At 44.4% G+C, this 288358-nt stretch overlaps 1 protein-coding gene and 1 non-coding gene across 3 annotated transcripts; both read right to left on the bottom strand.

Moving 5' to 3' along the window:
* Positions 1-85482: 85482 nt before the first annotated feature.
* Positions 85483-280425, bottom strand: arhgap36 (Rho GTPase activating protein 36). Of its 2 annotated transcripts, none has more exons than XM_078211501.1 (12): positions 280298-280425; positions 171797-171953; positions 149950-150018; positions 126864-127120; positions 123013-123208; positions 114850-114905; positions 112727-112877; positions 108751-108899; positions 106071-106247; positions 99360-99457; positions 98330-98571; positions 85483-90446 (listed from the first exon to the last, which is right to left on the bottom strand). In XM_078211501.1, exons 1-12 carry the CDS (start codon positions 280361-280363, stop codon positions 89800-89802), a joined length of 2265 nt encoding a protein of 754 aa, XP_078067627.1. In that variant the 5' UTR covers positions 280364-280425; the 3' UTR covers positions 85483-89799. The 2 variants fall into 2 exon arrangements, with proteins under 2 accessions (XP_078067627.1, XP_078067628.1); XM_078211502.1 differs by lacking the exon at positions 280298-280425 and adding an exon at positions 203558-203827.
* On the bottom strand, positions 216134-216298 carry LOC144493244 (U1 spliceosomal RNA). The gene has a single exon (XR_013497699.1). It is a non-coding gene; the product is annotated as a U1 spliceosomal RNA (small nuclear RNA).
* Positions 280426-288358: the final 7933 nt, after the last annotated feature.

Genomic DNA, 288358 nt, shown 5'->3' with positions numbered 1-288358 from the left:
AGGGAAATGAATTTTCATTCCTGCATCTTGGTGAGTTTTGAGTGAGGTTTTGGGCTTGACAAGGTGAGGATATCAATGCTGATGGATAGGTATTTTGCTCTTTTGATTTTCTGATCATTTTTCTTTAAATGCTGACACTAACCCATTTAAAATAATCGACATTAAGATAAGCATAGACAAAGCCAATCAGAAAATGCTGGTGTCAATGTTTGAATCAAGCACCCCCAGGGTCAGGTCCAGCAGAGATAAAAATTCCCTCTTTGTGGCCCCTGCTGATGTAATAGCATTCAGCCTCATAAAGCAAGGTTGACCAAATCAGGGTGGCATTTTATTTGCTGCTGAAGCATCCCTTGTTTTCCGTTTGTGCACGGCTACCAATTTAATATACTTCAAATTATAGTCAGAGGCAGTCCCAGGGGTTGGGATGATGGGGATGGGTTGGGGGTTCAGGGGGAGTGCGGGGGAAGGGGGTGGGATTTCATGGTGCCATGCTCCCAGTAAAGAGCAGAACTTGCCCGGTTAACATCTCAGGAGATCTGGCCTATGGCTTTTCTCAGATGCACTTTCTGCAACTGTGTTCCTCACTTGGGTTACAAATCACTTAAATTTAACATAGTACCTCGGAGGAAGGCTGCCAGAGTGAAATAGTCATTTGTGTAGCCCATTATGCTGCAGTGGAGAATCGCGTCATGTTTAAAAACGTATTTAAAAAATGATTGCCTTTTGAATACTTTTTTTTCCCTATTTTATTTTAAATGCCTCAAATTTCTGCTCCATTCAATTTGATTTGATTTATTATTGTCACATACATTAGCATACAGTGAAAAGTATTGTTTCTTGCGCCCTACACAAAGTATACCGTTCATAGAGAAGGAAACGAGAGTGTGCAGAATGTAGTGTTACAGTCATAGCTAGGGTGTAGAGAAAGATCAACTTAATGCAAGGTAAGTCCATTCAAAAGTCTGACAGCAGCAGGGAAGAAGCTGTTCTTGAGTCAGTTGCTACGTGACCTCAGACTTTTATATCTTTTTCCGGATGGAAGAAGGTGGAAGAGAGAATGTCCGGGGTGCGTGGGGTCCTTAATTATGCTGGTTGCTTTTCTGAGGCGGTGGGAAATGTAGACAGAGTCAATGGATGGAAGGCTGGTTTGCGTGATGGTTTGGGCTACATTCACGACCCTTTGTAGTTTCTTGCGGTCTTGGTGCCAATCTGACATTTCTCCCTTCAAAGCTCTCACACAGGGATGATCTTGACAGAATTTAGCAGAGTGGTGGTTCTGACCTGAAAGGGTTGCTCTCCAGAAACAGGCTGACTTTCTCTCCAGGTCTTACCACACACTGCCAAAAAAAAAAAGCTGGGCATGTTTCACGCTGTCATGTGGGAGGGCGGGACCTCAACACGACAGCAAAGCCCGACTGCACCGAGACTGGGACACCATGTTTAAAGAGATATGCATGATTCTTCCCATCAGTCCACCATGGAGGTCTAAGGGGCTCTCCCCCACCCTGAACGGAGTCAGCATCTCTTTCCCAACCCGTGATAGGAGTCAGCATCTCTTATCCACCCCCATGATCGGAGACGGCACCTCTCCCCCATCCCCCCTACAACATCCTCCCTTCCCCACAGACAGTCATTGCTGACATCCCAAGCTCCCATGTCCACTGCTGACCATCACCACATACAAATGAATCCCACCCCCCCTGCCTCCACCATAAGGCTCCCACTAGAGTCCGCCCCTGGCACTGCTCCCTGGCACAGGTTGACCCTGTAAATTTGGCACTAAGGGCATTGCCAGGGTATTGTCCAGCCATGTCTCTCTTCCCCGGGGACTATACTCACCTTTACATCTCAGGAAGATCCCTACAACAGTTTCACGTCTGGGTGAACTTGTTGTAATGTGATGTCACATCGATGAGGTGTGAATATACAGCGTGGGGTCAATATACGACAAGAGGTTGGGTTAATCATATTCAAATGCATTAAAATGTATATAAATCAGGTTCACGTCCATTATGGGCGTGAATCGGTTACGTTGCCGGTGAGGGACGGCGAAAATCGGAAGTCGCGATAGCACTGGTGAGATCCACGACTTTTGGGTTTCACCGCATGTTGAGCCCCCACCGGCGATCTCACAGACAATGAGAGTGAATTCAGGATCCCACCCCACTTTTAAAGGTGCTGACACTTAAACTCATAGCCCAAACATAGTGCTTGGAAATGCACTGCTTATCAAACTGGGTAAAGGCAACACTCTCTTAAGGTTACCATGCAGGTTCAGTTGGCAGTTATGAAGGCAAATTCAATGTTAGCATTCATTTCTAGAGGGCTAGAACACAAGAGCAGGGATGTACTGCTGAGGCTGTATAAGGCTCTGGTCAGACCCCATTTGGAATATAGTGAGCAGCTTTGGGCCCCATACCTAAGGAAGGATGTGTTGGCCTTGGAGGGGATCCAGAGGAGGTTCACAAGAATGATCCCAGAAATGAAAGGTTTGTCATATGAGGAGCGGTTGAGGAGTCTGGGACTATACTCGGAGTTTAGAAGGATAAGGAGGGATCTAATTGAAACTTAAACAATACTAAGAGGACGAGATAGAGTGGATGTGGAGAGGATGTTTCCACTAGTGGGAGAGACTAGAACACGAGGGCACAACCTCAGAGTGAAGGAATGCTCTTTTAAAACTGAGATGAGGAGGAATTTCTTCAGCCAGAGGGTGGTGAATCTGTGAAACTCATTGCCACAGAGGGCTGTGGGGGCCAGGTCATTGAGTGTCTTTAAGACAGAGATAGATAGGTTCTTGATCAATAAGGGGATCAAGTATTATGGGGAGAAGGCAGGAGAATGGGGATGAGAATCATATCAGCCATGATTGAATAGCGGAGCAGACTCGATGGGCTGAATGGCCTAATTCTGCTCCTATATCTTATGGTCTAAGAGATAAATTTTATCCACGCCTGAAGCAAGTATGAGGCCTTTTGCATATGTGAAAGTTGAACCAAAATCAATCATAGGGTTTAAAAGAGAAATATTTTTGTGGTTAATATACTCTTTACATTGTAAAAATTCCTCCCTATATTTCTCCTGTATATTAAAAGTTATAAAATGTTTAAATTTAATGACCAACAATACAATTTACCTTTGAACAGCGAGGGATGATAGTTTAATGTTGCCACATGTTGATAACGCACTTATGTGCAATTCAATTTCCTGTTAATATCGTGTCTGCTTCAGCAATGTCAGACATAATAAAGTGACTGCCTCAATCTAGATTAAAGGCTGCAAGCCACAGTGCGTTATTAAAGATATTCTTTTAGTATGTGATGTCTGCTCTAATTTCTACTTATGATGATTAAATAATGGTTTGAGGGATGTCTGAAGGAACTGACTGCCATGTTTTATGCTGCTTCTTCCTGCCATCTGTGGTGTATCTTCACTTAGCTGCTAGCAGTTTGTAATGAATGGATTTTCCTGTTTGTGCCACACATCCTTTATTGCGAGGCCATATATGGTTGTATATTGGGTCTATACTGAACTCTCAAGTTCAGTAATGAAGGGACATGCAAAAGAGCTGTATCTTCATGAAGTAATAATTACCATTTTATTTTGCTTCTCTCCAAACTGATGTGGAGATAATATAAATTGCCCCACTTACAACTGAAATCGTCATGTTGGAAATGATACCCAGCTTGCTTGCCTCATTTCCATGCTCAAACAAAACAGATTTTCCAGCATTACTCAGAGGCTACAGGATTGCTATTGTGAGAAACAGGGAAATGTCACATTGCTGCAGAAGGGAATTTCTTCTTGGCTCAGGTTCATTATTAGAGCAGTGCAGAAGGAACTTAACTCTGCAGCTAGCTATGTAACATCCGTCCTGGGAATGTCAATAATCAGTGCTCAAGATGAAAAATATTCCCATCTTTTACACTACTGTTCTTCATCTTGATAAGCACAAATAAACAAACAACATTTCACAGCCTGGCTAAAATTTTAATTCTGCTGTTCAAAATACACCTTTGCTGTTGTGTACTTGCAGCAGTTAAATTTGAACATTTTAGACATTGCAGATGGCTGCAGTTTTAAAAGATAATTGTAGGCAGGTTTGAACAGCATCTCACGGCCCTGAGGGCACCTGGGGCCTGATTTTCGCTCCCAAGGCAAGTAGCTCAAGTTGGGAAATTTCCTGACTTGTCGCAACTCCCTCAGGACAAAGTGCTCCAAATGGCACAACTTTAGCTCTGGACAGGCCCGCTGCCCCTGGATGTAGATCGGGGGTGGCTATGGGAACTTACGGTTGCTATGGTTGGCTGATTAAAAGGCCTAGCTGATAGGAGTTACCCCTTAAAGAGATGCTACTCACTCCTTTACACCACCCTGAGACAGAGTTACAATAACCAAAACCATCTGCTCACAAAGACTACCAACAGGCAGACCATCGGGCTTCTGCGGGTATGGTTCCGGTGTCTGGACTGATCAGATTGCGGCCTCATGTATTGCAATGATCTGCTGCACTCTTTGAAACATGGCTCTCCAGAGAGACATGGACTTTGAAGAGGGTGAGGCCCTGGAATGTCAGAGCTCATCAATGGAAGAAGAGGAACAGCAGGAGAAAGATGCAGAACACAGAAGTGCCCCAGTTGATGGCGAGGCGGTTGGGCCTGGTGCAAGGTTCAAAGCTCTCATCAGGATGCCCTCAATGTCAGGGATCACCTGATCCAGGCACTTATCAATCCTAACCCAGGAGGGCAGCATGGGCTAGAACTCATTTTGAGATTTCTGTGAGTACATCCATTGAAGACACAGCCTGGGATAGATCCACTCTTATTGTAAAATAGTTATATGTCTAGATGTTTCACTATCCCCATTAAAAGACACTTGTTCCTCTTCATTGCTTTGTTTCTCTTTTCCTGCTTCACCACTAAAGAATGGAAGATCCCTTGTCTGATGTCATGTTAATATTTCCATAATGTTGAAAGATAGAGAAGCTGCAATTATGGGTGAGGGAAATCCCAGTAAACCACTCCGTGCTCTACTCAGGGCAGTGGCCTCTACTCTTAGCTACTTGTATGCAGCAACCGCTCATGGCCTCGGCTGTGGGGGAGACAAATGCTTACTTGTCTTCACTTGCAGCTGAGATGTTTGTGGTGGTTATCCTCATCATGAAGGTGCTGGGGGGGGGGGGGAGCTGCCAGAGGCTGTTACGCTGGTGTCCATGTAGAGACAGCCTTTGTCATTAGGCCTTGCTGCACAAATAGAAGCACCAACAAGACCAATGATGTTGTGGTGTCCCTGTGAAGGGTGGCATCTTCAACCTCTTTGGGGATAGCCTCAGCCCTTGGTTGGCACTCCACGTGGCTGGAGAGAAGCACATGTTTCAATGCTGGCAGGTCCTACACAGCAGTTTGGTTTTGAAACTTGTTAAGGGGTCAGTATGTACACTGGGCACATGTTACTCACATGTTTAGGGCCAGCATGTGCTCCTCAGCTGGAGTATTTGCTGGAGATTGAATCTTGAGAGGCCTGTCATGTGGGTCTGGCGTTGTACTCACCTCACCTGAACAAAGAAGGTTACTGGACCCAGTTCTTCCTCACCACACTTCATCTGCTCATGTTGCCAACCACTACTGCACCCCGATCCCAACTTGTTTTGGGAAAGTGCCTTCTCCTCCCACCCTCCCGAGAAAGGACATTCTTCCTCTCCCTCAGTGCCTCAAGGAGGATGTCCATGTTGGCATCTGATAAAGCACTGAAGGGCTTTGCCACTCTTCTGAGTACTTTTTGTTTGCATCTTTGAAGTTAAATGGCAGCTACAGTAATAGCTGCCATGGGCTGTTTAATTGGGCCCGAACTTACCCAGTCCCGCCTCCATTCTAACCCATGTAGCTGCCAATGGACCACCCAGCCCATCCCCCAGCCAACTAGGAGCTCATCTGTGTCACAATCAGGAGGCTGTCTTCTCCTGCATGGGGTTTGGTTCTGGAAATGGTCCTCATGTTGGTTTCTTACCCCAGCAGGAAAGTCCTGCCCAAGGTTTCATAGAATCATAGAATCTACAGTGCAGAAGGAGGCCATTTGGCCCATTGAGTCTGCACTGACCACAATCCCACCCAGGCCCTATCCCCATAACCCCATGCATTTACCCTAGCTAGCATCCGTGACACTAAGGGACAATTTAGCATGGGCAATCCACCAAACCCGCACACCTTTGGACTATTTATTAAATAAAAAAAAGCAAAATTAAATATTTTAATCCCGTTTCATTTTTGTGTTTCAAACAGCAACCCTGCAATCAAAGGGTTAAACACAGCTTCACCTCCTGAATTCAAGATGGTGAGTGTAGCCTAACTTTGTAAGATCAATACGTCGCATGATTAGATTTTAGCCTATTTATAAAAGCTAAGCCAGTGAAATTACTCTTCCTGTTTCAGATCTGTTGCTAAGGGATGAAATAAATAAAAGTCTTTGATTTGCTTGAAGTGTTGACCCTTAAGCTGAAATTTTCCTCACGGATCAACCGAAGCCAATTAGTTAAAAAAAAACACTGATTCAGCCAAACATCTGGACTGATCAGAAAAAGAACGAGATCTTTCCAATTATGAGAGTGGTGAGCAAAGAGAAAATAGCCAATATTGAAGTCTCCTCGGTGAGTTATATTGAAGATATTGATTTTTCCTTAATGTTACGGAGAAGATTGTGAACTGCTCTGAGCAAGTTTAATGGAGAATACTGAATGCTCAAAATATTGAAGATATTGGATATTCCACAGTTACCCAATCAGATATTTGAAGGATGTTATAAAATAACTGAATCTAAAAGGCCCTAATGGTTTATAATCATGGGAATCATGAGCTTGCATTACTGTTTAAATTCCAGTAGTGCAAGTGGTGACTTTTTGTGAAACGCAGTGGGGAAATATGTGAGAGTCCCCGAAAATGACTGAGTTGACCCAGATGTGCGATTAACACTTCGATGTCCTTCAGATACAGGCAGCATATAAACCTGTGCTGCTTACTCATTTACATGATTGCTTTATGCAGCTGGCACTAAACATCCTGACAAGCCTCAGCAAGCGATCCAAACTCGTTTGAGACTAGCAGCAATTCAAGCTAGCCTGCATCACTTAAACGGGAGGTGCATTCTGGCTGGAGCAGGTGCAGGAAGTGTTTGTGAAAGGGATTCTGAGCTGAAAGTAGCATCAATTATGATACAGGAGAGAGAAATGCTCCAAGCTTCACTGATGCTGCACTGGATGCCATGTGGAGGATATAAAGGAGAGGAAAGATGTAATCTAACCAGAGGGAGTTTAAGAGGCTCTCTGGAGTAACTTCGCAATGATGGTCATCCAGGTCATTGCAGGCACGCAAGTCCTGAGGATACAGATGCGGTGCTGCAAGAAGGTCAATGAGCTTACATAACTGGTCAAGGTCAGTGAATGCAAAATGCCACTTTCTACCAACTGCACCGCAAGCTGTGCACATTGCTGAATGGACACCACACCACCCCCCCAGCCCATTCACCTGATAACATTCTCTAGCAACCATGATTTATCATGATTATTCGTATTGATTCTTGGCTTGTGTACCTTCTAAACCCCAGCCTCGTGCATTATTCCTGTGTTACTTGGGACTTGGGTTACTGAATTGTCAATGGGTAATTAACAGACCCAGCACATTCCAACTGAGTTAATGTTGCAGGGGATTGCGTGGCAAAAGTTCTAGGTGAAGGATGCAAAGCTAACATAAGAAGCCTGTGGATGTTTAAAGCATCTGCTTGCTGAGGGAAGATGCACACAGCAGTCTGCATGATGTATTAAATAGGCAGAAAACTATAATTCCACAAGAACTTTCCAATGATAAACTAAACCAATTTTATCATTTTGCCCAGAAACGGTCCAAGGATTGTAATTTCTGACATTACTACATTAAAAATGTGATTCAAAAACCACTCTGTATATCGCAGGCTGTAGAACTTACAAAAAGGTGGAACCAAATGATTTCCACAAATTATATTAACGATATAATAATCTTTCCATTGAATAGAGAAGGTTCTGATACTGGATTTGAGGAGAATGGTATGCTGATTTACACAAGCTACTATTAATTTCCCCTGGGTTCAGGTCAGATGCTACCAAGACATTTTTGTCAAGGGACAGCTTTCGAAACAGAGAATGAGTGGAAGTTCCGGGGAGAACGCTGAGTATTCTGCAGGCACATCGGTACCTCAGAACAGTAAAAGCTGCTACATGAGTGAAGTGGATTGATGTGCACATATTTGCATATTGTTGGTATCACAAACAGTAATAACACATTTTAGAGAGTGTTATTCTGTTGGTAATAGTGCAAGAAAATGTGTAAGTGTGTTGAGGGGAATTCTCTGGATCAATATGTTTCCAATCCAGTAAGGAACAACGTTTTGTTGGATCTGCGGAATGAAGATGTGGTTAAGTGGAGCAAGTGTCAGTAGGGGAACATTTAGGGGGCAGAGTTCATAGTGATTTATGTTAGCTGTGGAAAATGACAAGGATCAATCCAGAGTAAAAATAATTACTTAGAAGAGGACCAATTCCGAGGGGGTGAAAACAGATCTGACTCAGGTAAATTAAGATAAAAGATTATCAGGCAAAGCAAATCAAGGTGATGCCTTTAAAGAAGAGATAGTTTGGTACATTCCCATATGGGGAAGAAGTATTTGACACAAGTCTCTGAATTATGAAGGGATTAGGGAGTAAGATGAAACAGGGGAAGGGTGCATATGATAGTTGTCATGCTAATGATACAAAGGAGAACCAGACAAAATATTGAACGCCCAGAGAGAAGTGAAACGAGATAAAATGAAGCAGAGAAAGTATGAAAAGAGACTGGCAGCTAACAGACACATAGAAGAGTAAAAATGCGGTAAAAGGTGTAAAGCCAATTGGGGACCAAATGAGGATTCATACATGGAGACAAAGGCATGGTTAATGCACCAAATGAATATTTTGCTGTCTTTATTAAGGAAGGTGCTATCAAAATCCTGATGAAAGATGAAACAGGTGAGGCACTAGATGGGTTAAAAATTGATAAAGATGAAGCTATCGGAAAGACTGACTGTACTTAAAATTGAGAATTCTTCAAAAATGGATTGGATGCATCAGAGGATATTAAAGGAAGTAAGGTCAAAATTGCAGAGATACTGGCCATGATATTACAATCCTCCTGAGACACAGAGATAGTAGTAGACAACTGGAGTATTGCAAAGGTCACAGTGTTATTCAGGAAAGGTTATAAGGATATATCTAGTAGCTACAGGCCAGTCAATTTAACCCAGGGTGGGAAAAGCTTTTGGAAAAAAAGCATAATTCACCCAAAATTAACCAGTATAAAAGACTGCAGAATTTTAAATCCAGATTTTAAACCCCGCTATGAACTTTCCTTCAGTGTGAAAAACAATCATTCACCACTATTTTCTGTTTCCTGTTACTCAGTCAACTTCATTTCAAAGCTGTCATCAACTTTCTATTACCTTGGCTTCAACCTTGTGGGTGGGACGAAAGTCCATGATTCTCACACCCGATTTCCAGAATTTTTTGCTGGTGCCAAATGAGGGTGTAGCCATCAAGCTGCACTCTCACCCTTGCCATTTTGTCAGTAGGCATGGTTCATGGCATCTCAGAGTCGCGAATCTTGGAGGAACTCTAGTCTTGAGTCGAAAACCAAAATTAAGATATCCATTTAACATTGCCTTTGAAATATGTTACGCCTCCTACCTTCCCATAAACCTGTCAATCAATTTTGTACCAATGACAAAAAGTTGTCATCCACTTCACACCTCATAATCTTGTGTGAATAAACACACTGGCATTGAAAAACTCTTCAAAGAAAGATCAGGTTATTACAAGATAATAAGTATGTCAATAAAACAAACCTATCATTCCCCCTGCAGCTATGTCAACATTTCCTGCAGTGATAAGTGTATTATCTGTTCTTAGAGCTCAACCAAACACTTATGATGAGGCTATCTGGAAAAACAAATGTCCATTCAGCCTGCATCTGTTTATATAGCTGCAAACAACGCATCCTGAATAGTTGGCTGAGCTCCAAGAATGGCTAATTCACTCTGTTCAGCAGCCAATATTAATACAACTGTAGAAGCTGTCTACCTGATATGCTGCAGGAAAGGATAGAACCATAGGACATTTCAGCACAGAAACAGGCCTTTTGGCCCTTCTTGTCTGTGCCGAACCATTTTTGTGCCTAGTCCCACTGACCTGCACCTGGACCATATCCCTCCACACCCCTCTCATCCATGTACCTGTCCAAGTTTTTCTTAATAGAATGCCCCGAGACATGGTATATTGGCGAGACCATGCAGATGCTACGACAACGGATGAATGAACACTGCTCGACAATGACCAGGCAGGAGTGTTCCCTTCCTGTCGGGAACACTTCAGCAGTCAAGGGCATTCAGCCTCTGATCTTCGGGTAAGCGCTCTCGAAGGAGGCCTTCACGACACACGACAACGCAGAATCGTTGGGCAGAAACTGATAACCAAGTTCCGCACACATGAGGACGGCCTCAACCGGGATCTTGGGTTCATGTCACACTATCTGTAACCCCTATGACTTGCCTGGGCTTGCAAAACCTCACTAACTGTCCTGGCTGGAGACAATTCACACCTCTTTAACCTGTGCTTAACCCTCTCTCCACTCACATTATCTGCACCTGTAAAGACTTGATTACTCATTAAGACTCGCATTCCAACCATTATCTTGTAATTGAGTTTGTGTCCATATATGCCCTGTTTGTGAATCGAACTCTTCACTCACCTCAAGAAGGGGCAACGCTCCAAAAGCTCATGCTACCAAATAAACCTGTTGGACTTTAACCTGGTGTTGTGAGACTTCTTACTGTGCCTACCCCAGTCCAACTCCACATCGTAGAAGTGAGTACAAGTTTTGTTTGATTGACATATTTATTGCCTTGTAATAAGTTAATCTTTCTTTTAATGTGGTTTCTCAGAGATGGGAAGTGGATGAAAGCTCTGATACTAATACAATTGTAGTTGATTGAGACTTTAAAGAGGTTGTAAGTTGAGCAGTTTTTTTTCAAAAGTATGGGTGAAATCTGCAAAAAAATGGCAGAGTCTTGTTTCTGGTGGGAAAATGTTTCTCTCCAGAGAAACAGGCTGGTTTTCTTTCCAGTTATTATCATATTCCATCACAAAGAAGCAACTGGGCCTGTTTCATGCTGTCATGCAAGAGTGTAGGGCGTAAACACGCCAGCAAAACCTGGCTGCTTGGAATTCGGGGCACCATGTTTAAAGGGTGCCTCGATTAGAACAGCAATAAAGCTCCTCCACTCCCCCAGCCACCATGGATGTCTCAGGGGCTCCCCGCACCCTGATCGGAGCCTGTCCCCCACCATCATCGGCCTCTTTCCCCCTACCCCAATCATTGGCCCCTTCCACCCTCCCTGCCCCCAAACAGTCAAAGTCAATTCATCACTCAGCTCTGTCCTGCCCAGGCCTCACCAGAACAAAAGTGGATGGGTGCCTCCTTAATGGAGACAGGTTTGTGGTGTCTGGAACTTTCTTGACTCAGGCTTCCTATTTCGTTCACAAAATCCAGCCTCAAGTTCCAGAATAACACATTTCAGGTTTAAAAAATCCATTGATCTTTAAGCATGTTGTGATATGCTACAACTGTGCACAACTTGCACTAATCAACAGTGATCGCTTGAAAGCAAAAGGCAGACATTAAAGGTTAAACCAACTTACTATGCACAGGTGAGGACAAAGGACTTCTGTAGCAAGTAACCATATATTGTACTTTAGGAGGAATATAGTGACTCAACAGTGGTAGCTGCTTTATAAAGCAAGATTTTACATCCATTGTGAAAAGGCTTAATACACTTTGGAAAATAATCAAAAGACTGTTGGTTTGTTGGCTGATGAACCTACTTTCTTAAAACATCAAAATTATTTGGGGAAGTGCGTTGTGTTTGGGGAAACAAAGTTCCTGTGTGCTTGGCAACAGAATTGTCTCTTTGAAAATCAAACTGTTCTGTTCTGTCTTATCAGCAAATCAACAAAAATGCTTCAAAGATACCTTGTGAATTGAAAAGTGGAAATTGTGATTTTTCTATACTAAAGCAATCATTTTTCCTGATCTTCATCCAAATAGAAATTTTCTGATATAAATTTGTTGTGCACTTGCCAAAGCACTTGCATATTAATATTGCAGTACCAATTCCTCTGTCACTATGCATGGAGCAAAATGGAATTTTAACACCAAACTGATATCATATGGTTAGTCTATGGTCCATAACTACCCAGTTCCCCAGCGTTGGATTTGGGAGTATCCCAATAACACACAGAGGAATCCGTCTCTGATGTTCCCAGGCAAGGGTTTATTCGGCAGTTGCCCAGAAGGCCGAACTTTCCCTGGACTTGGGAACCAGCCTTGGGCTGGGAACCATCCAAAAAAACAATTTAAATCTCTAACTTCTCAGACATCTTCCTCCGGATCAGACACCAATCCCAACCCTGTGTGCTACCTCCCGGTCCCACTCTGGCCTCTTCCTTCAGGTCTGATTACAACACCTTCCTCTGGGTCTGACTCCGACTCCACCCCACTCAGTCTCCCCGCCATTCCAGCTCCATCCTCCAAGTCTAACCCCATTCAGACTCCGACACCCCCTTCCAACTCTGAGCCCAGATCCTCAGTCCAATTCTGCCCCCATCCACTTCCAACTTCACCCTACTCCATCCCATCTCTGATTCCATCACCCTCAGTTCAACTCCACCCCCCCAAGTCTCCATCCCATTCTGATTTCAATCCCAATCCGAATCTGCCTTTGGCCTTTTGCATTGTTCTCAAGTGAATCCCAATGCAAACTGGAAGAACAGCACCTCATTTTCCGATTGGGCACTTTACAGCCTTCCAGACTGAACATTGAGTTCAACAACTTCAGAGCATCAACTCTGCCTTCCACTTTCACCCCATTTCCATTTATTTTATTTCATTTTGTTTCTTTTCATTTCATTCATCTATTTTTATCACCCTTCTTTCTCACTTCCATTTTTCCATTTCTCCCATTCTCTTTCTTGCCCCTCCCCACCCCCACACCCCAAATCTCCCCCTGCCTTTTCAGGCCAACTGTCTTAAACATCTGTACCTCTGTTTTGTCATTCACACATTCTGATCTCTTAATGGACACTTTTAGCACATCTCTCAGCCATCTTTATCCTCATTTATATTCCCTTTGTCCGATTACAGCACCCCCCACTCACATAGTATAAATCTTTTCTGATTTTCTTTGCTCTTAGTTCTGACAAAGGGTCATCCAGACTTGTACAGAATCATACAATGCAGAAGGTGGCGATTTGGCCCATCGAGTCTGCACTGACCGCAATCCCACGAAGGCTCTATCCGCATGACCCCATGCACCTACCCTAGCTAGTCCCCCAACACTAAGGGGCAATTCAGCATGGCCAATCCACCTAACTCACGCATCTTTCAGACTGTGGGAGGAAACCAGACCACCTGAAGGAAACCCACACAGACACGGGGAGATCGTGCAAACTCCACACAAACAATGACTCAAACCGGAACTCGAAACGTTGGCTCTACTTTCTCTCCTCAGATGCTGTCAGACCTGCTGACATTTTCCAGCATTTTCTGTTTTTGTGCCTGGAATTCATTGCTTAAGTGAATTTGTTCTGGGAAAGGCACAGAAATGATACAACATAGCAGAGACTGGGTTCCAAGGTTGCACAACACAACAGTGGAGGTCATGATCCAGGGGGCCAAAATCCCCTTTATGCACAGGGGACCAGGGAGCTCTCCAGCCAAACTCTCAAAAGACAAAGAGAGCAGGTAGCCATGCAGCCAATTTTATAAATGTTCTTTTGTGGAATGTGGGTATCACTGGTTAGGCCAACATTTTTATTGCCAATCCCTAACTGCCCTGGGAAGGTTCAACATCTTGAACCTTGTGGTGTTGGTTTACCCACAGTGCTATAGGGATGAAGCTCTAGGATTTTGCTCCAGTAACTTGAAGAATCAGGAAAGGTAATAAATTCAGTGAAGCCCATGTGTAATGGATGACTATATAGAACTATCCCCTCTGGGGTAGAGATTCCACAGATTCACAACCTTCTGAGTGAAGAAATTTCTCATCTCAGTTCTAAATTTTTAAAAAATGGCTAACCCCTTCGTAACCTGAGATCAGGATACCTTGCTCACTGCTCCCTAGCCAGGGAAATAGACTTTCAACATCTACCTTGTCAAACTCTAAAAATATTACACATTCAAATGAGATCACCCTTCATTCTTCTAAACCAGAGAATAATATGCCCATTCAACTCAACCTTTCCTCACAAATTCCTGGGATCAGATATTTGTATTATCTAGAGAACCTTCATTGCACCCCTCTCCAAGGCCTTCCCGAGGTAAGAGGCTCAAAACTCTACACAGTGATTCAGGTGTGTTCTCAGCAAAGCCATATAATTCATAGCAATACTTCCTTACTCTTCTTCTCCATCACCCTTGCAATAAAGACGGACAAACCATTTGCTTTCCTAACTGATTACTAATCTACACATTAACTTTGTAATTCATGCATATGGTTACAAGTCAGGATGGTACGTAGCTTAGAGGGGAACAGGTAGTGGTGTTCCCAAGTGTCTGCTGCCCTTATCCTTCTAGGTGATAGGGGTCATGTGTTTGGAAGCTGCTGTCAAAGGAGCTTTGGTGAATCCCTGCAAAAAAATCTTGCAGTTAGCACATACGACTGCCACTGTGATTCAGTGGTGTAGGGAGTGGATATCGGAGGTAGTACATGGGGTGCCAATCAAATGGGTTGCTTTGACCTGAATGGTGTCAAACATCTTGAGTGTTATTGGAGCTGCACTCATCCAGGCAAGTGGGAAGTGAATATCAAGGGGGGATGGTTGGTTTCCATCTTGTTGGAAACGAGGTAATGATGTGTATCACAATGTACCAGTGACATTAGCTGCCATGAGGTAGAGACTCTGGGGCAGATGGAATAGTCTGTACTCAAGATGAAAGTATCTACCTAGTAGCTCATCATGTATATTGAGTATATAGTGTTAATAGAACAGTTTGAAGTAAACCTTTGGAGTTGGACCATTGTTACTCACACAGCCAACAGATGAAACAACTGAGGACATGACCAGTGGGGCTCTCCAAGTATCAAGCATGATGGTATGCTCCTACTGAATCCTCCTTCTCACAACCCACTTTCCTCAAATCCCACATTCTGTTCTGATTTAAAAACTGCTGATAGTGTATGTATGAGTCTTTTAATTCTGCCCCCACATCCCTACCTCCACTCACTTCAATCGTATCCCTGTGCCTTTCTACTTTCAGATACACAAGAACTGCAGCCTGGCCAGACAGTCACGTGGGAGCAACAAGAAAAAGACAGATGATGATGAAACCCCATCACTCGATCTCACATTCACAGATATTTGAACTGCAGGTGCTTTAGAGGGTGGTAGAGAGGTGGGATCTGCACAAGGTGAGTCTTTGAGGACAAATGGCTTACAACCAAGGCAGGGGGATAGGGTATTGCAGGAACCAGATTGAAAACAGGGCATGGCTGCACACAAGATCTGCTGCAGGGCATTCAGACAAGGAATTCAATGGGACAGTTTACAGAAAAAGGCTGATAGATATGCTCAGGAAAATGGTATATTGGTAGATATGCCAGACAGCCTGTTGTCACTGTCAGTGAGCATGGAGGATTCTGGAAACAACTTGGCACAGTGTTTTGCACAGAGCCCAGCTCCATTATCACATTTGTCGATCCAACTATGAAACAGCTTTTGATGGTTGATTGTCTCAGCTTCTGTTACAGCACAGGCAGAATTACCCAAAGACTGAGTGCTGCAGTGGAAGCTTGCACTGAAGTCATGTCAGCTCAGCTTCTTGCCATGCAAGAGCAGCTTGCTGCCAAGTGGACTCCAACTGCTGCAGTGTTCAAAGGGGTTTGCAGAAATCTGTCCTCCGACACATTGCTCGGATTGCTGAGGCACCAGAAGGGCAACAGTTCAATTGACTTTGATCCTGCTCTCCTCTCTCCGGAAAACAACATTCATCCTGGCACCAATGTTCCACCAGAAGTGCCATTGTCGTCACCTGGCAGCCAGCTAGCCCATTCTGCTGCCACATATGCCAAGGTTGTCCAGCCTGAAGCCGAACCCTCTAGGGCCAGAGCTACTCGAGGTCATCCATCTGCGGTCCTCACAACTCGAACTTTGAGGTTCAAAATGGCAGTGCTGGTGTCAAATCAGTATTACCCCATTACCCATTGACTTATACCACAATCTGCTACCTATGGCAGCACATTGTTCCTAAATCCCGCACTAACACCCTCATCAAAATGGTACCCGGTGTGATCCTCACCTGAAGTGTATGCATTTTACACTAAACCACTTTGCACGGAAAGCAATACCCTGTAGAGATGAAGAAATAGCATTGGGAGTTGAGTTTTGCAGTCTTGCGCTTTCCTGGGTTAGAACATAGAACATAGAACATAGAACATAGAAAGCCACAGCACAAACAGGCCCTTCGGCCCACAAGTTGCGCCGATCACATCCCCACCTCTAGGCCTATCTATAGCCCTCAATCCCATTAAATCCCATGTACTCATCCAGAAGTCTCTTAAAAGACCCCAACGAGTTTGCCTCCACCACCACCGACGTCAGCCGATTCCACTCACCCACCACCCTCTGAGTGAAAAACTTACCCCTGACATCCCCCCTGTACCTACCCCCCAGCACCTTAAACCTGTGTCCCCTCGTAGCAACCATTTCAGCCCTTGGAAATAGCCTCTGAGAGTCCACCCTATCCAGACCCCTCAACATCTTGTAAACCTCTATCAGGTCACCTCTCATCCTTCGTCTCTCCAGGGAGAAGAGACCAAGCTCCCTCAACCTATCCTCATAAGGCATGCCCCCCCATAAGGCATGCCCCCCTCATAAGGCATCAAGGCAAAAATATCATTATTAAAACAAACGTACGGTTACAATAGTCCTGAAGGAAATATTAAAATCAAACCACATTCCTTTAAAAGGCCCAGGAAAAAAAGTAACAAATACCATATTCAGACACAGCTCTGAAGATGTATTTGCTTTTGTATTGTAACATTCCTACATAGAGATATCAGAATCCTATTAGGATTTTAATGGACTTTTCCAAAGTCCAAACCTATTTACCTGTATTCCGACATATTTCTCGATTCATTAAGAATTTTCCCATTTCTAGTTGAAACTTTGGTAGATTTTCATTCATTGGTTTGAGTGTTGTGGTGAGGTTATAGAATGGAATAGAATCCTACAGTACAGAAGGAGGCCATTTGGCCCATCGAGTCTATACCGATCACAATCCTATCCTGGCCCTATTCCTGCAACCCCATGTATTTACCCTGCTAATTCCCCTGACACCAGGGTCAATTTTGCATGGCCAATCAACCTAATCAGCACATCTTTGGACTGTGGGAGAAAACCGGAGCAACCAGAGGAAACCCATGCAGACACGGGGAGAACGTGCCAACTCCGCACAGACAGTGACCTGAGGTCGGAATTGAACCTGGGACCCTGGCACTGTGAGGCAGCAATGCTAACCACTGTGCCACCGTGCCGCATTTGGCTTTGTTTCTGGATTCATTTGCTCGCATCTTCCTTTAAACTTCATCCTGTTTTATAATGGTCAACATCATACAAGCGGCACGGTGGCACTGTGGTTAGCACTGCTGCCTCGCAGCACCAGGGACCTGGGTTCAATTCTGGCCTCGGGTGATTGTCTGTGTGGAGTTTGCACATTCTCCCTATTCTGCATGGTTTTCCTCCGGGTGCTCCAGTTTCCTCCCATGTTCTAAAATGTGCAGGTTAGATATTTTGGCCATGCGAGATTCCCCCTTAGTGTCCCAAGATGTGCAGTTTAGATGGATTAGTCATGGGAAATGTATGGGATTACGGATATAAAATGGGAAACATCAAACAGCGGGTAATGTCAGTGTTGATTTTATCAATTTCCTTCAGAGTTTCAGTACAGACTCAATGGGCTGAATGGCCTCTTATGGTCTATATGAATTCTATTCTATGATTCATAAGAAGACACACTGTGATAATCAGCATGATCTAGACAAGCGTTAATTAATTTAGTCCTCTGAGATCTTTAAATAGACATCAACCTAGCAACCAGAGACTTCAAAAATAAGTTTTAAATCCATTGCTTTTTTTATATAATTTGAAACATCTGCCTCAGGTATGCAAAACAATGGCAGATTTGAATGCTATACGACAGTCAACCATAATGCAAGCAACAGGTATATTTTATAATTACTGGATCATCACTGAAGATTAAATCAGTCTTAATCGCTAACTTTCTCTTGAGAGTTTTTCAAAACTAGTTAAATACACCACCTGGTATTTTACTTAATTGTCGAGGCAATTGAGATGTTAGGCTTTATTCCCTGACTGTGCTAATCTCAGTTTGATGCAGAGGAGTTGCTCTCAGGCTAGGTGATGGCAATATCAGACCAGAATTCTGCTCCTGATTGTAATGTAGTAACTTCTTTTTGGCAAGTGCCTTTGAGGCAACGTTGCCCAACTATGCCAGATTTGCAAGCCACTCTCAATCTCTTCAATTCTGCACACTAGGAACCCATCCTCCTTGAATGTTGCCAAAACAAAACTCACACCTGGTCAGCCAAATATTCTACCTCCCATAAATGTTGAAGAAAAGATTCTGAAAAATGTTGAACACTTCCCCAACTCTGACAGTCACCTCTCCCAAAAGGCCACGATTGACAAGAAAATCCAACATTGGATCAGCAATGCCAGCTCAGTCTTTTACAAACTACAGCAGTGAGTGAATGACAACAAAGACCTCCGCATGTCAACAAGTCCTAGTGTACAGAGCACGTGTTGTCACCATGTTACTATTCTGCAGTGACACCTGAACTGTGTGTTAGCAACACATTAGGGCATGATGGAAATCCCATCAGCATTTTCTCCACTGTATTCTCTGGATACAATGACCATCAAGCAAACACTAGTGTCCTTCTTGAGGCCCGCTCCCCAAGCATTCAGGCAAAACTCCTACAAAATCAACTTTGATGGACTGGACACTATGCACAGATTGCTGAAACAGGACTTTCCTAGTCCTGTTTTCTCAACTCTTAGATGGCCAGCGTTCCGGGGAAGGTCCAAGGAAATGCTGCAAGGACACTCTGAAGCTCCCACTGAAGTTTGGCAGCATTGACACTAATAATTGGGAGGAGCTTGCTACAACTCGGGCAGGATTTTCCGGCCGCGTCGCCCTGAAACCAGAAAATCCTGCCCGAGGTCAATGGACTTTTCATGGTCTGTTCCTCACTTGCTCCATTTCCCATGGTGGACGGAACGGGAAAATGCGCCTCTTTGTGTATCAGGCTGCATCACTCTGAGTCATAGTGTTTTAATGATAAAGGAGTAAGTGTGGCAGCAGTGAAGTAAAGAAAAGGAAGTACATCCTGCATTCTGGATCCCACTATCTTGCGCACATCTTGGGCTATGTGCTTAAAGATCTGCAGGCCGAGAATCGGCCTCTTCAGTTACATGAAGACCCATGGCAGAAATTCATGACTTTGAGTAGATGTCATCCTCTACTTTAAATCGATGTTACATCTTCCTTGGGACTGCTTGATGGGACAATGCAGAATGAGCGTTGTTGTCTTATGCTGATGTGGAGCTGTTCAGTGCTATCACTGCTATATAATGCAGGATAAAATTGCTTCACTGAACTTTACTGCAGCCTGATGGTTGCAATATTTTCCAGTAAAACATACAGGAACAAATATCTAAAAGGTAGTGTTCCAAAATGATTTGTCATGATATGATTCTCTTGAGAGTTACCTTTTCTCTCTTGTTTAACAGTTTTGACAGGTGAAGAACTCTTTGACCCAATTATTTCAGCTCCTATTACTAAAAACCTTTACACTTATTGACTGTTCTAAAAATGTTTTCATTGCAAATCTGAAATGATTAGCATTTACCTCAGAGAATTGGTAATCGGGCTGTAGTATTGAAATAGATTCTTCACCTGGGTGCCAGATTGGAGGTATGACACACACTAACGAGAAAGCACATATTCCACTCAAGATAGCTGCACAGATTAAAGGATAAGGTGCAGGAAGAAAGACCAGCCCTTGTCATGCAAGGGAAGGACACCCCCTGCTGTACTGGGGCAACATTTCAATTTAGTATATCTTGCTGATGAATAATCAATTCAAGTGCATTTTTATGCTGAGGATTCTTGGCCACTGGGGCAAGTCAAAATCTTTGAAAATAAATTTATGTGATTTTTCCCGAGGCAGCCTAGAAGAAATTCTCAGCCCATCTGTCGTGCTGCAGATTTGTCAGGTGTTGCTCAGGTTTTATAATTTTGTCATTTTTCTCATGTCACCCCATCTTTCAAGACGAAAACAATTCAAGCACTTTACATTTCAATGGATTTTCAGTCCGTCATTTCGGTAAGTATAAACTGAGAAAGGCAATCTGCCTCACTGTAATAAACTCATGCTTCACCTTTCAATTCAACATGTAAAGCAAATTCACAGTGGAGACAAAATGAAAAAAAGCTGGTGGTTGGCTGGCCTATGTATCATTAAAAAAAACTGTTTTTGTCACAGGTTGGTCATGTGCAAGTGTCTTAACCTTCAGCAAACCAGGCATGTTTACTCTGAGGCTCCTTCCAATTATTGATACACATATCAGGAACTATTAGCAGCAGTGTTCTATTCAGCCCAGTATAAAAACAGCTAAGCTTTCTGTTTGAAATGTTGAGGAATGAGGGGATATGCTCCAAGGAAGCCCTTTGTCAAACCATTCATCACAAAGGCACAGAACTTCCCTCCAAATTAAATATGCAAAAGTGAAATAAATATCAGCTCGTTAATCTCTATGTTAGCATATAATTTCTCTCTTTGATTATTCATATGTGCTCTGCCAAAAGACAGATTCCTTAATTGCTTGTTGTCCATTGATGCTTCATCCTGAACTATTATCTTGGCATTTTTGGTCTGTTGATCTTTGCCATTGCCTTCCACTCTCAGGGATAGGACAAGGAGGCAGGTCTCAAGTCTATCTCAGCTGGAACTTGTACTGTTGGTGTTATTTTGAATCAATTGAACTAACCTATCCCTCAATTTCTCTCGTTTATATATTAATTGAGATCGTGGCATTATCATCCAATCTTTCTGATCCAGAACCTTCCAGTTACTTCACTCTCCTTGGCACATTACTCTGAATCTTTAAAATCCCCATAAGTCCTTTTAAATCTCCCCATATCTTCAACATTCAAGAAATATTGCAACACTTTGGGCCCAATTTTACCATCAAGTTGCGTCCATTTTCGGGCACGAAAAATTGGTAAAGTTGGGCATGGGGCGAGTAGCGCGATCCGCGCCTGCCTCTGCGCCGGTTCCTCCTTTACCAAGGCCCAAAAATGGACTCGATTGAGACTGCACCTGAAACAGGCACAAAAGCCAGTTGAATGCATTTAAATTGAATTAATGGGCTGCACACCCAACTTTACCGGCACTTCCCCCTTTACCACCACGTTCGCCAATAAGGAATTGGCGCGAAACAGACATGCTCCATAAAATCTGCCTCACTCCATCTGTGGGTATTAGTGAGGAGGTAAGTGTGTAGCACCCAACGGCTCTTCACTGCTTTGGGTGTCCTTTCATTGCAGCCATTTTCTTTCTCGGGTTGGTGGCGGCTCTGCGAGTGTGTGGGGGGTGGGGGGCTGTTGCTCAGCAGGGTCTCCAATGTCCGACTTGCAGCACAGACCCAGGTCTCAGCACTGACCTTGGATCTTGTGGTGCTGCTGGGTCCTAGTGCACTCAGCTCACTTCTAGCTGAAGGATGTGCACAAAGCCCTTGCAAATTGTACTGCTGCAGCCTCTCAACTTTGCAAGGGGCTGTGATTGTGGGAAGCATGTGGCTGGGGGAATTGGGGGGGTTGTGATTGTGGGGAGTATGTGGCTGGGGGAATTGGGGGCAGTTGTGATTGTGGGGAGCATGTGGCTGGGAAAATGGGGGGGGGCTGTGATTGTGGGGAGCATGTGGCTGGGGGAATTGGGGGGGGGTACGGACAGTGACTGTTGGTGTGCTAGGGGCAAGTAGCGTTCCTTAACCTCTACATGTGCTCCTCTCCATCTCTCCATCCCCCACCCCCCCCAAACTTGAGTGACAAGGTGGCTTTTGCGATGCAACCAATCGATCTTGCTATTCTTTTGGTTGCTGCTGGAGCTGAGGAGGAGGAGCTGGAGGACGAATTGTGGGTACAGGACGCCTGGGCATTACCATTTGCAGGAGTAGAGGGAGATGACCACCAGAGGCAGGAGTTGGCTGGAATTCACCCGGGGGGGGTGCAGGAGGAGGAGGGAGCAGAGACCCCGGCAGTTCCGTGTTCGAGTGTCATTTGAACAGATGTCGGAGACCGTGTGCCGCCGATGTCTCCGCCTCTGAAAGGACACAGTGCAACACCTCTGCCACCTGTTGCAAGGGGGCACCCACTCTTAGTGGCTGTCAAATTGACGGCCGATCTGAACTTTCATGCACCTGGCTCCTTCCAGACCCCTAGCGGAGATGTCTGTGGCATCTCCCAATCAGCCGTGCACACCTGTGTCAAGCAGGTCACAAAAGGCCTGTATGCCCGGGCACGTAGTACATCAAATTTAACCTGGACCAGGCCCATCAGGAAGGCCGGGCTGCAGGGTTCGCAGAAACTGCAGGGATGCCGAAAGTTCAGGGGGCCATTGACTGCACACACGTCACCCTCCAGGCCCCCTTACAGAATCTGTGGAGATTCATCAACATTCCCTGGATGTTCCACTAGTGTGCGACCATAACATGAACATTATGCACCCAGTTAGTGTGCACGACAGGTTCATTGTCTTGGACATCCCGGAGGCATTTGAGGAGGATCCCAGGCTGCGGGGGTGGCTCGTGGGTGATATGGGTTACCCACTTCGGACATGGCTGATGACGCCTGTGCGGAGGCCTGTGACTGAGGCGGAGACCCGCTATAATGAGACCCATGTAGCCACCTGCGCGATAGTGGAAAGGGGCATTGGGCTCCTTAAAATGTGATTCCGGTGCCTGGACCGCTCTGGCAGGGCCCTCCAATACAACCCTGTGATCTCTCCCCGCATTGTGGTCATGTGCTGTGCCTTGCACATTCTGGCTCTGCAGTGAGGTGACCTATTGGAGGGGGAGGAGGACGACATGGAGCTGACCAGCCAGGCGTCGCTGGGGAGGATGACCAACAAGAGGAGGAGGAAAAGGAGGAGGAGAAAGAAGAGGAAGAACAAACTGAGGAACACCAACCAGGCGCTGGAGAACTGGCAGCTCAAATGAGGCATGCGAGGCGGCAAGGGAGCCATGATCACCAGGTGGTTCAGTAGCTAGGGGTTTGTGTCTGTGGGTTCCATCCCTGCCCACTGCTCCCCCCCCCCTCCCTCCCCCCCCCCCCCCCCCCCGCAAAAAAATTTCTTCTATCTCCTGCAACATTGTCACAACAGAATGATGGGCCTGGGTACTCTGTGTTAGTGAGTTTTTTGGCAGGCAGGAGGGTGATGACGCTAAGCATCATTGATGATGCCCTGGTGCAAATTAGTCTGACTCCTACCTGAGCTCCGCTGGCACCTGGGCCCACGTCTGTGTAGTGGGTAAGGGATCTGAAACCTCCATACAGGGCCCTGAGGCGGGTGGGGTGGGGGATGGGAGAAAATCACTTGTGGGGTCTGGGGAACCAATGGCTTCCTTTTTTCAGTGACACAGCATTGAGGGGCCTCCCCAACTGACATCAACATGAAGCATCCCTCCAGCGATTGTCAATGGAAGAGGATTCCTATTCGAGACAAGTCTGAGACAAATTAGTAACAGGTGGGTGGTGCAAAAACATTCAATTACACTAAGTGTTTAAATAAGATGTTCTTGATGCGCGACAATCAAGCACGTGGAACAAGGCTTCAGTTATCGAAGGCTTTTATTATCAAACAATGGAACTAACTAACACGAGTACACCAGTTCAGACTGGAGGGGTCCTGCCGGAGCAGAGGGTCTTATACCTCTCCTCCGGAGGCGGGGCCCCACCGGGATGTGCCATAATAACAGTTACCACAGGTAAACACCCTAACCCAACAACATTATACAACCCCCACAGTGACAACACCCTAACCCAACAGTAACATAAGAACAACCCCCAGTGGTAACCAACGATGGTTCACCACAGTTCTAACATAAAAACTTGTGAACGGAAAATGTTAAGGTGCTTAAATATCTTTCTAACTAGTGCAGCCCTTCACCCGTGCCAGCTCAGTGCAGCTACAACTTCCTAACCTTACGTGGCCTACCACTACATCTCAGTGACTCTCCAGAGTGTACATCGGAGGTGGAGGGGTGCCAGCTGCTTATCATGCCCAGTCACCTGCGATGTGGGCGTCCTCTGGATGCTCTGGACCTTGAGGGCCCTGGCCTGCTTCCAGGTGTCTGGAATGTTTCCATGACACCCTCTTCATCCCGCTACATCAGAAAGTGTAACCACAGCCACAGTCTCCTGGCTGGAAGGCCCCGGCATGGGCTCAAGCCTTTCCTCCTCCCTTGGGGTTCCTGTGGGCCCTGGGTCACTGCATGGGACGGGGGTGCTTCTGCAGTGAGCTCCAGAAACTCCGACATCAGCTGCCCCTGCCAGTCCTTGAGGACCACCTGCATCCTACCCATGGTGATCGAGCCCTCTGCGATGGCCACTTGAGTCAGGAGCTACCTCTCAATGGCCACAGTAAGTGCCCTCTGAGACTGGGCTGTGCTCTGCAACCCCTCAGCCATGACCCTCTGTGACTGGGCCACGTTCTCAAAGGCTGCTGCCATAGCCCGCTGTGTCTCAGCGCTGTCCTGCTGGGTCTCCTGCAAGCTCTCGAGCCTCTCAGCCATGGGCCGCAGAATCTCAAGAAGCTGTTCAGTCTCTCAGCTGTGGCCCACTGTGACTTGGCTGTGGCCCTCTGGGACTCCGCTGTGACCTGCTGTGACTCGGCCATCGCTTGGAGCCTGCCATGGTGAGGATCCTCTGCCCCAGGTTTTCCACTGCAGATGCCCCCCTTGCAGTGTTGGCCTGGGAAGCACATAAGACGGGCAATAGCTGGTCCACCTGAAAGCTTTGGGGCTCCTCCCAGCAGCCTCGCAGTTGGTCCAGAGTGGCCGTCAGCCCCTCCTGCATTCCCTGGCTCTGTTGCTGCATCTCCAGCAGCTGAGGGAGAAGTGATCTCAGAGGCCCAGCATGTAGCCTGGGGCCAGCTGAGTCCTCACCTCCGGCAGACCCTACATGCCAGAGGCCTTGGACATTCCCTCCTCCACCCGATGTACATTATCAGATGCGTCGTGCTCACCAGAGAGTGACCCAGAAGCCTCACCACTAACTGGACCCACCGACGTGTCAGTATCTGGGATGGTGAGTTGTGAGGTGGAAGCTGATGCCAAAACTGTGCAACCCTCGGAGGTCCCTTCACCCATATCCTCAGAGGACTCATCCAAGCTTTCTTGACCAGGATGGGTGCGGGCCTGGAGTCCAGTGGGCCCCAGGGCATCCAGATCTGTCCCTGCAACACAGGACACAAGGTTACGTGCAAGGGAGGGAGAGGAATCCAGAATGCCAAGCACATGATTCACACTTCTCCATTGAATATAGAACAAAGCACGAAGAAAATTACATCACAGGAACAGGCTCTTCGGCCCGCCAAGCCAGTAGTGACCAGGCTGCCCATCTGATTTGTAACCCCGAGTCTTCCAGGGACCATATGCCACTATTCCTGCCCGTTCACATAGCTGTAAAGCTGCTCCTTAAAGGTCAATATCGTATCTGTGTCTGCAACCTCCCCCAGCAGTGAGTTCCAGGCACCCACTACCCTCTCTGTGCAAATAAACATACCTCGTACATCTCCTTTAAACCTTGCCCCTTGCACTTGAAACTCATACCCCTGAGAAGTTGCCTCAAAGTGAGTGGAGGATTGACAGGTGCTCACATCTTGACGGCAGCCCGACCATGCTGTCGCTGACAGCCCGCATCTCCCCTTCTCTTGACAGCTCCAGCACCCGTTCCTCAAAGAGGGTGAGGACCCGGAGGTCTGGCTCACCACCCCCTGTCTTCGCCCTCTCACAGATGTTATGGTTGGTCTTCTCCTGTGGAGACAGAAGGAGCTATGAAATAAATGATGGTGTGACTCCTGCAGAGTATCAGGTGGTGGCCCTTGGAGGGCAAGCGCAGTGGGGCTCTTGGGGGGAATAGGAAGGAGTTGCTTGGGGGTCAGGGGCTGGAAACATGCAGGGTGCTGGAGATGGGAAGATCTGGGGGAAGATGCAAGATGGGGTTCAGCACTCACCCTTGCTGCACAGATGAGGTCATTGACTTTTTTCCGGCACTGCTTCACGATTTGGGGGGGCCAGTGCCCTGGCACTGACCGAGGTGGCAACTTCCTCCCAGGCCGCATTTTCATCAGCTCCCAGGGTCTGCGTCCTCCTGGGGGGAAGAGGGTGTCCCACCTCGCCTCTGCTGCAGCCTCCCCAGGTCGCTCTCAGACAATCGGGGGGCTGGTCATGTGCACATTTTGTGCAGGAATCATAGAAACCCTACAGTGCAGAAGGAGGCCATTCGGCCCATCGAGTCTGCACCGACCACAATCCCACCCAGGCCCTACCCCCACATATTTACCCACTAATCCCTCTAACCTATGCATCCCAGGACTCTAAGGGGCAATTTATAACCTGGCCAATCAACCTAACCTGCACATCTTTGGGAGGAAACCGGAGCACCCGGAGGAAACCCACGCAGACACGAGGAGAATGTGCAAACTCCACACAGACAGTGACCCGAGCCGGGAATCGAACCTGGGACCCTGGAGCTGTGAAGCAGCAGTGCTAACCACTGTGCTACCGTGCCGCCCTGTACTACCGTGCCGCCTGTCCATTTTTGAGTTTTTAATGGAGCTGCCCCTCGTTAGGGCAGATCAGCTGCAGGCAGTTTGGCAGAACATTCCAGCAAGTTCCATGCAGTTTGCTTGTTAGCATCGAGGGGAAGGCAAGTGAGCACTTGCAGGTGTGCTGAAGGGGAGGATCAGTGCCTCAATAACTGGGGACAGGGGAGAGAGAGGGAGGTGTCACACAGCCTTTGGATTCCAGAGGAGATGGGGGGGCCTTGTGCAGGAGAGTCCGGGGTGGGAGTGAGGGGGATCACTCTGCCTGATATCGGTAGTGGGGAGGGGGGATCTCTCTGCCTGTGATCAGTGTGGGGGGGAAGGGGGGTCCACTGCCACTCTGCCTGAGATCAGTCGGGGGAGGAAAGGGGGAGGGGCCCGTGATCGGTTTGGGTGGTGGGGGGTGCGGGAATAAGGGGGTCAGTAATTTTGTGGGGGTGAGACATTATCTGTGGGGGGCTGGGAGGGGGGCATTAGCCAGCCGGGAGGGATTGGCAGCGGAGCAGCATTCTAGCATTTTGTTTTTCTGCACATGCGCATTTGGAGGTGCCGGTCGGAGCTGCAGGATTTTGGGCGCGTTAACCCCAGCCCACAGGCTTCTGCAGCACGACTCGCAATCGCTGATATTTTTTCAGGCAGAGTGCATATGGGGGCACCTCAGAATGGGTCTAAAAGTCGGATCTGAAACACTCCCAGTTTCAAGTCCACCCAGCACTTAGAATGAAAATGGTAAAAAAAGGCCCGTTGTTGTGAATCGGATTTGAAATGAGTATTTAGCAATAGAGGTAATAGATGAGATTTTTCCGGAAATTAGCAAAGACCAATAGCAGGCAGGAAAAGCGGTGCTGAATCCATCGAAAGCAATGGTGGCTTTATGAGTCGCGGAGTCTGGGATTTTGAACAAAAACCTTAAAGGAGCTGGTCCCACAACATATTGCTGGCAGATGGCCTTGGTATCGCTCAACCTGCCAGCAACTTAGTCACTGGAGGGCATTCCAGTGCGAAGGATTTCACCCTGATACCCCCTCAACCCGCACTGCTCCTTGGCATTGATTGGACGCTACACCTGACTCTACCCAGGAATTGCCTGGGAACTGCCCAGACAGTGCTAGGGTAGTGCCAGGAAAAGTGCCAGTGGCACTGTCAGGGGGTAATGTCTGGGCATGATCTGCTCCCTGCTGAGCGTTGCACTGATCTGAATGAGACCTTGTGGTCTCCGTGGGAGACCAGTTTATGCTATTCTGCAGTTACACGGACATGCATAAATTTTCTGATGGGGGATTCTTCAGATATAGGGACCTGGTAATTATATGTTAATATTTTTAACTGATGTTGAACATTGGGAAACATGCCCTGACACTGATATAGGAACGGGGACAATCACATCATGCATTTACGCCAATGTAAAACACAGCTTTGGCCTTCGCTTTCTGTTCCTGTCGCTAAACCCTCCCAACACAAACGAGAACAGAAAATCCCCGCCAATAATTTGTATCCTAATTAATTACATTGTTATTATCAAAATACCTTTGCCGCTTCATTGTATCTCCAGTGCTCCTATAACTATCGTAAGTAGTCTCACAACACTAGGTTAAAGTCCAACAGGTTTGTTTGGTAGCATGAGCTTTCGGAGTGCTGCTCCTTCATCAGGTGAGTCACTCACCTGATGAAGGAGCAGCGCTCTGAAAGCTTGTACTACCAAATAAACCTGTTGGGCTTTAACCTGGTGTTGTGAGACTACTTACTGTGCCTACCCTAGTCCAACGCTGGCAACTCCACACCTAATAACTATCAGAATTGCTTCCAGTCAGGATTCTGATCTTGCCACAGTACTGAATTAGATTTTATCAAAGTCACAAATTATACCCAATGTGACAGTAACTGAGATAAACTATCCCACTTCATCCCATTAACCCAGTAACCCACCTTCCTTCAATGCTTCTCTAACATTGTCAAGTTAGCTAGAACTGCATTTACCTTGTTCCATTCTTATCTATATAAATGTAGGCAAAGAATAACCCACAATGATTTTTCTTCCTGCTCCCTCAATGTTACCATTGATGTGGCCCCAGGATCTATGGTTCCCTCCCCCATTTCTCATCTGCATGCTGCCTTTTTGTGATGTGATCAGAAAACATAGGCACTGGGGGGGATTTTCGGCACCTGTTTTCAACAGTTAGGGGCAGAGAATTGAGCAGGAGGCTAAAATGGCTTTTATGCCGACAGGATTTCCCTGCTTGATCATCTCTGCCCTATTCCACACACACCCCCCCACCAATGATGTAATTGGATTTCTGACTTTAAAAGTCAGGATCCTTATTTACATCTAATTTCCAATGCATAAATACCTGATAGTCCCCTCACGTTGGACTGTCCATTCATATCGGCATGAGGGCATGCCAACATGAATCACGGCAGGTCCCCCAAGACGTGCGCTTAGCAAACAGAACCCGCCAGAGCTGCACAGATGAGTACAGCCCCCTAGTGGAAAGAAGGACATACCTGGGCGATACCTTGGAGGGTGTTCCTTTTTTCTATTTCTATATTTGTTAGGCTCAAGAAACACTGGGATGCCCAAAGTTGCTGGTGGGATGGGCTCTGCTGTCATCAGATCCGCCCTTTCATTTTTTATGCAGTAGCTAAAGATATGGCAGGAAAAGCCATCAGTGCAGCCAGCGGACTTCACTTTTTAAAAAAAAATCAGAAAATTCCAACTTTAGTTCCCAAAAGTGTGCTGGCAACATCCAGCTCCACTTCACCACCACCACTCTCAGCTCTTCCAATGTCTCCAACATGATTATTCAACATCTATATCGAATGAGCAGACATTTTTTCCATCTAAGTATTGGAAAGACCAAAGCCATCAATTGCTACCAAGACTGTTTTCTCACAACCAACTCCAGCCCTCTCCCTGGCAATTGTCTGAGACTGAACTAGACTGTTGCAATCTTGATCTCGTATCTGACCCTGAGTTAATCTACTGACCATATTACTACACCATTACTAAGACTGCCTCTGCCTCAGCATATCAGTTACTGAACTGCTGGAACTCTTATCTATGCATTTAGTATCTCCAGACTTGACTATTCCCATGGGCCAGCCTCTGCTGAGGTCATCCAAAACACTGCTGTGTGTACTAACTTGCAATTAATTGCATTGTCCCATCCCTGTGCTCACGGACTTTCACTGATTTCTTGTTAAAGAAAGCCTCAATTTAAAAATTCTCGTCCTTGGTTTCAAATTGTTCAATGTCTTTGCACTTTCCTTTCTCAGTAATTTAATCTACTCCCAAAATCCTCTTAGATATCTGCACTCCCCCAATTTTAGAGCATCCCAAATTTTAATCACTTCACCATCAGATTATGAACATATGAACATACGAATTAGGAGCAGGAGTAGGCCACTCGGCCCCTCGAGCCTGCTCCACCATTCAATAAGAACAAGGCTGATCTGATTGTAATCTCAGCTCCACATTCCTGCCTATCCCCAATAATTTTTCTTGCCCCTTCTTCACCAAGAATCTATCCAGCTCTGACTTAAAAATATTCAAAGACTTTGCTTCTGCTGCCTTTTGAGGAAGAGAGTTCCAGAGACTCAAGACCCTCTGAGAGAAAATCTTTCTCCTCCTCCATCTTAAATGAGTAACCCCTAATTTTTAAACAGTGACCCCTAGTTATAGATTCTCTGACAAGAGGAACAATCCTTTCTGCATCCACCCTGTTAATAACCTTCAGCATCTTAAAGGTTTTGATCAAGTTGCCTCTTACTCTTCTAAGCTCTAGTGGATACAAGCCTAACCTTTCCAACCACAAGACAACCTGCCTATTCCTGGTATTAATGTGTTAAACTTTTCCTGAACTGCTTCTGATTCATTTACATCTTTCCTCAAATAAGGGCACCAATGCCCTGTATAACTGAAGCATAATCTCCATATTTTTGTAATCAATTCCCCTCACAATAAACATTAACATTCTGTTAGCTTCCCTAATTACTTGCTGTACATGCATATTCTTCCATACTAGCTTTTTGTGATCCATTTACTAGGACACCCAGATCCCTCTGCACATCAGAATTTTGCAATCTTTCACCATTTAGATAATAAGCCTTTTTACTCCTGCTAAAATGGACAATTTCACATTTGTCCACATTTGCCAAACTTTTGCCATTCACTTAATCTATCTATGTCCCCTTGTAGCCTCCTTATGTCCTCTGCATAATTTACTTTCCTACCTATCTTTGTGTTGTCAGGAAATATAGCTACCATGCCTTCAGTTCCTTCACCCAAGTCATTTACATAAATTGTGAAAAGTTGGGGCCCCAGAACTGATCCCGGTGGTACACCACTCATCACTTCCTGCCAATCAGTAAAAGACACATGTCTGCAAACTCTCTGTTTCTTGTTAGCTAGCCAATCGTCAATCCATGCCAATATGTTACCCCTGAGCCTTTATTTACAACAATAACCTTCAAATGTCTTCTGGAAATCGAAGTGAAGTACATCCTCTGGTTCCCCTTTATCCACAGCACGTGAAAACTCTTTCAAAGAAATCCAATAAACTGGCCTGTAGTTTCCTGCTTTCCGTCTCCTTCCTTTTTTGAAGAAAGGAATTACATTTGTTCTCTTCCAATCTCAGAAACTCCCCCGAATCTAGGGAATTTTGGAAAATTAAAACCAATGCATTGACTACCTCATTAGCCACTTCTTTCAAGACCTTTGGGACCCAGGGATTTATCAGCCTGCAGTTCCAACAATTTGCCCAATTTCCTGATTTACAGCTATTTCTGGGATGTTACTTGTGTCCTGTATAGTGGACATCGATGCAAAATACCTGTTTAATTCACTGCCATAGCCTTAGTTTCCATTATCAATTCCCCAGACATACGTTCCATAGCACCAATGCTCACTTCGTTTATCCTTTTCTTATTTAGGTATCTATAGAAACTCTTACTATCTGTCTTTACATTATCCAGCCCTGTCTTCAACTGCCAAGGTCATAAGCTCTGGAATTCCCTCTCTAATCCTTTCCATTTCTTTCATCCTTTTTGATGTTCCTTTGAACCTATCGCACTGACAAAGATTTTGTTCATCTGCCTTAATATGATTTTATGTGGCTCAGTGTGAAATTTTGTCAGATAATGCTGCTATGAAGAACCTTGGGATATTTTATGAGTTAAAGGTACTACATAAATACACGTTGTTAATAAAATTTGACAATGGACTGATTGCACCCAATGCAGTAGAACTTCTCAAAACATCACAGACTTTATTTTTTACTTTAAGCAGAAACAAGCCTTTGAGAAAATGTAGTGGAAAACTTGCATTGTATTTATTTTAATGGAATAAAATCAAAGTCTGGGAGTGTGTTACAGGGATTTCTGAAGGGATCTGAAGTCAAAACCAGGACCTTGAATACAGCTGTAAAATATCATTTTACAACTGTTTTTCATTTGATTTTCAGTCATGTTCTGAGGCAGTGCTGCCTGATTTGTAGTTCCATATCTCATATTAAATATGAATACTCTTTTCTCAAATGCAATATCCTCCCTATAACGGAGTGCCTAGAGTTGCTTACAATGCTACAATAGCATCCTAACCAATATATTGTACCAGTTTGGGGGCTTGTGCCAAAATTGGGAGAGATGTATCATAGACTAGTCAAGGAACAGCCTGCCATTGTCATACTCACTGAATCATACCTTGCAGACAGTGTCCCAGACACATCCATCACTTGGTATGTCCTGGAGGACAGACACAGCAGAGGTGGCGGATGGCACAGTGGTATACAGTGGGGAGCGAGTTGCCCTTGGAGACCTCAACATCGACTCCAGACTCCATGAAGCCTCATGACATCAGATCAAACATGGGCAAGTTACCGCCTGCTGATTACCATGTACAGACCCCCCCTTAGCTGATGAATCAGTACTCCTTCATGTTGACGAGCCACTTGGAGGGTGGCTAGGGCACAGAATGTACTCTGGTGGGGTACTTCAATGTCCATCACCAAGATTTGCGCGTAGCACCACTACAGACTGAGTTGGCAAAATTCTAAAGAAAATACCTGCTGGTACACTAGAAGCTCTGTGTTGAAGCTTCACCAGGATAACACTGAGGGTGAAATTTTATGAAAAATATTCTAAGTGCTGAACGAGCGCAAAAACGGGAGAGAATCGCTCCAATTTTTACGTGAGCTCCCAATCACAATTGTACAGCACTTACTAAATAGAAAGAGCCATGATGTGATTCTCACCAGTAGGGGGAGGGGTGGAGCCTAATCTTGCCAGTGAAGCTGGCTGCTGAACTCCAGCGGAGCCATTGCACAGACACCCCAATCTCCCAGTGTACTGGGAAATCTCCTGCCGGCCGCCCCTACCTACCCCCAAGGACAATGGGATCTGCCGCCGATTGCTTCCTGTGCTAGTCTCCGCCCCCCCCCCCCGCCCCCCCACCCCGATCGCCGCCCCTGCAGAGTTTCACCCACCCCCTTTGATCGCTGCCCAGACAACGTCCCTGTAGCCTCACCCCCGATCACTGCCCTGGGAGAGAATACACCCACCCTCCAATTGCTGCCCTAGACATTGCTCACCACCAGCCCCGCTCCCCCCCGCCTGATTGCGTCCCATACATCGGTCTGCCCCACCCTCCTGATCTCCGCGCCCGTAGAGTTCCACCCCCCTCCACTCCCAATCGCTGCCCCTGCAGAAAGTTCCGCCAACCCTCTCAATTTGCCACCCCGGACGTCATGCCCCCTTGGACATCTGCTGCTCACATCCCCCAGAGCAAGACCCCTGCAGAGTTCCATCAACCCCTCTCATTGCCACCCCCCCTCCCCACCGATTGCCACCCCGGACACCACCCCCCACAGCCCCCTCAATCGCCACCCCTGCAGTGTTCCACCCCCCCCCATCCCCCATCCCCCAGCCCCCCCCCGATCACCACCCCGGACATCGCCCCTCCATCCCTCAACGTCTACCCCTGCTGAGTTCCACCAATCCCTCTGATTGCCACCCCAGACATCGCTTTCCCCCACAGCCCCCTTAATCGCTGCCCCAGCATTGTTCCATCCACCCCGACATCGACTCCCCTCACAGCTCCCCTAATCGCTGCCCCTGCAGTGTTCAATGCCCTCACTGATTGGACATCAGCCCCCACCCCTCCAATCACTGCCCCTGCAGATTTCCACCCACCCTCTGATCACCACGCCAGGCTTTGTTCACCCATCCGCTGATCACCACCCCTGCAGAGTTCCACCAACCCCTCTGATTGCTGCCCTGGTCATTTCCCCCCCCCACACCCGATCGTCACCCCAGTCACGATCTATGTGATTATGTGGATCTTAACCGGTGAGGGGGTAACTACAAGTGAACCCAGACGATAGTGTTCGGGACTCATTGATAACATTTAAATAATGTTATGAATATTGAAATTGGCTTTGCACCCTTTGTGGACATGAAGTTGATTTTGCCAGCAAATTAGTGCCGGTAAGATCGCAAGAGGCGAGAGACTGGGCGTGATCCTGATTTTGCGCCTCTGACCCTTTCTTACCGGCTCGCCATACCAATCAACCGATGGGATGAGCCGGTAAGATCCAGGCCCTAATTTTTAGATATGCCTGGTGCTGCTCCTGGCATGCCCTCCTGCACTCTTGAGCCAGCGATCATCCTGTGGCTTGATGTAATGGTAGAGTGGGGGATATGTTGCGCCATGAGGTTACATTTGTGGTTGAGCTCAATTCTGGTCCTGCTGATGGCTCACAGTGCCCCATGGATGTCTGGTGCTGAGTTGTTAGGTCTGTTCAAAATCTATCCAACTTGGCACGGTGGTAGTGCCACACTAGAGAGTAGCCTCAATGTGAAGATGGGACTTCGTCTCCACAAGAACTATGCTGTAGACACTGCTACCGATGCTGTTATGGACAGATGCATCTGCGGCAGTCGGATTGGTGAGTATGAGGTCAGTTATGTATTTCCTTCTTGGTTCCCTCACCACCTGCCGCAGATCTGGGCTAGCTAGGGATAAACAGCAAGCAGAAGACCAAGCTAAGCGATTCCACAACAGATCAGGTCTAAGCGCTTCAATCGTGTCACATCCAGTTGTGAATGGTTGTGAACAATCAAACAACCAGGGTGAATTTGGTGAATTTGGAGTTTGGGTGTAGCATCTCAGTAGGTAACTCCTTAATGGCGGCAGTTTTCCAGTCCCGCCTGCTCGAGCGCAGATCGCGCTCAGGCCGCTCGGTGCCAATGAATTGCAGGGGAGAGCCCTAGTATTTTCAGCGCTAGTGTAAACCCCCTTTGGCGTTCTTCCAGTCCCCGCGCCCCAATGTAATCTAGGAACATGTCATCGATGGGGGGGCGGTGGTTTCCAGTGTCGAAGGGGGAGCGAGGGGGGTCTTCAGTTTCACTTTGAGATCGGGGAGCCCTTTAAAAATGGCACCCGATCTCTGTGAAGCTGGATTTGCTGGTGGGTTTAGGCTCCACCCCTTTGCGAACCGGTGCAAAACTCACCTCCCACGAAATTATGAAGTGTGGGAAGATCGCGTTCTGATTCACGCCGGACATTCCGGCACAAATTGCCTCGGTTTTCTCAACCAAAATTACACTTAGGCTGGAATTCTCTGGCTGTTTATGCCTCGCCATTCCTGCCAGCGAGAACGGAGAATTTGGCACTCAGCCAAAACTCCATTCACTGCAGCGGGACTGGAGAATCCCAGCAGCGGGTGAGGTTGAAGAATTCGGCCCTTAGTTGTATTTTTGGGAAAATTCTACCCAATGATTTTGTGTCAAACTTCTTTGTTATTTTTATGGATACAACACTTTGTTTATTTTAGATGAATCAGTGGCTTCTTTAAAATATTGAACACAAGAATATCATGTGAACACGTTAAGCATTTCCATTTATACAAATGATTGCAGCTCACTAATTGGTGCATTCATGACACGAACAAAATAACAGCAAATTCCACAAAAAGTCAGCAATCGCAAGGTTAAAATGCACAAGACTATTTTAAGGATTGTATCTGACAACACACAATGTCTTCAAGCATTTTACAGAGATCCTCATACTTCACATGCTATGCACATTTGTGCTCATAAAATCAGCCAAGAGTTGCTCTCATTTCCCTCTATGTATGTAATTGTGCACTCCCACACTTTCCCACTAATATTCATACACAATCTTTCACACTTTTTTTATTATGTCATGAAAGATACTTTCAAACTTCAACCTTCACTCACTGCCACGCATTCTATTCATACTTTCACAATTACGCTCACATACTTAGTTACATTGCTACCTTTTATATTCTCTTAAGCTATCTCTTGGTTAGACAGTCATAGTTTTGGCTACAGATAAAACAGGTCTGAATGCAACGCAGAATAGCCCTCTATAAATAGCACTGCACAGGATTATCGGATGCATCTGGGATAAAACCTCCAAGCTAATCTGAATAAGAGTCACTTACCAATGGCCCCATCCTTTCAGCAGACAACGGAGAGCCTCTCACCAAGAACAGAGAATTTAACCCTTCAACAGGGAAAAGGCTGGACCGCAGGATCCACAGAGAGACAAAAGAAACAGCTTTCCTTTAGAGTCTCTCTCCCTCTCTCCAGTAGATGTCTCATTCATGGAGCTAATGCTTCAGACAGTTAACTCTGGGAGCACTGGGCGATCACCCATGTACAGAAGGACATTACGAGGTTTGAGAGGCTGGAGCTAAGAATTACGGACGGGAATCATAAAGCAAAAGTTTGCCAGGATAAAGAAAATCTGTATTCCTTATATTTTAAAGCGAGAAGAGCTGAAATGGCACAATGCATGCACTATGCAAATTAACATTTTATTTTATCTGATATTGCTGATGCCAGTGTTATTCTACTCTAATTAGGTTAAAATTGAATTTCTTATCTTACTGCATTGTGTCTCATTAGCTACGTACCTTTCCTAAGGGTGAGATGATCTTCATAAATTACCCATTTTGAAAAAGTGAAATAACACAGAGCTATTTGAGAATATAAAATGGAATTCAGTCCAACTACATTCAACAACAGTTGATTAAAGTCACTTTTGGATGTATATTTAGCGTCCGACAGATCATATCAGGTTGTTTAAGGTTCCTTACTAAAAAAAAAATCATCTTATTCCCTCTGTTTCAATGGAACTTAGGAAGCACGGAGGGAATACATGGAAAATATGATCAATTATTCATTTTTAACAGATTTTTATATTGGGTCTCTAACTGCCAGGATTTGACAAGGTTTCATGATTGCCGAAGAAACAAGAGAATCCTATTCAGTGTCGGACTGTTTCTTGAGAAACATTTCTGACAGATTGTCACTGGCTGGAATAGCAAACATTTTTTAATAGGGAGCTGCAGGAGATGCCTGTAAATTAAAGCAAGAAGAGTATGAATATTTAACAAGTTCCTGCGATCTAAGTACAGAGAATATTGATTTTTCTTACTTGTCTCACAAACCTTACAGTTTCATGCTAATTTAGCCTAAGCCACTGCAGAAAGGGCCATCTCAACTTGCACTCACCTCAATTAAGATTTATTGAAAGGATGCAGAAAATAAAGACCCCACTATCACTGCCATCAGACTTTTGAATGGACCAACCTTATATTAAGTTGATTTTTCTCCACACTTTAGCTATGATTGTAACATTACATTCTGCACCCTCTCCTTTCCTTCTCCCCTATGTACTCTATGAACAGTATGCTTTGCTTGTACAGTGCGTAAGAAACAATGCTTTTCTTTGTATAGCATTACGTGTGACAATAATAAATCAAATTAAATCAAAAATCACTGTATAGGCCTTCCTCTGCCTTGTGTGGGCCTGATCATTGGTAGCAAGCTCCTTGTGTTGGCTTGACTTTTTTCCCCACATTAGAAATTTATAAAGAATGTTATTTCTCCAGCACCAAGTGGAAGCTTTTAATAGTGGGAAGAGATGTAGAAAGGTAGAGGATTAAGAAAGTGAATTCTGGAATGTAAGGTCATGGTCCTGAATGCACTTCCACCTATGTTGTGTATATAAATATAGGTTAAGGTTGGAAGAACTGAGAATGATTACTGAATTGTAAGGCTGGAGGAAGCTGCGGAAGATGGAGCAATACCGTGAGTTAACTTCTCAATGGGAATGAGGATTTTGAATTCAACATGCTAGGGATAGGAAATTAGTGAAGGTCTGCTTTGAAATGGACTCAATCTATTTTAGTGCAGATGGGCCCACAGCACAAATCTATCCCAATTCTGTATTAAGTGGCAATTTTACTCTGCTCTCTTGTATAAGAAATAGAAAATGTCTCATTGATGTGGTTGGGATGGTTTCCTGAAATTGGAACTAAGTAGGGCGCATGAGATTTATCCTGTATCTGTCCACACTAAGCCTGATAGAAATCTACATCGGAAAAATACAAACAAATGGGGCACGATCTTATCAGTTCACCGTGCTGGTTGATCAGCGTGGCGAGCCGGGAAGATAGTGTGTGAGACCAAAAATCCAATTCGCACTCGATTGCCATCACCCCAGTGCTGTTTTGCCAGTGAGAATAGCTTGCACCCAGAAAGGGTGCAAAACCTATTAGCATAGAATTGACTACATTTAAATATAGTTACTGAGTCTGGCATGGCTGCTTTCACCCTCATGCTGCTTCTGCCCCTTGCCAGCAAGACGTCAGACTGGCGAGAATCATTACTGCTCTACAGTAGCAGAAACCAGGCTCCATCACCAATCCAGAGAATCGGAGGCCATTGAAGCTCCCGGATGGTTGGGGGCCTGGATGGGCAGTGTCATCCTGATACCCTAGTGCCCACCTGGAACCCTGGCACTGCCCACCTGGTACCCTAGTGTCTAAGTAGGGGTGGAACCTGAGTGGGGGATAGGGTTATGACAGGTGGGAGGGGGTGTGCACAATGACGGGGGGCATATGTTGGGGGGGGGAGCTCTACAAGGGGGGATCTCTGCAAGGGGAAGAGTCATGCAAGGGGGAGTTGTATGGGGAATGTGCAGGGGTGGGATGCAGAGGGGGTCATGATGGAGGGGCATGATGGGGGTTTGCCAGGGGACTCATCAGGAGGGCTGATGCCCTGATGCCAGCGTCCTGTGTTGGCGTGGAGGATAGCAGTGCCGCCGATGATGGTGGGAGGGATACAATGTCCGCGGGGGTGGAGTGGGAGCGGGTGTGGGAGGAGGTCTCGTGGTTCACTGGTTCACGGTCAGATTGGGACACCCTGCGCAATGCTGCCCGAGTGCTTTGAACCTGGCTTCACCAACCCACTTAGGCTCCACCACAACCCCTACCAGTGCAAAGCTCCCAGCTGTCAAAAATATTGTCAGGGTGTCAGAAGACTGCAGCACCAAGCTTTGGGAAAATTCCACCCATGCTTTTTGTTCATAGGTTAAAAATAAGTATGAAAGCGAACTTGTTTGCAAGAAGTATTTTGCAGGCCAGAGTAACTTGTAAAAAACAGCATTCCAACAATTTATTTGTTGTCAGCAATTTCTTTCTAATTCAGGTAAACCAATGCCGTGACCAACTCCACATCCCCTCAATTTCCCACCATCATTTGATTTGTCTCTGGTGAGGAATTGCGAAATTGATATAAAAGTCAGAGGAATCTCGTTCAAAGCATGTTAGGTTGCTGATAGTGGAACATCTATGCACTAAGGTAATGGGGGCATGGTCATACCAGCCTCAGCACCAGAAGCAAAATGTAAGGCTAAGTCCTGCTGATCATTTGAGAATTACTCACACTTTCAGAACTTCCTGAAAGATATAAATTATTTTTTCAAAGTTTAGACCTTCTGGAATTCTGAAAATCAAAGCTTTTCCCTCTCTGTGTCAAAATGAAAAAGAGGCAGAATGAAAGAGGATCAAGATTTAAGCACACGGATAGTTGGCAGCAATGGTTTCCAGCAGTGTAAGAAACAGATCAAACACCACTGTATTCTCGGAGACTCTGATCTCGGTCGGAGATTCTGCGATTTAAAGGCTGATTTCGAATGATGTTTTGACTGCCTGTCCCAAAATTCTATTGGGATCTGCATTCACTTGAATTTATTTGATTTCTTTAAATTTATTACTGTTCACAGACAATTATGTGCAAAATACTTGATTTCACTCAGCTAGTACTTCAACTAGGGAGCATAACTAATTCCAATCCAAGTAGGCAGCTAGGCAGTGAGGCTGGGGAGTATTCTGCAAGCTTCAGTATGTGATCAAAATCGGACAAGTGGGAGAAAAATACTGGAATGTGTGTGTCAGGTTTGGTTATTAAAATAAAAATGAAAGATTAAAATTGGACCAGAAAATCTTCACAGATTTTTAGCTATCTGACAGCAAAACAGAAATGAGCAAAGTAAAATGGAAAGGCCCAAAACAATCAAGGGAAAAGAGATTATGAACAGAAAGAGAGAAAAATGAGATAATGGGTTGCCTGAAATAGTAATGGAGAGATGCATGGAAAATAGATAGAAGGAAGATCATACCACAAGAGACTGACTATTATGAAGATCGAAAGACAAGATCAATCAAGAGATTGAGAGATCATCAGGCAATATCTGAAACAATGTACTTAATGTAACGTGATTTAGGCACATGGACTGCACAAAGGTTATAAAACAGGGTACAGTTATTTCACTGGCATCAAAGCTGTATCAACCCTAAAGAGAAAGCATAAATCTAAGAAACAAACTATTTCCAGGGAATATTCACTGCCGTTGCTTCCGATCTTGATCCTATTTAGGACCTCGGCTCCTCAACGCAGTCACATACTAGGCTTGTTCAGACTTGTTCTGCTGACCAGCCCCTGGCTGTAGTCCTGTTCTCACTTACTCTCTCATGAGGCTTCTTAGCCTCAGGGATGCTGCGCATTGGTTTGACCAGGTTTAGAATTCTGTTCCTGGATCCTCAGTCACTCTCAAACATATTCTAACTGCTCTAGGTTTCCAGTCACCTTGCCAATCACAAGCATTGGATTTGTCCATGTTGCTTTCTCTGCCCCTCACAGCAACTGGCTCCGTCCCTCAGCCTGTCAAAGACAACAAGGAAGGGCCCACAGGGGCCATCCAGTTCCTCTGCTCAGTGCTTTACCCCAACATCACCACTTGCTGCTGGATGCCTTGCTGAATACATTAGTTATCATTCTGGCAACTGAACATATCACACAGTGACTGTTTACTGAGCAATTGTGTGATGAGCTGGTTTGACTGAGCTATGACAGCTACAATATTAGAGTCCACACTGGTGGCAGCAGTCCCTTCATGCATCATTGATTTCGGCAAATGGTACAGGTTGTGATGATATCCAGAATTTACTCGAGATAACCTTTGCATCTTTGATCTGGCACTTCCAGTAGCACCCGGGCTGTGTGATGGGTCAGCCATGTAGAATCGTGTCTCCAGGCACCATGTGATCGATGGCATCCTCCAGTTGTACCTCCAAGTCAGATATCTCAGCCTCTTCTTCCAGCACCAAAGATTCCTCTTCACTTAGGCCACCCCTGGCTGCTGTTTCAGGTTCTGCTATGCTGTTAAGTTGGCCACTTGGTCCCACATCATCCTCCTTTTCCACCCCTCAGCTTGTCAAAGGCACTGCGGCAAACTTCGAGGGACCCATAGGGGTTGACCAGTTCCCTTGCTCAGTGATCTCCCCTAACATTGCCGTCTGGTGCCAGAGGCCCCACTCTGTTAGGCAAAGTGCAGAAATCAGATGTAGTATTTTTGAAGGACAAAAAAAATGATTAATCAAAAAGCATTAAATAATTCCCCAGAAACTCACAAAGTTGTTTTTTAGTCATAGATTAGATCGTGAGAGGACAGTATGTTTACCATCCCTCCTCAATGACACTGGCGTGTGATCCATGATGGATATTTCCATGTAAGTAACATTTAAATGTCGTAGCCATTGCACCAAGGGCCTGGTTAAAATACGGAAATAAAATTAATGACCTCACTAGAGCTGTTAGTATAAGACTTCCTTCCCCATCTCTCCCACAGCCCTGTACCGACTCCCTGATTCCAACTTCCTGTAGATAGGGAGCGAGATGGTACTGAAATGCGTAAATCATGAAACATAAATGAGAAAAAGCAAGTTCAGGTGGGAAGGATGATTCCGGAAACAGTATATTGGAGACATTGTAGCTTTGCTGTAGAGAACAGAGATGTGGACTTCAGGGGTCTAGCCTTGAAAAGATTGATGATTTCTTTGTATTAACAATTGCCTATTACATTAGACTTTTTGCCTGGGAGCTTCTGTGGCTCATTACATAATCAATCAATAAAGCTAAAATCCTAAAGTGGCAGCAGTCTGGCTGATTTTTTAATACAAAATAAGGGCCAAGTAATAGTGTCAGCTCCACTGACATTTGTGGTCCTGTAAACTCAAACTGATACACACGAGCCAATTGCCCTGTCATAAGCATTCTAAAACATTCAAAACAACTTGATAACTGATGTAAACCATTAATCAAGTCTTTACAAAACAGCAACATCAGAATCTTATGGCACGAGACAAAATGTTATTATGCAAACAGGTTAATGTAGTTGTATAAAATCCATTATCTGCTATTTTAACAATGATATTTTTAAAATAGATTAAAGCGGTGGTGGACAGCCTATGGCCCATCAGGGTTCTGAGTGCGGCCCAGGAGACATTTTGTTGACTGTTCCCCACATTCTTTCACATTATGCTGGTTTCCATCCAGGTAGTTTTATTTCCTACTGGTATGATTGAAGTGATATGCACATAAAGCAAGGGCAGATGAAGTGAGGTGTGCGTTGATTGCACACACTGATCATGATCAGTGTTGCTGACGGTTCTATTAATCATTAAGCATTTTCTATAACCTTGTTATGAAATATTCGGCGTGTATTAAATGCATTCAATATTATTCAAGGATCAAAGTTAGTGAACAAGCCTGATTTCAAACTCATGATCCATTGAGATGAAGGAGGACCACTCATGTGGCCCACTCAATAGCCTATGCTGCCCATCACTGGGTTAAAACCTCTATTACAATAGCATAGAAAAAAACATCTGACACAAATGTCTTATTATGTTCACATCCTAATATCACATCTGATTTCACCCAATCGCTTTGTTATGTCATAAATTTTTAACAGCCATTTTTCAAAATTCATATAACTGATCTGAGAAAACATTTGACTGCATGATTCTGTTACTTGTTCCTCGACATACACTCTCCTAAATCAACAGTAACAAGTTTTTATTTGATGATTGTATGTGAGCAAAGTTGAAGAGGTGATGCATTAAAACTGCAACACTCTGCAACTTTACCCCTGCATTAGTTATGCAGTCTCACTCAACTTGATTAAATGTCCTTAAGGGCTTAAAAGCCATGTCACATCAAGCTGTGTTTCCAAGTATAAGTCTAAGCCTAGCACCAGCTTTTTCTCGAAAAAAGGGAACTCCAGGGAAAGGTGTGCACTCAAAGCCGTACCATTCACTCACTCTGAATAATATACATGCAAATAGTGACTTCTAAATACTTAAAACAAAATAATATAGATGCTGGAAATCTGGAACAACAGAAGATGCTGGGAACACTTAGCAAGTCAGGCGCTGCATCTGTCAAGAGAAGCAGATTTAACGTCTCAGTAACCTTAACAATTTAAAATCTTAAGCACGGCTCCCATTTTTGTTCTGACAGCAGATGCTGGCAAACTGGAGTGGTTGTAGCCCCAGGACTTCCAGGGATGGGTAGGTACAAAGGTTGGGGATCAACCATCATTACACCCAACACCAGTAAGATGGTCTGCACCCTTCAGGTTGACCTGCCTTATATTTCCATTAATTTTCTGGGCCATTGTTCTGTATGGCATGTATTACTGCTTCCCCTCATTGACTTAACAAACATGCTTTTAACAATACATCTGTCCTTTGGGTCTAGTAAATGGTCCACATCATACTTCCTCTTGCTATTATCCATTGGCTCAAATATGGGGTGTAAATTTCCGGTTTTCTTTTCATAAGCCGTGTTCAGCCCCGCTGCCGGCTTTTCCCTCTGAATTTCTAAACGCTTTGGAAAGAAATTGCTGGAGGCGGGTCACACAATGCTGGTGGACTGGGCTCTGAATGTGTCCACCTTGCCACAAAACTTGGCTTTCAAGAGATTGAGGGGGTGACGGGGAGGATAGGAGGGGGTGCTCTGATCTAAGAATAATAAAAGGATCCCCCTGATAGACATGGGCCTCCCTCTCCCACCCAGGGAACCACCTCCATGGACACCCCACCAGGATACCCTCCTCAACCCCAAAGCTCCTCAGTGGAAGCCTCCTACCATCCCTCCCCACGAATGCAGTACCAGATGGCAGGACCCTCTCCCCCACTGGGGGCTGTACTTAACTGCGTGCCGACCCTGATTGCCAGGTTCCTGTGTTACAAAAACTGCTTTTGTAAACCCCACGGATGAGAAATCATGTCAGCAGAGGGGGTGGGGAATCCTAATTTGGGGGGGGATACTAAAGCAGCGAAGTTGGCTACTCATATTAAAATGTATGGTTATCCTTGCTGGATTGTCCCTACCTGTGCCGCCATTCCCACTTGCCATGGGGAGATAATGGCCGAGTAGTATTATCGCTAGACTATTAATCCAGAAATTTAGCTAATGAAATGGGGACCTGGGGTTGAATCCCACCATGGCAGATGGTGGAATTTGAATTCAATAAAAAATATCTGGAATTAAGAATCTACTGATGACTGTGAAACCATTGTCAATTGTTGAAAAGACCCATTTGGTTCACTAATGTCCTTCAGGGGAAGGAAATCTGCCATTCTTACCTGGTCTGGCCTACATGTGACTCCAGAGCCACAGCAATGTGGTTGACTTTCAGCTACCCTTCAAGGGCAACTAGGGATGGGCAATAAATGCTGGCCCATGTCCCACGAATGAATTTTAAAAAAATAGGGGGTGGAAAATCCCAGCCACGAAGTGTAACTGAGTTTTACAGACAAAGACACTGTGGCCTAAAGTTTACTGTTCTGCCCACCACGGTAATCGGAGCGGGCAAGGAACAGACACGGAAAGGCCCATTGGCTTTGGGTGGGATTTTACGGTTTCAGGATGAGCGAGACTGTAAAATCCCACCCGTATACTGTAGATCCATGTTCTGCGCTATTTGAACTATTCTCACTTTTTAAAATTCATTTTAAGGGATGTGGGTGTCACTGGCTAGGCCAGCATTTATTGCCCATCCCCAACTGCCCTCCATTTCAGAGGGCATTTAAGAGTCAACCATGATAGTTAAAGTACTGTAATTGTCCTGATCATCTCAGAGAAAGGAATGGAAAAACTCACCCAGTGATTTCTTGCAGAAAATTTTCTTGTACAAACATTAACTGGAATTTATCTTGGGATGGAGTTTACTGTGCTTAAATATCCGATTGACTTGCGGAGCTGGTTATTAATATGAAGGTAGCTTCTGAGTGAGAGTGGGAAAATGGGAGTACATTGGAGAAACACAGAGGTCAACTGAGAGAATGGAATCTCAATTCAATTAAACCAATTAACTTTAACCTCCATATTTCATTCACCAAACAGCTCAGTGCTGATGATCATAGCTGTATTTAAAGGGTCAGTGCAACAATGGAAATTGGAGGTGATCAGAAATGTTTGGGGGTTTCACATAAATTATTAATTAACACCAGTTTCATATTGTTTTAATTAATGTATCCTAATGCCAAACTTGTTCCAGTCTAGAAATAGTGAGAGAGTGAGAATTTAGAGAAGTAGAGCGGGGATATAAGTCAGTAAAATTATAAAGATGTCCTCTCGGAGGCTTCTTCAGTTGAACAAAAGAACTTCCTTTACAAGAGTGCATCATGAACGGTACGTTTTGTAGAGCAGTGTAACTCTGTAGTCAGAGATGATTTCACAGGATCAACTTACACAGGAACTGCAAAAATAGGTACCTCTTCCGACACAGGTGTTTCATCACTAGTTGCTTTCATGAAGATATCAATTATGTCTACAACAGGTCAATCACGTATGTTGATGCTTGAAACATTTCTTGATGGCAGCACTGACTGCTGGAGCATCTCTCTACTCCTCAAGTGGTCCACATGTTTATGCAAGATCTGTCCCTCCATGTCTACTTGCTAAAAAAGGGGTCTGGTCTCAGAGACAATAGTTCCTGGGATCCAACTTGATCAACTACTGAAGTTTCTCACATATATGGCTTCATCTACCAAAGATTTCCATGCTCTGGGATGTGAATCATGGCTTGTTTTTGGATTGCCTTAGCCAGTCTCTACCCTCACCATCAAATTTGGGAATGTGAGACCCAGTCTTGTTCTGAGATGACATTTCATTAGCAGCTCTGTTGGTGGAACTCCCATGATTGCATGTGGAGTGGTATGGTACATAAGAAAGAAGTGTGAGATTGGTCGCCAAGATTCCTCCTGACATTTTCTTTAGGACAGACTTGAAAGTTTGGATGGGTCTTTCAGCTAGTCCGTTTGCTGTTCAGTGGTAAGGCACAGTTCTGATGTGTTTACTACCATTGAGACTAATGAAGTTTTGTGTGGTAACTTGAGACCACAAATTAGGGAGTCAAATGCATTGTTTAAAGGATGATCTCCTTTATATAGATAAATTCCAAAGTTTAACAATAACAGTAACTCAGCAGAGCAGTAATAATTATGAAAACAGGAGCACAAGTAAAACAGGTCTTGCTTGCAGAACACCCCCTTGTGGACTGAAAAACCTGCAGATGATCAACAGATGCCAGTAAAACAACTACATAGGCTTATAAGAACACTCATTACTCAAAATGGCACTCTGCAGCATTCCCCGCACGCCCCCCCCCCCCGCCTCAGCCATGAATAAGCAACCATCAGCATCCCTACAGATCAAATTAATGCATTTTCTTATTATTTATAGAACGACCCCGCATGGGGGCAGCATGGTGGCACAATGGTTAGCACTGCTGCCTCACAGCACCAGGGACCCAGTTTCGATTCCCAGCTTGTGTCGCTGTCTGTGTGGAGTTTGTACATTCTCCCTGTGTCTGCGTGGGTTTCCTCCGGGTGCTCCGATTTCCTCCCACAGTCCAAAGATGTGCCGGTTAGGTGGATTGGCCGTGCTAAATTGCCCCTTACTGTCAGGGGGACTAGCTAGGATAAATGCATGGAGTTATGGGGACAGGGCTTGGGTGGGATTGTGGTCGGTGCAGACTCAATGGGCCGAATGGCCTCCTTCTGCATTGTAGGATTCTATGATTCTATGACCACTGGAGTAACTCCTGCTAAGCTGCTCATGGGTAGATGTATTCACATCAGTTTGGACCTGGTGTTTCTAAATTTGGCAGGGAAGATGGAGGCAAAGCAGAGTGTGTAAAATAAACATAATGGGCAGGAATTTACGGCCTCGCTTGGGCGAGACCAGAAATTCCCACCCAAAGTCAACGGAGATTTCCATTGTTGGACCCTCGCCCACTCCAATTCCATGGCGGGCAAGGTGGTAGAATTCCAGCCCATGATTCAATAAAGTCTGAGTAAACATTCAAAGTAGATGATCAAGTGTATACTAAAAAGTTTGGGACTGGTCAGAGTTGGGTTCCAGGTGTTGTCGTGAAGCATCCTCATCCAGAGATATAACTATTTCTCTGAACACCCTTGCTACTAAGTACTGAAGGCCTATCCAGATCTAGCTAAGCGTCTAAAGCATATCATTATCACACTGAGAACCTGTCCTATGATACACTAGGTGGTACTATGATTCTTTTTGTTGTACTGCTGCCCCTCTTTGTAGGTGCTATAAGGAAAGTTTAAAGAGGGTCTTCCCTTCCCCTATCAGCCAACCATGAGTCTGCTTCCTGGAACTAAAAGGTCTTCATTGTTGAACTGTTGTGATATATGGAGTCGGCACTGCTGCCTCATAGCGTCAGCGACCCGGGTCCAATTCCAGCCTTGGGCGACTGTCTGGAGTTTGCACGTTCTCCCCCGTGTCTGCGTGGGTTTCCTCTGGGTGCTCTGGTTTCCTCCCAAAGATATGCAGGTTAGGTGGATTGATAATGCTAAATTGTGCCTTAGTGTCCCCAGATGTGTAGGTTAGTGGATTAGCCATGATAAATGTGTGGAGTTATGGGGATAGGGTGGGGAGAAGGGCCTGGGTAAGATAGTCTGTCAGAGTCGATGCAGACTTGATGGGCCGATTGGCCTCCTTCTGCACTGTAGGGATTCTATGACCTTGACAGAATGTGATGCAGTAGTCATATGACTTGTATTCAGTCCACAAATTGCAGCAGAAGGAGTTAGGTATACTTTCCATTGTTTCACAGTTATCTCTATCTGTATGTGTTCTTATCTTCAAATTAAGAACCCACATTATTGTGATATTATGATCGAAGAGAAGAATGTAACAAACTCCTATGATATGAATGCATATTGTGCCTGGTCCAAATATTCTTAACATGATAGACTCTAACCTGACCACGCACCATGTTAGGTATTTGTACCTTTGCTTATGTAGGGCACAATATTCAAAGCCATAACACCATCAGAAACTGGATTCACACACAGTGGGGCACGGTGCATCTGCAGCCAAACCCAGCCTGGCCTGGACACTGTCTCATACTGATAATGGGGGCCACCTGGGTGTCCCTTGTTTGTTCCGGAAGCATTTGTCCCGGCGCTGTTATGACATCAGGCCAGTTGATTGATGAGGGGGTGGGGCGGGGTGTGTGGGGTGCGATTATCTGACCTCGCTATGCCTGGCGTAGATTGTGCTAATCCTGGAGAAAAGCACCTGGACTTAAAAATCGGTTTGGCACCCAGCGCCAAAAAGTTTGCAATCGCCAGACCCCTTTCTAATGATGCAAACCGCACTGCGCCCAGAAATGCCATGAGGCTGAGTAGCACATTTAAATACGCATAGCCTGTTCAATTCCAAGCGCACGGAATCCTCCAGCCTTCGGTCGCAGCGCATTAACTGTGAGAATCACTACTGGTCTTCACTAGCGGAGACCTGGCGCGTTGGCCACTTTGGGGGGGTGACGGGGGGAGCTCAGAGGTCACTGAAGCCCCTGGGTATGGCCTTGTGGTGTACACCAGGTAGTCCCCACCAGACAGTGCCCTTGGGCACCCTGGCAGTGGCCACGAGTCATCCTGGCAGTACCAGTTGGGCACCCCGGCAATGCCAGTTGGGCACTGCCAGTGTGCCTGGACAGTGCCAAGTGGGTGGGGCCTGAGTGGGGGGTATGACAGGGACTAAGCAGGGGTGGATCAGGACGGGGATCATGATGGTGGGACATTTCAGGGGTCATGATGGGGGGTGGGGGGGGGCATGTCAGGGTTCAGCAGGGGATCCATCAGTAGGGCCCCGATGGCCCAATGCCAGCAACCCATGTCAGGGAGGTGGTGGGGGAACTTGCTGCCGATCAGAGTAGGGGGGAGGTGGGGGCAGGGGGGGGGGGGGCGCATCCCGATGTCCGTGGGGGGGAGAGAGGCCCTTTTCTTGTTTAAAATTACAGTAATAGTATTTGGCAATAGCCTCCTGTAATTCAGTGCAGCTTCCCTCCACAAGGGACAAGACTGCCTTTAAGAAGAGAAGACAGGCTGCATCACAAGCTGTTATCACACAGCTTGGAATACCCCTGCTGAATATTCAGGCACGCAGCACAACACCTTCTTGGCTACACACTATCATCTTTTAAATAATGAGTCAGCAACAAATTTGTGTGATGCCTACCTCTACCTCAAAAATATGGATCATGACTCCCTGCTCACAGAAAAATGACACACAGACTAATTTTTTGCCTGTACTGTCTAATATACATGTCCACTTTGTATCATGTGCTTTTATTTAATCCACAAATCTGGAATGTCTCAACTTTGCTTTGACAAGACTGTGTTTTCACACAAGACAAAAGTTTATTTATTAGTCACAAGTAGTTTTACATTAACACTGCAATGAAGTAACTGTGGAAATCCCCCAGAAGCCACACCCCTGCGCCTGTTCAGGTACACTGAGGGAGAATTTGGGATGGCCAATTCACCTAACCTGCACGTCTTTGGACTGTGGGAGGAAACCGGAGCACCTGGAGGAAACCCACACAGAGACGGGAAGAATGTGCAAACTCTGCACAGACAGTGACCCAAACCAGGAACTGAACCTGGGTCCCTGGCAATGTGAGGCAGCAGTACTAACCACTGTGCCACCGTGCTGCCATAATACTGGAAAGTGGAACATTGGGTTCAAGCACAAATAAGAATATAGCATATTTTTTAGGAATAGGAACAGTACATTAAGACCAAAACAATCCCTTTTTTCTACCTTTTCATGATTTAAGCAAACACCTGCAATGTTCTAAGTTTGATCCCAAATCTGTGCTGAGTTAACTAGTTTCAGCAAAGGCAACAGCAGGAGAGTTTGTACATCGAGTGGTCAAGTGAGAAGGTGATGACGTGGTTCCATAAGAGGTCATGTGGTGAGAGTACGGGACCTATTTGTTGCTTCTTTGGACACGGGTGAGGTCCCTGAGGATTGGAGGATAGCGAATGTGGTCCCGTTGTTTAAGAAGGGTAGCAGGGATAACCCAGGAAATTATAGGCCGGTGAGCTTGACGTCCGTGGTAGGGAAGTTGTTGGAGAGGATTCTTAGAGACAGGATGTATGTGCATTTCGAACGGAACAATCTCATTAGTGACAGACAGCATGGTTTTGTAAGAGGGAGGTCGTGCCTTACAAATTTGGTGGAGTTTTTTGAGGAAGTGACAAAAACGGTTGATGTCGTCTATATGGATTTCAGTAAGGCATTTGACAATCCCACATGGCAGGTTGGTTAAGAAGGTTAAGGCTCATGGGATACAAGGAGAAGTGGCTCGATGGATGGAGAACTGGCTTGGCCATAGGAGACAGAGGGTAGTGGTCGAAGGGTCTTTTTCTGGCTGGAGGTCTGTGACCAGTGGTGTTCCGCAGGGCTCTGTACTGGGACCTCTGCTATTTGTGATATATATAAATGATTTGGAAGAAGGTGTAACTGGTGTGATCAGCAAGTTTGCGGATGACACAAAGATGGCTGGACTTGCGGATAGCGAAGAGTATTGTCGGGCAATACAGCAGGATATAGATAGGCTGGAAAATTGGGCGGAGAGGTGGCAGATGGAGTTTAATCCGGATAAATGCGAAGTGATGCATTTTGGAAGAAATAATGTAGGGAGGAGTTATACAATAAATGGCAGAGTCATCAGGAGTATAGAAACACAGAGGGACCTAGGTGTGCAAGTCCACAAATCCTTGAAGGTGGCAACACAGGTGGAGAAGGTGGTGAAGAAGGCATATGGTATGCTTGCCTTTATAGGACGGGGTATAGAGTATAAAAGCTGGAGTCTGATGATGCAGCTGTATAGAACGCTGGTTAGGCCACATTTGGAGTACTGCGTCCAGTTCTGGTCGCCGCACTACCAGAAGGACGTGGAGGCGTTAGAGAGAGTGCAGAGAAGGTTTACCAGGATGTTGCCTGGTATGGAGGGTTTTAGCTATGAGGAGAGATTGGGTAGACTGGGGTTGTTCTCCTTGGAAAGACGGAGAATGAGGGGAGATCTAATAGAGGTGTACAAGATTATGAAGGGTATAGATAGGGTCAACAGTGGGAAGCTATTTCCCAGGTCGGAGGTGACGATCACGAGGGGTCACGGGCTCAAGCTGAGAGGGGCGAAGTATAACTCAGATATCAGAGGGACCTTTTTTACACAGAGGGTGGTGGGGGCCTGGAATGCGCTGCCAAGCAGGGTAGTGGAGGCAGGCACGCTGACATCGTTTAAGACTTACCTGGATAGTCACATGAGCAGCCTGGGAATGGAGGGATACAAACGATTGGTCTAGTTGGACCAAGGAGCGGCACAGGCTTGGAGGGCCGAAGGGCCTGTTTCCTGTGTTGTACTGTTCTTTTGTTCTTTTGTTCTTTGTTCTATCCCCGGGATCCCGGGCACACCACATGTGCTGTATTTAGCTGTTGAGCATAGCAATAGACTATCTTCGTTGGAAGTCCTTGAAGTTGGTGATTTGAGGAACCCACAACATTCAACAGAATTGATTACAGAGACCCAGTGCCAAAGAAGGAAAGAATATTCGTTAAGTTTGACTTTTTTATGAAGCTCCACATTCATCATCGAAACTCATGGATGAGGAATGATCACGTGGACAAAATGCTAAAGGATGCAAAATTAAAAATACATTTTAAATAAGCTTTTAGGAAAGTGAATTTTCATAATACATGGGTGCCTATGTAATGTGAGTGAGTTGCAAAATCATTGGCTGCAGGCCTACAATTTTCTGATGCTCAATTATATTGTGAAAGAACTCCGAAAATCAACACTTTTAAATCTTATTTTTTCTAATCTGAGGGAAATTGCTGGATTGGGTGACATTCAATCTGTTGTTCTGTTGATTGACAGGGTAGGTGAATGCAACAAAAAGCTATGACTAGCAGTTTAAGTACTACTCTCTGTACGTACCACAATTCATGTGTGTAAAATGGACATGTAGCTTCCATTATAATATCATAAATAAATTAGAATTCTCTCCAAATTGTCACCCTTAGAAAATGTGTTTTCCACTTCCATGATACATAGGTTTCCATACAAAAGACAGCAACCTTCCATTATAACACTCTCACATAAAAGCGGAAATATTTATTATATGGTGTTGGCTTTGACTCGAAATCTGACAGTTCTCAATTCTTGAAAGGACTCTTCCTCAGTCCCTTCGTAGTTATTCAGCTGTTTTGCCCAGTCACTCAGTGAGTTCAATAAAATGGTCATACACAGTGGGCGAGACCTGTGCCCAGAGGTGGATGGCCTTTTGACTCCTGCCCCAACCATCTGGGAACACGTTTAAAATGACAATCATGCAAATCCGAGCCGAAGGTTGTTTCCAGCTTCAAAGCCCGAAGGGAGTGAACATTCCACCTAATCAGTGCTGGAGAGCGGGATGTCTGGCATCCCAACTCGTTGACTGTGACACAGAACGAGGTCACAGCCACGGCCACCTGGCATGAGGCAGCATCAAGTCACCCAGCAAACGTGTGCATCTTACACAGATCTGTAGCATTATTTAACAGGTTATAGGATCAGACTTTATTTAATGTAAGTGTGAATGTTTATCAGACACGTCCGTAGTTCCTTGTCACTGATCATAAATAGCATTCAATTCACCATGACATGTTTTGAAGATCTTAACATAGTGGAGCTGTTTAGTTAAAGCTTGTTTTCCTCCATAGATGGCCCAGGCAAGGGTTTCTAATTTGGGTGCTGTTTGTTGCCACCATATGAGTTCTTTAGATGACTCATAAAGGAAAGCTTGGGACTTGTATGCTTAAACATGAACCATTTATTGCTTCCAGTCTTTAACTATTCACAGTTCTCATTTAGTATCATGCATGGAATTGTTCATCATGCAGGCTGGCTGCTTATATACAGAGGTTTGATCTAGACTGTTCTCTCAGAATCTCTTCCCATGTGACTCTATACATTACACCATGGTAGTGCTATTGTCCAGTTCCATGTGAACCCTTACTCTGTTAAGCATCTTTACATTACAATGGCATACAGGCACATATCACAACATCTCAAAAGAAAATGGGGACGATTCTCCCAGTTCACTGTGCTGTGCAACAGGCCAGGAGACTCAAGCGGAGCCCATATAGTGGGCTTCCCATTGGGCGGCATGGCCTCCGCGAGTCTCCAGGCACCGGATTTCTGGCGTTGTCAGCTCTGTGCAAGAAATCGGCGTAGAGCTGCATAAATTATTTAAATAATCATCTCAACATAATTTACATTTGATTAGCGGACCTGGGACTGAAGTCTCCAGACCCACGTGTCTCTCTCACCCCACCAAGAGTGTTTCACTCCAGCGGGGTTGACATTAGCTCCCCACTATTGGGGAGCTGGCAGCCCAACCCTCCTGGAGTGATAGGGAAGAGGGTGGGGGGGGGGGCATTGACATCCCCCAGGAGATCAGGGGTAAGGGAGTGCCCCCTGGGCATTGCCAGCTACGCAATGCTAGCCTAGCCCCATGGCATTGCCCAAGGGGCAAAGTGACAATGTCCAGGGGGCATCTTGGCATTGCTCACCGAGCAGTGTCAAGGGGGTGGGGCTAAATGGAGGTGGGGTATATAGGGGTGGGGCCCCTGGGAGTAGATTGGTGGGGGGTTGTGGGTCCCACTTCCACTCTGCACTCAGGCTCGGTGACAGAGGGAGGGTGGCCAGCAATTGGGGCTGGACATTGGTTTGGGGGTGTTGGGGCTGCTGGCTGGTGGGGTGGGAAAGATCAGGATTGCCGAGAGGGGTGTGGGGAGATCGGGACTGCCGGGGCCATGAGGGCAGAGATCAAGGTGGGCCGGGGGTGAGGGGGGGGGGGGATGTGTGTTGAGGCTGGCCCAGACACATCCAGGGGACCAGCGATCAAGCCATAGGGGAGGTGGGGCGGAGGAGCAGCAATGCAGGGATCATGGGGCTAGCCAAAGATTAAGTTGATCAGTGATTGGGAGGCCGACAGTATGGGGTTACTGCATGTGTGCCGATCTCGGCGCTGACATATCTGCGCATGCGCAGTGGCCTGCTCAGCGCTATGCTGCCGCCCTCTCCAGCAGGAATAGGCCCCGCCCACTGATTTTTTTGTGTGAATGTCTGCAGTGCACAGAGTGTAGGAGATTCATTTTGAAACTTCTGCTAAAAAAAACATGCGGGATTTATTCCAGTTTTCACACAAATTGGACACTTTGAATGTTTTTGGCAGAATCACCCCCAATGTTCTTCCTTCCTAATGTTCTAGTGGAGTATCACAACTTCATACTTGCTATCAATACTCCCCATCTCAAGTCTTCGACTTTATAAATTCAGAAGGTTTTGCTCTTGACAGTTCTTCCCATCACTGTCCATTACATGTGGAGTACTCTGTGGCTATCTCCCTTTGATTTGTCTTTTGCATCCTCGGAGTTTTGTTTCTCTTTAACAACTCATCTGCTTTTTTTTTGGAGATTGTGTGTTTGTCTTGTTCCTTCTAAGAGGAATATGCACTCCGTTCATTCCTACAGTGGAATTGGATTTTCTTCTTCCATGTTGCCCATCATGTTCTTGCTGATCCCACGTGTTTCGCGAATGGAATCTTCATTTCCACTTGTCTCACAATTGTAGCCTAACACCTGTTTGCTGCTTTTTCAAATCATTTTGCAAGCTTCTGAGTCTTTTCATTCAGCTGAATGGTTCTCAGCATGCCTGAGACATCCAGTGCTTTTCCTTCTGCCAGATTCTTGTGTTTCAGTGTCAGATTTACATTTTCCAATATAATTTCCACCTCTTTTTTCTCTGTCTGCAACAAAGTTTAGTCCTTATCCTTCATTTTGGTTTCAATGTTAGTCAGGTCTGCCTCCGGCAAAGACTGTCTTGTTTCAGTTCTGTAATTGTTTCATGGCTTCATTATCTGTTCACAGCTTGGAAAGTTCTATGACTTTTCATTTCAATGTCTCTCCTCTTTTTCATTCACAACTGCTTCTTCAGCTTGTCGGTCTGTTTCTTGTAGCTTCCGGCTTCTCCCTGGGATATGGAACATTACTGATGTGCTCTGTCAACTGGTTCTTCACTTTGTTCAGAGTGACGTTGAATTAATTGCCCCTCTCTTCATAATTTTCCAGAACAATAAACTTTGACCTGAGGAATTCTCATAACGTGTGAAAGTCTTTCAACAGCGTTTCCTTTTCTTTGCAAAGCTTGAATGTGTCATCTTGAGCTCTCTTGTAATTCAGTAGTCGCCTCAAATGTCTTGTGTTGCGCTTCCATTCTGCTACTTAAGACAGTCTTCATTTCTTCATATAGCTAAATACTCACACATTCCTTTTGCAATTGATCTTGAAGATGAGTCAACTATTCTTTCCATTGTTCATTTCCTTTTTGCCCTCTCTCTGGAGTCTCATGTTGCCCTCTGCGGAGTTTTGGAAGTGTGCTAGACCACTTATGTGTCTGTAGCTATTTCCTTATCACAAATCTAATTTCTAATTTTCTGTCCATGGCTATTAGATTTTTCTTGTAGTTACTACTTTAAGTATGTTGTCACTTTAAGACAGTTACTGTCTTTTTAAACTTCAGGCTGTCACTGCAGCTTTTTTGAATTTGTTCAGAGGATGTGGCCATGTACCAAGGCCAACATTTATTGTCCATCCCTAATTACTCTGAAACTGCATGGCTTGCCAGGCGATTTCAGAGGGCAGTTAAAAGTCATCGGGAAGGATGGCCTTCCCTAACGGACATTAATGAGCCAGATGGGTTTTTACAACAGTGGTTTCATAGTCATCATTAAACTTTTAGTTCCAGTTTTTTTTATTGAATTCCAGTTTCAACATCTGCCACGGTGGGATTTGAACCCAGGTTCTCAGAAATGTCAAATAACAATGGACTCAGCACTGATCCCTGAGGTACACTGCTGTTCACAGGCCTCCAATTTGAAAAACAACCCTCTATAACCACCCTCTGTCTTCTGACATCAAGCCAATTTTGTATCCATTTGGCTACCTCACCCTGGATCCTGTGAGACTTAACCTTATGCAACAACCTACCATGTGGTACCTTGTCAGAGGCCTTGCTGAAGTCCATGTAGACAACATCAACTGCACAGCCTTCATCTATCCTCTTAGTTGCCCCTTCAAAAAACTCAATCAAATTTGTGAGACATGATTTTGCACTCACAAAGCTTGAGTCTCTGGATTACCAGTCCAGTGATAATGCCACTACACCACTGGTGTCTTTTCTTTATTTGTATGTTTACTGTGCTTTGTGAGATCTGGGCAATCATGGAGCTCTTTTGTTTCTGGTAAGTTTTCAAAAGTTTTAATTTTTTTGTTTTAAAAACAAAAGAGCAGCAATTGCTGGCTGCAAACACTGAAGGTTTCTTTTTTAAACTTTGGCAGGTACATTTTTTTCTCCAATATTTGCTCGCTTTTTCGTAATCACTGGAGAACAACTGTTCCATTCCTCTTCAAGCTTGCTAAACATTTAAAACTACTTCTTGTTTTAAAAATAACACTACAGTGGGGGAGTTGAGAACCAGGGGTCACAGTCTGAGGATTCAGGATAGACCATTTAGGAAGGAGGTGAGGAGACATTTCTTAGAGTCATAGAGGTTTACAGCATGGAAACAGGCCCTTCGGTCCAACTTGTCCATGCCGTCCCTTTTTTTAACTGCTAAGTTAGTCCCAGTTGCCAACGTTTGGCCCATATCCCTCTATACCCATCTTACCTATGTAACTGTCTAAACGCTTTTTAAAAGACAACATTGTACCCTCCTCTACTACTACCTATGGCAGCTTGTTCCAGAAACTCACCACCCTCTGTGTGAAAAAATTGCCCCTTTGGACTCTTTTGTATCTCTCCCCTCTCTCCTTAAACCTATGCCCTTTAGTTTTAGACTCCCCTACCTTTGGAAAAAGATATTGACTATCTAGCTTATCGATTCACCTCATTATTTTACAGACCTCTATAAGTTCACGCCTAAGCCTCCTACACTCCAGAGAAAAAAGTCCCAATCTATCCAGCCTCTCCTTATAACTCAAACCATCAAGTCCCATTAGCATGCTAGTCAATCTTTTCTGCACTCTTTCTAGTTTAATAATATCCTTTCTATAATAGGGTGAACCAGAACTGTACACAGTATTCCAAGTGTGGCCTTACCAATGTCTTGTACAACTTCAACAAGATGTCCCAACTCCTGTATTCAATGTTCTGACCGATGAAACCAAGCATGCCGAATGCCTTCTTCACCACTCTGTCCACCTGTGACTTCACTTTCAAGGAGCTATGAAGCTATACCCCTAGAACTCTTTGTTCTATAACTCTCTCCAAAGCCCTACCATTAACTGAGTAAGTCCTGCCCTGGTTCGATCTACCAAAATGCATCACCTCGCATTTGTCTAAATTAAACTCCATCTGCCATTCGTCAACCCACTGGCCCAATTGATCAAGATCCCATTGCAATCCTAGATAACCTTCTTCACTGTCCACTATGTCACCAATCTTGGTGTCATCTGCAAACTTACTAACCATGCCTACTAAATTCTCATCCAAATCATTAATATAAATGGCAAACAACAATGGACCCAGCACTGATTCCTGAGGCACACTGCTGTTCACAGGCCTCCAATTTGAAAAACAACCCTCTATAACCACCCTCTGTCTTCTGACATCAAGCCAATTTTGTATCCATTTGGCTACCTCACCCTGGATCCTGTGAGGTTTAAGCTTATGCAACAACCTACCATGTGGTACCTTGTCAAAGGCCTTGCTGAAGTCCATGTAGACAACATCAACTGCACTGTCCTCATCTATCCTCTTAGTTGCCCCTTCAAAAAACTCAATCAAATTTGTGAGACATGATTTTCCACTCACATAGCCATGCTGACTGTCCCTAATCAGTCCTTGCATCTCTAAATGCCTGTAGATCCTGTCTCTTAGAATACCTTCTAACAACTTACCCAGTACAGATGTGAGGCTCACCAGCCTGTAGTTTCTAGGTGTTTCCCTGCAGCCCTTCTTAAACAAAGGCACAACATTTGCCACCCTCCAATCTTCAGGCACCTCACCTGTGACTATCAATGATTCAAATAACTCTCCTCGGGGACCTGCAATTTCCTCCCTGGCCTCCCACAATGTCTTGGGATACACTTCACCAGGTCCCGGAGATTTATCTACCTTGTTGCACTTTAAGACTTCCAGCACCTCCTTCTCTGATATATGTACACTCCTCAAGACATCACTATTTATTTCCCCAAGTTCCCTAACATCCATGCTTTTCTTAACAGTGAATACTGATGAGAAATATTCATTTAGGATCTCACCCATCTCTTGTGGATCCGCACATAGATGAACTTGTTGATCCTTAAGAGATCCTACTCTCTCCCTAGTTACTCTTTTGCCCTTTATATATTTGTAGAAGCTCTTTGGATTCTTCTTTGCCTTATCAGCCAAAACAATCTCGTGTCCCTTTTTGCCCTCTTGATTTCTCTCTTAACTCTACTCCTACATCCTCTATACTCTTCAAGGGATCCACTTGATCCCAGCTGCCTATGCATGTCATATGCCCCCTTCATCTTCTTGACCAGGGCCTCAGTATCCTGAGTCATCTAGGGTTCTCTACTTCTACCAGCCTTGCCCTTCACTCTAAGAGGAATGTGCTTACCCTGAACTCTGGTTAACTCACTTTTGAAAGCCTCCCACTTATCAGACGTCCCTTTGCCTTTCTACAGACTCCCCCAATTAACTGTTGAAAGTTCCTGCCTGATACCATCAAAATTGGCCTTGCCCCAATTTAGAATTTTAACTTTTGGGCCAGACCTATCATTCTCCATAGCTATCTTAAAACTAATGGAATTATGGTCACTGGTCCCAAAGTGATCCCTCACTAACACCTCTGTCACCTGCTCTTCCTTATTTCCCAAGAGGCGGTCACGTTTTTCTCCCTCTCTAGTCGGGCCATCCACATACTGAATGAGAAATTCCTCCTGAATACACTCAACAAATTTCTCTCCATCCAAGCCTCGAATACTATGGCTGTCCCAGTCAATGTTGGGAAAGTTAAAATCCCTTACTATTACTACCCTATTTTTCTGGAGTTATTGGTAATCTCCTTATATATTTGCTCCTCAATTTCCCGCCGACTATTTGGGGGCTTATAGTACAACCCTATCAAAGTGATTTCCCCCTTCCTATTTCTCAGTTCTACCCATATAGACTCAATGGGCAAACTCTCAGATATATCCCCCCTCAGTACTGCCATGATGTTTTCCTTAATCGAAAGTGCAACTCCCCCTTCCCTCTTACCTCCTGTTCTATTTTTCCTATAGCATCTGTACCCTGGAACACTGAGCTGCCAGTCTTGTCCTTCCCTTAGCCATGTTTCAGTAATTGCTATAATATCCCAGTATCCATCCATGCTTTGAGTTCATCTGCCTTGCCCGTCAGGCCTCTTGCATTGAAATAAATGCAGTTTAATCTGGGCTCCCCTTGCTCTCTGTCTTGCTTTTGCCTGATCTGTCTAGTACGAGGATTACTGACACTGCCTTTACTATTTAATATGCTCTCTTTAACTTCTGTGCTGTCCTCAACCTTCTCTTCTGTCTCCCTACTGCTTTGAGTCTTGCCAAACTAGTTTAAACCCTCCTGAATAGCTCTAGCAAATCTCCCTGCCAGGATATTAGTCCCTCTCCAGTTCATGTGTAACCTGTCTCTCTTGAACAGGTCATTCCTTCCCCAGAAGAGATCCCAATGATCCAAAAATCTAAATCCCTGCCCCTTGCACCAGCTCTTAAGCCATGCATTCATTTGCCTAATCTTCCTGTTCCTACACTCACTAGCACGTGGCACCGGTAGTAGTCCAGAAATTACTACCTTCGAGGTCCTGCACTTTAACCTTCTGCCTAACTCTCCATATTCACACTTCAGGACATCATCCCTTTTCCTACCTATGTTGTTGGTACCATGTACAATGACTTCTGGCTGCTCACCCTCCCCCTTAAGAATGTCCTGCAACCGCTCAGAGACATCCTTGACCCTGGCACCAGAGAGGCAACACACCATCCTGGAGTCTCGATCGCAGCCACAGAAACACCTATCTGTGCCTCTAACTAGCGAGTCCCCTATTACTACAGCTCACTTGCTCTTTGCCCAACCCTTCTTCACCCAAAGAGTGGTGAGCCTGTGGAATTCATTACCACAGGAAGTAGTTGATGCCAAAACATTGAATATATTCAAGAGGTGGCTAGATATAGCACTTTGGACGAATGGGATCAAAGGTTATGGGGAGAAAGGAGAACATGCCCCTGTCTACAGCAATGGGGACGAAGTAGAAAGGGTTGAGAGCTTCAAGTTTTTATGTGTCCAGATCACCAACAATCTGTCCTGGTCCCCCCATGCTGACACTATGGTTAAGAAAGCCCAACAATGCCTCTATTTTCTCAGAAGACTAAGTAAATTTGACATGTCAGCCATAACTCTCACCAACTTTTACAGATGCACCATAGAAAACATTCTTTCTGGTTGTATCACAGCTTGGTACGACTCCTGCTCTGTCCAAGACTGTAAGGAACTACAAAAGGTCGTGAATGTAGCCGAATCCATCACGCAAACCAGCCTCCCACCCAATGGCTCTGTCTACACTTCCCACTGTCTCGGCAAAGCAGCCAGCATAATTAAGGACCCCACACACCCTGGACATTCTCTCTTTCACCTTCTTCCTTCGGGAAAAAGATACAAAAGTCTGAGGTCACGTACCAACCGACTCAAGAACAGCTTCTTCACTGCTGCCATCAGAATTTTGAATGGACTTACCTTGCATTAAGTTGAACTTTCTCTACACCCTAGCTATGACTGTAACACTGCATTCTGCACTCTCTTGTTTCCTTCTCTATGAACAGTATGCTCTGTCTGTATAGCGCACAAGAAACAATACTTTTCACTGTATGTTAATACATGTGACAATAAATCAAATCGAAAGCAGGATTAGGCTATTGAGTTGGACGATCAGCAATGATCGTGATGAATGGCAGAGCAGGCTCAAAGAGCAAAATGGCCTCCTCCTGCTCCTATCTTCTATGTTTCTATATTTCTATGTTGAAAGAGATTGTCTTCTCCCTGAGTTTGATTGTCCCGCACTTAGCAAGCTTCAGCAGGTATGCTCTCGTTCTAAAATCCGGAGCTGCCAACTCGAGAAATTCTTTTTTAAAAACTCTGCAGACTTCTTTTTTTAAATTTTTCAAAACTTTTCTCTTCATGTTCCTTCTTGAACTTTGACTTTCTTTTTTAAAACCTCAGCCTTTTTTCTCACTGCAGCTCTCTTTCAGCTGTCTTTTGTAAGTGGAACCTTGGGACCACCGCCTCTTCCACAGTGCAAGTACAACTTCTTTATTCTGTATTTTGCTCACTGTGTTTTGGACTGTATTACTCAGAGCCTTGAATTTGTCCCCTAGTGTCCCAGTTTCAGCCATTTTCTCTCTCACCAGACCCACACCTTCCTTCAATCTCGCCTCTGCAATTGACTTGGCGACTTCAGGTGAGGAGAGCAGGAAAACCTTCTCCTCATACGGGACTAGAATTGAAAGCTCAGGGCCTCAAGTTCTGCCTCTCTTTGACATTGTGGCACAGTTCTCCTGAAGTAAGTGGAAAATTACAATGACTAACACTGTTTGCTTGATGTCATTTTGCAAGCCCATGATCAAAACAATGCTTAGCAACCAGGCCATTGTTTGCCTTCCCTGTCTGTAACATCCAAAGATGTGCGGGTTAGGTTGATTGGCCAGGCTAAAATTGCCCCTTAGTGTCCTGGGATGCGTAGTTTAGAGGGATTAGTGGGTAAAATATGTAGGGATATGGGGGTAGGGCCTGGGTGGGATTGTGGTCGGTGCAGACTCGATGGGCCGAATGGCCTCTTTCTGTACTGTAGGGTTTCTATGATTTCTATGATGTACAGGGGTCTACTATCTCACCCACCTCCTGAAGCACTGTCACATCATCTCTCTGCCCCAAGTAGCAACACTGGCAGCTAAGGGATTAGTACGCCGAGACAAGGGTAGGCAATATCTGGTGAGGGCACTTCACAACCACACAGGGAGCTGCAGGAATGTGGTAAAGCTGGCCTCAGGCAGTTAGTCATAGAGTCATAGAGGTTTACAGCATGGAAACAGGTCCTTCGGCCCAACTTATCCATGCTGCCCTTGTTTTAAAACTAAGCTAGTCCTAATTGCCTGCATTTGGCCCATATCCCTCGACACCCATCTTACTCATGTAACTGTCTAAATGCTTTTTAAAAGACTAAATTGTACCTGCCTCTGCCACCTCTGGCAGCTCACCACCTTCTATATGAAAATATTGTTTGTCCCTCTGGACCTTTTTGTATCTCTGCCCTCTCACCTTAAACCTAGGCCCTCTAGTTTTAAACACCCCTACCTTTGTGAAAAAATGTTAACTGTCTACCTTATTGATGCCCCTCATTATTTTATAGACCTCTATAAGATCACCCTATGCCTTTTATGCTCCAGGGAAAAAAGTCCCAGTCTATCCAGTCTCTCCTTGTAACTCAAACCATCAAGTCCTGGTAGCATCCTAGTAAATCTTTACTGCACTCTTTCTAGTTTAATGATATCCTTTCTATAATAGGGTGACCAGAACTGTACACAGTATTCCAAGTGTGGCCTTACCAATGTCTTGTACAACTTCAACAAGACGTCCCAACTCCTGTATTCAGTGTTCTGACCAATGAAGCCAAGCATGCTGAATGCCTTCTTCACCATCCTGTCCATCTGCGACTCCACTTTCAAGTAGCTATGAACCTGTACCCCTAGATCTCTTTGTTCTATAACTCTCCACAACACCCCACCATTAATTAAGTAAGTCCTGCCCTGGTTCGATCTACCAAAATGCATCACCTTGCATTTATCTAAATTAAACTCCATCTGCCACTCATCAGCCCATTGGCCCAATTGATCAATACCCCGTTGCAATCCAAGATAAACTTCTTCACTGTCCACTATATTACCAATCTTGGTGTCATCTGCAAACTTACTAACCATGTCTCCTAAATTCTCATCCAAATCATTAATATAAATGACAAATAACAGTGGACCCAGCACCAATCCCTAAGGCCCACCACTGGTCACAAGTCTCCAGTTTGAAAAACAACCCTCTACAATCACACTCTGTCTTCTGTCATCAAGCCAATTTTGTATCCATTTGTCTATCTCACCCTGGATCCCATGAGATTTAACCTTATGCAACAACTTACAATGCAGTACCCTGTCAAAGGCCTTGAAGAAATGACAGGGGTGATTCAGAACCTGAGTCAAATGATAAGCCTCTGGACTTTTCCATAAAACAGTAGATGCTGTATGTCCAGTATGAGGTGTGTGGAGATTTGGAAGATATATCAGAGGGGTTGCGTGCTCTGGCCTGGACTGTGGAGGTGTCAACATCTTTTCCCAAAGGTAGGGGAGTCTAAAACTGGAGGGCATATGTTTAAAGTGAAAGGGGAGCGATACAAAAGGCTCCCGAGGGGCAGTTTCTTCACACAGAGGGTGGCGAGTGTCTGGGATGAGCTGCCAGAGGTAGTAGTAGAGGCGGGCAATTAGTTCTAGCTTAATGGTAGAAACTGAGCAGCATGGACAAGTTGGGCCGAAGGGCCTGTTCCCATGCTGTAAACCTCAATGACCCTATGACTCTATAACAGTCCTCTATATCTACTTGCATGACACTAATAATTACAATTAAATACACAATTAATTGGCTATGAGGTACTTTGGGATGTTCTGAAGATTTGAAAGCTGCTTGATCTGGGGTTCACTCTAATCTCAAGTCCATTTCAAATGTCAGAATGAGTTGGGAAAGTTATCTGAAAGGAACCTACAGTACCTGACCAGCTACAGACCATTCTGGGTACAGGCATGTTGTCGCAAGTTTCACAGACTTTATGGAAAGTATTTATATTAAGTACAAAATCACAACAGTTAGCAGGGCAGTGGATCAGTGTTTATTCTGGAACACTGGTCTTGATTTCCAGCTAACCGCAGCACTGTCTGTTATTCTGTTGATCAAAATCCATCTTGTTCCTTCTTACATCTTGGAGGAGGTTTGAGTGACTGGCAGCATCTCCTGCGGGGCAATCCACCGTGGCAGGACCAGAAAATCCCAGCCCATTGCTGCGTTGCGCAGCCAGCTGCTAAAAATTGTTGCTTATTCCTAACAACTACTTCTATGTCTGGTTATTAGTATCCTTTAAGTTTCATTGGCCCAAGCAGCACATGATCAGTCCCTGATTGATCATGCACCATTTAGTCAATGGTCTGATCAATGATTAATGTTCCAAAAGACCTAATTTATACATCGTAGGATGTTCTGGAAATTTTAACACCTTTATGTAAGTGCAAGATACTTAAAAACAAATAACTGAAAGTACAAAAGATACACTATCTTAAACTTTTACAGCAATTACAAAATTACTACTGTACATATAGAATGAGTACATAAAGATGCTTGATGTGCTGAAGTTGAGGGAGCAATTGACATCACAAAATACCATGTTCTGGTAATACATTACATTTTTATCAGAAATACAAGTCTCAAAAACTACAATAGCAGTAACACTATTACAGAAACCAATAATAATAAAATCACAGTAATGCACAAAATCTGTTGTATATATTGAAGGAAAATGACTATTTCTTTTTAAGGCAATTTAAGTTAAAAAGCTAATACATTCAAAATATGGAACTGTGAGTTTGAGACCTAAAGCTACTTTACTTCAAACAGCAGTTTTGAGAGGAATATAGCATAAATGTCAACCCTCTTCCTAAGCTCTGTTTCTGCAGAATTTGCTTTCAGAATTAAACTACGAGTTTCATGTGTATCCTTTATTCTCCACATCATATCCTTTATTCAAACCATAAAACGTAACAGTGATTCTCTTCAACATTTACTCTACTTTGGCCTCAGGCAATATGGCACATATCACTAGTCGGAATACACTTAAAGAGAGATACTCACATAGTCTGTACACTATTGAGTTAATTGATTAATACAATTTGATTCCTTGATAACTGAACATAACTAAGCTAAAAGTATTAAAATTATTCAACATGGACATCTCTGCAGTCCCCAGCTTGAGGTTGAAAATACCAAAGCATTTGAATCCTCACATAATAATTCTATCACTGCTCCCTCATTTTAATAGATGCCCAGTCCAAGCTACCTATATGCCTCTGAAGTTTTAGAGTGAGGAGTTTGAAATATTATCACAATGGTCATCATTATTTGTACTAGTGCAAATATTATTGACAAGGTTCTGAACGAAGGGTACTGACCTACATTTCCTCCACTGCATAGCTCCTAGACTTCTAATTCCTCTCTCTCTCTCTCCATTGTTTTGTTGCATCTTTATCGAGTGATTCTGAGATGTGGCAGTTCTCTCTGTTATGTATTTTAAATTTAAGGACATAGGTGATATAGGATGTCCAAACTGAACTATCACATTTAGCACTTATGTTCCAAAATTAACTCTAAGCTCAGTGATGTTATGGGGTAAAGGGGGCTGCTGGAATCAGAATACTATTCCCTGTATGTTTAACCTGTGTGTGTTTTGTAACATTACTGGGTTGTATGGAAATTATGACAAAGGACTAAGAGGTGAAACTGTTTACTAAAAGATCTTAGCAGCTCTTACTTTCTCTGTGTCTACCAATGGGCGTGGGTGGGGGAGTCTGCCTGTGCTACCAATTTCCTGTGTGCAGGTTATGATTATGTGCATGTGACCAGTCTACATCTTCTCCATTTTAGTTGGAACACCAGTACTATAGTCATATGACATTTGGACTGTGGTAACAAGTCATTAACTATTTACAATATATGGAGCACAAACGTGGGCAACAGTAAATTAACTATTTATAATATACAGAGCACAAACATGGGTTGTTGCACCTGATGCGAAACCCATCGCTTTTCTTCCTCCTGCCATTTTGAAAAACTGGCCTGTGTGTAGTCTGTTGTATATTTAAATAATTACATGATTGCTTTGAGAGCCAGTCACATGATTTGATGATGATGTCATTGGACTGTTTCACAGGCTCCTGCCATTATTTTCATTTTCTCCTCTACAGGCAACAGTTTCTCAATAAATTTGTTATTATTTTGAATCTACATTTGCAAGTCTTTTTCTTTTTAAAACACACAACCCTTGACATAGTTAGGATACTACATTGTCTCAGTCATAGTTCTTGAGCTTGGAATTTGATCTGCTTAAGCAACCTGAATGTGTAATTGTGTCCATTGCCTATGCTTGGGTCATACTTGGGTTGCTGTCCACTGCGCACATGGCCTGAGGCGTTCCTGGGCTGTATACTGTGGCTACAGGGCTTGTTGCATTGGTATTCGAGGGGCCTCCATCTCCACCAGTGCAGGTGTGTTGAACTCTATGGCAGTTAGTGGTGCTGGTTCGGGTGCTTGTAATAAGTGATGCCAGTTCCTGACATAGAGAGCACTATCTGTGGCAATCACATAGCTGTTTGGTTGGGGGCATGGCTGTGGACCACTGCCAGTTTGTTATGGCTGCATGTGGTTTGCATTCTGACTATTTGGCTTAGTTCGAGAATATAGAGCCTGCGGGCTTTGCGGCCATAGTTTCCCTCTTTGTTGCCATTTCTTGAAGGCTCCGCCCACATTTATTTCCACTTTGGGATGCAGAAGGGCCTTGGTAACAGGAAAATTGGATCTGGTACAACTGGAGAACATTTTCTATGCTACTGAGGGTAGGGCCCTGCCTTGGCAAATTCCACAGATTGAGTATTACAGCAGAGGCATTTTTCAAGGAGATGCTATGCTGAACATACTGCTCACTCTGTCAAAATATTTGATTGTGGGTAGAGGGGGCTGCTTGTAATGTGTTCTAAGTCCCGTGTATGCGCAAAGTCCTTGAACTCTCTGGAGACTGGGTGAACTGGGTTGATGCAGATCCTGACCATGCCATCTTTCTTTATCACATCTACCATCACAGCAACCTACTCCGTGGCCTCATCTATGGGTCTATGATACCAGTCTTATTATTTGATCCAATTTATCGATTACTTTGTTTCATAGAAAGGGGTACTCTTACTGGAACATAGGTAGCGGGTGTTATGTGATGCATAACGGGAAATTTCCCAATAATATCACAGTTGAATAGATCTTTGTCTTCTGGCATCTCTGGGGCTTGTTGCTGTCGGGTGTGCACATCTGGCCCAAGGTGGATTAGCCTAGGTGCAATACTGCCAAGAAGACCATGCATTAATTTTAAATCTTCGTCAATTATGTGGCACTGGAACTTGCCCTGCTGCAATGCTTGTGGCCATGCCTTCTTTATGTATGGTTTGGGTGATAGAATCTACTGTAGCATAGGAATCAATTTCCCACAGAAGCAGCTTCAACAAAACATTACATTTTGCTCCAGTGTCAATTTTGAGTTTAAATTTTGCATTGCTATGAGCAATGTTTAATGTAGCAAAGATTTCACCTTTTCTTGTGATAAAATAATAGGATCCCCCCAGTGCAGAAGGGGACCATTCAGACCATTGAGTCTGCACTGAGTCTCTGTGAGAACAGGCCCACCCGCTGTCCTATCCCTGTAATCCCACACATTTATCATGGCTAATCCACCTTACCTGCTCATCCCTGGACACCAAAGGTCATAGAATCATTGAATCCACAGTGCAGAAGGAGGCCTTTGGCCCATTGAGCCTGCACTGACAACAATCCCACCCAGGGCCTATCCCCACAACTTCAAATATTTACCCTTCTCATCCCCCTGACACTAAGGGGCAATTTATCATGGCCAATCAACCTAACCCGCACATCTTTGGACTGTGGGAGGAAACTGGAGCACCCGGAGGAAACCCATGCTGACACGGGGAGAATGTGCAAACTCCACACAGACTGTCATCTGAGGCTGGAATTGAACCCCCCGGGTCCCTGGGGCTGTGAAGCAGCAGTTCTTGCCACTGCGCCATCGTGTCCCCACATTTAAAGTGAGTCAACACTTTCTCATTTGAAAGTTGAGAGGCTCAGTGCTCTGGTTGCTTCAACTGACCTCCAGCTCATTCATTCTGTGTGTTGTGAACCTAGGAGGAGTAGGCGGCTACAATGTAGCTTGTGATAGTGGCGAGTTGCTGTGACTTGGACCTGCAACACTTGGCAAAGTGGCTTCACTTGCCATAATTGTTGCAACATGATGCGCTATCAATAAGGCAAAAGACTACCGATATGCCAATATAAGTGTAGACTTTTATTCACAACAGAATCAGGAGCAGATCCCAACATATAACCAACCTGGACTGAACTAGGGGGAGGAGACAGCCACCTTTATACTAGGTGCCGAGGGGAGGAACCAAACTGGAAGGGGATGTGTCCAGGTATGACAAGCACACACAACGGTGGTCCATATAGGACAAAGGCACAACTGAGGTCCACCACACAACATCTATTAAATGAGAAGTATGTGCTTTGTGTGTGGATGATGGCCGCTGCATTTCAGGCAAGGTGTGATCTGTATGGTGAAAACTTCTGTTTCACTGTTTAGTTCCTTGGTACTTCTCTCCAACTGATGATGTGATCTCTCACTAATTCGTCGGTGAGGGTACTGAACCTGCACTTTTTGCCAGAATGTTCATAGTCACAGTATATGATTGTATTGACTCATGGACTATCTGGTTAGTGGTGTTAAAAACATATCTGTCCTTGATATTTTTTTACCAGCGCTTATATCTATTCAAATTTCTTTAACAATACCTCTGGGCCTTCTTGTTCTTCTTTCCCCTGGAAGACAAAGGATTCTGGTTTTTGACTGCCTCCAGACTGTCAGGTTCAACAGTGTGTATGCTTTTCCCTTCTTTGATTTCTCAGGGACACCAGCATGATGGTAGATGCACCATTCTTTTTCAAACTTCTTCCAGTTATCAGCAATGTGTTCACCCAAGATGAATGAGTCAATGCGACAAAGACCTTGTGCCATCTCAGCCAGCTCCTGACACCATCTAAAGTTGCTGGTTTGTAAGGAAATGGTGACAAAGTACGAACAGGTGAAGCCATTTACTGAAAGATTATAGCACTTCTGACATGCTGTGTGTCTGCCCACGCGGGGATAGCCCACCCACACTACTGACATGCCACGTTCTGTGCACACGTCATCACGATGTACATATGACATTCATATTCACATCACAGTTCTGATTTAGGACAAAGCCACAAGCTTCCCTGGATCCCTAATATCACATTGATAGATGTAAACACCTCTCATCTCTCTGAACAGCACTCAAAATTTGCACTATCATAAGTGTTATTGCAATGTATTAATATATTTGGGTGGGGTGCAGAAGAGACATGAACATGCTATTTCAGAATCCCTATGGATTCTACTCTAAAAACTTCCCATTGAGTTTCCTCATGTAAACATGGCAACCAAAATACCACAGGTACCATTCTCCCATGCATCTGATTTCTCTTTACTGACTGGCTGAGTATTTCCAGCATTTTCTATTATTATTTTTAATTTGCAGGATCCTCGCGTAGTATTTTGTTATTGTCTTTATTCTCTTGGTGTCCTGGGTAACTTTTAATTCCTTAATCATCATCATCAGAATAAATTAAGTGGTAATTTATCTCATGATTATGGGTGCTTTGTTGTATTCAAAGAATCCTTCTTATCTACTTGCACACCAATGATCACAGGTAAATATACAATCAATTAGCCATGAAGTACTTTGGGGTATTCTGAAAGTGTGAAGGGTGTTGCATAAATGTGTGTCTTTTTTCCCATCAGAATGCTGGAAAGCCTACCTAATTATTTTCCCTCACAAGAGTCAATTAAAAGTTTATTTATTAGTCACAAGTAAGGCTAACAGTAACACTGCAATCAAATTACTGTGAAATTCCCCTAGTCACCACACTCCGGCACCTGTTTGGGTCAATGCACCCAACCAGCACGTCTTTCAGATTGTGGAAGGAAACCAGAGCACCCAGAGGAAACCCACGTGGACACGGGGAGAACGTGCAAACTCCACACAGACAGTGACACAAGCGGGGAATCGAATCCGGGTCCCTGGCGTAGTGAGGCAGCAGTGCGAACCACTGTGCCATTGTGCCACCCTATGCAATTATCCTGCTGAAATCTGAGGACAAGGCTACTTTGCTACTACCTTTATCATTCTACTGTTACCAAGCTTTTATTATACTTTTGGGAGGTGATGGGTTTGAGGTTTTCTAAATTAAATTCTTTCTGACATAAATTGCTTCTTCATTTTAAGATCAGTAATATGAAAGGCCTGTTTTACAGCATGAACGAAAGGATTTTCAGTACATTTTCCAAACAATTTGTGTGACAGATCCTGACATGTATGTAGGTGAGAATGCTTGTGGTTATTCCATGCCAGATGTGTAAATGGGTTTCACAGTCGGTTTTGCTGTTAATGGTAATCTCTGTGGCATCGACCAGTAAATGGCTTATTCCTGATATGATAGGTAACTTCTTCTCCTTCCCCTTGCTTTTAGAGGGATCTTTGTTAAACCCAGCAAGTTTTTAACCAGCTGGTCAAGATCAATGTGTCAGGAACCAGCAGCATTAGCACTCCTTTAAAACACATGTTGGGGTGATTCTAACAGCCTGCTGCACTCTAGCAGCAGAGTGGGCTGGGAGACATCAGCAGAGGCTGTTCAGCAGACTCCCAGCTGGGCGCCCCGGCCTCCACGTGTTTCCGGGGTCCGGATTTCCGGAGTTGTCAGCTCCGCACTGGAAATAGGCGCGGGACTGATTAAAATATTTAATTTCCCATTTTAATATCATTGGCAGTGCCGGGACAGAAGTCTCTGGGTCCGCTAGTCTCTCTCCCCCAACCAGCAGTTGTTCCCTGTGACGAGATTTCAAACAGCTCCCCACTAACTTGAGCTGGTGGCCCGACCCTGCTGGAGTGAAGGGAGGGGTGGCCATGGAGGCCTCCTAGGAGGTTGGGGGTAAAGGGGGTGCCCCCTGGGCATTGCCAGCCTGGCAGTGCCAGCCTGGCAATATCCAAGGGACACCTTGACACTGCCCATCGGGTAATGCCAAGGGGGCGGGCTAGAAGGACGGGACCTATGGGAGGGCAGGGCCTATGGGGGAGATTGGTGCGGGGTCCCGTTGCCACTCTGCAGTTGGGATGACGGGGAGACGGAGGAAAAGAGCTGATTAGGGCTGGCTATCGAGATGGGAGGGAGGAGCTGCCAGAGGTGTCGGGGTCTAGGCTGCTGGGGAGAGGGGGTTCGGGGACATCGGGAATGCCGGGGAGGGCCGGGGGGGAGGGTGGTCAGGTTGGGGAGATTGGGTCCAGGTCGGGGCAGTGCAAAGGGAGTTGGGCCAGAGGGGCAGGGCCAGCGATTGAGCTGGCCAGTGAGCAGGAGGCCGGCAGTGCGGACGACTGCACATGCGCTGATTTTGCTATGACACTGCATGCGCAGTGGCCTGCTCAGCACTATGCTGCTGACCTCTCCAGTGGGAATAGGCCTCGCCCTCAGATTTTCAGCGTGAATCTCCTTGAGGCATTCTGCAGTGCACGAAAACTTGGGTCAAGTTGTTGCTGGACAATTCCATGCTCTTTCACTCAGAGTGTAGGATTTGGGACAGGCTTCCCAGCATACCATGCGTCTGGATGCACAAACTCATCACCCTTCTTCTGTAGCTTGGCCCATCAAAGTCCTCAACTGAGTCCTTTTGCAGCAGAACTGTGACCCAACACTCCAATTAGCAGGCACTTGTGCTATCCTTTTCCCGCCCAGGTGTCTCACCATATGCAGCTCCCTCCTTTATCGTAGCCTGTAAAATATGTGTAGCATCAATATCTGAGCTGTTAGCTGCAAGTCTAAGATTGAATGCTGGTGCGCCCTCTTTAGCATATCCTTCCACCTCTTCCTCCTCTGACTGGGCAGGTTCAAATTTTTAAATATCTGAATTGACAAAGGGAAAATTGTTCAAACTGGATATTCGCTAAGTTTGGCCAACTCAAGAGCCCAGTAAAAATGGCAGGCCGGAGTCAATTCCAGGATTGCCATTCCCATTCATATTTCACACAATGTTTGCTGGCATGGGGTATAGTTGCAGGGAGCTCACTTGTATGCAGGTCTCCTATCCTTGCTGGTTTCATTTCAGGGGTAAACAGCCCCTTCCATAAGAATACATGGTTCACCGCACCATGCCCAGTGGTGCCCTTCATTGGACAGGGAGCCTGGCTTGATGTCAATTGAAGGGATGCATCAGTCAAATTCCTATCCCCCACAGGGAACGTTTAGGATGCAAAAACAGTCCTGACCCCTGTTTCCATCCCCTGTGTGAAAATTCAGTCTCTTCTTCTCATTACATCTTGGCAGCAAGGCCTCCATTCCATTGCCTGAAAACTTCAGCATAAACTCTCACATTCTGCCATTTCTCAAATAATCACAGTTCACTTTTCAGAATGTTTCCATCACCTCTTAAAGTGACAGTGTACCTCCCCTTTAAGAGGTGCAGGCTGTGTTTGCAATGGCAGCGACTCCGGATATTGGGTCCCCTGCTGCTTTGTACAGCCAGTGAACAGCACGGGTAGCGCTAACTGCATGCTGACATTATTGAAAACAGGCAGTCCAATTTAACATGCTGTCTGTGACACGCTCAATGGGAGTGGGTTCATTGCAATCTTTACACCAGTTTTGGGTGGTTGTCCAATTTAATCCTCTTAATGGCATCCCATAACATTTCTAAACTGATGTTTTAGCACATCCATTTGAAATGGTGTAGAGAGAAATGTACTTTGATTGCTTTGAGGGTTCATCAACCATCTCTCATTTCTAGGACATAGTTGTGGTACTTGTTTTTCCTTTTTAAGTTAGTCAGCTTGTTTCAGTTCACTCATTTATGTATCTTTATACTCTTTCCTGGGACAATTTTGCTATTTTATGAAAGGAATTGTAGGCTGATAGTGGTCTGACAAGCTATGGTACGTCTGCTCCTTTCATAGCTATAACCAGTTGATATAAGAGTGGTTACTCTTATACAGTGGCTGGAGTTCATGGGTTTCCACACACTGAGGAAACCACCTTCACTCATTATATCACTGTATTCCATAGGAAGGTAACCCAGAGGTCAGAGCTGGAGTTCTGGTCTCGATTCACTAGGACTGTCTGAAGCAGAGTTCAAACATTCTGACCAGAGGAAGGAATGCTACTACTAATCCAAAGGCTTGATCTTTCAGTTCAATTCAGCTTGTGGAGTCAATGCATTCAACTTTTAAAAAAACTATAAGTTGAAAAAAAGATCTGGGAAAGAAAACAAAATGACAAATATCTAATACCAGGGTGGAACAAAACACAATGGTCAGAATTTTCTCATCGCGCCCGCCATGGGAATCGGAGCCAGCGAGGGCCGGACCATGGAAAGGTCTACTGACCTCAGGCAGGATTTTACGGTTTCAAGACGAGTGAGGCTGTAAAACCCTGCCCAATATTTCCATCTGCTTTGTTGATTGTCCAAAAATGTCTCTAGATCAAGATAGTTGTGGATGAATGGGAGTGAGAAATCCAGCTTCTTTTAACTATGTGGAACAACTCACCCGGGGAAGGTGTGGGGGGAGGGGGGGGAGGAGCGGCGGGTGGGGGAGGTGCCGAGGGGAGGGTTCCTTGTGAGTATTGGCAGTGGCACCCCATAAATTGTAAGAAAAGCCTAAATGAGAGAACAGTTGATAGTTTTGAATTTGTGTTACTGCAAAACCACAAGACCTTAAGACATAGGAGCAGAGTAGGCCATTTGGCCCATCGTGATGGCTCCTCCATTCAATGAGATCATGACTGATCTGATACCATAATCCGCAGTTCCATTTTCCCACCTTATCCCCTTCATCTTTGATTCGCTTACTGATTTAAAAATCTGTCTGTCGCAGCTTTGAACATACTTAATGACCCAGCCCCTACAGCCCTCGGCAGTAAAGAATTCCACAGATTCACTAGGTTGTAGGTTGTCTTTCTTAGTTAAAGAAGAATTCACATTCCATAAATATGTCTATTTCTATTGTGAGAAAAATGAGACAACACAATTGACACTAATTGGCCTCCATCTGGTTATACTTTTTAATTACATTGTTATTGATGTGATCTCACTGATAATGATAATGCTCATCCTAAGTAACGTTACAACCTTAATAGATTTTGCACAAAGAAATGACATTGCGGTTTATAAATAGTGAAGGTTTGCTTATGGGAGTGATCTTCTAACATGGGAGTATGCCCCCGAGTCAGAGGGTTCCAGGTTGTAAGGAAGCAGAAGTAGTTTTAATTAATCTATGTTTGTATTGTGGGATATTAGGAATAAGGCATAGATTTAAGTGAGTTTAATTTAGTTTCTCTGCGTAAGGAAAGGTTAAACTTTAATAAGATTCATGTTAAACATATATGAGGGCTTTGGTTTTATTCCAGACTGTCTGCATTGTGTAGTGAGTTTACAATGTACATAGAACATAGAACAGTACAGCACAGAACAGGCCCTTCGGCCCACGATGTTGTGCCGAGCTTTATCTGAAACCAAGATCAAGCTATCCCACTCCCTATCATCCTGGTGTGCTCCATGTGCCTATCCAATAACCGCTTAAATGTTTCTAAAGTGTCTGACTCCACTATCACTGCAGGCAGTCCATTCCACACCCCAACCACTCTCTGCGTAAAGAACCTACCTCTGATATCCGTCCTGTATCTCCCACCACGAACCCTATAGTTATGCCCCCTTGTAATAGCTCCATCCACCCATGTAAAGAAGGACTGAGCTGTTGCTTAGCAACCAGGGACCATCTTTAGGTTAGGAAGGATTTTTACGTTTAGTTTGCACTGGACACCAGGCAGTTGGAGCTAGGTAGTGAGTGAAAAGGCAGCTCTCACCGTTCTGCCAGAAGCAGAACAATGAAGAAATAAGCAAGGTAACAAGTCCGGGTTGGATAAGCCCTAACGTAATGCTATCCCAAAGACCTAGTGGTGGCTTTGCATTCCGTTTTACTATATGGAAATAGAAACTGCCCTATGTGCAGTGGAGAGTGGCCACATCTTCAGTGTGCATGGTTTGTCTGCCATAAGCCATGAGATCTGCCTGGGTGCTGCATATTGATCTAGTTCCATATCATAAAATCCCTGCAGTGTAAAAGGAGGCCATTTGGCCCATCGAATCTGCACTGACAACAATCCTACCTCGGCCCTATCCCCGTAATCACACATATTTACGCCGCTAATCCCTCTAACCTACGCATCCTGGGACACTAAGGGCCCTATTTTACCATTGCCTCGCACCCATTTTCGGGTGCGGAAATGTGGTAAAGTCGGGTGAGAGGCCATTATCGTGATCCGCACCCGCGTTCGTGCAAATTGCCACTTTACCGAAATCCGGGAATGGCGGCAATTCGATTCACGCCTAAAACGGGCGCAATGATGATTTAAATGCATTTGCAGGCATTTAAATTGAATTAATGAACTGCCTGCCCAACTTTATCAGCATTTCTCCCTTTACCACCGCGTTTGCCAATCCGGAATCAAGCCATAACGGACCTGCTAAATAAAAGTCTGAAGCGGACGCTCCAACTGCTGAAGAGCGCGTTCAGAGTTTCCAACGGCTCTCTGGCTCAGATCAGTGGTGTGGGGGAGGAGGGAGGCGGGTCAGATCATTCTCTGGTTGGGGGGAGGAGGGAAGTGAGGCCAGATCGTTGTCTGGTTGGGCGGGGGGGAGGGGAGTGAGGTCAGATTGTTGTCTGGTTGGGCGGGGGGGAGGGGAGTGAGGTCAGATTGTTGTCTGGTTGGGGGGGGGGCAGGAGGAGGAGGTGGGTCAGATGCATCTCTGTGGGGGGGGGGGGGGGCGAGAGGGCCGACCGTTGTCTGGTGGTGGGGGAGGGCTTTTCGTTGTCTGGTGGGGAGAGAGGAGGAGGCGGGTCAGATGTTCCTCTGGAGGGGAGGGGGAGTGAGGCCAGACCATTCTCTGGGGCAGTGGGGGGGGAGTGAAGCCAATTCGTTGTCGGGGGGGGGGGGCAGTGAGGCCAGATTGTTATATGGTGGTGGGAGGGTGGTGGTTGAGGCCAGACCATTCTCTGGTGGGGAGGGGGGAATGAGGCCAGATTGTTTTCTGGGGGGTGGGAGGAGGGGGGTTGGTATCTCGGGGGGGGGGGGAGACCCGATCGCTCACTGGTGGGGGGGCAGATGGATCTCTGGCGGGGGGGGGGGCAGATGGATCTCTGGTGGTGGGGGGGCAGATGGATCTCTGGTGGTGGGGGGGCAGATGGATCTCTGGTGGGGGGGGCAGATGGATCTCTGGGGGGGGGCAGGGGGGTCCACTACCACTCTGCGGGCCATCGGTGGGAAGGGGAGGGGGGCAGCGGTGGCGATCGGTCTGGGTAGTGGGGAGGGTGGATAAGGGAGACAGTGATGTGCGTGTGCACCCTTGCAGCACCCAGGCAGATCTCATGGCTTATGGCAGACAAACCATGCAGAAAGCGGCCCGGGAGCAATCTGACACGGGCTCACTTTTTCAAATTTCTTTCAAACCGCGCATACGCAATTCAGAGCTCCGATCATTTCGGCCGTGCTAAGCCCCGCCCACAGCGCAAATGGGACTGGAGATGGCTGAGTGCGTCTGGGGGCGCCTGAAAGCAGATTTCCAAGTCGGATCTGCATTACGCCCAGTTTCAGCACTTAGAATGAAAATGGTAAAATCAGTAAATTAATGTGTGTCAATTTAGCATGGTCAATCAACCTAACCTGCACATCTTTGGACGGTGGGAGGAAACTGGAGCACTCGGGGGAAACCCATGCAGACACAGAGAGAATACGCAAACTCCACACAGACAGTGACCCAAACCAGAAATCGAACCTGGGTCCCTGGAGCTGTGAGGCAGCAGTATTAACCACTGTGCCACCGTGCCGCCCCAAAGTTCCCATATTATTCGGCTGGTTAATACGACAGATTTTGCTCCAGTGTCAATCTTTTTCTTCAGTCATGCATTGCTACACATTATTTTGAAGGTGGAGACGATCTCACTTTTTTCTGTGACAGTGTCAACATGCTCGCAATTGAGTGTTGTTGGAGGCTCAGTGGTTTCACTGCTTTGGCTGAGCTCCAATTCATTAACCTTACTGATACATTCACCTAACGTATTATCCAGCCGAATAATATGGAAACTAGATCCATATACAGCACCTACTCCTGGAGAACTGGCCAAACCACAGTGAATTCCACCAACTGTTCGATCCCTGATTAGTTCATCAGTGAACGTTCCAAGTGTACGTTTCTTTACCAGTATTTTCAGGGTGGCTGTGTAAGATTGTGTGGATTCATCTGCTCTTTAGTTTGGTGAATCGAACGCATATCTGTGGAGGATTATAATTTTTACCTGAAGACAGATATTCTCAAACTTTTTAGAATTATTTCAGCGTCCTCTTTTTCCTCTCCCATCTTGGAAAACAAATGACTTGGGTTTTTTCAAGAGCTTTGGGGCCCACTAAGCTTAACAGCCCGCAACTTTTTCGACTTGCCAGACAAAGCCGTGACACAGTAAATATACCACTCCTTCTCGAATGTTTCCCAAATATCTGCAATGTTTTCATCAAAGGTGAGTGGGTCAATGCAGTGAAGGCCTCGTGCCATACTGCCAATTCCTGACATCGTGTAAATGTGCAGGGTTCCAGAATCACAGACAACAGGACTTCAAACAAAGAGTAGTTTATTCACTAGCCCAGCAGCTATTTCAACTACAAGGAGGACATTCAGTTGGTGAATAAACACCAGCTTCAAGCATTTGCCCTGCTTCAGTGCTGCAAATGCTATGCAGCAATACTATAAAAATTGGGAAAAGAACGGTTAGATTTTTAAAAAACAAAACTAGTTCCACTTGAAGAAGACAGAAAAGTTTTTTAAAATTACATTCATATGCGAATAATGACATCATCCAGATGTCTTAGGGTGTCTCACAGAATTAATTTCTTTGGGGCTGTTGCTATGTAGACAAATGTGCCAAATGTCCCAGAAACAATAATCGCTTCCTATAACACTTCCCTATCTAACCAGGCCATCACTGCTGGACTTGGTACATGAATCACAAAATAGTTGCATGCGGGTACAGCAAGTGATTAAGAAGACAAATGGAATGTTGTTGTATACTGCAAGGGGGAATGGAATATTAAAGTAGATATGTTTTGTTACAGTTGAGACCACATCTGGAGTATGGTGTACAGTTTTGGTCTCCTTAAGAAAGGAAATAATTGGATTCGAAGCAGTTCAGAGAAGATTCACTCAGCTGATTCCTGGCATGGAGGGCTTATGTTTTGTGACAGAATGGGCTTGTATCCATTGGAGTTTAGGAAAATGAGAGATGATCTTATTGAAACATTCAAAGAGCACGAGGGGACTTGACAGGGTGGATGCTGAGAAGCTGTTTCCCCTTGTGGGAGAGATGAGAACTGAGGGACATTATTTAAAAATATGGGATCTCCCATTTAAGATGAAGAGAAGTTCTTTCTCTCAGAGGGTCAAGATTCTTTGGCTGAAATCTTCTGGTAATTCTTGCTGGCAGAATTTTCTGGTCTCGCCAACAATGAACACCCTGCCATGGGTTCCCCGGTGACAGACTGGAAGATCCCACCGCCAGCCAATGGCGGGACTGGAAGATCCCGCTGCCGGCCAATGGCGGGACTTCAAGACCCTGCCACCCGTCAATGGCGAGAGTGGAAGATCCTGCCCCCAGCCAATGGCGGGCTGTCTCCGCTGCCACAAGGTATGTCATGGTGGGGCAGAAAATCCTACCCTTTGTAACTCTCTCCCAGATGACCTGCACTGCCACTGCTCAGTTTCATGCCCATTTCTAATGCAAGTGACGTTACTGAAGCATTCCGTTAGTCTGCTACCCAATCAATATATTGAGAAGCTCAACAGGAAAAGCTTATAGCTTCGGAAAACAGTTTGATTCAACCTTTTGTTGAAATCCAGGCACAGACTGTGAACTGTACGTGAAATGACTTAGTACAACATCAGGCTGTGCTCTTACCCACTGAACCATTAAAGGATTCTGATTGGCAGACTAATCATGTTGCAACTTGCTGTGCCATCCATGTTAATAATAATGGATATTAATGGCAGATACACGCAATTATGGTAGCTATTAATATATCAAATCCAGTACATGGGAAACATATTCCATTGAAAGCACATATGTAAAGCTGCTGATCAGGGATTTTCCATTTTAAAAGGGGTCACAGTTTTTTCCAATGGATTGTGTATCCTTTAGCTGTTGCAGTGATACTACTTTCGTTGATGGCAATGTCACAACTTGTCTGTTACACACATGGTTTTATATTAGCTGATATTGCTAATGGTCCCCTATCCTCCCCAGTGTTTCAATTTTGCCATCACCAGCTATCTCCGCCCAAAATAAACCCTGTTCACAAGGGAATATCAGACATACGTGCCAAGCATTTACCTGTTGTTATTGGCAACAGGAATATCTAGTCTGATGTTCAAGGTCAGAGTATTTCTTGATCCAGTACTGCTGGACTGGGCCATCTTATGGCAAGCATTGAAGCATCACGTTTTGGATTTTATTTCACATTCTCAGATGGTATTATTTTTCTGCAAACTGCTGGAAATGCACAAGATATCCAAGATATCTGGGGTCTCCCGAAATTGGGTCCAATAGTCTATCTCCTTAACCAATGAGAAAATAAAAAGAAAGAGGGAAGAAAATAGAATGAATTGGTGTCAATCTAGATACAGAAAGAAAAATATTGAGAAGAAAGGAATGTGTGGATTGAAGAAGAGAAAAAAAGAAACAGAAAGGAAAAGAAAGAAAAGCACTTAAAGTGAAAAAAAAACTCCCTCTGCGTACAATCTGCTACTTGCAGGAGTAAGACTTCTAGGATTGTGTTTCATGTCAGGTCCATAAATCTCATCAGTACAGGTTGTTTACACCTAAATATCTGCAGCAAATTTTATCCGTGTTAATGGCACAAGTCCAGTAATTTTGGGATGCACAATCGCGATAAGATGGTAATATGTTTCAGGCACGGTGGCACAGTGGTTAGCACTGCCGCTTCACAGCACTGGGGACCTGGGTTCAATTCCCAGCTTGGGTCACTGTCTGCATGGAGTCTCTATGTTCTCCCATGGTGCTCCAGTTTCCTCCCACAGTCCAAAAGACGTGCTGGTTAGATGCATTGGCTATGCTAAAATTCTCCCTTCGTGTATCCAAAATGATGTCGGAATGTGGCGACTAGGGGATTTTCACTGTAACTTCATTGCAGTGTTAATGTAAGCCTACTTGTGACATTAATAAATAAACTTAAACTTAGTTTTGGTGAGGTGAACAGCAGTGAGAAGAAGTGCAGCACTGTACAAATCATGCAGTAAATTCTGTTGCGGGTGTAACTCTTCTTTGCCATAAATTGCTGGGATTTTGATGCACTATTAATGACGGGAGTGTGAACTTGCTGTTATTTTCCCAACAATTTCTGGGTCAAACTTTATTTCTCAGTAGTGATTTTTTTCACATCATTGTTCGTAACACAACAGCGCCACCTGCAGTCGTGCATTCCTACACCACCTCAAATGTCATCCAAATAAAATCAGATTCCTGAGCACTTAAATAACCAAATACTGTGCAAGTCGGAGGAAATAAAGTGCTCACAGGTCAGAAAATTATGATTATTTCAATTCCATCTATTTTATTGCCATTGTAGAAAGTGATGAACACTTCGGGTGGGATTTAACCGCCTCGCCCGTCCCGAAATGGTAACATCCCGCCTGAGATCAATGGACCTTCCCATGCTCCGGCCCTCGCCCGCTCCAATTCCTGTCGCGGGCGGGACAGTAAAATCCTGGCCTTCATTTTGATTTCTCATGTAGTGACTAACTCTGAAAACTGATCTGGAAAGCTATTTGATTAACACTACCAGGCCAAGTAGCGGGAAAGAGCCGTGAAATTGGAAAATAGGTCGGTTTAAAAACCCAAATGAATGAGAATTGAATAAAATACCTGTGGTGAACCATAGATGGTTACCACTATGGGTACTTGTACATATGTTACTGTTGTCACTGGTGGGGTTAGGGTTGGGGGTGTTCTACCTGTTGATATTGTTCTGTGGTACACTCCGGTTGGCTCCGCCTACCTGTAGGAGTATAAAGGTCACTGCACTGCCTGGTGACCCTTTAGTCTGGGATTGTATTGTTATATAGTATGCTCCATTCTTGTTACTAATAAAAGCCTTTATTTCCCGGGTACGATCCAGCCTCCCGAGTGATTTAATCGCGCATCAATACCTTGCAGTGTAAATTTAACTTCAATTCTTCCATTTTATTGATCTCTAATTGCCTCAGTGACAGCTGATTTCGGGCTGCAGTTACCACTCTGCTCTGATAATAGGGCCATTATTCAGTAATAGGGATTTTTGTTGGAAGGCTTGGGTTCCTGAGTTCACTTCAAACCCAGATTTCTAATCTTGTTTGTGAGCCCGTGATGTACAAACTCCAATTGTCATTTTTGGGTAGGTTAACTAATCATCCTTTGAGAAGTCATTGAAGGCTGCACAAAAAAAAATGGAAATGGTTTGGTATCTTTTGGAATTGAAATGACCAGAAGTGCTCCTCATACCTCCAAGCAACAACTATGTGTTGCTGCCAGCCCACCCTCACACTCCACTCTCAGACTAGTCACCTCTGATTCAAACCTGGTTAGCACATTGCAAAATCCATAAAGCCCTGGCAGGTAGGCTGTGTCAAGCCATCTGGTCAGCGCCTATAACTGATGAAGTTCAAGGATGAATTTGTTTTGGCCCTTGAGCTTCTCTGATGTCATTTACAATGATGTGGAGATGCCGGCGTTGGACTGGGGTAAACACAGTAAGAGGTTTAACAACACTAGGTTAAAGCCCAACAGGTTTATTTGGTAGCAAATGCCACTAGCTTTCGGAGCGCTGCCCCTTCGTCAGGTGGAGTGGAGATCTGCTCACAAACAGGGCATACAGAGATACAAACTCAATTTACAGAATAATGATTAGAATGCATTTACAATGCCAGAATCATGCTTGGTTTGGGCTGCTAAGGAATTTGGATCCATTCTCTTAAATATACTTCTTCAAACTGAATTATTGTAGCAAAAATGCCAAAACATTGAATGTATTCAAGAGGCGGTTGGACCTAGGACTTGGGGCGAATGGGATCAAAGGTTATGGGGAAAAAGCAGGATTAGGCTATTGAGTTGGATGATCAGCCATGATTGTGATGAATGGCGGAGCAGGCTCGAAGAGCCAAATGGCCTCCTCCTGCTTCTATATTCTAGGTTTAATTACAAAAAGTGCTGTGTTCAAGTATGAATAATTCTATGATGGACAATTACAATGGCCAACCACAAACAAAGCACAATTCTGAAGAATTATTTTATGAAAATATTGTGATTTATGGTATTTAGTGAGGTTGTATTCCATATCCGTTTAGCTTGATAGGTTCTTAACATTTTAAGCAGCTATTGTTAACCTTCACTATCCCATGATATATTGCTTTCTGAACTTTTCTCTCTGGGCCCAATTTTACCATTTTGATTCTAAGTGCTGGGTGGACTTGGATCTAGGAGTGTTTCAGATCCGACTTTTAGACCCATTCTCAGGTGCCCCCATACGCACTCTGCCTGAAAAAAAATCAGCAATTCTGAATCGCACTGCACAAGCCTGTGGGCGGGGCTTATTGCGCCCAAAACACTGCTGCTCTGATCGGAGTCTTCAACTGCGCATGTGCAGTAAAAAAATAGAAAAACACTCCCCTGTCACATTGCTCTCGGGCCGGATAATGCCTCCCCCTGGCCCCCACAGACATTGCCCCAACCCGACAACATTACTGACCCCCTTACCCCCCCCACTCCCCACTACCCAGACCGATCGTGGCCCCTTCCCCCCGCACGCAGAGTGGCAGCGGACCTCCTTCCTCTCACCGATCACACAGAGTGGCAGCAGACTCCCCCTTACCTCCCACTGATCACACACACAGTGGCAGCGGACCCCCTGCCCCGCCCCCCCACCAGAGAGCCACCTGACCCGCCTCCCTCTCCCCCACCAGAGAACCATCTGACCCACCTCCCTCCGCCCACCCCCCCCCACCAGAGAGCCATCTGACCCACCACCCCCCACCACTGATCCGAGTCAGAGAGCCGCCGGAAGCTCTGATCATACCTCCTCAGAAGCTGGAGCGCCTGAATCGGTCCTTTGCAGACCATGTCTGTTTCGCGCCAAATCTGGACGGGTGAATGCGGTGGTAACGGGGAAAGTGCCAGTAAGTCTGGGCGTGCAGCCCATTAAGCCAATCTAACTGCATGCAAATGCATTTAAATTGACATCGCGCCCATTTCGGGTGCAGTCCAGACGGTGGCTATTTTCGGCGATTGGTAAAGGGGCGGACGGACGCAGAGGCAGGCACGGATTGTGCTACTCGCCTCACGCCCAACTTTACCAGGTTTTCGCACCCAAAAACGAGCACAACGTGATGGTAAAATCGGGCCCTCTATCAGCTGGCAATTGAGCAATATTCAACATGAGATCCAAACTCTGCTGGAGGTTGATATTGGATTGGCAAGACATGTAATTAATCCTATCAGCAATAGAGATGTTGAATAATCTAGTTTGTGTTTTGTGCCTTTTCCAGGAACAGTTGAAGCAGACATTGATGGGAACTTCAGCCTCAAGGAGTTAACCTGCTAGAACTTTGGACATTGTTCAACTAAATTTGAAGGAAGCAGACAGAAATGTATAGGCATGGGAGAGTAAATGGGGGTAAATGACAAAATCAATGAGGAAATGTCCTGGTATTAACCAATACTGGAAGTGTGCATATATGGACAGCCAATTGGGATTAGATTGAACATAGCTACGATGGTCCTTGCAGTCTAATAGCTTTCTGTCAAGGCTTAGTAATGGATAATGTCCATCTGGTCAATCCACTGGAAAGCAACCAGTACCCAAACACCAGCAAAGAAAGAATAGTTCCAGGAGAGGAGAGACAGGAGAACATTCTGAAAATCTGGAGTGACAAAAGGCTCTTTACCCCATTAAGCCCAATCCTTCCCGAGTGCATGTATGTTTATTCTATCACTTCTCTCTCACCTGAACTCTTGATCTCTACTTCAGTGAACGTGGATTTCTTTCTATCTTCCAGAACACAGAAAAATATTGTGCAATATTGCTAACATCTTCATAATACTCAATATCTCTACTCAATGGAAGATGTCAATTAACCCTGAATTAGCCCCTTCATCAAGAAATTAGTTATACAATTTCACTCTCTTGTTGGAGAATAAATGTGAATCTCTAACCTTGAGAAGGCTTGTGCATTCAGTGTTTCACAATGAGCAGATATTCAACGGGAAAAACAGCCATTAAAAAAAATTGCAACACACTTTTCTCAAACAAATGACATTGTGGGAGGAATTGTACCTATCTTTCACAAATCTCCCATTTCTTTTGATTTTGTCATGATTTGTGGAGAAGGCTGCTTTTTATTATTTATCCCTGTAGCCTTGAAAATATGTCTGTGGGTCGTCTCTTGAATCAGTGAAGTCATTGTAATGATGGTGTTAGACAGATTTCAGGGATACGAGGTCCAATGAAGTGAATATTGATATATGTCCAAGTCAGAATGATTTCTGATTTGGATGAAAATGTGGAGGTGATAGTGCTCCCACAGGACTGGTGCTACTGTCCTTCAAGGAGGTAGAATTTGCAGAGGAGGGGGGCACAGTTGGAGTAAGCCTTGGTAAGTTGTAGCAATACCTCCTGAGATTGTACATTCTGCAGGCACATTGCACAAGTGGTGAGTACATATTGAATTTAATCTTCCTGGCCGGAACATTTACCGTGCATTTACTCCAAAAAAGTTTAATCAAGTTCAGTATGATGTACAATTTTATTAACAATGTTCAACAAGGAACAAATGAGATTCTACAAAGTTCTCGAGAATCTCTGCTTTTTTGCAACTTACAGCACTACCCAACTCAATTTGCAGAGCCTAATTCAGTGACCGGCATTGATTACCAATGTGGGCAAGCTCCCACGGAAAAACTCAAATGTCAGGCAAGGAATAGGAATTCATATTATTCTTCGTCTGAATTGTTTTATTTATTTTATCCAGAGCTGTTTTAAGTTGAATCATGCTGCAGTAGGACACAATAGTAATGCAACTGCTATGCTAAACAGCATACAAAAAGTAACTGGCCATTGCTGCCTCTGCCAGAAGAGAGGATTACATTTAAGCTATTACATTACAACATCTACTTAATGAACCTCAACCGGTAGCAACGTTGTTTAGTGTTCATCTTTTCAATTTTCTCCACGGAAGATGCTAAGAGGGTGAAAACTATACAACCTCTTCTAGTCCTCCAATACCTCACCTAAGTAGTAATTTCTCAAAGATAAACTGACAGTTACTGCTTGAACATGGAAGTTACACAGATGTGTCTAATCCTATCCTCATCTGATCTTAAGACTTGAGCATATTCCACCATAAAGTGCCAAAACCTGTTGTAGCACCCCTTCTCTCTAGTATCATTGATTCTATCGCCACTTGTACTGAAAATGAATTACATGATTCAGTAACTCTTCACAAGGGAGTGTTTGCTCACTAGGTCATCAGGAAAGCTTCTTCATGAAACCTACGGCACATCATCCTTAACATCAAATTATTTGTCCCGTTATATTTTATTGCATCATTAAACCCAGCAACCTCCATAATACAACAGCCATCAAGATTTCCTCGTAGAGCTGGTTAGTAGGTTGAAAATATTGAGAATCATTATAAAAATGGCCACTTCTAAATCTGGATTTTTAAGCTGATATTTTCTATGCTTATCATGGTGATCGATATTAGTACTGGTGAACTGGCCACGTTTGCAATTTGAAAAACCAGTCTCAGATTATTCCTAGGTCTATTATAACCCAGGTCAGATAGAGGGCACATTTGCACTACATCAACCTTTGAAAAAACACCTCTAGTTCAATTATAAAACAGGGTGAGATAAAGGGCACAGCTCTCTCAGCACAGCCCCATTAAGCTTAGATCAGATATATCATATGTTGCCTTTCCAACTATCCTATTAAAGATTTCTGATTAAATTTCATATGGAATGGTCTCAGGAGTCATTTTCCAGATGAGAGCAAATTACTGCAGATGCTGGAAGCTGAAACAAAAACAGAAAATGCTGGAAAATCTTAGCTGGTCTGACAGCATCTGTGGAAAGAGAATAGAGCTAACTCTTCATCTTAGTCAGCCACACTCTAAACGTTGGCTCTATTCTCTCTCCACAGATGCTGTCAGGCCTGTTGAGATTTTCCAGCATTTTCTACATTTTCCAGATGTCTGCCAATACCACTTGCCTCAGTCTCAATTGTATCTGCCATCTTTATGGGAAACAGAAATGTCACAATTTGATGTTAATTAGGAACAAAGAAGGTTTTTTAAAATGTTGATCTTTATCCAGCAGCAATTAGGTTGAGACTGTCTTTAAAATATTTCACATTGGATCATTACGATCAAAACATTAGGGTTAGATCTAGTCTCAGGTTCCACAAGTGAAAAGAAAATGTTCTAACACAATTATTCCAATATTAATAGATTATGCATACCTGGAGGGGCATGAAAGCCTTGTTGATAGAATCATAGGGTGTTATTTAATGGAGGTGGTGAAGGTCTCACCTGCTGACTAATTGATGAGCCAGCTGGGTCCCCATGTCATCTCCTTTCAGGAAGGCCTGCCAAATTAAGTGCCAAACAAGCAGTTAACTGGGCAGAGCCAGTCCTTCCCTGGAATAAGATCCCTCAGGGGCAGGAATTCCACTTGAGAGTTGCTGACCATTCAGAGGCTGGCTACTGTGTATGGGTCAGCAGCACTACTGGGAAAGCAATGGCTCTTTCTATCAATGTGTCCATCAGAGGCCCAGGATCATCGAGGAACCCAGGCCACAGGTGAGTGATGGTAGGATGGCCATCACAAGGAACGGATGGGGGGGGTTCAGCAAAAAGGAAAAAGGGATGGCTCTCTGCTGGTCCCCCTCTTCCCGATGCTGGATCCCCAATCAGGCACCGGGGAATCCTTCCAGCAATCCTGACAGTGTTTGTTTATCGGGCTTCTTGCATGGTGAGTCCCCCCGCCCACTACTTTGTGAATACCAGCAACTGTATTTACTACCCATTTAATTGTCTCAATTGACAGTGTGGCAGGAAGACCATTACTGAGCCTTCTTGTCCTGAACTTAATCAGGGAGAGGAAAGAAGACGGTGGGGTACCTACTGATTAAATTCCCTCATCACCAAACTTGCTTTGGGGGAAGACATTAAATTAAACCTGCACTAATTAAAATTGTTAGAGCAGTTTTGTGTGGATGTCAAGACTAATGATGCCCTTATCTAATGTCCAACCACCATGATCAGGATAATAATCAGGGTAGAGAACTCCAATTGATTTTTTTTCTTCCTAATCTAGGGACTCAACTACCAATTGACATAATTCATTTAATATTTGAAATAGTAATGCTGATTACCACTATGCAAAGCATTATATATCTGTGCACAAGCACGTGCCATTGGTATTATGCCAAGATTGAAATGAATGGAAACTCTGAAAGTCACAACCAACATAACAAAGATGCTACCATGTTTCTGATGCTAAAGTGCACTGCATTACAGGGTTACAATAACAAGTAAACATGACCTGAATGTAACTAATACTTAATAAAAATCTTATTCTGATCCAAATGGGGATCATTGCTTTCAATAATCCACTGAATATCCTACATTTAGAGGAGTGTCCAGGATTGTTGCCTCTGGGATGGCTTTATTTTCAACTATTTGTAAAATAAAGACATGTATTCATTGTATATTTAGCTGACATGCTGCACTTACCAAGGTGAGGGATATTAATGCTAAGACGTTACAAGCATCCATTGCCAGTATCAATTATCCCCAGACTACAATTCCATTTCAAATAGCTTTTTTTTTACTGAGTCAAAACAGCCAGCATAATTAGGGATCCCACACACCCTGGACATACTCTCTTCCACCTTCTTCCATCGGGAGAAAGATACAAAAGTCTGAGGACATGTACCAACCGACTTAAGAACAGCTTCTTCCCTGCTCACATCAGACTTTTGAATGGACCTGCCTTGTATTAAATTGATCTTTCTCTACACCCTAGCTATGACTGTTAACACTACATTCCGCACTCTGTCCTTTCGTTCTCTATGTACGGTGTGCTTTGTCTGTATAGCACACAAGAAACAATACCTTTCACTGTATACTAATACATGTGACAATAATAAATCAAATCAAATTAAAGTACCAAACTGTGGCAGTGTGTGGATCAGCACCCAATAGTAACTAGGCTGACATTTGCCGAAGATAATTTAGTGTAGAACTTTCAGATCAAGCAGAGAGACAACTCGCATATTAACATTTCTGTGCCAAATTCAAATGCATTGCACATTGCTGAGTCCATCAGCTCACAGCAATGGAATGTTCGCTTATTATGAACCAGCCCATAAACACCAACTAAGTGGTATAGACTAACCAATACATGGAGAGTTTTTTTTTATAAACACGCAAACGTTCTTGCAACAGTTCAAAGGAAGGCAGAACTCTGGTGTTTGCCTCTTACTTCAGGGAGTTGAGGAGAAATGTTTGCAGAACTTATCCTCAAGAGATTGGATTGAATAAACTGGGTGGAGTCCATGATAGAACAGATTGTGCAGAGTGCATGGAAAGAGCAGGGTTCAGGGGTCACAATGTCTTTCTTTGGTCTAAATGTTCTCATTCCTACAATCCCGAAGGGCTTGGGCATTCCTTTAAGTGTTAACAGTTCAAGGCCCTATTACAAGATAACAAGACAGACTGAGAAAGATTTTTGCATCGTCTAAATAAAGTATAAAGCATAAAAATATAGGAATTTCAGTTTTGCTAAAGCTACATTTCTTCACAGAGACAACTGCCAATGGAAACAGGAAGTAACAATTAAACAAATCTTTCAGCGGGGATTTTGTAGCATTTCCTAACAGGGCAAATAATAGCCAAATTGGAGATTAGATAACACAGGCAAGTCCTACAGTTTACAGATGTGTAATATGTGTAACAGCTAATTTGAAATGATGAATTCAAAAATGTTCCCAAAAATGTTTAAACAACTTCCTTTTGGACGTGTGCAGTGAATGGGAAATTTCTAAAGTCATAGCGCTGTTTCACGAAGAGAATTTTTATTCTGATCACTCCTGAAGTTGTAATGCTCAAATTGCTGTTGTCTCTGTGTTATGGTTGGAGAGCCAGCTCCATTGTCCCTTTTCACCCACACTTTAGCTTCCATTCCCACTCTACTTGCAACATTTTGAAGTGCCTCACTCCCCTTTGATGCCTGAGGAGTGAAGCTAGATTCAATAGTTAGTTTTTTGCTCAAATATTCATTGCCAGACGAGCTGGCAGTGTCACTGAAGTTTTTAAAGTCCCTGCCCATTTTAGCAGTACATGATCGCAAGATAGGACTTCCACATTTTGGATAAAGATCTGAACGTACTCTTCTCAGTTTCGTTGCTGTTTTTGTTTTCTTCAGTAGTTCTTCAGTGCTGTCTGTGAGGAATTGAGTGCAGTTAAGACTTGTGAGCGTGTGATAGCTGTGATGGTGTCGCTGGGAATTGGTAGCTAGAGACACATCCGGAGACTTGTTCGTTGAATTTAAAGTTGTGTTTTGCGTCGTGCAGCCTACTTCTTCCACAAATCCTTGCGTTGGTTCCAAAAGAAGTGTTGCTGTAAGACTCTCGTGTGAACGGGATGCCCGCCGTTGACTGAAGGAGCATTTCTTTCCAGTATCTTCAAATGAATCTAAAATAATTTAAGAGAAATAAAACCAATGATTTCCTGATCATTTTTTGTTGACTCGATTTACAAAAAGCCTTTCATCCAAAAACAAGATTTCCTTATTAATTAGCTGTCAATGGACTATTATTTTCTGAAGAGTTCCAACCAGTACACTTTTTTTCTGATAGATATAACGTTTCATTTTTAGCATCACAATTTCCACGGTCATACACAGGATGGGATTTTCCAGTCGCACTTGCCCCAAGGCTGGAAAATCCCGCCCGAGGTCAATGGACCCTTGCATTGTCCTGCCCACCAGCTATGATTCCCATAGCGGGCAGGACGGGAAAATTCTGCCGAAAGGGTGACTGAATTTTCTTTCAGATATGTGATAGATTGTAATGCTGATTTTTCACCACTAGATAGGGCTAACAATTTAAGAAATGATATTCTAAATGATAGTGAATCAAAGTACAACAGTGGTAGTTAACAGGTGAACCATGTGATATGGAAACTGCATTACTTGGTTAACTAACAGCAACTAGGTACTTCTGTTTTATGTCAGAAGTCTGGAGGAGGTCTTTCGGATTATGATCAGGTAGGCAGAGAGAAGCTGTTTCCAATTGTGAAGATATAAATATTGATGGTTCACATATGTTTATACTGTTTCTGGACTACAATTGTTGCACAGTGAGAGAGCCAATGAGAAAGAAGAAACATTAATCATAGTTAGCTATGAATTCCGAGTAAAAGATATCGAGCTTGATTTTCATCTTCCAATGGAAGTGCAAATTCAGTTGTGAAAAGGTGAACTTAGATTTTGTGTCTGTCTGATGCAACTGTTTCACATGCAAGGCCCTCAGTACGTAAAGGTCACCAGAATCCTACCAAGCCTTCTGCAGGATCTTGCAACCAGCTGCCACAATAGTCTATTCAGCAGGGAATCATTTAGATCAGGTGTGACATGACACACACTCCTTCAGCAAAAACAGAAGAGAATTATGTCAGTGGGCAGAATCTTACCAAAGAATTGCAAAGTGTCAGGGTCTAACTGAACACCAGCGTGTTTCTTGCCAATCTGGAAACAGGCTGGTTTTCTCTCCAAAATTTAAGGCACTCAGTTAAAAAAAAAGTAGGGGTGTGTGTTTCATACTGAGCGGTGGGGCCTAAACACACTGGCAAAGCCTAGCTGCACTGAGATCAGGGCGCCATTTTAAAAGGCACCCCAATTAGCGGGGAAAATAACCTCCCTCCCCACCCCCCACACCACGGAGGTCTCAGCCCCCCCACCTGCAATCAATGCCAGGATCTTTCCACACCACCCCCCGCAAACAGTGGCACCAACCACCCCCATCCCTCATCAGAATATCACTGGTATCAGACCCCTTCCCCTCCCTGAACAGTTATTGCCAGCATCCCCTGCTCCCATGTCCACTCCGCTCCTCATCACCACAAATAAATGAGTTCCTGTGATGATACTGTGCCTTTAAGAAATGTATTCATATTATGTTGCTTGTGAGGGGTATATTTAAAATTCAGCTCTGTTTTACATGGTGCCAATTTGTCTACAAAACAGTAATTCATGAACAATTTTCCACCTCATTAAAAAATCTAACAATAAAGTGGAAAATTATCAATGAATGAAGGTTCCTTTGCAGCTTTTTTGAACACATCTGATTGCCATTACAAGATTCATTGGTTCTATACTGTGAATAGGCATAGAAGTGCCACAGCATGGCATGAGAAGTATGAGGGGCCCATAGAGTTTGTTTGGGGGGCATACCTTGGCGTCGGGGCAGGAGAGCTATAGGGGTAGGTGGGGCATGGTGTGGGCAATGGATGGGGCATGGGGAACATGTGGGGGCTGAGAGGGTATGAGGGCTGATGGCTGGAAGGTCTTCTGCTTTTATTATAACTGGCACAAAGCCCCACAGCACCGAGGTGGACCTTTTAAGCAATTCCACACCCGCAAATCCCTGTGGCTGCCTCTGAATGTTTTCCCTGGTAGGCTGGCTTGACAGCAACCCTCACCAACACCCCACACCCGACAATGAAAACTCCTGCTACCTGCCTTGAGGATGGAAATCGAGCCCATAACCTAGGAAAGGCTTTGTGTGAGAATTGTGTGGTCAGCCATGTTGGAGCCTGCAAAGATGTCGAGAAAAATGATAATGTACCGCAGTCACAGTGATGAGATAATGAATAAATTATACTGTATAATGAATTAGACTACTTCCTGTCATAGGTACAATCACTGAGAAGGGGGATTGAAATGGATTTATTTTGTCTGTTTCTCTTTCCACCTTCAAATCCTCGAGTTACACCCTTCAATTCTTTTTATGTGGGTGTACCACAAAAGCCGATGATAATCATTACTACAGAAAGAGCAGGATGGAAAGTTGGGTGTGCAGAGCATGGGTCATTGCACTTGAACGACAAGGCGTGAAGAGCTTCATTTCTATTGAGCTGTTGTGTTGCCAACAGCCAGCCGGAGAAGTGTTAACTGTTGATGCAGAGGCCCTCGAGCAAGTAAAGGGCAGTGGGTGGGGAGGTTGGTTCAATGAAAACAGAGGGGTGGAAAGCAGTGGCAATATGCCAATGAGCAAATGTAAAGACCCAGATGCCCGTTTCAGATGCTGACAATGCAGTTTATAAGCCAGTGACTCAGGATCAGAGGGAGCCAAAGATGTTACCCATAAAGTGGGAAAAAAAGAACAGCATTCTGTTTTCAATGGACAGTTGCCAAATTCTAATATACAGTCTTGATTCAGTAAACAGCTCACAGATTTCCATGGCAATGTAACAATGTTTGATCTGTCAGTCACATTCTGTGATGCTGACACTGTCGTTTAAACTACCACCTGTGACAAATGGGAAGGAGAAATCCAAATGCTCAGCAAGATGGAAGAATACAACTACATAGCAAATACTTCATTGAATTATACGAACAATCCACCTTCCTGGTGAATAATCAACCCACCTTCCTGTCTACCGGTACCCCGGTAGACAGGAAGGTGGGTTGAAGTGTGTCTACTTCAATGCAAGGAGCATCCGGAACAAGGTAGATGAACTTGGGGCGTGGATTGGTACTTGGGACTACGATGTTGTGGCCATTACGGAGACGTGGGTAGAACAAGGACAGGAATGGTTGTTGGACGTTCCGGGGTATAGATGTTTCACTAAGTGTAGGGAAGCTGGTAAAAGAGGTGGAAGAGTGGCATTGTTAATCAAGGATAGTTTAACGGCTGCAGAAAGGCACGTCGAGGGGGATCTGCACACTGAGGTAATATGGGCTGAGGTTAGAAATAGGAAAGGAGAGGTCACGTTGTTAGGAGTTTACTATAGGCCCCCAAATAGTATTAGAGATGTGGAGGAAGAAACTGCTAAGCAGATTATGGATATGTGTGGGGGTCACAGGGTAGTTGTCATGGGAGACTTTAACTTTCCAAATATTGATTGGAACCTTTGTAGGTCAAATAGTTCAGATGGGGCAGTTTTTGTGCAGTGTGTGCAGGAGGGTTTCCTGACACAATATGTGGATAGGCCGACAAGAGGTGAGGCCACATTGGATTTGGTACTGGGAAATGAACTGGGCCAAGTGTTAGATTTGGTTGTGGGAGAGTACTTTGGAGATAGTGACCACAATTCGGTGTCTTTTGTTATTGCAATGGAGAGGGATAGGGCCGTACGGCAGGGCAAGGTTTACAATTGGGGGAGAGGGAATTATGATGCGATTAGGCAAGAATTAGGGGGCATAAGTTGGGAACAGAAACTGTCAGAGAAAGGAACTAATGAAAAGTGGAACTTTTTCAAGGAACAAATACTGGGTGTCCTTGATAGGTATGTCCCTGTCAGGCAGGGAGGAAATGGCCGAGTGAGGGAACCATGGTTCACGAAAGAGGTGGAATGTCTTGTGAAAAGGAAGAGGGAAGCTTATGTAGGGATGTGAAAACAAGGTTCAGATGGCTCGATTGAGGGTTACAAGTTAGCAAGGAATGAGCTGAAAAAGGGGCTTAGGAGAGCTAGGAGGGGACACGAGAAGTCCTTGGCGGGTCGGATCAAGGAAAACCCCAAGGCTTTTTACTCTTATGTGAGGAATAAAAGAATGACCAGGGTGAGGTTAGGGCCGGTCAAGGACAGTAGTGGGAACTTGTGTATGGAGTCAGTAGAGATAGGCGAGGTGATGAATGAATACTTTTCTTCAGTGTTCACCAAGGAGAGGGGCCATGTTTGTGAGGAAGAGAAGGTGTTACAGGCTAATAGGCTGGAGGAAATAGATGTTCGGAGGGAGGATGTCCTGGCAGTTTTGAATAAACTGAGGGTCGATAAGTCCCCTGGGCCTGATGAAATGTATCCTAGGATTCTTTGGGAGGCAAGGGATGAGATTGCAGAGCCTTTGGCTTTGATCTTTGGGTCCTCGCTGTCCACGGGGATGGTGCCAGAGGACTGGAGAATGGCGAATGTTGTTCCTCTGTTTAAGAAAGGGAATAGAAATGACCCTGGTAATTATAGACCGGTTAGTCTTACTTCGGTGGTTAGTAAATTGATGGAAAAGGTCCTTAGAGATGGGATTTACAACCATTTAGAAAGATGCGGATTAATCCGGGATAGTCAGCACGGATTCGTGAAGGGCAAGTCGTGCCTCACAAATTTGATAGAATTTTTTGAGGAGGTAACTAAGTGTGTTGATGAAGGTAGGGCAGTTGATGTCATATACATGGATTTTAGTAAGGCGTTTGATAAGGTCCCCCATGGTCGGCTTATGATGAAAGTGAGGAGGTGTGTGATAGAGGGAAAGTTGGCCGATTGGATAGGTAACTGGCTGTCTGATCGAAGACAGAGGGTGGTGGTGGATGGAAAATTTTCAGATTGGAGGCAGGTTGCTAGCGGAGTGCCACAGGGATCAGTGCTTGGTCCTCTGCTCTTTGTGATCTTTATTAATGACTTAGAGGAGGGGGCTGAAGGGTGGATCAGTAAATTTGCTGACGACACCAAGATTGGTGGAGTAGTGGATGAGGTGGAGGGCTGTTGTAGGCTGCAAAGAGACATAGATAGGATGCAAAGCTGGGCTGAAAAATGGCAAATGGAGTTTAACCCTGATAAATGTGAGGTGATTCATTTTGGTAGGACAAATTTAAATGTGGATTACAGGGTCAAAGGTAGGGTTCTGAAGACTGTGGAGGAACAGAGAGATCTTGGGGTCCATATCCACAGATCTCTAAAGGTTGCCATTCAAGTGGATAGAGCTGTGAAGAAGGCCTATAGTGTGTTAGCTTTTATTAACAGGGGGTTGGAGTTTAAGAGCCGTGGGGTTATGCTGCAACTGTACAGGACCTTGGTGAGACCACATTTGGAATATTGTGTGCAGTTCTGGTCACCTCGCTATAAGAGGATGTGGAAGCGCTGGAAAGAGTGCAGAGGAGATTTACCAGGATGCTGCCTGGTTTGGAGGGTAGGTCTTATGAGGAAAGGTTGAGGGAGCTAGGGCTGGTCTCTCGGAGCGGAGGAGGCTGAGGGGAGACTTAATAGAGGTTTATAAAATGATGAAGGGGATAGATAGAGTGAACATTCAAAGACTATTTCCTCGGGTGGATGGAGCTATTACAAGGGGGCATAACTATAGGGTTCGTGGTGGGAGATATAGGAAGGATATCAGAGGTAGGTTCTTTACGCAGAGAGTGGTTGGGGTGTGGAATGGACTGCCTGCAGTGATAGTGGAGTCAGACACTTTAGGAACATTTAAGCGGTTATTGGATAGGCACATGGAGCACACCAGGATGATAGGGAGTGGGATGGCTTGATCTTGGTTTCAGATAAAGCTCGGCACAACATCGTGGGCCGAAGGGCCTGTTCTGTGCTGTACTGTTCTATGTTCTAATCACACCGGGGTTTGCTTTTCAGGCCAGGCACCTCCTGCTGATTAAATATCAGCGGCTGCGGGATGAAACCCCTAAGTGGTTTTAATTGTCCATTTAAGGGCCTGAATTGGTGAAAGTGCAGGCAGGCCATTCCTAAGCTTTGCCATCTTGGATTTAGTCAGAGCAGAGGCAGGAAGATGACAGAGTCTCCAGCCACCACCCTCCTGCCCAACAATATGATGCCGGCCTCCAAATTTGCCATGTGAGAGGGCATTAAATTCCACCCTGTGTTTATGTTGCTGGCTGACAATGGGGTGAGTGATGGGGAGGTACAAAACTTTAGCATCGCAGAATGTGGCCTGTAGAACAAACATTGATGGATTGTCATGGAAATCTATGAGCTGTTTACTGAATCAAAGCTATATGATGGAATTTGGCAACTGTCCATAAAAAACAGAATGCTGTTCTTTCTCCCCCATGTCCAGGATAATATCCTTGTCTCCCTCTGATCCGGGAAGTCACCAGCTTATAAACTAGACTCCGCAACACCTTTTGGAAAGGAAAGGGAAGAAGGGTTCCTGCTATTTGGGAGTAATGGGGGAATATGCAAAGAGATGTATAGAAGTGACAATGACTTGGGTTGGAGGACAGGTTATGTGAGCAGTGGGGAGTAGATTTTCAGGGACTGAAAGTGGTAGGTGGGTTTGGTAGTGGCTCGGACATGGGAGAGTACTGGAATAGTGGGGCAGGATTTTCCGGCCATGTTCACTCTAAAACTGGAAAATCCCGCCCGAGATCAACGGACCTTTGCATGGTCTGTCCTCCCTGCCCACTACGATTCCTGTAGGGAGCGGGACGGGAAAATTTCCCCCCGTGGTATTAGGTTATGGGACTATTTCGGAGAGGGTTTCAAAATCTGAAAGGAGGGATATGTCAGTGATAGAATATTATCTCCAGGTTGTGGGAGTATTAGAAAAGTGATGCTGAGGTATTAATTCTCAGATCTAATGTTCCTGGGAACATTAGGATTGGGACTGATGAAGCGGGTTCTTGGCTGGGTCCACATAAGAGCCGGGATAGTGAACAGTAATTGCACTTGGAAGAGGAATCAAGAATATGGTAGGACTGGAATTGAAATGATGTTGAATACAAGAGAGTAATGAATATGCTAAGATGCTGCAGTGGGAAGAGAGATATGGTTGCGATGGGAAAGAGAGAGAACAATGATGCATGGGGTCATGATCAGAGGGAACGGATGAGGATCTTGGAAAAGGATTGCAATAAGCAATTGTGGCAAATTAAGGGTACTTAGACCAATGGAAGGAGGCTGATTAAATGACCTTCAGGATGTGTGGGGCAGCAATTTCTCCACACACTCACCAAAGTGCTATCTCCGCCTCTTCCTTCTGGCCTTAAGAAGATGTTGACAGCCATGCAGTTCCATTGGATTGGCCCCTGATTATGGTTAGCAAAGTATTGCAGTGGTTTGCATTGCCTCCTGCAGTATGGCTGACCAAGAAACTCTCCCACTCTTATTGCCTACCGTCAGACAACTGGAAGGATTCATAGGCTGAGAATCAAATTGTTTGGCCATGTTATGAATAAACCTTCCTTAGCCATCAAGTTCTGAAGTGGGATGAGAACCTGCAGCTTCTGGCCCCGAGGTAGCAACGCTACCACTGGGTCATAAGATCTCCACAAAGTGTTACCAGTCTACCCAAAGAAGTGTATTTATACATTCTGGCACCCAGAGGAAGGGGGTCTCGTAGTGGCCACCTCTCCGTTTTTGCCGACAATCAGCAGCAACCCATCCATTCCTCAGGCAGGGCCTTTAATAAACATGTTGACAAGATTGTCTGGGAAGCTGTCACTCCTTCCAGCACCACCATCTCACAAGCTTTAATGGCAGCTCCTCTTACTTCCTGCAGAGCAGAGGATATCCTGCAGAAATGGAGTGCAGCCCCATGTGACAAAAACCATTCTGCATTATTTTCAATGAATTTATGATTTATTTTCATTACAATTCAAAAAGTGAACCAGATCCCTTACCTTTTAGAGATTGGGTAGAAAAGGCCTTTCTATGATGCCCAAAGAATGCCAGTGCTTCGGATACTTTAATCAACTCTGACCCTGGGCTATTGCTCTTATCCCTCACAGACAGACTTTCACAGAAACTGGGTGAAATGTTCATTGGTGAGAGATCACCACTTATGGAGCTGCAGGAGTCAAACGTAGACTTTGAGCAATGGTGCTCTGCCATCACAAATGCTTCATTCTCTTCATCTGAACCCCTGTACAAAAATTAAGCAATGTTGGATTATTTGAGAGAGAGATCATGCCCCCATCTATGACTAAAAGTGAACATTTAGTTTATTTATTAGTGTCACAAGTAAGCTTACATTAACACTGCAATGAGGTTACTGTGAAAATTCCCTAGTTGCCACACTCCGGTGCCTCTTTGGATACACTGAGGGAGAATTTAGCATGGCCAATGCACCTAAACAGCACGTCTTTCGGACTGTGGGAGGAAACGGGAGCATCCGGAGGAAATCCACGCAGACACGGGGAGAACATGCAGACTCAGTACAGACAGTGACCCAAGCTGGGAATCGAACTCGGGTCCCTGGCGCTGTGAGGCAGCAGTGCTAACCACTGTGCCACCCTGATAGCTAAGATATCTAGTTGCTAATCAATTTGTTTCAAATGATCTTCATTTGAAGACCCCCCCTCCTCTCACCAGCACAATATCTAGTTTTCTTTATGTAGCAATATGCTGTGATGCCTGTAATGTTTCTGACTGCATATGGGCTTCAACCACTATTTGTGGGTGTATGTATCGAGATAACTGATGGTCACAGAGCATTCAGGAACAGAAAAGAAAAACTACCTATTAGAGTTTGACAATTGGACACCATGGCCATCCTAAGGAGATTGGAAAGCTAATTATAGGTATGAATGCATCTACTGTCAACCTGCGACACGATACACTAATACTAATGTCCTTGACCAAACAGCTTTCTCTGTCTGCCAGTTATCTAAATGAAACATTGATCTTTTCACTCTGTTCAGCATTACTTACGATTGGTATTTAAGCTTTCTGCGTAGGAGATAGTGAACAACATCACTGTCCGTCTGCATCAAACTCATTAACACTTCATGTTGAATCTCTGGAGAAACCTAGAAACCATAACCGTCCACAACAAGAGTATTAGGAAAACAGAATTCTAATGGTTCTATTAGTCAGTATACAGAGAACAATGGATACCCCGGAGCAAATTAAGGCTGCGATAGAATTAAGTTCAACAGTGTATATGTTAAATAATGGATGGGGTCTCATCTATTGGTTAGAGAACCGGTAGGAGACCCGTGTCACTTTTTTCCAATGATATTTAGTTTCAATCAGGAACGTACTTGGGCAGTGTCTGGTCTCCCATCCAACTAAATCCCAGTATGGTAATCGTCCCATTTTTGAGAGCTACTGGCCAGTCAAAGACTGGCAACTCTGCAGTACTGGACAGCGCCACCAGGAGCAGTAGCCACTGCCAATAGTACAGTGTGGCCTGCATGAGGAATTGGCCATGGATCCCTAGATGGAGGTGATTGTGGGAGGGATGGGAATTGAAGGAGTTGCCAGCAATGGAGGGATTGGGGGCGGGTGGTTGGAAGCAAGGGCACGGAGTGGCTTCCTGTGAGGCTCGCTTTCCCAATGCCCGGTCCCACATCATGCACAAAGTTCCCTTGTGCATGAAACCCCCAACAAGGCTGCTGACAAATCCAACAGTGTTTGTTAGGCATTGTCCTCTCATGGCGAGTCCTCTTCCTGCAGCTGGTGAATACCAAAGGCAATGGGATGAGGCCTTATGTGGTCCTTAAGCAGCCAAAGAACTGCCTCAATTGACCCCTTCCTTGATATGCATTACAAAAAAAATAAATTTACCTTTCTTCAAATATAATCACTTGCAAATAATTTGCAAAATTCAAATCGAAAACTGCCCCGATTAGCATACACAGCTCAGTTTAACATCTTTAATTTTTATCTATTTGACCTGCAAAGTTGAGATTTAATTTTTATTATGGTTTTGATTTGAAGTAACATTCAATCCCCATACAGATAACCTCCAATGACATACAAGCCATCAAAGATGTTGTTGATGGGCCAAGTGCTGCTCAGTGGGATTAGGTGGGAGGTCAGCTGTTCAACACGTGTCACTGAAGGCCTGATGAGTCGAAGGGCCTCTTCTGCACTGTATGGTTCTATGATTTTATGATTAAGGCTTTAATGAAAATACCAGATGAAGCAATTGTCAAAGTCCTGTAATGCAGGACTAAATCTACACCTAATGACCTGAGCAAGACGTGGCTGTCAGTTTGCTGCCAGCCCAACCCATTGAGCACATGGGCTGGGGCAGAAAAGTTCAAAAAGGTAAATTTTTATGTTAAAAAAATCATTTGTTTTACACCTTAACAGCAGCAACAAATAGCATTTATTTAACACATCTGTGTCCTAAAATGTCCCAGCGCGTGTTATGAAAAAAAAAAGTGAATAATTGGGAGGATGATCGGAAGAGCATTGGAATAGTCAAGCCTCGGAGTAACAAAAACATGGATGAAAATTTCAGCAGCAGATGATCTGCGGTAGGGACAGAATTGTACAATGTTACTGAGGTGGAAGCAGGTAGTCTTAGTAATGGTGTGGAAATGTGGTCTGAAACTAACTTGTGTGAGTTAAATATCACGCTGATGTTATGAAAAGCTTTGTTCAGCCTCAGACAGGTACCAGGAAGAGAGATTGGGTTGGTGGCTAGGGAGTGGAGTTTGTCGTGGGCACTGAAGGCAATGGCTTCAATTTTCCGAATATTTAGTTGGAAGCAAGTTGATGAGAGTTTCAGCAACAGAGTCATCGAGATGAGGCAGAAACGGGTGATGTTACAGAGGTGAAATTAGGGTGGTCTTGGTGGAGGAGAGAAACTCATGCTGTGTGTGGTTAATGTCTGGGATGTACTGCCTGAGAGTGTGGTGGAGACAGATTCAATTGAGACATTCAAAAAGGAATGAGATTGTTAACTGAAAAGGAAGAAAGTGCAGCGATACAGGGAGAAGGCGGGAGAATGGCACTAAATGAATTGCTCACTTGGAGGGCTGGTATTGACATGATGGGCTGAATCACTTCCTGTTGCGTTACAACAAATCTGTGAGACATGACTGAATTTTCCTGGTCTGTATGCTTCAGTGCCATGACAATGCAATGCATTTGTCCATTGAATCAACAGCAAGGTTGATGATCAATGCTTTGATTTTTAAAAATATTTCAATGTTCTGCAAGGGTCTGAAAAGGGTTAACAAAATGTTATCCTGCTCCCTCCAGATGTTGGGAACAATTCTCTATTTTCCAGAAGCAACAGATAGAAATAAAACAACTGGGGGAAATGTTTGTGGTGAAGCCGGAATTACAGTGTAAACACAGAGACAAACCTTGGCATTAGTGTGTCATACAGGACTGATCGACACATTGCAACATTTACATGAATGAAAATGAGAAATGAACTTTGAACTTTGAGCAACTGCTTATTTTTTCTCCGGGGATATTGCAATCTTGCTTTGGACAGAAAAATCTATTTCCTTCATTCCATCTATATATAGGCTGGGAAAAAAATATGTTGCTTCTGTCCTATCTTGACTTCAGCCAGGATCTCAGCCAGTTTTTTTTTTATTCGTTCAGGGGATGCAGGCTTCACTGACTGGGCCAACGTTTATTGCCCATCCCTAATTGGAAAATTGCCCAGGTACATCCTGTTCACAAAAAGCAGGAGAACTCTAACCCAGCCAATACACCTCATCAGTCAACTCTCGATCTTCAGCAAAGTGATGGAAAGGGTCACCAACAGTGCCATCAAGCAGCACTTGCTTAGCAGCAATCTGCTCACTAACGCTCAGTTTGGATTCTGCCAGGGTCACAGCTCCTGACTTCAGTACAGTCTTGGTTCAACCATGGACAAAAAACTGAGTTCCAAAGATAAGGTGAGAGTGACTACCCTTGGTATCTAGGCAGCATTTCTCCAAATGGCATTAAACAGCCCTAGCAAAACTGGAGTCAATGGGAATAAAGGGGGAAATTCTCCACTGTTCGGAGTCAGACCCATCACAAAGAAAAAAGTGATTCTAGTTGTTGGAGATCAATGATCTCAGTTCCAGGACACCACTGCAGGAGTTCCTCAGGGTGTCCTAGGCTCAACCATCTTCAGCTGCTTCATCAATTACCTTCTCTCCCTCATATGGTCAACATTGGGGATGTTTGCTGATGATTACACAATGTTCAGCAGCTCAGTTTGCATCTCGTTGGATACTCACTCAGTCCCTGTCCATACGCAGCAAGACCTGGACCACATTTAGGTTTGGGCTGATAAGTGACAAGTAACATTCATGTCACACAAGTGCCAGGCAATGACTATGCCCAACAAGAGAGAACCTAACCATCTCAAGAATATTTCAGCATGAATTTTAATCTGGGTGCAGAAGTGTATTATAGTGTGTGAATGGCCACACTTAGCATTTTTTTAGAGGGAATCTGATTTTCATCTGAACTTCCAAAGCTATGCCATTTTTTTCCTGGTCTTTTTACAGGTTGGGAATGCCTAGCATGCAAAATGCACAAATGGTGGGGGTGGGGGGTGGGGGGGGGGGGTGGGGGGGGGGGGGGGGTGGGGTGGGGGGGGGGGGTGGGGGTGGGGGTGGGGGGGGGGGTGGGGGGGGGGGGTGGGGGGGGTGGGTGGGGGGGGGGGGGGTGGGGGGGGGTGGGTGGGAAGCGGTGGTGGTAGTAAAAGTCATATTTCCTTCGCACACCATTTTCTCCAGGTGGTGCGGAGTTTTGAAAGTCCATCAAAAGCACAACAGGTTTGACGGTTGGTAAAGAAAATGGAAATCGTGTTGAGGGGTCGGGAATATTCTAAAATGTAAGTTTAAAGTGATGTAATGTCTTCAAATGTCACTGAAGTCTACTGAGATCACATTTGTCATTTGTGAATGAATCATTATGGAAGTTCACTGTGGCTAGGATTTTTCTTTTCATCAAATCCAGCAAAATAGTTTCTGTTTCACTGCAATCAAAGGCAAGCATCAAATAGGGTCAGAATGTGGTATAATGTTAAAAGGCAAATTTAAAGGCTCTCTATTTGAATGCACTCAGCATTCACAACAAGGTTATTGATTTGAAAAAGTAAATGGAAGTCAATGGGTACAATTAATTGATGTTGTAGAGAAATAGGGTGGGATTTTATGGCCTTGCTCGACCCAAGACCAGAAAATCCCGCTCGAGATCAGTGGACATTTCCATTGTCCACCCCTCGCCCGCTCCGATTCCGTGGTTAGCGGGGCGGTAGAATTCCGGTGATAGTTACAGGGTGACCAGGGAACTGAATATTCAGGGACATGAGGAAACTAAAGACCAGAAAGGAGTTAGTATTAATAAAGAGGTGGTACTCAAAAAATGAATTGGTTTAAAGGTTGATAAATCCCATGGATCAGATGAGCTGCATCCCAGAATGTTGAAGCAGGTGACTATAGAGATAGTGGACGCATTGAAATCATAGAAATCATAGAAGCCCTACAGTACAGAAAGAGGCCATTCGGCCCATCGAGTCTGCACCGACCACAATCCCACCCAGACCCTACCCCCATATCCCTACATATTTTACCCGCTAATCCCTCTAATCTACGCATCCTAGGACACTAAGGGGCAATTTTAGCATGGCCAATCAACCTAACCCGCACATCTTTGGACTGTGGGAGGAAACCGGAGCACCCGGAGGAAACCCACGCAGACACGAGGAAAATGTGCAAACTCCACACAGACAGTGACCTAAGCCGGGAATCAAACCCAGGTCCCTGGAGCTGTGAAGCAGCAGTGCTAACCACTGTGCTACTGTGCCGGTAATCAGGATGGTTATCAGGATGGCAGTGGGATGACTAGTGGGGCACTGCAAGGGTATGTGCTGGGGCCACAATTATTCACAAGGATTTGGATGTGGGGACCAAATATGATATTTCCAAATTTGCTGATGATACAAAACCAGGTTGGAATGTGGGTCTTGAGGAGGGTGCAAGGAGGCTACACAGGATTTGGACAGGCTAAGTGAAAGGTCAAGAACATGGCAGATGGAATATAATTTGAATAAAGGTGAAGTTTAGTTTCCTCATATCCCTGATAAGACAGAGTATTTCTTAAATTGTCAGAGGTTGGGAAGTGTTGATGTCCAAAGGGATCTGAATGTCCTTGTCCATGAGGCACTAAAAGCCAGCATACAGGTGCAGCTAGCAATTAGGATTGCAAATGGTATGTTGGTCTTCTTTGCAAGGGGATTTGAGTACAGGAGTAAAAATGCCTTGCTGAAATTGCATAGAGATTTGGTAAGACCGCATTTAGAGTATTTTGATCTCCTTATCCGAGGAAAGAGATGTTTGCCATAGGAGTGCAATGGAGGCTCACCTGACAATGGATTGCCTTATGAGGAAAGATTGAGGAAACTAGGCCTGTATTCTCCAGACTTTCGAAGAATGAGAGGTGATCTCATTGAAACTTAAAATTCTTACATGGTGTGACATGGTCGATGAGGATAGGATGTTTCCCCTGGCTGGTGAGTCTGGATGTGGAGATGCCGGCGTTGGACTGGGGTAAACACAGTAAGCGTTTGAGAGCAGATTTCCACTCCATCTGACGAAGGAGCAGCGCTCCGAAAGCTAATGGCATTTGCGACCAAATAAACCTGTTGGACTTTAACCTGGTGTTGTTAAAACTCTTACTGGTGAGTCTGGAACCAGGGGACACAGTTTCAGAATAAGGGGCAGACCATTTAAGACTTAGATAAGGAGGGATTCCTTCATTCAGGGAGTGGTGAATCTTTGGAATTCTCTACCTCACAGTACTCAATCATTGAGCATGTTTAAGACAAAAGTCAATAGATGTCTGAATACTAATGACATCAAAGGATATGGGGATGATGACCAATCATGAATGGCAGCACAGATTTGATGGACCAAATGGACTACTCCTGCTCCTATTTCCTATGTTCCTATGTTGCTATAATCAATAAATAGGATGCATTAACAATAATCATGCTTATCCTGTGCCAGTTTTAAGTACCTCCTTTCAGACTTCATCTTTGAATTCCATATTGGTGTCATCAGCCAGTTTAAGTTGTACTTTTCAGCATGGGGCAGAGCAGCCAACAGTTCCTAGTACTCCAAACTGAACTGTTAATAATTGACACTACAATGTGTTTACCCAATCACTTCTGAGTGATTGGTACCTTGCGTCTTATACAACTATAAGGTCAAGGCCTTATATCATTAAGAACACAACAGTAGGCAATGTGGCTGTTATCCAGATAGTGTGCGCATACCAGCTGCGCTTTAAGGGAATGATATCTCTTCCTGTTTACAAAAGCTCCCAGCTGTCCAGGAGGCATTTTAATGGCCACATGTGTGCAGTCTATTATGCCCTGCACTTTGGAAAAATAGGAATACTGTTGAGGCCTCTGGCTTTTTAAGCCTGACTGGTATTGTGTCAGTAATAAGGTAAATTCATGAGCACACCTGAATAGGTCACAGGCATCACGTGACCACCTACATAATTAGATATCCAGCAGCAGAATACAAATGGAGATGTAGTTTTTGAGCAAAATACTAGAATAGTGACTGGTATCGAGCTGTATTACAGCCAAGTACTTAGTGCTTTCAGGAAAGTAGGAGAGGAGGGAAAATGCACAGAAAAAATGTCAGTTTATGTCGTACTTACTATAAACAGGGTTGTGTAGTTCTCAATCATTTTTTGGATTACCCCAATGATTGCGGAGCTTTCTTCGACTTGTGCTGCCTGTGCACTGTAGTCTTTGTCGGACATGTTCTCTCTATGAAGCAGGTTTGGACCAAAGATGGTGGCCAGATTGACAGCAGTCATTTTGTTTCCAGTCATCTGAAAGAAAAAACAAATGAGGAAACAATCACCTTCTCTGCGACTTCATGGTTCATTGCACAGATACCTGGCAGAATATTATTCATCGACTGGAACAAACTGTACAGAATATTACGGACAGTGAGTGCACAATTTCCACTTCTGGTGAGAGAAGCTCCAGTACTGGTAACGACATGTATAAAATTAGATCCACATTATGTGCATACATTTTGTAATACTGTCTTTCCTCATATTTTACATTATTGCAAGATAAATATTTCACTCATCATCCAGGAAGAAACTGTTGCTCCCTGCTTGCATCTCCATTTTTAAAAATACATCGCGTTTTTCCCTCAACTGCCCTACCTGGAAATTAATTATATCTTTATCTGAAGTGAAACAGCCTGATATTAGTCCCATATTATCACAATTTACATTGCACTAATGAGAAGACTATCCCCATTACTGCCCATATCCTTTATCTCTCTTCCACTCCACTACCTTACAGTAAAGCAAACCTTTCTTCTGGCTACTTTCACAGGTTCACGCTCAGCTCTCTGTCACAGCACTTCTATTGTTGCTTGATCATCCATCAGCACATCTGCCTTGAGCACATCATGATCTGTCAGACCAAAGATATCCAGTACTTCCAGATCACCCAGAGAAGAAACATAATCTCAGCTTCTCCTCTCCACCATCTGCTTAAAACCCTTTCCCCAGTTTCATCCATACTAATTTCCAACAAGTGCAAGAACCTCATGGATGTCTTTGTTACCGAGTTCAAAGGCCTTCGATTCCATTGGTTCTGCTGTTACGCCACTTCTCCTTAAAATTAAGACAAAATGTTACTGGGGTTTCCCTCCACGCTAACCTTCATCCCATGTTTAGAAACAAAAACTAGAAGCAGGAGGAGGCCATTCAGCCCTTCGAGCCTGCTCCGCCATTCATTTTAATCATGGCTGATCATCAAATTCAATATCCTGACCCCCCCTTCCCCCCATATCCCTTGATCCCTTTAACCCCTAGAGCTATATCTAATTCTTTCTTGAAATCAGACAACGTTTTGGCCTCAGCTACATTCTGTGGTAGTGAATTCCACACATTCACCACGCTCTGGGGTTCTGCCATGAGCTCTCCAGGCTTATCTTGTCTAAGAAATAAATCTCCCCAAATGACTGACCAGCCTCCTGTGTTTGTGGTGTGAATGATGTCCTCTTCTCCACTATTGTTTCCATATAAAAAAAACCCTCCACTGTATGCAAAGTCTTGCTTCCATCTCCATCCATCCTTTCCACCCCCAAGTCCTATGTTGATACCTCATAAACCTTCCTCATCTATATGCTTCCCCTTTGGCAACATTATCTTGAGGTATCGAAGCAGTATGTACATGTACTCTGATAACACTGAGCTTAATCTCTACCACCTCTCTGAACCTCTCCACTGTCTCTTTCTTGTCAGACTGCTTGTCCAACACAATTCTGAGATGAGCTGCATTTTACTCCAATTGAACAATGCGGAGACTGATATCAGCACCTTTGGCCATTTCCCTTCTCCAGTCTCCATCACCTCTCTTGATTTTTCAGCTCGCTCTGTGATGTCACACTCCCTTAATAGCATTGGTCAATGCGTCAAAACTTGCTCCCTACAGCTGGGCGCCAGCAAGAGTCAGGGGACAGGATAAACTTATGGTTTAAATAAAAAGATGCAAAAATAACAGACAAAAGTTCAGGGAAGATATATCTAAACTGTGTATATTAACCTTGCTCAATCACACAGCCAGCTGCAATGATCCCACCAAGCTATCTCTTCATCTTCCTCCCATGATGTTTCAGCATTCAAATACATTTTACAGCATCTCATCAGCTTTCGCCAAATAAATAGCTCGGTCCCTGAAATTCCTTAAGGATTTGACTGCTTTGTGCTTTACTCTCCCGGGAGATGAGCAAAAAGCCCAGAAAACTGGCACAGATCCACTTGCTGGCCCCTTTTCATTTTCTAGAAATTCTTTGAAGTGACAGAATTCCTCCCGCAGGAGCAGAACCAGGGACAGACTCCATGAAGCAGTAGTTTCTGTTTCTCTGACTCGAATGGGACTCAAGTGTAATAAGGGTGATCAATACACTCAGTCAGAGAAGAGGTAGATTGGCTTCCACAAGGGACTGTGCAGCCTGATAAACTTTAATCAGAATAAACTCTTCTACAGATCGGCCTGTTTGCTGAGGATGCTGATGGGGCCAAATACTGCGGGCAGGAAATGGGAGGAAGGCAATGTAGAAAGGCAATGTCACCATTGTGACCCAGGGAATGTTCGGGTCTTTATGTACAGTAAATTTCTTTCAACTGAGCGTCAGGTTAGCAAGCATGGCAGCTAATATTGCATGCCATAACAAAGTCCAACAGTCAACAAGCAGATGAATAAGAAATTAATTTGATATTAGTGGTGCTGGGTTAGACACTGAGAAAACTGATGGTTAACTTTTATTCTTCTGAACTGCTGACAGAATCAAAGTTATGTCATCATTACCTCTTGCCCATCTTTATCAAGTGAGTCATGGGCGTGGCTCGCTACTTTTGACAGCAACTCAAGCAATCGGAGCAGAGTGTCACAGTTACATGGAGGCAACAGATAAATCAGGAGCTGGAGGATGGAGAGTTGTTCCTTGTGATTCATTGCTGCAACAGACAAAACAAGAAGAAATCAGGACCTCATGATATAACAGAACCTTTTGTTGACATCCTATTAATCAAACCATGAGTTACCAATGTGGATATGCTCTCAGCTCTGCAGAGACAAGCCTAATTGCCTTGAGTTTATTCTCCAGACAGCTGCTCGATATAATGGCATTCCGGACTGTGATTTTGGAGTGGAACAGGAGAAGAATATTCATTTATCATTGTGAGATGTCAGCAGCATCCCATTCCAGACAGCCAGCATAAACTCCCTGGCTTAAGGGCAGAGTGAGGTCCTTTTTATACTTGCCCATAACGGTTTTCCAGGTTGGGAATAATGCTGATTGGGATAACCAGAAGAGGTGATTGGGAAGCGACTCTTACAATTAGATTCCCTTGCAAAAGACCTTAATTTAATTAAGGTCTGCTGATAAGATATTCAATTAATGAAGAAGAAGCATTGCCTGCTCTCAGTCGTTTCCAATGAGCTGGCAATCCTAGTAGACTTAAGTTTAACTTTTAAGCATTCTTCTCATTCACAACAGATTCTGCCTTCTTCTCTGTGCAAACTGGCCCAAATACTTTGACAAGATTGAATTCTGCAATATCAAGCTTGAGGTCAGGCTTCACGAACTAAAAAACATATCAGATGCATATCAATGCCTTGTCAAAGCCTCTGACATTTTTTTTTATTCATTCATGGGACATGGGCGTCGCTGGCTGGCCAGCATTTATTACCCATCCTTAGTTGCCCGAGGGCAGTTGAGAGTCAACCACATTGCTGTGGCTCTGGAGTCACATGTAGGCCAGACCAGGTAAGGACGGCAGATTTCCTTCCCTAAAGGACATTAGTGAACCAGATGGGTTTTTCCAACAATCGACAAAGGTTTGATGGTCATCAGTAGATTCTTAATTCCAGATATTTTTTGTATTGAATTCAAATTCCACCATCTGCCGTGGCAGGATTCAAACCTGGGTCCCCAGAACATTAGCTAAATTTCTGGATTAATAATCTAGCGATAATACCACTGTGCCATCGCCTCCCCATAGACTTTGTAGGAGACCAGATAACTGAGGAAAGAAAAATCTAAAAGACGTTTTAAGCAATTAAAAATTGGGGTGGCACGGTGGCACAGTGGTTAGCACTGCTGTCTCACAGTGCCCAGGGACCTGGGTTCGATTCCCAGCTTGGGTCACTGGCTGTGTGGAGTTTGCATGTTTTCCCTTAGTCTGCATAGGTTTCCTCCGGATGCTCCTCCCACACTGCAAAGATGTGCAGTTAGGTGGATTGGCCGCGCTAAATTGCCGCTTAGTGTCAGGAGGACTAGCTAGGGTAAATGCATGGGTTTATGGGGATAGGGCCTGGGTGAAATTGTGGTCAGTGCAGACTTGATGGACCGAATGGCCTCCTTCTGCCCTGTAGGGATTCTATGATTCAATTTTTTAAACATTTCAGGTAATGATGGACAGGCATCCATGGGAAAAGATTTGAATGAGATAAAGGCCCTCATTTTTGTGAAGCTGGGCTGAGTCAGAAGTCCTTTAAAATGTAGGGCGTGACTCGCTTCTGGCTTACCCATTTCTGCCATTCGCTGCCAGCGTGAGATAAGTGTGTCGATAAGCAGTCCACATGCAATACTATTGTCCTTGCTGGCTCCATTGCAGGGGTGGGCACTTCAAATCTCCCTGCAATTTTGATTGAATTGGATCTGTCTGGTTAATAGGCATGGTCCATAGCACCTCAAAAGGTGTCGTGACCCATCGGGGAACTCTAGTCTTGAGTCACAACCCAAAAATAAACAGCCATTTAACATGCCTTTTGAAATACATTGTGCATCTTACCTTCTCATAAAGCTACCAAATAATCACAACCAGTTATAGTATCAATGAAAAAAACTTTCCATTTATTATTCTCTTAACCTTGTGCAAATAAGCACTCATAAAAAACTCTTCAAAGAAAAATCACTTTATCACAAGCTGTCAATAAAACAAAGCTTTTATTTCCCTGCTGGCTGTGTCAAAATTGCCTGCTGAGTTAAGTGCAAGTGCATTATCTATTCTTGCAACTCAGCCAAGCATTCAAATGAGGCCATCTGTAAAGACAAATGTCTGGCCACCTGTTCTGCCTTCTTCTCCAGATATAGCAGGTACTGTTTACATAATAGAAGTACAAAGTGCAGTTTAGTTTGATCGACAACTTTATTATCTTGCAATAAGTTACTTCTTTGATGAGGTACGTCAATGCCGATATATTTATTTACACAAGATTGAGGTGTGAAGTGAAGAAAGCCTTTGGCATTGATACAATGAATGACTGTGGTTGACTGACATGTTCAAGAGATTGCAAGCCTAATATTTTTTTCAAAAGGAGATTTGGAAAGCCATTACTTATGATGTCAGTCTCAATAGCATTTCGAAGACTTGTCAGACTTGCCAATGGTTCGTTGGATCTGTACATAATCACAGAATCATGGAATCCCTACAGTGCAGAAGAAGGCCAATTGGCCCATCAAGGCTGCACTGACAACAATCCCACCCAGGCCCTATCCCATAACCCAACGTATTTACCCTGCTAGTCATTCCCTGACACTAAGGGGCAATTTAGCATGGATTTAATGGATCCTGGAAGAGTGGGTTAGGAGGATGCATGGGCACTATGGAAGGGACATAGGACATATGGAGGGCAAGAAGGGAATGGGAGATATAAGGGAAGGGGTATGGAAGCTGAGGGAGGGGTAGAATGAAGGCTTGAGGGCCTCACAGTCAAGATCAAAACTAGGCCAATGTCCCAATAAACTGAGGTGGGTTTTCTAGCTCACTGGCTGTGCCATTTGCCTATCTCCATTGCAGCCTTGGGCCTGTCTTGGGAGACGGTGGGTCTGACTCCATCTCACTCCCATTTCTCAGGAACAAAATTACGTTGGGCAGGTTTGTGGAGTCTTTCCCGACTTATACTTCTGTCTCCTTCATGAAAGTTAGGCTTACAATGCCTCTCCCCAACCAATCTTCTCAGCTTCAAAGTTGAGAGCAACAATGTAGCAAGTAGTGATATAGGAGGAATGAATGTACAATCTTTCTCAAATGCAGCATAAAAATGTATTTTTTTGTCCAGGGCAGCACGGTGGCACAGTGGTTAGCTGCTGCCTCACAGTGCCAGGGACTCAGGTTCACTGGGTCACTGTCTGTGCTGAGTCTGCATGTTCTCCCCCGTGTCTTCATGGGTTTCCTCCCACAGTCCGAAAGACGTGCTGGTTAGGGTGCATTGGCCATGCTAAATTCTCCCTCAGTGCACCCAAACAGTCGCCGGAGTGTGGCAACTAGGGGATTTTCACTGTAACTTCATTGCACTGTTAATGTAAGCCTACTTGTGACACTAATAAATAAACTTAAAACACCTCCCATTTTCTGATAAAGTCACTATCATATGCTGCAGGATACTTATGGTATCAGTCTTCTGGCACAAGAGCCAAGTGACCATTCTTTCTGTGTGAACTTTGAAAATTATTATCTGTAGGCCATTCAACTATGGAGGGCATCCTGGTCAACCCTGGTCTGTTCCTTTTCTGACACACAAGCATATTTCAGAAGTAAGAATACATGTTGATTATTCACTCCTTAGCCCAGACTTTTAATACCACTTAGAAAACTCCAAATGCAAATCCAGCCTAGATTAATTCAGCACTGCTCAGTATTCAGATTTGGGAACCCAGCCCCACTTCACTTTTTTAAATCTCCATTTGAAGGAAGTGGAATGTTTTAAAATGAAATATCAAACTGAATGTGTTTTGCTGTCAGCACTGTTGTGAACTGAGTGCTTTCTTCTCACTTACACATGGTATTGATGAAGGCTGAGTAGAGTTCCTTGGGGAGAAGCGGGTCTGGCATGTCCCGCAGGAATTCTTTCAGTAAAGCTGCCACATCATGGACACTGTGCTCTTCATCCAAAACTACATGCTGACCTTGATCAAACTCATCTCGTAGCTAAAAGGCAGAAGCAAGTAATTTGTTCATATGATTAAATCTTCAATTTTCCCAAAAATATCACAGCATCAATTCATCAAAAAGTACTCGTTTGAAACAGAAGTTCTTAGTGTGCAAGAGGAAGGTGACAGGGTGAAAATGTGGGTGTGTTACGAGGGAGAGTGAGGGGGGGAGTGGGACTGGGTTCGAGAGTGGGTGTGCTTTTCTCCTTTAACATGCTCCTTAAAATGTACCTCCTTCATCTATCTTTTTGCCAACTGTTCTAATAATCTCTTTACGTGTCTCAGACCCTGAGTTTCACTCTCAAGGCAGGTGCACAGCGTTGGGAAATTTCCTGGCTCGCCACACCCATCTTGGCGGAAACAGTGCTCCAGTTATTGGGAACTTTGTTTCAGGGAGGAGAAGGTAGGTGCTGGAGGCAGGCATACCATCCTCAAAGGCAAACACAGAGGCTGCCTAGTGTCTAGGTTGGCTGGTTAGAAGGCTTACCTCTGCCCTGGGATTTCACTCTTATTGTGCTTTTGAATATATCCGTCACATCCACTTGCTTTCCCTACTCACTCCCCAACTCATGCCAGCCTATGCCCTCACCCATCCCCAATGGCCCCTCATACCTTTCATGCCAACCCATGCCTCTTCACCCACATGGCTCTTCATACTTTCCGTGCCAAATTGTGCCCCATCCTCACTCACCCCTTTATAGTTCTTATACCAACATAGTACCAATTCATGCTAAGACATGACACCCCACTAACCCCATGGCACCTTTCTGCCCCCATGCCTACTTAAAGCCAACTGATGCCAACACATGACCCCCTCACACTTTGCCCTTAAACTCTTCTTGCCAACTCACCAGTTTCTACCCTACCATAATGAATAAATAACATTTGAAGTATCTGTTACGTACTTCATTGTATAAAAAAATTCCCATTCATAAAAGCCCATTAAATACATTCAAATGCACTCAAGTACATAACCTATTGTAAAAACAAATATTATAAAAACAAATACCTTAATAACCTCATGGAGCTGCCAATCAAACTGCAAAATCAAAGTCCCCCATTGTGATAATGAAAGGTTGTTGAAGCAGTCAATCAGTAATAATACAATAATAAATGATAACCCTTAGGTTATGTCAACAAGCAACTACTCAAATTGCAAGCATTGACCTTTTTCAACTCAGAGAGGCAGGCTAGTTCTTTTTTTTTGCAAAATTTAAGGGGCAATGGATTTAAATAACTTCACAGTTTGACAGTTCCACAGACCCTATCCACTTTTTATAAGTACTCGTATCTACTCTTAAATAATCACACACTGCAGGAAACAAATCTAGCTCAAACAAAAATGGGGTTTGTTTAAACTCAGCAATCTCCACCTCCTGGGGAGTGATAATATTCAGACCTACGTTTCTCTGCACACAGATATTGATCCACACCTGGAGTGTGTTTCTGGAAAGAAATTCTAATTCTGGAATAATTTAACATTTAAGTTGATGTTGCAATGTTGGGACTTTTCAGTCATTCTGAATAGATGAGTTAAGATGGGCTAAATTGATTGCTTCATTCACATTATCTGGTCTTTTTAACTGAAGGCCTTCATTTTTTGTAAAAGCAATGAGGTTGGCCTGATCAAGCCTGATACCAATTACCATGCTGTAAACTCTTAATAACCCTACCACTTAGTAGAATTTCTATTGTTGATCCAATTGAATCCTTCATTCAACAGAGAATATAAGAAAATATTGCATTCATTTTTTAATTGATGATAAAACTTCATTGACGTCACTTTAGACTTTGTCCTCTTATTTGCTCTATTAGCTCTTGCGTTTTAAGCTCTAACACTGTGGTGCAGATACCCTGGTAACATACAAGGTTGTGTAAAATAAATGAATTTGTTTTGGACAGAGGACCAGATCACATTATTTAGAATCTATCTCATTTGAAATACACTTTCTTAGATGTGGATTGTTTACCTGTCGAACTCTTTTCTTGGAACTTCCAACTCGGAAAATGCCAACAGTTTGAAGACCTGACATGAAATAAGTAAAAAATTTAAAATATATAACCTTTGACAGATGACTCATAGAATGCTGTCAAAACCTAATATTCTTTTAGGACTTGCAAAGATATTAACCAGGTATCTATCCTTCCTCAACCTTCCTGTAATATACAGCACTCACTTTTGCATTTAAAAGAAATAAACAGAACTGGCCTTAATGTTTTTAAAATACAATTTCTGTTTCAGGGTAAAACAGAAGAGTAAGGAGCTTGGAGAGGAAACTAAGCTTTAGATGTTCAGAAATTAATAAAGTAGAAAGCTTGAAAGAGGTTAGTAAGGAGGAGAAGGTAGTATTAAAGGGAAAATCATGATAAAGAAAACAAACAAAATCATACCAATGGCATTCAGGCTAAATCATATACATAACAACCCTGAATACAAAACACAAAATTAGAAAATAGAATTATTGATTACATAGAAACATAGAAACTAGAAGCAGGAGTAAGCCATTTGGCCCTTCATGCCTGCTCCACCATTCATCTTGATCATGGCTGATCATTGAATTCAGTATCATGATTCCCCCTTCCTCACATATGCCTTGATCCCTTTAGCCCCAAGAGCTATATCTAATTTCTTCTTGAAATCAGACAACGTTTTGGCCTCAACTACATTCAGTGGTAGTGAATTCCACATATTCACCATCCTCTGGGTGAAGAAATGTCTCCTCACCTCAGTCCTACAAGGTTTACCCCTTATCCTCAAATTATGACCCTTAGTTCTGGACTCCCCCACCAGTGGGAACATTTTTTCTGAATCTACCCTGTCTAATCCTGTTAAAATGTTATAAGTTTCTATGAGATCATAGAAATCCTACAGTGCAGAAGGAGGCCATTCGGCCCATCGAGTCTGCACCGACCACAATCCCACCCAGGCCCTACCCCCACATATTTTACCCGCTAATCCCTCTAACCTATGCATCCCAGGACTCTAAAGGGCAATTTTTTTTTTTAAACCTGGCCAATCAACCTAACCCGCACATCTTTGGACTGTGGGAGGAAACCGGAGCACCCGGAGGAAACCCACGCAGACACGAGGAGAATGTGCAAACTCCACACAGACAGTGACCCAAGCCGGGAATCGAACCCGGGACCCTGGAGCTGTGAAGCAGCAGTGCTAACCACTGTGCTACCGTGCCGCCCATCACCTCTCACTCTTCTAAACTCCAGTGAATATAATCCTAACTGACTTACTCTCTTCTCATATGACAGACCTGCCATCCCAGGAATCAGCCTGATTAGAAAAGAAAACAATGGCCCTGATTCTCCCAAATTGGGACGAAGTGCCCACATTTTCAGGTGGATTCTCTGATCTGATAGATGCTAATTTATTCATAATGGACAACCTGCAGCCTTCCCCCGCTGTTCTGAGACCGGGCCACCATCTTTAAATGGTGGCTCAATCTCCGCACTCGAAGACAGGCCTTCTCCTCCCACAGAAAAATAAATGGTGGCTTCCACGTTGACCAGGGGAACACCAAACACCTCACCAAAGAGGGGCATCTACAAATAATAGGTAACCACCTTCCACACCACACAGGAATGAGGGTGACCCAACCTGATGCCCCCCCCTTTCAGTCAGCCCCCCCCCTTTCAGTCAGCCCCCCTCAGTCCCTCCACTATTCCCCCCAGACTCCCAATCAGTCCCCCCTCTTCCCCAGAGGACCATTGGCTACTCTCCCATTTGAGGGGGAGAGCTGAATGGTGGTGATTTAACCTGGGGATCACCACACCTCAGGCGAGATGCAAAGTTAAGGAGGCAGGCCTTCATGAATAACCTCAGCCGGTACAGGAATTGAACCCACACTGTTGGCATCACTTACCAGCCATCCAGCCAACTGAGCTAAACCAACATAAACTGTAAGGAGTTAACTAGAGAAGTGATCCAAACAGAACATGTTTTGAATGAAGCTGCAGAATAACAATGGATCAGTTGTATTTATGAGAGACCAATGACAGGAGAAAGAAAATTTCTAAACTAATCAAAGAGGCAACTAATAATAGTCATAAATGTTGGACAATTTAATGATGCAAAGACACACTATTATAGGGAACATATTTATGAGGAAATGAAAGGTTGTTTTGTTGCATGTTCAAAACTGTTTTTCTCAATCAGTCTCAAACAACAAAGGACGCAGTACTTCATTGGGTTCTGCGTAACAAAGGAGAACCAGTAGGCAGCCTAAAAGTGGGAGAATATTTGCAGACTACTTGGAACGTAGTAACCAAAATATAATTAGATTCAGTACAAGAATTACAAAAAGAAAAGAAAAATTTAGGGCAAAGGTACTTTTAATAGTGTGGTGAACCATCGTTGGTTACCACTGTGGGGTTATTCCAATGTTGCTGTTGGGTTAGGGTGTTGACACTGTGGGGTTGTTATAATGTTGTTGTTGGGCTAGGGTGTTTACACTGTGGGATTAATATACCTGTGGTGGATGCTGTTATGGCACATCCCGGTCGGGCCCCGCCTCCTGGGAGAGGTATAAGACCCTCTGCTCAGGCGGGACCCCTCCAGTCTGGAATGGTGTACTCGTGTTAAGATAGTTCCATTGTTTGTCAATAAAAGCCTTCAATCGCTGAAGCCTTGTACCTCGTGCTTGATTGTCGCGCATCAATTTTATTGACAAACACAAAACTCTCGACAGTAAAGAGAGTATGGAGCAAATGCTGAAACCAGAGCGTCTGACGCTGGACCCACGTGCGGTCGGCGCCTCTAACACCTTCGACCACTGGCTGAAGTGTTTCGAGGACTACCTGGCAGCCTCTGCAGCAGTTACTACGGACAACGACAGACTCCAGGTCCTCCATGCGAGGGTAAGCGACACGGTCTATCTCGCGATTCGTGCGGCCACCACTTACCCGAGGGCCATCGAGCTCTTGAAAAAGCGATACACGAGACCACCCAACGAGATTCACGCTCGTTACCTCCTCGCTACACGACGTCGGCAGTCGGGCGAAACCATGGAGGACTACGCCAATGAGCTCTTGCAGCTTGCCAGGGGCTGCGACTGCAAAGCTGTGTCGGCTGAGCAGTACATGTATGACCTCGCCCGAGATGCGTTTGTGGCAGGGGTAGGGTCTTCGTACATCCGGCTCAAGCTGTTGGAGAAAGGGAATCTCAACCTGACCCAAGCGATGGAGATGGCTGAGATGCTGGAGGCAGCGCGAAAAGCTTGGCTCTGTACCCCGAAGACCACGTGGAGACAACGTGGCAGGAGCAGGCACAAATCCCTCCTCGCCCCACGGGCTCGCGCTCCCATATCGACCCGACGACGGCGGCAGCTCCAGGCGGCCCGCGGTGCTATTTCTGCGGAGGAGTCAAGCATCCACGGCAACAGTGTCCAGCTAAAACGGTGATCTGCAGTCAGTGCGGCAAAAAGGGGCACTACGCGAAAGTCTGCAGATCGAAGCCCAAGAACGGCAGTGCAGCCTGTGACCCTCCAGAACGGAGACAATCTCCATCGGCGTCGCAGTACCCACGAGGTCCGACCACGTGCGAACCCAGGACGACGCCATTGTGGCTGGCGGAGGAGGAGGATGACCACCAGGAGTCGCTACGCTTGGCGCCCTCACCCACGTGCGATTCATGGGGGCGGCCATCTTGGTCGACGACGACCAGGAGCGACCAGCAGGGGTCCTCAGTATCAACCTCGGCTGCATGCAGTGATGCCCAGGGGCCAACGGTGGCGTCGATCACTCTGGACCAGACAAAGCATCACAGGCTTGACTGTTCGATGATGAACATCAAGGTAAATGGTCGTACTGTGTATTGTCACCCTGACACTGCAAAGAGGTGTGGACTCCGGGTTCTACCTGCCAAACAGACAATTTCTATGGCATCACGGTCTCGGTCTGTACCGATCCAAGGACGTTGTGTGGTAACTCTGGAGGTGCAGGGCACAATTTACGAGCGATACAGGCTCCTTGTGTTGCCGCATCTTTGCGCGCCAATTCTCCTCGGACTAAACTTTATGGTCCACATGAAGAGTGTGATCCTACAGTACGGTGGGCCACTCCCTTCGCTGGCAGTAGGGAATCAGCCGCAGCCTCCAAATCGTCCAAAGCGCCCCGCATGCAATCTTTCCACACTAAAGATCACCACACCCTCTTTATTTAAGAATCTGGTACCAGGCTGCAAGCCCATCGCTACTAAAAGTAGGCGTTACAGCGCTGAAGACCGGATCTTCATCAGATCTGAGGTTCAGCGGCTCCTCAAAGAAGGGATCATACAGCCCAGTGCTAGTCCGTGGAGAGCACAGGTCGTGGTGGTTAAAAGCGGGAACAAACCCCGGATGGTCATCGACTACAGTCAGACCATTAATCGTTATACGCAGCTGGATGCGTATCCTCTCCCGCGCATATCTGATATGGTCAATCAGATTGCGCAGTACCGGGTGTTCTCCACCATAGACCTTAATCCGCCTACCACCAACTCCCCATCCGCCCAGAGGACCGACAATACACGGCTTTTGAGGCGGATGGTCGTCTGTATCAGTTTCTTAGGGTTCCATTTGGTGTCACCAATGGGGTCTCGGTCTTCCAGCGTGCTATGGACCGAATGGTGGACCAGAACGGGTTGCGGGCTACCTTCCCGTACCTGGATAATGTCACCATCTGCGGCCATGACCAGCAGGACCATGACACAAACCTCCAGAACTTTTTGCGCACTGCGTCGCGCCTGAATCTGACCTATAACAGGGAGAAGTGTGTATTCCGTACGCGCAGGTTAGCTATCCTGGGATACGTGGTGGAAAACGGGGTCATCGGCCCTGATCCAGACCGTATGCGCCCCCTTACTGAACTTCCCTTGCCCGCTAGCGCAAAAGCACTGAGGAGATGCCTCGGCTTCTTCTCTTATTATGCGCAGTGGGTCCCCAACTACGCGGACAAAGCCCGTCCGCTCATCAAGTCCACGACTTTCCCACTCACGCCGGAGGCCCAATTGGCCTTCAAGGCTTTGAAAAGCGACATTGCGAAAGCCACGATGCACGCGGTGGATGAATCCATCCCTTTTCAGGTGGAAAGTGATGCATCGGATTTCGCCCTGGCCGCCACACTAAACCAGGCAGGCAGGCCCGTCGCGTTTTTTTTCCCGCACCCTTCAAGGTCCCGAAATTCGGCATTCAGCGGTGGAGAAGGAGGCCCAGGCTATTGTGGAGGCCATCAGACACTGGCGCCATTACCTGGCGGGGAAGCGGTTCACCCTGATCACGGATCAGCAATCCGTGGCGTTTATGTTCAGTAGTACGCAGAGGGGCAAGATCAAGAATGACAAGATCTTGCGGTGGAGAATTGAGCTCTCCACCTATAATTACGATATTATGTATCGTCCAGGGAAACTCAATGAGCCCTCGGATGCCCTCTCGCGCGGAACATGCGCTATCATGCAGGAGGACCGCTTGAACTCCCTCCATAATGACCTGTGCCATCCTGGGGTCACTCGGCTCTACCACTTCATAAAAGCCCGCAACCTGCCCTACTCGGTGGAGGATGTCAGGTCAGTAACGAGAAGCTGTCGGATTTGCGCGGAATGCAAACCGCACTTTTATCGACCTGACCGGGCACAATTGGTCAAGGCCACTCGCCCCTTCGAGAGGCTGAGTGTGGATTTTAAGGGCCCCCTTCCCTCAACGGACCGGAATGTGTACTTTCTCAATATCATAGATGAATACTCCCGGTTCCCGTTTGTTGTCCCCTGTGCGGACACGTCGACTGCCACGGTGATCAAGGCATTCCGTGATCTGTTTACCCTGTTCGGGTACCCCTGCTACATACATAGCAACAGGGGCTCGTCGTTCATGAGTAACGACTTGAGGCAATTCCTGCTCTCATACGGGATTGCCTCTAGTAGAACCACGAGTTACAACCCTAGGGGCAACGGACAGGTGGAGAGAGAGAATGCTACAGTCTGGAAGGCTATCCTATTGGCGCTGAAGTCCAGGGGCCTTCCAGTCTCCCGTTGGCAGGAGGTCCTTCCAAATGCGCTTCATTCCATTCGCTCCCTCCTGTATACGGCAACCAATGCTACTCCCCACGAGAGGGTGTTCTCATTCCCTCGGAAGTCGTCCTCGGGGATATCTTTACCAGCCTGGTTGACATACCCAGGACCCGTCCTTCTGCGGCGACATGTAAGGGCCCGCAAGTCCGACCCCTTGGTCGAACCGGTCCAACTCCTCCACGCCAACCCTCAGTATGCCTATGTGGCATATCCTGACGGGCGAGAGGACACAGTCTCGATTCGAGACCTGGCACCCGCAGGGGACGTAGCAACTCCTGTCGCTCCCATACCCCCTGTCACGAATCCCCTATCACTTATTTCTTCCCCGGACGTGGCGCGGTCAGCACCGGGACCAGTGCATAACAGTTATACTCCCATGTACAGCTTGCCTGAGACTCGGAGATCGGCGCCACCACAGAAGGTACCGGGATCCCCTGCACCACCGCTTCACCAGGGTCAACCGGCCCATGAGTCCTCGAGGGGACAGCCGGACGCTGTTTTGGAGAGAACGCCACCGCAAGCACCTGCTCCGGTGTCACAACCGGTGTTGAGGAGATCACAGCGACGGTGCGGTCCTCCAGACCGTCTGGACTTGTAGATTTTTTGTATATATGTAATCTGTTTTCGCACCCCGCTGGCCTTTGTTTTCAAAGGAGGGGTGAATGTGGTGAACCATCGTTGGTTACCACTGTGGGGTTATTCCAATGTTGCTGTTGGGTTAGGGTGTTGACACTGTGGGGTTGTTATAATGTTGTTGTTGGGCTAGGGTGTTTACACTGTGGGATTAATATACCTGTGGTGGATGCTGTTATGGCACATCCCGGTCGGGCCCCGCCTCCTGGGAGAGGTATAAGACCCTCTGCTCAGGCGGGACCCCTCCAGTCTGGAATGGTGTACTCGTGTTAAGATAGTTCCATTGTTTGTCAATAAAAGCCTTCAATCGCTGAAGCCTTGTACCTCGTGCTTGATTGTCGCGCATCAAATAGTAAAATAAATTATAGTGCGATAAATAGGTACCTTGGAGAGATTAAGTGGAATGACAAATAGTCAAATAGAACCATTAATTAACAATTGAAAAAATGTAAATGGGGAATGGAATAGCAACAAATCAAATATATTCCAGTAAGGAGAGAGGAGAGGTTGTATCAAAGTCTGGGTCCCATGGAGAGGCTAGATTATGCTCACAAGCCAGGTAACAAATATAAAAGATACAACAAAAATATTAAAAAGCTGCATGAAAGGAGGTAGAAAAGTTAAAAAAGCATATGAGAAAAATAGGAAAAAAGACATGGAAGGCAATAAAAAAGATTCCTGTCGACAGCATAGTTTTTTTGACAAGTTTTGTGTCTGCCTTAGATCCTGGGTGAAATATTAGACAAGTGTCAAAATCAATTGAGGAGATTGCAATGTGTAATGAACCCATGCTCATTTGTTCTGATGCAGGTAGCACACAACGTAGGTAGCACAAAATCCAGCGAGCACACAGCTTAGCTAGCACACAACCTAGTGAGCATACAACCTAGGTACACAACTTAGTTAACACACAACTTAGCTAGGACTCACGGTAGCACAGTGGTTAGTATTGCTGCCTCACAGCGTCAGGGACCCAGGTTTGATTCCCAGCTTGAGTCACTGTCTGTGCGGACTCTGCACGTTTTCCCTGTGTCTGCATGGGTTCCCTCCAGGTACTCCTGTTTCCTCCCACAGTCCGAGATTCTCCCTCAGTGAACCCGAACAGGTTCCGGAGTGTGGTGTCCAGGGGGATTTTCATACTAACTTCATTGCGGTGTGCCTACTTGTGACACTAATAAATAAACTTCGCTCTCCACAGATGCTGCCTGACCTGCTGAGTATTTGCAGCCTTTTTCATTTTTGTTATTACGCTGCACACACTGTTCGTCCCTCAGGCTGAAGTTTAGGTAGGAGAATTTCTCCCTCACCACAAGCATAGAAGGATAAGACCTCCTAAATTCTCCACAAAATAAATTTGAAGCGCCAGATAATCAAACTGGCATTGGAAAATTGCAGTTAGCATATAATATATGCTTTAATCAAGGTGCTAACGTATATTGATACTTACCATATTTTTCGATGTGCAGACAGCACTGCTGCACTACTCTGGGGACCTGTCGGAAGATGGGATTCAGACTGAGCTTTTTTTTGGTCTTTGTTACACTTTTTTTTTCCAGTTCCGTTGGTAGTGAGAGTTGAAGAGCTTCCAGTAACCGTGACTGATTGTCATCCAGGTCAGTGATGGAGTCGACAGACACCGCACCCTGTAAAACAAGTTCACAGAAATCATTCCGCAATCCAGCTGAGTGACTTTGAGATAGGTGATGATACATTAATCTGGAATAAGGCTAGCTCACTGTGGCCAAAGAATTCCCAATGAAATCCAGGATACTTGTCGTAAACATAATTGCAACGAAAGAAGTACTGCAGAAATCCTTACTGCACTATATGAGGAGTTGGGGTTCTTTCTACGAGCTAACCCATGTCCTACCTCACATCAACTGTCACTAGGACAACCTGGAACAGTTAGCTTTATTTAGATGGCAAATGCATCACTTAGGAGAGAGTGGGTGACCTGTATCTTTGGATCTGTTCAGGGAATCCTCAGGATACAATTGCAGTGAGAACTCAATGAGGTATGAGTTTGAGAGTGTGCAAGGATTTTGGGTGCATACAAACAATCAATAACAAATCAAGAGGACTGAGAAGAATAGTTGAGTGATGTAAATGCATGAATTGAATGTGGGCTAATTTGCACGCACAGTACAGAGAATTTGGACCAAGGGGACATTAGATCAGTTTGTACTCATAGACCAGAAAGGAGCAAAATGTACTAAGGCAACAGTAAATGCTCAAATGAAAAAACAGTGAGCCCTGAACGGAGCAGTAAACACTCAAGGCAAGCAGTGGAAACTAGGGAGCAAGTATCAGTAATGATTCAGAAAAATAACTGAAGACATTAAAGGATATTCTGCCTTCAGATTACCAATATTTTGTCTGGATTGGTGGAACAACAGGAACCAGATGGACCTGACAGATAGAATGGAATGGTCACAGCTAAGAGGAAACCGCAACTACTGCAAAGAGGAGAAGAACGATGACTGAGAGCTGACAAAAATGTCGTTTTTTTCGGGATGTTTAAAATACTGGTTTATAAGATGTTGACTGATTAATGCTGGTGTTTAACTGGAAAGAATTGCTCTGTTTCTGTTTCCTCTGTTCTTAGAATCTCCATCTGCAGGTTTATAGAGTAGCATGTCTACCATAGGCTAATTAACAGATGCCTATGATAATATGGTACAAATCTTCATTTTTATTTGATACTTAGCATAAAGAAAGATGGTTGCGGTGGTTGGAGGTCAGTCATCGCAGTCCCAGGACGTCACTACAGGAGATCCTCAGGGTAGTGTCATAGGCCCAACCACCTTCAGCTGCTTTATCAATGACCCTTCTTCTACAACAAGGTCAGGAGTGAGGATGTTCACTGATGATTGCACAATGTTCAACAACACTCACATCTCCTCAGATATTGAAACAGTCCATGTCCATATGCATTAAAGATCTGGACAATATTCAGGCTTGGGCTGATAAATGGCATGTACACCCACATGTGCCAGATAATGACCATCTCCAACAAGAGAACCTCACCATCTCCTCTTGACATTTAATAGCATTATTGTTGCTGAATCCCCCACGTTCAACGTCTGGTGGTTACCATTGATCAGAAACTAGTCTTGACTAGCCATATAAATACTGTGGCTGTGAGAACCAGGTCAGAGGCTGGGAATCTTGCAGTGAGTAACTCACCTCCTGACTCCCCAAAGTCTTCCCACCATCTACAAGGCACAAGTCAGGAGTGTGATGAATACTCTCCACTTGCCTGGACAAGTACTGTTTTAATAACACTCAAGAAGCTTGACAGCATCCAGGACAAAGCAACCTACTTGATTGGCACACTATCCACCACTTTAAATGTTCACTCCCACACCCCCCCACCCTCGCCCCCACACCCCACCCTGCACCACCCATGCACAGTGGCAGCAGTTTGTATATCTACAAAATGCACTGCAAAAACTCACTTCGACAGCACCTTCCAAACCTGCAACTTCTACACGCAACCTCTACCACCGAGTAGGAGAAGGGAAGTAGATGCATGAGAAAAGGGCCACATGCAAGTTCTCCACCAAGTGAAACACTATCCTGACCTGAAACTAAAATACCATTTCTTCACTGCTGCTGAGTCAAAATCCCGGTACTCCGTCCATAATAGCACTGTGAGTGCACCTACATCAGATGGACTGCCAAAGTTTAAGAAGGTAACTTAGCGTCATCTTCTTAAGGGCATTTAGCAATGGGCAATGAATGCTGGCCTAGCCAGCAACACCCACATTCTAAGAGAGAATGTTTAAAAATGTTAGAACAATATTCTGACACTACTACTGAATTATGGAAGACATTTGCTTTATAACATAAGGGTATCAGCGATGATACTATGATGAAACTATTTTCTACATTTGGTAATCAATTTCAACATTTCCTATGCTGCTAATCTGTACTCAGCCTTCAGACCCACTTTAAAGTCACATTGTGTCACCAAACCCCTGTTTGAATATATCCACAAGTCACATACCATTATCTGGTCGAAGTGTTCCTGACCTGAGTTATGGACTCAAACTGATGTTCAGTGTTATTTTGAGTTGGAAAGGGGCAATAAGACAATTTTCACAAACGAAGCACTCACCCACATTGTTTCTGCTGGCTGGGTGGGGTTACCGATGGTGTCTGTTCAGCTGCTCATGCTCAATGGAAACACCATGGTATTAGGTTGGCTTGCTCCATGATAGCTAGAGTTTGTTCAACTTGTCTTCAATATTCTCTGAGGACTGGGAGTTCAGAACAAGTGAAATTGTGCACTATGCTTCTCTGGTTAGCTGTCATGCCAGATACTGCTGACGATCATAGTTCTGCACAAGTATATTGCATGGATTAATTCGCTGTGTCTCTCCTGTTGATACTCTGTTGAAAAGTGGAGGCTGAACTGTCTTTTTAAAAGCTGCACAGAAGTTTGTAGCTTTAAACTTGTGTTACACTATTGTCTGCAGCAAGTAGAACGCAAATAAGCAGAACAAGGAAACTCCTGTGTACATCCCTCTGGTGGGCAGTAGATGATGGAAGATTTTTTTTTAAAGCATATTTTAAGGAAGCTCAAGGCCAATTACTGTTAAAGCTGGAAGGGTAGATGAGCACAATTGACCTGTTTTCTGGGTAGTGTTTATTTTATGCTTTGAGTTAAGCTGACATATTTACTAATTCATGGCAAATTACCCTCTACAGTCCACATTCTTCCTGTAATGGATTTTATAAAATCTACGATCTCTTTACATTCGTTGTTCTAATGTGAAATAGTAACATGGCTGTCTACTGCTGTTGCCACTCTCATTAGAGAGGACTTAGATATTGACACAGCTATTTTAAAGCACATAGCAAGTCATATCAGCATTTTCAACTGCTCAAACCACAGATGCTTCTGCACTGAAATCATAAATGAGATCAAGTGCTTCAAAGCAGGAGTAGGTAGGATCATTGCAATTAATTTTCTGCACCTCCTAGCCTTTGCTTGCATTGTTCAAAGTCTAGATACTGGTTATCTTTGGAGTATCTTGGTTGGAGATGGCGCATGATGCTGTTGTGAGAAGAAACAAAGGAGAGTGGAGCAATTACATTTGAAAGGGAATCTCACTCTCCAAGGAAATTAATGCAGTGTGATTCATCCATGTATTGCCTCTTTGCGAGATCAGGAAACATCATCATGGATGTCATGAGAAACTCATGTCACAACTTACAATAATACAGCATGGCAAATGCTAAATATCTATTATCTTGTCCAGATTGACTTCTCACATTGGACAAATTACATACCCGCCTGTGGCCTCTAGAAAGGTTATCCAGAAAGGTTGGCGAGAGGGGCTCATTTACTATTTCTGATGCTGACTGCAGCAATGTATCGCTGTCAGACACATGTTTCTGTTGCTTCTTGGCCCGAAATCTCATTACTGTTGTCTCCAAGTCTAGGCAGTCTCTCCGGCCTTCCTTCACTGCATCTTGCTTCTTCTTACGGGCACAGTCATTGAGGATGACTTGAGATAAGGGAATTCCAAATCCTAGAGGTTGCAATTCTGCAAAATAAAAGAAATAACACTAAGTTTGGTGTCTTAAGTCTTGATCTAAAATTTACATATTTTCACTTAATTGATGAGAATTCCGATGATGGGAGCTCCACTGTTGTTTATTTTGTTCTTAGGCGAATTTCCAGTTAGACCACAATAAGCTTTAAGGCAAGGTGATATCTATTTACTGTTGTCTGTTTAAAACATTGCTGCCTTCTGCCCAAACCTACAGCTCTCTTCCACTGCTAAGGCCTGTTCATAGTTTTTGCAAGTTAGCTCTGACTTTTTATTGTTTTTAATATAAACTGAACAGCAATTTTCATCTGGAATTGCATGAATAAAATATCATTCCAGTTGCTGTAAAACAATCAGAACTTCAAAGTGAAGTCAGTAATAATAATCAGCAACTCTGACAGCCTATATCTTTTCATTGCCATTATTTCAACCAAATAATCAACTTATTTTCAAGTAGCCCATTAAAATATCACCGTCCAGTAAATGTAGACTTAGATTATCTAATGCAAATTTTAAAAATATTTTCTTTGAGCCATGCCTTTGGGCATTGGCACTATCACCATCCCTGCCCTCACCATACTCTTCTTTGTCCTGTAAGGCAGTGGAGCAAGATTTCATTGTAAGACTTCTTTTGATGTGGCATTTCAACCATCTTCAAGGTTCCTAATAGAAGCCCAGTGTTTTCATAGAAATCATAGAAACCCTACTGTGCAGAAAGAGGCCATTTGGCCCATCGAGTCTGCACCGACCACAATCCCACCCAGGCCCTACCCCCATATCCCCACACATTTTACCTGCTAATCCCTCTAACCTACACATCTCAGGACACTAAGGAGCAATTTTAGCATGCCCAATCAACCTAACCCGCACATCTTTGGACTGTGGGAGGAAACCGGAGCACCCGGAGTAAACCCACGCAGACACGAGGAGAATGTGCAAACTCCACACAGACAGTGAGCCAAGCCGGGAATCGAACCCAGGTCCCTGGAGCTGTGAAGCAGTAGTGCTAACCACTGTGCTACCGTGCCGCCCGTGCTACCGTGTGCAGGTTAGATGAATTGGCCATGCTAAATTGCCACTTAGTGCCCAAAGATGTGTAGGTTAGGTGAATTAGCCCTGGTAAATATGCTGGGTGGAGGGGAGAGCCTGGATGGGATGCATTTTTAGAGAGTCGATGCAGGCTCGATGGGCCAAATGACCTCTTTCTGCACTGTAGGGATTATATGGTGTGTTGTCTCTGGCTGCAGGGGTGCAGAGATCACTTCCATTCAGGATGTCCACAGAACTTTTAATAAAAACAGCAGGCAGGTTTATTTTAAATGTTCACTGTACAGGCTCCAATCCCCAACTGCCAGCAGGCTGTGCAGGTCCTGGTGATGTCACAGAGTGATTGTGTGACTATCCTCTTAAAGGGGCCATGCCAACCACAGTAATTCCCCAAATATACAATAGGTTCTATGGTTGATTAATGGGAGGGATAGATAAAAAATGTGGGAAAAAATAAAGTTGGAAAGAATATTTTTGCCCTCATATTAAATTGTTTGAAATCCAAGTTGAATTTTAAAGCAAACAAAACTATTTTTGAGATAAGTAGATGCGAAGGAAAGTTAGGAGGAGGGAAACTGGTTGAAACTAATCGATATTGAAACTGTCGGATTAAACTAAAAAACCTTCTGGTTATCTAATTGGTTTTGCAAAAGAAAGTCTGGCACCTTTATTCAGTCTGGCCTATATGTGACTCCAGACCCACAGCAGAGTGATTGACTTTCCATCAGCCAATCAATGTTATATCATCATCACCAGTAAAAGACATTCTCGGTTGGGCATTAAATTCTGACATTGCTGGTGACAACCACAACCAGTGAATTATTTATTCTTAAATTGAGGGGACCTCTAGCCTTTCTGGATCTTAGGGGTTGCAACTGGGAATGGTTATGAGTGGATAATTATTTAAAAATGAGCAAAGTGGAAAAATGGAAGCGAGGAAAATAGGAGTTGAGTGGATTATTTACACTCATCAGGACAAACGCAACAATGTCAAATTTCACACGATGCCATCAATTTATATTACAGGAGAACAGGTTCTGATCGGTTGACAAGTTGACTCTAATTGCCTGAGGTGCTGTCATGGAGAAAGCAACTGGGAAATTATTGAATTGCTTCTGATGCACTTACATAATTTCTTAAAGAAGAAGAACAGAACTGTACTCAGTTTTCCAGATGTCATCTCACAATGTCCTGTACAAATGTAGAAAAACATCCCCACTTTTATATTCCATTCCCCATGTAATAAAAAATAACATTCCATTTGCCTTCCTAGTTACTTGTTGTACTCCCACATTACATATATTACAAATACTTCATATATCCTGATTCACGTATCAAGACACCCAGATCCCTTTGTTCCTCAGAGTTCTGCCGCCTCTCTCTATAATAAACTTTTTTACTCTTCTTCCTGCCAAAGTGGAGAATTTCACATTTTCCCACATTATATCCCAAACTTTTACCCGATCACTTAACATATCCATGTCTCTTTGCAGACTCCTTGGGGGGAGGGGAGATTTTTTGGCCTCCCTGCAGCATGTTTCTCACGGTGGGATTCACTGGGTCTTCTGGTCCCGCCACTGTCAATGGGATTTTCCATCGACTGTACTCCACACAGCCAGGAAATCCACAGTGGTGCTACGTGGTTGGCAGGACCACCATGAACAGCCAGACAATTCTGGCCCTTGGCTTGGATTTTCATCCTTGAGTTGGGCAGGGAACTTGGTACAATTTCTAGCTTGGTCTATCCACCCCAGGAGAAAATGCCCACAAAGATGGCACCTTCATGAGTGGGAGGCGCAGTTGTGAACATGGGTTGGACCAGGTGACGCAGGAAGAAGTGCAGAGGCAACCATATGGGGCGGGGGGGGGGGGGGGGGGTGCCAGGTATCGAGGTGGACTGTTTGAAAGGTTCATTTTGGTGCCGTGGAACTTTGTCCAGGTGAAAAAAATTAAGGACCTCCAACGCATACCCCTCACACCCCCTTCACCCTCCAGACACTTCTCATGCAGCATCCATGCCACCTCATGCCCCCACTTGCCCCTTTAGGACCTTCATGCCCTTATGTCAGTTTCTGCCCTTCCAACCACCCACTCAATCCTTCCACGTCACCTATACCTGGCTCTACCCTTCCACCTACCCCATCAGACCCTTCATGCCCTTTTTGCCAATCTCTGTCCTTCTGCCCACCCTTATGCCTACTCTCTGTTTCCTGTTAGCCAACCAATCCACTATCCATGCTAAAATGTTATCCCCTCCACCAAGAACTTTTATTTTGCATAGTAGTAATTTGATGTAGTATCTTGTCAAATGCCTTCTGCAAATTAAGTGCAGCACATCCAGAGGATTTCCTTCATCCATGTGGGTGGCACGGTGACACAGTGGTTAGCACTGCTGCCTCACAGTGCCAGAGACCCGGGTTTGATTCTCGGCATGTCTCGCTGTCTGTGTGGAGTCTGCACGTTCTCCCCGTGTCTGTGTGGGTTTCCTCCAGGTGCTCCAATTTCCTCCCACAGTCTGACAGATGTGCTAGTTAAGTGCATTGGCCATGCTAAATTCAGTGTACCCGAACAGGCGCCGGAGTGTGGCGACTAGGGGATTTTCACAGTAACTTCATTACAGTGTAAGTCTACTTGTGATACTGATAAATAAACTTTAAAGTAAAAAAAAGCTTGATACTTCTTCAGAGGACTCCAATAAATCAATCTCGGTTGATCTGATTGTGGTCCTTTGAATGCAGAGAGATATTCTAAGTGCCATGGTATAACTTATTTGATAATAGATTCTCGTATTTTCCCTATAACCTATGTTTAGTTAACTGGCCCGTGCTTTCCTGTTTTCTATCTCTATCCGTTTTTGAATAAAGGGATCACATTCACTATTTTCCAATACAATGGCACCTTTCCAGAATTAAGGGAACTTTGGAAAATTAAAACTAGATTAAATACATCTACCATCTCAGCAGCCACTTCTTTTAAGATCCTAGGATGAAGTCCACAGGACCTGGGGACTTTTAGTTCTCATAATCTTCTCAATATCCTTTGCCTGCTGATTGTAACTGTTTTAGATTCTTCCATCCCTTTTGCGTCCTGATTCACTGTTATTTCTGAGATATTATTTGTATCCTCTACAGTGAAGACAGACACAAAATATCTGTTTAATTCATCCACCGTTTCCTTATTTCCTTACATACGGCCAGCATGGTGGCACTGTGGTTAGCACTGCTCTCTCACAGCGCCAGGGACCCAGGTTCAATTTCCGGCCTCAGGTCACTGTCTGTGTGGAGTTTGCACTTTCTCCCCATATCTGCATGGGCTTCCTCTGGGTGCTCCAGTTTCCTCCCACAGTCCAAAGATGTGCGCGTTAGGTTGATTGGCCATGCTAAATTGACCGTAGCGTCAGGGGAATTAGCAGGACAAATGAGGGGTATGGGAATAGGGCCTGGGTGGGATTGTGGTCAGTACAGTCTCAATGGGCCGAATGGGATCCTTCTGTACTGTAGGGATGACAATTTCTACGATTAATTCTCCAGACATTCTTGAGGGCCAACATTCACTTTGCTTACTCTTTTCCTTTATAAACACTTGTAGAAGCTCTTACTATCTGTTTACCTATTGCTTTCTCCATGGCATCGCCTCGTCCAGAGTCAACTTGCCAATCATTCAGCCCCCTTTTCTCCTGTAATATACATTGTTGTGATTGTTTGAAATTTGGCATTCTTGCATTTGCGCTGATGAGTGAAAGACACAAAGCTTTGGCACCATGTCTCCCATTTCAGCAATATTCAAGTTTTGTATTGCCACACGACTGATTCCAGTATCCACAGGTAAAGTGGTGCAGAGTAGTAATGGGATAGGGTGGCTTAGAGCAAGTTGAATGGGATATTGGGAAGCTGAAGGAGACGCAATGGAACAAGGGCAATGGGATGAAGCTTGGGTGATTGAAGGAAGGAATGGAAAAGGAATCCCTGAGGGAGACACAACTCCAGCTGCCCATCCAATCTTCAGCCGTCGGTTCCCTTCCCTTCCTTATCACATAATTCCATTCATCATGGAGAAAAGAAAAAGATAGAGATGTGGAACACAACAGGCTGGACGGTAACATTACTGGATTAGTAATCCAGAGATCTAGGAACAGCTAGTGGAATTAAAACTAAATTATTCAGTAAATCTGCAATAAAAATCTCGTCTCATTTTTAATGACCATAAAGCTACTGGATTATCATAAAACTGCATCAGGTTCGCCAATGCCCTTTCAGGAAGGCAATCTGCCATCCTTACCTGATCTGACCTAAATGTGACTTTGGACCCACACCACATGGTTGACTGTTAACTACCCTCTGAGATGGCCCAGCAAGCCAGTCAGATGGATCAAACCGACACAGAAAAGTCAAATATGAATAAAAGCAGATGGACCCACCCAAAATTGACCGAGGCACTGAACATGACAAAGGCACACCCTGCACAGTCGACCTTGCAAAGTCCTTCTTATGCCAAAATTAGGAGAGTTGCCCCACAGACTAGTCAAGCAAGAGCCTGACATGATCATACTCACCAAATGAAGCCTTACAGTCAATCTACCATACTCCTCTATTACCATTTCTGCCCCGCCGACAGAGCAGATCCACCAGAAGTGGCAGTATATGGTCATGAGGGAATGGTCCTGAGAATCCTCAACATCTGGACCCACTGAAGTCTCATTTTATCAGGTTAAACACCAGAAAGAAGCGTCCTGATTATCACCATCTACTGCGTTCTCTCAGCTGATGAATCCATACTCCTCCACATTGAACACCTTTTGAAAGAAGCACTAAGGATAGTAAGGGCACAAAATGTACTCTAGGTGGGGAACTTGAATGTCCATTACTAAGCAAAGGGTCAGTTGCACAACTTCTGACTGAACTGGCCAAATCCTGAAGGAGATACCTGCCCCAACTAGGCCAATGGCAGATGTGTAAGCAGCAACAAGAGGAAAAACCTCCTTGACCTTATGCTCACTCTTCTATCCATTGCAAATGCATCTGTCCTTGACAGTATTCATAGGCCACCATTGTGGAGATGAAGTCCATCTCCTCATTGAGGATACCCTCCATCATGTTGTGTGGCATTACCACTGTGCTGAATTAGATAGATCTGTTCTGAATCTATCAGCTCAAAACTGGGAAACCATGTGGTAGTGCGGGCCATCAGCAGCAGTAAAACTGTACTCAACCACAACCTGCAACCTCATGGCCTGGCCTTCACTCCACTATTACTGACAAGTGGAAGGATCAACCCTGGTTCAATGAGGAGTGTCGGAGAGCATGCCAGGAGCAGCACCAGGCATACCTGAAAATGAGATCTCTACCATCACAAGTACTAACCGTCAGACAATCTGATTCACTCCAGAACTAGCCGTGCCCTTAGCCAAGTTATTTCAGTGCAGTTACAACACTAACATTTACCCAGCAATGTGGCAAATTTCCCAGATATGCCTCATCAAGTTCCACTCAAGATACGCACTGTCCTGATCTGGAACCATATTACCATTCCTTCACTCTCACTGGATCTCCCTTCCTAACAGCACTGTGGATGCACCTATGCCCTGTGGACTGCTACAATTGAAGAAGGTGGCTCACTGTCACTTTCTCAAGCACAATTAAGCATTGGAGATAAATTCCAGCCTTGTCAGTGCCGCTCACATCGCAAGAAGCAATAAATATATGTCAACGGCAAAAGAAGCATCAGAGGAAAGAAAGTGGGGAAACAGAAGGGAGAGACAGAGATAATCAGCAATCTAAAAACATCAGAGTTAGGTAAGAAAATTACAATATTTTCTTACCATGTAAAATGCCATGAGTAATCAACCAGTCTGATTTAACTATCAAATAGGAACTATTGCGTATCACAGCTGGTAGCAACTTTAACATTGAAAAATACCTGTCAGAGCACCACTTAGAGGAGTAATAGCGACTTTGAGTGAGTTGTCAATGACGCCCGTGCTCTGAGATATTGAATTTTTAATAAGAGCAGAAAATGCTAGAAATCCTCAGCAGGTCTGGTAGTATCTAGAGTCATTATCATAGAGCCATAGAGGTTTACAGCATGGAAACAGGCCCTTCAGCCCAACTTGTCCATGCCATCCCTTTTTTTAAAACCCCGAAGCTAGTCCCAATTTCCCACGTTTGGCCCATAACCTCTATACCCATCTTACCCATGTAACTGTCTAAATGCTTTTTAGAAGACAAAATTGTACCCGCCTCTACTACTACCTCTGGCAGCTTGTTCCAGACACTCACCACCCTCTGTGTGAACAAATTGCCCCTCTGGACCCTTTTGTATCGCTCCCCTCTCACCTTAAACCTATGCCCTCTAGTTTTAGACTCCCCTACCTTTGGGAAAAGATATTGTCTATCTAGCTAATCTATGCCCCGCATTATTTTATAGACCTCTATAAGATCACCCCTAAGCCCCCTACGTTCCAGAGAAAAAAGTCCCAGTCTATCCAGCCTCTCCTTATAACTCAAACCATCAAGTCCTAGTAGCATCCTAGTAATTTTTTACAGCACTCTTTCTAGTATAATAATATAATTCCTATAATAGAGTGACCAGAATTGTACACAGTATTCCAGGTGTGGCTTTACCAATGTCTTGTACAATACTGTTGGCAGAATAACATTGTTGGCAGAATGAAAAATGTTCCATGATAGAATATCATGAAAATGATCAAAATGGAAATATAGGCACTGCCAATTGGCATAATACAGCATGTTAGAATGTTTTCGTATTATTGTGGAGGTTTCAAAAACAAAATCCAATTAGAAGTAGAATACATAAATTATAAATCACTTTATGGATTTAATAGGGATATAATAGATATATTATTGTTAAGCAGGCGTACGGTGTGTTAGCTTTTATTGGTAGAGGGATTGAGTTTCGGAGCCAGGAGGTCATGCTGCTACTGTACAAAACTCTGGTGCGGCCGCACTTGGAGTATTGCGTACAGTTCTGGTCGCCGCATTACAGGAAAGATGTGGAAGTGTTGGAAAGGGTGCAGAGGAGATTTACCAGGATGTTGCCTGGTATGGTGGGAAAATCGTATGAGGAAAGGCTGAGGGACTTGAGGTTGTTTTCGTTAGCGAGAAGAAGGTTAAGAGGTGACTTAATAGAGGCATACAAGATGATCAAGAGGATTAGATAGGGTGGATAGTGAGAGCCTTTTTCCTCGGATGGTGATGACTTACACGAGGGGACATAGCTTTAAATTGAGGGGTGAGAGATTTAGGACAGATGTTAGGGGTAGGTTCTTTACTCAGAGAGTAGTAAGGGTGTGGAATGCCCTGCCTGCAGCAGTAGTGGACTCGTCAACATTAAGAGCATCCAAATGGTTATTGGATAAACATATGGATGATATTGGAATAGTGTAGATTAGAGGGGCTTTAGATTGGTTTCACTGTTCGGCACAACATCGAGGGCCGAAGGGCCTGTACTGCGTTGTAATGTTCTATGTTCTATATTGTAAAACCTGTGGAATATTAATTTCTGTAATGTGAGCAAAGTATTGAATATATATTGTACGTGGTCATTTATATATTAATATTTACTGGATCATTTATAAAAAGTTAAATTCTGTTGATGTCAGTTTCTCTGATACTTGTTCTTTGTTATATATGCAATGGTTAGATCAACTGTAGGTAACATTTCATAGAATCTACACTGCAGAAGGAGGCCATTTGGCCCATCGAGTCTGCACCGTAAACAATCCTACCCAAGTCCTGTCCTATCCCATAACCCCACATATTTACTCTCCTAATCCCCCTGACATTAAGGGGCAACTGATCCTGGCCAATCAACCTAACCCGCACATTTTTGGACTGTGGGATGAAACTGGAATTCCCGGAGGAAACCCATGCAGACATGGGGAGAATGTGCAAACTCCACACAGACAGTGACCCAAGACCAGAATTGAACCTACGTCCCTGGTGCTGTGAGGTAGCAGCGCTAACCACTGTGCCACCGTCCCACCTCCCAATATTTTATATCTCCTCATTTAAGTGATGGGGCGGTATGAAATATTAGGAGAGGAAAAATAGGACTTTAAAAAGTCTTTGTTCTTTAACAAGTGTAATATTTGATAAGTTAATGCGAGGTAGGATGACCATGAAACAGACAATGTTGACCGGATTCTCCACCCCTGTTTTCAGTGGGTGGGAAAGCCGGTGGGGATGGATAACCCCGGTGAACATTGTTTGCTATCATGGTCATCCTACCTAACGTTCCCAAATGACTTTTATGCCGGCGGGATCTCTGGACAATTTCAGATTGTTCTCACCCCCTGACAATGATGTATTGAAGTTCCCACCATGAAAGGTTGGGAATCCCATTACCATATACTAACATCTTATCATATTCCTTCACTATTATCTCCTGACACTGGGATTCCCCCTTCCCCCGACTGATGTCTCATTGGATGGTGTTGCAACAGGTCCTGACAAACAGAGACCCGATGAAGAGAACACATCAGCAGTGCACAGGTAAGTACAGCCCCGGGGGCAGAGGGTCATTCCCTGGCACTGCCCTGACACCACGGATATTTGAGAGATCTTTGGGGCTTTCCCTATGTCAGTGGGTGGGGGTGGGTTCCCATGTCCCGTGTCTATGTGGGGGGGCATTCCCTTGGGGGAAGAACTTCCCATGTCCATGGTGAGGTTCTTGCGTGGAGGGTGGAGGAGGGGGGGTTCCCCACATCCAAGGGGGAATTCCTAGGAAAGCTCTCCATGCCTGTACAGGATGTTCTGTGGTGGGATTGTTTTTATATATATTTTCAGATCGGGTGCCCTTTAAAAATGGTGCCCCCCCCCCATCCGTTGAATGCCGAGGTTGCTGAGGGGGGGGATAGGCTCTGAATGAGTGGACTGCCCCGTGGAACTGACATCTTGGCCTAAAACCTTGGGCCCCAAGGAGGCAGGTCCAGTGGCCATTTGCATCTCTGCTGCAGCCAGGCTGCAGGGAAGGGTGCTTCAGGTTGGGTTGGCTCAGGCTGAGGGCAAGGAGTTGACCTTATCACTCTCCATTGGGATGGGGGTGTCGTGGCTGGAACGCCTCTTCTAGCCCTGGCAGACCTGAAGATCACCCCTGGCATTGTGATTTCCAGCAGCCCTGTGATCAATTTCTGTATTCCCGTCTGTCAGCTGTGCAAATTCTGAAGTGGCCAGGTCACTCTAACCCCCATGCCCCTTGGTAATCTGGCAGGATTTTAAATCATTGCAGCACTCCGTTCTATAAACTGGAGATTTCCCTTTCCCCCTGTCAGAAGCTGCAGGTGTGAGCAGACCCCTTTGAAGCCCTTTGACAGAGAGGAGACGGTGGCACAGTGGTTTAGCACTGCTGCCTCACAGCACCAGGGACCCGTGTTCAATTCCCGGCTTGGGTCACTGTCTGTGTGGAATTTGCACATTCTCCCCGTCTCTGCGTGGGTTTCCTCTGGGTGCTCCAGTTTCCTCCCACAGTCCAGGTAAGGACAGCAGATTTCCTTCCCTAAAGGACAAAGAGATTTTGAGTATTTTTTTTTATTGTTCCCTACAAAACTGCCAGGATGCTTATATTGAAAAATGGCTGAAAAAGCATGCATGAGGAATATGTTTTTTATAATTTCATGGGGCAATTTTAACCCTGCCACCCTGGTGAAAATCCAGCAAGCAAGGAGTTAAAATTGGTTGGGTAATTTACCTGCAATTTCTCACATAGATCTGTTCCCACTGTTGTTATTTTTTTTATATTGTTGCCCTTCAAAAGGTGGTGATGGGTTTCTTCTTAAACCATGTGATATAGACACTGCCAAATTTGTGATAATTAGGGTGTTCCAGGATTTTGACATGATGATTGACCAAGTCAGGACAGTGTGTAAATTGGAGGAGAACCTAGAGGCAATAGTGTTCCTGTGCCCTTGCTTCCATTGTCCCTCCAGGTGGAGCAGGTCACAGGATCGGGAGATACCGCCAAAGAAATTTTGGCAATTTGTGCATCCTGGACATGCATATTGTTTTATAGAACTGGGAGCAGGAGTAGGCCATCTGGTCCCTCGAGCCTGCTCCGTCATTCAATAAGATCATGGCTGATCTTTTCGTGGACTCAGCTCCACTTACCCGCCCACTCACCATAACCCTTAATTCCTTTATTGTTCAAAAAATTATCTATCCTTGCCTTAAAAACATTCAATGAGGTAGCCTCAACTGCTTCACTGGGCAGGGAATTCCACAGATTCAGAACTCTTTGTGTGAAGAAGTTCCTCCTCAATTCAGTCCTAAATCTGCTCCCCCTTATTTTGAAGCCGTGCCCCCTAATTCTAGTTTCACCCACCAGTGGAAACAACTTCTCTGCTTCTATCTTATCTATTTCCTTCATAATCTTATATATTTCTATAAGATCTCCCCTCATTCTTCTGAATTCCAATGAGTATAGCCCCAGTCTACTCAGTCTCTTGTCATAAGCCAACCCTCTCAACTCCGGAATCAATCTCGTGAATCTCCTCTGCATCCCCTCCAGTGTCAGTAAAACTGTACACTATACTCCAGGTGTGGCCTCACCAGCACCCTATACAGCTGCAACGTAACCCCGCTATTTTTAAACTCCATCCCTCTAGCAATGAAGGACAAAATTCCATCTGCCTGCTTAATTACCTGCTGCACTTGCAAATCAACTCCTTGTGATTCTTGCACAAGGACACCCAGGTCCCTTTGCACAGCAGCATGCTGCAATTTTTTACCATTTAAATAATAGTCCATTTTGCTGTTATTCCTACCAACATTGTACTCCATCTGCCAGACCCTCGCCCACTCACTTAGACTATCTAGATCCCTTTGCAGACTTTCAGCGTTCTGTGCACACTTTGCTCTGCCACTCATCTGAGTGTCATCTGCGAATTTTGACACACTACACTTGGTCCCCAACTCCAAATCATCTATGTAAATCGTAAACAATTGTGTTCCCAACACTGATCCCTGAGGCACACCACTAATCACTGATCGCCAACCAGAAAAACACCCATTTACCCCCACTCTTTGCTTTCTGTTAGTTAACCAATCCTCTATCCATGCTAATACATTACCATAGCACCGTGCACCTTTATCTTATGCAGCAGTCTTTGGTGCGGCACCTTGTCAAATGCCTTCTGAAAATCCAGATACACCACATCCACAGGTTCCCCATTGTCCACTGCACATGTAATGTTCTCAAAGAATTCCGCCAAATTAGCCAAACATGACCTGCCCTTCATGAATCCATGTTGCGTCTTACCAATGGGACAATTTATATCCAGATGTCTCGCTATTTCTTCCTTAATGATACATTCAAGCATTTTCCCTACTACAGAAATTAAGCTAACCAGCCTATAGTTACCTGTCTTTTGTCTACCTCCTTTTTTTAAACAGTGGCGTCACATTTGCTGTTTTCCAATCTGCGGGAACCACCCCAGAGTCCAGCGAATTTTGGTAAATTACCACTAGTGCATTTACTATTTCCCCCACCATCTCTTTTTGTTCCCTGGGATGCATTCCATCAGGACCAGGAGACTTATCTAACTTTAGCCCCATTAGCTTTCCCAACACTACCTCTTTCATGATAACGATAGTTTTTAGGTCCTCACCTGCCATAGCCTTCCTGTCATCAATTTTTGGCATGTTATTTGTGTCTTCCACTGTGAAGACCGACACAAAATACCTGTTCAATGCCTCAGCCATTTTCTCATTTCCAGTTATTACATCCCCTTCTCATCGTCTAAAGGACCAATGATTATTTTAGCCACTCTTTTTCATTTTATATATTTGTAGAAACTTTTGCTATCTGTTTTTATATTCTGAGCTAGTTTACTCTCATAATCCATCTTACTTTTGTTTAGAGCTTTTTTTGTGGCTTTCTGCTTACCTTTAAAGATTTCCCAATCCTCTAGATTCCCACTAATTTTTGCCACTTTGTATGCATTTTCTTTCAATTTGATACCCTCCTTTATTTCCTTAGATATCCATGGCTGATTATCTCTTTTTCTACAGTCCTTCCTTATCACTGGTATATACTTTTGCTAAGCACTGTGAAAGATCGCTTTGAAAGTCCTCCACTGTTCCTCAATTGTCCCACCATAAAAGTTTTGCTCCCAGCCTACCTTAGCCAACGCCCCCCTCATCCCTTCGTAGTCTTCTTTGTTTAAGCTCAAGACACTGGTGTTGGATTTTACCTTCTCATGCTCCATCTGTATTTTAAATTCAACAATACTGTGATTGCTTCTTCCGAGAAGTATTACTGTATTACTGTACATAATTCTCTCTGGAATCATGATACGCTGCTGCAGTAGTGGCAGGATTGGTTGTTTAAACTTGTGAGTAGGTAGCTGGTCTAGTGAATCTGATTGAACTTTTTTGACTGTTATTGGTGATATCAGGAAATGATGGAAGGTCACTGGATACAGCAAAGGTTATGGGCAGCATTTCAACTGCAGTACTGAAAATATGTGAACCAGAATTATCCAAGTGCATCTACTCAAACTATTCCAGTGCATCTACATTACATTAACTGGCATTTAGCTGACAACGAGGAAAATTGCACAGATATTTCCCATTCACAAGAGCAGGACAAATCCAATCCAACCAATTACTGCCACATCAGTTTGCCCTCAATCATCAATAAAGTGACAGGACGTTGTCATTGACAGTGCTGTCAAGTGGCACTTACTCAGCAGCAACCTGCACACCAATGCTCAGTTTAGATCCTGCCAGGATAATTCAGCTCCAGACTTCACCACAGCATTGGTCCAAACATGAACAAAGAACAGGATTCAGGAGGGGAGGTTTACTGACATCCAAACAAATTAGTGTGACCTAAAGGAGCCCAAGCAAAATTGAAGTCAATGGGAATCGGCGGGGCTGGGGTGGGGGGAACCTCTCCACTGGTTTAAAGGGTATTTTTGCCTTTAAGTGGCATCAATGAAGCTCAATTTTCCATTTCCTCATCAAAGAGAATTTCAGGGGTAAAAATTGGAAGCAAAAAAACTGAACTTGTGGTATGCTGAAAATACAGCACTACTTCCCCAGAATCAGAAAAGGCCCTACAAAATAGTGCAGGTCAAGTACAATTTAGAAGTTGAGAATTTGGATTCAGCATGAACAGAAAAGACAATGGTAGATGGAAGAAATAGATAAGAAGAAACTAGAGTGAAGATTAAAGTGGATGGTGTCATACTGGCACAAATAAATAGGTTTCTCCATTTAGGACAAATGATAACAAGAAGATAGTAAATGTGATGATGTCAAAGTCAGAACAAAGATAGAGATAGCCAGAAATGATTTTGCGAAGGCGAAGGATGTGTTAACAATGAGAAAACACAAGATTTTAAGAAAGAAGAATTGCATAAGATTCTACATTCATTCCACTTTCCCGTATGCTTCAGAAACCTAGACAAAAATGAAGATCTATGGAAGATAATAAAAGCCTTTGAACTGAGGATGTTAAGACATTTACGGACTATAAGACAAATGAAGAGGTGCTTGAAATTGCAAGATCAAAACGTGATATCCAGAAAAGAAAATGTTAGTATTCAATCATTTGATCTGAACTGAAAAACTACAGAGGTATCTTGTAGAGGGCACAGTGGAGTGCAACAGAAAGAGGGTGGACCTAGGTACAAGACAGACAAGTCTCTACTGACTCCTGAAGATACACAAGGCCAACACACCCGACCGTCCCATCGTATCAGGCAATGGGACCCTGTGTGAGAACCTCTGCGGCTACTTCGAGGGCACCCTGATACCCATTATACAAGAACCCTCAGCTTCTGTCGTGACACTACGGACTTCCTACAGAAACTCAGCACACATGGAGCAGTTGAACCAGGAGCACTCCTTGTCACAATGGATGTCTCGGCACTCTACACCAGCATCTCCCATGACGCCGGCATTGCTGCAACTGCCCCAGTAGTCAACGCCGACAACTGCCAATCTCCAGATGCAATTCTACAACTCATCCGCTTCATCCTGGACCACAACGTCTTTACCTTCAGCAACCAGTTCTTCATCCAGGCACACGGAACAGCCATGGGGACCAAATTCGCACCTCAATATGCCAACATCTTCATGCACAGGTACGAACAAGACCTCTTCACCACACAGGACCTTCAACCGATGCTATACACTAGATACATCGATTACATTTTCTTCCTATGGACTCATGGCGAACAATCACTGAAACAACTCTATGATGACATCAGCTAGTTCCATCCCACCATCAGACTCACCATGGACTACTCTCCAGGATTGGCTGCATTCTTGGACACATGCATCTCCATCAAGGACGGCCACCTCAGCACTTCACTGTATCGCAAGCCCACGGATAACCTCACGATGCTCCACTTCTCCAGCTTCCACCCTAAACACGTTAAAGAAGCCATCCCCTATGACAAGCCCTCCATATACACAGATGAGGAGGATTGCAACAGAAGCCTACAGACGCTGAAAGACGCCCTCAGAAGAATAGAATATGGCGTTCAACTCATCGATCGACAGTTCCGATGCGCCACAACGAAAAACCGCACCGACCTCCTCAGAAGACAAACACGGGACATGCGCGGACAGGGTACCCTTCGTCGTCCAGTACTTCCCCGGAGCGGAGAAGCTACGACATCTCCTCCGGAGCCTTCAACATGTCATCGATGAAGACGAGCATCTCGCCAAGGCCATCCCCACACCCCCACTTCTTGCCTTCAAACAACCACACAACCTCAAACAGACCATTGTCCGCAGAAAACTAGGTAAGAAGTTTAACAGCACCAGGTTAAAGTCCAACAGGTTTATTTGGTAGCAAAAGCCACACAAGCTTTCGGAGCTGCAAGCCCCTTCTTCAGGTGAGTGGGAATTCTGTTCACAAACAGAGCATATAAAGACACAAACTCAATTTACATGAATAATGGTTGGAATGCGAATACTTATAACTAATCAAGTCTTTAAGAAACAAAACAATGTGAGTGGAGAGAGCATCAAGACAGGCTGAAAAGATGTGTATTGTCTCCAGACAAGACAGCCAGTGAAACTCTGTGGGGGTTACAAATAGTGTGCCATGAACCCAATATCCCGGTTGAGGCCGTCCTCGTGTGTGCGGAACTTGGCTATCAGTTTCTGCTCAGCGACTCTGCGCCGTCGTGTGTCGCGAAGGCCGCCTTGGAGAACGCTTACCTGAATATCAGAGGCCGAATGCCCGTGACCGCTGAAGTGCTCCCCAACAGGAAGAGAACAGTCTTGCCTGGTGATTGTCGAGCGGTGTTCATTCATCCGTTGTCGCAGCGTCTGCATAGTTTCCCCAATGTACCATGCCTCGGGACATCCTTTCTTGCAGCGTATCAGGTAGACAACGTTGGCCGAGTTGCAAGAGTATGTACCGTGTACCTGGTGGATGGTGTTCTCACGTGAGATGATGGCATCTGTGTCGATGATCCGGCACGTCTTGCAGAGGTTGCTGTGGCAGGGTTGTGTGGTGTCATGGTCACTGTTCTCCTGAAGGCTGGGTAGTTTGCTGCGGACAATGGTCTGTTTGAGGTTGTGCGGTTGTTTGAAGGCAAGAAGTAGGGGTGTGGGGATGGCCTTGGCGAGATGTTCATCTTCATCAATGACATGTTGAAGGCTCCGGAGGAGATGGCGTAGCTTCTCCGCTCCGGGGAAGTACTGGACAACGAAGGGTACTCTGTCCACTGTGTCCCGTGTTTGTCTTCTGAGGAGGTCGGTGCGGTTTTTCGCTGTGGCGCGTTGGAACTGTTGATCAATGAGTCGAGCGCCATATCCTGTTCTTATGAGGGCATCTTTCAGCGTCTGGAGGTGTCTGTTGCGATCCTCCTCATCCGAGCAGATCCTGTGTATACGGAGGGCTTGTCCGTAGGGGATGGCTTCTTTAACGTGTTTAGGGTGGAAGCTGGAGAAGTGGAGCATCGTGAGGTTATCCGTGGGCTTGCGGTACAGTGAGGTGCTGAGGTGACCGTCCTTAATGGAGATGCGTGTGTCCAAGAATGCAACCGATTCTGGAGAGTAGTCTATGGTGAGTCTGATGGTGGGATGGAACTTGTTGATGTCATCATATAGTTGTTTCAGTGATTGTTCACCATGAGTCCAAAGGAAGAAAATGTCATCGATGTATCTAGTGTATAGCATCGGTTGAAGGTCCCGTGCGGTGAAGAAGTCTTGTTCGAACCTGTGCATGAAGATGTTGGCATATTGAGGTGCGAATTTGTTCCCCATGGCTGTTCCATGTGTCTGGATGAAGAACTGGTTGTTGAAGGTGAAGATATTGTGGTCCAGGATGAAGCGGATGAGATGTAAAATTGCATCTGGAAACTGGCAGTTGTTGGCGCTGAGCACTGAGGCCGTTGCAGCAATGCCATCGTCATGGGGGATGCTGGTGTAGAGTGCCGAGACATCCATTGTGACGAGGAGCGCTCCTGGTTCAACTGCTCCATGTGTGCCGAGTTTCTGTAGGAAGTCCGTCGTGTCGCGACAAAAGCTGGGGGTTCTTTGTACAATGGGTTTCAGGATGCCCTCGACATAGCCGGAGAGGTTCTCGCACAGGGTCCCATTGCCCGATATGATGGGACGGCCGGGTGTGTTTGCCTTGTGTATCTTCGGGAGGCAGTAGAGATCTCCAACGCGGGGAGTACGTGGGATGAGAGCACGGAGGGTGTTCTGAAGGTCCGGATCAAAGGTCTTGATCAGAGTGTTGAGTTGACTGGTGTGTTCTTTGGTCGGATCTGCAGGTAACTGTCTGTAGTGTTCCTCGTTGTTTAGTTGTCGGTACACTTCTTTGCAGTAATCCGTTCTGTTCAGTATGACGATGGCCCCTCCTTTGTCTCTGGTTTGATGACAATGTTGCGGTTGGTCTTGAGAGCGTGGATGGTGTTACTTTGTGCTTGGGTGATGTTCGGGGCTGTCTTGTGAGTGCGGCTGATGAATTTGGTGTTGACGCACCTCCTGACGGCTTGGGCATACATGTCAAGTCGAGGGCAGCGGCCTTCCGGAGGAGTCCAATTCGACTCTTTCCTCTTCGGATGCACTGCGGATCTCTCTGTCGGCTGTTCCAGTTCATTGGCTGTCCCATTGTGTTCGTTGTTGGCCTCTTGGGGTTTGTGGAAGAACTCCCTCAGCCTCATTCGCCTGATGAATTCCTCTGTGTCTGCTGCGAGACTGATGGGGTCTATTTTGGTGGTGGGGCAAAAATTAAGTCCTCAGCTGAGAACTTCGATTTCATCTGGTTGAAGTGTGTAGTCCGATAAGTTGACAATGGACTTCCCTGCAGTGGTACTGTTTTCTACTGTGGTACCGGGGGAGGCTTGTTTGCTGCTGGTGGTGATGCCGAGTTTCTGAAGTTTCCTGTTCTTGGTGTGCATGTAGATGGTGTAGTTCCTTTGTCTCGTCTGCTTGGCAGAGTTTCGCAGCTGGTCTGCATCCTGAGCGCAAGTTGAGAATATGGACTCTATCTTGGTTTCCAGGCTGCGGTCACGGGCATTCGGCCTCTGATATTCGGGTAAGCGTTCTCCAAGGTGGCCTTCGCGACACACGACGGCGCAGAGTCGCTGAGCAGAAACTGATAGCCAAGTTCCGCACACACGAGGACGGCCTCAACCGGGATATTGGGTTCATGGCACACTATTTGTCACCCCCACAGAGGTTCACTGGCTGTCTTGTCTGGAGACAATACACATCTTTTTAGCCTGTCTTGATGCTCTCTCCACTCACATTGTTCTGTTTCTTAAAGACTTGATTAGTTGTAAGTATTCGCATTCCAACCATTATTCATGTAAATTGAGTTTGTGTCTTTATAAGCTCTGTTTGTGAACAGAATTCCCACTCACCTGAAGAAGGGGCTTGCAGCTCTGAAAGCTTGTGTGGCTTTTGCTACCAAATAAACCTGTTGGACTTTAACCTGGTGTTGTTAAACTTCTTACTGTGTTTACCCCAGTCCAACGCCGGCATCTCCACATCATGCACAGCAAACTACCCAGCCTTCAGGAGAACAATGACTACAACACCCCACAACCCTGCCACAGCAACCTCTGCAAGACGTGCCGGATCATCGACACGTATGCCATCATCTCACCTGAGAACACCATCCACCAGGTATACGGTACATACTCTTGTGACTTGGCCAATGTTGTCTGCTTGATACGCTGCAGAAAAGGATGTCCCGAGGCATGGTACATTGGGGAGACCATGCAGACGCTACGACAACGAATAAATGAACACTGCTCGACAATCACCAGGCAGGAGTGTTCTCTTCCTGTCAGGAAACACTTCAGCAGTCAAGGGCATTCAGCCCCTGATCTTCGGGTAAGCGTTTTCCAAGGCAGCCTTCACAACACACGACAATGCAGAATCGCTGAGCAGAAACTGTTAGCCAAGTTCCGCACACATGACGACGGCCTCAACAGGGATCTTGGGTTCATGTCACACTATCTGTAACCCCCCACGACTTGCCTGGGCTTGCAAAATCTCACTAACTGTCCTGGCTGGAGACAATACACACCTCTTTAACCTTTGTTTAACCCTCTCTCCACTCACATTGTCTGTACCTTTAAGTCTTGATTACCTGTAAAGACTCGCATTCCAACCATTATCTTGCAAATTGAGTTCGTGTCTATATATGTCCTGTTTGTGAACACAACTCCTCACTCACCTGAAGAAGGAGCAAGACTCCGAAAGCTTGTGCTACCAAATCAACCTGTTGGACTTTAACCTAGCGTTGTGAGACTTCTTACTGTACATATTGTGACAGCAGAGCTACAAGAAGCAGCCCCAAAGCCACCCCACACCAACCTGACCATACCCTGCAAAATAGGTGTACAACCAACATTAGCTTGGGTAGCATTGGCATTTGGTGCAGCATAATAGCAGAACAAAAAGAAAGAACCAGAAAAAAAACCTCATTCAATTCGCAGTACTTCTTTATAATAGGACACAGAATCTTTATTTGCTGACCCGAAAGGGGGGTGAAAGAAAATTTGTTGGCTTGGTGACTATAAGAGCTTCATTCAGCCTTGCCTGGCTATTTTCTTTAAACTTGGTAATAGTCAGCGGAATGGAATGTCCTCCTTCCTTTTGTGATATAAAAAGGAATGAAGAGGAAGAAACTATTGCATGTCTGGAACAATAAGGCTGTATGTCTATCACTGTTGCAGTATTTTGTTGAAAATTAAATGGAAATTTCAACAGGGAGGTTGAATACCTTGAAAGCATTCTAAAGATTGTCTGAGACATTTTCAATACATAGTAAGAATCTTAAAGAGCAGGCGCCACGGATGTGTAGCCAGGTATTTGGAGGGCGATAACAGTCTTTATATGCAACTGAAAAAAGTATTAATTGACTCCAGCTGTTGCAAGTTTTGAATCATTAATCAAACATTTAACTTTCATTTGATTGTGCCAATGCTATAAATTGCATTGGGTTGTAAGGCACTAGGAATGTACATTACCTTGAGTGATATTTTCACAAGTGAGGTTGAATAACACTGAGGGCCCGATTTTACCATCATATTGCGCCCGTTTTCAGGCACGAAAACTTGATGAAATCGGGCGTGAGGTGAGTAGCGCAATCCACACCCGCCTCTTCGTTGGTCCCCCCCTTATCAAGGCCCGAAAGTGACCGCGATCGGGACCGTGCCCAAAACAGACATTTAAATGCATTCGCATGCATTTAAATTGACTTAATGGGCTGCACACCCAACCTTACCGGCACTTCCCCCTTTATCACCCCGTTCGCCCTTCCAGAATCGGAGCGAAACAAATATGCTCCATTAAATTCTGATTCGGGTGCTCCAGTTAGTGAGGAGGTAGATGTCGAGCATCCAACGGCTCTCTGCCTGAGATCAGTGGGGGGAAGGAGGGGTCCGCCGCCACTCTGCCTGAGATTAGTGGGGGGCAAGTGGGAGGGGCCTGCGATCGGTGTGGGTGGTGGAGGGGATGGGGGGATAAGGAGGTCCTTAATTTTGGGGGATGGGGCAATGTCAGTGGGGGCCAGGGGGAGGCATTATCCGGCTGGGGAGCAATGTGGCAGGGGAGCCGCATTCTATCATTTTTTTCTGTGCTTGCGCAGTTGGAGGCGCCAATCGGAGCTGCATGAAATCGGGCGCATTAAGCCCCGCCCACAAGCTTCTGCAACGCGATTCAGAATCGCTGATATTTTTGCAGGCAGAGTGCGTATGGGGACGCCTGAGAACGGGTTTAAAAGTCGGATCGAAACCAGTTTCAAGTCCACCCAGAACTTAGAATCAAAATGGTAAAATAGGGCCCATTAACTCTGTTTCTTGCTCCACAGCTGCTGCCTGACCTGCTGAGTTTTTCCAGATGAGAAGAGCGGCACAGAGATGGATCAATGATAAAACACATTGGAGTACAGGAGCTTGGTCAATAAATCAATAGCTGCTGAGAAGAAGATGAGGAAAGATAACACATTGTAATTCTAGTCACACACGATAGTGTTGATTTATCATGAGTTGGGTAGAAACCACAGGAAAAGGATTTGGTCTAGAAATGATGGGATGCACAAAGTTCCTGATTCCTCAACTACTAGAAATAGTGTTACCATCAACCATGTGGTATCTTTGCATAACTTCACATTTTTCTATCATAGTTCTCCATTATCTGCTTTGATTCAACAAAAGAGACCCATTTTGTTTCAAATCACCTCTCTAAACATGAATGCATGTGTTCCAAATCTAAAACTGAGAAGTTTTTTCTTCTTTTATTTTGTTAACTGACAGATTTGAACATTAATGATAGGTCCTAAAAATAGAATTAAATGCAAAAGATTATAAAGGAAACACAAGAAACTATTTTATATTTACATAACTTTCGCATCTCAGGCGTTTCCCAAAATCTTTATTGCCAATTAAATACTTTTGAAATGTAGTAATTGTTGTAATATAGAAAATTTACAGACAGCATTATCCCACACAAAGCAGTTTGATAATCAGCAGATAATCTGTTTGCACTATTGGTTGAAAGATAAATATTGGCCAAGATAGCTTCTGTTTTACTTCAAAATAGCACCAAGGGATGTTTTACATTCAACTGAAAGGGAAGATGGGCCACAATTCAATGTCTCACTTGACAGATGGCACCTCTGACAGTGTAGCACTTCCTCAGTACTGCACTAGAGCATCAGCCTAAATATTATGATCTAGATACTGCAGTTGGGCTCGAACCCTCAACTTGCAGCTCTGGAGCAAGAATGTTACAATTTAGCCACAGCTGATAATTACATTTAGCACAAGGCTGTAGAATTCACTCCCAGGGCTAGTACTTAAGGCAGTAAAAGCTGCCAGACTATCCACTTGGTGTGTGACCTCTACTACTAGAGGTCAACTAGTGGCGGGGGGGTTGGAATGAGGCACTTAACTGATCAGTATTTGGCCACTTATAAGCATCAATAGACCCCAGGATGGGCAGGACACCCAATGCCTCTCCAGCTTCCTGTAAAATGGGAGGCAGGTCATGTGCTGCATTTTATTAGCATCCTCATCTTCAAACACACCACCAGGTGAGTGTAAAATCCAGCCCTATGTCAACATTCAAGCCTAGATTGAATAGATGGATGAATGAAGGAAAAGGAGATAAAGGGATACTGATTAGAAAAAATATGATTTAATCTGTTTGCCTGCACGATTAATAACAGCACAGATTGGTTTAGTCTGTGTACTCAGGCTTCCCTGAATAGAATGGTTTATTTAAGTAATTATCCACTTGAGCAAGATTACATGCAAATAGGAAAGCTGTCCTTACCCTTATCTTTTTTCTCTTTGGAAAGCGAATCCTTCTTTCGCCGGAAAGATTTCCTCCTTTTTGGCCCATCTGGAAAGGTAGGATTTTATCAAATATTAGCAACTGGAAGAAGGTTAACATCAATAGGATAGAAGGAAAAATCTGGACAATCTGGAAGTTATTAAAACACAGATTGGATGCATGAATCAAGGAGACTGGAATTCTCCTGAAACAGAACACTTCATCATCTACTCCTCATGAGTAAAGGAATGTTCTATATACTTTCTATATGTATTTATTTACTTTGAACTCAGTTCTCATTTCTGATCAGTATGAAAGTATATGCATGTGTTTTACCACTTTTCTCCTTGTCTTTTACTAGTTAATAAACTCACTCTATCTTTAACTCAAGAAGAGTCTGGTTAAATGGCTGAATTTAAAACATAACTAATTGGTCTGGGAAGGTACCTGTGGAAAAGGGAACCTTGTTAGATTAAACCTTCTTGTACCAGTAGAGGGGGTTGAATAAAGACAGGGAGACAGTTCATCCCTCTCCATCCACGGTTGTAACAAGTTGGGGATGTTTCTGTCGAATGGTGACAAATTGAGGAGTCTCGCTGGGATCAACAACTTTGAGGAACCTCACCTGAGAGGTGGTCTTAACCATGGGCACTCTATTTTGCATGTTCCCCCCACCCCACTGAAATCACGCTTGTCAATGGTCTGAAATATTCCCCACCATGTCTCTATTTATAAAGCTCATGAACCCAAGTAACTTATTAACTACTTTATCATCCTGTCCTGTCAACATCAATGATTTGTGAAACTACAGTCCCAGGTTCCTCTGCTCCCACACATGTTTTAGAATTTGCATCCTCCTTTTATGTTGTGGGCGATTTTATGCTCCCGTGTTCACTGCGAACGCAAACAGTGACATGGACACAAAATCTCGCGAGAATCTGAAAATTAGATTTTTGCTGGTAAGATCTTGTTTTCTGATTTTCCTCTTGCCGGTGATGTAACATTGTTCCCATCTTCTCATTTAAACAAATTTAAATGTATTTAAAGGGTTTCCCTGCCATTTGCCCTCCCGAGGTAAGGAATTTCCCCCTCACCAACATATGGCCTTAAGACTGTGGTGTAAGACGTCACATCAACAAGGCTTACAAAGGAGATTGAAAAGCTGGAAACAGTTGAGGGGAACCCACTGGGGGTGCAAAGGTAAGTATACCCCCCTGCCAGCACCAACCTGGCAGTGCCAACCTGGACTTCTTTACATGACTTAAAAATTGAAGTGACATTCAATCCACATAGGAATCAATGAATAAACTTAGTAACATAGCAAATGGTCAAATTTCATATTTTATAAATGATAACAGGATTAGTAAATTTTGTGAGTTATAATGATACTGATGGAACCAGAAAACATGGGCTATCATATGTAGTAAAGTGAAGTCAGATACACTGGAGGCTAGTGACAAACACTTAAGGAGAAAATACAATACAAGATATTTCACATAGTGATCCATCAAATGACCAGGCATTTTCAGCCTTGAGGTGGGGAATATGTGAGGAAATTGATGTTTAATGATTTGTTTTAGTTTAGTTTACATATGTACGTCAACCCAATGTGGTTTTATGCTGAATTCTGGGACACAAACTCATCACATGACTTGGTCTTAGCGTCACACTCAAACTTGACAAGGGAGAAAGAACATATGGCTTTAAGACAGTGGTAGAAGACGTCAAGGTTGAACAATTACTGGTACAGAACTATCCAACTCCCTCGCAATTAAAATTATCAGTTCCGTTCTCTAAATTCCAAGTCCTATTGTGCAAAGAAAAACAAATGTTAGAACATGCAGCCTTGTGCATTAAATTAGTGCAGTTTAACTTGCACTATTTAAAGGAAGTTGCTTTCTTTCACACTATGTAAAGCATCTTTGATTTTGTAAGTGTTGAATTAAGTTCTGAAATTAACTTTTGTAACTCTTTTAAATTTTAATATCTGTTAATTGAACGTACAGTGTTATGTTTAGCTGATCAAACACTTTCAAACATTAATGTGTATTTTGTGCAATTGCTTAACTTTGTAAATTTTGCAAAACTATTCTGAGGTTTAATTGACTTATTGCAAGTACTGACAGATACAACAAAAACATGCTATAGCAAAGCAGTTGTCTCAGCAAAAACACATTGATAAGCATCTGTTTTAATGAAGTTACCTGTAAATCAATCAAACATCATATACTGTCTTATCTCAAGTCAAAGCAGACATTAAAATTACTCTCACTTATATTCTATACATAACACTAAATATTTCATATTAGTACTTTGTAAGCTTATTAGTTTTAAGGTTATAAGCAACTTTACCATTCTATTCCTTGTTTTAAAAGTAACTCATTCCAAATAACAACAGATAGGAGTAACACCATCTTCAAATGACCTGTACAAAACATAGTGTCACTGATAGGGGTCTGATTTAATACCAATTAAATGAAGTTTTGCTACAATGAACTCAAAATATCAATCATGAGGGTATGACAGTATATTTCCACTACCCTGGACAAATGAGCAAGGGAAATATCATAAAACATTCTTTTATCTTAACAAGAAGCAAGTAAAGTAGCAAATAAACTTTAAATGAGAGGGGTGGTTCCCCTTGAAGAGTATAAGGGATGTAGGAGTAGAGTTAAGAGAGAAATCAGGAGGGCAAAAAGGGGACACAAGATTGTTTTGGCAGATAAGGCAAAGGAGAATCCAAAGAGCTTCTACAAATACATAAAGGGCAAAAGAGTAACAAGGGAGAGAGTAGGGCCTCTTAAGGATCAACAAGGTCATCTGTGTGTGGATCCACAAGAGATGGGTGAGATCCTAAATGAATATTTCTCATCAGTATTTACTATTGAGAAAAGCATGGATGTTAGGGAACTTGGGGAAATAAATAGTGATGTCTTGAGGAGTGTACATATTACAGAAAAAGAGGTGCTGGAAGTCTTAAAGTGCATCATGGTAGATAAATCCCCGGGACCTGATGAACTGTATCCCAGGACATTGTGGGAGGCTAGGGAGGAAATTGCGGGTCCCCTCGTCGAGATATTTGAATCATTGATAGTCACAGGTGAGGTGCCTGAAGATTGGAGAGTGGCAAATGTTGTGCCTTTGTTTACAAAGGGCTGTAGGGAAAAGCTGGGAAACTACAGGCCAGTGAGCCTCACATCTGTGATGGATAAGTTGTTGGAAGGTATTTTGAGAGACAGGATCTACAGGCATTTAGAGATGCAAGGACTAATTAGCATGGCTTTGTGAGTGGAAAATCATGTCTCTCAAATTTGATTGAGTTTTTTGAAGGGGAAATCAAGAAGGTAGGTGAGGGTAGTGCAGTTGATGTTGTCTACATGGACTTTAGCAAGGCCTTTGACAAGGTACCGCATGGTAGGTTGTTGCATAAGGTTAAATCTGACGGGATCCAGGGTGAAGTATCTAAATAGATACAAAATTGGCTTCTTGACAGAAGCCAGTTGTAGAGGGTTGTTTTTCAAACTGGAGGCCTGTGACCATCAGTGTGCCTCAGGGATCAGTGCTGGGTCCACTGTTATTTGTCATTTATATTAATGATTTGGATGAGAATATAGGAGGCATAGTTAGTAAGTTTGCAGATGACACCAAGATTGGTGGCGTAGTGGACAGTGAAGAAAGTTATCTCCGATTGCAACGGGATCTTGATCAATTGGGCCAGTGGGCTGACTAATGGTAGATGGAGTTTAATTTAGACAAATGCGAGGTGATGCATTTTGGTAGATTGAACCAGGGCAGGATTAACTCAGTTAATTGTAGGGCATTGGGGAGGGTTACCGAACAAAGAGATCTAGGGGTACATGTTCATAGCTCCTTGAAAGTGGAATCACAGGTGGACAGAGTGGTGAAGAAGGCATTTGGCATGCTTGGTTTCCTTGGTCAGAACATTGAATACAGGAGTTGGGACATCTTGTTAAGTTGTACAGGACATTGGTAAGGCCGCACTTGGAATACTGTGTACAGTTCTGGTCACCCTACTATAGAAAGGAAATTATTAAACTCGAAAGAGTGCAGAAAAGATTTACTAGAATGCTACCAGGACTTGATGGTCTGAGTTATAAGGAAAGGCTGGATAGACTGGGACTTTTTGCTCTGGAGTGTAGGAGGCATTGGGGTGATCTTATAGAGGTCTATAAAATAATGAGGGGCACAGATCAGCTAGATAGTCAATATCTTTTCCCAAAGGTAGGGGAATCTAAAACTAGTGGTTTAAGGTGAGAGGGGAGAGATACAAAAGTGTCCAGAGGGGCAATTTTTTCACAAAAAGGGTGGTGAGTGTCTGGAACAAGCTGCCAGAGGTAGTAGTAGAGGCGGGTACAATTTTGTCTTCTAAAAAGCATTTAGACAGTTTCATGGATAAGATGGGTATATAGGGATATGGGCAAAATACGGGCAATTGGGATTAGCTTAGGGGTTTTAAAAAAAAAAGGGCGGCATGGACAAGTTGGGCCGAAGATGCCTGTTTCCATTCTGTAAACCCCTATGACTCTCTGACTCTAAGTAATTGACACATTTGATTTGATTTATTATTGTCACATGTATTAACATAATGAAAAGTATTGTTTCTTGTGTGCTATACAGACAAAGCATACCGTTCATAGAGAAGGAAACGAGAGAGTGCAGAATAGTTAGGGTGTAGAGAAAGATCAACTTAATGCAAGGTACATCCATTCAAAAGTCTGATAGCAGCAGGGAAGAAGCTATTCTTGAGTCGGTTGGTAAGTGACCTCAGACTTTTGTATCTTTTTTCCGAAGGAAGAAGGTGGAAGAGAGAATGTCCTGGGTGCATGGGGTCCTTAATTATGTTGGCTGCTTTGCCGAGGCAACGGGAAGTGTAGACAGTGTCAATGGATGGGAGGCTGGTTTGTGTGGTGGGTTGGGCTTCATTCATGACCTTCTGTAGTTCCTTGCGGTCTTGGGCAGAGCAGGAGCCATACCAAGCTGTGATACAACCAGAAAGAATGTTTTCCATGGCGCAAGTGTAAAAGTTGGTTAGAGTCGTAGCTGACACGCCAAATTTCCTTAGTCTTCTGAGACGTTGATGGACTTTCTTAACTATAGTGTCGGCATGGGGGGAACCAGGACAGATTGTTGGTGATCTGGACACCTAAAAACTTCAAGCTCTCGACCCTTTCTACTTCATCCCGTTGATGTAGACAGGGGCATGTTCTCCTTTACCCTTCCTGAAGTCGATGACAATGTCCTTCGTTTTGTTAAAGGGCCAATCTTAAAGGGCCAGTCAGGGACTGTGGGAAATGATATCAATAGATGACCATCAGCCTTGAGAAATCAATTAGAAACTGGTCATTCCCTTAGACCAATCAGACATTGAACACGTACCCCTTAAACCAATTGAGAATTAGACTCGTCTCATTTAGGCCAAACAGAAAGCAATAACATCACTGATCACACGCTGGGTTGTGGTCTGGAATGAGTTAATAAGCAAAAGCTTTCACTGAGAATGTTGCTCAGCAAGTTACTGCTGTCCAGAGGGAAGCAGAAGTTACGGAGAGCGAACAGAGATCGAGGCCAGAATTTCATGCCAGCGAGATCTTCCAGTCCCACTGACAATGCACCCTGCCATGTTTTCCAGCAGCGAGGGGTGCATTCAACAGAAAACCCCATTGACAATGGCAGGACCAAAAGATCTTGCCACCAGTCAATGGCGGGCCACCTCCTGCCACCATGAAACAAGCAGCAGGTTGTGCAGTAAATTCACCATGAGTGTGAATCTGTGCCCAAGGCTGAACCAGAAAGTAAGAGCCATTGTACACGAGTCAATTCCCACCCTGTCTTTAATAGCTATAAATCCACAACTTATTAAAGATTATCTGAGTTACTTCACCAAATTGTCTCCTGTTACCTAAATGATTGAAGTCTCAAATTAGAATTTCAGTTTAAATAATACCTCAGACTTACATCTGTATGGATTTCATGTATCCCCAAAATTTCTGGTATCATCCTTGTAAATCTTTTCCACACCTTTTTATAATGTGGTGATTGGAACTGCATGCAGCACAGCTTCAATACACGAATAGCATAACTTGCCTAGTTTTCAATGCTATCCCTTTAGAAATAAAGCCTATTTCTTGTTTTTTTTTATGGCCTTGCTAACTTGTGGCACAATTTTTAATGATTGACATACTTGTATCAGAGATTCATGGATTCATTTATACCACCTGGACCTGTGCCTTCCATTACCTCCCTATCCCTCCTACCAAAATGTACTAACTCACATTTAACTGTGTTGAATTTCATTTCTAAATCAGTTGAACATTCTGCAAGTCTATTAATGTTCCCCTGTAATTTTTTTTGTCATCCTCCTCAGAATTGACTATTCCTCCCCAACATCCCTCAATTTGGTATCACTCATAAATTTAGTAATTATGCTTTGATTCCAAAGTCCAAATCATTAATTTAAATTGTGAACAGTCATAAATGGCAACCAGAATTGGACATTGTAACCAGGTGTGATCTAACCAAGGTTTGATAGAAGCTAATGGCATGGACAGGAGGGGTGGCCAATTTAACTGCCCTTGTTTCCCTGCACTCTCCCAGTCCATAAACAAAAAGGTGTTTTCTTTTATTCTGATTTACCCCTTTTTAAATGGCAGTGTACTTTCCCCAGCACTTCAACTTGGAATGTTCCAATTCTTATGATTAACTTGTACAGTAAACCCAGGGTAAGATAAAATAAAAAGGGTTTGGTTTATTTTATACATCAGCAAGTGCAAGGTTTTGCAACATTCATCCTTTTTCATTCACACAATAAAGGGGGATAAGAAAAAAAGAAGAGGGTTCAGGGCACGACCGCAATAAAATACAAGTTAGGGTTTTATATGTGTCCAGAGTACAGATATGTTGGAATAGTGGAGCCACATGTGTGCAGTCAAAGGCACCCTGTACTATTGACAATGGCAAAGCCACATGATCACTCTTCTGCTTCTCACTGGCTATAGAAGAGACTATGAAGTCTGTTCTCCAGGTGCCTGTCACCTTTCTGATGCAGCATTGCACCAGCAGACTCCAAGATGTTGCGAAATGTCGTCTGCTCCTACCTGGAAGGATCCATGGGCATTGAAACCAAAGGTCACGATGATCTTCATGGTCATTGGCAGTGCCTGCCTTACCCTGTTGTGTGGCTTTATACCTTGCTATAGTATGTGCCGCTGTTCAGAATCTGGGTGAGATGGAGTTAAGAAAAGTGCGCGCAGAAGACACTTGGTAAATACGGCCATCTACTGAAAGCACTCTACCTCTTTTCCCCTTTGTGCACTGCCTCCAGCCACTGCTACTAGCGCTTCATATTCCTGGCGTGATGCATTGCAAGAAGGACTGCAACTATAGCCCCCATTACTAAAAGGAGCCTCTCTCCTACAGACCTTCCTGCTCCTCCGACTTCCTTGTGAACCTAAAACTGTTCCAAACTCCTCCAATAATACTCCACACAGCACTTCCACTCAAAATGCAGCAGCAGAATAAGTCAAAAAAACACCTTACCTGGGTTTCCCATAGTGACCTTTTAAACTAATGAGGCAGGGCTGGGGGAAGGCTGGCGTTGGGAGGGTGGGTGCTCTTGCATTTGAAAATATGGTCAGTCTGGAGTGATTAAGAGGTTAAGAGAACCAGAGAGGTTCAAAGTGGGGGTTTGTGTTCCAAATCAGCACTAGCAGTTGTTTGGCATTGATATTAGCCAGAGGGCACAACCTCAGACTAAAGGGACGATCCTTTAAAACAGAGGTCAGGAGGAATTTCTTCAACCAGAGAGTGGTGAATCTGTGGAACGCTTTGTCGCAGAAGGCTGTGGAGGCCAGGTCACTGAGTGTCTTTAAGACAGAGATAGATAGGTTCTTGATTAATAAGGGGATCAGGGGTTATGGGGAAAAGGCAGGAGAATGGGGATGAGAAAAATATCAACCATGATTGAATAGCGGAGCAGACTCAATGGGCCGAGTGGCCTAATTCTGCTCCTATGTCTTATGGACATCACCAAATGCGCACTCTGCAAACTTGCGGTGCATCCCTGCGACTTGCCTGTGCTAGCCATCTTCCTGTCATGGTGTGTAAAATGGCCTGTGCCCTAAGTGGTCAATAGTAATTCAACTAATATTTTTGGAGTTCTTGTCTTCCATGGCTCATGGCACTAGCAGTGTGCTATGGAGTCATATCTCACGGCTAGCATTTCTTGATATTGCCACTGGCTGTAAGTAGGGAACAGTCATCAAAACTGCTTCATATTTGTTTTATTCCCTCCACACTTAGAGTCATAGAGTCATAGAGGTTTACAGCATGGAAACAGGCCCTTTGGCCCAACTTGCCCATGCCATCCCTTTTTTTTACCCCTTAGCTAGTCCCAATTGCCCTCATTGGGCCCATATCCCTCTATACCCATCTTACCATGTAACTGTCTAAACGCTTTTTAAAAGACAAAATTGTACCCGCCTCTACTACTACCTCTGGCTCCAGACACTCACCACCCTTTGCGTGAAAAAATTGCCCCTCTGGACCCTTTTGTATCCTCTCCTCTCACCTTAAGCCTATGCCCTCGAGTGTTAGACTCCCTTACTTTTGGGAAAAGATATTGACTATCTAGCTGATCTGTGCCCCTCATTATTTTATAGACCTCTATAAGATCACGCCTAAGCCTCCTGTGCTCCAGAGAAAAAAGTCCCAGTCTATCCAGCCTCTCCTTATAACTCAAACCAACAAGTACTGGTAGCGTCCTAGTAAGTCTTTTCTGCACTCTTTCTAGTTTAATAATATCCTTTCTATAGTAGGGTGACCAGAACTGTACACAGTATTCCAAGTGTGGCCTTACCAATGTCCTGTACAACTTGAATGTCCCGTCCAAAGATGTGCGGGTTAGGTTGATTGGCCATGTTAAAATTGCCCCTTAATGTCCTGGGATGCGTAGATTAGAGGGATTAGTGGGTAAAATATGTAGGGATATGGGGGTAGGGCCTGGGTGGGATAGTGGTTGGTGCAGACTCGATGGGCCGAATGGCCTCTTTCTGTACTGTAGGGTTTGTATGATTTCTATGAACTTAACAAGACGTCCCAACTCCTGTATTCAATGTTCTGACCAAATAAACCAAGCATGCTGAATGCCTTCTTCACCACCCTGTCCACCTATGACTCCACTTTCAAGGATATATGAACCTGTACCCCTAGATCTCTTTCTTCTATAACTCTCCCCAACGCCCCACCATTAACTAAGTAAGTCCTGCCATGGTTTGATCTACCAAAATGCATCACCTCGCATTTATCTAAATTGAATTCCATCTGCCATTTGTCAGCCCACTGGCCCAATTGATCAATATCCCGTTACAATCCTAGATAACCTTCTTCACTGTCCACTATGCCACCAATCTTGGTAGGCTATTGCACCAGTGACTTATTGCAGTTGAACACTGTACCCCATTTCCACTCACTCAAACAACCCTTCCACCTCCCCATTGTGTCACTACATTAAGCACATGTATTTCTGTCAGCGAATCAAAGCAGTATGAAGACAGACTGTTGAGCGCCACATGCTGTGGCAATAGTTTGTTTAAATATCAGACTCTAAATTATGAGGAGTGAATTGAGCTGAAAATTCAAGTGAAACTTTGAAATGAATTTTCAACAATTTGGCAACTCAGAGAATTGTCTTTTTGAGTAGGGAATAAAAAGGCAAATGCAACTGCCTACGCATAGTGCAATGTTTGTCTGAAATTGGCAATTTCTACTGCCTTCTAATTGCAAGCAGAGGTGGTTCATTTTTTCTGTTTATTTAAACTTTTGGACCATTTTTCAATGTAAAAATATGTTGTAAACAGAAACCACAATGAAATGCCTGGGGATATAAATGTTATAGTTGGTAAAAAGAGGGCAAATGCTAAAGTGAGTTAAGAAACAGGGATTAGAAATTCCAGACTTCAATTTAAAAGTTGGAGAACGAATAGATTTTGGAAGATAAAACGTTAACCCTTAAGGTCCTGAAAAATAAATAGGTGATGATGGAAAGGATATATTTATTGCTTTCCTAGAGAACGTGGAGGTGCGCCTTCTTAAACTTCAGTAATCCACCTAATGTTCCCACAATTTTGTTAGTTAGGGAATTCTAGGAATTTGACTCAGAATGTTAACATATTTGTTATATACATTCATAACATGATGGCATGTGACTTAGAGGGGAACTTGGATAATTCTGCCCTGACGATAGGGGGAAGAGGTCATAGGGAAGAATATTAATGAATTGCAGTAGTGCATTCGGCATTGATTCTGTAGTTACTGTGCACTAATGGCAGAGGGTGTTGGTATCAGTCCAATGGCAGAGGCACAAAGAAGTCAATCACTTCACAGAATCACAACAGTACAGAAAGAGGCCATTTTGCCCATCAAGCCTGCACCAACACCAATCCCACCCAGGCCCTATCCCAGTAACCCCATGTATTTACCCTGCTAATCCCCCTGACACTAAGGGGCAAATTAGCATGGCCAATCCACCTAACCTGCACATCTTTGGAATTTGGAAGGAAACCGGAGCACCCAGAGGAAACCCACAGAGACACAGTGAGAATTTGCAAACTCCACAGAATCACCCAAGACCTGAATTGAATCCGGGTCCCTGGCACTGTGAAGAAGTAGTGCCAACCACTGTGCCACCATGCTGCGCACTTTGTAATGATTGGTTTTGAAAGTCAGTGTTGCTTGGGGTTGCACCTGTCTTAATGAGTCATGACAATTCCTTCAAATTGCTAAATTGAGCTAGTTGGTGGAGATGCTTTGAAAACTCTGGTGGTGAGCCACTCATTAAGCCTTTGTGCTGCTTCCGTTGTCACGCTATTGATGTGGCTGGCTCTAGTTAAGCTTCTGGTTAATGGTGACACCCCGCCCACCCCCACCCCACTTCAAGCCATTGACAGTGATGTTAACACGCGTCTAGGGAGATGATTGGGCTTTTTCCTATGAGAAGCCAGAGACCATTAACACAGGGAGAGGGAGAGTATGCAATACTGTGTATCTGGTGCTATACTGTATTTGGAAAAATATAACAACCATTTCAAACGTTGATAAATACAAAACAACCAAAATTAAACATTTGTCTTGGAAATATAAATTATTGATTTTGGCTATCAAATGTCACAAAGTAATATGGGGAAAATCTCTACTCTCAATGCTGAGGCAAGATAAGCTTATCATATTTATGAACATTGGAACTGGCTGCCCTTGTATAAAATTCTGAAGTGAGCCCTATTTAGCCATGCAAGAACCTGGTATCTGCCAGTTCTCTGATGACGGGCTAAGTGTGGAGATGATTATCCCTTAAAGGACTGGGCACAAAGCTCTGAGAACTGACTGTTTCATGATTGCTGATATAACGGAACTTCTTCAAGGAATGTAAGGAAGAAAAGAAATTACTAGTTTAAAAAAAAGGGAGAGTTTGATTTCGCTTTGCAAAATAAAAGTGGTCTATGAAAGCAGAGTTAGGCTTTTTCCAAACAGATTTTTTGGCGCCTGTAATTAATTGCGAATGCATGCTGGTGAGACAAAAGCAGCAAGGCTCGTGAGAACGCTGTCCTCCTGAGAGATGACACAGTCAGGGTCTATTTTCCATGATTGAAGATCAGGCCTGTTTATTTCCAACTGACTTTGATGTCAGTGTCACTCCACTAATAAACCAGAACAGTAGGAAACATTATTGTTCATTCTTTTTGCAGGAAATGTATCCAATAGTGACAGTAAGGGCTGCTTTTGAAAAGAGATGTGAAACTAAGGGCCTGTCTGCTCTCTCTGGTGAAAGAAAAAGCAATATTTGGAACAGGAGCTTTCCAGTTTTCCGGCCAAAACTGATCCCCCGAGTCAACATTGTGAAAACATATGGGATTTTCCGGTGCTCGCTCCAAAACAGAAAATCTTACCCAAGGTCAACAGACCTTTGATCTGGCCCCCACCCCGCCATGGTGAGTGGGATGGGAAAATCCACCCCCCCCCCCCCCCCCCCCCCGCCGCCCCGCAATATCTGTTCATTACCATATTGCTATTTGAGGGATCTTGTTTTGTGCCGAAAGGAGCAATGCAGAAACGGAGGTATAAAATACTGGGAGTAGGCATTTTAGTGTATGGAGAAAGAGAAGGACCCGGGAGCAATTTTCATCTTACTGTTTTAACAGTAACCTGGTAGGCTGGACCATTCATTCTTTCTAAAACCCACCTGATTATCATTACATTAATATAGGTAGAATGAAAATCAGGTGCCTTCAGCAAACAGAATAGACCTGCCGTGCTACTTAACTGCCTAGAGTAGGAACGATGGCTGAGAGCCCAGACAGCTATTAGAATACTGGAACCCCTGCTCTCCATATGAAACATTGTTTAATTGAGAGCTCAGGCTCCTTGCTCTTTGTTGTCAATTTCACAACATCTGTCAACACAAGTTCAGTGGTTTCAAAGATTTTGCAGTGTGAGAATTTTATCAATGAACATTCTTCTTTTCAAAGTTTACTTTACCACTGTATTCTGTAGGGTTTATTCATTTTAAGAAATGTACAGTCGGCCAGTAAGCTTGGAAGTGCCATTGCTTGGCATAAGGGGCATGGGGGTCCGAAGGCAGTGGGTGGAAGGGCAGAGCTTGACATGAGGGCATGAAGGGAAATAAGGGGTGGGTGAAAGGGCAGTAAAATTCCGGCCATTGGGTGGAATTTACCCATGTTCCCACAGTCACGTTCAATGGTGGGTGGAGTCAGGAGAATTTGTGAGGAGTCCATAAATGAGTTTTACGCTGGCGTGAATTTTCCACCGGATCTTCACTTGGTGCCCACCATATCAGATCAGGAAACCCACTGGAGGCTGGCGTGAAACTGATTTGCATCAGGTTAAGGGGATGCAGATAAAAGCTCAACACATCGGTCCAGAACACATCTGGAACAATGTAGCATGCAGAAGTTGGGGCTCACCTGAAAAATACCTGAGGCTGCCTCTGGAGTTCAGGGTGGAGGCCACCAGCAACCCTGGACCCTGGAACACCACAACAGTTAGGGCTAGGGGAAAATCTACAGGTGGGTCTTCCAGATTCAGTGTCATTAAGGGGGTCCATCTCCTCGTCTCAGAGTGTTCTTGGTGATCCATCTTTTGGAGCAGGTTCGTCTTCTTCCTTCAATGGTGGGCACCATTCATTACACTCATGCCATTATGTTTTTCATGCCACGGGAAAATGGCGCATAATTACTGAGGTTGGGATCCAGAATACATGCCATCATTTCCTGCCAGCCTCTACAGTGGGAAACTCTTCCCGCTCCTGCCCCTGCTATGGGACTTGTCCCAGATGGGTGAATTCTACCCATTATCGTGAGATTTAATCCTCCAACTTCCCATGAAGACTGAAATGAATTAGCTAAAATTAACTATAACTTTTCCTGTCAAGAAAAACATTAAACCTTCAATGTATAACAAAACTCAGTTTCCATCCTTTTTTAATAACCGGATACACTTCACTCACTTGTGCCCACCAACACTGCCACTTGTGCCAGAAGAGATTCATTCATGGTTAATGCTGGTATTAAGTGGTTTATTATTTTGGATTCCCTACATACAAAATGAAAGATCAATGTTTGCTTTCAATAAAGAATCTGTTAGCCTCCCAGCAAGCACAACAGTGAGGAAAAAATAACCAACAAATCCCTTTGGAATGAATAAAAATAAACACAAAACCTCATGAGGTACAGTTGCAGGAGATTCCTCATGCTTGCTGCTACAGCTTAAACATGCCAGGGTCACATGCCGGGCTCAGGAAGGGAAAAAAAGGAAAAGCCTGCCACGTTCATAGTTTCACCTTCAGGCACTGAAGATATTTGGGTATGGGCAGGGGAGAGGGTAGGCAGGGAGGGGGGAATTGGATAAGAAGTCATTGAATGTGGGGATAGTGATGCATTATTAACCCATGCCCAGGTATGTCCTGTTTAAATACAGTAAGAGTTTTAACAACACCAGGTTAAAGTCCAACAGGTTTATTTGGTAGCAAATGCTATTAGCTTTCGGAGCGCTGCTCCTTTGTCAGATGGAGTGGATATCTGCTCTCAAACAGGGCATACAGAGACACAAAATCAAGTTACAGAATACTGATTAGAATGCGAATCTCTACAGCCAAGCAGGTCTTAAAGATACAGACAATGTGAGTGGAGGGAGCATTAAGCACAGATTAAAGAGATATGTATTGTCTCCAGACAGGACAGCCAGTGAGATTCTGCAAGTCCAGGAGGCAAGCTGTGCGGGTTATTGATAGCGTGACATAAACCCAACATCCTGGTTTAGGCCATCCTTATGTGTGCGGAACTTGGCTATCAGTTTCTGCTCAGTGACTCTGTACTGTCGTTTGTCGTGAAGGCCGCCTTGGAGAACGTTTACCCGAAGATCAGAGGCTGAATGCCCGTGACCGCTGAAGTGCTCCCCCACAGGAAGAGAACAGTCTTGCCTGGTGATTGTCGAGCGGTGTTCATTCATCCGTTGTCGTAGCGTCTGCATGGTTTCCCCAATGTACCATGCCTCGGGACATCCTTTCCTGCAGCGTATCAGGTAGACAACGTTGGCCGAGTTGCAAGAGTAGGTACCGTGTACCTGGTAGATGGTGTTCTCACGTGAGATGATGGCATCCGTGTCGATGATCCGGCATGTCTTGCAGAGGTTGCTGTGGCAGGGTTGTGTGATTTCGTGGTCACTGTTCTCCTGAAGGCAGTTGTTTGAAGGCAAGAAGTGGGGGTGTGGGGATGGCCTTGGCGAGATGTTCGTCTTCATCACTGACATGGTGAAGGCTCCGGAGGAGATGCCGTAGCTTCTCCGCTCCGGGGAAGTACTGGAAGACAGGCCTGCACTGTATAGATCTCTTCGTCAGACTGTCAGCGTAGCAGTCACAGGGTATGTTACATCACAGCCCTTACCCTGGAAACATAACTTAGACTTTGGGAGGTGTACCATAACTATACCTAGCAGAAAGGGAGATGTTTGTAGTTATTGGAGGATAATCATTGGAGCCCCAGCAATTTCTCAAGATAATGTCTTAGGTCAAACCATCTTCAGCTGTCCCATCAATTCACCATCCATCCATCATAAGTTCAGCAGTGGAAATGTGCACTGATGATTGCACAATGCTCAATATCAGTTGGAAGTCCTCAGATCCATGCCCATATGCAACAGGACCTGGACAACATTCAGGCTTGGATTGATAAGTGCCAAGTAACAATTGGATCACACAGTGCCAGGCAATGAGCATCAAGAGAATCTAACCATCTCCCCTTGACATTCAATAGTATTACCCCCACTGTTAACATCCCGGGATTAACATTGACCAGAAACCTAATTGGAACAACCATATGAAAAAGGCGGCTATTAGAGCAGTTCAGAGTTTGGAAATTCTACAGTGAGCAACTCACCTCCTGACTCCCTGAAGATTGTCCATCATCCACAAGGCATAAATCATGAACATGATGTTGTACTCTCCAATTGTCTGGATGAGTGCAGCTCTAACAACACAAGAAGCTCCACACCATCCAGGACAAAGCAGCCCACTTGATTGGCACTCCATCAATCACTTTAAATTTTCTGTCCCTCCACCTCCAGTGACAGCAGTACCATTGATAAAATATAATGCAGTAATTTGCCAAGCCTCCTCTAGTATCTTTCAAAATCATGATCTCTGCCACTTAGAAGGAAGGACAAATGCATGGGAACACATCACCTGCCTCCCTCCAAGGTACACACCATCTTGACTTTATACTATGTCACCATTCCTTCAGTGTAATTGGATCAAAACCTGTAACATCCTTCTTGAAAGCATTATGAGTATACTGAAAACGAGAATAGTGCAGTAGTCTATGAAGGTGCCGCACCACCACATTCTCAAGGACATTCAGGGATGGTCAACTAACGCTTGCATTTTCAGTGATGCTCACGTCCCATGAAGGAACAAAAAAGGCGGAAATTTTTTTTTGAGATGTGAAGTTTGACTTTGGTGAGTACGAGAGAGCTGCAGTCAGGACCGAGGAAAAGGATAGCACAATACCAGCACCCCCAGAGAGCAAATTTGTGTACTCTGCTGCAGAGCACTTAGATGAGGACCAACAGGGCAGCATATAATAAATGACTGATGCGCATACACACAGAAACGCTTGTAACCCCCACAACCTGCCTGGATGTGCAAAATCTCACTAGCTGTCCTGTCTGGAGACAATACACATCTCTTTAACCTGTGCTTAATGCTCCCTCTACTCACATTGTCTGCACCTTTAAGACTTGATTAGCTGTAAAGGCTCACATTCCAATCATTATTCATGTAAATTGAGTTTGTGTCTTTGTGCCTTGTTTGTAATCAGAACTCCCACCCACCTGACAAAGGGACAGCCTGTTCCGAAAGCTCGTGGCTTTTGCTACCAAATAAACCTGTTGGACTTTAACCTGGTGTTGTTAGACTTCTTACGTTGTCAAGCCTGCCAGAAAGCCCTCCTTGTCAAGAAGCATGGAGGAGTCCAGATTCAATTTCACATTAGGCATTGCACAAACCTTGAATTGAATCCCGAAGTGATGGCCAGCTCCATGGTAGCACTTGCAGATCTCATCATGCTGCAGCCAATGGCCAATGTCACAGCCTCTATTGCAGCACAAAGGAAGTCACCCAACATGTTAGTACTGAAATCACAAAATCTCAGCCTGCTCCCATGCAGGTTCAGGCTGCTTCCTTCTTGGCTGCCGATACAAGTGAAGAAATGGTAAAAATAGAGAAAGAGGAGGTATTTAAAAGGTATTAGAAAAAGGCAAAAAGGAACGCATCCTAGGTCATTGAAGGAAGTAAGCATTGAAATTGTAGTTGACTGGCTAATATCTTCTAATTCTCCTTAAATAAGGGAATGGTGTCAGAGGACTGGAGAAATGCAAATTTTGCAAGCCTGCTAAAAAATAAGGGGAAAGGGATAAGCCAGATAAGGTATAGGTCAATCAGTCAAATGTTTATGGTGAGGAAACTTTTTGACACATTAATCCTGGAAAAAATAATTACCACTTGGTAAATATAGACTAACAAATGAAAGGCAGCAAAGATTTGATAATGGTACAATAAGGTGAGAAGTCTGTTAAAAAGATGTAAGGAATCCATGGATTTATAACTAGAGTAAGGAAGTTATGATAAACATAGCTTCAAATATAGCTGGAGTATTGTGCCTGACTCTGGACACAGTTAGAAAGGATGTCAAGGCTTTAGAGAGGGTGCAGAGAAGATTGGATTAAATAACATCACGATGAAAGACATAAACTCGATGGAGAGGATAAAGATGCTGAGATTGTTTTCCCTTAGAACACGATTGATTCTATTGAGTTGTTCAAATCCTTGAAGGGTTTTGATGGAGTAAATAAGGAGAACTGTTTCCAGTTGCAGAAGACTCAGTAATCAAAGTGCACAGGTTTAAGATTATTTGCAAGAGAGGGAGAGAGCTATGAGGCAAATACAATTATGCAGCAATTTGCTATGATCTGGAATGCGCTCCCACAAATGGTTGTGGAAGTAGATTCAAGAATAACTTTCAAGAGGAAATTGGATAAACACTTGAAAGAGAAACATTTATCAGGTTATGGTGACAGGCCAGGGGTGTGGAACTCATTAGGTAGATCTTTCAAAGAGTCAGCATATGTATGACTTGGAAAAGCAGCCAGCATTAAGGACCCCATACAACCCAGACATATTCTCTTCTACCCTCTTCCGTCAGGAAAAAGATACAAAAGTCTGAGATAATGTACCAACTGACTCAAGAACAGCTTCTTCCCTGCTGCCATCAGACTTCTGAATGAACCTATCTTATATTAAGCTGATCTTTCTCCGCACCTTAGCTATGCCTATAGCACTATATTCTGCACCCTCTCCTTTCCTTCTCCCCTATGTATTCTATGAATGGTATGCTCTGTATAACGCGCAAGTAGCAATACTTTTCGCTGTATACCAACACATGTGACAATAATAAATCAAATCAAATTGATGGGCCAAATGGCCTCCTTCCGTTCTGTATTATTCTATGGTTCTTGACACTCTTGTTTATGATAAATCATTTTTAGCACTAATAAAATTGCACCAGGTAATCTCACTTAATACATCATATTAAATACCTCAAATTGGCTGCCAGGTTTACTGTATTTCAGCAGTGACTACACTTCAGGAAAAAAAAGTATTTCATTGACTGTGGGACATCTGTTGTCCATGGAAGCAAGTCTTTCTTTTTTTGGAAATCTAAACCATTTCATCATGAGGCAAAGCAAGTATGAATGTGTATAGAATGCAGGTTGTTTATGGCAGCATGGGCCCCCTGATAGAAAGATTCTTATAAAGAGTGGGCATGTTGTGCCAGATGTATTTGAACAAATGTTATGAAAGAGTAGAATCAGAAAGAAAGCCGACACTTACACTGGGGTTATTTCCAGGTGAAAGGATGGGACACGCAAACAAGGTAAAATATAACTTTGAACCTTTGGAGTAACCAGCAAAAAGATTTGAATGACGCTGAACATAAAACACAAGAGCTCCAGAGAACCGTAGAATCATAGAATCCCACAGTGCAGAAGTAGGCCATTTGGCCTATCAATGCTGCACCGACAATAATTCCACCCAGGCCCTATCCCCATGTATTTACCTGCTAGTCCCCTTGACACTAAGGGGCAATTAAGCACGGTCACTCAACCTAACTCTCACATCTTTGGACTGGAGGAGGGAACCGGAGCACTCGGAGGAAACTCATGCAGACATGAGGAGAACGTGCAAACTCCACACAGACAGTGACCAGAGGCTAGAATTGAACCCAGGTCCCTGGCATTGTGGGGCAGCAGTGCTACCATGCTGCGGTTGAGAGCGGATTGTTAACTTCTGTTGAATTTAAGTGTTAATCCAGCTCAGACTAAATGGTGAAAGCTCCTCTGATTGTAATGAGTACAGAAATTCATAAATGGATACATAAAATAAAGAAGAAAATTGCTTTGAAATCTATGTGTACTGTATGTTCTTTACATTCAGAAGGTTGATCGCTAATGTATTTATTATATCCATAACTAAATAACAAAACTTTGACAAAGGGTTATCTGGACTCGAAATGTCAGCTCTTTTCTCTCCTTGCAGATGCTGCCAGACCTGCTGGGATCATTTTCTTAAACTGGAAAATTTTTCATCCAAGCACAATATTTTTGTCAGATTAAATGAGTGTCATGGTCCAATGATATTCCCAGAAACCAAGCCAAAGTTTCCTGCTTAGATTTCCTTATCTTTGGTAAGTGATTCCAAGTGTTGGTGAAGTCCTCGAAGGAATATTTTCTGTTTGGTATTGAATATAATTCCACTATTTTGAAAGAGGCTGGGGTTCAATCTTCTTCATGACAATGCGAAAGTAAAAGAGGGATCACTGTGTGTATTGAAATGTAGTTTGCATGCAACTTTGAATAATTTCTCCGGATACTCTGTACTGAGAATAAAGGAAATGGGAACCACGGATTGATTAGGGAGTTCCCCACATTTTTCAGGTATGAGGGAATATTTGTATTTGTGGTATGAAAAGTCAGCTTGTTCCATCATGGCTCATTAGGGTGGCACAGTGGCAAGTACTGCTGCCTCACTGTGCCAGGGACCCGGGTTCAATTCCTGGCTTGGGACGCTGTATGTGCGGAGTCTGCACATTCTCCCTATGTCTGCATGGGTTTCCTGCGGGTGCTCCAGCTTCCTCCCACAGTCTGAAAGACGTGCTGGTTATATGCATTGGCCATGCTAAATTCTCCCTCGGTATACCCGATCAGGCGCCAGAGTGTGGCAACTAGGGGATTTTCACAGTAGCTTCATTGCGGTGTTAATGTGAGCCTACTTGTGACACTAATAAATAAACTCAAACTTTCTCTGGAACTGTCAGTTCAATACAAAAACTGAGAGAGGATATTTCAAAGGAAAGTTGGTGCTTTTCCTTCTATAATAGAGAAGGCTGAGGAGTAACCAAATATAAGTATTTAAAATTATGAAGGGGTTTGATAAGATAGATTAGGGATGATATTTCCACTTTCGAGTAGACTAAAATAGGAGTCATAAGTAGAAGATAGTCATCAATAAATACATAAAGGAAATTCAAAAGAAATTCCTTGTCTCAAAGATTGGTAAGAATGTGGAATTCATTGCCACAGGGAGTAGTTGAAGTGAATAACATTGATGCATTTAATGGGAAGATAAATAAGCACGGGAGAGAAAGGAATAGGGAGACATGCTAAGACGGTTCGATAAAGAGGGGTGAAAGAAGATTTGTATGAAGCGTAAATATTGGCATGATCTGTTAGGTTGAATGACTTGCTCCTCTGCTGTAGACTCAAAATAATTCTATTTAATTATCTGAATTGATCTCCTTTCATGACATTGCCTCCACTAACATGCATGGCAGGTTTCTTCAGCTCTCTGATGCCTGTTTTAAAGTTACTTTTGTGAAAATACTGTGCCTTTAAGAAATGTATTTGTGTCATATTTCTTTGCAGGATTTGTGTTGGCAGTTCTATTATCAGTGGTGCCACTACTTAATTAGAGGAAGATTTCTTTTAATCTAGACTAATGCAGGGTTGTTATTTTAGTGTTTTCCCCGTGTTTTTTTTCGGAGTGGGGCTTTATTAGGTTGATTGTGAAGTAAGGTCATGTGACTGGGCAGGGCTAGGTTCACAGAGAGAAACCCAGTTCAGTTGTAACGTGGGAGTTGTCGAGACAAGTAGCTCCCCCTCTCTCTGAATATTGGAGACTGGGATCTGCAGAAAATAGGTTTCTTTCTCTGAAATTCTATTGCTTGAAGGTAGATCTTTCTCTGAAAACCGTTATATGGGAATCAGTAAGCAGGTGTTTTTCTGTATCCGTCTAGAGGGAATAAAAGGCTGAAAATCTAGCATCCACTTGAGCATATCTGTTTTTGGGACCAATTGGTTCTGAAGTAGGATTTATGTCTATGGGGATATTACTTAAATTGGAACTAAAAAGATAGAATTATACTTGGTCATGTTTAAGCATTTTAATTAGTAAAAGTTATGCTAATTCTTTTTGTTATGTTCTAACTGTGTTCTTAAATAAAGTTTGGTTTAATAAAAACAACCTAGTAGGTCAGCAGGACCATACATGGAGAGAAACACCTTATGCTCACACTAATACCAAAATCAAATATAGCTGGGGTCTAGGCTAACTTCATAATATACTCTCGAGCTTCTGATCTGGTCCCGTACACTTTTCATGAATTTAAGTCAAAAGTTTTCATTGGGAGAATTACGTGCAAACTGCACTTGAAATTGCACAGGTTAGGTTAACAGTTCAGGTTGCTGTTAAAATGCATTTGCAAAATCATAAACACAATCTTCCATGAATCAACACAATTAGCCACCATAATAAATTGTAATTGTCTATATTTCTGCATTAAAAATATTTGTATTTGCACACAACAAACTTGCATGCAGTAATGTGATAACATCTGTTCACATCTAATTTACTGATGTTGATTGAGGAATAAAATATTGCCCAGTCCAGTAGAATAACTCCCCTCTTCATCTTCAAAATAGTGCCAATAACTTTCTCATCCACCTGAGCAGGAAGATTGACCTTCAGTTTAATGTTTCATCCAAAAATGGCACTTCTGACTGTATAAGCTCGAAAGGTCAGCCTATCCAGTGTTGCACACAAGTCCTGGAGAATTCTGACTCAATGGCACAAGTGTTTCCAACTGGGTCACAGCTGACACAATTTCAAGGTGTCAAAGCAGAAAACTGACTATTATATAAATTATACCTTTGGGAATTGCAATCTGACAGCCCAGATCTTTCCCTTGTAGGTGGAAGAAGGTCACATCTTGCAGTCGTGCACGTTCCAGTTCAGAGAGACTTTGGATAGGGACAGGCTGCAGTGTAACACTCTGTCCGAACATGGTGTTCCAAGTGAAATCACCCTGCATGGAAACAAACATGGAGATGTCACACACAAGGAGCAACATTGATATAGCAATTCACTCACCTTCTTAATAAAGTTTATTTATTAGTCACAAGTAAGGCTTACATTAACACTGCAATGAAGTTACTGTGAAATTCCCCTAATCACCACAGTCCGGCACCTGTTCAGGTCAATGCACCTAACCAGCACATCTTTCAGAATATGGGAGGAAACCAGAGCACCCGGAGGAAACCCACACAGATAGGGGAAGAACGTGCAAACTCCACACAGACAATGGCCCAAGCCGGGAATCGAACGCAGGTCCCTGTCGCTGTGAAGCAGCAGTACTAACCACTGTGCTACCGTGCCACCCATGGTAATATTGGAGACAACCAGTGCCAATCTGATAAAGTGAGATGAAGTGAAGTTGAAAGAGGGGAGCATGAAGAGTGAGCATTGACCAGTTGGGCCAGATGGCCGATTACTGTGCTATATAAACCCTGTTAGTTTCTTTGTTATCTCATGTGACCTTACTGTTCCTATTGTTATGAACACTGGTAAGGCAATCTCTGATCATTTCTTTAAGTCACTCTCAACCCCTATTCTCTTTCACCGACACATTCCCATTTCTGTCTGTGTCCATCCCTGGAAAAAGCTCTTCCTCAAGTCTCTTGCCAACTGTATGTTCAAATTCCCAACTATCTAGCCTTTGAGCTACGATTTATTATGACATTTCTGCATCTGCTAATTTCCTAAATCACACCCTCTCCATTGTCTTTGGTACTCCGTTCCCATTAAAAACATTACACTTTCCCACTCGAGACATTACTCCTGCCACACCATTCAAATTTCCACCCCCGAGAGTCTAAGGATCACAGATTTGAACATCACTGAGAGACAACTGATGATCTTGCTAGATCTGGCATGATCACAAAAAGTATCACTGAGTCAAAGATTATCCAGGAATGATAACGCCAGACTTCTCTTTATTACAATCCACCCTCACCTGTTAGGCACTGCCAGGTGGGCACTGCTGGTGTGCCAGCGGAGTGCCAAGGGGTTGGGGTCTGAGTGGCAGTAGTGCCTGAGTAGGGGTAGGGCCTAAGTGTGAGTATTGATTGGTGGGGGGCTATGACGGGACGGACTATGTCAGGGAACTATGATGGTTGGGCTAAGACGGGGAGGGGAGGTGGAGGGGGGGTCATGAAAGAGTGGAGCTTGAACTGGGGTTATAAAGGGGTGGGGCATGAAGGCGGAGTATGTTAGAGGTCATGAAGGGGGACTATTGGGAAGGCACCAAAAATCCAATGCCGGTGATCCGTGTCAGGGAGGGGGGTGGGGAAACAGGCTACCAATGTACTGTGGGATAGGGTCGGGATCCTGGTGTCCAAGGGGGTTGGGAGGGGGTCTCCCAGTACACTGAAGTCAGGGCACCCTCTCAAAACAGTGCCTGAGCATTTTGAAGCCAGGCTCACTGATGTATTTTGGCCCCTCCCAGGACCAGCGCACAATTCTCCACTCTTCCAACAATTGACTACGTGTGGGATGATTGTGGTCAATGGCTATGCTCCTCCCCATCTCTGTAATCTTCTCCAGCCCTACAAAGCCCCAGGTTTTCCATGTTCACCCAATTCTGAGCATTCCCAATTCTAATTGCTCTGCTATTGGTGGCCTTACCTTTAGCTGCCTAGGTCCTACGCTCTTTAACTGCCTGCCTAGATCTCTACCTTTCTACCTCTCCATCTCTGTATAACTTACCACGTTCCCCAAGTCTTTGGTCACCTTAACTAATGAATCCATATGAAGCACAGTGTCAAATTTTGCTTGATAATGCTCTTGTAAAACACCTTGGACATTTTATTATGTTGAAAGTGCTTTGTAAATACACAATGATGTAAATTCTATACAATTATATTCTGGCTTGAATGACACCTGAATGTTACGCTGCATGGAAACTGTCAGAACTATCATTCACTTAGGTTGAAACAGATTTATAAACAGCATAGTTTCATCGATTGTTATCACAAATGAAGGGACATGGAATTTTATCACATATTGCCAGGCACTGCTTTGTCTTCAGGTTGGAAGAGACAAGTGACTTTGCCTGCACCTGAATTAAATGATTTTTGCAACATCCCTCCACTGGAGTACAAACAAATTGTTCAGCAACTTAGTGCATGAACCTACATGCCTTTGCCACCACTGAGCCAAGGTCAGCATTTAAGTGGTTTAAAATGTGCAATAAATTGCTACAAAAACAGATGTTTCTTATTATATCGAAGACGAAATGTTTAAAATATGGCAGCATTTAGAACAACTAACAACAACAAAAAATTGTAGATCTCATCATAGAATCACTACAGTGCAGAAAGAGACCATTTGGCCCAACAATCAGGCCCTATTCCCATAACGTATTTACCCTGCTAATTTCCTGACAGTAAGGGTTAATTTAGCATGGCCAATCAACCTAACCGGTACATCTTTGGACTGTGGGAGGAAACCGGAGCATCCAGAAGAAACCCACGCAGACATGGGAAGAACGTGCTAACTCCACACAGTCAGTCAGCCAAGGCCGGAATTGAACCCAGGTCCCTGGCAATATGAGGCAGCAGTGCTAACCACTGAGCCACCGTGCAGCCCAAAGAAATTTTGGTAACAGCAGAATTTGAAGCTGCGCCTCTATTGAGGCTGGAATTTAAGTCCAGCGTGTGACACCACTACCATATATCACAGGACCTCATCTTAGTGGAAACATGGGGCCCGATTCTCCCATCACAACCTGCAAGTTTTCTGGCGAGTCTGGCCAGGAGAACTGTGTCGTCGGCCTTTTTCCAGGATTTGCTGGAAATCGGCGGGAACACAGGGAAGTCATTTGAATCTTTTTTTAATGTAGTTTAAATATGTTTTGCATGTGATTATTGGGAACTTGCCGGGCCCAATAGAATCTTCCAGGAGTACTTCATTTCGGCAGGGTTTAGGGTAGCTCCTCACATTTGGGGAACTAGCGGGAGACCCTGCCAGAATGAAAGGGGGGGTAATCGGGCCTCCCAGGGGTGGTGCCCCCTAGGCATGGGCACCCTGGCAGTGCCAGCCTGTCCCCCCTGGCATTGCCTGATGCCTGATGGGCAGTGCCAAGGGGGTGGGGTGCCTATTGTGGGCAGGGGCCTAGGGTCAATCGCTGGGGTTTCGGGGTCCTGCTGCCACTCTGCATGTCAATCGGTTTGGGCTGGAGGGAGGCCAGCAATCGGGGCGAGTTGAGGAGGGGGGGGTGGGTGGTGGTCTGTCAGGGAGTCTGCCTCCTGGGTGGGGGGTTCCTGACCCCGGGGGGGTGGGGGGGGGGAGGGTCGGAGTGGAGGGGGATCTGCCGGGGTGATGGGGGTGGGGGGATCGCCACTGCTGGGTGGAATGGGCTGTACATTGGGGCGCCCCAGGGCAGAGGGATCAGGGCTGGCTCAGGAATTGTTGTGGGGGCCGCGATCGGGCCATGGGAAGGGGGTGGAGGGGCAGCACTGCGGGGGTCCCGGACTGGCCAGCGATTGAGCTGGCCAGCAAACGGGGAGACTGACAGATCAGGACCACTGTGCATGCATCGAGTTCCAGAGCTGTCAGCGTCTGGCATGGATAGGCCCTGCCCCCCTGGGTTTTTAATGAGATTCCCGATTGTGACCTCTGCATTGCACAGCGTGGGGAGATTTGATTGAGAAGTTGCACTGAAAAAACAGTCATGAACAGTTTTCCCACCAATTCAGCACTTTTGGGAGAATTGCCCCCATGATTTCCAAGTTAGCAACAATCCAATTTCTACTGAGATGAGACTTCAAACCAGTTCAGGAACTCAGCTGAATGGATGATTCAAAATCATCTCCAGACAATAGCACATATGTATCTTTGGTGTTAGCTCAGATCAAGTGTAGTATGGACAGGCTGCACTTGGTTGAGGTCATTAGGTTACATTTAAGCTTCATTTGAAGCAATTTTTAAAAGCGGCATCTCGGCCTTTTGGCTAAGATGCAAATGAGATCAAGCCTTGGAGGAGGTGAGTCTGCACCTACTCCAATCAGCTTGGCTCATGTAGATCAGGCCCAAGACAGGAGTGTAGGCCCTGTCTTGTCAGTTTGGATCGGAAATGTCTCAACTTGTTGAGACTCTGAATTGGACTTGATTTGATTGAATTGGAAAAGTATTTTTAAAAATGTATCTTCGGTGGGACAATTGGGTTAGCAGAAGGAAATATTAACAAGTATTCCTCTTCTTACTCCAATAATCTTGGAATTTGCTTCAGAATGGTCACATTTTTGGTCACCCGTGGTGCCTGCCTTCAGAAGGAAAGTGTATCTGTCTCGGATGCCTTTAAAACTTTCTGTCTGGGAGAGGGGAAGACTAACATCTCTCACGTCTGAAGTGTGTGAGGATCAGCTGTGACTCCGTGGGTAGCATTCTTGCCTCTGAGTCACAATGTTCTGGGTTCAAGTTCCACTCCAGCACACAACCAAAAAAAAATCAGTGTTAACACCTTAGTGCAGTACTGCACTGTTGGAGGTGCCACTTCTCAGATATAAGGCTCCATCTGCCTGCACGGGTGGATGTAAAAGATTCCATGACACTATTTTGAAGGAGAACAGGAGGATAATGTTCAGGCCAATATGTATCCATCGATCAACATCATAAAATAAGATTATTTGACCATTATCACAACGCTGTTTGTGGGAGTTTGCTTTGACAGTTTGGCTGCTGTGTTTTCTACACTACAACAGTGACTACATTTCAGATGTACATAATTGGATATAAGGCACTTTGTGATGTGTTAGCAGTTGCAAAAAAGAGCTATCCAAAACTAAGTCTTTCTTCTGAAAAAGTGGAAACAGAAAGGCCAGGTGAAAGGTATGGATAAATCAAAGAGAAAGCCAGCACTGGAAAGAATGAAGCCTACATACAAGCCCAATAATTTGAACTGATGAGAATGCAAGTATAGTGTTGTAGTGAGTAGGGAATTTGATGAACAACACACTTCTTTAATACTACACACAACCGTATCTCTGTAATGGCTTTTGGGTCAAAGCCAATCAATTCCATTTGTGTCATTAATTTGTCTATGTCATTACGAATGCTTCCTGTACTGAGAAAAAGCATTTTAATTTTAACATTTTACTATTACTTGACTCATGGTCTTCTGAAGTAGAATAGGAATGGCTATGAAAAAAGAAGGCAGCCCACCATCTTCACTGGTTAATTAGCAATGGACGAGTAATAAATGTGTCCTTGCTAGTGTCATCCAGAAGCAGAGATTAAATATTCATTTGGTAATAAGGTCAAGTTCTCCATGATGAGAATTTTACACTTCCCTACCCACCCACAGCAGGCTGGCAGGCAGTGGGGGTGGTGGGTGGGGGCCACGTACCTGTGGCCTATCGATTTTTTATTGGTATTTTAGCAGTGGTAGTAGATGTTGGGTGGCCTGCACACTCTTAGGCCAGTTGAGGCCCATAAGTTGCCCCAAGGAGGGCAAAACCCGGCAGAACCACCCCCCCCCCCCCCCCCCGCCCAACACACAGCCTCCCACCTTGGCGTGAGAGTGGCTGCAGAGCCAACAGTAGTCATCGCTCCCAGCCACACTGCTGGGACTGATGGGTTGCCGGTCCTCTGATTGACTGCCAGCTCTTGGAGATGGGACATCTTGCCTCAGGAGGGCAGAAACCATAGCCTTAGGCAACAAATTACCTGAGCCCCACAAAATAATATTGTATCTTCCAGAGCCAGCAGAGATAGGCTCGCTCCCAACTTTGCAGTACATCCATCTCCTTAACTCATCAAGTACTTCTGTTTAATTAATTTATGGGATATAGGCTTCACGGGCAAGGCCACCCTTTGTTGAAGGCTGTTAAAAAACACTTATATTGTTATCTGGAGTCAAATGTAGGCAAGATCAGATAAGAAAAGAGAGATTTCCTTTCCTAAAGTGCATTAGTGAGCCAGATAGGTTTTACAATAATCAATGACAGTTTCATGGTCACCCTTACTGAGACTAGCTTTTAATTACAGATTTATTAATTTATGTGGTGCCATTTAAACCCCAAAGCATTAGCCTGGATGTCTGGATTACTGGTTCCGTGACATTACCACTATACCACTGTCACTCCAATACATGAGTGAACTATTATGAGAAATGGGATTGGGAAACTTTTAGCTTGTGTTTGCTGATGAGATGATAATACCTCAGTAAAATGTGTGCTAAAGTTTCATGCTTTTTCACTGGTCATTTAAGAGACAGGTTGCTATATCAAAGATTAGACCCTGAACTGTTTTCATTTTATTAAAGAATATACTTTTCTGAAACCTTAAGCAGAATGGATCTAAAAGCATGCGGCAGAGTCTTCCAGATCCCATGGAACCAGATTTTGAGACAGGGCTGAGGTTGAATAGTGGACATTGAGCACCAGGTTGGCTCTCTACCAATTCCTGCCTCTAATTGATCTTACCAGGGGCAGACTCTAAGCAGCAGGGTTTACCCACCAGGCAGTCGATTCTCCCAGCATCAGAGTAGCCCCCCACTGGGTCTGAAGGGCAGCAGCAACTACGAGGTGGTCTCCCAGTGGCAGGCTGGAGAGTCATCAGTCTAACATCTCACTGGCTTCAGGATTAAGCCACACGATTGGAAAGGATGTTGACTGGTCCATGACTATTCTTGGCTCTCCCGATCCAGTGAGATGCAATATATATCAAAGCAAAACTGCAACCATCTGATTTTGATACAAAAGAACCTCTCCCCACATGGTCCATCTCAATGGCACACCTCAGGATGTCCTCAAAGAGAACTGTAAATTAATTATTTTACCTCCAACACAACTCTAATTATTATTAATTTATATTGCTAATGGGGTTTACAAACCTTTCTCCAGAATTTCTGTCCTTGTCAAGGAACTCTTTAGTTGACTGACTGCCTAAAATCCCTTTCATCTGGGAACTATATAATTTAAATCCTTTATTGTGGTTAGTGGAGACTCTCTGATTCAATCACAAGCCAAACAATAGGTCAGCAATTGTTCAAATATTCCCGATGTCAACTCTGACCGAATTGAATAAACATAGGATATCTTTTAAGTATGATAGATACATGCTCGTTTGAGTTGGAGTTACATTAGAGTTGTGTTTACCAGTTTCCCCACCTGTTGCCCCCATTCACCTACATTTAAAATGTTGATTCCTAAGACTAAAATTTACATGCTAAAACTTATAAAGCATGAATTAGATATTCACAATACTGAGAAAGAAAACCTAATTGTGAAAGACAGTTCTAAAACTGCATATTAGCAGGCTGAGCAAAGAAAAGACCACGAATGAATCACTTCAGATTGATTCTGGGAATATTGAATCTTTATGTAAAGTGTACTTGTGAAGTGTGTTTCTTCAGTTGGGCTAAAATTAAAAAGGAGGGGTTATTCCATCCTGTGATTTGAAGTATAAGTTGCCTGTAAAGATAGTGTTTAAATAACAGTAAATGTCTTAAAACTTGAAATCTTCGCATGAGAGACTTGCAGCTATTAACTGGAAGTTTGAATATGTTTTCAAAAGTAATCTGATTTATAGAGATTCTAATAAGTGCATTATTGAGGCAAGCTGCCCGATTACAATCTACACATCACCATTTTGTTCTACATCAAAAGGTGAAATGTCTTAAAGTCAGACTCCACCCTATTTACATTGGTAATATCTTCATGGGTTATGTTGCAGAGTGTTGTTAAAACAGAAGGGCCACTTGCATAATACTGCAAGAAAAATAGATAAGGCAAATTGAAAGAACAGACTATTAAAAAGAGTTGAATTTTCACTTTTAAATAAACTGGTATATTATCAAAATTGTTTCAGATATCATAACTTCCTTGTCAGGCATCTCTGGTTTCAGAGTCTGTACACAGTATGTGCATCACCCTACTACAGACTATTACTGTCTCCTTGCATATAATAACTGCACAAGATAATAGTTAACATATAGGCAAATGTTTGTTACTCTGTGAAACATCTACATTGTCTGCTATTCCTTATTTTGTATTATTATTCATTAATGGGATTTGGGCATCACTGACTAGACCAGCACTTGTTGCTCATTCCTAATTGCCCTTGAGAAGATAAACTGCCTTCTTGAACCTCTGCAGTCCATGTGGTGTAGGAACACCCATGCTGTTGTTAGGAAGGGAGTTCCAAGATTCTGATCCAGTAACAGTGAAGGGACAGCAATATAGTTCCAAGTCAGGATGGCTTAGCTTGGAATGGAACTTGCAGGTAGTGATGTTCCCATACATCTGTGTCCTTTTCCTTCTAGGTGATAGATGTGGGTTTGGTAGGTGCTGTTCAAGGAGCCTTTGGCGAATTGCTGCAGTGTATCTTGTCAATGATACACTGCTGTCACTGTGTGTCAGTGGTGGAGGGTGTGAATGTTTAATGTGGTGGATGTGGTGCCAGTCAAGTGTGCTGCTTTGCTCTGGATGGTGTAGAGTTTCTTGAGTGCTGTTGGAACTGCATTCATCCAGGCAAGTGAAGAGTATTCTATCACATTCCTGACTTGTGCCTTATAGATGGTGGACAGGCTTTGGGGAGTTAGCAAGAGAATTACTCTTTTTTTATAATACGTATAGGGTTCATTCTCTCCAACATACATAGTGTCAATTCTCTCCAACATACACGTTCCTTTGTTGTGATCATTACTATTAAGATGCTCTCCTACGATCTAGTTCATCCATTTTGTTTCGAATATTCCATATATTACTGTACCACCAGTTCTAATTGTTTTCACTGTTTATCCCTCTGTTTTTATTTTCAGTAATTATTTTCGCTAATGCTCTACAATTTCATCTGCGCTCTGGCCATTCGTGTTACCCTTAATCCTTAATTTAGCGTTTCCTCTACTCTCCCGATTCTTTCATTTTCAGGTTTCTGTAAATATTTATCATAGTTTGCCACCCAGCACTAACATTTTCATTGCACTTTTAGTATATATAGTGGATCAATCACACAACATTCCCCACAGCACCCTTACCACAATGACTGACATGTTTCAAGAAGTCATTCTATCACCACCTTCTCAGAACAACTGGTAAGGGTAATAAATGTGTCCTGGCCGGCAGCACCAACCTCCCACAGTTTTTATATTTTGATTATTTCAAAAAAATATATTTATGTACAGCAGCCTGTATGCCAGTAAGCTTACTGATTGGCTTCCCCCAATCTCTTTTTTGTTCATTAACAAGGAAATAAATCCAGCTCCTGGGCCCTTTGCCCAGACATTTCTACTTACAGCTCAGCAGCTGGTCCCCAGCAATCCCTTTCCTCTAATTGTTTTAGATTATTTTTCTCTGTTGTACAATGATTTTCCTTAAGCTTTCACTGGATGTGGCAGATGTCTTTAAAGTAAGTGCCACTACTTGTTATAATCACCATTAAACAAGACAGCGCACCCTTGAACTCCTTCCCCCGGACTCCACTTTACCCTCCTTTCTTGATGATGTAGATTTATGTTGGGTTATGATTTCATCAGCACTGGCAGTAGTATCCCTAGAAAAGACTGATTCACTTGTGTCGGAATTCTCTGCCCTTTGGGGGAAGTTGCTGACCTTGCTTCTATTCCTTTCTGGGTTATTCCAGAAGATTTCAAACCTCAGACTCACAACTGTCTTCCCCCCATGTTTCCTCTATTGGTCAACGGTCAGCGGACACATTTACCCTCAGTCAGTCATACCTTTTTACACTAACTTGAAAGTGAACAGACGGTTCCTTTCCGCTTTAAAGATTCTTGGCTGTCAGTCAAACAGCATTTCCTTTCCCTACCTCTAATACATTTATAACTAATAAAAAAGTATTCAACAAAAGTGAAAAAATGCACAATTTTTAAACAGCCTAATTATTTTTCCACTAGAGGTTAATCTTGAATTTTGAGAGACTTTTGGAGATTCCTGACTGGTTGATGACCATAATATCTCTCTATGTCAACACAGTTTCACCTAAGGTTATAGAACAAAAAATTAAGCATTGATGCAACATCTTTGGGACACCAGGCTTTTCTCTTCCTTCCGATTACAAAGTGCAATCCCACAGTAAACCTAGACTTGCCCACAAATGCACAGAAATGTAGTAAACTTTTCAAAGTGGCTGAACATTTTTACCATGAGGACATGAAAGCTGCTTATTATTGGTTTGGGAAGGGCAAATGGTCTCAATATATCGGTGGGGGAATGGTCTGAAGGGTCAGAGGTTCAGGTTGCTAGTTTAAGACATTTACTTATTATGAATGTATCACATGCTCTCGCTTGCATGATGAGACGCCCACAAGGGAGATGCCTGATGAAGTCCATACCAGACTGTTATCAAGTGTTACTAAACACTCATGCAAAAATTGGAATCATTCAAATCTAGCAGAGATTGAAACATATTAAAAATTCTGGCCTCTCATTTGTAAAAACATGGTCCAATGGGGACCCAGGAACATATAAGAAAACAATCATGTAGATGGGATGAAAGTAGTTCCACAGCACATTTGTGATCCTTTGTATATTTTCTGAGTTTCCATCACAGAAGAAAAATAACTGGTTTGTGGATTCTAATAAATCCTATGTCACTCTATTAAATTATTATTGCTGGGATTTGAGCCATTTTAGGAAATTATTTTTGTGAATTCAGGGCCTTATGAAAAATATTTACTTTAGCACACATCTTTCTTTGGCAGCATTTTGGTACAATTGTTCCAAGAAAGTGGAGTGTCCTTTAACCCTAATCCTAAATCTCAGGTGCATTGGGAGACTCAATGATAGAGACATTTTCATAAATGGCCACTAAAAACATGTAAGGTCAATAGCGGCTACAACATCAACTACTTGATTCTCCAATGATATAATTCAATCTAATTCAAAAGGTACAGAGTGGAAGTTAGATATTAAACTACATGATGTATTTAAAATATACTGCGTTTCCCAAAATAGAAGTGGAATGTGAATGAAGAGACATCATTTGGAAACCTCTACATCAATACCAGGAATGGAAGTTGATGCTTTTATCACTAATTCTCAGGCACATTGTGGCTTTCATGTGTCAATGCCTAATTATCAGATGTCAGCCTAGCGTCAGCAGCATTTTCAGCTGTGGGCAGAGGTTCAATCTAATCTTGTTTTCACTTTGATACAATCTTGGTAGAGAACTTATTTTGAAAAAGGAAATATGAAATCCCAGTTACTTACAAAAAGAATGAAAACACCAAATTCCACGATTTAAAACAGAAGAAATTTTGCTAAACAAGTGCCAACCAAAACAAACACCAAATATTATCTTAGCTAACTACCCTATACTCTAACATTTAGAAGTTAAAAATAAATTAATGAGCAAATTGTGGTTGACTATAAACGATAAATTGCATGTTAAATTATGGATATAACTAACACAAATTCCTATGACTTGGTTCTGCAGTCTATTCAGCACATAGATCATCTCAAGCTCAGTCACAAAGTCCTTCAAAACTCTGTTTTCCTTACAAAGAATTTCAGCTCTTCTTCTAGGATGTAGCCTAACCCTCAGTTGACAGCAGCACACAACCAACTTGAGTTCCATGTGTATAGTTTTCACCAAAAATGGCACGCATCAATTGAAGCTTCTCAAATCTGCTTGTGTCAGTCTGGATGGCACAGACCCACAAATCTGAAGAAGAGTCATATAGACATTGGGCCCGATTTTACCATCGTGTTGTGCCTGTTTTCGGGCGTGAAAACTTGGTGAAGTTGGGCGTGAGGCGAGTAGCATGATCCGCATCCGTGTCCGTGCCGGTTCCCCCTTTACCAAGGCCCGAACATGACCGCGATCGGGACCGTGCCCAAAACAGGCACGACGGCCATTTAGATGCATTTGCATGCAATTAAATTGACTTGATGGGCTGCATGCCCAATCTTACCGGCACTTCTCCCTTTACCACCATGTTTGCCCATCCAGAATTGGCGCGAAACAGACATGCTCCAGAAAAGTCCGATTCGGGCACTCCAGTTAGAGAGGAGGTAAGTGCCTAGCATCTGACGGCTCTCTGTTTGAGATCGGCGGGGGGTGGGATGGGGGGGGCGGGGGGAGGGGGTTCAGCTGCCACTCTGCCTGAGATCAGTGAGGGGGAAGGGAGAGTCTGCTGCCACTCTGCCTGGGATCAGTGGGGGGGAAGGGAGAATCTGCTGTCACTCTGCCTGCGATCGGTGGGGAAAGGGGGGGAGGGGACCACGATCGGTCTGGGTGGTGGGGGGCGGGTGGAGGGGATAAGGGGGTCAGTAATGTTGTAGGGGTGGGGCAATATCTGTGGGGGGCAGGGGGAGGCATTATCTGGCCCGGGAGCGATGTGGCAGGGGAGCTGCATTCTATCATTTTTTTTCTGCGCATACGCAGTTGGCGGATTTTAGGTACATTAAGCCCCGCCCACAGGCTTGTGCAGTACGATTTGGAATCGCTGATATTTTTTTAGGCAGAGTGCGTATGGGGGCACCTGGGAACGGGTCTAAAAGTCGGATCTGAAACTCTCCCAGTTTCAAGTCCGCCCAGCACTTAGAATCAAAATGGTAAAATAGGCCCATTAACTCTGTTTCTTGCTCCACAAATGCTGTCTGACCTGCTTAGTTTTTCCAGTATTTTTTTTTTGCCGATTTCCAGCATCTGCAGCGTATTTGGCTTTTATTATAGATCCACCAATGTTTTCATTAACTAATAGAAACAGCTGCGGCAACTTATTCTCAACTTCTGGATCGAGCGAGCCTGTCATCTTCAGCTTGTCCATATTCAACCACAGGTCTGATCAACTGCTACTAGTGTGCCTGGCTGGCTCTACATCTCATTATATACTCTAGCCTCAACTAGTTTCAGTTCACCTCAAAGTTTTAGTTTCCAATCTCAGTTTCAATTCTTGTTTCCTTAGAAAATGGTGGGGGGATTTCTTTTCTCTGCTGCTTTTTAACTTTCCCTTTTCAAATTTTGTTATCAATTTCCATTCAGTTAGTCTCTGCCTCAAAAGAAAACGCACACTTTGAAATGACAGGTTATATCACAACATGCAATTACTATTAGAAGTGGTTGTTAGGGACTAGGAGCAGGAACCGTGTTATTTTAATGTCATCTCTTATGATTAAAATCTACTGTAGTGTGCCTATCACCACCTTGGCTGAGATAACTAACAACAGAAATTGAACCTGTGGACTCTCTGTAAAGTAAAGTTTATTTATTAGTCACAAGTAAGACTTACGTTAATACAGCAGTGAAGTTACTGTGAAGTTCCTCTCGTTGCCACAGTCCAGCGCCTGTTGGGGTCAATGCACCTAACCAGCACATCTTTCAGGCTGTGGGAGAAAACTGGGGCGCCCGGAGGAAACCCGCGCTGACATGGGGAGAACGTGCAGACTCCACACAGACAGTGACCCAAGCCGGGACCCTGTGAGGCAGCAGTGCTAACCACTGTGCCACCGTGCCGCAGACATGCTCTGGTCAGACTGTCACAGTTCCACAGTGCAAACCAGACTAACAAACTTACCATAACATGGTAACGATGAAAACTTCCTTTTCAGAGAATGTGAATAACATCAAGAATACTACCCCACTTAAATTAAATAGATTTTCCGCCTACTGGTACTGCCTCACTTCACCAACAGTTCATTTTCTTGTCACATACATCTGTAAATTAAATGGTGATAATAGTATACCATCCTTTAATTGTTCATATTAAGTTCCTTTTTCTGCTTTGGTAGCATTTTTTTAAACATGTTAAGGACAGTACTAGAAGTAGTAAAAGGAATTTCATATGAATGTCTTAAACATTTAGATGCTGTTATTATTGGGAGAGTAATTTCAAGGTCTAAAACATTTTTAAGTGTTTCTTTCTTGTTCACTTATTTACGCTGAGTTTACTGCAGTAATTGCCTTTGGCAGAAAGGCCCAACATTCTCCCACACCTCCCTATGAACAAATTGCCAGGCACCCAAATCCTCCAAACTCCTGTCACGAGATCAATTATGAACTGCAACTGCTGCCCCTCTCCTTTTATTCAGCACCCTAAAAGTTGCACATACCAAGTACCCTATATACCAGCCTCAAGAAATCTTCACGTCTCAATCTCTTTCCACATTGTTACACTATCCCTCTATTCTTACAATTGATGTGTGTATTATATACTTATATCCCTGACTGAGCCCCTGTTATTCATAGAATCATAGAATCCTACAGTGCAAAAGGAGGCCATTCAGCCCATCAAGTCTGCACTGACCACAATCCCACCCAAGCCCTATCCCCATAACCCCATGTATTTACCCGAGCTAGCCTCCCCCCAACACTAAGGGGCAATTTAGCATGGCCAATCTACCTAACCCACACATCTTTGGACTGTGGGAGGAAACCAGAGCACCTGGAGGAAACACACAGGAAGAATGTGCAAACTCCACACAGTCAGTGACCCAAGTCGGGATTCGAACCCAGGACCTTGGTGCTGCGAGTCAGCAGTGCTAACCACTGTGTCACCACAAAGTAGATTGTCTTCAAAACTGTCACAGTAATTTTTATCCTCCAGAGCTGGCTGCAGCACAGCAGGCCAGCAGTGCATCAGATACATGGAAGTATCAGCCACACAGTTGTCAGTGGCTTTTTAGTGCAGCCGTTGCATTTAAATCTGAATTCAGGGCTTTCCAACCAATTGAAATGAGCAGACGAGGTGATCAACCCTTTTTAATTCTACTATTTAAAGGAACTGTATGGTAAATGGTGGAAGTGTTTGATCGACTCAGAGCCTGCACAGATGGAAGCTCAACATGGAAAGGCAGCACCATTCAGAACACTGATCAGAGGATGACTGGAAAGTTCCAGGCTATAGGCCCCTGCAGGGTCAGAAGTACAGCTGGCGGCCTCCCAGTGATAGAGAAGGGCCCAACTGTCCAGGACAGCTTAAAGGGCCACCCTACCTTGAAGAAGTCCCCTTCTGCAATTGTGATCTAAAAGATGGAGCTTTTTTTTACTTCAGTAGGTTTGAAATTACTGAGAAGGTGCCTCAAGATGGAGGCTCCCTCTCCCTCAATTACCTGCAATAGCTCATTGCAGCTTCCTCTGTGCTGGAGGGCCTCCTACATCCCTGCAACTTCCAGAGCCCACCACCAGGCAGAGTGAGCACAGCCTTGAGTTCTAATTGCCCAATTCAGACCAAATCAATGTTGGATGACTGCTCCCGACACAAAAACAGCAAATCTGATTACTTACGCATTCTGACTGACCTCATCAGCAGCAAAGGATACATAAGTGTCTCCTCTGGCAAACATCTCATCCTGTTCCTGCTGTCTTTCCAAAATGTGGAGATGCCGGCATTGGACTGGGGTAGACACATTAAGAGTTTTAACAACACCAGGTTAAAGTCCAACAGGTTTATTTGGTAGCAAATGCCATTTGCTACCAAATAAACCTGTTGGACTTTAACCTGGTGTTGTTAAAACTCTTACTGTCTTTCCAAAATGCCAGCTGTTTCCACACAGAAATCTATCCACCTGGAAAGATTAAAATCCTATCCCACGTCCCCATCCTCATAGTTTACAAATGCGTCATTCTGCCTGTGGTTTTGGTTAGGCATTAGTCTCCTGCTGTGACCAAAAAAACTGCCTTTGCATTTCTTTAAAAGTCTGAACAACTTTCGATTTACCAAAATGTTACTAATCATTTGAAAAAAGCCCAAAGTATGGCAGAAACTTAAAACTGGTGCCTGTTCCAATGGAAGCAAGATTTTGAGACTGCCAGATGGGATTTCACCATGGTGAAAACTTGACTGTTGTTGCTTCCAAGCTGCTCCCCAGCAGGAACTTGGATTCTTAACGAACCAAGATCAAGGATCACTTCCTCACCCAGAAGTTGCTGTGATTCCCAACCTCATCTGCCATCCTCTATACTCTCGGAGCCACTAAGAATGAGCGGCTCCTATTGTGAAGAAACTGGGGTGAAGTTTCTTATGCATTTTATTATCTTTAAACAATATTGACAATATTTTAAAATGTCGCTAACGTTTTGGATCCCTGTATTGCCTGCACTGACAATACAAATGACTACCAGAAGTTGACAGGAAGAGTTTGCTAACAAGATGTATGATCTCCCAATCAGTTTTGTGGTCCCATGTGTTGTTTGTTGGTTTTGATGCACTGGTCATAAATGAAACTGAAATATTCAGGTTAAGGGCCATGATTCAGAACACTGCCAATTTTGGAAGGAATAGAAGATGAAATAATTTGATTCATGGCTAAGTGACAGTAAGCTTCAGTAGATTATAAGAGGAAGTGAGCAAAGGGGATAAGGAGCTCCAGTTTTGAGGTCCTGGGAAAGAATGAACGAGAGCAGAAGCTGAAACTTGCACCCTCGGCCAAGAAGAGAACAAAGAATACAAGCTCCAATTGGGTTTTGTTACCATTTCTTTTGTAGCCCAGCAGCAGCATCTGACCCAAACTCAACAGTGGATTAACGTTAATATTTGCGTTAACTCCTAAAAAGTCATTTACTCACACTCTTGGCTATTTGAGTTCATAACGCACCAAGCTTACTTTAATCTATGAACCAGTCTGATGCAGCAAAATTGATTTTGGTAAAAAATAAAAATCACCTCAGCAAACAGATATCAGTATTCTCCTTTTAAAAAAGCTGTCCATTTCCAGCTGTTTGAAGAAACGTTACCATTTTTTCTCCAGTGTTGATGCTGAGATTTTGATTCTCATTCGCCTTTTTGGATCAATATTTTTTCACCCTTTTGATTGTCTCCACTTCATTACTTACTGGGAAGAGTACATTGTTGAATAATTGACTGAACACATGACTCAGCTGGAAACGGCCAAGAACTCTATCAAAACTGTCACTCAGTACCTCGCTGTGGGTGTGCGTCTGAGTAATTGTGCACAGTCACGTCAATCTGAGAGATGAAAGGTGTTAATTGACTTTTTGTATTAAAAGGCCAAAATAATGGAAATCAGATATTACATTTTTAATGGGTCAGAATGTCCTCAATATGGGGAGATGGCCGCGGCACAGTGGTAATGTCACTGAGCTGGCCAAGTGCGAAAAGATTTCGCTGCTAACCTGATTCTGTAGCAGGTGGTGGGGGAACCAACAAAAAGGAAAAATCTACTTGATCCCATTCTCATCAACCTACATGTCATTGATATATCTGTACATGACGGTATTGGCAGGAGCTTTCTGGACTCAACAACTTCATGCAGTAAACCTCACCTTCCATCTTAAACCAATCCACACCCCCCCCCAACCTTTTGTACTTTTTAAGGGTGTGGTTGTGTGTGTGTGTGTGTATGTGGGGGAGAGGGGGCGGGGAGTGCATGCCAGGGAGCTGAAAAACAATGGACAATAAAGTACAAAATGTCAGTTCCAAGACATCACTGCATGAGTTCTTTAGGATAGTGGCTACCAACCATCTTCAACAGCTTCATCAATGATGTTCCCTCCATCATAAGGTCAGTAGTGGGGATGTTTGCTGATAATTTCACAATATTCACCACCATATATGATTCCTTAGATACTGAGACAGTCAATTATGCAGCGAGATTTGGACAACATCCAGGCTCGGGCAGATTTGGCAAGTAACATTTGTGCCACACAGTTGCCAGACAATGACAATCTCCAATAAGTGAGAATGTAACCATCACCGCTTGACAGTCAACTTATTACCATCACTGAATTCCCCATTATTAACATCCTGGGGGTTACCATTGAGAGAAAACTTAACTGGGCGAGCCATATAAATACTGTCGCTGCAAGTGCAGGTCAAAAGTTGGGAATTCTGCAGCGAGTAGCTCATCTGCTGACTCCCCAAAGCTTGTCCACCATCTACAAGGCACAAGTAAGGAGTTTGATGGAATACTCTCCAAGTGTCTGGATGATTGCAGCTCCAATAACATTCAAGAAGCTTGACACCATCCAGGACGAAGCAGCCTGCTTGATTGCCGCTTGATCCACAATCATTCATTCCCTCCACCACCAATGCACAGTAGCCGCAGTGTGTACCACACTGCAGCAACTCACTAAGGCTTCTGTGACAGCACCTTCCAAACTCATGACCTCTGCCATCTTGAAGGACAAAAGCAGTAGGGAATGCCACCACCTAGAAGTTCCCCTCCAGGTCACACACCCATCTTGTCTTGGAACTATATCACCGTTCCTTTACTGTCACTGGGTCAACAACTGCAACTCTCTTCCTAATAGCACTATGTGTATATCTATACCTCATACCTGCAACATGTCAAGAAGGCAGCTCACCTCCACCTTCACAAGGGCAACTAGGGATGTGCAATAAATGCTGGGCTAGCCATGAAAGAATTTAAAGAAGTTAAGGATTTAGCTCCCATCAACAACCACGAATCTTTTCCCCCTACTTTACACCTTTCCTCCCTTCTTCCATCCATCCATCCATCAGGACAAATATGCTGCATGTTACCATTCCCCACCTCATCTTTAAAAATATTCCATACAATGATAGAACCTTATGGCACAGAAAGCCATTCAGTCCATTGTGCCTATGCTAGCCCTTTGAAAGAGTTATCTAATTTGTAAGACTCCTCTGCTCTTTTTCTTTGCCACAGCAATTGTTCACTTTTCAATTATATGTCCAAATTTCCTTTTGGATGTTAGTATTCAAAATGCTTCCCATCCTTTCACCAGTATACCCCAGATCATAACCACTCATTGCACGAAAGAATTTCCTCTGTGCCTCTATTGCTAATTATCTTAAATCTATATCCTACTGCCTGTGAATATGGCTGACTATACCAAATTCCCCTTGCATCCTATTGCATACAACAACTGTTGTGGCTGTGGTTTGCAGCTAAAGCCTCTAAGCACATATGGCTACAACCCTAAGTGTTAAGTCACCGTGACACAAGCTCTAATGCATTAATTCCACTTTATGGCTGTGCCTTGGGCTATTTTCCTTCCCTGCAAAGTGCTTTTTATTGTGTAAAATGTGCTGTTCAAGTACATGTACAAGTCTATCACAAACACAAACTCCCATCAAGTTAATAAACTGAAAACAACATGAATGCACCCCAGGTCTAATCAAAGAACAAAGAACGAAGAACAAAGAAAATTACAGCACAGGAACAGGCCCTTCGGCTCTCCAAGCCTGCACCGACCATGCTGCCCGACTTAACTAAAACACCCTACGCTTCCGGGGACCATATCCCTCTATTCCCATCTCATTCATGTACTTATCAAGACGCCCCTTAAAAGTCACTACCGTATCCGCTTCCACTACCTCCCCTGGCAATGAGTTCCAGGCACCCACCACTCTCTTTGTAAAAAATCTGCCTCGTACATCTGTTTTAAAACTTGCCCCTCGCACCTTAAACCTATGCCCCCTAGTAATTGACTCTTCCACCTTGGGAAAAAGCTTCTGACTATCCACTCTGTCCATGCCCCTCATAATCTTGTAGACTTCTATCAGGTCTCCCCTCAACCTCCATCGCTCCAGTGAGAACAAACCAAGTTTCTCCAACCTCTCCTCATAGCTAATGCCCTCCATACCAGGCAACATCCTGGTAAATCTTTTCTGTACCCTCTCCAAAGCCTCCACATCCTTCTGATAGTGTGGCGACCATTGGTACATGTTGGACTACATTAATGTACAACAGTGAGACCTCATGGAATTGTGCTTTACTCACTGTCTTCAAGATGCTGAATGCTGGTCAGAACACCAACTTGTCTGGAGCATCCTGTCCTTGAAGATAACACCTAAAGCACTATAACATAAAGTCAAACCACAAAAGAAGTTTGATGTAACTATTCTAAAGACTCGCGCTGAAATAAAAATTAGCCTTAGCTGGTATCCAGGAAGATAACATGGAGGTTGAAGAGCCCTGGTTGAAGTTAAGGTTTTCAAATACTGACATGGCAAGAAACCTCAATTTCATGTAACAGTGACTTGAATTTTAATTTGTCGTTTTACATTGAAGACAGTTAACAAAGAAGCTGGCATTACTAGTTTAAAAATTTGCTCAATCCCAGCTTCTTGATACTTAAGTAAAAATGCTGGCCTTTGCTTACATCGATAGTTGTGTTAGTATTGGTGTCGGAAACACAAATATCTAGAAATTTGATAACATCTGAAAATAAGCAGAGTGGCACTGCCACACCTGTTCATGTGGCTTCAGGGACGTCATTCCATCTCTGTCCTCTTGTCCAGATGCTTTTTTCCTAAACTATGAAAATCAGCTTGTCACGTATTCGGACAATTAAAATAGTTATCGTGTTATTATAGACTCAGCAGGCTTGTTTGCTCCTGATATACTTAGCCAAGGATTGAAACTCCCATCAGCAGTGCATACTCAGGAAAGCAGGCTTCACATACAAAGAATAATAGAATCACACAGCACAGGAGGAAATCATGCAGCTCATCATTCGCGTGGCAGCTGTTAGCCCCACTCACCTGCTCTTTTCAGATAACCCAGTAATGATTTCCTTTTGAAGTCTGTATCCAACTTTCTTCGGAAAATTACTATTGAAACCTTTCAAGTGGTGTGTTTTTGGATCATAGCCACACACTGTGGGCCTGATTTTACTATCAAGTTGCACCTGTTTTCGGGCGTGAAAACTTGGTAAAGTCGGGTGTGAGGTGAGTAGCGCAATCCGCGCCCGCCTCCACGCCGGTTCCCCCTTTACCAAGGCCTGAAAATGGCCGCGATTGGGACCGCGCCCAAAATGGGTGTGACAGCCATTTAAATGCATTTGTATGCATTTAAATTGACTTAATGGGCTGCACGCCCAACCATACGGCCACTTCCCCCACTTCGCCCATCCAGATTCGGCGTGAAACAGACATGCTCCACAAAAGTCCGATTCGGGCGTTCCAGTTAGTGAGGAGGTAAGTGCCGAGTGTCCAATGGCTCTCTGCTTGAGATCGGTGGTGGTGGGGGAAGGGGGGGGGGGGGGGGGGGTTGCTGCCACTCTAGGGGGCGGCACGGTAGCACAGTGGTTAGCACTGCTGCTTCACAGCTCCAGGGACCTGGGTTCGATTCCCGGCTTGGGTCACTGTCTGTGTGGAGTTTGCACGTTCTCCTCGTGGCTGCGTGGGTTTCCTCCGGGTGCTCCGGTTTCCACCCACAGTCCAAAGATGTGTGGGTTAGGTTGATTGGCCAGGTTAAAAATTACCCCTGAGATGCGTAGGTTAGAGGGATTAGCGGGTAAATATGTGGGGGTAGGGCCTGGGTGGGATTGTGGTCGGTGCAGACTCGATGGGCCGAATGGCCTCCTTCTGCTCTGTAGGGTTTCTATGAACTCTGCCTGAGATCAGTGAGGGGGAAGGGAGGGGTCCGCTGCCACTCTGCCTGAGATCGATGGGGAGGGGGAGGAGCCTGTGATTGGTCTGGGTGGCAGAGGTGTGGGGGGGATAAGGGGGTCAGTAATGTTGTGGGAATGGAGCAATTTCTGTAGGGGCCAGGGGGAGGCATTATCCGGCCTGGGAGCGATGTGGCGGGGTCGCCACATTCTATTTTTTTTGCGCAAGCGCAGTTGGAGCTGCTGTTCGGAGCTGCAGGGTTTCGGGCGCGTTGAGCCCCCACCCACAGGCTTGTGCAGCACGATTCGGAATCCCTGATATTTTTTCAGGCAGAGTGCGTGTGGGGGCACCGGAGAACGGGTCTAAAAGTCGGATCTGAAACACTCCCAGTTTCAAGTCCGTCCAGCACTTAGAATCAAAATGGTAAAATAGGGCCCTGTGCTTGACAATTATCCTCACATCCCCTTTTCTCTTTTACCAATCTATGTTTTCTGGTTACTGAACCTTCTGATGGTAGAAATGCTTTCTGCTTATTCACTTCATCAAACTCCTTTATAACTTTGAATAGCAACTCATGCACACTTCAAACCTGTGACACTTGATAATCTGACAGTTTGATAATCTGTTGACCAACAGAAGCTTGTTGAGATTTATGGCAATGGTACAGGAGCCTGAAGGAGCAATTTCAACAAGTCAAGTGGCCTCACAGTTACAACTCTAACAAGCTGTCTATTTTTTTTCTTTCCCACAGAAAATAACTTTGAGGTAAGATGCAAGTATATCGCGTCAACATAGTGGGCAAAGTGGTCTCCTGCTTCTGTGCAATGTATACATAAAACTCTGCAAACTCCGCTCCCACTTGAAATGTTGCACTCCACCACCAGCAACCATTTGAAGATGAGTCATCCTGACTCGAAACGTTAACTCTGTTTTCTTTCTCCACAGATGCTGCCAGACCTGCTGAGTTTTTCAGGATTTTCTGTTCTTGTTTCAGATTCCAGCATCTGCAGTATTTTGCTTTTCCATCAGTGATCATTCACTTCAGTCACATCAGTGGTTCCCAAACTTTTTTCATTGGGCCGCACTTTCGGAATAAAAATTTGCTCGCGCCACACCAAATTTTTTATTGATAAGAAATACATTCAAAAACAAAAAAAAACTCCTAGCAGTGGTTGATTCATAACATAGAACACAACTACTTTATAATATGATCATGGGACATCCAGAAAGTATAAAACAATGCTTGTTTAAACCGTGTTTAAATGTTTCTTTGATTGTCCTTGAATCTTCCCGTCACACTTGCCATCCTCTCTCGCCGCACCAGTGTGGCGCGCCGCACCCTTTGAGAACCACTGAGTTCCATGAATCAGACCCCACCTCTCTATTCTGGATTTGCTCAGCTCCATCCAGGAAAATAAAAATCAGCAGAGAAAAGGAATACAGAGAAAACACAGAATCAACCCCCTTGAACACTCACCCTAAACAATTCCTCTCATCAGCAACTACCCCCCCCCACCACAGCAATCCCCCCACCACAGCAATCCCCCCACCACAACAATCCCCCCACCACAGCAATCCCCCCACCACAGCAATCCCCCCACCACAGCGACCCCCCATGCCAGAACACCCCCGGCATTGCCCCCGACACTGCCCCCGGCACTGCCTGGGCACCTTTCCCAGGAACACCCCTGCAGTGCCCCTGGCATTTCCCTTGACACTGCCCCTGGCACTGCCCTCCATTTGAATATTGTGCACACTCTCCACAATGCCTCAAACTCGCCTCTGCATGCCTTGATTTGTTGAGTACCTACCCAACAAATCTCTATTGTGGTTGATCACAGGCCAGTTAATCGCATGATTAGGCCAGGATGTTTGACTTTTTCTGACAGACTTGGAGGACATTCCTAAAGTGTTTACACTGTCCTCTCGGGAGCCTCTGTTCATGACTGAGGTCCACACAGACAGTTGTTTTGGGAGTCTGGTATCATATCATGAATGACACAGTTTTGCCCAGTGAAGCTGGTTTCAGGTAACTAGCACATCAACGCTGAGCAGACTGGCTTGCGAGTGGAAGCTGCTACTGGACCGCCTTTCTTGCTACTGAATGCAGATGATATTGCAAAGACATCAACAATAGAACTTTTTTAGTACTTTCAAGTCTTTTCTATAAGTTGTCCATGTCTCCAAAGCCTATAGGAGTGTGGGGATCAGTGCTCCCTGGTAACCATGACCTCCGTATAGGGTTTAAAATCCTGGTCTTCAAACTTTCTTCTCCTCAGGCAACAAAAGGCTGAGCTGGCACATTGGAGGCAATGATGCAGTTTGTCACCTCTGCTTGCCTTCATCGAGAGGAAGCTCTCAGGACATTGAAAATAATCAACATTGTCCAGGGTCTCGCTGTTGATGTTAATCGATGGGGAGAGGTGCTTTTCTGTGGGAGCTGCTTGGAAGAGGACCTTAGTATAGTCATATGCTGCAAGACTTGGACAATATCCAAGCTTGGGATGACAAGTGGCAAGTAACATTCATGCCACACAAATGCCAGGCAATGGCCATCTCCAACAAGAGAGGATCTAACCATCGATTCTAGACATTCCATGATATTACCATTGCTGATCCCCCACTATCTACATCCTGGGGGTTACCATTGACCAGAAACTGAACTAGCCATTTAAGTACTGTGGGTACCAGAGCAGGTCAAAGCCTAGGAATCCTGTGGCAAGTAACTCACCTCCTAACTCCCCAAAGCCTGTCCAACATCCACAAGGCACAAGTCAGGAGTGTTATGGAATACTCTCAACTTGCCTGGAGAGTGCAGCTCCAACAACCATCAAGTAGCTTCATACCATCCAGGACAAATTAGCCAACTTGATTGTTATCCACTCCACAATCATTCAATCCCTCCAGCACCGACAAACAGTGGAAGCCATATGTATCGTCTACAAGATGCACTGTAGGAACTCACCAAGATTCCTTAGGCAGCACCTTTCAAATCCATGACTTCTACCATCTCGAAGGAAAAGAGCAGCAGATACCTCAGAACACCACCACCTGGAGGTTCTCCTCCAAGTCACCCACTGTTCTAACTTGTAAATATACCACTGTTCCTTCACTGTCGCTGCATCAAAATTCTGGAACTGCGTACCTAACAACACAGTGGGTGTACCTACACTCAGTAACTGCAGTGATTCAAGAAGGCAGCTCACCATCACCTTCTGAAGGGCCACTGGGGATGGACAATAAATGCTGACCTAGCCAGCAATGCCCACACCCTGTAAATTAATTTTTCAAAATATCGTAAACTTTATTTTATTATAACTTCTATATTATTCTAACCAATATATTATTACTTATGGATATCTAAACCTTTGTTTCAATTGGAAAAATATATTTTCCATATATGGTCCTCCTGGAAAAGCACAATATATTTTGTAAATCTGATGCCATTTGCTGCTGGATCAATAGTTCTGGTGGCTGTGCTTTAAAATCTGTGTCATATTTATGCATCATTCAGCATAGGGAGATAAAATTGGGGTTTAAGATAAGGATCCATTACAGCAGAATCAGAGAATCCCTACAGTGCAGAAGGAGGCATTCGGCCCATTGAGTCTGCACTGACAACAATCCCACTCAGGCGTTATCCTCGTAACCTCACATATTTATCCTGCTTGGCCCCCCTGACACAAAGAGCAATTTAGCATGGCCAATCAACCTAACCTGCACATCTTTAGACTATGGGAGGAAACTGGAGTACCCAGGGGAAACCCACCCATACATGAGGAGAATGTGCAAATTCCACAGTCAGTTACCCGAGGTCGGAATTGAACCCGGGTCCCTGGCGCTGTGAGGCTGCAGTGCTAACAACTGTGCCACCATGCCGCCCTGGAAGTTTTATGGTTATAGGGTCTAACTTTGTCATCAGGTCAGACAGTTTGTTTTTTGTATCATTGCTCTGCCTCGACATATCACTGACTTGCCAGTGAGAGAGAGAAAGCTAACCTTGAAGTTGCAGGTGACATCATTGTTACCTCAGTGAGAAGATGAATGAGGAATGTGAAATCCTGAAGGAGTTAGAAAACAGGTCGGGCTACTGATCACATGAAGCAAGATACGGAAAGACCTAGGGCTGAACATCAATAGGTGAACCAAACCTGAATGATGAGTCAATTTGGCACACACGGATAAAATGGAAAGATCACTTGTGCATTTTTGTTGTAGTGATGTGAATTTAGGCTTGGCAAAGCACTTCACTTTCCCAGACAAAATAAAAAATATTTAAGATGCTGCTACAGAGAATAGAAACAAACAAATAGATCAAAATTTTAATTCACTAAATCTGTTTCCTTTTAAAATGATGTTTTGATGGTTAAAATTCTATATGTCATAAAGGTTTTGCTCCCATCTTTAAAGATACTAACACAGCCGGGGCTTGCTTCCACCAGCAATCAGCAAGAGTCCATTTTTATATTACATAGAACCAGATCACTTGTTCCAACCAGTCTATGCAAGTGTTTATGCTCCATCCACCTTTTTCCATCTAAATCAACCATTGTAGCCATCTATTCCCTTCTCAAATGTTTGTCAGGCTTCCCCTTAAATGCTTCAACCACATCCTGTGCTAGTGAGTTACACATTCTCATAATTCTCTGCGCAAAGAATTTCTTCTGAATTGCCTGCTGGATTTTTTCGTGAGTAATCTATATCGATGGCCTCTAGTTATGCTCTTCTCTTAAAGAGAAATCCTTCTTTCTGTATCCACTCGATCAAAACTTTTGTTACCTCACCCCTCAGCCTTCTTTGTTCTAAAGCAAAGGTGACCCAACCTGTCAACCCTTTTGTCATAGAATCCCTACAGTGCAGAGGAGGCTGTTCGGCCCATCAAGTCTGCACAACTCATACACAGGCTTACCCCATAACCCCACGTATTTACCCCGCTGATCCCTCTGACCACCTCATATCATGGGACACAAAGAGGCAATTTAACATGCTCAATTCACCTAATCTGCACATCTTTGGACTGTGGAAACTGGAGCACCTGGAGGAAACTCCTGCAGACATGGGGAGAATATGCAAACTTCACATATACAGTCACCCAATGCCAGAATTGAACCTGGGTCCCTGGCGTTATGAGGTAGCAGTGTTAACCACTGAGCCACCGTGCCATCCATGTGATATGTATATACATGTATTTCTGGTATCATTCTTGTAGATCTTCTCTATATTGTCTCAGTGCCTCTATGTCCTTCTTTATAATATCGCTTTTTTTAATGGCCTTGATAATCTGTGGTGCAACTTTTAGCCATTAATATATTTTAAAGTTAAAGTTTATTTGTGAGTCACAAGTAGGCTTACATTCACACTGCAATGAAGTTACTGTGAAAATCCCCTAGTCGCCACACTCCCGCATCTGTTCAGGTACACTGAGGGAGAATTTAGCATGGCCAATTCACTTAACCTGCACATCTTTGGACTCTGGGAGGAAACTGGAGCACCCGGAAGAAACCCACGCAGACAGGGAGAATGTACAAACAGTGACCCAAGCCAGGAATTGAACCCAGGCCCCTGGTGCTGTGAGGCAGCAATGCTAACCACTGTGCCACCTGAACTTGAGATCCCTTTGTTCCTCCACTCCACACATATTTCCACCTTCAAAATAATATTCTTCTTACCAAACTACACCACTCACATTTATCTGTGTTGAACTTAATTTCCCAATTATTTGTCCATTCTGCAATTCCTCTGTATTGACAATCCCTCCCAGTTTGACGTCATCCACATCATGTGGGCGGCACAGTAGCACAATGGTTAGCACTGTTGCTTCACAGCACCAGGGACCCAGGTTTGATTCATGGCTTGGGTCACTGTCCGTCTGGAGTTTGTACGTTCTCCCCATGTCTGCATGGGTTTCCTCCGGACGCTCCGGTTTTCTCCCACATTCTGAAAGACATGCTGGTGAGGTGCATTGATCCGAACAGGCACCGGACTGTGGTGACTAGGGGAATTTCACAGTAACTTCATTGCAGTGTTAATGTAAGCCTTGTGACAAATGAATAAACTTTTTAAAAAAACTTTATTTAGAAATTCCAAAATTGAAATTGCTATTATTTTGTCAACCTTTACCATTAGCACTCCATCAATGCTTACTATTAGTCATTAAAATCGAAATATGGATAGAATTGTATATTCATAGATACTGTAGAAAAATACCATTTGGCCATAGAACAACTATTTCAATTTCCTTCACAAAATCTTATGGATTTTGTTTCAAAAATGGTTTCTGGCAGAGAATTTATTTGCATTAAGCAATTTTTCTAATGTTCTCTTTATCTGATTTATGATTATCCTACTTTATGTGCTTTGATTGCCAGACTGATTCCTGGAATGATGGGACTGACGTACGAGGATGGGTTGAGTTGGTTAGGATTATATTTGCTGGAGTTTAGAAGAGTGAGGAGCGGGGGGCCGGGACGGGGGATGGTGGAATCTCATAGAAACTAATAGAATTCTAACAGGGCTAGTCAGTGTAGAAGCAGGAAGGATGTTCCCAATGTTGTGGGTGTCCAGAACTAGAGGTCACAGACTAAGGATATGGGGTAAACCTTTTAGGCTGAGGTGAGGATAAATGTTTTCAGCCAGAGAGTGGTCAGCCTGTGGAAATCACTACCACGAAAGCAGTTGAGGCCAAAACATTGAATGTTTTCAAGAAGCTGTTAGATATAACTCTTGAAGTGAAGGGGATTGAAGGATATGTGGGAAAGGTGGGATGAGGCTATTGAGTTGGATTATCAGCCACGATCATAATAAATGATGGATCAGGCTTGAAGGCCAAATGGCTTACTCCTGCTCTTACTTTCAATGCTTCTATGTTTCTATTACCATCTCATCAACCAGTGGAAACAATTTATCATCAGTTGCCTTATTATATCGTAGTTCTTATGATCTTTATCAGTTCAAATGAAAGTTCTAAATTCTTGGGTCTCTTAATAACTTTCACCCATCTGCTCCGATAATATCTTACTGAATCTATGTGGCACCATTTCTATTACTTTAATAATCTTTTGATAACAGGATGGCCAACACAGCCTGCAATATTCCCACTGTAGCCTACCTATGGTTTTGTACAAGTTAGCTTCTTGCACTCTAAGCCTCGAGGTCCAAGATCAAGGATTCATTTTTGACTGCTTCATTTATTTTAATGACGTGTGTATTTGCACTTTAAAATACCTTGGCTCCTCTTTTCCTAAATTAAAATATTGCCATTCCAGGTGTATTTCTTCTTTTTATTCTTCCTTTTAAAAAGTATTGCTTTATATTTTCCTACATTAAATGGCGTCAGGAGAGACAGAGTACCGGAATGAGATAGAGAATCTGGTGAACTGGTGTGGCAACAATAATCTCTCCCTCAATGTCAACAAAATGAAGGAGATTGTCATTGACTTCAGGAAGCGTAAACGAGAAAATGCCCCTGTCTACATCAATGGGGACGAAGTAAAAAGAGTCGAGAGCTTCAAGTTTTTAGGTGTCCAGATCACCAACAACCTGTCCTGGTCCCCTGATGCCGACGCTATAGTTAAGAAAGCCCACCAACACCTCTGCTTTCTCAGAAGGCAATGGAAATTTGGCATGTCAGCTATGATTCTCACCAACTTTTACAGATGCGCCATCGAAAGCATTCTTTCTGGTTGTATCACAGTTTGGTATGGCTCCTGTACTGCCCAAGACCGCAAGGAACTACAATAGGTCGTGAATGTAGCCCAATCCATTACGCAAACCAGCCTCCCATTCATTGACTCTGTCTACACTTCCCGCTGCCTCGGCAAAGCAGCCAGCATAATTAAGGACCCCATGCACCCCGGACATTCTCTCTTCCACCTTCTTCCTTCAGGAAAAAGATACAAAAGTCTGAGGTCACGTACCAACTGACTCAAGAACAGCTTCTTCCCTGCTGCTGTCAGACTTTTGAATGGACTTACCTTGCATTAAGTTGATCTTTCTCTACACCCTAGCAATGACTGTAACACTACATTCTGCACTCTCTCGTTTCTTTCTCTATGTTTTGTCTGTATAGCGCACAAGAAACAATACTTTTCACTGTATGTTAATACATGTGACAATAAATCAAATCAAAATCAAATCAAGTCTGCCATTTACTTGCCCATCCAGCCAATCCTTTCATGTTCTCCTTCAGTATTTCACAATCCTCATTCATCTTCTCATCCACTTTGTCATCACCAGCATGTATTGCAATTATTACCTCAATCTCCAAGTTTAGACAACACCTTCAATAAATAACCATTACCTTAATAATGGTCCATGAATACCACTTACTCATCCTTTCCAACCAATCTCTACATGGAACTTGTAATTTACACATCGGTTTTTACTACAGGAAATAATTAAGTTGGGCAACTTGTATTTGTTCCAAACGTTTTGATGAGAGAAGAATTTTTCAGATTTCATGAGGTGTTGAAAAAAAGAACTGGTGGCGAGACATGAATGGGCAACGAACACTCTCTCCCTCCATTAATCACATATGCACCCCTTAAAAGGGCCCTACCTTTTTTAGAATTACAGTACTCCAGCTGTATGCAACACATCATGACACGAAGTAAATCAGGTCAGATAATATCAAATATCACTTGTACATGACCACAGTATAATAGTAGCATGAAATTTGTTTGGCTATAAAACCTCTCCCACAGTTTAAATTCAGTCTGCTACCAGTCAGAAGAAACCATTCAGAAACCATTTTACCCATTCAGAAGAAGCTTGATTTATGAAATCAATTTAATTGTAACAATATAAGATCATACTTTGTTGATATATTTGAGGTGATACTATAATATGCTGAAGCTTGTGGTATTGAACCACTGGTTGGTCGTTTTTACACTACTGGCTGAACCAGTAGTATTCCCAGTTGTTTGAGAATTCCAATCACAGATTTCATTTTGTGCTGCTTGATATACCCAATATATTGTTGCTTTTTCAAAGTCATCTGAATGCATAACTCTCCCGACACTCAGATTCTAAGTTGCTGAGAACTTCACATTGATAAAGAAAAGGTAATAACTCTGAGAATAAAGCACCAATACACAAAACCACACTGCTGGCACATCTACAGAGTCTGCTCTTTGCCATAACTAATGCCAACAGCTCTGGGTGACAAAGGAGAAAAACTATGGTAATCCTCTCCTCAGGCAGCAACTCCACCTCACTGTAACTGCAGGGAAGATTGCCTCTGATTAGTACCAGCAAAGGTTGAAGATTTTCTGCCTGAGTTATTCCAGGAAAATATAAAAACACTCAAATATTTACATTTCCACAAGAAATAGCAACAAGAAGAATGCTTCCCCTGTGTTTTCATTTTGGACTTTATTCATATTCAATGTTTTTAGGTGTATCAATGTTGGCTTTATTGTGAAAATGAAACTACTAAATAATACAGTTACCACTCACAGTGGCAAGGTTAAAATGCTTTGTAGTATTTTCCTATATTGATAACTGCAAGTTGTTGGTGGATTCTGGTCATGTTAGGTCATGCTGAATAGTGTGGAAAACTTGTAATAAGCAGAACAAAAGCTCTCCCATGCATATTTTAATGAAACTGGCTCATTTAACCTTCAAGTGCTTTTGTAAATCCACATTTACAAGAGTATATGACGCTTGTTATTCTTGAAATGTGAGGGCATTTATTCCAGGCAACACAGCTATAGAGGAGCCCGATGCTTCTAACAGACTACCTTAATATAAAAAATCCTATGGCACTGTCATTGAAGTCGCCCTCTTATGATCACACTATAACTCTTCCATTGAAGCCAGGATTGACAGAAAAGTGCATATTATAATTAGGGGGGAGAACTGTACAGAGTGCAACCTTAGCTTTATCAGGATCACTGCATGAAAGTAGGTATCAGCAAAGCCTTTGCGAATGTAAAATTTTAGTACAACAATTGTCTCTGTTTCCACCAGATTAGCATATCGCTCTGTCATCGCTCTGCAAACTAACTGGAAACCATACCCACTGGGACTATAAGTTTCATTGACTTTGTTCCCAACAAAATCAAACTGCTGAAAATCCCTTAGAATTAAAGGCTGTTGCATCATTAACTTATCTGAACAGTGTTATCTTATTTACATTTGACTATAGAAAGGTGCAAATGCAATTCACATAGCATGTTGGAATAAATATGGTAACTATCCTGCACCAACAAAATTCAGCAGCATAAATTAATGTTTTAGCAGTAGTGTTAACTTCAAAGGAAACAGACTTCATCAAATTACCCTATGAGACAATAAAATGTGACATTTACAAGTCTCACGTCAGTACTTACTGTGAATCCCTTGATATCCGTGTCTGAGATGCTGACAACAGTTCAAACAAAATGCCTTATCCCTCTTTCTCTCTCTGGAAAATTATTAACAGCCAGAATGCTCAGGGATCTCATTCACTCCATTTGCTGCTCAGAGCTGCTGTTGCAAAAATGAGTGTGTCTGTGCATGTGAGTGAGAGAGATAGTGAGAGAGAGAGAGAGAGAGAGCTGGAGGGAAAATATCCCTAAAAAAACTGTTCTTTCCATTTGCATTAATCACTAATGTTTATACAGGCCGGGAATGTGACCAGCTTCCCGTCCATCTGTGGGAGTTTGAGAGGTCCAGAAAAGGGTGTAACTTGCCAAAACGCATTCTCCAGATAGACAGGGTAAAGCAGAATATGGAGAGAGAGAGTTTGTATGTGGGTGAGGAACAATACACTCGCAGTACATAGTTAAATGATCCACTGACAGAAAAGCAGACTGCAGCAAGCTTAGACTAAAAATTACACAAACCATTATCTGCTACAAAACAGAGACCCAGAGGACAAATGAATAAGCCTCTTATTATCTTTCCATCCAAAGCTTTTACGTACAGCTCAATAATATCCTCGATCAGCAGTCGTCATTTAAAAACATCTCTGCAAATGCATTAGTCATTCACTGACTTTATTATACATAGTGAGAATGGTTCTTCTCTGCACTTTCATTTTATTCTTTGATGACTGCTGAATGGCTTCTATTGCTGTGCTATATCAGTGATAGCCTCAGGTACTAAGAGTAGCTAACTGCCGAAAGCAGCCAAACTTGTTGGTGAATTTTAAATTAATTTTAAAAGGGAAGATTTGAATTTCATAAGTTTGCCAAAAATCCCAGGTGTGAAGCCCTTGGTGTCAAATAGGTGTACTAGATTTGGCCTGTGCAAGTCTGGCACAGCTGTTGGAAAGTGTGTAAAAGTAAATATTGGGATGAAAACAGAATTGAGCTTGGTTATCATTCCCCATTCCTGAACTAAACAGTTTGCAACATTCGCTGTGTGGGGAAGAATGGTCTCAAGGTCAATAATGGTCTCATACCCACAAATCAAAGTCCAATCGGAATGGCTGCCTTTAAGAGCAGAGTGCGGTAATTCAGAAATGAAATTGACCCTTCATGTTCAGAATTCAAGATGCAGAACACTCACCAACATGTTATTGGGTGATCACGGATTGGATTTCTAGTGACAATGTCTTCAGTTTTCTGGAACTGTTAAATTGTCGTTGCTATTAATTGCCCTGTGCGGTTCCATCTGCCTTCCAAAACTGTCCCCAGCCTGTTCCAAGCTGTACCATTTCCCCCCTGAATATTCCAGACCGTTCCAGATTATCTGATTATTGCAGTCTTCAAAACTGTCCCAATTGTCCAAAAATACATCAACTTCCCCATTATCCAACTGTCCTTGATTATACCAGACAATTTCTGTGTGACACAATGTACCAAATACAGCATAAATCCAAGCAACAGATACTAGATGCAAGTGATTGGAGATCATAATGCACAGTAACCCAGACTCTTGTGGATATTTTACCAGAAGATGTGGCCCTTCAAAATTATTTAATTAAAAGTATTTGCATAGCACATCCTTTACATATCTCATCTGGCAATCTCAGAGTATTTTGTCTTTGTCCTGTGTGTCAGTAATTCTGAATAGAAAATTATTTCAGAATACTTAAATGTAATCCACCAAGTTTTGGATAATAATTAATTAAAAACTTGATTTCAATAGGACAAATGAACCCGTAGTGTGTCTAATATAAAAGTATCTTGCAAATATGAAACTTCCAATATGTTTAAAGAGGAACAGGGAAGCCTTACAACAGTGAATTAATAATCACTAGCTGACTAATGGTAATTATGAGGCTATTAGGAGAGAATTAGGAAACATAGGTTGGACTAGGAGATTACAGGGACTGGGAACGTCCGACATGTGGAGTTTTTTCAAGGAGCAGCTACTGCGAGTCTGTGATAGGTATGTCCCTGTCAGGCAAGGAGGAATTGGTAGGGCTAGGGAACCGTGGTGCACCAAAAAAGTTTCTTTGTTGGTTAAAAAGAAAAAGGAGGCTTATGTTCGGATGAGACGTGAGCACTCGGGTAGTGCACTAGAAAGCTTTAGATTGGCTAAGAGGGAGTTGAAGAGCGAGCTTAGAAGGGCTAAAAGGGGACATGAGAAGACTTTGGCGGATAGGGTTAAAGAGAATCCTAAGGCGTTCTATAGGTATGTCAAGAACAGAAGGTTGGTTAGGGCAAGTTTAGGGCCAGTTATAGATGGCAGAGGGAAGTTATGTGTGGAACCGGAGGAGATTGGTGAAGCATTGAACCAATATTTCTCTTCGGTGTTCACGCAAGGGGACATGAATATAGCTGAGGAGGACACTGGGTTGCAAGGGAGTAGAATAGACAGTATTACAGTTGATAAGGAGGATGTGCAGGATATTCTGGAGGGTCTGAAAATAGATAAATCCCCTGGTCCGGATGGGATTTATCCAAGGATTCTCTGGGAGGCAAGAGAAGTGATTGCAGAGCCTCTGGCTCTGATCTTCAGGTCGTCGTTGGCCTCTGGTATAGTACCAGAAGATTGGAGGTTAGCGAATGTTGTCCCATTGTTTAAGAAGGGGAACAGAGACTTCCCCGGGAATTATAGACCGGTGAGTCTCACTTCTGTTGTCGGCAAGATGTTGGAAAAAATTATAAGGGATAGGATTTATAGTTATTTGGAGAGTAATGAATTGATAGGTGATAGTCAGCATGGTTTTGTGGCAGGTAGGTCGTGCCTTACTAACCTTATTGAGTTTTTTGAGAAAGTGACCAAGGAGGTGGATGGGGGCAAGGCAGTGGACGTGGTATATATGGATTTTAGTAAGGCGTTTGATAAGGTTCACCATGGTAGGCTTCTGCAGAAAATGCAGATGTATGGGATTGGGGGTGATCTAGGAAATTGGATCAGGAATTGGCTAGCGGATAGGAAACAGAGGGTGGTGGTTGATAGTAAATATTCATCATGGAGTGCGGTTACAAGTGGTGTACCTCAGGGATCTGTTTTGGGGCCACTGCTGTTTGTAATATTTATTAATGATCTGGATGAGGGTATAGTTGGGTGGATTAGCAAATTTGCTGATGACACCAAAGTCGGTGGTGTGGTAGACAGTGAGGAAGGGTGTCGTAGTTTGCAGGAAGACTTAGACAGGTTGCAAAGTTGGGCCGAGAGGTGGCGGATGGAGTTTAATGCGGAGAAGAGGGGATCTTATTGAAACATATAAGATGATTAGAGGTTTAGATAGGGTGGATAGTGATAGCCTTTTTCCTCTGATGGAGAAATCCAGCACGAGGGGGCATGGCTTTAAATTGAGGGGGGGTAGTTATAGAACCGATGTCAGGGGTAGGTTCTTTACCCAGAGGGTGGTGAGGGATTGGAATGCCCTGCCAGCATCAGTAGTAAATGCGCCTAGTTTGGGGGCGTTTAAGAGATCCGTAGATAGGTTCATGGACGAAAAGAAATTGGTTTAGGTTGGAGGGTCACAGTTTTTTTTTTTAACTGGTCGGTGCAACATCGTGGGCCGAAGGGCCTGTTCTGCGCTGTAATGTTCTATGTTCTATGTTCTATGACCCTTATAAACCAGGAATATCCAATGCTAATTTATCTGCTGTCAGCTGGAACAGCAACTGAGTTAGGGAAGGAAAATTTCTCTCATTCCAGAGTGCTATTCAGCAAAGTCTGGTGGAAGTGTCCACGTGTGGACCTTATTTTTGGTAGGAATTAGAATTTAATGTTTCATTAGCCCACTCACACTCACTATCATATTTCAAATACTAATGTGCACCAATACCAGGGGTAAGGTACTGGAGGATCACTTGTGCCTGTAAAATTATAATAAATAAGGGGAAGAATTTTCCCATTTTGAGACTCAGTGTGGTGGTGGCTGATTCTAGCGGAGCCTGGCCCATCGTCCAGAATGACAGGATCTTGAGCCAGATTCGGCGGTCGAAATTCATTATTTATGCATAGGCACGTTGCCCGCCGAATCTCCTGGCAGGCTGTCAACTGGTTCATCCACCCGCTGTCATCAGCTGGCTTTGATTTGCTGGCACCATAGTTAAATACCAATCCAACACACTCATATTACTCTCTCCAGTCCAGCTGTCAGGAAGTCAGCAACCCAGAGGGAAAAGGCTAGCAGCCTCAGGAAGGAGGCAGCAGCAGTAGCTTTCACTGCCAGGGCCCTTCAGGGAGTGTGGGCCAAAGGAAGCATTCCGACCTCACATCTCCAGCCTGGGAGGCCGTTGTCCAGGAGGTCAGTGTGACTGTCACCCTCCTATGAAGCACCGTCCAGTGATCTCATCTGCTCCACCACAGTAAGTCCTCTCTCAGTTCCCTCCACTGTCAACATGGCATCATGTACTCAAACAGCGTGGGAAACACCTAGCCTAACTCACATGGCTATTCTACCTTGCTGGACTTTAAGTTGACTAAGTAAAAACATTAGCAGGGCACCAATGATGACATCTACGATCTGAACTGCAAGCTGGAATGAGTATCGCTGTATATTCTTATTTTTATTTTTCCAAAATCTCACTTCCCATCTCATTTTCCAAACCCCATCCCCTACCGCACTAGGGCCAACTGCCACATTCCTCAGTTTGTCCTTCGACATTCTGCACCTTTGTTCTGCCATTTACACATTCCGATCTCTTAATGGACGCTCCTAGCACCATTCCCGGCCTTTATCATCACCATTTACATTCCCTTTGCCCCTTTCATCCATGCCATTGCTCTCAATGACAGCCACCCCAACACCCTCCGCCCCCCCTCCCCCTTACCCTCATAGTATAAATCCTGCCCAATTTTCCTTCTCTTCAGCTCTGACGAAGGGTCATCCAGACCTATTCTCTCTCCACAAATGCTGTCAGACCTGCTAAGATTTTCCAGCATTTTTTGTTTTTTGTTTCAGATTCCAGCATCCACAGTATTTTGCCTTTAAACAAGATATTAGCCTGCTGAAAAGAGTTATGGGCTGAAGTTGGGAGATGTGACCAATTTCTCCTGTACTTGACTGGAGGAGGGCCTGTCACATAAAAGCTTAAAGCAGCAGTAACCTTGGCAACAATGACAGTTGCCCTGTGCTGAAACCCTTGGCTCCAAGCGTGAACATAAGAGCGCGCAGGGTTCAATAATAATTTCCCATGGGAATCTTTGTTGCTGCTGGCTATTATCGCCTAACAGCTTTAACTCAGAGACCCGCATAAAGATTCAATTTCATCTGTCTGCCGTGTCGGCTTTGATCCTTTCCTCTCAAGGAGGCAAGAGTAAAGTAGCTAGACAGGAGATCTCTAGCAATTGCAGCTAGACAGTCACTGACAAAAGATGCAGCACATCTTCAAATAGCGATGAGGAAGCCTCCAACAAGCTTAAATAATTAGAACATAGAACGTAGAACATTACAGCGCAGTACAGGCCCTTCGGCCCTCGATGTTGTGCCGACCAGTGAAACCAATCTAAAGCCCGTCTAACCTACACTATTCCAATATCATCCATATGTTTATCCAATGACCATTTAAATGCCCTTAATGTTGGCAAGTCCACTACTGCTGCAGGCAGGGCATTCCACGCCCTTACTTCTCTCTGAGTGAAGAACCTACCTCTGACATCTGTCCTATATCTATCACCCCTCAATTTAAAGCTATGTCCCCCTTGTGCTAGCTATCACCATCCGAGGAAAAAGGCTCTCACTGTCCACCCTATCTAATCCTCTGATCATCTTGTATTCCTCTATTAAGTCACCTCTTAACCTTCTTCTCTCTAACGAAAACAACCTCAAGTCCCTCAGCCTTTCCTCATAAGACCTTCCCACCATACCAGGCAACATCCTAGTAAATCTCCTCTGCACCCTTTCCAATGCTTCCACATCCTTCCTATAATGCGGTGACCAGAATTGTACGCAATACTCCAAGTGCGGCAGCACCAGAGTTTTGTACAGCTGCAACATGAATTTTCTTCGTCCAACAAGATTCAAACAGCAGAAAAACAACCAATTGATTCAAGTCCAGCAATAGCAATAGTAAGGACAAATAAGGACCCAAATAAAAGGGGCAGACATTTCTTGCAGCATCCATTTTATTCAACTCTGCAACCTATTATGTAATTCTCTCAACCATCCCCCAACTCCTATTAGATTATGGGGAGAGCATATCACTTTGATAAAATGGCAGCAGCTAATCAACTCTGTGCAGCTTGTATGTGGCAGCTAAGAACGGAAAGTTCTTCCCTGTCGCATTATGAATTTCAAACTAAGCCCTGGTGAAACGTAGCTCCTCTGTATGAAGTGTTGGGGTACTCTGGGCACTCCATGGTACATGCCTCCGCCAGGTGGGTTTTTGGTGGGAGGGGGGCTCACTTAAATTTGGTTGGTCTTCTAACTCACCACCTTCCTGTCTACCCCTGAGCTGAACCCTGTAGTATGCTGGATGGGTGAGTACCAAATCGACAATCCACCTACCATATGTTCATGAATAATTCAAGGTTATTTAAGCTTGTCAGCAAACCTATTGGCCTGAATAATACGTTGCATGCGCCATAATACAGCTGGTGTTGGCAAGTGAGTGGGAGGAGGTTTAACACAGATATCAGAAGGACATATTTCACACAGAGGGTCGTGGGGGCCTGGAATGTGTTGCCGGGCAAGGTGGTGGAGGCGGACACACTGGGAACGTTTAAGACTTATCTAGACAGCTATATGAACGGAGTGGGAATGGAGGGATACAAAAGAGTGGTCTAGTTTGGACCAGGGAGCGGCGCGGGCTAATTGTTCCTTGTTTCTCGTTTCAAGGCTTCATTCTATGATCATCTTGCTGGTGCCAGTACAGAGCGAGACTGCGGATAGTTGGGAACCTGTCTCGGGGGCAGGGAATTCATATGGTGTTCGTGGAAGTGGAAATGACTAGGGTTGGGAAGCATTTTCCGATCAGGGCCAGTGTGATCTCCTAGACTCGTTTCGATCGCCTCAGGGGGTCGGAGAGGAATTTCCCAGATTTTTTTTTCCCCATATTGACCCTGGGGTTTTCACTCTGGGTTTTCGCCTCTCCCTGGAGATCACATGGTCTGGAATGGGGGGGTGGGGGTGAGTTAATAGGTTGTGATGAACAAAGCATCGTAGCTGTGAGGGACAGCTCGGTGGATAGGATATTGGTATGTAGATAGGCTGGAAAATTGGGCGGGGATCCTGGATTCAGGATTCAATCCTGGACCGGGGAGCGGCGCGGGCTTGGAGGGCCGAAGGGCCTGTTCCTGTGCTGTATTGTTCTTTGTTCTTTGTTTGTTCTTTGTGAGTGGGAGTAGGCAGGCCATTTTTAGTGGCCTACATGAAAAGTGTAGAAAGGAAGAGGAACAACTCATTTGGAGGGGTACCGTGAACACATTGAGAGCACCCCCACCAAGATGTCATACCACCCTTCCAAAGCCACCTACTCTCCAAACCCGGCCCTGCACCCCCTTTTCTGGGCTCTAGGATTCCTCCCCACCCTAAAATCCCAGAAATTACTTTTCTGGTGCAGCCGCGATCTACTTTGTCCTTCTTTCTGCAGTCCCGGTAGCACCATCTACTGCACTTTGGCACTGCCGGGACTGCAGTGTCTGCCAGCCAATCAGATTGGAAGGCAGCTCCTGAGGAGCTGAATTCCTGCTCTCTTCAGATTTAGCGCACCCCGAGTGTGCGATAGTGTGGAGCAGGCTTGTTCCGGTTGTGGTGGTTTCCAGCTGACTTTCCTTCTGGGGTGGTGCGGGACGGCAGTCTATGCCCCCTGTAAAATATAACCCTATAGAAGACAAATGGTCCTGTGCTGTATCGAACAGTGTGTATCTTTGTTAATTTTTAGTTTGTGGACTCCTGCCTCTACTGGGAGGCTGCATCCATTTGTATTTTATTAGATTGGTAGCTCAATGGATAAATCAAGTGCATAAATAAGTCACATAGACCGGAAAGTACAAAGTTTGATTTCCATTCTCTGGTGAACTAAATGACTTCAGTTGGAGTTGTTAGCTGAGAAGCTACAATTCATGGGGGAGAAGCTGGTGTTGTGGTAATATTACTGGACTGGCATACCACAGGCCCAGGCTAATGTTCTCGAGTTTAAATCCCACCAAGGAAGCTGGTGGAATTTAAATTCACTTAATAAAGACTGGAATTAAAAATTAGTCTCAGTAATGGTGACCAAGATTATACGCAGCATGCTATAGACAGTGCTAAGTGATCCCACAACCAATTGATCCAATCAAAGGTTTCTTCCAGTTGTGAATTGGTGGCAGCTAATTAAAGAATCAATAATTTTTAGCCAGCATGGATGATCCGTCTCAGCTTCCTCCTGTGGTCCCCATCATTGATGCCAGTCTTCGGCGAATTCAGTTCACTCTATGTGATATCAAGAAGCAACCAAAGGCACTGAACATATGAGAGATATGAGCCCTGACATCACCCCGCTGTACATGTACATTGGGAGTAGGCCACTCAATAAAGTCACGGTTGATCTAATTGTAACCTCAACCCCACATTTCTGCCTTCCCCAACATTTTAGAACATAGAACATAGAACATAAAACATAGAACAGTACAGCACAGTACAGGCCCTTCGGGTGCCGAACCTTTTCCGAAACCCAGATCAAGCTATCCCACGCCCTATCATTCTAGTGTGCTTCATGTGCCTATCCAATAACCGCTTGAAAGTTCCTAAAGTGTCCAACTCCACTATCACAGCAGGCAGTCCATTCCACACCCCAACCACTCTCTGAGTAAAGAACCTACCTCGGACATCCCTCCTATATCTCCCACCATGAACCTTATAGTTATGCTCCCTAGTAACAGTTACATCCACCCGAGGAAATAGTCTCTGAACGTCCACTCTATCTATCCCCCTCATCATCTTATAAACCTCTATTAAGTCACCTCTCAACCTCCTCCGCTCTAAAGAGAAAAGCCCTAGCTCCCTCAACCTTTCCTCATAAGACTTACCCTCCAAACCAGGCAGCATCCTGGTAAATCTCCTTTGCACTCTTTCCAGTGCTTCCACATCCTTGTCATAGTGAGGTGACCAGAACTGCACACAATATTCCAAATGTGGTCTCACCAAGGTTCTGTACAGTTGCAGCATAACCCCACGGCTCTTAAACTCAAACCCCCTGTTAATTAACGCTAACACACTATAGACCTTCTTCACGGCTCTATCCACTTGAGTGGCAACCTTCAGAGATCTGTGGATATGAACCCCAAGATCTCTCTGTTCCTCCACATTCCTCAGAACACTACCTTTGACTCTGTAATCCGCATTCAAATTTGTTCTACCAAAATGAATCACCTCGCACTTATCAGGGTTAAACTCCATCTGCCATTTTTCGGCCCAGCTCTGCATCCTATCAATGTCTCAATATCCCCTTGTTAATCAAGAATCTATCTAGCTATGCCTTAAAAATATTCAAAGATTCTGCTCCCACTGACTTTAGAGGAAGAGAATTCCAGAGACTCACGACTCTCTGAACAAAAACATTTCTCCTCATCTCTACTTGGGGCAGCATAGTGGCACAGTGGTTGGCACTGCTGTCTCACAGTGCCAGAGACCTGGGTTCAATTCCAGCCTCAGTTGACTGTGTGGAGTTTGCACATTCTCCACATGTTTGCGTGGGTTCTACTGTTCCTGCAGGTGCTGCTCTTGGTGATGCCATTGGAATTACACGGGGAGAATGTGCAGACTCCATACAGACAGTGACCCAAGCCAGGAATCGAACTCGGGTCTCTGGCGCTGTGAGGCAGCAGTGTTAACCACTGTGCCGCTGTGCCATCTCCCCCCACAGATGCTATCAGACCTGCTGAGATTTTCCATCATTTTCTGTTTTTGTTGTAAAGTTCCGCAGGTTCCTCCCACATTCATCGGCACCCACCCTGACAGATTAAAATTTTATGGGCTGTATCACAATTGTGTGGGACAGGATAAATGGGCAGAAGGTTCTTTCTCTGCCCATCATTTTTTGTATGTTTTGTAAGGATTTGCTTATAACTCTGAGAATCAGAACAAATTGTTCTTTGGATAGAATTCGGCTGAGTTCTGTAGAAGTGACAGGGAAGCTAACAGTGGGCAACTGTCACGTACCACAATGTTTGTTAAAATGCTGGAAGCTCTTGACATTGCAGCGCTTTGGATACATTTGTTCCCAACTGATGTCTGTGGCAATCTTCCTGAACGGACATTGGAAAAACAAGAAAGTAATGCAAAATCATAGAGAATATTACTTATACCTGTGTTTCTATAGAAAAGAACTGGGGTCTTATTCATTAGAGACACACCAATTATAAAGATGATGGTAAGAGGCTTTCTACAACTGTCATTTGTTTCAAAACTCTACAAAAGCTATTCTGGGTAGAGAAGAGAGGGCGATTTTATACCCAAGGTTCACTTTTTATAAATACAAAAATCATTAATTTTGTAATAGTCTTTGACATATGTATGAAAATTAAACAAAAGAGGACTTTTGATATTGTCTGACAGAAATCATAATTATGGATGGTTCCTGTGCAAACAGATGACTTAATTTAGCCTGAGTACTTGTAAATCCAGAAAAGCCAGATGATGACATTAAGGATTTAGAACTCAAATGTTACACATTTATTGCAGTCTACTGCTGATGTTTCTGGGCAGTTCATATCTATTTTCCATTCACTATGAATCAAGGTTTCTCAGAACTATAGTCAGCCACTGTGCAACTGTCACGTACCACAATGTTTGTTAAAATGCTGGAAGCCCTTGACATTGCAGCGCTTTGGATGCATCACAAAATGAAATCATTAATTGGAGTTTTGTAGGTTGCAACATGAATCTCGAAATAGATCTTACGGTGCATTGTTTAATTGTTGGATGTTTAGCACCAGCGTACGTTGCCATCAGACAAATACCTGCAACACGAGATTAAGTATTTCTTATAAGGCAGTCAGCAAGGTTGTCTAATTAGCTGCACAGGATATTGATTGTGCCACATCCTATAATGTTACCATAAAGAACCTGGAGTGATTGAATCCAAATATAAAGATTTGGAATTTGAGTTTTTGGGAGGTACAGTGTAGAATAATTCATCACTGTAACATTCCTGCTCCCAGTCCTTTCTATGGTTTACGACACAAGCTGAGAAGTGGCATTCAGAAGTCAGACCAGACAGGCAAGATGTACAAAACAGATAGTGGCATCTCTAACCTCGCCTTCCTCACCAATGTACAAATGTGTATTCAGCATCCACTTCTCCCACTATTCCCTATTTAATCCCTTGGATTTGGCTTCTGTCATTCCAACAACCTGAGATTGCTGAAGTCAGTATGGCTAATGATGCTAATATAATTGACCAAAGTGTGATTTTGACTTTGCAGTTTTTGACAAACTTGATCACTCCATTCTCCTCCATTATCTCTCTTCACAGCTCCATCTCTTTACACTTTCAAACACTTTGGCTCCATTTCAATTTGTCCAATAAGGTCAGTATATCCTGCTTAGAGTTTCTTCTCCTGTTCCCTTCAATCCCACACAATGCTGAGGTGCTGTAACGTTCTATTCACAGCAGTACCTTATTCCTCAATTACACACTTTCCATTGTTGACAGCACTGGTAAGCATGGAGAAAATGTTGCTATGCCAGCCAAGACATCCAACACTCCTTCTGTACAAATCTAGATTCCATGGCTAGCAATGGGAAAAATAAGACACTGCCCAGCTGCACATCAGCAAGACAAAAGTCAACATTTTTTTTATTAATTCATTGGATGTGGGCAGGCCATCATTTATTGCCTATCATTAATTGCCCATGAGAAGGTGATGGTGAGCTGCTATCTTCAACCACTGTAGTCTCTGTGGTGTAGGTACACTCACAATGTTGTTAGGAAGGGAGTTCCAGGATTTTGACCCAGTGACAGTGAAGGAATGGTGATATATTTCCGAGACAGGATGGTGAGTGGCTTGGAGGGGAACTTCTAGGTGTTGGTGTCCCCATGTATTTGTTGTCCTTGTCTTTCTAGATTGCATTGGTCATGGATATGAAGGTGCTGTCTAAGGAGCCTTGGTATGTTCCTGCAGTGCATCTTGTAGATGGCATACGCTGCTGCAACTGTGCATCAGTGGTGAAGGGAGTGAACATTTGTGGATGGGTTGCCAGTCAAGTGGGCTGCTTTGCTCTGGATGGCGTTAAGCATCTTGAGTGTTGTTGGAGCGCCACCCACCCAAGCAAGTGGAGAGTGTTCCATCACACTCCTGACTTGTGCCAAGTAGATGGTGGCTTGGAAAGTTAGAAGTGAGTTACTTGCTGGAGGATTCCTAACCTCTGACCTGCTCTTGTAGCTATAGTATTTATATGGCTAGTTCAGTACAGTTTTAGGCCAATGATAGTCCTCAGGATGTTGATAGTGAGGTGTTCATCAATGGTCATGCCATTGAATGTCAAGGGGCAATAGTTGGATTCCCTCTTGTTGGAGAGGGTCATTACCTGGCACTTGGGTGGTGCAAATGTTATTTGCCAATCCAACCCTGAACATTGTTCAGGTCTGGCTGAATTTGGGCATGGACTGCTTCAGTATCTGAGGAAATTTTGCAGTCGAGTATCCCGCATTTGGGGACATCGCAGGTGTCAGCACACCCGAAGTGCAATGGGCTAGCCTCATCCTGGGCGAACTACCTGCATGATCATAGTTTCACCCCTGCCAGGTAAGTATAACACTGAACATCGTACAATCATCAGTGAACTTCCCCACTTCTAACCATATGTTGGAAGGAAGGTCATTAATGAAGTAGCTGAAGATGGTTAGGCTAAGGTGCAGCTTCCACCAGAAGCTCCATTCTGCAGAAACTGATCTTGAGGCTTTATTCTCCAGTGGAATCTGGGGGAATGACCAGTCCAAATGAGAGTGATCTTTGATATTTTGTTGTAATTATGGGGTTTAAAAGATTGTGATGTCCTTAATTTCAGGTAAAATGAAAGGGGTCATATAACCTGTTCCGATTTTGCCATTCAGCAAGTATAGTTAGTTTGGTTACTGGAGATTAAAGGAAGCCCAGATTGTTTTACTGAGAAGAAAGTGCAATGTGTTTACACTTGGAGACAATGGCAACAACCCTGTGTCCAAGAGTGGATAGACTTCAAGTCTCCAAAAAAGTGCTGAGCATGTCACCTCATAAAATGTTAAGTTTCAAACTGTTCATTTAGTTCCAAGGTGAAAAAGAGTTGGACTTTCAAGAATGGCTCTTCAGCACTTCTACCTGGATACAAGGTCCATGTGATTCACATCTCCATGAAAATGATCTTTGAGAGGGGAAGGTTTTCTAAGATAGTCCAGTAATTACAAAACAACTTAGTATGCCAGGGTTTGCACAAGAGAACAGCTCGATGCCTAAAACTTCTATGTGTCACTTCTCAGGAATGCAGGTGTAGTTTCTTGCTCTGATTGGAAAGATCAGATTCATGATGAGTTAAAACAAGATTGGAAAATTTACCTTGCTTTAGCTAGAAGGATAGGTCTCCAGGGAAACTTGCACCATTAATAATATTTCTGAAGCTAAATGTTGCCAGAGTGGGAAAGGAAGGGATCAGAAATAAATTTTAAGAATCATTTTTGGACTGGTTCTGAGAGAATTGAATTTCTGCTTAAAGGACAGTGTAACAAACATCTGATAATTTTATCAGTTGTGATGAAAAGTTCTGTTCTGTCGTTTAAAATATAAGTTGCTGATAAAAATAGTGCTGTCGACAAAATTAGTGTTTATTCAGTGGTGCTTTTAGTCTGCTAACCATAGCATGTAACTTAAAAAGTAAAATCTTGTCATGTCGTCTTTTCAGCTATTAACTGGAAGTTAACAATACTATATGGTCTATTAAATACTATATGGTCTATTAAATGGTCTCTTGGAAGTTTCTATTTCCTTTTCTTAACAGGATTTCTAAATGAGCTGTTATGCCTTACTGAAGTAGGGAAGTCATTATAATTCATTGCCTGTAGTATGTATCCCTTTAAATTTCAACTGGAAAGGAAGGGAGGATAGACTGGAGGCATTGGACTTATGTCAAAGTTGTTTCAAATTACTCCTCTGGGAGAATGACTAACCTTCTTGAGGAGGTGGAAACTTGAAATACTTTGATTTTGTTCTTTTCCTTGAGATGCTTGGTAGCTATTTTAGTGGCCCTCGTAAAAGCCTTTAGTTCACATAACAATTTTGTAAGTACTGATAGCGTTTTCTTCCAAATTGACTCTCTTCATGTGGCTGACAATGGTGGGATTTTACGGCATTGCTAAACCCGAGACCGGACAATCCCGTCCGAGGTCAACGGATCTTCCCATTATCTGCCCCTCGCCCGCTCCGATTCCCGTGGCGGGCGGGCGGGCGGGGCGGTAGAATTCTGGCAATTTAATATGTCTCAGCTACTCAACTCAAGAATAAAAGTTTGAAGGAAACAGGAAGGTGTAGTAAAGAGAGCCGATGAGGGCAGCATCTTTACGTAGTCCAAACTGATTTTAGTACCTTTTTTGACGAGGTCTCACATAACATACCAGTCAGAAAAGTAAAAGCACATCGGCACGTAACTTCCAAACTCCAGGTCAATTTGATCTGGAGGGTACCCCAAGATGGGATGGGGAACCCCTCTCTGAGGTTTCCAGGCAAAGATTATATGGCAATTGTCTAGGAAGATCAAACTTTCAATGGACAATTGCTCTGCAATGGGGACTGTCCGAAAATGCAAGTTAAACTTCAGATGGTTTCAACTGTGTAACATCAATAGTTACTCAGAAACAGTTAGAAGAATTTCAACTGCAGCATGTGGGAGTTCCTGGCTGTCATTGTAGTCCAGGGAAAACACATCCATAGTAGATGCTTGTGACTCAAAGAGCTTCAGCTGAGAGTCATTAAACTGGATGTTGAGCTGCAGCCATAGCAACATACCAAAGGGAGGGATAAATACTTGGGTGCTTTGCACAAGGAGGCAGTCATACCCATTAGGGTTGGTTTGGGAAGCAGTAAGGGACACAAAGGTGTGACTACAGGTGACACAGATATGAGGAACAAGAAGGCAGGAGTGCAGGAACCTCCACCTCTGTAATTCTCCAAAAGGTTTGAGGTTCCTTCAGTTTGTTCAGATGAGAGTGCGGGCTGCAGGGTGGACAAGCTAATTGACCATGGCACCATGTAAAGGAAGTCATTCAAATAACAAGAACAACAGTGGTTAGCACTGCTGCCTCACAGTCAGAGACCTGGGTTCAATTCCTGGCTTGGGTCACTTTCTGTGTAGAGTTTGCACATTCTCCCCGTGCCTGCATGGGTTTCCTCCGGGCGCACCAATTTCCTCCCACAGTCCAAAGATGTGAAAGTTAGGCACATTGGCCATGCTAAATTCTCCCTCAGTGTACCCGAACAGGCGCCAGAGTGTGGAGACTAGGGGATTTACACAGTAACTTCATTGCAGTGTGAATGTAAGCCTACTTGTGACTAATAAATAAATAAACTTTAAGAAGAATGCCGTGATAGTAGGGGAGAGTATAATGAGGGGTCTTGACACTGTTCTCTGCAGCGAACAGCGCAAGCCCAGATGGCTGTGTCGCCTACCCGATCCCAGGGTTTGGAAATCTGCTCAGGGCTGGACAACAACTTGCAGTGGGAGAGGGAGAATCCGGTTGTCATGGTCCATGTAAGTACCAGACAGAGAGTAGAAGATGGTGGAGTGAGTTTGAAAGGATTCGTGTACTATTTTTTCAAATTGACCTTGAACTGGCATTTATGCAGTCAGTGAGCTCTCTTGAGGTGAGAAGAAGGTTTTATCACATGGGAGGAGTTCAAGGTCACCACAAGTGACTGATTAAAGGGAGACCTAATTATTATCTGTCTGTGTGGAGTTTGCACATTCTCCTCGTGTCTGCGTGGGTTTCCTCCGGGTGCTCCGGTTTCCTCCCACAGTCCAAAGATGTGCGAGTTAGGTTGATTGGCCATGCTAAAATTGCCCTTAGTGTCCTGGGATGCGTAGGTTAGAGGGATTAGTGGGTAAATATGTAGGGATGTGGGGGTGGGGCCTGGGTGGGATTGTGGTCGATGCAGACTCGATGGGCCGAATGGCCTCTTTCTGTGCTGTGGGGTTTCTAAGATTTCTAAGATTTCTAAGATTATGAGACAATTGGATATCAAAGATGTTCAGTTGCATTCTGCTCTCCATGGTGAAGCCTACACTGCAGCATACTTAGTCTCCAGAATGGAATGTTCCACTCTAGATGTCCTGCTATCTACAGGGATCAATGGACATGCAGTCTGAGGTCACTCTGTTCCACAACACCTCTCAGCAACCAGTCATTTATACTGTAATCCCTTGCCTTCTTTGTCTTCCCCAAATGTATTACCTCATACTTATTGGGAATGGTTTCATTTTCCACTTTTCTACGCAGCTGAAGAGTCCATTCTTGTGGTCTACAGCTCTCTTCCTCACTGTCAATACTCCGGCCAATTTTTGTATCATCTTAATGGCTTAAAGCCCCTTTAAATTTAAGTCATTGACATATGCGAAAAAAGCAAGAGAGTTTTAATACTGAGCCCGAAAGAACCAAACAGGAAACATCCTTCCAGTCATAAAAACTCCCACCAATCATTTTGTTTTCCGCCACTAAACTAATGCAATGGGACACAGTGACCTGACAAGGTGGATTCATAGCTGGCTTAGCGGTAGGAGATAGATATGGCTGCTTTACTGGCTGGAGGCCAGTGACCAGTGGCGTACCACAGGGATCCGTGCTGGCCCCCCTATTGTTCATCATTTATATAAATGACATAGATGACTATGTGGGGGGGTAGGATCAGTAAGTTTGTCGATGACCAAGGGGAAAATCTGTGAGTGGAGGACATTGGTAGGGTGTTAAACAAATATTTCACATCTGTCTTCACCCGTGTGAATGAGGAGGTAGTTATGGTATTCGGGGAAAGAGACTGTGAGGCTCTAGAGAAAATTATCATCAGAGGTCACAAGGTATTGGAGGTATTGGCGGGCTTAAAAGTGGGCAAATCTCCAGGTCCAGATTAATTGTGTCCAAGGCTGTTGTGGGAGGCAAGGGAAGAAATTGCAGGGGCTCTGACCCAAATTTTTAATTCCTCCCTGGCCACCAAGGAGATGCCAGAAGACTGGAGAAAAGCTAATGTGGTCCCGCTATTTAAGAAAGGTTGTAGAGGCAAGCCAGGGAACTACAGACCAGTGAGTCTCATGTCTGTGGTTGGGAAACTACTGGAGAAGATTCTGAAGGAGAGAATCTATCTCCATTTGGAGAGGTAAGATTTGATTAGGGATAGTCAGCATGGTTTTGTCAGAGGGAGGTCATGCCTAACAAATGTGATTGAATCTTTTGAGCATGTAACCAAGTGTGTGGATGAGAGTAGTGCGGTTGATGTAGTTTACATGGATTTCAGCAAAAGCCTTTGACAAAGTCTCACATGGGAGACTTATTAAGAAGGCTAATGCAATGGGACACAGTGACCTGACAAGGTGGATTCATAACTGGCTTAGTGGTAGGAGACAGAGATGGCTGCTTTAGTGGCTGGAGGCCAGTGACCAATGGCGTACCACAGGGATCCGTGCTGGGCTCCCTATTGTTCGTCATTTATATAAATGACATGGATGACTATGTGGGGGGTAGAATCAGTAAGTTTGCCGATGACACAAAGATTGGCCGGGTAGTTAACAGTGAGGTTGAGTGCCTTAGGTTACAGGAAGATATAGACGAGATGGTCAAATGGGTGGATAAGTGGCAGAGGGAATTTAACCCTGAAAAGTGTGAGGTGATGCACTTTCGAAGGAGTAATTTGACAAGGAAGTATACGATGAAAGGTCTGACAATTGTAAGTTCCAAAGAACAAAGGGACCTTGGCGTGTTTGTCCATAGATCTCTGAAGGCAGAAAGGCAGATTAATAGGGTGATGAAAAAGTCATATGGCACACTCGCCTTTATCAATCGGGGTATAGATTACAAAAGCAGAGAGGTCATGTTGGAGTTGTATAGAACTTTGGTGAGGCCACAGCTGGAGTACTGTGTGCAGTTCTGGTTGCCACATTATAGGAAGGATGTGAACGCACTGGAGAGGGTGCAGAGGAGATTCACCAGAATGCTGCCTGGGATGGAACATTTAAGTTATAAAGAGAGTTTGGAGAGGCTTGGGTTGTTTCCGTTGGAGCAGAGAAGACTGAGGGGCGACCTGACTGAGGTATTCAAGATTATGAGGGGCATGGACAGGGTGGATAGGGAGCATCTGAATCCCTTAGTTGAAGGGTCAGTTATGAGGGGACACAAGTTAAAAGAGAGAGGTGGGAGGTTTAAGGGGGATTTGAGGAAAAACTTTTTTACCCAGAGGGTGGTGACAGTCTGGAATGCACTGCCCAGGAGGGTGGAGGAGGCGGGATGCCTCACATCCTTTAAAAAGTACCCGGATGAGTACTTGGCACACCATAACATTCAAGGCTATGGGCCAAGTGCTGGCAAGTGGGATTAGATGGACAGGTCAGGGCATATCATGCGTTGGTGCAGACTCAATGGACTGAAGGGCCTCTTCTGCACTGTAGTATTCTGTGATTCTGTGTTACTTCTTTTTTACTCTTCTTGCCAGAATGGACAACTTCACATTTTCCCACATTATCCTCCTTTTGCCTGATCCTTGCTCACTCACCTAACCTTTTCATATTTCTCTGTACCTTCCTAATTGTCTCTTTGTAAGAACATACGAATATACAAATTAGGAGCAGGGGTAAGCCATTCGGTTCCTTGAGCCTGCTCCACCATTCATTAAGATCATGGTTGATCTGATTGTAACCTCCACCCCACATTCCTGCCTACCCTCAATAATCTTTCACCCCTTCACAGTTTACTCTTTTGCCTTTCTTTGTGTCATCAGCAAATTTAGCATCCAGACCTTCAGTTTTAAATGTTGCCGGTCCCAAACTGAATCAGAACAGGGGAAATTCTTTTTTAGCTGGAGGGTAAATGGATGTCTGGGAATCAATGCCTGAGAGGGTGGTAGAGGCAGACCCCATCAATGCATTTATAAAGTACTTGGATATGCACTGTACACTTGAAGTGCCATAACCTTCAAGGCTACAGTCAAAGAACCAGAAAGTGGGGTTAGACTGGATAGCTCTTTTTGGCCAGCACAGTCATGTTGGGCTGAATGGCCTCCTTCTGTGCCATAACATCTATGATTTGAAACACTACATTCTGCACTCTCTCCTTTCCTTCTCTATGAAGGAATGCTTAGTTTGTATTGCGCACAAGAAACAATATTTTTCACTGTACACTAATATACGTAACAATGTGACAATAATAAATCAAATCAAATCAAATTGGATAAAATTATAACAACTGCAATACCCAAATAGTATTGATGCTAAACATATGTGTTATTATCATGTAAATATCCAGGGCACACTGCTGGTATCTGTCATGATTCCATAAGCAGCTTGTCTGATAATAATTGCAATTCCAAGTCACTTGCCTCACTGGCATTGACTTTCTATTAACACCCAAGGAGGAAGTGACAGGCCAATCCTTCCACCCATATCTTTGGCCCAGGGATTATGCCCTATGTCTATTTACCACTTTAAGAATGATCCGAAAGAATTACTAGGTCATTTCCCTTCTTATCTCAAATCAATAAAACAGAAAGCACTCATCTAACTCCTTTACAGCTTACTTGGTTTCATCCATAACTGAATCTGAACCCACAGTAATATGGTTAACCCTTAGTTGCCCTTTGAAATGGCCTAGCTTCAGTTGTATCAAACCTTTACAAACAGTAAAATAAAACCTGACAAACCACCCGGAATCAGCCTAGGCATTAGATTTGGTCAGAGCAAAGCCACACCTCACTCATCCAATCCTGCAATGTTGGCCACTCTAACATCTGGAGACTTTGCCGATATTTGGAGAATAGTACCATAGACAAGCAGCACCCTGACAGTCATACTCACAAGCTCCTCCATCACTATTCCTGAGTTTGTACTTGCCTTTTGGCAAGTCAGTCCCATTGCAGGTGGTGGCACAGTGGTGTACAGTCAGAGGGAGTGGCCATGAAAGTCCTCAACATTGGCCAAGTAAAATCTTATGGCATCATGGGTAAGAACCCCTCCTGCTGATTACCAGATACTCCCCTCCCTCAGCTGATGCATCAGTGTTCCTCCATGTTGAACACCGTTTGGAAGAAACACTGAGGGTAGCAATAGCACACAATGTATTCTGGGTGGGGAGTTTTCAATATCCAATACCAAGAGGTTCTCTGTAAGTACCACATCTGACTAAACTGGCCAAGTCCCGAAGCAGATAGCTGCCAGCTTGGATTATGGCAAGTGGGAATAGAATCAACACAAGGAAAACATTGACCCAACCTTGTTCTCACCAATCTACCTTTCACTGATGCATATATCCAGCACACTGTTGGTCAGAGTAGCCACAACAAAGTCCTTGTGGAGAGAAAGTCCCATCTTTACATTGAGAAAACCATCCATTGTGCTGTGTGGCCCAACCACCATGTTAAATGGGAAATATTTAGAACAGAACTAGTAGCTGAACAGTGGGCTTATGAGGTGCTGTGGGACATTTGCAAAGCAAAACTGTATTCTATTACGATATGTAACCTCAGAGATAAAAAATATCCCAGCAACAGGACACTTAGAAAATATCAACGGGATTGGACAAAGTCAGTATGGTTTTATGAAAGGGAAATTATGTTGGACAAACCAACTGGGGATTTTTGAGGATGTAACTAGTAGAATAGATAAAGGTGAACCAGTGGGTGTGGTGTATTTGGATTTTCAGAAAGCTTTTAACAAAGTCCCACATAAGAAGTTAGTATGCAAATTAAAGTTCATGGTCTTGGGGTAAAATATTGGCTTGGATTGAGAATTGGTTAGCAGACAGGAAACAGAGAGTAGGAATAAATGGATCTTTTTTGAAGTGGCAGGCTAGTGGGTCCCATAGGGATCAATGTTTGGCCCCCAGCTATTACAATATACATCAATGATTTGGATGAGGGAAGCAAATGTTATATTTCCAAGTTTATTGATGACAGGAAAGTTGATGGGGATGTAAGCAGTGAGGAGGATGTTAAGAGATGACTTAGACAAGTTGAGTGAGTTGGCAAATACATAGCAGATACAGTATAATGTGAATAAATGAGAAGTTATCCATTTCAGATGGAGAAACAGAATGGCAGAGTATTATTTAATGGTGATAGTTTGCGAAATGATGATGTGCAAAGGGACCTGGGTGTCCTTATACACCAATCACTAAAAGCAAGCATACAAGTACAGCAAGCTGTTAGGAAGGCAAATGGTATGTTGATCTTCGTTGCAAGAGAACTTGAGTACAGGAGCAAGGATGCATCTGTACAGGGTTTTGGTGAAACCACACCTGGAGTATTGTGTGCAGTTTTGGGTTCCTCATCCTCAAAAAAGGATACACTTGCCATGGAGTACAGGATTGTTGTACAAGGAGAGATTGGGTCAACTTAGCCTGTTTCACTGAAATTTAGAAGAGGGGATCACATTGAAACATGTAGAATTCTAACAGGGCTAGACAGACTGAATATAGGGATGTTGTTTCCTCTGGCTGTCTAGAGCAAGAGGTTACAGTATCAGGATATGGGATAGGCCATTTAGGAGTGAGATAAGGAGAAACCTCTTCACTCAAAGTGTGATGAACCCGTGGAACTCGACGACAGAAAGCTGTGGCAAAACCACTGAATATATTTTAGAATCAAATAGATTTCTGGATGGCAAAGACATCAAGAGTATGCAGAGGATGCAGGAGTATGGTGTTGAGATAGAGGATCAGCCATGGTCACACTGAAAGATGGAGCAGGTTCCAAGGACCAAATGGCCCACTCCTCTTCTTTGTTTCTATGTAACCCTTGTTCAGAGGAGTGCAGGATAACATTCCAGCAACAGCATCAAGCATATCTAAAACTGAAGTGATTAAGCTACAAAACAAGACTACATGAATGCTAAACAGTGGAACCATCAAACCATAGACACAAATAAGCAACCTCGCAATCAATGGATCAGATCAATGCTCCATAGTCCTGCCATGTTCAGTTGTAATACTGGTACTGAATTAATGGGAGCAGGAGGCTCACTGAGTAGCCTATACTCATATGAATGCAAACGACAAGACTCAAGCATTTAGAACCAGGTTGCATTGGCAGGTATGGAGTAATCCGACAATATGTACTGGAAGTTGAAAAGTATAAAGCTAACAGGTATGGTAAAAATTATGCGAATTAATTTATCCTCTTAGGGCTACACTATCACATCAATCCAATCCTCGTTTGAATACAACTGGGTTTAATTAGGCTTTGCATGCACTTCTGGTTGGATGATGTGGGAGATTGTGTGCTCCCCTGTCCTGCAGACTTAAATGGCAACAAGAACACAAAATCTCGCAAGAGCCAAAAATGGGTTTTGTGCTGGCAAATCTTCTCCCCCCCTCCCCACCCCCAACCCACTGCCGCCGCCCCCCCACCCCCCCCCCCCAACTGATGTAATGAGATTCCCACCATGCAATGACAAGAACACCATTTAAATTCATATCAGTATCATTCGTGGGTTTCCCTGCTGCATCACCCCCCCACATTCAGATTTCCCCCCTCGCTTATGTGATGTTCTACAACAGGTCAGGACCAACCTGAACCTGGCAAAGAGAACCTGCCAGGGATGCACTGGTAGGAATAGCCCCCAGGGGGGATAAAGACATCCCTGAGCAATGCCTAAGCACTGCCCCCAGTCACAGTCCCCTGGCATTGTCCACTGGCACTGACCACACCATGTGCTATTTAAATGCTATTAGACAATGTACCAGACACCACCACACAAGATACCAAGCTTAACACCACCACACAAACTACCAGACTAAACGCCACCACACAAACTACCAGATTAAATACCACCACACAAAGTGCCAGACTAAACACCACACAATGTACCAGACTAAACACCACGCAATGTACCAGACTATACTCCACCACACAAAGTACCAGACTAAACTCCACCACACAAAGTACCAGACTAAACACCACACAAAGTACCAGACTAAACACCACCACACAAAGTGCCAGACTAAACACCACCACACAAAGTGCCAGACTAAACACCACACAAAGTACCAGACTAAACACCACCACACAAAGTGCCAGACTAAACACCACACAAAGTACCAGACTAAACACCACCACACAAAGTGCCAGACTAAACACCACCACACAAAGTTCCAGACTAAACACCACCACACAAAGTGCCAGACTAAACACCACACAAAGTACCAGACTAAACACCACCACACAAAGTGCCAGACTAAACACCACCACACAAAGTGCCAGACTAAACACCACCACACAAAGTGCCAGACTAAACACCACCACACAAAGTTCCAGACTAAACTCTACTGAACATTGTACCACACCAAATGTATTTTACAATGTTTCATACTAAATGCCACTACATAAAATATCATACTAAACACCACTGCATAGTTTACCAGATTAAACACCAGGCAATGTACCAGACCTAGTGCCATCATAGAATGTACCAGACTGTATGCCATTGCACAACATACTAGCCTTTATCTGCTTAACAACGTCCCAGATTTCACCCACCACATACCAACATAAACGCCACCACACAAAGTTTCAGACTAAGTACCATTACACGATGTACCAAACTGTACTCCATTACACAATGTACCAGACTATATTCACACATAGAGCTCAATTTTACCATCGTGTTGCTCCCATTTTCAGGCACGAAAACTTGGTAAAGTCGGGCGTGAGGCAAGTAATGTGACCCGTGCCCGTCTCCGCGCCGGTAACCCCTTTACCAAGGCCCAAAAATAGCCATGATTGGGACCATTTGCATGTATTTTAATGGGCTGAATGGGATGCACACCCAACCTTACCGGCACATCGCCCTTTACCACCATGTTCGCCCATCCAGATTTGGCACGAAACAGACATGCTCTACAAAAGTCTGATTCCGGCGTTCCAGCTAGTGAGGAGGTAACTGCCAAGCGTCCGACGGAGGGGAGGGGGGTCCGCTGCCATTCTGCCTGTGATCAGTGAGGGAGAAGGGGGGCCCATTGCCACTCTGTCTGAGATCAGTGGGGGGGAAGGGGGGAGAAGGCCATGATCAGTCTTGGTGGTGGGTGGGGAGGGGAATAAGGGGGTTAGTAATGTTGTGTGAGTGGGGCAATGTCTGTAGGGGCCAGGGGGAGGCATTATCTGGCCCGGGAGCGATGTGGCGGGGGAGCCGCATTCTATCATTTTTTTTCTGTGGACGTGCAGTTTGAGGCACCGATTGGAGCTGCATGAAATCGGGCGCATTAAGCCCCGCCCACAAGCTTCTACAGCCCGATTCGGAATCGCTGATATTTTTCAGGCAGAGTGCGTATGGGGGCGCCTGAGAACGGGTCTAAAAGTCGGATCTGAAACACTCCCAGATTCAAGTCCACCCAGCACTTAGAATCAAAATGGTAAAATGGGGCCCATAATGTACCAAATGAAATGCCACCAGGCAAAGTGCCAAACTGAATCCCACTACATGGTGCACCAGATTAAAAGCCACCACACGAAGTACCAGAAGACACTCCACAATCTTTATATCGTCTAAAAATGTACTAGATCAGGGATTCTCAACCGTTTTGTTTTTGAAACTTACCCCTCTCATGTTATAAAAATTGCACAGACCCCCGAGATCTCAACAGAGGTTGTTACCATGTAAAAACTCAATTAAACACTTACAGGATAGAAACACTGTTTAACCCTATGGATTTTATGCCTTTTAATTAAATTCTTCTGTATTTCAAAGATTAATTTGCTAGAACTTATGCAGAACTTACACACTGTAGTTGCGGCGTAACTTCATTTTCTGGAATTAAACTGAAATTCAAGTAGCAATCCTTCTTTTTCCTTACTTTCACAGGCTTCGTGGCAGCTTTATGTTTTTTACTCACACGTCCACCATGGCGCACAAGCATTGCGATTAAATTTGATGAACGAAGTTCTGTATCATTGTTCTGCGGGTTTTGTAGTTTTGAGGCTGATGTTCGCGTTAACATATTTTCTGTACTTGTATTTATTGTGTGCATTTAAAATGATTTTCCTGTTCAACGTAATTCTATCTGGCTCGTGTTGAAATAGTGTTTTTGCTTTACACAATGAGAGAACATATAAGGTAACCTGAGAACATACTAATTTCTGTGCTTTCAGACTCTAATAAACACGCAGCAATTACGGATGGGCAAAAACTCTGGCCTTACCCAAATCGAACAATCAAAATATATGTAAAAAAATCCCAGCTGTCATACAAAAGCGAGTAAAGTATAATAACTGTACAATTCTAGCTGCCACACTACTGGAAGGATGTTGATGCATTGGAAAGGGTACAGAAAAGATTTACCAGAATGTTGCCTGGGCTGGAGGATATGGACTATGAAGAAAGATTGAACAAACTTGGATTGTTTTCATTGGAGCGTCTGAGGATGAGGGGGGACCTGATCGAGGTTTACAAGATTATGACAGGCTTGGATCGAGTGGATAGTCAGTCTTTTTCCCAGGGTCAAAGGGCCAATTACTCAGGGGCATAGGTTGAAAGTGAGAGGGGGAAAGTTTAAAAGAGATGTAAGGGACAAGTCTTTCACACAGAGTGGGTGGTGAATGTCTGGAATATACTGCCGGAGAGGTGGTGGGAGAAAATTCTATAGCAATGTTCAAGCAGCATCTGAATAGAGGGATATGGATCACTTAGAGGCAAGAAAATATTAGATTAGAGAGGCATCTGTGTCGGCACAGACTTGGTGGACTGAAGGGCCTGTTCCTGTGCTGTGTTGTTCTTTGTTCTAAGTCTTTTTGAAATAAACCAATTAATTCACAGTTGGCAGAATTTGGACCAAAGTAGCTTTGCTTTCTGTTTTAAGAGCTTTGCTCCTTTGGATGGTGTGACATTTAGAAATTAGGCAGGGGGGGGGGGGAATTCTCCCACCCCGCTGCACTAATCTTCTAGCACAGCTGGGTGGGAGAATCTCATGGCCCAGCATACGCAGGATCCGTGCATGCATTCCCGCCGCGAGCGCATCTCCCGGATTTTTGGCGCCGTCAGATCTGTGCTGGAAACCAGCGTGAAGACACGTAAGTCATTTAGATTTTTATTTAAATGTAATTTAAATATAATTAGCGAGCCCGGGACTGAAGTTTCTGAGCCCGCTAGCATCTCCCCTCCGCCTGGAGTATTTCAATCCAGCAGGATTTAGAATAGTTCCCCACATTCGGGGAACAAGCTGGAGTGAAAGGGAGGCAATAGGGACCCCCAGGGAGTTGGACGGTGGGGGGTGCCCCCTTGGGCATGGGCACCCTGGCAGGGCCAGCTTGTGCCACTGGCCCTGCCCAAGGGGCAAAGTACCCATGCCCAGGGGGCTCCTTGGCACTGCCCATCAGGCAGTGCCCCCTAGTTCTGGATTCACCCACAAGAGGAAGCATCCCTTCCACATCCACCTTGTCAATACCATTCAGGATCATATATACTTCAATCAAGTCATTCCTCACCCTACGAAGCTGCAGCAGAAACAAGCCCAGTCTGTCTAACCTTTCCACATAAGATAATCCATTCATTCCAGGTATCAATCTAGTAAATCTAGCTGAGTTGCTAGGACTCACCTCAAGGACTATTATCTGTCTGAGCATTGTCCATCACCCATGTGCTTTATACCAACTCGTCTTTTTCATACTTCCCATTTCTGCTGATACTTTCCAGTTGCTGCTAATTTTTAGCAGTTTACTATGTTGCATGCACACTGGGGGCTGTGACAACTTGAGAATGGATCTCACCATCCCACACCCTAGCTATAACTGTAACATTACATTCTCCCTCTCCTTTCCTTCTCCCCTATGTACTCTATGAACGGTATGCTTTCTCTGCATAGCGTGCAAGAAATTATATATTTCACTGTACACCAATATATGTGACAATAATAAATCAAATCAAATTTTTGTTAGACAAGGCGAGACTTTTTTGTCCCACATATTGGTGAATCCATTAAGACCAGCTCATGGTCCCCTTGGGATTGCTGACCATATCCCGTTTCCAGTACAAATAAAGCTGAAATTCAAGAGAAAATCTTTATATTTCCTTCGTTTTGTAAGCTTAGTGAAATTTCCCCAGAAATCTACTGCTGCAGTCGGTCTTTATGGTTAACCTTGATAAAGAGAGTTCGGTACTATTCGTCTGTTCGTTTTGTTATTTAGTTGGTGGTTGAATTTTTTAGAATTCCATACTTCCATTTATTGTGTGCATTTAAAATGATTTTTCCAGTTCTCTGTAATTCTATCTTGCTCTCACTGAAATAGCTTTACACAATGAAAGAATATATTATGTAACTTGAGAACATGCCTATTTCTACATTCTTCCTGTAGATGTTGATTGACCTTCTGCTTTCCATTATACATCCTGTTGCAGTAATTTCCCTTTTGCTTCCTTATCGCTTTAGCAAGTCATACAGTGAACCTATGTCACAATTTCCAGTATGGATGATTCTCAATGAGTTGCTGAACCTGACCTCCTGTCTCAAGAATTATTGGAGATGCTACTTCATAGAATCATAGAATTCCTACAGTGCAGAAGGAGGCCATTCAGACCATCAATTCTGCACCGACTCTCTGACAGAGAGTCCTACCCAGGACCTCTCCCCTGCTCTATCCTGTAACCCCACACATCTCCCATGGCTAATCCCTCTAACCTACACATCTTGGAACACCAAGGGTCAATTTAGCATGGCCAATCTACCTAACCTGCATATCTTTGGACTGTGGGAGGAAACCGGAGCACCTGGAGAAAACCCACGCAGACACAGGGAGAACGTGCAAACTCCACGCAGTCACCCAAGGCTGGAATTGAACCCGGGTCCATGAGGCTGTGCCACTGTGCCAGTCTCAATGTTCATCATCTTCACAATTCGATTGCGGAGATGTGGGTGTCCTAGAGGTTGTGATCCTGTGGCAAGTTTACTGTGCCGAAGGACTTTGGGTAGATGGTTATCATCACAGACAGTCACCCAAGACCAGAATTGAACCCAGGATCCTGGCGTTGTGAGGCAGCAGTGCTAACCACTGTGCCACTGCACTTGTAGCCGAGTAAATCATGACCACAATAGGAGAAGGCAGAGCTTCTGAAAAAGAATGGATCCACAGCATCTCGGGGGTTGGCGAGAGCAATAGGTAGGCTGCAATTCACTTGGTTAGTTGAAAACATCTTTTCCCTGCACATTTGTGGATCCTTTGAAATCATCTTCATGGACTTCGGGGGCGGGGGGTGTGGTGAACCATTGTTGGTTCCCACCAGGTAGTGCTGAGCCATGGTCTGGCCAGTACTAGGAGTCTGTAGATATGTTACTGTTGGGGTTAGGGTTGGGCTGTTCTACCTGTTAATATAGTCCTATGGTACACCCCAGTTGGCTCCACCTCCTGGGAGAGGTATAAAGGTCATTGCTCTGCCTGGTGACCCTTAAGTCTGGGATTGTATATTGTATATAGTAGCTCTGTTATTGTTGGCAATAAAAGCCTTTATTTCCCGAGTACATCCTGCCTCCCGTGTGATTTATCGCGCATCAATTTTATTGCCAACAAGTAAATTCTTTTTTTTTGGAAAAAAACCCAAAAGAAAACATGGAGCAAATGCTTAAACCCGAACGGCTTACGTTGGACCCACGTGCGGCGGGAGCATCGAACACTTTCGACCACTGGTTGAAGTGTTTCCAAGATTACCTCGACGCCTCCACAGCGGTCACCGACGACACCGACAGACTCCGGGACCTCCACGCGAGGGTAAGCGACGCTGTATACTTAGCGATCCGTGGGGCCACCGACTACAAAGGGGCCCTCGAGCTTCTCAAAAAGCGATACAACAAACCGCCGAATGAGATCCATGCTCGACACCTTCGAGCCACTCGACGGCGGCAGCCCGGCGAAACGACGGAACAGTACGCGTGCGAACTTCAGCAGCTAGCCAGAGCCTGCAACTGCAAGTCAGTGTCGGCAGCCCAGTACATGAGCGACCTAGTTCGAGATGCGTTCGTGGCGGGAATCGGCTCGTCGTACATCCGCCTTCGGCTGTTGGAGCAAGGTAACCTCGATCTCACTAAAACCATAGAGTTAGCTGAAGCTCTAGAAACGGCCTCCAAAAGTCTGGAGATGTACCCCGACGACCGTGTGGAGACATTGTGGCAGGGGCAGCCGCAGACTCCACTTTATTCAGCGGGACCGAAAATCTGCGCGATTGCGTTTCCAGCCTCGGACCTGACGACGGCAGCAACTCCAGGTGGCCCGCGGTGTTACTTCTGTGGGGGGGTGAAACACCCTCGGCAGCGATGTCCAGCTAAAGCGGTGTTGTGCTCCACCTGCGGCAAGAAGGGACATTATTCCAAAGTATGCCGGACCAAACCTCCATCCAAAAACAGCAGTGCGGCGTGTGACTCCCCGGAGCCGGCCTCCTTGTCTTCTGCGTCTTCAAGGTCTTCTACCACGTGTGATTCCAGGATGTCGCCATTCCGAACGACGGAGTCGCAAGACACGTGCGACCTGCAGGGGCCGCAGGTTTTGGCGCCATCGTCCAGGTGCGACCTATGGGGGCAGCCATTTTGGTCGGCACCAACCGCGAATGACCAGCAGGGGTCGTCATCAACCATCTCAGCTGCCTGCAGTTGCACCCACGAACCAACGGTGGCATCGATCATCCTGGACCAGGCCAAGCCTCACAGACTCGACAAGTCCATGATGGACATACAGGTAAACGGACGCCAGATTTATTGTTTGTTTGACAGCGGGAGCACGGAGTGCTTCATTCACCCTGACACCGTGAAGCGGTGTGGTCTCCAGATTCGGACTGTCAAGCAGACAATTTCGATGGCGTCAAGGTCCCGGTCTGTCACTGTGCTAGGGAGCTGCGTGGTCAATCTGACGGTGCAGGGCACGGTTTATGAGAACTTCAGGCTCCTTGTGTTACCGCACCTTTGCACGCCGATACTCCTAGGACTAGATTTTATGGTCCACCTGAAGAGTGTAACCCTGCAGTACGATGGGCCACTCCCTCTGCTTTCAGTGGGAGACCCGCAGCCTCTAAATTGCCCAACGCGCTCCACATGTAGTCTCTCAACGCTCAGGATTACCACACCCTCCCTATTCCAGAATCTCGTGCCAGGCTGCAAGCCCATCGCAACAAAGAGCAGGCGTTACAGCGCTGAGGATCGGATCTTCATTCGATCTGAAGTGCAGCGGCTCCTCAAGGAAGGGATCATCCAGCCTAGCGCTAGTCCTTGGAGAGCGCAAGTCGTGGTGGTTAAGAATAGGAACAAACCCCGAATGGTCATAGACTATAGTCAGACCATTAACAGATACACGCAGCTGGATGCGTATCCCCTCCCGCGCATATCTGACATGGTCAACCAGATTGCGCACTACCGGGTGTTCTCCACCATCGACTTAAAATCTGCTTATCACCAGCTCCCCATTCGCCTAGAGGACCGAAAATACACGGCCTTTGAGGCGGATGGTCGCCTGTACCATTTTTTAAGGATTCCTTTTGGTGTCATGAATGGGGTCTCGGTCTTCCAGCGTGTTATGGACCGAATGGTGGACCAGAACGGGCTGCGGGCTACCTTCCCGTACCTGGATAACGTCACCATCTGCGGCCATGACCAGCAGGACCATTATGCCAACCTTCTTAGATTCTTACGCACTGCATCTCGTCTGAATCTGACCTACAACAGGGAGAAGTGTGTATTTCGCACGCGCCGCCGAGCTATCCTCAGATACGTGGTGGAAAACGGGGTCCTTGGCCCTGATCCAGACCGTATGCGTCCCCTCCTCGAACTCCCCCTGCCCACTAGCATCAAAGCACTGAGAAGATGTTTAGGCTTCTTCTCATACTATGCACAGTGGGTTCCCAATTACGCAGACAAAGCCCGTCCGCTCATCAAGTCTATCTCCTTTCCCCTAACAACAGAGGCTCGCTTAGCCTTTGCAAGAATAAAAGCCGACCTCGCGAAAGCCACGATGCACGCTATCGATGAGTCCATCCCCTTCCAGGTGGAGAGTGATGCATCTGATTTCGCCCTGGCCGCCACACTTAACCAGGCGGGCAGGCCCGTCGCCTTTTTCTCTCGCACCCTCCAAGGCCCTGAAATTCGACATTCGGCGGTGGAAAAGGAGGCCCAGGCCATTGTGGAGGCCGTTCGGCATTGGCGCCATTACTTGGCGGGAAAACGGTTCACTCTGCTCACGGACCAGCGGTCCGTGGCGTTCATGTTCAACAACACGTTACGGGGTAAGTTCAAGAATGATAAAATCTTGAGGTGGAGAATCGAACTCTCCACCTACAATTATGATATCATGTACCGTCCAGGGAAGCTCAACGAGCCCTCGGACGCCCTGTCGCGTGGAACATGCGCTAGTGTGCAGGAGAATCGATTACAGGCTCTCCACAATGACCTCTGCCATCCGGGGATCACTCGGCTCTTCCACTTCATAAAGGCCCGGAATCTACCCTACTCGGTGGAGGATGTCAGGTCCATAACCAGAAGCTGCCGGGTGTGCGCGGAATGCAAACCGCACTTCTACCGACCTGACAGGGCACAACTCATTAAGGCCACTCGTCCCTTCGAAAGACTGAGTGTGGACTTTAAGGGCCCCCTTCCCTCGACAGATCGGAACGTGTCCTTCCTCAATGTGATTGATGAGTACTCACGATTCCCTTTTGTCATTCCCTGTTCTGATATGACCGCTGCCACGGTTATCAAGGCATTTCGTGATCTTTTCACCCTGTTCGGTTACCCCTGTTATATCCACAGCGATAGGGGCTCGTCGTTCATGAGCGACGACTTGAGGCAATACCTGCTCTCATATGGGATTGCCTCTAGTAGAACCACGAGCTACAACCCAAGGGGTAACGGATAGGTTGAACGAGAGAATGCTACAGTCTGGAAGTCTGTCTTACTGGCGTTGAGGTCTAAAGGTCTTCCAGTCTCCCGTTGGCAAGAGGTACTCCCTGATGCGCTCCACTCCATACGCTCACTCCTGTGTACGGCAACCAACGCTACTCCTCATGAGAGAATGTTTTCATTCCCTAGGAAGTCTTCCTCTGGGACCTCATTACCGTCTTGGTTGACGTACTCAGGACCTGTCCTCCTGCGGCGGCATGTTAGGACCTGCAAGTCCGACCCTTTGGTTGAACAGGTCCATCTCCTCCACGCCAACCCTCAGTATGCCTACGTGGCATATCCTGACGGGCGAGAGGACACGGTCTCGATTCGAGATGTGGCGCCAGCAGGGGGCTTGGAAACCCCTGTCGCTCCCACACCCCCAGTTAGGGACCCCCCAACCATTATCTCCCCTCCTGACACGGCGCGGGCAGTATCGGGACCACCACTTAACCCTCTTACTCCCGTGTACAGCTTGCCTGAGTCCAGGAGATGGTCGCCACTTCAAGGCATGCCCGAGTTCAGCGGATTGTCACCACCTCGTGGTCTACCGGCCCGTGAGGAATGGAGGAGTCGCTGGACACCGCCTTGGAGGGAATGTCACCGCGATTGCCTGAACCGGTGTCATCGCCGGTGTTGAGGAGGTCACAGCGACAGTGCGGTCCCCCAGACCGTTTGAACTTATAGACAGATGAACAATTGTTCTGTGTTTTGTACCCCGCCGGCCTTTGTTTTCAAAGGAGGGGTGAATGTGGTGAACCATTGTTGGTTCCCACCAGGTAGTGCTGAGCCATGGTCTGGCCAGTACTATGAGTCTGTAGATATGTTACTGTTGGGGTTAGGGTTGGGCTGTTCTACCTGTTAATATAGTCCTATGGTACACCCCAGTTGGCTCCACCTCCTGGGAGAGGTATAAAGGTCACTGCTCTGCCTGGTGACCCTTTAGTCTGGGATTGTATATTGTATATAGTAGCTCTGTTATTGTTGGCAATAAAAGCCTTTATTTCCCGAGTACATCCTGCCTCCCGTGTGATTTATCGCGCATCAGGGGGTCTTGTCATCAAGTTTCAGAGGTTCTCTACTAGACTATACCCCAGAATACAATGTACCAGATTGCACTTAATGTGTTAAATGGAAACACGCCAGATGGTGGCATACAAAACTCGACACAGATCTTTTCAAAGTAGTAGAGTTATTCACAGAATGCAGCATTGCAGACCTCTGTCTTTTACCGACACACCAACCACCCAACAGGCCCTGTCTATATCTGTTTAAGGACAATCAATCATTATTCACTATCTGATCATCCTTAACCTTACCTAAATAATTAACATAGTATTAATAGATCACCCTCTTTTGTTTAAATTAAATAACCTTACACCCAACAAATTTTTCAAAACTTATTGAAGAAAAAGAAAGAAAAAATGATTTTTCCATAATTTATGTATACTACATTATAATGTGGAGATGCCGGCATTGGACTGGGGTAAATACAGTAAGAGTTTTAACAACACCAGGTTAAAGTCCAACAGGTTTATTTGGTAGCAAATACCATTCGCTTTCGGAGCGCTGCTCTTTCTTCAGATGGAGTGAAAATCAGGTCTCAAACAGGGCACAGAGGCACAAAATCAAGTTACAGAATACTGATTAGAGTGCAAATCTCTACAGTCAACCAGGCCTTAAAGATACAGACAATGTGGGTGGAGAACGCTTACCCGAAGATCAGAGGCTGAGAGCATTCAGCCTCTGATCTTCGGGTAAGCGTTCTCCAAGGTGGCCTTCACGACACACGACAGCACAGAGTCGTTGAGCAGAAACTGATAGCCAAGTTCCGCACACATGAGGACGGCCTAAACCAGGATGTTGGGTTTATGTCACACTATCAGTAACCCCCACAGCTTGCCTCCTGGACTTGCTGGCTGTCCTGTCTGGAGACAATACACATCTCTTTAACCTGTGCTTAATGCTCCCTCCACTCACATTGTCTGTATCTTTAAGACCTGGTTGGCTGTAGAGATTTGCATTCTAATCAGTATTCTGTAACTTGATTTTGTGTCTCTGTGCCCTGTTTGAGAGCAGATTTCCACTCCATCTGACGAAGGAGCAGCGCTCCGAAAGCTAATGGTATTTGCTACCAAATAAACCTGTTGGACTTTAACCTGGTGTTGTTAAAACTTTTACTGTACTACATTATAACACAGGACCTCTCTATTCTAAGACCACCATTAGCTTCACTGTGCAAACATTTCTCTTTGTAAATTAATCTGACAGCTGGTGACTTGTGTCAACCCATTTTATCTTGGAGGTCTCTTTCCTCACCAGCATTTGTTTTATCCTGGCATTCCTTAGCCTTTTCTCTGTCACACATTTGTTGTACATTATCTCACAGGAAATGGTTGTCTACATAGCATTCAGTGAGTAGACCTTTCTCTGAATTTCCCATGTAGAGATGTTCCTTCAATATTTTAGATAAGTAAAATGCCATAGCGATCACTACCACCAGAGCCAGCATTTCTGCAGCTAGAGTACTTTTAATCACCCTTTTTGTTTTATTAACTGCCCAGGCCAAGGGACAACACTTTTCATTTTTTCTCCTTAAAACAATATTATAAACCCAGCTACACTCAAACACTCACCTGCAAGCTGGACATGGGAAGTGTCACTTAAAAAAATTAATTTCATTTCTTTCAGATCACCAGGGGTAGAAACTTGAATTAACCAGAGCAATTCCCCAGCTGACCCCCCCCGCTGGGTGCCACGACCTTCACGAGTCTCTGGCAGCTGGATTTCTGGTGCCATCAGCTCCGCACCAGAAATCGGCACGGAGCTGCATAATTTATTTAAGTGATCATTTGACTCTATTTTACATCCCATTAGTGGGCCTGGGACTGAAGTCTCCAGGCCCGCTAATGTCTCCCCCACTGCCCAGGAGTGTTTCACTCCAGCGGGGTTTACTATAGCTCCCCACTTGCAGAGAGCTATGGCATGACCCCGCTGGAGTGAAGGAGGGCAATCGAATCCCCCCACAGAGGGTCAGGTGTAAGGGGGCCTGACCCCTGGGCATTGGCACCTTGTCAGTGCCAGACTGGTCCCCGGCACTGCCCAAGGGACAAAGTGCCAATGCCCAGGGGGCATCTTGGCATTACCCACCGAGCTGGTCCAGACATGTTCACGGGGCCAGTAATCGGGCCATGTGAAAGAGTGGGAGATTCATTTTGAAACTCCCGCTGAAAAAAACCAATGGAATTTACTCCAGTTTTAATGTAAATTTAACATTGAGAATTTTTGGGGGGAATTGCCCCCAACATTTCAGCAAATGTAGTTTCTTTTAAAGTTTTAAATGCTGTCAGTCTTCTCAATTGTAATGCGTTTCATCATAGTATGAAGTTCCAGTAGTCATACCTGGCATCATGCCTTATCTGAATGGTAGTTGAACTGTTGAATTGAGTTTCTTAACTGTTCTTTTCTTCTATGGATGTGGAGATGCTGGCGTTGGACTGGGGTGAGCACAGTAAGAAGTCTCACAACACCAGGTTAAAGTCCAACAGGTTTATTTGATATCATGAGCTTTCGTCAGGTGAGTCTCACTCACTTCTTACTTTTCTTTGAATGGAAGATCTTCTTTCCTGTGAGGACCTGGGCTGATGCATTTGGATAAAATGAACACTTACCAAGTTTAATTGTTGATTCAAGATTCTTCTTGCACTTTTCTGGTTAAAGTCTAAGCTTATATATTTAAAGGGTCCCCAAGTCGGATTTCCAATCTTAAATTCTTCTTTTATCTTGGCGAGACCACATTGCTCAAATTCTGCTGAACCACCCCATAGAAAATCATCAAGATGCATCATAAAGATGTCTGAGAATTTATCTTTGTGATGCCAGCAGAATATTTCTGGATCAGCTTCCAGTTGAATAAGGCTTACTTTCAACAAGACAAAGACCAAGAAATACCAGAGCCACAACGTATCTTTAAGTCCATAAGCACATTTATTTAATTTCTACAACTGCCCTATTACATCATTCGCTTCTTTAAGTGGTTTAAAAAACACTCCTTTTTCAAATTTTTCACCCTACAAAATTGCAGTGCTCATATTGACTGATCTACGTTCCTACAAATATGTGGATAAGAGAGTTAAGAAAATCTTCAAGATCACTTTTCCTGCCATGGGGAGTCCATTCCAACATTCTGATTACCAAGTCTCTCTTTGAACTCTAAGCCATCCACCTCACTTTATATGCTCCATCAGGAAATACTTTTTTCCTTACATATCCACCTGTATGATAAGGCCGGCTGTCTTAGGAATTCCTTCCAGCTATCAAACTCTTTGTTTTGTCTGTTACGAATTTATCTTCTAATTTGTTTGCACCACTGAATCCTCCAGATCATAAATGACTTCCACTTCTAGTGGTGTTTTAGATTGTTCTGCAGTCCTTGTTCTTATCAAACTACAGCCAATACTTGCCCTTCTGGACTATTGCTATCTCCTTCCCACGAGCCAAGGTTCTGTTACCAGTACACCATCACTTTTTATTGTCAGAGTCATTTCCAGATACACTATGAGAACTTACACTGTGTTTTCTTGTTTTCCACCAGTTAACCTCAATTTGTCAATCCATAACTCTTTTCCATCACCTTGGAGGTTTAAATTTCCCAGTGACTTTTCCTGCTCTCCCTACCATAGTCGCATCCTCCCAACGTACCATAGCATTGACTTTCAGCAGTTATCCTTTGGGTAAAGTAGCCCTATCAGGTGCATCTGTAACTTTGCCTACCAACATCCATCACATTATCTATCTTATTCTGCTCCTCATTACTGTCAATCATATGAGTAAGTGAGGTACAATTGCCTTATCACTCTCTACTAATTTCTCAGATTCTGCAAGTTTATAAACAATTCTGATTAACCTAGATGAATGTGCCCAATAGCTTAACCATCATGTTGGAGAATTACTGACTGCTCATCACAATCTATCACTTAACCCGGACCTTGCAACTCTTTTGGACCCTCTATTTATACTATACTAAATCCCCAGATTTAAAGTTTTATCTCTGGTGGTCCCATGTCACAAAAATTAGAACAAGAACGGATTCTCCCTCTCTACTTTGTCCAGCCCCCTCATGATTTTGAACATCCCTATCAAACCTCCTCTTAACCTCCTCTTCTCCAAGGAGAATAGCATGAACCTCTCTCTTCTATCTTTGTCACTGATGTTTCTCATCCCTCCAACCATTCTTGTAAATCTCTTCTGCACTCTCACCAATGTGTTCACATCCTTCATATAGGGTGGCAGCCAAAACTGCACACAATAGTCCAGCTGAGGTCTAACTAGAGCCTGTATAAGTTTAGCAGAACCTCATTGTCCTTGTACTCTTCGCCCCTATCAAAAAAGCTCAAGATACTGTATGCTTTATTAATTGTTCTCATCACATTACACTTCTCCACATTGAACTTCACCTGCTACCTATCTACTCACTCCACCAACCTGTCTATGTCCTTTTGAAGTCCTACACTGTCGTCCTCAGAGTTTGTAACACTTCCAAGTTTTGATTCATCCACAAATTTTGAAGTTGTACTCTGCACATCGAGCTCTTGATCAGTAATATATACGACTGAGTAAAACTAAATACCATTTCAACCAACCTATTCCAAATGCAGTAATGTGGAACCACTGCCCAGCACAACACAATTAAATGAATCTGCAATTAGTACACTCATTATTTAACTGAAATCTCTTGTGACCAGTAAAATTACCTCAGACTGATCAACATCATTGTCTTCCACTTCTGAACTTTCCATGTTGTGAATTACCTTGAAATCCTTGTTGTTCCATTTGGACAATTTATTGTACAATGATATTTTGAATCACATCTCCTCTTAATAATTCCATAGCATTCCTGGGTTCATTGTTCTGTTATTATTACTTCATTCCTATCATCTGACAGATCTTCCAAAAGGGTCTGCAGCCCCCATTTCTTTAGTCTGTAACTTTTCTGTTGCATTGATGCCTGCACCCCATGTCTGAACGGCATGACACGGTGGCACAGTGGTTAGCACTGCTGCCTCACAGCGCCAGGAATCCAGGTTCAATTCCTGGCTTGGGTCACTGTCTGTGTGCAGTCTGCACGCTCTCCCCATGTCTGCGTGGGTTTCCTCTGGGTCCTCCAGTTTCCTCCCACAGTCTGAAAGACGTGCTGGTTTGGTGCATTGGCCATGCTAAATTCTCCCTCAGTCTACCCAAACAGTTGCCAGAGTGTGGCGACTAGGGGAATTTTCACAGTAACTTAGTGCAGTGTTAATGTAAGCCTACATGTGACACTGATAAATAAACTTTAAGAAATGCTGTGACCAATAAATCCTCCAACTTGTGGCACTGCCAAATGTTCTAGTTGTGTTATTGGAAATGACTCTTTTCTCAGGAATTCAATTAAATCATATGATTCAAAGGCAAGTATTTTTTCTGAGAATCTAACTCCAGTTAAGACCAGGAATTATCCATATGCGACACTTTAGAACAATCCAACAATTTGAAAACAAGAATTTAGTAAGGAATTTCCAAATAGAACTTTTGCAATCTTTTATATGGTTTGGTAAACTCTATGATGCATCAATCTATGAGTAAATTCTTTCTAAATTGGTCAAGTTTTGACAATTTAATAGATCACCATTCTTTTTAATTTTATCCAAAAACCATAATAGATTATTTAAGCCTCCCTCAGTATCCAACAAATGAGCCTCCAGCTCAGAAAGTTATAAGTTTAAGTTTTATTTATTAGTGTCACAGGTAGGCTGACATTAACACTGCAATGAAGTTACTGTGAAAATCCCCTGGTTGCCACACTCCGGTGCCTGTTCGGGTACATTGAGGGAGAATTTAGCACAGCCAATGCACCTAACCAGCACATCTTTTGGACTGTGGGAGGAAACTGGTACACGTGGAGGAAACCCACGCAGACATGGGGAGAATGTGCAGATTCCGCTCAGACAGTGACCCAAGCCAGGAATCGAACCCTGGTCCCTGGCGCTGTGAGGCAGCAGTGCTAACCACTGTGCCACCATGCTGCCCACGGCACTTAGGTAGTGACAGTGCCAAGGTCACACCTTGTTTTCTCATTGGTAACGATGTCCATGTATTTACTTTTTTCATTGAACATAAAGTTGAGATTCAGCGAACATTGGTGGGAAATCATACCCCTGACGTTTTACCCACACCCATCCATTCTTCCCAAAAGAAACTTAAATTACAACATTTAGTGGTGGGACATTGTAACTAAAGCAAAACATCAAAGGAAACTTATAAAATCAAATCAAAATGACATTGCTGGGGTGTTGATGCACACTAGCCCCCACAGCTCCCCCAGACATGGAAGGCCAAAATACTTTTTATACTCTTGAAATAAAGATCAATAGGTGAAACAAAAATGAGAGGGGGTGACAGCCCCTGGTGGATCACTGTAACTAAAACAAAACATCAAAGGAAACTTAACAAATGAAACTAAAATGTCGTTACTAGGAGTGATGATGCACGCCAGCCCTTGTGGTCGCAGAAGGCACAAGCACCTTTTGATATATGCTCAAAGAAAATTAATGAATCAATGACCACCACTTGTTTACCCTTAATCTTAACTATATACTTGACATAACATTAGCACAATGTACCAGACGACATCTACCACACAAGGCCACTCAAGACTGGACTCCACAGCGCAATGTCCCAGATTGCTTCGCATGGCACAACGTACCAGACCATACCTTACGGTACAATGTACCAGACTAAACACAACCAGACTAAATGTAACAGACTACCCTCTGTGGCACCAGGTACCAGACCGCACCCCAGCGCACATTGTACAGACACCATCCCATCGCATAATTTACCAGACTACAACCAACACACAATGTAGTAAACTTCACCCACCCACAATTCCAGCAGGTATTCCACATCTGTGGGAAATTCATGATGTAATAGAACATTTTGTATATTAAATAGTGCATTTTTTATTGTAAATATTTGAAAGAATGTCGGCTTGATTAAAAATTAATACAGTAGTTCCGTATCTAGCTCAGCGGGTAAATGCACCACATTACATTGTTACGAGTTGGAGGTTTTCCTGGTTTGTGCTGTTATCTGATCTCAAAACATTCTGGTGCTCAGGAGGCTAAACACAAGGGCCCCTGATTTTACTGGCATGCCCGCTCCGAAATTAGGGCGGGCGAGGCTCGCAGAACAGCATTCTCCATTGGCCTTGGGTGCGATCTTACGAAACTCAGGCGGGCGTGGTGGTAAAATTCTGACCAAGGAGTTTCAACACAATTGGTCTTGGGATATGCCTAACATTCCAGCATTCCCTTTCCTGTTCACTATCCAGTGAACTTTATTGAACAGTTCATATATCTAACCATTGAGTCAGGACAGTATCAACTTTAAATATCAGGCTGCATGTGGTTGAATAGTCTTGTCAACATACATTATTTATATGCACAAACTCGGAATAGTTCCGCAGGTGAAGTGCTTAAAACTGCACCTCAGGAAGAATTAATAAACTTTGAATGAAGTTAACAATATTTGGAATCTTTGTCAACTAGTTAAAACTACAGTCAGTGTTATTCTTGCAAGTTTATATGTAAACACATAAATTGTTGGTGAAAATTGACAAGATAGTTGTGGAAATTTCCAGCATTGCTGCATCCAAGAAAGTACAAGACTGACATCTCACATCTGGTGGAACTGATTAATTCACTGCTCCTATAACAGCACACAGGACTGAACAGTAATTTTTCTGTCAACAAATTGGAATGACTAATTCAACAAACAATTTTCAGCATCAGCTAACAAATTTCTGCAACCTCAAGGGAGTGTAAATGATTCATTCTTCATCTGCACTTTTTAACTCAGTGAGCAGGTGATTGTAAAAGTAAACCACTCAACTGCAGATTTTCCATGACTCAAAGATCTGCCAAATACTGGACAGAGTGGGAATCGTAGATGTAAGTACGAAATGTAAGTAGGATATTAAACTTAGTCTGTGGGTGCAGCACTGGGGAGCACAAGTCAACAGTAAAGAAGAATGGAGATTTGACTAATTTTTCCACTGGAGTAGTGGGTACAAAGAAGAGACTCCAGTAGATGCCACATTATAAATTAACAGATATGGGACAGTGATGATGGCCACGGGGGATCAACAATAGATTTCCCTGTGGGCCTCAGAGAGTACAAGCTCCCCTGTTAGGTGAGTGGAGGCTCGCCCAATAGGAAGAAGGAGCAGTAGGGGGTTTAAAACCAGCTGGCTCCACTCAGGCTGGCAATTGAAAGACTTCAGGGCTGACCTGTACGCTGCAACTGCTGAATGGCACTTTGAGTACATTGTAAATAAAGAGTGATAGTGATGGAAAACTAGCCTTGGTCTGATTTTTACAGACTCGATAAGTTCAAGAGAGATTTGGAAATAGGCAGAAACAGACACAAAGCAAGAGATGAAAAGAGAGAGACAGAATTAGATGTGAAATCAAGAGAAACATTTGATCTAAAACATTGTATGTGGGCATCAGAGAAGGGCATGGTGGGGCGGCACAGTGGCACAGTGGCTAGCACTGCTGCTTCACAGCACCAGGAACCCGTTTCGATTCCCGGCTCGGGTCACTGTCTGTGTGAAGTTTGCACATTCTCCCCGTGTCTGCGTGGGTTTCCTCCAGGTGCTCCAGTTTCCTCCCACACTCCAAATATGTGCAGGTTAGGTGGATTGGCAATACTAACTAAATTGCCTCTTAGTGTCAGGGGGACAAGCTAGGGTAAATGCATGGGGTTATGGGGATAGGGCCTGGGCGGTATTGTTGGTGCAGACTCAATGTGCTGAATGGCCTCCTTCTGCACTGTAGGGTTCCATGATTCTATTCTATGATAAAGCTAAACATGCCTGATGTTAAATAACAAGATCTGGTTATTAGAATAAAAATTACAATAGGGATAAAAGGCACACTTTTACCAACCAGCCCATGTTGGTGCTTATACTTCAAACAATAATCCTGAACCCATGTGATTACATCCCCTTATTCTCCTCTACTTGAACCACATTCTTGAACCCATTCTTTCATACTGATATGGTCCCTGCTTTAATTACGAACTCAGGTAGTACAATAACTGGCTTCAAGTTGTATAGTTTCTCCTGCTCCCTGTCAAAGATCTCTTACACTTAGGGCCCGATTTTACCAAAACTTTGCGTCCGTTTTCGGGCGTGAAATTGCGGTAAAGTTGGGCATTGGGCCTATACCGCGATCTGCACCCAATTCCGAGCAGATCGCGGCTTTACCGACACCCGATTCGGGCACGGGTCCAGCCCGCGCCCGAATCGGGTGGCTCGACGATTTAAATGTATTAGCATGCATTTAAATCGACTTAATGAACCGCGCGCCCAACCCTACCGCCAAATCCCACTTTACCGTCTTCTGGCTCGATCCGGATGCGCTTTTTGCGACCTGCAGAATAAAAGTCCGAAGCGGATTTCTATTCCACAGGGGAGCCTCCGAAGCCCTCTCTGCCCTTGTGAAGTCACCATCCTCCTCGACCATCCTTCGCAGACCCCCCCCGCTAACCACCCCGGCAGACCCCCCACCCCCACCCCCCCCTGCCGGATCAGACCCCCGGGAGGCAGGCCCCCCTCGGCAGAGCACACCCCCAACCTACCTCGATCGCTGGTCTCCCACCACCATCCTTCTGTTAGCAAGATAAGCTGTATGTTCCTCAGCTAGATCCACTTTGGTCAACACAAAGATGGGGCCCGATTTTACCAAAGCGTCGCGCCCATTTTCGGGCACAAAATCGTGGTAAAGTTGGGCGTGGGGCCTATACCGCGATCTGCACCCGATTCTGAGCAGATCGCGGCTTTACCGACACCCGATTCGGGCGCGGGTCCGGTCCGCGCCCAAATCGGGTGGCCCGACGATTTAAATGCATTAGCATGCATTTGAATTGACTTAATGAACCGCACGCCCAACCCTACCGCCAAATCCCACTTTACCGTCTTCTGGCCCATTAGCGACCTGCAGAATAAAAATCCGAAGCGGATTTCTATTCTGCAGGGGAACCTCCGAAGCCCTCTCTGCCCTTGTGAAGTCACCATCCTCCTCGACCATCCTTTGCGGACACCCCCCCCCCATCGGATCAGAACCCCCTGGGAGGCAGGCCCCCCTCGGCAGAGCACACCCCCAACCTACCTCGATCGCTGGTCTCCCTCCACCATCCTTCCGTTAGCAAGATAAGCTGTATGTTCCTCAGCTAGGTCCGCTTTGGTCAACACAAAGATGGTCCTTCTGCCTTGTGGGTCCATCTGGCTCACCAAGTCAGTTTCAATACTGCGTTCAGCATCTACTGAACCATCTTGGATACAAAGGATAATGAATGGTACTGGTTGATCTTCCTGGTGCTATCAGTACTGTAACACCAGGAATGGCTGCCGACACCAAGGATATAATTTTTAGCATTAGCAAGGCTTACATGCAGAACCCTAATGCCATTATCCTTTGTATCCAAGATGGTTCAGTAGATGCTGAACGCAGTATTGTAAATGTCTTGGTGAGTCAGATGGACCTGTCACACCCCTCTCCTCCTCCCACCCCCCCTCCCCCCAGAGGGTGATCTGGGTCCCGCCCCCTCTCCTCCTCCCACCCCCCAACTCCCCCCCCCCCCCCCAACTCCCCTCCCCCCCCCCCCCCACCCCCAGAGGGTGATCTGGGTCCCGCCCCCTCTCCTCCTCCCACCTCCTTCCAACCCCCCACCCCGAAGATGATCTGGGTCAGAGAGCCACTCTCTCTGTTTTTGTCTCCCCGCCCAGGCGCGCTGCTTTGGATTTTTTTTCGAACTGCGCATGCGCAGTTCAGAGCTCCGATCGGTCCAGAAGCGCTAAGCCCCGCCCACAGCGCGAATCGGACCAGAGCCGGCAAAACGTGTATGGGCGCGCTGGAAAGAGAATTCCTGGTTCAGATCTATTTGGCGCCCAGATTCGGCACTTAGACTCAAAATGGTAAAATCAGGCCCTTAGTCTTGTATCTATAGTCATTCATTCTCGCCTTGTCAATTCCTGGAAAAATTTGTTTCTACATATTGCACACTTTCCTCTTTACACAACTCTTCCAAAACACTGCATAATTTCCAATGTTCTGATGTAACAGCTTTGTTGTTCTGATGGTGAATTAAAATAGTCACAATGACATACTTCATCTGCACTAAATTATATGATCATGTGTAATTCACTTCATTGCATAAACTAAAGCAAAAATTAATATTTGAGCTTATGTCGTTGCATTGTCCCAAGTGTTGTTGATATTTCAAGCCCATTGAAGTTATTTTGGTGAAAGGATAGAAACAGGTAGAAAGTGAACGTTATGCTAGTAATTTATTAATAAGAATTGTGCAGCAATCTCATGGCTGTAATCTGCTCCCAATAATGTTTATTTGCCTAGGAGCTTCTCTCACCATGGGGTGATCCCACACACTGGGCGGGATTTTATGGCCTCGCTCATCCTGAAACCGTAAAATCCCATCCGAGGTCAACGGACCTTCCCGTTATCCGCTCCTCGCCTGCTCCGATTCCCATGGCGGGCGGAGTGGTAAAATGCCTATTTCTGAGTCCCGATTGGTCACACTAGCCATGTTACCCTAACTCTGCAGTGCTGCCCTTCAAGAGACAATCACTAGAAGGATAATTGCTGCGTACCATGATTGGAACTTCCCTGAAGGTGGTAAAACAGACAGCTTGGGTGCTGTTTAGAAGTACCTTCCATAGGGCAATCTATGTAGCTTTCACACGCCCACTTCCATTGAAGGTGTGGGATGTGCTGGCTGACACACGACTGCACTTTCCTGGATGGTTCAGGAATTGAAGCAAAGGGTTCACAGGTTCTCCGATGCAGCACTGGATTTTGTACTGAAGGAGGTCCAGTGGGGGAAAGATACCCTGTATTTATGGAGGTAGGAGTCCATCTCATATTCCTGTCTCTCCTCCCTCTTTCCTGTGGCAATTGCAATTGTATGATTGGCCTTATATCCACTTCCCATTCCTCCTTCAGACCAAAGGGGACTCCTCGTAAGATGCTCATGACCAACTACTTACTTTGCCCTAGTGACCACTATAAGGTATCAAATAAGATACCTTATAAGTGACATGGTACCCTCTTTACGTGAAGTCCTCATTGAATTTCCAGAATAAATGTTGATGAAATATTGACAAACTTCCCTGGAAAGACTGCTGTGTGTCAAAAATTTCCTTCAATTCTCCAGCAGCATGTGCATAGTGAAAGCTAAGCCTGTCTTTAAGTAGCGATCAAAATCCTCATAGTGACTTGTTTATCCCTGTTCAGCTCGTCACTGTTTTTAAAGACACAATTTTTAAATTCCATCCAAAAGACCAAATTCAAATTGAACCCATTCATGGTCCCCACGAGAGGGACAAAAAAGATCCAAGCTGACAAGATGAGACATTGTGCCCTACCCTGGGCTTGATTTGACACTTCATCATAGCCCAAAGGCTGAGATGGTTTTGAAAATTGTATCAGACAACGCCTCAGTTAAACATCATTGGCTACCCTGATCGTTGACTCTACCCTAGTCTGGAAGATTAACCTGTCTGATCATTGACTGTCCTATCAGTTTCAGCATCAGCCACCAATGTGCTTTCCAGCCTCTTTAATGAGGATGAGCAGGCAATTTAATTGTCAATATGACCTTTCTTTATCAACCCTTTGATAACTGTTCATAGTTGGCACTTCAGCTTCTTTACTAGGATGATATCTTAGGCCAAATGTGAGTTGAACTTGCTCTGAATTTGTAGACTCCATCTCAGCCAATCTGAAGGTTCTTTACCACCTAAAATATCCGAGGAAAATCATCATGTGTTGCTTATGCATTTTGATGACTGCTCTGAGTGGCTGAGATATACTTTGAACAGCTGTGCTGAGATCATCACTTTCTCAGAACCAATTTGTTCCACAGTTTGCTACTGTGTACATCAGAAAAGATCTAAACATTTATATTCAGTGACCTTTATCACCCCTTCAAATGCCAAATGATCATTTTTATTCTTTTGATTCAAAACATGATTTTCAGCAGACTGGAGATTCTCAACATTATGCAATCAGAGGGGGTAACTTTTCCAAACTGAAAACAAACCTGCTTCCATTTATTTTGTGTCAATCGATTCAGTTTAGAAGTTTGGACCAAATTTTCCGAGGAGTGGCAAACACTGTCAGGTTGCTACCCTGCACTTATTTAGTTACTTTGCAACGGAGATCCACTTTTCTCACCCAGACATCCGACTGGGCCTCCTCAGAAATGTGGAGTATGCCTGAGTCCTTCCTCACAGTGCAGGAATATTGGGAGGAAAAACCTACCACTAGTTTTATATTCCAGTAAGTTTGAATGTCCCAAGGCTACTTTCAGAATCTACAGAGAGAAGGTAGCTTTGTAAGGAAAGTGGGTGAAAAAGCAGGAGGTGGGAGAGTGAGGGGGTCGGGTGGCAGGTAAAGTTTAAAGTTTATTTATTAGTGTCACAAGTAGGCTTACATTGACACTGCAATGAAGTTACTGCGAAAATCCCCTAGTCGCCACACTCAGGCGCCTGTTTGGGTACACTGAGGGAGAATTTAGCATGGCCAATGCACCTAACCAGCATGTCTTTCAGACTGTGGGAGGAAACCGGAGGACCCAGAGGAAACCCACGCAGACATGGGGAGAGCGTGCAGACTGCACACAGACAGTGACCCAAGCCGGGAATTGAACCTGGATTCCTGGCGCTGTGAGGCAGCAGTGCTAACCACTGTGCCACTATGCTGCCAGGTGTAGGGGTAGGGATTGCATGTGGGTGATTGAGGTGTGGTCCAGGGTTTGGAAGGTAGTCATTGGGTACAGTGTGGAGTCAGATGGGGGGAGGGTGGGGGGGGGGGGGGGGGGGGCGGGCAGTGTGGGGAATCTGAGGGGGGGGGGTGCGGTGCTCAGTTGTATAGTTACTGAGGGGTTAGAACTGGTTTAAATCCTATCTAACCTGTCCTGGGTAACTATTCTGCTAAGGAGGTCAGAACCATCCAAAGTCTCCAACAATAATTCAGAATTTTGGAGGGTTCCAGGCAGTGTTCAAAACTTCCTGAGAAATTCCAGTGTGTGGGGACTTTCAAGGGGTCCTCCAGCACATGTTGGGTGGTATCTCTGGGGCACAACCTTCTGGCGATCAGAAGTTCTGTGTTTATTTCATAATTACTTAACATGAATGCACACTTCAGTCATCAACTAGTGCCACTCACTGCTGTCTAACAGTGTATCAGTTTGCCACATATTACAATGAATGTATTTGATGCGTGATTAAATCACTCGGGAGGCTAGATTGTACCCGGGAAATAAAGGCTTTTATTAATAACAAGAATGGAGCATACTATATACAATACAATCCCAGACTAAAGGGTCACCAGGCAGTGCAGTGACCTTTATACTCCTCCATGTAGGCGGAGCCAACTGGAGTGTACCACAGAACAATATCAACAGGTAGAACAGCCCAACCCTAACCCCAACAGTGACAACAGTAACATATATACAAATACCCATAGTGCTGACCATCTATGGTTCAGTACCCATAGTGGTAACCAACTATGGTTCACCACATTCACCCCTCCTTTAAAACAAAGGCCGGCGGGGCAAAAAAACAGAACGAACTGTCCATATATTCACAAGTTCAGTCGTATTCGAGGACCGCACCGTCTCTGCGACCTCCTCAACACTGGCGGTAGCGCCGGTTCTGGTGACCGTGATGACCCTCTCTCCAAGGCGGTGTCCAGTGACTCCTCCAGTTCCTCACGGACAGATGGACCACGAGGTGGCGACAATCGTCTGGACTCGAGCACGCCTCGAGGTGGCGACCATCTCCTGGACTCAGGCAAGCTGTACACGGGAGTAAGAGGGTTAAGTGGTGGTCCCGATACTGCCCGCGCCGTGTCAGGAGGGGAGCTAAAGGTCAAGGGGTCCCTAACCAGGGGTGTGGGAGCGACAGGGGTTTCCAAGTTCCCTGCAGGTGCCAGATCTCGAAAAGAGACCGTGTCCTCTCGCCCGTCAGGATATGCCACATAGGCATATTGAGGGTTGGCATGGAGGAGATGGACCTGTTCAACCAAAGAGTCGGACTTGCGGGTCCTAACATGCCGCCGCAGGAGGACAGGTCCTGAGTACATCAACCAAGACGGCAATGAGGTCCCAGAGGCAGACTTCCTAGGGAAGGAAAACATCCGCTCATGTGGAGTAGCGTTGGTTGCCGTACACAGGAGGGACCGGATGGAATGGAGCGCATCAGGAAGGACCTCTTGCCAACGAGAGACTGGAAGACCCTTAGACCTCAACGCCAGTAAGACAGCCTTCCAGACTGTAGCATTTTCTCTTTCAACCTGCCCGTTACCCCTGGGGTTGTATCTCGTAGTTCTACTTGAGGCAATCCCTTTTGAGAGCAGGTATTGCCTCAAGTCGTCACTCGTAAACGACGAGCCCCATCACTGTGGATATAGCTGGGGTAACCGAACAGGGTGAAAAGATCCCGCAATGCTTTGATAACCGTGGCAGCGGTCATGTCCGAACAGGGAATGGCAAAAGGGAATCGTGAGTACTCGTCAATCACGTTGAGGAAGTACACGTTCCGATCTGTCGAAGGAAGGGGGCCCTTGAAGTCTACACTCAGTGTTTCAAAAGGGCGAGTGGCCTTAATGAGGTGTGCCCTGTCGGGTCGGTAGAAGTGCGGTTTGCATTCAGCACATACCTGGCAGCTTTGGGTTATTGACCTGACATCATCCACTGAATAAGGTAGATTCCGGCCTTTACGAAATGGAAGAGCCGAGTGATCCCCAGGTGGCAGAGATCATTGTGGAGGGCCTGTAACCGATCCTCCTGCACACTGGCACATGTTCCACGCGACAGGGCGTCTGAGGGCTCATTGAGCTTCCCCGGACGGTACATGATATCATAGTTGTAGGTGGAGAGTTCGATTCTCCACCTCAAGATTTTATCATTTTTGATCTTACCCCGTAACGTGTTGTTGAACATGAACGCCACGGACCGCTGGTCCGTGAGCAGGGTGAATCGTTTTCCCGCCAAGTAATGCGCCAATGCCGGGCGGCTTCCACAATGGCCTGAGCCTCTTTTTCCACCGCGGAGTGCCGAATTTCAGGGCCTTGGAGGGTGCGAGAGAAAAAGGCGACGGGCCTGCCCGCCTGGTTAAGTGTGGCGGCCAGGGCGAAATCAAATGCATCACTCTCCACCTGAAAGGGGATGGACTCATCGACAGCGTGCATCGTGGCTTTCGCGATGTCAGCTTTTATCCCTTCAAAGGCTAAGCGAGCCTCTGCTGCCAGGAGAAAAGAGGTAGACTTTATGAGCGGACGGGCTTTGTCCGCATAATTGGGAACCCACTGTGCGTAGTATGAAAAGAAACCTAAGCATCTTCTCAGTGCTTTGATGCTAGTGGGTAGGGGAAGTTCAAGGAGGGGACGCATACGGTCTGGATCAGGGCCAAGGACCCCGTTTTCCACCACGTATCCGAGAATTGCTAGGCGGCACTTGCTAAATACACACTTCTCCCTGTTCTAGGTCAGATTCAGGCGAGACGCAGTGCGTAAAAATCTAAGGAGATTGGCATCGTGGTCCTGCTGGTCATGGCCGCAGATAGTGACATTGTCCAGGTACGGGAAGGTAGCCCGTAGCCCGTTTTGGTCCACCATTCGGTCCATTGCACGCTGGAAGACCGAAACCCCATTAGTGACACCAAAGGGGACCCTTAAAAAATGGTAAAGACGACCATCCGCCTCAAAGGCCGTATATTTTAGGTCCTCTGGGCGAATGGGGAGCTGGTGGTAAGCTGACTTCAAGTCAATGGTGGAGAACACCCGGTACTGCGCAATCTGGTTGACCATGTCAGATATGCGCGGGAGAGGATACGCGTCCAGCTGCGTGTATCTATTAATGGTCTGACTATAGTCTATGACCATCCGGGGTTTGTCTGCCGTTTTAACCACCACGACTTGCGCTCTCCATGGACTATTGGGCGGCACGGTAGCACAGTGGTTAGCACTGCTGTTTCACAGCTCCAGGGTCCCGGGTTCGATTCCCGGCTCGGGTCACTGTCTGTGTGGAGTTTGCACATTCTCCTCGTGTCTGCGTGGGTTTCCTCCGGGTGCTCCGGTTTCCTCCCACAGTCCAAAGATGTGCGGGTTAGGTTGATTGGCCAGGTTAAAAATTGTCCCTTAGAGTCCTGGGATGCGTAGGTTAGAGGGATTAGCGGGTAAAATATGTGGGGGTAGGGCCTGGGTGGGATTGTGGTCGGTGCAGACTCGATGGGCCGAATGGCCTCCTTCTGCACTGTAGAGTTTCTATGTTTCTATGTTGACTAGTGCTAGTTTGAATGATCCCTTCCCTGAGGAGCCGCTGAACTTCAGATCGAATAAAGATCCGATCCTCAGCGCTGTACCGCCTGCTCTTAGTTGCGATGGGCTTGCAGCCTGGCACGAGATTCTCGAATAAAGATGGTGGGGTGATTCTGAGTGTCGAGAGGCTACACGTGGAGCGCGCTGGGCAATTTGGAGGCTGCTGTTCTCCCACTGAAAGTGGAGGGGTTGCCAAGCCCCGGCCCCCCCCTCCCATCCAGCCAAGGTTCCTCTTAAACTGCACAGCTGTGTGGACATGCAGCAAACTGGAACATACTGTACAGAGAGACAACTAGGCTGCGCACAAGCAATGTTCCCTTTAAGATGCAGCCACAGCTATCTGAAATATCTCATGCAGTGCGACCAATAAAGCCTGCACAACAAGGAATAGTTAGAGGGAACCCTGTACCCAGCAATCTGCCCACTCCAGCATACCCTCTGTTAAAATTGACTCCCGCGAATATGCTTATAAAACTCAACTCATTTTCTGTCTCTACTTGGATTTCCTCTTGTCCCCTCTGAAAGATCTCCTCAAGGCTGTTCTTCTGCTTGCTGCTGTGATTGTAATAAGTGTAAACTGGAACATTTCCTGACAATTCAATCTTGCTGCTGCAAGAGTCACTCATGTCAGAGAGTATAGCTGCTGAACCTTTGCCAAAATTCACTCTTTTGTAAGAAAGAATAAAGTGACTGTCTACCTGATGTTGAAGTTGGCTGTAATTATTCAGAGCTAACGGCATTGGGTTACTGACCTCTCGTTCCCAAATCTGGTATAACTTGACTTTCAGACAGTGGAACAGTTATTGTAGTTCGGCAATTAAAATGTGAAATGCAGAGCACACTTTTCCTGTGCTTAATAGGCAGCTATGAGCTTTATGTACTAAACTAGAAGTAGAGTCCTGGCAACCAAGCAATGCTTCTATTAATGCAGAAATGGCTGACGTACTTCAAACCTTTAGAGATCTCAGTTTGTACATATGCACACAAGTAGATTTAGAAATATGTCCATTCTGAACACTGTTTAATTTCCATCAGGTGGAGCTGGTACAATAAATACTAATAATACAACTTTGAATGAGACAGCAAAACAATTAAATCAGTACAATTTATACTCTTAGGAAAAACAACCCAAGTTCAATTCCATTGTTTGACTTCATTGGAGCTGGGAGTTTTGGAGCAAGCATGTGTCTTCTACAGCCTACGTTCCACAACCTTGACATTAGCTAGAATCATAAAAGCAACATGGAATAAGATAGCACCCACTCAGCAATACGAGTTCTTTTCTTGACTAGAATAATCTGAAGAAGGATCACATAGACGTCTAAATGTTGAAGACAGAACATTTTTCCAGATGGTTTTGTTGGGCCAGAAAGCTTACCACCTTGTGTATATGTGAAATATTGATGTGAATAAATCTGAGGTGCATTAGTTATAAAAAATACACATAGATTTTCTTCAACATGTATTAATAATGAAGAAACATTCTACATATTCAATGGGTTTATTTTCATCTTTTGTAACACTTCACTCACCAGAATTGTTTGAAGAGCTCTCCTCCAGGTCACTTACAGTTGCATTTTGAAACTTCCAATTTCCTAACCTTCGGCCTCCCACTTGCCATGGTATTTCTGCAACTGACAAATTGATCAACCCTCTACCTTTGTTGCCTATTCCACAGTAAAATATTTACCCCCTCCCAATCTTGATTCACCACACCATCTCCTCTGTTGTCCAACTCAGACAACTGTCCTTGTTTAGTTCCACTTTTATTTATCAAAATGTAGTCTTGAGGTGTCATTTTTGTGCCTTCCCACTTTTACAACCTCCTTTAGGTCTACTACTCTCCTCCAAAACATTCTTCCAATTCTGGCCATTGTCAGCTGCCAGGGGTCAGTGCCAGAGAGAAGTGCTAGGAGGTAGTGCTGTGGGGGAGGTGTCAGGGATTCTGTGGTGGGAGATCGTGGGGGGGCGGGTTTCCATGCAGGGTTTAATTCTGTGGTGGGGCGGGTGGGAAGTTCCATCTTTTTTTACACTGGGGTGCCCTCAGAGCCCACTCCATCAGCATGACATCGTGGGGTGCACCCCTTTCATTTTTCTTGCACAAAGTGTTTAAAAATATTGTGGGAAAAACCAGCAAGTCACTGGCAGGCTGTCCTCTGCATTTCCCACCTGAGGCGACACTTCAATAAATTGGAAAATTCCAGCTTTGAAAGGGCTATCCAAATATTTTCATTCCCCAGCTCTTCCCTCCAAATATTCCTATTTTATGTAATTATTCAATACCTCTTTGAATTTATTATTGAATCTGTTCCTACCACACTTTCAGGCAGTGCATTCCTGATTCTCTTTTCTCCCTTGTATATTCTGCTCGATCTGTCATTGTTTATTGACTCTCCTGCAATTGGAAACAGTTTGTCCCTATCCATTCCAACGCAAGCCCTCACCATTTTTAACATTTGTAATAATCAGCCTTCTCTGTTCTAAAAATAAAAATCCCAGCTTCTTTAGTCTTTCCTTATCTCTGGTTCCATTCTGATAAATCTTCTCTGATAAGCCTTTACTAAAGGGAATTGTTATTGGTCAGCAAATGATGGACAACATGTTTCATTTCCAGAAACTGAATCCCTAAACTGTTCATGTCGACAATAAGGCTCCCAATATGCTGTAAATTGGGTTTTCAGGACAAGAGCTGATGAAATGCATCTCTTCATCATAGGATTCTTGAAGAGTTTATTAGCTAGACCTGAAGACATATTTCCAAATATATCTTCCCTGAGTAGTTTCCTTTCACTGTGAGAGGGATGCATAAATAAATGGGCTGCATACCCCTTTCAACAGAAAAGCTGCTTACTGTATTCAGTGTTAATCTCTCAAAAGGTAAAAGCTCCACTTAATTTATTTACGAGTAGAAGCCAATTTCCAAGTAAAACTCTGTACTGCATTATTTCATCACTGTACATTGTGCGTGACTCCTGCAACAGCAGTTTTCCTGGATATGTTGGAACAGCACAAAAGAACCCTGTAAAAGCTTATTAATGCAAAAAGCAAAGTTGGCTACTATAGAAGAAAGTAAGGCAAAGACTATCGAAAGTTGATACGTAAAAGAGGAAAAGGGTAAATGTTGGTTGGATCTGTGAAAGAAATGTGAGAAAGTACAGGGCCAGAAAAGATTCTGTTGTCGCTACAGTACATTTCTAGAAAATAAATACCCCCTCAATCATCACCAATGTGGACACGTCATGTGTCGGCACAGGTTCAATGAGCTGAAAGGCCTGTTCCTGTGCTGTATTATTCTTTGTTCTGTGGCCTTAAGAAACCTGGCCAGCATGCTCCACCCCACCCCCCCACCCAACACTGCCATGGTGTGTTTTCTGGTGGAAGAGTGACTCATCATTGGTTGACAGAGGGATCTTCTGGTCCCGCTGACATCAATAGCATTGTTTTGCATTGTTCGTTAACTGTGCCACCGGGGAACCCACAGTTGGGGGCCGTAATCGCCAGAAAATTCCACTGGCTGGAACATTCAGCACGATGTCATATGATAGCTGAAACAAATAGAAATTTTTTTTTTCCTGATCATGTTAGCAGAAAATAAATTATATTTTCCTGCTTAACACTCACACAAATTCGTAACTAATATTAATTAAAAAAAGAAAATTTAAAACGATGATTCTTATTTGCTTCATTTGAAAACCTAGATGAGATCAAAGTACAATGATTCAGCTGTTGGCAAATGGGGACTAAAGAGGTTTGATAAATGGGATCATCTGCAGGTCAGGTGTAAGGCTGCTGTTGAATGGGGAATTCAGGGAAACTGGTGTTATTGGCAGTCCCTCATCATGACAAAGTCAAGCAGCAGACTGCCATGACTCTTAACACCTGTTTTGTCAAGAACTGTACAGTTCCTCCAGAGAGATCTAGGAGACTACTGACATCCTACCAGAGAGTACTGATGCTTTCCTTCAGTGTAAATTTGCTATGCGGGTACTTAGGACAGAGCCTGCAAAGGAACAGATCAAAAATGATACAGATTTTGGGTTTGCTAGCACCTGTTTTTTGACTTTCAGTGTCTTTCGGGATAGAACATAGCACAAGGAACAGTACAGCACAGTACAGGCCCTTCGGCCCTCGATGTTGTGCTGAGCTTTGTCCAAAACCAAGATCAAGCTATCCCATTCCCTATCATTCTGGTGTGCTCCATGCGCCTATCCAATAACCGCTTGAAAGTTCCTAAAGTGTCCGACTCCACTACCACAGCAGGCAGTCCATTCCACACCCCAACCACTCTCTGAATAAAGAACCTACCTCGGACATCCCTCCGATATCTCCCACCATGAACCTTCTAGTTATGCCTCCTAGTAACAGCTACATCCACCCGAGGAAATAGTCTCTGAACGTTCACTCTATCTATCCCCCTCATCATCTTATAAACCTCTATTAAGTGGATGTTGAAAGACTGCAGGTGTTCTTGGACCATAACCTCAAGCCTGAAAGGTACACCATCTCAGTGTAGATGGCAGCAGTCTGGCCTGACTGTCAGAGGAAACAGGAAGGACACTGGCAAAGTTACAAGAGGTGGAGCAAGGAAGCAGGTTCATTCTCAATGGAGTCAGTACCACTCCCCAGGGGATGACACCTCAGCATCCTGCTAACTGTGTTGGAGGTCTAAAGTGGTATACATGCTCCATTGTATCCACAGCCATAATATCAACAGTCTGCATTGGTATGGCAGCATGACTTCAGCCTGAGCTTCCACTGCAGTACCTAGACTTGGGTGGCTCCTGTTTGAGCTGCAACAAAAGCTGCAACACTGACCATCAGATATTGCATCATGGTCGCATCCATGCTGGAAGTGCTCCATAGTCTGTGTAAAGTTGATGCCAAACTCCTCTATGCACCTTAACATCACACACAACGTTTCTGGCAGGTCTGCCAATGCACCAGGACATAAGAAATAGGATCAGGTGTAGGGCATACTGTCCACTGTACATTCGATAAGGTCAAGAGTGATCATTTTATTGCTCATACCCATTCTTCTGATGCTCACCCTATCTGACTTGTTACAACCAGGTGAGGTGAACTAGTTCTCCTTGAGTCAAGCTCCTTAGGTGGTCACCACAACGATTTAAATTTCTTTTTCACATGGTTATGCCTTTCCAAAATCAGAATGCATTTACTCTTTAAGCTGCAAGAAATGTGGAACCAATCAAACAAGGTTTATTCAGGGAAATAAAGAGCAAATTTATTAACCACCACACCCAATAAAAATAATGAAAATGTGATGTCAAGCAATCAGACCTCATTCAGACACACACACGCACAAACACAAACACACACATTTTACATAGGTATCAGACATAAGGGAAGTTAAAGTCCTTTTAAGTTTGACAAGGTGCCTCACGGGAGACTGCTGAGTAAAATAAGGGCCCATGGTATTCGAGGCAAGGTACTAACATGGATTGACGATTGGCTGTCAGACAGAAGGCAGAGAGTTGGGATAAAAGGTTCTTTCTCAGAATGGCAACCGGTGACAAGTGGTGTCCCGCAGGGTTCAGTGTTGGGGCCACAGCTGTTCTCTTTATATATTAACGATCTAGATGACGGGACTGGGGGCATTCTGGCCAAGTTTGCCGATGATACAAAGATAGGTGATGGGGCAGGTAGTATTGAGGAGGTGGGGAGGCTGCAGAAAGATTTAGACAGTTTAGGAGAGTGGTCCAAGAAGTGGCTGATGAAATTCAACGTGGGCAAGTGCGAGGTCGTGCACTTTGGAAAAAAGAATAGAGGCATGGACTATTTTCTAAACGGTGACAAAATTCATAATGCTAAAGTGCAAAGGGACTTGGGAGTCCTAGTCCAGGATTCTCTAAAGGTAAACTTGCAGGTTGAGTCCGTAATTAAGAAAGCAAATGTAATGTTGTCATTTATCTCAAGAGGCTTGGAATACAAAAGCAGGGATGTACTTCTGAGGCTTTATAAAGCACTGGTTAGGCCCCATTTGGAGTACTGTGAGCAATTTTGGGCCCCACACCTCAGGAAGGACATACTGGCACTGGAGCAGGTCCAGCGGAGATTCACACGGATGATCCCAGGAATGGTAGGCCTGACATACGATGAACGTCTGAGGATCGTGGGATTATATTCATTGGAGTTTAGGAGGTTGAGGGGAGATCTGATAGAAACTTACAAGATAATGAACGGCTTAGATAGGATGGACGTAGGGAAGTTGTTTCCATTAACAGGGGAGACTAGGACGCGGGGGCACAGCCTTAGAATAAAAGGGAGTCACTTTAGAACAGAGATGAGGAGAAATTTCTTCAGCCAGAGAGTGGTGGGTCTGTGGAATTCATTGCCACAGAGGGCTGTGGAGGCCGAGACGTTGAGCGTCTTCAAGACAGAAATTGATCAATTCTTGATTTCTCGAGGAATTAAGGGCTATGGGGAGAGAGCGGGTAAATGGAGTTGAAATCAACCATGATTGAATGGTGGAGTGGACTCGATGGGCCGAATGGCCTTACTTCCGCTCCTATGTCTTATGGTCTTATGGTCTTATGGTCCTTTTTGATTGATTTTTAAATGTTGCAGCCAATTTGGATTAGCTGGTTTCATGGTTGTGGTCAGATGTAGATATTATAAAATTAAAAGATTAAAAGTTCAATTATGGATTTCTAATAATTTGAGTTCTGAACCAGGTAATACACTTGTTCCAAAAGTGAGAAAGAAAGAGATCCCTGTTTTCAGCCTGTTTCCTCTGCTAAAATCTTTCTTACAATCTCTCTCTACAATAACTGCAGCCTGGACTTGAAATATTCCACCCATTCTGTATTTCCAAGAACATTTGGGTGTGTCAGTATGTGGCAACCTGTTGTGTATGTCTAATGGTTTCTGACCGATTTGACAACAAGGAGAAAGATTTTTTGAGATGCCACACCATGGGTTACTTAAGGTAATCAATACAGCTTTATTTACAAGGTGTTGCCTGGTTTAAGTCCAACATGCAAGCGAGATGAAAACCCACGAAGGCATCCGGTGATGTCAAAGCGCACCATGTGACTAATCACACAGAGATGCATTGCTTTACAATACAAAACATCATTCCCCCTTTATTCAGTAGTACAACAACAAACTTTTAATCATTAATGATTACTTACTATGAGCAGCAGTTATATTACCAAGTATTATTATGTACATATGTACAATTAATACAAGAGTCTTTTTGGTGGATATTGATTGTGTTTTTGGAAACTGATCTCTAACATCCTCGGTAACCTATCCCTCACGAATATCAGGTACTTCACCCTGTGAAGTTGTTTCGTTGACAGCTTCCAGAGAGGTTGGTTGTTCTACTGGAGTAGAATCTGAACTTGGTTCTGTAGTAATCCTTGGTTCAGGATTTCAAAACCTTGAGTGTCTGACATAAGCCTTTCTGGTATTACCTCTGCTAATTCACTTTTTGAAGTGAGGATTTGATCCAAGTGTTTCCATCATATTCTCTCGTCATCTGGTGAAATCTTTTAATGCCAAAAATTATACTGAGCACATCCTTCTCAAATTGTGCATAGTTTTGCTCTCTGCTTGATAATGTTCAACCCCAGTTGCCATAATGTAAGATACAACAGCACCCTCTCTGTAGGGTGATATGTCACATGAAAGTTGAATTTTCAACTTTGTGCTGCAGTGCACCAATACTTTGGATTGCTTGAGCATGTGCTTGGTGCATTTTCACAATCTTCCATCCAATTCCAACGTTGGTTAGCACACAATAAAGTATGAAGTAGCTTTAGTAGTGTTACAAGTTTGGGATGAGCATCCCATAATTATTGATTAGTCCCAACAATGATCGCAACTATGGCATGTTCTGTGGTCTTGGCACACCGAGGGTTGCAGTCATTTTTGTAGATTCTTTGTAGTGGCCATCTTGTTTATTATATGATCTAGATAACTGGTAGATGATTTGAAACATTTTTTTCTTCATGTGCAGGTTGTACTTCTCTTTAAGTTTTGTAAATGTTCCTGCTCAGTTTTGAATGTGATTAGAATGTCGTCCAAATAACACTGAACACCATTGAGGCCATTTCAGATCTGGTTCATTGATTTCTGGAGTAGGGCCAGTGACAAGGCTCTGTAGCACTGTAAAGGTTTTACACCCTATTGTGCTTAGGAAAGTGACTACTTTAAGTTCATCCTGTGTCTTGTTTGCAGTCCTATAACATTGAAATCTCTCTTCATAAGCATTCCATGTTTCCACATTTTCTTTGAACATCTCTCTGGTGCTGTCTTTGCCCACCATTGCAGTCACCAGTTATTAATTCATAGTACTTTCTTCAACTTTTCCTCTCCTCGCATTTCTTTTATGTCTTCCTTATTAATTTATATTATTTGTTTTTCTGTTGTGTTTTAGTTGGATCTGTAATTTGGAAAAAATTTATTTTTAAGAAGTACGCAGCATGGATTCATGAGGGGAAAGTCGTGCTTGACGAACATGTTGGATTTTTATGAAGATGTGACTAGGGCGGTTGATGGAGGAGAACCGGTGGATGCGTTGTTTTTGGATTTCCAAAAGGCGTTTGATAAGGTGCCCCATAAAAGGCTGCTGAAGAAGATTAGGGCACACGGAGTTGGGGGTAGTGTGTTAAAGTGGATTGGGGACTGGCTATCCGACAGGAAGCAAAGAGTCGGAATAAATGGGTGTTTTTCCGGTTGGAGGAAGGTAACTAGTGGCGTGCCGCAGGGATCGGTACTCGGGCCGCAACTGTTTACCATTTATATAGATGATCTGGAGGAGGGGACGGAGTGTAGGGTAACGAAGTTTGCAGACGACACAAAGATAAGTGGAAAAGTGAATCGTGTGGAGGACGGAGAAGATCTGCAGAGAGATTTGGACAGGCTGAGTGAGTGGGCGAGGATATGGCAAATGGAGTATAACGTTGAGAAATGCGAGGTTATACACTTTGGAGGAAATAATAACAAATGGGATTATTATCTCAATGGAAACAAATTAAAACATGCTACCGTGCAAAGGGACCTGGGGGTCTTTGTGCATGAGACGCAAAAGCCCAGTCTGCAGGTACAACAGGTGATCAAGAAGGCAAATGGGATGTTGGCCTATATTGCGAAGGGGATAGGATATAAAAGCAGGGATGTCTTGATGCACCTGTACAGGGCATTGGTGAGGCCGCAGCTGGAATACTGTGTGCAGTATTGGTCCCCTTATATGAGGAAGGATATATTGGCATTGGAGGGAGTGCAGAGAAGGTTCACCAGGTTGATACCGGAGATGAGGGGTTTGGATTATGAGGAGAGGCTGAGGAGATTGGGTTTGTACTCATTGGAGTTTAGAAGGATGAGGGGGGATCTTATGGAGACTTATAAGATAATGCGGGGGCTGGATAGGGTGGAGGCGGAGAGATTCTTTCCACTTAGTAAGGAAGATAAAACTAGAGGACACAGCCTCAAAATAAAGGGGGGTCGGTTTAAGACAGAGTTGAGGAGGAACTTCTTCTCCCAGAGGGTGGTGAATCTCTGGAATTCTCCGCCCACTGGGGTGGTGGAGGCTACCTCGCTGAATATGTTTAAAGCGCGGATGGATGGATTCCTGATCGGTAAGGGAATTAAGGGTTATGGGGATCAGGCGGGTAAGTGGTACTGATCCACGTCAGATCAGCCATGATCTTATTGAATGGCGGGGCAGGCTCGAGGGGCTAGATGGCCAACTCCTGCTCCTATTTCTTATGTTCTTATTTCTTAGTAGGAAATCACACTTCTATTCCCTAAGCAAGAAAACTTGTAATTCCTGTTTGGCACTTTTTTTATTATTCGGAGTAGTAGCTTCTCCTTTTAGGATGCACGGGTTCTCTTTATTTCTCTTTTTTGTAAGAATAAATGCAAGAATCCCATTGCTGCAGCCCCCACATGTGATGTCATGCTGTTTGGAAGCTTCTGAACAATGAGCAAACTCTTCTTTTCCAAAGCTGCTTCCATTTTTTCTTGCAGTGGAGCGTTATTTTTTCGACCTGTTTCAGAGTCGAGGCATTGAACTTTTTGTCTTTCACCTTCCCGATTGTTCCATTTCATGCTGAAGTTGCAGTTGCAAAGACAAACTTCGGATTTGGGTCAATTTTGGCTTAAAACCAATCTTGTTGCCAGTTTTTCCTGGTTGTGTATGTATAATTGTTTCTGACTAACTGATTTGACAACAATGAAAAAGGATTTCTGAGGTGTCACACCGTGGATTTTTTAAACAAACCAATACAGATTTATTTACAAGGTGTTGCCTGATTGAAGGCCAACATGAAAGAGAGATAAAATCTCGCAAATGCCTCTGGTGACATCACAGCATGTCATGTGACTCAGCACACAGTGATGCATTGCTTTACAATACATAACACAACCACTGTTGCGATAATCAGTGCTTTACATTTTAATGTCTCTTCTTGACAGGAAATTTGATGCATCTTTCAATTATCAGAAATATCTTTCTCTTCACACTCCGCAGAGGGTGATCTATTTTTCATCTTCACCTTGGAAGGTGGCCTTGCATTTTAAGTAGTTTGCTCTGTCTTATTTCAAATGATAACATTGCCAGTCTTTTGAAAGTTGAATAATCACATTTTCAAAAATATCGAGGAATGCCCTCACGACAGACTCCTCTGCAACACAGAACTTATGTTTGATCCCAGACTTCAGCAAACTGACACCTTTGCAACCCTTGCTACCTGTTATGGTTGTAAGTATGAGTCCAGTGTCTCACCACATGCAAGTCCTATCACTATGCAACGCTCTAAATTACGCAACATCAGTATCTGTATTGGTGGTTGCGAGCATAAGAATGAGTGACGGTGTTTCTTCTTCATCACTGCCTAATTGTTCCTTCACTATTGCCTGACCAGGTTACACTTCTTGCACTTCTGAGAGAAAAATAGAAGGAAAGGAAGTGTGGAAAAAAGGAGGTTCATGTTTACACCATCTTCAGCTTGTAAATCAAAAGAGAAAGTGGAATGAGTGGGAAATGGGATGCCTAAAGGAAGAGTAGGTATGTGGATACTGTCATATTCAATTCACAACTGGCCACAATTTCCACAATGAACACTCCAATGATGGTGACCATTATCTCCCCCTCGGTGATTAGGACACATAGCTGCACTAGTCCCCTGCTAGTTAGCTACTGCTGTCTTCTGTTAAGTACCACTTTGTCATGCAAGATATAGGGAGGTGTGTAAATAAGTGCTCTGCAATCTGTATGAGTGATTTGGCTGTCATAGTTAAATAACTTAGTGTGTGTGAAAACTATGAGATGTGGGTAGGAGGCTTGCATCAATGTCAAATGTGTAATGGTGAGGAGCAGCTATGAATGTTAAACCAGAAACTTCATTGATAGAAATTCTGGTAGGTGACTGAGCAGTGCCTGAGCAGCTGGTAGAATTTGCCAGTTGAATTTGAATTCACTAACCTTGCCCACTCATGTGAGGTCACTGATTATTTTGCAGCACTGCCTCCACGTCCTGAGACGTGACTCTTGGCATTGACTATCACATCTTTCAGGATCAGAGCCTCTGAAAGTATTTATGAAGGGCCACATATGAAATTCAAAATTAAAAGGCCACCTGGTCTCCTGGAAATGCAACACTTATTTTATCTGTACCTCTTCCTCCAAGGCATCCAGTGCATTCTCCAAGAGCCTGAAGCACCCTCTCTTCCATGTTGTGCCGTTATTCAGTTTTCCTTCACATCAGAATGACTTGTACAAGGAATTCCAGCCTGCAATCCAGTCACAATGCTTAAGAGGTGTAGTAGGCTGGCTTAAAGTAATTCAAGTTGGTTTTCACTGGAGCAAGGCTTTCACAATTCTGGGTCCCTTGATGAAGAATGCAGGCACTCAACATCACAGTTAACAGTGGCTTTGTGCTCCATCACTAGTAATGAACAAGCACCAGGGACTGTCCAATTTAACTCTCACTGGGTTTAACTCACGTGAATATTGACTGATATTGATTTGGAGCACTGCAATGGACAAATAGCAGATTTAATACAGGCATACCAAGCAGTGGATAAGAAAATTTACAAAACAGTGCCACAGTTTAGCAACAACCTAAGGACTATGGGGAATGCAAAGGATTTAAAATGGATGTATGTGAATGCACAAAATGTGGTGAGCTACAAGCACCAATAACAGTGTGGGAGTATGGTGCAGCAGGAATAAGGGAAAGGTGACTGAAGAATGCTGAGGGCTGGGCACTTGGTATACAAATTATTCAGAAAAGATAGTCTCCTTATCTAAGGAAGGATATATTTGTTTTGGAGATCGCACAGCAAAGGTTTGGTAGATTGGTTCCTGGGATGTCTGGGTTTTCCTCTGTTGAGAGACTGAGTAAATTGGGACTGTATTCTCTGGAATTTAGAAGAATGAGAGGTGATTTCATTGAAACATACAAGATCCTGAAAGGGCTTGACAGGCTAAATACTGAGAGGTTGTTTCCTCTGCCTGGAGAACATAGGCAGCCATGATGTGGGGATGCCGGCGTTGGACTGGGGTGGGCACAGTAAGAAGTCTCACAACACCAGGTTAAAGTCCAACAGCTTTATTTGGAATCACAAGCTTTCGGAGCGCTGCTCCTTCATCAGGTGAGTGGAAAGGTAGGTTTCACAAACACAACATAAAACTCTTAAGGAGTTTTATCTTGCAATTGTGTCTTTGTCTACATATGCCGTGTTTGTGAAACCTACCTCTCCACTCACCTGATGAAGGAGCAGCGCTCCAAAAGCTCACGATTCCAAATAAACCTGTTGGACTTTAACCTGTTGTTGTAAGACTTCTTACTGTGGAGAATCTAGAACATAGGTGCACAGTATCAAGCAAAGTGGTTGATTATTTAACATTGGGTTGAGAATCTTTAGCATTCTCAATCCCAGAGGGCTGTTGGGAGTTGGTTAGCTCAGTTGGCTGGATGGCTGGTTTGTGATGCAGGGAGACGCCAACAGCGCAGGTTATTCATGAAGGCCCTGCTTTCTCAACCTTGCCCCTTGCCTGAGGTGTAATGATCCTCAGGTTAAATCACCACCAGTCAGCTCTCCCTCTCAAAGAGGAGGGCAACTTATAGTCATCTGGGACTATACGGCTTTACCTTTAGATGTTCCATCGTGGAACATGAGATACATAGATTTCACTCTCAGAACCAAGGGACAGTGGAGTTGAGGCAGAGGATCAGCCCCAATCAGATTGAATAGTGGAACAGTTTCAAGGGGCCATATGGTCTACTTCTGCTCTTAATTCTTATGTTCTAATACTCTGAAATATCATCCTCAGCTGCTACAATGCATTCAAATCTTAATAAGATATCATATCAGAATTGGATAAAATACCACTTTTGACAATGAACCAGTGTTTTACAAATGTTTATCGTAACTTCTTTGTCTTTGTACTCTATGCCTCTGTTTATAAAATCCAGGAACCTGAATGCTATTTTAACCACATTTTTAATCTGTCTTTCAACCTTAGAATCATAGAATCCTACAGTGCAAAAGGAGGCCATTCAGTCCATCAAGTCTGCACTGACCACAATCCCACCCAAGCCCTATCCCCATAACCCCATGTATTTACCCTAGCTAGCCTCCTCCTTCTAAGATTTATGCACCCATGCCCCAGCTCTCTCTATATTAATATTTGCCATGCCTTGTAATCTTGTCTTATTTACTCGTAGTTAATTATAGTTCTCAGGTGAATTTTTGTGCTTGTTATATTAGCTTCTCTGCAGCAAGACTTACAGAGTCTGTAATGAGTCCATTGTAACATAATCAGAGAATAATGATGTCTCTTTATGTTCTAATTTTGATGTAATGCTCGATTTTTGTTTCAGCAATGATGACCCTTGTAAAATGTTATACTGCACATTCATCTCCCTTGTGGCTTCTGGCATTGAAATTGTCAATTTAATACCAATTAGTGCATAATTATTCAACAGGCTCATCTGCTTTAATAACTTAATTAATAATATTCACACTCATTTCATTTAGGATTCTTGCAGCCAACAAGTCAGAAAGAAAGACTGGAATTTATATGGTGTCTTTCAAAACCTCAGGATGTCATCAAGCTCTTTACAGGCACTGGAGTAGTATCTGTTGTAATATAGAACAATGGCTCTCAAACTTATCGCTTAAAGAGTCCCTTTACCAATTGGTTCATAATTACAGCCTCTCTTACCGTGACCTCACCCCCACATCCACCACACATGATACACCATAGAAAGCATCCTTTCTGGATGTATCACAGCTTGGTACGACTCCTGCTCTGACCAAGATAGCAGGAAACTACAAAGGATTGTGAACATAGCCCAGTCCATCACACAAACCAGCCTTCCATCCATTGACTCCGTCTACGCTTCCCGCTGCCTTGGAAAAGCAGCCAGAATAATCAAGACCCCACGCACCCCGGACATTCTCTCTTCCACCTTCTTCCGTCAGGAAAAAGATACAGAAGTCTGAGATCAGGTAAGAACCGACTCAAGAACAACTTCTTCCCTGCTGCCATCAGACTTTTGAATGGACCTACCATATCTGAAGCTGATCTTTCTCTGCACCCTAGCTATGACTGTAACACTAGGAATAAGGGGTAAGCCATTCAGGGCTGAGATGAGGGAGAACAGTGAGTTGTGAACTGTGGAATTCTCTACCACAGAAAGCTGTTGGTGCCAATTTGTTAGATATATTCAAGAGGGAGCTGGATGTGGCCCTTGCAGCTAAAGGGATCGAAGGGTAAGGAGAGAAAGCGGGGAGTGAGATACTGAAAGTGCATGATCAGCCATGATCATATTGAATGGTGGTGCAGGCTCGAAGGGCCAAATGACCTACTCCCTGCATCAAAAGTGTCCAGAGGGGCAATTGTTTCACGCAGAGGGTGGTGAGTGTCTGGAACAAGCTGCCAGAGGTAGTAGTAGAGGCGGGTACAATTTTATCTTTTAAAAAGCATTTAAATAGTTACATGGGTACGATGGGTATAGAGGGATATGGGCCAAATGCGGGCAATTGGGATTAGCTTAGCGGTTTTTAAAAAAAAGGGTGGCATGGACAAGTTGGGCCGAAGGGCCTGTTTCCATGCTGTAAACCTCTATGATTCTATGACTCTATGACCTATTTTCTATGTTTCTATGTTTACTACAGTCTGCACCCTCTCCTTTCCTTCTCCCCTTTGTATTCTATGAACGGTATGAGTCATTATGTATGTTTACCTTTAGATGGATATTTCTGCATGATAGTCAGTGCTGCTGAGTCATAGGTTAAAAAACAGGCATGTGTTTGCCATGTGTCAGCTTGATGTGCGAATGCCAACATGGCAATGGTTTGTTACAATGCGGCAATGTTCAAGGGAACCATGCAGAGCTCCTTCAGGAGCATGTTTGCATTCAGGAGGGACCTGGGCAATGCTCATTGGTTCCCCTCCTCTTGGGTACTGTGAGGGGCAGTACAATTGAGAGCTGACTGTAGCTGGACTGATGTATTCACTTGCAGCTGTGTTTTGACCCACTGCAGCTACACATGACAGGGGTAAGTCATTTCCAGGGCAGATCAGAGACTTGTTGGGCCAGCAGTCCTTCCATGCTGAGTATTTGAGATAGCAGTGGTAGAGCTCAAGGGGCCTGAAATGGGTCACGAGTTTACTGTGGGTTCTTCCATGCTAGGTTAATTAAGAGGGACATCAAGCTATTGGCTAACAGTGAATGGAAGTGAATACTTACAGAACTAAGTTAAGGCAGCACTTACAAGGATTATATATTGGATTGTATACTTCAACTGAAGTGAAGTCAGCACACAGAATGGATATTCAAGGGAAAGCATATATATGAAAGAAGGGAGAAAGAGCACAGTTCACTTAAGAACAGTCACTTCAGAAAGTATTTTCATCAGCATTATCTCCTGTGGGACAAAGATGGTGGTGGAGGTGGGGCTTTTATTGAGTCCGGGCTGAAATTTGACTGCTCCACTTCAGTCTCTGTTTCTAGCTCCAAACTGCTGCAGTATGGAACTGATCCATCGCAACTCCATATCCACCACCCCTCAAAAATATCCCACCACTTGGCAATGGCAGGACAAAGGCAGAATGGCAGTATCAGGAAAATTGCCGACTCCTAGTTCCTGCAACCTCAACGATAATCCGCCCAAGGTATTTTTTTCTTTTCTACTTGACAGGAAATCATTATTTCTGATAGAAATTCTAGGCAGTCTGAGCTTTTAAATTGGAACATTTTCACACACCATTACCTCTAGTAAGTGTTTCACTGCTATTAAATTCTTTCTGATGGATCAGTGCATGATTGTATTCATTACAATCTAGGCCTTTACCAATAAATCAATGGGCATTTTTATGTTGATGCTTGCAGGCTTCATGTGATTGACAGAAGAGACAGAATGTTTCTGTCATGTTGCACTTGTCCATTAAAGGATCCTGGAGTTTTCCCATTTATATTATAGTCCCTGTACCAAATGAGGATAAACCAAACTAAGTCAAGAAGACTGAAGTCTTTACATTAGGGCCCCAACCTCAAATCCCATTCTTTAGTCACTGAGACCACCTCTGTCTGACACTGAATCAAACCTCTTCAACTTTGATATCAAATTTGACCCAAAGATAAGGGGAGGGATTTTCCGTGCCTCAAATTGTGCATTCTGCAGTTGCAGAGGTGACTAGCCATGGTGGTGGGATCTTCTGGTCTTGTCCCTGTCAATGGGGTTGCCTGTTTTATGCACCCTGTGTCACCCAGAAACCCATGCTGGGGGTTCTTCATCCACGGGACCAGAAGATCTTGCCGACAAGAACAGCTGGAAAATTCCAGCCAAGCTTCTTGTTAATACGATCCATATTGATTTGATTTGATTTATTACTGTCACATGTATTAACATACAGTGAAAAGTATTGTTTCTTGCGCACTATACAGACAAAGCATACCATACATAGAGAAGGAAAGGACAGAGTGCAGAATGTAGTGTTACAGTCATAGCTAGGATGTAGAGAAAGATCAACTTAATGCAAGGTAAGTCCATTCAGAAGTCTGACAGCAGCAGGGAAGAAGCTGTTTTTGAGTTGGTTGCTATGTGATCTCAGACTTTTGTATCTTTTTCCCGATGGAAGAAAGTGGAAGAGAGTATGTCCGGGGTGCGTGGGGTCCTTGATTATGTTGGCTGCTTTTTCAAGGCAGTGGGAAACGTAGACAGTGTCAATGGATGGGAGGCTGGTTTGTGTGATGTACTAGGCTTAATTGAGGACCCTTTTTAGTTTCTTGCGGTCTTGGACAGAGCAGGAGCCATACCAAGCTGTGATACAATCAGAAAGAATGCTTTCTATAGTGCATCTGTAGAAGTTGGTGAGAGTCGTAGCAGACATATCAACTTTCCTTAGCCTCCTGAGAAAGTAGAGATATTGGTGGGCTTTCTTAACTATAGTGTCCGCATGGAGGGACCACGACAGGTTGTTGGTGATCTGGACACCTAAAAACATGAAGCTCTCGACCATTTCTACTTTGTCCCCATGCCCTCCACTACGCTTCCTGAAGTCGATGACTAGCTCTTGTTTTGTTGACATTGTGGGAAAGATTACTGGTTGGTGAAGTCAAAACAGAGTTTTTTCTAGTTGTGAGAGTTCATTGGCTTTGTTCAGTGTCAACACTCGTAACTCCATCAAGTGTCTCAGATAAGCGATGCCTCACCAGGCTCAGTCTTGAATCTCTACAGTGCTGAAGGAGGCCATTTAGCCCATTGAGTCTGTACCAACTCTCAGATATCCTTTGTGTTTTCAAATACCCAATCACTATTCTAATCACTCCATCACTGGTGACCGTGCATTCAGCTGCAAAACCTTTTGCCTCTGTACACTCCAAAAGGAGCTCCTTAAAACATACCTCTTTGTCGAAGCTTTTGGTCGGTTGTCCTAATATCTCATTACCTGGTTCAATGTCAAATCTTGTTTCTGAAAGTTCCGATGAAACCCCTTGGGATATTTTATATCTTGCTTTCTTTTTCATGGGACGTGGGTATCATTGGCAAGGCCAGCATTTATTGCCCATCTCTGATTGCTCTTGAGAGCAATTAAGACATAATGGTATTATCGCTAGATTATTAATCCAGAAACTCAGCTAATGTTCTGGGGCCTGAGTTCAAATCTGGCCACGGCAGATGGTGGAATTTGAATTCAATTAAAAAAATTGAAATCAAGAATCATAAAACCATTATCGATTGTCAGAAAAACCCATTTGGTTCACTAATGTCCTTTCAGGAAGGAAATCTGCCATCCTTACCTGGTCTGGCCTACATGTGACTCCAGAGCCCCAGCAATGTGGTTGACACTCAACTGTCCTCCAAGGGCAACTAAGGATGGACAATAAATGCTGGCCAGCCAGCGATGCCCATATCTTATGAATGAAGCAAAAGAAAGAGTCCAGAGTCACATGAAGGCCAGACCAGATAAGAATGGCAGATTTCCTTCCCTAAGAGGATTTTAATGAACCAGGTGGGTTTTTAAACAATCAGCCACTATTCCTGAGGCTAGCTTTAATTCCAGATCTTCTTTAATTGTGATGGTGGGATTTGAACCTGTATTCCAACAATTTCTGAGCATCAAGCCTGGCCTGTGGATTACTAAACCGGTAGCAGCATCACTACACTACTATCTCCCCATTAAAGCTGCTATATAAAATGTATGCTGCTGTTGCTTTTGATACTCTCATAATGCTGTTAAATAGGGAGTTCTAGAATTTTGACCCAGCAACAATGTAGATCTACATCCAAAGCAACATGGTATATAACTGGGGGGTGATGGTAGTTCCATGCACTTGCTACCTTTGTCCTTCCAGACAGTGCAGATCAGATGCTTGGGTGATTTTTCCAAAGAATTCTTGGCATGTTACTACAATGCATCCTACAGAATATCCAACTTCTGATCTGTTCTCATAGCTATGATATTTGATGTGGCTGGTCCAGTTCAGCTTCTAGTCAATAGTGATCCCCAGAGAATTAATGGTCAATTGTGGTAATGCTAATAGCATTGAACTTCAAGTCGTTCATCTCTCTCATGTTGGAGATGATAATTCTCTGAGAATGTTACTTGCCACTTAACAGCTCAAGTCGTAACAGCCCAGGTCTTGTTGCATGCAGGTGTAGATTGCTTCATTATCTGAGAAACTGCAAATGAAGCTGTACATTGCAATTATCGGTGGATAGCCCCATTTTTGACTTTATGACCTGGAGACTATCATGGGAGGAGCAGCTGTAAATAGTTGAGCCGAGGACTTTGCCCTGAGGAACTCCCACATCAAAGCCCTGGGGCTAAGATAATAGGTTTCCAACATCCGTAACCATCTCCCTTTGTGTCAATAATGATCCCTGTTGACTTCAGTTTTACAAGAGCATCTTGGTACCCTCTCTTTCAGATGTTGTACTGATGTCAATGACACTTACCATCTCATCTCACCTCTGGAATTCAGCTCGTGTGCCCATGTGTAAAAAGGTCTCGTGGCAAGTGGGCCTGACATAACTCAAACTGAGCATGGATGACCAGTCTACTGGTAAGTGTCATGTAATGGCACCATTGACAACTCCTTTTGTTCATTTACTGATGACAGGGAATAAGTTCATGAGAATGAGGATAGTTCAAATTTTCAATTTCTTTTCTGGATAGAACATATCTGGTCAATTTTACAGTTTACCTAGGCATACTAATAGTTAACAGGAACATGTCCTCAAAACTACAGCTGGGTTGGTGTCAGGGGCCATTATCTTAGTTCACTCCAAGTGACATGTCCAAAGATGTGCGGGTTAGGTTGATTGGCCAGGTTAAAAATTGCCCCTTGGAGTCCTGAGATGTGTAGGTTAGAGGAATTAGCGGGTAAATATGTGGGGATAGGGCCTGGGTGGGATTGTGGTCGGTGCAGACTCGATGGGCCGAATGGCCTCCTTCTGCACTGTAGGGTTTCTATGATTCTATGATTCTAAGTAGCTGAGTTCACTAAGCACATCAATTGACCAAAGATTGACATCTGTAATGGTGAGTGCCTTTGGAGGAGACTGATAAAGATCACCTTCGTAATACTTCTGGCTGTAGGTGGTAGGAAATGCTAAAACATTTGTATGGGCAGGTCCCTGTTACTGTTGAAGATGGGATGCTCTTGAAGCCTCCTTTAGTTCTCTGTAGTTTATTATCCACTACCATTCACATATGCATGTGGCAGGATTATTGATCTTTGACCTGGTCCATTGCTTGTGCAATCACTAAGTTCTGTTGATAGAATGTTTCTTTTTCTGTTTAACATACGTGTAGTCCTGTGTTGTAGCTTCATCTCGTTGGCACCTCATCTTTAGGTATGACTGGTGCTGCTCCTGGCATCCTCTCCTCATTGAGCCAGGCCTCCCGCCCATTCCCCAGCCAGCCCCAACCACCCCGCCTCCCCCGCTCTCCAGTACCAACTTGCCCCATTCCCCAGCCAGCCCCAACCACCCCGCCTCCCCCGCTCTCCAGTACCAACTTGCCCCATTCCCCAGCCAGCCCCAACCACCCCGCCTCCCCCGCTCTCCAGTACCAACTTGCCCCAATCCCCAGCCAGCCCCAACCACCCCGCCTCCCCCGCTCTCCAGTACCAACTTGCCCCGATCCCCAGCCAGCCCCAACCACCCCGCCTCCCCCGCTCTCCAGTACCAACTTGCCCCAATCCCCAGCCAGCCCCAACCACCCCGCCTCCCCCGCTCTCCAGTACCAACTTGCCCCGATCCCCAGCCAGCCCCAACCACCCCGCCTCCCCCGCTCTCCAGTACCAACTTGCCCCGATCCCCAGCCAGCCCCAACCACCCCGCCTCCCCCGCTCTCCAGTACCAACTTGCCCCGATCCCCAGCCAGCCCCAACCACCCCGCCTCCCCCGCTCTCCAGTACCAACTTGCCCCAATCCCCAGCCAGCCCCAACCACCCCGCCTCCCCCGCTCTCCAGTACCAACTTGCCCCGATCCCCAGCCAGCCCCAACCACCCCGCCTCCCCCGCTCTCCAGTACCAACTTGCCCCGATCCCCAGCCAGCCCCAACCACCCCGCCTCCCCCGCTCTCCAGTACCAACTTGCCCCGATCCCCAGCCAGCCCCAACCACCCCGCCTCCCCCGCTCTCCAGTACCAACTTGCCCCGATCCCCAGCCCCCCAACCCCCGCAGTGCAGACACCTCCGCAGTGCAAACCCTCCTAACGCAGCCCCGACACCCCCCTCCCCCGGCAGACCCTCAGCCCGCCCCGATCGCTGGCCTCCCTCCTGCCCCCATCAATTCCAATGGCACGGTGGCAGTGGGACCCCCCCCCACTCCCACCGATCGTCCCCTACGCCACGCTCCCCCATAGAACCCGGATGGGCAGTGCGAAGTTGTCCCCTGGGCCTGGGCACTTTGCCCCTTGGGCAGTGTCAAGGTGCCCATGCCCAGGGGGCACCCCCCCCCCCCCCACCCGACCCTCTGGGAGCTCCGATTGCCCCCCCTTCACTCCAGCATGGTCGGGCCGCTAGCTCCCTGAAAGTGGGGAGCTATTGTAATCCCCACTAGAGTGAAACATTCTGGCAGGGTGGGAGAGGATAGCGGACCCGGAGACTTCAATCCTGGGCCGGCTAATAGCATTTAAATAGTATTCAAAATACTATTTAAGTGCTAACCCCGCCTCCCAGCCAATTTCCGGCACCACACTGACACCACTGAAAACTCGGGCCTGGGAGATGCAAGTACAGTGCAAACACTCGCGGGAACTCCATGAATCGGCTGACACACGATTCTCCCAACCCCGCTACAGTAAAAAATTAGCGCAGCTGGATGGGAGAATGGTGGTCATTGCATCAACCACCTTCTCATAGCATACAAGGCAACATCTCCTGGTGCTGTAACTCACTTCCCACCTTTGCCTGGGCTATGCTCAGCAAATGTGAACTGCTCAACTGTTTCCCAAACCCTCAAATTACAAATTATTTTGCTTCCTCTTAGAAATGTATATGTTGTTTCTCTGGCAGCTCTGTCTCCTTGTAACAGCCATTATAGACAAATTTACGTCTACTTCCACTGATTGCAGCTGCCACTTTGTTTCCAAAAACTCTCCTTTCTACTTCCAATGAGTTTCCAGTCCAAGACTCCCGCCCATTCTCTCCTGCTGACACTCACAGCTGGGTCAACACCAATATGTGTCGCAATTGGGAAGAAGTGTTACTTCACACAGAACTAAGTTTCCTATTGGGTCTGAAGGGCCACTCACCATTGAGCCAAATGGACAAGTTCTACGGCGTAACAAACCTGCTCCATTAATTACAGAGTTGAATTCGTTCAGCAGAGGTAGGGTTAATGGAACATTGACGAATGAACAGGTAGTGAGTGAATGGTACTTGTAAACTAATTAATTCAGAAACTAGACAAAGCTCAGAGCAGAAACAAGATTGTGATTGACATTGTTAACCTTTAAGAAATGATTTTTTTTACTTCAGTTAAAAGCATGAAGCATTATAGAAAAACATCTAAACCCGGACTACGTTGTATCCAGGAAGCAACTCTTCAATGCTAAACACTGAAATTGCTCTGATTTATACGATGCTTTATATGCCAGAGGGTGACATCTTTTGACAGTATAAAAGCATTGTCTCTCACACTTTAATAGGTGCCATTTTAAAAATAGATCAGCATATACCTCAGCATGCTTCACATGTACCACTGCCTGACAATTTGATTAAATGACTAACAAATGCCACCTTGGTTACATTGTTGTATTTTGATGTTTGAGTTTTACCTTAGCCCAGCATTAAAAAGCAGTTATATAAGTGACTTTGCAGCTATGCGAAGAAGTGGGTGCCTTTACCTGTCCAATATCTAGTTAGCACAACCCAGAAACAGAGACTCACTGTGTACTCCAGCCGACAGGAATATATCATGGGTCATCACAGCACCCTAAACTTAAAAAAACAGAAAAATAATTGCTGTACTGGTCCAACAGTCTCATTATCATTGGCTCATAGAATAATGAAGCAAAGAAGGAGGCCATTCAGTCCATTGTGCCTGTGCCACATTTTTGAAAGAGGAATTCAATTAGAGCCTTACCATTGCTCCTTCACCACAGACTAAGTTTTACCTTTTCTTTCCAAACATTTAACCTTTTTGAAAGTTCTTATTGAATCTATTTCCATTACCTTTTTTGGCAGTGCACACCAGAACATAACAACTCACCGTGGGAATGTTTTACTTCCTGGTTATTTTGCCAATTACCTTAAATCAGTAACCTCTGTTTATTTAAACATCTGTCACTGGAAATAGTTACTACTTGTTACATTATCAAAACTAGCCATGACTTAAAACACATCTGTCAAATTTCTCCTCAGCCTTCTCTTTTTTTATTCATTCATGGGATGCGGGCATTGCTGGCTGGGCCAACATTTCTTGCCCATCCCTAATTGCCCTTGAGGAGAAGGTGGTGAGCCTTCTTGAACAACTGCAGTCCAAGTGGCACAGGTACACCCACAGTTATGGAATGGTGCTCCAGGATTTTAACCCAGCGACAGTGAAGGAACAGCGATATATTTCTAAGTCATAATGGTGAGTGACTTGGAGGGGAACTTCCAGGTGGTGATATTCACATGCTCTTGTCCTTCTAGATGGTAGCAGTCGTGGATTTAGAAGGTGTTATCGGAGCAGCTCTGGTGAGTTCCTGCAGTCTATCTTGTAGATGGTACACACTGCTGCCACTGTGCATCAGTTGTGAAAGGAGTGAATATTTGTGGATGGAGTGCCAATCAAGTGGGCTGCTTTGTCCTGGATGGTATGAAGCTTCTTGAGTGTTGTTGGAGCTCATCCATCAAACAGAGAGTATTCCATCACACTCCTTACCTGTGCCTTGTAGGACAGGCTTTGGGGAATGAGGAGGTGAGTTAATTGCTGCAGGATTCCTAGCCCCTGACCTGTTCCTATAACGTTTAAACAGAGACCACCCCGCTTCCTGATTGAAGAGCTCGAGTGATATCAGGGTGGGCAAATCAGAATCAGCCTGCCTTGGGGGTGGCGTGAAACTCACGCAGAAGCTTTTTTTTCCCTAAGTGTCTTAAAATATGGCAAGTTAGTCTTGCTTTTCTCGCCCTAAACAACACATAGCCAACATAATGGAAAATACGACCCAAAGGCTACTCAACATAAACTACGCACTTAAAAATCGCAGCAAATGTGCTTCTAATTTACTGATACTCAGCAAGAAAATGACTCTTTAAGTTATGGTTCAATTATGTAACTGTGCTAGAGTTGCTGATTCCCACCATCACTACTGATTTCAGCCTAACTGCAATGTTGGTGCGATCCAACTAAGAAAAAGCACTGAACTGGTTTGAAGATAAAGCAACTATATTAAATGTAACTATATTCAAAGGTCAGCCGTTCACAGGATTCAAAGCAGCAATTCAATTGAACGGCTTGACACTTTCTTGGGATCTGAATTTCTCTGATCCAAAAACTTTGAACAAACTGTGAGACAAGACCCCTATCTGCAAATAGTAGCATTCAATCCAGGCAGATCGAGAACCTCCTGAGCTACGCATATCAGCCAAATTGGGCTATTTCTATGTGATAATTTGGTTTATAGTCCACTTTTACTGGCAAAAATAATTCATGATCTATGTTTCATTTTAGGAATGGAGGAGTAAACTGAGTTGATTTATCAGAATCCTTTAGCTTTTTTCTTGAATTGCTTGGTTCATGCTGCAGTATTCTATGAACGTTCAGTCAATATTTCAAATTTTTTAAAAAAGCACAAATGGTTTAAAAAAAGATGGCTGCCTGAGGAACATCTAAATTCTCTTGTGGTTTGAAACGCTCCCTTGTCTCAAGAGGTACCTCTCCAAATTGCTGTCGACTAAATTTATTTTCCTGAACATAATTCAAAAGGATAGTTTCAAATTGAAGGTATCATTCATTTTACAAAGAACCCACAAGCCTTCCATGAAAAGAGACTGAGATCAACATAAATTGCAATTGTATTTTTTGTTCCATCATCTGCATTTAATAATTGCTTGAGTAATAGTGTGAGTCAAGCGTGATGTCATGGTTTTAAACCTCAACTGTGTGATAACAAATAACCTTCCTAATTTTTAAATTCACAAAAGGCAGGTTGCTGGATTTATTTAAATTGGGATGATCACTTTGTGAAAAAAAACGCATCGCATACAGAACACGTTGATTAAGGCAGTAAGGAAGTACATAAAATCTGACTTTGACACATTATTATGGTTAGAAATAGCCATGCTGGAGAATTGTCTTTTAGTACCCATCATGAACATTCTCGGAGAAGTATATGCAGATGAAGTGCTGAGTAATTATTCTTTATACTATTCCAATAAACAATAAGGTGTAGTGAGGATTAGGTTCAAGGTAAAGTTTACTTTAAACATGTCCTAAACATTCCCAGGTCAGATACACCCTAAGTTAAATATAAAGTTAAGATCCCTCTGGACTATAATATCAACAAACTTAATCAGCTGTAGCAAGTGACAAAAGCAAAATACCGCCAATGATGGAAATCTGAAATAAGAACAGAAAATGCTGGATTCACTCAGTAAGTCAGGCAGCATCTGTGGATAGAGAAATACAATCAATGTTTCAGGTCAGTGATCTCTCATCAGAACTAATGAAAGGTAATTGACCTAAAATATTAATTATATTTCGCTCTCCACAGATGCTGCCTGACATGTTGAATGTTTCCAGCATTTTCTGTTTTCATGACAAAAAGTGACAAAATAAGCATATATTTATGTATATTCCTTTAATAACTGGTATCCAATAATGTAGCGTGTTAATGATATTGTTGAGACCCACCATTCATACACCAGTAAGGACTTTGCTATCTCTGTACTGCAGTAGAACAATCTAAAATCCCCTATGATCAGCTTCCACCGGCTTTAGGACAAATCATTTTAATTTCCCACGCCCTCCCAATTTTACCAGGCAGGGTTAAAATAGCCTCCTAGCTTGAACTTTGCAACATTTCAAAATTTTTGGGGCCATTTGAAAACCTCATGGAACTATTTTCATGGACTGGAAGGAAAACATTTTTTTCCCCCATCTAATTACAGAAGCTGGGCCAAGTTACCAGTTGCCCTTCGCTCTTCAGTTCTTGCAGAACCTACAGAAACATGCTTATGCTTGCCAGATCCTCACCAGAAACAGATTTTTGTCACAAGCTTGAAAAATAAAAACTTAACTGCATTTGGTAAGAAGACTGTGAAAAACACCTACCAGAATGGAGCCATGGATTTTCATTGATTTCAAAAGGTAAATTGGAAGTGAAGTACTCAGATTCATCGCAACGGTAATTGTGTGTTCAGGTAATTCTGACTGGAAAAGCTTCAGTAAGTCCAAGGCTGTTAATATCCCTGCCCCTGAGGTTTCCGTAAAGAAGTAGGGCGTGAACTTATTTGATATAATGTTTCAGCAGTTTGTCTATCAACCCAACTTTCCTAATCATTGTTCAAGGTACAATTATAATTTGCTTTGTGTGAAAGCTGGTTCAAAGTCTAAAATAATTGTGAGAGCTTCTGCAGACAGTGTGGTGGTAATTTGAGGCAGTTACTGGAAGCCTAAAACTTTTAATGCACTTTTAATGGACTGCAGAAAGAGAGATCAGTCATATTAAATGTTGCATGGATTACCAGACTGTTTCCTAACTAACTCTTTATGGGATTTTATTTTTCCTCCAGACAATGTGATTCTATTAACCCATTCATTCCTAGAATCAGAATGTCAATATCAAAATATATCAGTTTCACTTGGAGTTGTGATGCAAAGGATGAAAGGAGAGAGGTGAGATCATGATATATGGCTAGAGTTCAGAGGTTTACTTTGCTGCTGGTGAGTTTAATAAAGAATGTCGAAACATTAGAAGACGGTGGAGCAAAGTAAAAAGTTATTTTTAGAAAATATGCTTTTCCTGTTTGCATTTTAGAAAGTTCTGGTTAGTAAACTGCAAGACAGAACAAGCTGCAATTCCAGCATCTGTTAGATTTTGCTCCAAAATTCATTTCAACTGATTTTTATCTCACAACCATCCCAAACCCATCCGTATGGTCGAGTAGCAGGGAGTAAGGTGGAAGGAAAGAAAGCTATCAACATTGGTGGTCTGCTCCAATCCATTCCAATTTTAGACAGCCAGTACCCTTGTCAGGAGTAGGCAATGCCCTCTTAATTATAGGCATATTGAGGCCTACTGTCAGGACCTAGAATACAACTTCATGTCAAATGGCTGCTGCTGCTCGTTCTTCAAACTGCCTGCAAACAACGGGTATTATTGGTCAAGTGGTGAACATTACAATGCCATGAAAGGGATCCTTATATGTGATTATTTAAAATGCTGAAAAGATTTGGGAGATTTTTTTTCTGGTCGTTCGTACATAGTCACGTGGATAGTTTCAAAAGACCACTGCAATGTGAATGGGCTTCTCACAATGCTTAGTGATCTTTCCTGCAGTGCCATTTTGGCTAGAGGAAGAGAAGGAGAAGCAATAAGAGGAAGAGATAAATAGAACTGAAGATGCACAAAGGCCAGCTGGAATCTTATAGGAATCTTTAGCCTCCCAAGAGGGTGTACCAACTCAGGAAAACATCCATGGACCCCTGGGAGGAGTCTTGCATGAAAAGGCTGCACTTTACATGAGAATTGTTTCAATTCCTGCAACAAGTGATTGCCATAGCTAGCAATCAAGGTCATTGCAGCCCTGAAATTATTTGTCTCCTGGTCACCACAGAGGATGTTTGTAACATCACCAGTTTGTGCTTGCACTGAGCAGTTGATTGATGCCAAGTTTCCTAAAGAATGCAATTTTAACACTTTCCCCAATGATAAGCAGAAACTGCAAAATAATTCTCTGGGGTTTATAGATTGTATGTTTCCTCCAATTTCACGGCAACATTGATCACGCCCACATCATGGATGGTGGTGGGGAGAGGGGGTGGGGCAGGAAGTCACTGTCCCTCCCATTACCTCATGCGGTCAAAGGTCTCGATGCCCTATTTAAAGGTCACCTGGACAGTCATTGATTTGCTGCTTGCCAGGAACGTCAGTCCAGGTGACCTTTAAAACTCTATCAATGAAAATGCCCCAGGGTAGGTAATGTGCAGCCCCACAATTCAGCAAAGCCTCCCTGGCGATTCTCCTCCAGGCCATCCAGGAAAGGTGAGAGGCGCTATTACCTAGTGATGGTAGCAGGAAGTCCTCCAGTCTGACCATGGTGGCCTGCACAGAACCACAGCACCCAGAGGAAACTCAAACAGACGTGAGAAGAATGTGAAAACTCCACACAGTCACCCAAGACCGGAATTGAACCCAGGTCCCTGGCTCAGTGAGGCAGCAGTGCCTCCACCACCCTACTTGGCAGCGCATTCCAGGCCCCCCCACCCTCTGTGTAAAAAACATCTCTCTAATATCTGAGTTATACTTCGCCCCTCTCACCTTGAGCCCGTGACCCCTCGTGAACGTCACTTCTGATCTGGGAAAAAGCTTCCCACCGTTCACCCTATCTATCCCCTTCATAATCTTGTACAGCTCTATTAGATCTCCCCTCATTCTCCGTCTTTCCAGGGAGAACAACCCCAGTTTACCCAATCTCTCCTCATAGCTAAGACCCTCCATACCAGGCAACATCCTGGTAAACCTTCTCTGCACTCTCTCTAACGCCTCCACGTCCTTCTGGTAGTGCGGCGACCAGAACTGGACTCAGTACTCCAAATGTGGCCTAACCACTTCTCGCACAGTATCAACAAATGATTACTCAATAACCCCATAAGTGTTTGATTAAACACTGCCAGTCACTTGTTACCATGCAAGACATAACTTGCAGCTCCCCGTGTTCCCACCTCTGAAAATGTGTTCAGTGAGTCACTGCACCTTCTGCTGCTGTTGCCCTGATGTCTGATGTGGATGGATACCATGAGTACTCAGTTGACTAAACCTGCTATGTGAATGGCAAAGAACACTATAGATACAGTCTCAGGGCTGAGAGATTGAAGCTCTACACTTCCTCCTTAATAGTAGGAAAGCAGAGACTTCAATACATGTTTGGAGAACGCTGTGGTCAGTACATCCAATCATTAGTGAGTTTCCTTGGTGATTTGTCATTTTGAGCTAACGTGCAGGTGGAGGCTGCAAGTAAGGAAGCACAGGCAAGTTCGCCTTGACTTCAGTCGGGTTTGAGTGTAGAATTTAAGAGTTGCCATCAGGCAGCTGACTGGAGCCTGCGTCAGATCTTACAGGGAGATTTGTTTGGGCTTTCCAGCCAGCAGAGGATTGGAAACCAGAAACAAAAGAAAATATCTCCACAACTAACTCTGCCTGGACTTGGGTCGCTATCAGATTGTCACAGGCCTGTCTGCTCGTGTCATACCTCTGCTCTGTGTGTGGCTCTGCAACATCCTGCTCCTCATCAGCCCAATCCTCTTCATCATCCTCATTGTTGGAAGAGACATCTTGGTCTACCATGTCTCTACTCAGCCAAGACATCTCCCTGTGTAGACTTCAGCCGAGACATCTCCCTGTATTGGAGAGCCCCACCTGAGCAGCCCAAATATCTGAACCTCATCTTTAGAAAGCCTGTTGTCTGCTCAAATTTGGACTTAGTGGAACATGTTCACAGTAACTTCATTGCAGTGTTACTTGTGACACTAGTAAATAAAGTTAAAACTTCAATGTGCAGTATTGGAGCTCTCCTCAATAGAACTCTGTAGATAGTGAACAGGTACCATCAACCTGGTCTTCTGAGGGTATCTCTTATCCCCAAGGAACCAGTCCTGTAATTGCCAAGGTCCTTCAAAAGCTTATGGCACCTGGGAGTGGGTCAGAATGTAGTCATCATGAGAGCTGATGCACAAACATGCAGGATTTGCCTTCTGTGATCACATGTCAACTGCATGTTCAAAGAGTGGAATGCTCACATATTGGTGAATGTGACCAGCTGTTGCTAGAGAGCTCTCCAAGCCACATGTGCAGTCAATGGCCTCTTGTAGTTTTGGAAACCTGAAATTGGTGCAAAGTCCAATGCTCTTGCAGCCTGGCTTTCGGGAACCAGTCACAGTTGAACATATTGCTGCATTCTCCTGAAGAGGACTTCTGTCATCTCTTGAGTGTGCTTGTGTGTTGCTAACTGGGAGATGCCTAACTGATCCCCAGTAGAATCCTGGGAGAAGCCATTGATTATGAGATCCATGAGTCAGTAACAAACCTGCTGTAATGTGTGCTTCACCATTGAGAGGTGAACACAACTGAGAATGGTTCGTACGCAGTTGCCTCATGATTATTAGGGTGTCCTTTTAGTCTGCCAATAGGACTGACCTTGTATTCCACTCACCTGAAAAGACCCGTCTCCTACTTCGAGTGGTTACAGTTCTACATTGACTGCGTTGTATAAGTGAGATTTGAAACATAGTATGCATAACATTGAGACTCACTCCACTAACTTCCACCCTCCCCCGGACATCCACCAACTTTCTCCCATCACGACCCACTGAATATAACCATTTCTCCCTCCTTCGTCACTCTTGAACTGCCTCCTGTTACCCTGGACTCTGTTGTCATCAAGCTCCACATTACTCTCCCCTGAGTTTACACCTATTAGCAGTCCCATGCCCACTCTGACCATGGCCCGTCCCATTATCTAAGCCATCTGTTTTATCTGTTTCTATGAGAACCCCCTCATGAAACCTTCAACTACCCGACCATCACCCTTGACCTTCCATCCTATTGCATCCCATTCTGTCCTCTTACGGTGGCTGTTCCCTCTGCTGACCAGTGTCCTCAGTTCAACTCTCAGGACCTCAATGTCAACAGACCATTTCTCTCTCTCTCTCACCATCCTTCCCCAGAAATCCACTTCCACCGTCCAGCCACAAGACCTGGGGACCCAACAATAAGGTCCCTTCCCTCCATCCTGCATCCTGGCATTCCCTCAATGCCTCCCTCCCTGTCCCATACAGTCTGCCTTCCTTCTGGACAGCCTCCTCCCCTACCCACTTTACCTGCCTCCGATGTCCATCTGTCATTCCACCATAACGCCCCTTCCATTCTTCACCTGCCTCTCTTGTCCAACCTTTTCTCCAACGTTCCACCCAATTCCCCCCACACTTATCCTGCCTCTCGTGTCCGGCCTTTGCAGAGCTTGTCCTATCGACACACCCGATACAGTCAAGATTTACTCAGCTCAAGATCCAGCAGAAGGTCAAGCTCACCAGATGCACGCTACATATGTGCAACCATAAAAATGAACGCTCTGATTTCTCATTGTGGTCACCCAATTTGGAGGGAGGATTGTCTTTAAAGTCCCAAGAATATTAATGCTAAAATTCACCCTGCCATCAGGAAACTGGCCAAATTGAGTTTCCCCACCCTCCATTGTTCCTGACTCCAGTGGGAATCCATGCTCAGAGGCTGAAGCATATGATAAGTAGTTCCATAGGTTAACTCGAGTTGTTATTGAGCAGACCACTGGAGTGCTCAAGAAATGATTCCATCGCCTTCACTAATCTAGTGGTTTTCTCCTGAACATCCTACACTGAGTGTCCCATATAATAGTCACCCAATGTGCCAACATTCCCAACCATTTAATCACAGGCCAAGGCCTTTGGGCAGCAAATTGGCACATATGGGACCTCGCAGAGAACCCAAACTGCAGCTGTGGTGTACCCCAACCAATGACTCACATCACTGGAGACTGTCCTCTGACAAAGTTCAGCAGACGGCTCACAGAGCTCCATTTAGCCACTATGGAAGCTGTTACCTGGCTTGGTGGTTACTGCACATGTTAAAGAAAAGCTATATGCTGCTTTACTTTTCATTGCAAGAGGGCCAACACATGGGAGCCACCTTTGGATGAAGACTCTCCACATGATGAGGGAGATGGCACTTATCACAGGGTGGCAAAGGAATGGAAGAGTTCCAACCCCTGTCTGCAGCCAGGGTTTGTCAGTAGCAGCTAATTGAAGACTGCTGCAGCTAAATAATCCCTGCTCTCCTGCTGTTATGTCCAACATCTGTCCCAGTTCTCCATTGAACAAGATCCAAAATTGCTACTGACACTGTACCAGCAAATTTGAATCACTAAGGAATTCTTCATTGGAACAGAATCAAATACTCATTGTGAGCTAAACTGCAGCTTCCTGTTATTGTGCCTGAAGGCACACCAGTACAGATTCTGGGTCTGTGGGATCTCTTAAAACAAAATATTCACTCAGAATATTTTTCCCTGCAAGATAATGGGAAACAAGATCCTGGGAGGCTTACGGACTGCTAAAGTAGCGAAGAGAAGAAGAGCCTTCACTGGACATGCTCTGTTGACAATCAGATAGATAATCTGGAACCAAGAAAAGATAATCCCCTTGTGCTGGCATCACAGACAGGATGGGCAGGATCTGGAGCCCACTGTCACCATCTGCAGGAATGGCGATGGGGACTCAAGATCCAACTAAACCTGGAAATCACGAATCTCGTCGGCAAGATTGCAATTTCCGATCTTCACCAGCCCTTGCCGGTGATGTAATTAGGTTCGTGCCCATAATGGATGTGGAGCTGATTTCAAAACATTTCAATATATTTCAATATGAGTAACCACACATCCCCCCGACCCCTTGCCAGATATTGACCCCTGACCGTAATTTCAAACCTTGCCAACGTGACGTCACATCGTTGAGGTTTACAACAGGTTCACCCAGACGTTAACCTGTTGTGAGGATCCTCCCCAAGGGCGTCAAGGTGAGTATAACCCCTGGGGCAGAGGGATATGGACAGGCAGTGGCCCAGCAATGCCCTCCTGGCAATAACCCCAGCACAGATTGGCATTGCTAGGTTGCAGTGCCAAGGGTGGACCCTAGTGGAAGCTTCAAAGGGGAGTGGGGGATACATTTATTTGTGATGGTGGGTGAGAGCAGATGTGGGAGCTAGGAATGCCAGCGATGGCTGTTTGGGTTGGGAGAAGGGGCTCAATGTCGGAAATGTCTGGGGGAAAAGGTGAGGGGGGGCGTGGTGGGTGCTGGCATATTGACTGTTTGGAGGGATGGGGGAGGTTGCTGACATTGACTGCTTGGTGAGGGGGGGTGGAATGCCAGCTCTAATCACAGAGTGGGGAGGAGTTGGTTAGCTCTGATCATGGGGAGGGGGTGGTGGGCTAGCCAATGAGACTTCCAAGCTGGGGGGAGGATGTTATTTTTTCCTCCAATTGGGGCACCTTTAAACATAGTGCCCTGCTTTGCTGGCATGTTCAGGCCCTGCCCCTCTACACAGTGGTGTGAAACATGCCCAGCTGTTTTTGTTTGCCAGAGTGTTGTAAGCTCCAGAGAGAAAACCAACATGAAACGCACCGTTTTTCTTGCCGAAAACAACACTTTGCCAAATTCCGGTCTGTGTTCCCTTGTTGCCTCTAATTGGTATATTTTGTATGAAGAAGGTGTGAGAAGATGGGAGGGGGGAATGGGGAGGGGGCTGATGCCAGCAATTATGGGGGTGGCGAGATGCCAGCGATGAGTGTCAGGCGGGTGTGGTAAAAGGCCACAGATATCTCCCCGTGGAGGGGGGAGATTATTTTTAGCTTTAGTTATCAGGGCGCCTTTTTTAAAGGGGGTTCTGATCTCAGTGGAGCCAATTCCTGGCTCTAAGAGTCCCCGCCTGACCAGAGTAATGGTGCAAACCACACTCACTCTTTTTTTGTGGCAGTTAAAGTGATAAGATCTGGAGATAAAACTGGCTAGTGGAGCTGGAGAGTTCCACACCAGTTTTCTCATCAGGACTGACACTCTGTCAAATTCTCATAAGGTTCTGCTGATTGTCTGTATTTTAGAATGACCCACTCAGATCAGAAAATGCCCTTTTGTCCGGTTTCTGGGGAGGGTATGGACTCACATCAGTCTGAATGTCCTTCTGTTCCCTCTTGAGAAGGGGAGATATTCTAATTCACAAAAGAAGTCGGGTAACCTTGGGTGACCACCTTTTCCGACTTTTCGTCCATGTGTTTTTATGAATATAATTTAGTTTGAAGTTCAGACTCTGACATGCCATTATTGGGCATGACTCTGGGCAATGGAGGGAGAGGATGGTGTAGCCAACAATGGCGAAGTCTGCAGAGAAGATGTATCCCATATATTTAACCCACTAATCCCCCTAACCTACACATCTTGGGACACTGAGGGGCAATTTAGTATGGCCAACCAACCTAACCTGCAGATCTTTGGAATGTGGGAGGAAACCGGAGCACCTGGAGGAAACCCACGCAGATACGGGGAGGACGTGCAAACTCCACACAGACAGTCACCCAAGGCCGGAAT

The sequence above is a fragment of the Mustelus asterias genome, chromosome 4 (assembly GCF_964213995.1).
Source record: "Mustelus asterias chromosome 4, sMusAst1.hap1.1, whole genome shotgun sequence".
NCBI classification, from domain to species: domain Eukaryota; kingdom Metazoa; phylum Chordata; class Chondrichthyes; order Carcharhiniformes; family Triakidae; genus Mustelus; species Mustelus asterias.
This window is presented reverse-complemented; position numbering and strand designations above follow the sequence as displayed.

What these genes read in the sequence shown, in the direction of transcription:
- arhgap36 (XM_078211501.1), bottom strand. Translation starts at nt 280,363, where the DNA reads ATGAATCTGAGTACTTCACTTCCAATTTACCTTTTGAAATCAATGAAA. An exon ending in CAAAGAGAAAAAAGATAAGG is followed by an intron (nt 127,121 to 149,949) that starts GTAAGGACAGCT and finishes TTTATTTTGCAG; the next exon opens with AATTGCAACCTCTAGGATTT. An exon ending in TTCTACCCAATCTCTAAAAG is followed by an intron (nt 90,447 to 98,329) that starts GTAAGGGATCTG and finishes AAATTATTTTAG; the next exon opens with ATTCATTTGAAGATACTGGA.